Source organism: Aythya ferina (assembly GCF_964211825.1).
Source record: "Aythya ferina genome assembly, chromosome: 19".
In the NCBI taxonomy this organism is placed as follows: domain Eukaryota; kingdom Metazoa; phylum Chordata; class Aves; order Anseriformes; family Anatidae; genus Aythya; species Aythya ferina.
The window spans coordinates 12,205,404-12,432,624 of record NC_140309.1 but is presented as its reverse complement, the minus strand read 5'-3'; the positions used below and the strand labels follow the sequence as shown (position 1 = coordinate 12,432,624).

Below are 227,221 nucleotides of genomic sequence, written 5' to 3'. Positions count from 1 at the left end.
CAGTTGAATGATAAAAAGGTGGGACTATACAGGGCAAGGTCTTACCTGGAATTAAAAATAAAAATAAAACGAAGGTACAAGCTTCCAGGTTAAGCCTGTAGGTAAAAAATGCCTGAAGACCCAGCCCAGTGCAAACAGATGGATTAACTCCAGTATACAAGCTGCCTGACTAGCAGAGTACCTGCATTTTAAATATCTAATTCAAATTAATATAGCTTAAATTAAGAGTACTACCTTTAGGGCAGAGAGAAAGTCTGAAGTTACGATATCACTGACACCACTGTTATACCATGGGTAAAATATGGCTTTTGATTAGTAAACAGATGGATTTTGATCTGCATCACGAGCCTGAATGAATTCATTGCCAATTCTTGAAGCGATTTGTGTTCTTGGAATCGAACTACCAAACAGTAACAGATGTGAGTACATTGAGCTGTCAGGAGCTTAATGAAGTAAAACCGAGATCGCTAACCAGTTTTAGAGAAGGGTTAAGGGGATCCCTTTTGGAAAGCTAATTATTTAGGACAGCACACCTGTCATTAGGCAGCAGAAGATACCAAAAATTAACTATTGTCTCACATGAATTCTTGCTCTGCCACATGTGGTTGAAATGATAGACAGAGCTGTAGCACAAAATTAATTGAGCTTTCAAATCTGGAGAAAGTGGGAGAAAAAATTGATCTAGGTTTATTAAAAACAGTTGAAATCACTAGCACAGCATGCCTTCCATTATTTTGAAACATCTCCTTTTAATTCTTGGTATCATGAAGCCATTGTGGTGCCCGGAGCGCTGATGGTTAAGGCAGTAGGTGCCCCACAGGGACACAGCTGCTTCCAGCAGGACATGGAGGGAGGCAGAGGGCACGGCCCTGCGGTAAGGCAGTGTGCGGCTAGGGGAAAGGGCAGGTTTGGGGCCTGGTCAGCTCTCTGGCCTTGGGCAAGTCTTTCACAGCAGTGCTTCTGTTGCCTGGCTGGTCCGTGCGGGTTGCCGACTCCTTGGCCAAAGCTGTCAGAAGTGTGGCTGGTGCCCAGCACAGCCAGCCCTTCGGCCACCTGCATGTGTCCCCTTGGTGCTGGTTGTTTCTGGTGGAATGCCTTTGTTCTGCTAGTCCGAACGGAGTGCCAACCACGCCGCTCATTACATCCCGGCTTTGGCAGTGCTTTAATGACCCAGGCCGTACTGCTCAATGAAGGCAGCAGTAGCTCCTCGCCCTGACCCAGGAAGGGGAACGTGAGGCCAAAGGCGCCGTCCCGGAGCGCGTCCCAGCGAGAGGAGTGCTCGTGGCCTGTGGGGGACGTGCGGTCCCGTCCGGCTCCGAGTGCCTCGCGCCATCCAGGAGGATTCACAGCTGCGAAAAACTCCTTTGTGAATCGGGATTCTCCCGACAGAAAGCAGGTTCACTGCAGCAGCACAAAGGAGCCGCGTTTCTGACGCCCTTCACAGAACAGCAGGTTTATACGTCTTGCTGCATTTTTACGGAAGATGTGGATGAATGGAGAACCACCTCCGTAGGAGTTTTTTATCGTTTAGCTTCCTACTGTTAGCTGGTTTTCCTCTCCACAGGAATCCTGCCCCAAACTGACTGCAAATTACCAGGCAGAAATCTTTGATCACTCACCAATTACCTCTCTTCCTTGTAACACATAAAACACTCTATATGAGATAACTCCTGGAATTTCGGTAAAACAAAGAATGATGTTTAAAATTGGCATGTTAAGAAGTTGGTTGCCTGTCACCTATCCTCATACAGAGAGTTTCCTCCATGGTTCATCTTTATATTATTTTTTCCCATGTAAACACAAACCTAACGCCTATGCTTGCATATCGTTACTTTCTAGCTCTGCTGTTACAATGACTTAAATCTTCTTGCTGACCTTGCATCTTTGGATTCATAGATTATTTTGGTGAGAAATGCTCTCTTTAGCAGAGATCTGGAGATGGAGAGAGCTCTCACTTCCTACCTTCAGCTCTGCGAAGCAAACTTTTCAGTGCTTTTCTTATTTTTCTTGGAGGATGCTGGGAAGCAATAAAGCGATGAAGATCTACTTCAGCTTAGTGAGTGAGCAAGCATGGGCTCAGCTTTAGCACTGCTGCTGACCTGAGGATCACAGTCCTGTGCATTGAGTGTAGGCACCTTGCTCAGCGGTAGGTTACAGTATCAAGGGGATCTATCCTCCCACAGTTTTTAGAACTGCGAACAGAAATACTTGGTTTTGCTTTGAACTAAGGATTTTTTCAGTAGTAATTCTGTGGAATTTTATATTTTTAAAGATTTAATGCCACTTTGCAAATGGCAAACTCCATGTTTATGATTATCACTATGATTTCAGCCTAGGTTCATTAAGTGACTGAAGTCACTCATGAGTTGCCCCTTGAAAAGAACTAGGGCAGCAAATCAATATGCATGGCTGTTTGTGGGATTGGGTTTTACATTTGCAAAATTTAGACCTTCTTGGCTCTAAAGAACTCATCAGATTCATCAGATTCACAGCACCTTGTCAGTGGCGGCTGCTGGATGGGAAGGCAGCTGTGGTTGGACCAAGCTCTGGCACGGAGCGGGGAGCAGCCTGCGAGCTGCTTCCCCTGGCAGGGGCTGAAGCAGCCTCATCGCTACACAACACGGGGTAGTGGCATCGCTTCGACGTGAGTGTCCTGCGGCAGAGATCGGGCACTAAACATAGCGCATCGAGAAGGAAAGGGACCTGGCAAAGGTCCAGCCTGGGGAAAAACCTGTTGTGGGGCTGCCCGTGTTGTGCTGTGCTTTGGTTCATACTGCATGGACTTTCCCAAACTTCCCGTTATTTGAAAATTGTTTAACAGTATGATGGAAACTGGAAGAAATGTGTTCTTCGGTATTGTCATTTTACACTTTTGAAGAACACTGCTCCATAAACTATCATAGGGCTTTAATGTACTCTGAAGTTCTCACCTTGTAGTAAATGTAGGACTTCTAGTTTTTAACTCTACATTATCTTCCTTCCCAGAGGGAAGTGTCCCACATACTGAACCAGGCAGAGTGGCAGACACAGAATTAGACTCTTCCTTCCCCTGTGAAAACATTGCAAAGTTTGTCTTAAATTTTGTTCTACTTTTGTTACAACTACACAGTGAATGGTATCCTGAGCTCTACTGACTCTCCCGCTGCAGATCCATGAGAAAAAGCAGTAAAAAAAAAGTAAAAAAAGACCAGTAACTGCTTGTACTACATAAGTACAAAGAAGTGAGGTACCGCTGAAATAGGCAAATCTTGCCACAGAAAACAAGCAGTTGAAACAGAAAAAAAAAAAAAAAAAGCAACAGACCGAAGGGTGGCAGGGTGAGCAGAGCAGGATGAGAAGTCTCTTTCAGCAGCGAGCGGGGACCAGGCACCGTGCCCGGGGCAGGGGCATGTGGTGCCCGCGGTGCTCGGAGCGCCCGGCGTGGTGGGCACGGGGACACGGCGGTGGCACGGCTCAGCTGGTGGCACTGGGCAGCAGAGCAGCCTCGGGAGCGATGGGCTGTGCTCGTTGTGTCTTCAGACTGGGGAATTCGGTGTATGTGGAGCTACCAGTTGCTGTTCTAGTGGCAATGTTTGCACCCGACTTGTGGTTTACGTTTCCAAACCAATGTCACCATTTGTATAGTGGGACGAGTACTCAGACTGGACCAGTTACAGGGCACGAGCAAAATACTTCTGGAAGTGGGAACCACTGGATGCTTTCTGAGGCAGCAACGCCAGCACTGTTATAAGAGCGTTGCTTTGGTTTACGCCCTTGCCAGCATCACGTCACGCAGCTCTCAGCGCGGCAGGAGGGCTCTGTGCTGCTGCAGGCTGCTGCTGCTCAGAGTGAAGCAGGTCCAATTGTTCTTTGGTCTGATTTCACTCCTAATTTCAGAGCAAAAAGAAAACTTTTCCCTCAAGATTCTCTTGAAGTAAATGTGTTGTAGGAGCTGTTTTTTAGGGGTGTTTCTCCATTCGCAGTCAGTGGGTAATTGCATTAAGCTGTCTTTACCTAGAGGGGGTTGGGAATGACATTAAACCTAGCAGTCACATCACTGCTCAGGTGACACAGATCACACACAGGCCGAGATCTCCTCCTCCTCCCCCCGGGCCACAGGATCCTTTTGGAAGGGAGGTGTTGCCAGCAGCCCCTGACCCTCCAGCTGTCAGACCCCGGCTCAGCCCATCACAAACAGGCAGCTCTCTGCGTTAACGCACCTGCTCCTGTGCTTTCTGGGCACTGTGGAACAGGACAGAAAGCCCCGTCCCCGGGCTTTTGGTGGCTGGGCAGGCGTCCTGCTGCAGAGCCGTGTGCTTCCTCCGTCACTCCGATCGCTGTCTGTGAAGTACCCCTGCATCCAAGGGTCGCAGTTAGGGCACAGCTCTTCCCTCATGGGGCTGGCAGGGGAAGAGGGCAGCGGGACCCCTGCTGCTGCTGCTGCGCTCCTGCCACGCTGGGACTGCCCATGAGGGTTTTGGTGCCCGAGGCGGGGGCGCAGAACTGCAGCGGGGAGGAGAGGTGATGGTGTGGATGGGAGGCGGCTGCAGCAACCCTGTGTGAAGCTGTTGTTCGTCACCCTCTGCCTGCCCCCTGCCGTGCCCGCGGTGTGACCGTGACGGAGGTGCCGCTGGCTGCTGCCCAGTGGTGCTCCAGCAGCAGGAACCAGTCCTGGGTCACAGCAACACCACAACGGCCCCTTGGCATGGCCTCGGAGGCTGTGTGTGTGTGTGTGTGTGTTGTGTGCATGCACACACCTGTGCACACGCAGAGCAGCAGCTTGCCAAGGCGGTGGGGGCACGGGCGCTTCTTAGTGGGGGGCAAACCAAACGCAGGTTGTTAACGCAGCCCTGGGATCCAGGCGGGCCGAGCAGCAGACCGAGAACAGGAGCCAGCTAAGCAGAAATATTGGCCTACATTTTTTTCTCCTCCTGGTGGAAGGCATGAGGGTTTCTATGGCAACTCGTGTTTTCTGTTCCGTCAGGCCTCCTGACTCATTGCTGGGGGAGCTGCGCAGCGAGAAGGGATTGTTTTATTTCCCTGCCAAGCCAAGTGGCTCCGTTTCTGTAGCCCATTGCTCGGAGCCCGTCTGAGCGGAGCTTGAGGCTGGCGCAGCTTTGCAGAATCAGTTTAGGGCGACGACAAAAGACAGTTAAATGCTACAGCATCCTCCTCCCCTTGAAAACCCGCTGGAGGGGCAGCACGTGCACCGCGGGTTCCCTCGCTCACGCCAGCAGGAGCAGGGCCGTGGCCCCGAGCTGCCTCCCCCGGCCCTGCCACCAGCCCCAACACTGCGCCCCGGGGCTGCGGCAGCGGGAGGTGGTGGGAGCGCCATGAAGGAGAAGGGCGCAGGTGTAGCGATGATAAAATCCGTGTCGATGCTGAAATATTTGTCTTAAGGCTTTGTGGTGACATCTCTAGTGTCCTGGATCAAATGTGCTATGGGAAGGGACCTTCTGCGATCTCGCCATGCCACTGCATTCTTCTGATTGGGAAGCGCCGGAGATCCACAGGCCTGATGTCTTCAGGGCCCAGGGATGCTGAGTAACCATTTTTTGTTGAACTAGTGGGGGAGTTTTGCATCTACTTCTCTAGGCTCTGCTGAAAATTTCAGCTATTACATGTATACCCCAGAGAACACTGTGAACACGCAGGACCAGCCATTCTGCAGCCTTTTCGTTTGCCTAATCACAACCATATGGCACACTTTAAGAGAGATTATCCTTACATTGTTAGCTTTAAACGCAGCCTTCTTTTAGCTTTACAAGGTCGTAGCAGCTATCCAGTTAATGGTAAGCAGAAAGGAAATGTTAAGGCAGCATGACCTTGGCCAATCAGTTAATCCTCCTCTACCCTATTTTCTCCAGCAAAATAAAAATCTTTCCCCGCACACTGCAAAGGGCTTTGAGATCCCGGGGTGAAAGGTACATCATAAGCCCAGAGCATTAATTATTTAAGCCCTGATCGTATGCTCTGTCCTGGAGGGAATGCAGATGAATTTACTATCTATTATGGTCGGTTTGTTTATGTACAGCTGCTATTTAGGTTGATGGCAGCAATGCCGCTGTCAGTGTCCTGCAGGTCGCAGTGTGCCGGCACTGCCCAGCGCTTCCCCTTGCTGTGATTCATGCCACTAAAACTTAGAAACAACAGCGAGGTACGCGAGGCCTTGAGCGGTAACAGAATTACTACTTCAGGGAGTACGGACATTTAAAAAGACTCGTGTCAGCATTTTATGCAGAGCTCCTTATTAATTATACTGCGAGGGGGAGGAGGGCGAGGATGGAGCCAGCACCGAGTAGCGCGGTGCACGCCGCCGGCGCAGCGTGTCCCGGAGCGGTACGGGCGTCTGGCGTAGGAGAGGCAAGGGCTCGTCTCTCGTGCTCTGTCTCGTAATTTCAGTTCTGGAGGCTTTGTGGGGAAACCTAACTGTTATAAATGAGGTCTCAACTCAATCTGAATTTTATAATATTTATAAAACAAATATTTCTAAAAGGTATAAAAGGCAAGTAAACAGCGTTGGGTGTGTGGGGAGTCTACGCTCCACCAACACACACACACGAACATCAAACATTCTAAACATATAGAACATGGCTTTTACATACTAAACCCAAGTATGCCTATACAGACGTACAATCAGGAAAGAACAAAAATTCTGTAAGTTCCATGACTTACTAAACTCAAGTACACCCATACATACGTAAAATCAGAAAAGGTAACAAACAATCCTTTAAGTTCCATGACTTAACAGTCTCCATTTTCCATTCCTTTTCTTGATTACTAAAAAGTCTCCATTTTCCATTCCTTTTGAACAATGTGTCTCGCTTTAAGTTGTCAAGCAACTCGGTCTTCAGGCCTTATGTATCCCGTTCTTCCTGGATCGAAGAAAAGCATAGCCATCTCCTTTTCACAGCCAAGAGGCCTGGGTCAAAAGGCACGTCCAGGTCACCAGGGGCGGAACAGCAAAAGCCTGCGATGGCTGTAGCAAGAGACCAGCTGGAGAACAAGCAACCCAAGACTTCATGGAGTCTCCTGAATCACCCTTCTTGGTTCCCTCTAAACTCTTTTACATTCCTGATGGCCTCATCGTTAAAAGTCTGATGTGCTCATCAACCACAGGGCTTTCCAACCCCATGGCCACATTCCCAAATCTCCCCCTTCTTTATTAATATCAACCATTTTCTCGACACAAATTACCACTCCATATATAACATAACCTAGAATTGCTCATAAATGGGCTTTTTGGTTGTCACATTAAGCTGGATCACACAGTGTAAAGCATTGATTTTTAGATTTTAGACTGCTGAATAATTAATGGGTGCATCGCCTGCTCAACTCGATCGTGGCAGCGCGATTGCTTCGGCCCTCCTCAGAACAGCTCCGGACAACAACTGTTATAAGACACAGGCAAACTCTGAATTCTCTTGCTTTTTAGTGTCTGTTTTTGAAAAGGGGCGTATTTTCTGACATTGTTTTATGATACTGAGGTTTTATTTTGTAGCGTCTGATAATGTAATCCTATCACAAGCACAAAGGATGATTTTTAGAGCTGTTGTTCCTTAAAATCTGCTTTTGCTACCGTCCCATTTTAACATGGCCATATATTACGGTATACAAATGTTCAGTACAAGCATGAGCACATACAGACAGAAAGGGAAAGTGTATTTTTATGAACCGCACAGATGTTGATCATAAATCTAAATAAAATCCTTTTTCAGAACTTTTATCAAATTGGATTGGTTTGAGCTCTTCAGAAACTTCAATCTCCATACCTGTGTATTACAGAATATATTTAAATATAAAATAGCCCGTTGGTATATAAATTATCTGACCGTTTGCACTATTGTTGTGCAGAGACTTTGTCTCTGAAGAGCTTAACACACTCCTGTATGGCTTTAAGTCATGGACAGACGTTGATGCTAGGTGTGTAATTTCTGTTACAACTTCATTATATTTTTAATACTTTTCCTCTTTATTGGCTGCAGCAAAGCGGGCCAGGATGTGTTGACTGTGCTCTGGTGCTGGGTCAGCTTTGGTTAAATCATCAAAAACGAGAAGCATCTATTAAGTGGTCTTTTGCTGAGTCCTCAGCAAATGAACTTGCAGGGAGCAGCAAATATTTTTCCTCCCATTTTCTCCAGCCCAGTTCCTGCATCCCTCGGAGGTCACAGCCTCCCCGGAGAGCCCAGCCTGATGTCTGAGAAGCGCTGCTCTGAACTCCAGACGCCGCCATTCAGCAGCACCGTAATGATCTCACCTAAATGCACCGGCTTCCATCCATCAAATGACTGACGATATATGAAAAACCCCGGGATTCTGATCACACAATGCTGGCTAGCAAACGGGTCTTTACACTGGCCTTTGCCAAGACGGTGCATTATCCTCCCACAATGCGATATTGACACCGTGTCAGAGGCTGACATTTGCGGTGGGGTTATTGACAGTGATTGTTCGGCGCTGCAAATAGATGGCTGCTGGTGGCTCCTCGCATCCAGCCTCAGCCACGCCTGCTTACCCCCAGCCTTACCATCACCCACGCATGGAGACCGCTGCCCGGCGCGGCTGCGCGATGGAGGTGGCAGTCGGGGCCCTGCGGCTCAGGGCACAACGCAGGGCTTGGCCACGTGAGCTGTGAAAAACACCCCGTGTCCCCTCCAAACGAGCGGCACTCGCTGGCTGGGCACTGGCACCTCGCTCAGCAAACCTGGACTTGTTTACGCTTACACACCCCTCTCCATCGCCAGGCGGATGAGATTCACTCGCCCAGACTCTTGCATCCCCATTTCTTACTGGGATTGAATGGTGTTAAGGAGAAAGTAGCCAGAAAGGGAGCTTGTAGGGATGATGTCCCTGCGGTGCTGCAGCAAGCCATACAAAGGGCTGGCTGCGTGTATGTAAGGCTGGTGTCGCAGTAAGAGATTTGGCTAATGTATATGGTATTGATGTGATTGACATTAATATGTTGTATAGAGCTCTGGTGTCCACAGGAGTGGTTTAAAAATGGGGAGAGTGAAAAAACACTACCTGTAATGCTTCTGGAGGTTTCGTATTAATACACTCTGCAGTCAACAAGTCAGCCCGTTTGGTTTCCCAGAAGACCGCAAGACGATTGCATTGCAAAATATCGGAAGTTTCTGGGGGAGGAACAGGGGAGGTCCTGATCAGTCCCTGAGCCAGCAGAGATCGCTGCAGCAAGACCAAGCGGCTGGAAGCTGAACTCAGTCATCTTCAAAGGGAAAGTGAAGCACAGCTCTTTGTTGCAGCACGTAATTAACCACGGGGACGCGTTACCTGCAGACACGCTGACTTCTGCTTGTGATATTTCCAGCTCACAGCTAGAGATTTTTTGGAAGGTGTGCCGTAGCATAATATAGGCTGTCCTTATGCCTTGCCAGAGTTACTGGACACAGGACGGAGATGACTGGGTAAAGCCCAGAGAAGCCTGGAGGGTTTCCGAGACGCTGCGAAGCCGGTGCCGGCACTTCCCCGCGCTGCCCGAGGGTGGCATGTCAGGGACGGACAGACCGTGTCTGCGCCCTGCACACAGCAGCGGGGAGGTTTCCAGCCTGATCATTTTCACCCTTGTGGGTTTTTTTCTGTTTAACACAAATTTCAGAATGAAAATATTGAGATAAACTCCAACTTCCATGTGAGTGCGGTTGGTGTAGGTTCTTATCCAGCGTGAATCCCGAAAAAAGGAGAAAAAATACTCGTGTAATCATCTATGTTCAGCGATAATTTGGGACCTGAGGAACAAAGTGTTTAAGCAGACAATACAACTTCCAGCAGTACTGACCCCAGAGGATTATTCAGAGGCCCAAAGTGAGGCTGTTCTTTCAGTGCAGGGGAGGAGCAGAGCGCAGCAGATTCACGGGCACTGAGCAGAGCCGCAGGTCCCAAGCTGGGCAGGTGATGAGGGTTCAGGGTCTGGAGTACAGAAAGCAGAGCTGAGTCCAGGCACTGCCACTGGCGCTCAGGGTCACTCCCCATTCAGCAGGATGCAGAGCTAAATAACAGGCAAGCGTGTGAGAACAAATAGTGTTAAAATGAGGGAGACGACTGGTAGACGACAGAGAACCTGAGAACGTGAGCTTTCAGCTGAAGTGGCATAAGGTCTGTTATCTGAGCTGCTCACAGCTTCTTACGGAAGTTTAGAAATAGTGTGAATAGTGAAGATTATTTAACTTTAGAAAGCAATTTAGCTAGGGTTTAAAAAGACGTTTAATGAGCTTACATTACCCAAATGCTCTAAAGCCAGCTATATTTCAAATTAAAGAAAAGTCATTTTGGCTGGGATACGACTTCATCGTGGCAGTAAAAAGCTCCCACTCAGGCATTATTCTTTCTGCCAACAGGCACAGCTAGGATGGGATGTTCCATAAACCTTCCCGATGAGACAAAACCCACGAAATCACCATGTGAAGCCTGCGGAGCAGACGCCCCTCTGTGACCGCAGGGACTCGGTGGCCTGTCCCCAGCTGCCGAGGGGCGGCGAGGGTCGGGACGGGAGCACCAGGCACAGAGGTGTGGGTCCGGGCCGCTCCTCAGCCCCCTCGTGCCAGCAGCACAAACAGCCCCCAGCTGCTCTCGCATCCCCGCGCCGCCTCCTGCTCCAGGCGCCTCCCGCCAGGAAATGCAGCGAGTAACTTCTGAGCCAGGGGAAGTCTTGGTGGTGAGCACTGTGAGCGAGCTGACTGCACCAACGGTCACGTGGGGCCGAAATTTGGAGGATGGTTTCGTGCAGGGAGAAGCTGTTTGCTGTGCAGGCAGAAACGAAATAAGCAGAGTAACAGGAAGACGGAGACAGTCAAGGCTTCAGCTGTGTAGCGGTTGTTCCTCCAGAGCTGAGGTTGTGCTTTAAACAACCGGCATATCCCCAGTACAGCGTAAGACGTTTGGGACAGGAGTCGAAGGATTTGACTGAAAGTATCAGAACTGTGCAGGGGCACTGAGGAGCACCTCTGTCCCCGTCGGGGGGTGGCTGTAGCTCCTGAAGCCCGGCAGAGCCGCATGGAGGCCCTGGAAGAGCCGCGGTGCCGCAGGCTGCGCAGCAGGACCTCGGTGTCTCTCACTGGGGAGGCTCCTGCAGCCTGCGAGTATTTCCTGCCCGCGCGTTGTCTCCAGGAGCAGCCCGACAGGGAGGAGCAGAGTAACCCAGAGCAGCGGCCGTGAGGCCGTGCAGCCGGCGAGGAAGGCCGACTGGCTTGACAGCTAACCACGGCCCTGCTGGGCGGCAGCCCTGAGCTCCATGTGCTGCTGCGCACAGGCGTGGGGCGTAACGGGGTAGAAGTTGGACCTCTCTGTACTTTCAGCACATACGCAAGGTTTTGAAAACTCTCCCTGAGTGTTCACGGAGTCAATCCAAATGATCCGAGCGTGCTGCTTTGTTGCTGTCCCCGCTAACAGGGTCAAACGGCTCAGTGAAACCCTTCCTCAGCGCCGTCCTCCAGAGGCAGACGGACACACAGCTGATGGCGTTTGGCCACGCTCCCAAACTGCTGCATCGGGTGGTTCCAAAAGCGCCAATAAATGAGTTTAATCAGGAGACGTCACTCTGATATGAATGTTTAATGGCACTGATTTATACTTCCAGCTGCCAAAGTCGGGAGCTAGCTTAGCAGCGAGAGCCCGCGGAGCTCAAGGGTTCAGAACATCAGCTCTCGGTGGAGATGGACGCGTTGCACAAGATGTTGAGGGGCAGCCAGGAGGGAAGCTCTGCCCGCTGGGACAGCCAGCACGGCTCCCGGCTGTGCGAAAGGCTCTGACATGGTCCTTGCCAGAGCTGTGCTTTTGGTGCCTGTCCCTAGACCACTGCCTGCTGTTCTCAGGGAGCGTCTCTCACAGCGCGGGTGGGGTTTCTGAGGCTGGTTGCTGGGTTTGGTGGTGTTTGGTGTTTGTGACCGGCTGGAGCAGCAGCTGCGGGTGGTGCCTGGGCTGTGGCAGGGCCGTGCTGTGGGTCCCGGCAGCTCAGCGCCGCTGCCCGCAGCTGGGCCCGGCACAGGGGCGCTCCGTGGGGTGGTGGTGAAGGGACGGGGCAGCGCTGGGGGCAGGGACCCGCGGGCCTGTGGCACGGCCCGGAGCGGGGCTGCGAGCCGCCCCCTGCCCCCCACGGCCCGGCTGTGATTTCCATTGCGGCCCCGCGGCCCCCCCCGGCCGCCCCGCTCTGCGCCGTGCCGCCAGCCCCACAGCGGGGCCGGGCAGGGCGCGGGGCGGGGCGCGGCGCGGCCCCTTTAAGGCGGGCGGCGGCGGCGCGGGGCGCCCATGTGGCGGTGCAGCACGCCGTGTTGTGCTGCGCGCCCATTGGCTGCCGCCGCGCTGACAGCTCGCCGCGTGCCGCCGGCGCACTGCGGGGGGAGGGCGGCCCGCAAAGCCCGGCACGGATCCCCCGCCGCGAGGACCGGCCCCGCCCCGCCCCGCCCCGCCCGGCCCCGCCGCCGCCGCCGCCCCGCGCCGCCGCCCCCCGCCCCCTCCCTTCCCGGAACCCGGCCCCCGCCGCCCGCCGCCGCCGCCCCCTCGCCGCCGGGCCCGCGCCCCGCCCGCCGCCCGCGCCCCGCCCCGCTGCCCCGCTCCGGGCGGAGCCGCGGATCCGCGCCGCGTTTTGCGGGCGCCCGGCGCGTAGTAGCGGGGCCGCGCCAGCGCCCGCCCGTTGTGTTGCTGTTGCCGCCCGCCATCTTGTCGCCAGCGCTGCTGCCGGCGGGGCTGAGCCGCGGGGGCGGCGCGGCGCCTGCGGCCGGGCCGAGGAGCGGGCGGGCGGGCGGCGGCGGCGGCCGGGGCCCGCGCCATGAGCATCGAGACGCTGCTGGAGGCCGCGCGCTTCCTCGAGTGGCAGGCGCAGCAGCAGCAGCGGGACGCACGTGGTGAGACTGCGCGGCCGGGGGGGCACCGGCACCGGGAGGGGGGCGAGGGGGGGGAGGGGGAGGGCAGCGGGCGGGGGGGGGGGGGGCACCGGGGGGAGGGGGGGAGCACGCGGGGCCGCCCCCGCCCCTCCCCGCCCCTCCCCTCCCGCCGGGCGCGCGGCCGCTGCGTGACGCCGCAGGCCCCGCCCCCCTCCACGTGCGCGCGGGGCCGGCCCCGCCCCTTCCCGCGGGCCTCGTGCCGCCGGGTCACGTGGGGGGCGCCGAGGGGGCGGGGCCGGGGCAGCCCCGCGGGGCGGGAACCGCGCGGAGCCCCCGGGACCCCCCCCGGAACCCCCCCCCGGGACCCCCCCCCTGGAGCCCCCCCCGTGGCGCTGCGGAGCGGCCCCCGCTGGGTGCCAGGAGCCGCAGGCTCAGGGGCTCCGCTCCCGCCCCCAGGACGCGCCCCGTGCCGCTGGCAGCGCCGTGCCCGCCGGGTGCTGCTGCGGGGGCAGCTCGGGCTGCAGCTCCCTGCCCGGGCAGCCTTTCTGCGGCCGCTTCGGCTCTGCCTGGAGCTGCTGCCCCCGTGGGCACGGGCAGCCGTCGGGGCAGAGCGAGCTGCGGAGCTGCCCAGGCCCTTGGGTTCTGCCCTGGTCCTGCCCTGCCCGTGCTTACGGACACACAGGGAGGCACGGGGCTGGGGCGGTCGCACAGGCAAAGCGCTGCCTGCAGCCGGCAGCTGCTCCCTGCCGGAGCAAGGCAGGTTTCCCTCCGGTTTGTGGACGCCTCCCTCGTGTCTCACCGCTGCGCTTCGCCCTGCTCCCAGTCCGTGGCTGCGCCTTGCGGCCACGCTGAGGGCTCAGGCAGAGGAGCCGAGGGGCAACGAGCGCCGTGGGGGGCGGCTGCCCTCGGGTTCTCCTTGTTGTGTTACGGAGCTGGGAGCCGGAGGGTGCCTGGGGTCTGTTCCTTTCCCCGAGGACAGCCGGCTGCTGTCAGCTCCAGCGGAGGTGCCCCCGGTGTGGCCATGCCACAGAGCACAGCAGCAGGCGGTGGTCGCAGGGCCCAGGGCTGATGCAGGAGCTCCTGTCCCCCAGGTGCACGTCCCGAACAGGTGGGAAGTGCCGGGCAGGTCGGGTCTGGCTGTGACTCGGTGTGACGTGGGGTCACCCAGCCCGTGCCTGCCCCAGACCCACAGGGCAGCAGTGAGACAGGAGCGGGGCTCTGCTCAGCGCGCCGGCTTTATTTCTTTCTCCTTCCCACCAGGAGTTAGTTGCAACTAAAACACAGCTAAAATGACCACCCAGGGCTGAATCAGGGCTTGAGTTGGGCACTGGAATAGCAAACCTAGGCGTGAGATAAATTATCCGTAGAGACTTGGGTGGTTGTTGTGTTGGGAAACATCTGTGAGGTATTACTTGGGCATGGCCGATTCTTCGCTGAAGCTTGGATGGAGAACCAGGAGATTTCTTGGGGGTCTTTCCAGCCGCCCTTCCCATGTTCGGGAGCCTCAGTGGGTTTGGTGGGGGGAAATGCTGGCTGCTGGGTAAGCCCTCTGTCTCGGTGAAGTAGGAGTGAAGCACGCCTGCTCCCCGCGTTCCCTTACCAGGGTCATCTTGTCATTTCTCTAACCTATCTCAGGCTTGGGGACCGGGGTCCCTGTGATTTCCAGAGCTGGAGCTAAACCCACGGCACTGAAAGCACCGATGGGCCGTGCTGGTGGTGCTAAGGAGGGGTGGTAGATGCAAAGGCCAGTTTTCCTTTGCTCTTACAGGTAGGGCATAAATGTGTCATAACCCTCTGCTGAGAAAATGCAGACCAAAGGCTTTCTGTTGGCACCACCGGACGGTGACGCCTCCTGCAGATAAGGTCTGGGGAGCGTGCGGTGTCAGCGCGCCGCGGCGGCTCACCGGTCAGCCACAGGTGGGCCTGGAACCGGGAACTGCTTACACCAGGAGTGGAACCAAATGTAAAAGCCCCAGAATTGAAATCCCAGCGGGGCCGGTGAGCTCTCGCTCCCCAGGAGTACACCGCCAGCTCCTGAGTCCTTTGCCAGTAGTGCACTTTAAATGCGACCTGGTCTTCCTGGAGGAGCGCAGGGCTCGTGCGCTCTGTGGGTGGGCAGGACAATGGGGCACCGGGTCGGGGCTGACACCCGAACGCGGCCCCTGGGTCGGCAGCAGCCGGGGGGGGCTTGCTGAAGGGAGGAGAGTTTTGGGGGAGCTGCGTGTGGCTGCTGGAGGAGCGGCGGTGCGGAGGCACGGGCTGATCTCCCCACGCCACGGCAGCCTCCAGGTCCTCAGCGCCGGGCACGTCCTCGCGGCGAGACTCCGGAGCTGGGAGAGGGGTGAGAAAACGGAGGGGTTCTGGCAGAGATGGGAGAGAGGAACGGGGCTCGTGTTCTGCTGCTGTCAGCCACGGTTCAGAGGCGCCCAGATAAAGGGGTCACGGCTTTGTCAGGGCTCCAGCTCGTTTCCAGGCACTTGGAAGTGCCGCGGCTGTTCCCTGGCGTGTCCTCTTATGTCAGCACCATCCGAGTGACTCAGCCCTGAGTCAGACTGCGCCTTCTCTAGCGTGGCTGGCCTCCCCTACGAGTGCAGCCCAGAGAACAGCCTCGGTTGTACGTAGGAATGAGGAAACAGGAACCTTGTTTATTCGATAACGAGCAATCAAAGGAATTGTGCTGCAGCACGCGGGGCTGGGGCGAGAGTGGGAAGGGGAACGGCAGTTCCTCAGCTTCCCCCCTCACTTCTGCAGAGTCACTTCTTCCCCTTTTCTGCGGGGGAATCTCCCGTCAGGAGCTGGCAGGAGCAGGTGTTTCTTTGGGCAGCCACCGCTGGCTCGCACACAGGCGTGCCCAGGAGCGAAGCTCTCCTCTATGGCATCGTCCCCCGGCCCCTGGCTGCGCCTCCAGTGCCCGCGGCGTGCCGGGGAGGTGCTGGCTGCTGGCAGGCTCCATGTAGGAGCTGAGCTGGAACACCAGATGGCAAAAATATGTCTGTGCAGGTACTGCCAGAAAGTTGGGCTGAGATCTGGTGCTGACACCCAGCAGGATCTCCTTGGACTTTTCCTGCTCCCTGCTGCAGACCGCGGGGCTGTGCGGGAAGGAGCCACCCCCTGCGTGCATCAGGGACCTTCCTGAGGTGTTTGTAGTCAGAGTGCTCAGCATCGGCAGCTGCTGACGGAGATCAGCAAAGCCCAAACCACGCTTGGGCCGCTCGGATTCTGCTGGAGATCACCGTGCTGCCATGGGCTGCAGCTCCCTGCTGCTCCCCGCGTGGCTGCCAGGAGCCTGCACCGCACGGCTGGGAGGTGTTCCCAGGGCAGGCCAAGGCAGGAGATAAATTTAAACCTGGCAGATTATTAGATGACAGAGTTAAGAGTCCCTGCCACCGCGTATTCCTGGATCACCAGGGCCCCAAAATAGCACCAGTCCACCGGTCAGGGGCTGTTGACCCCGTTTCTTTGCCCTGCTGTGACAAGACCTGCCGCTTCCCCGTGGCTGCGGGCACTGCTGGCCCTGCTGTGCTAGGCGCAGCCCGGGAGCTCTGGCCACAGCCTCTTGCCCGTCTCAGCTGCAGTTCAGAGCCCTGAGGGGCTGCCTTGAGCCATTCAGTCCCCAGTCCCTGTGCTGAGAGTGTCAGGAAGGAGCTGGGATCACATTGAGTTCCGTGTGTGCCTGCCTGCCCAGCCACCCCCTGCCCTCAGCACTGCCGGTCCTCGCCCTGGTCTGCAGCTCCGATGGAAAGCTGGGGAATTGCTGCCGGTGGGCAAATCGAGAGCCCTGTGGGCCCTTTGTGAGGGGCGGCTTCGGTTTGTTTGCAGGCTGTGGGTGCGAGGCGAGCAGCAGGCACCTTCCCAGCACCTGGAAGCGCTGCTGGTGGGGGGGGCTGCCCAGGGCTGCCCGAACGCCCTCAGAGGAGGGAGCTGAGAGCTGGGCTCCTTTTGCCGGTGAACAAGTCAAGTGCAGGGGCAGCGGCTCACTGGCATCAGATTTTGGCTAACAAAACCCCTGAAATGAACTCTTTAGCTTAAGGGAGCTCAAGATTTGGAACACCAAAGGCCTTGCTGGCAGCTCGTCAGCAGCCTGAGGGCTGCACCTGCTTCGCAGAGACATTTACATAAACATTGCTGAGCAGTAACGCTCGCTCATAACCTTTCTTTCCTGTTCTCTTGGCTTCCCCAGCGAACAGAAATGGTTTGTTGTAGGAATTTCACTGCCAGCCCCTGTGGATGCCCCGGAAAGCCTTGCCATCGGCACGCTCCCTGGCCCGATGGGCTGTGCTGGGTGAGGCTGCCAGGGGCCGGTGCAGGACACATCCAGCACGAGCACAGCCGCACGGCGCGGGCAGAGCTGGCACTCCGCCACTGCCCCGTGCTGCTGCTGGCCCGGTCTCGTACCTGGAGCTGGGCCCGAGGGCGTTAACGAAGGCTGGGGACGTGCCAGGGTGTGCTGCAGAAACCTGGGCTGAGGGCAGCTGCCGGAGATGCCCGCGAGGTCCTTGCGTTCCCTGCCCGCTGCCTGCGAGCACAGCGTGCCGCCTGCCTTGTTTCTCGCAGCCCGTGCTCGATGAAGCCAGGCACGGTTTTCCACCCATGTCTTTGCACGTTCCTAGGAGGAGGTGACGGCCCCGGGCCCGCTGTCAGCGTCCCTCCAGTTGTTCTTGCAGCTCCTGGCCCTCTGCCGGGGGCGCCGTGCACCGAGCTCCGTGGGCAGGGCGCGGGGAGGCGTTGGGTGAAGGCCGCGAGATGTCTGGAGGCCGGGGCCGCTGGCGCCACAGGACTTGGATAAATAAATTTCATTTGTGCCGTGTTCACACAATTACAGCCGGAGACCTGGAGCACGTTTAATGAGGTTTATTTTGCTAGTCGGGCCACACAGATCGCGTTTACTTTGTCTGGTGTTCGAGGAACATACAGGAACAGCTCCATCAAAGGGAAGGCTGGGAGCCTCGGTGAAGTCCACAGCAGCACAAAAACGCCCGCAGGGGCTTGTATTGCTGGAAAGCCCACGGGGTTACCGTGCCCACTTGAGGGCACAAGATGTGGGGCTGCAGCCCAAGGAGCCCGCCCGGCCCCAGGGGTGGCTGCGGGGCCCGGCCTCTGTGCCCGGGGTGCTCCGGGCCCTGCCTCGCCTCCCGCGAGGGGACGGCCCCGGCCGTGTGATGCCAGCAGGGCTGGGACCGGCTCCTTGGCAGAAGGTCGTGTGTAAGCACCGAAGAGGAAGAGCTGAGATGTTTGCTGTGGGTTGCTCTGTGCCGGTCAGACCCAGATGTGAGCAGGGGCTCTGGGTGGAGGTGTCGGGGGGAGCGGTGCCGGGGGCCGCGGCCGTCCTGTGGGTATGGGGGCTGAGCCCAGCTCCCACGGGCATCGCTTCCTTTTTCTCCCTGTTCCTCCCCATTTTGCAACTGTACGGGCTGTTGGGGAGAAGCGTGGAATAAAACAAACAAATTCTCTCTGATTTTGTCAGTACCGGCACTGCAGATTTCTGCTCACACCCCAGAACCGAGGGGGGGCCAGGTCGGAGGTGCTGCCTGGGGCTCCTCAGTGTGCCCTCCTGTGCCGCAGGCCGTCTCTCAGGGCTGCGGGGTCTCTCTTGGCGTGGTCATTTCTCCTCTTGCCTTGCGATCTGGGCGTTCAGGCCTCGGGACAGAGAATCGGCTGGCGCTGGCCGTGTGCCTTGGTGCTGGGGTGGGGCGAGGAGGCGGCGGTGGGGCACCCAGCTCCTTTCTGCCTGCCAGTAGCAGGGCAGGCAGGAGGCAGCCCGGCCGATCGCTCTGAGGGCTAAATTTGGGGGCAGAACCCGTGGCGTGTGTAAGACGTGTGCTGGAGCAAAAGGGACGTGGGAGGGGGGTGAAGCACGGCTGGAGCGCGGGGCTGAGCCCAGCTCCCACAGCTGCTGTGAGGTGTGCCCGGGGGAAGGCCTCGGCTCGGTGCTGAGAGAGGCCGCAGGGGGAGATGTGGGGCGGGAGATGCCGTGGCGGGGAGTCCCGTTACCTTACTCACTGGCGGTGTCCCCTTTCTCTTCCAGACGAGAATGAGAAGCACGAGAAGCTCCGCCTGGAGCGAGAGCAGGAGCAGCGGAAGGCCAGCAGCGCGCCGCGGGCCAACCATGCCGTCCCCCTGGAGGAGCCGCGGGGCGAGCTGCTGGTGCCCATCTCGCCCCCCGCCCCGGCCCCGCCGCCGCCCCCGCCGCTGGCAGCCCCCATCTCCGTCATCCCCATCCCGGTGGTCGCCAGCCCCCCGCAGCCGGCAGCCCAGGCCGCGCTGTCCCCGCCGCTCGCGCAGCGCCACCAGCCCCTCGTAAGCACTCCGGGCGTCACCAAGGAGGCGCCCGCGGTGGCGCCGGTCATCCAGCGGCCGCCGGGCCCGCTGCTGGCAGACGGCAAGGCCGGCACCCCGCCGTCGGGCAGCCCCAAGCAGCTCCAGCACTACGCGGCGCCCGTCCTGGCCATCTCGCAGCACCATGTGGTTCAGCAGCCGATCCAGCCCCAGCCCCTGCAGCACCCGGGAGCCGCCCCGCAGCTCGGCGCCCTGAAGCTGGCTCCGGCGGAGGACGTGAAGCCGAACGAGCAGAAGAAGCGGCCCGGAGGGTGAGTGTGAGACCGGGCAGGGGCAGGTGGCGGGGCCCGAGCACCGCAGTGCCCCCGAGCAGCTGCTGCTTTGTAAAGAGCGGCCAGATCAGAAACACCGAGGTCCAGGGATGTTTGGGGGGCTCTTTGTTTTTTTTTGATTGCACAGTTTCTTAGCTCGGTGTCTCTCGGTCCCCCCCCCCCGACTAGAATATACAAGGGTTTTTTGGTTTTGTTTTTCCCCCAAGCCAGAAGCGTGTTAGGAAGCAAGGCCCAGCGCTGCCTGTCTGCCCTCAGGCAGCACCTGCTGATGGGCTTTGGGCTCTGCTGATGGTGCTCAGGGAGATTGTGCAGCAGCCCTTGCAGGAAATTTGTTGAACACTGGACTGTGCTCTGGGAAGTTGTCTCCCAGGACAGAGATCAGAGGAGTTGCCGAGGGCCTCCTGGAGCTGGAAGGGACTCGAGGCTGTTTACTCCATCCCCACCCTCAGACAGGGCTTGTGACTCTGCTGCTGCTCCTGGTCAGCGTCCACCTTGCTCCTAAGGACTTTGGCTGCAGAGCACAGCGTGCTAGGACGTAGCCTGGTGTTATTTCTTGGGCTATTTCCAGCGGACTGGGAGAAGAATTGATTCCCTTCCTCTTTGTAGCAACCTTTTACCGCTTTCCTTTGCCCCCTGCAGTCTTCCTTTCTGCAGGATAAATGACCTGGATCTCTTCGGTCTTTCCCCTGGGCCCTGTTACCAGACCTCTGACCATCACCACGCTGCCTGCAGCTGATGGTGTTTCTCTGGGACTGCCCAGACCGGGGGGGCTAACCCTGCAGGGACATGGCTGCGTGCTGTGCCCTGCCTTGGGGCCGGGGCTGGGCAGCGGGGCTGTGCTCGGGCTGTGCTCGGGGGTCCAGGGGAGGTGCTGGGGCCCGGTGCCCCCTCCTGCCCAGCCAGGTCGCAGTGCCCAGCTCATCCTGCTGGGCAGGGCTCAAGCTGCTTCTCGTCTCTGGTCCTCCCCACCCGAACTGGTGCTGGTGGGAGCTGGGCAAAGTGCAGTCCCCTCTCTGAAGCCGCCTGCTCGGGAGAGATGTTCCGGCCCGGTCAAAATCTGGCCTTGCTGCTTGCCCCCTGCCCGCTGGAGCTGAGCACTGGGCGTGTGGCAGCGCGCTGGGACGTGGCAGCTCGCTTCCTTCCCCTGGGTGCCCCGCGTTCGCTCCCGTCCCCTGTGAGGCAGCACGGGAGGAGCACGAGCCGTGGGGTGGCACCGCCTGAGACGGTGGAAATAACGCAGACAGAACCTCGCAAAGATAAAAGCCTTGGTAAAATGCCAACGCAGCTCCTCGCAGAGAGCTGGCGATCTTCAGCCCCTGTCTGTAAACTGCTCGGCCGCGGGGCTGGCGCTCGGTTGCGTGCTGGGGGCAGGGTGAGCGGGGCCCGGGGGGTGCCCTCGCCCCACGGGGTCGCTGCCAGCGCTGTGCCGGGGGTGCGCTGCGTCTCCAGCTCCCCAGAGAGGAGCTATTCTGGGTGTAAGCGCTGGGAAGGCGCTTTTTCCAGCTTGTAAATGTTTCATGGGAAAAGGCCGTCAAATATTTATTTTTAAACTCCTGAGCAGTTATTAAATATTAACCCACCTCCTGCAATGCTCACCTCGCTGCCGGTGCGTTTTCAACCAAAAGCACCAGAAGCAAATAATCACTTTGCGTACTGTCAGGAGGGTATCAAACTCCCCACGAGCCTGCTCGTGTGCTTTATCACCACTGTAGCTGCAGAACTAAGGTAACGTGAATTTGGCCTTTCCTAGAAGTTCTCCCGTGACCTGGGGAGGTAGGGACAGACCAGAGCCCCCCGGGAACAGAAGCCGACCCTGGTTTCCCTTCAGCAGGGCCTGGAGGATTCCTGGATTACTTCACTTCATACTTGTGTTTGGCTGTGTTATTTCAGGCACAATAAAAATGAAAGAGGTTTGAAGTATGTCTGCCAAGTCATGTGTACTTTAATTTGCAACCGCATAAATCTCACCCCGCTGGAGTGTAGGCGTAGCTCAGAAATGGGTCAGAATCTGGGCAATCCAGGGCTGCACAAACACACACAATTCAGACCTGGGGTCTCCTCCTGTAGCTGGCAGTGGCCGTGTCTGCGTGCACACAGACGCGTTGCCCCGGTACCTCCTTGGAGCTTGTGTGCAGCCTGTGGGTGATGCTTAGCCCATCTAAATGCATGCGGAATATGGGGTTTATCTTGATAGAGTACAGGTAGATTATGTATGCAAAGAAAGCAGTGATAGCTCAACAACTCTATTGCTCGTTAATATTTGCCTCCGTATCCTAGACACACACACGCTGCTGAACGTAGAGGTTGAATGGCAATAGTTTTAAACCTGACACTGAGTTTATCTTTGTTCTGTTTGGGTTACAGGGTTGGGACCAGGGAAGTACATAATAAATTGGAGAAGAACAGGTGCGTAGAAAGCCAGGGTTTTGCTTTTTTTCAATTATAATTCCCTTTCACTTTTTACTTATTTTTTGGCCTATAGTCTGTCAATATTTGTTTGGCTTGGGTTTTTTGCTTTTGTTTTTAACAAATGACTTGAACAAAATTCTTAGTTACTTTTAATGAATCTTGCAATATTGCTTTGCTTTCTTATAGCTCAATTCTGCATCTCTTGCTTCCCAGTATGTTTTATTTAGCTGCATAATTGCATTGCAATAACCCTGCAAAGCCCTGATCCCGCAAAGTAAATCCCCACGTGCATAACGGTGTGATTTCTTACTTGATTTGAAGTAACAAACTAACACGTGTGCAGCCAGAATACAGAATAAAGACCAGTCCCTGCTCTGACGCTCCTGTAGCCTAAACAGCCAAATCAGAAATGTGGCGCGAGTGAAGAGAACAGCCCAGGGAGACGTGATATTTTATTTAAGATCGCACGATGGTTTCCTGCCAAAGCTAGGACGAGAATCCGAGCCGCACAAGGCACAGCCCAAAGCCTGTCTGCTGGGTTGAGGGGGTGCAGCGTTAAGCACGCAGGTAGTCCCGGTGACTGCTATGCACATGTGTAAGTGCTTTGCTGGATTAAGGCCCAAATTAAGCTTTAGCCCTCTGTGAAATTGATTTCTGGTGTGTGCTCGCAAGCTGACAAACCACCTGTGTTTTCTTTAGACGTGCGCATTTGAAAGAATGCTTTGAGACATTAAAACGCAACATCCCCAACGTCGACGACAAGAAGACCTCAAACCTCAGCGTCCTAAGGAGTGCCTTGCGATACATCCAGGTACCGATGGCGTTCGGGTGGCTGCTGCTTACTCTTGGCGCTTTGTCTGCTGAAACAGAGAGACACAGTGCTGACCTGCCTTAAACCGAGCTAAATATCTGCTTCCTGTAGTGAAAAGGAGAGAAGTGAACCCGCCCTGCTCTACCCCCATGCAAGCGTAGTCACGTAAGCTCCAGATTTCCAGGACTCGTAGGTCTTCTAGGAATGCTTGCTTCATGCAGTCTCCTTGTACTTGAAATCTTATCTCACTGTAAGCCATCAGTACCAGCAGCAGTGATGGACCGGGTGGCTTTCACCCTGGTGCGACAGATAATCTGGATGACCCTAAAAAGGGACATCTAGTCCAGTATATGCTGCCACTTTTTTACTTGGGGAATTTTAACCCATGTGATTTGGGGAGGTTTTCTGTTTGGTTAGCCAGAACAGGCAGGCTTGTTCTGAATGTCTCGTTTTTGATGAGGTGGAGGTGTCAGTGCGTGTCACTTATGAAGAGGCAGGGAAAGACTGGAGTTTAGGGTTAAGTGAAGTGTTAACGTTTGCTTAATTGTTTTTGTCATACTGACACGGTCGGCAGTCTCGTCAGCTGGCTTTGTCCATTGCATTGTTCTTACTCAGTCCTTTTTCCATGTTGATTGTGTGGAAGAATGGTTAATAGTTGCCCAGAAGTAGTTCTTAGAGGTGTCCTCCGTGACTGTGAAGCCAGTAGCATGTAATGCAATCAAACTCTTTCTAGAAAATGGAAAATTTGCTAAATTCATAGCACTCTCTTGCAAGTGAAGACAGCCAGTAGACCTCCAGCATTTTGGCTGGAATAAAGGGTGCTGAGGACTGCTCACAGGTGGGCTTTCCACAGTGGTGTGTTGTCTGCTTTCTTCTCTTTCTTCCCGTATTTCTCAGTATCTCTCAGATGCCATTTTAACTGTATATCAGAGGTACTGGGCACTCGCTGCTCACCTTACCTTTTGTGTGGAGCATCTCTAGGTACTCACTGACTGTGAGAATTGGGCCAGCTCGCCCCTTCTCAGTGGCCTTAACCCGTGATGTCCCTTGCAGAGCCTTTGGCTAGGGCATGGAAACCAGATTGTAATGGGACCCGGCCACTAGAGAGTAGCAAACAAAAAGAAAAATCTGTGTTGTTTAAAAAGGTCACTTCTGGAGATGTGGTTGTATTATGGTTAATAGGCATCAGAGAAGATAAGAGCATTTCATTTGATTTCGGGCAGCCTGGTGTCAGCGAGGAGATGAGCTCTCATTAGCGCTAACGGAGATGGAGTGATCGCATCGCCTGTTCTTGCACTTGGGACTCGAGTCCAGTCGTGATGCCACAGAGCTGTTCCTCGCCTGCTGACACTCTGTGAATACTGATGCAAGCGCAGGTCTGTCCGTGAGCAGGCACTGCTCTCTGGCAAAATTTTTGCGCTGTGCTTTTACGAGACAGCTTAAAATGCTCTTTGAGGCTGTTGGTGGGGGTGGCCGATTCTTTTTCTCCTTCCCCTCTAGATCTGTCGTGAAATCCGTTGACTCTGATGCTCTGATGCAAGGCAGTTCTGTGCTCCCTACGTGCGTGTGTACAGACAGCTCTGTAAATTGCTGGGAATGGAACTCTTGTCATGTTTTCTTAGGAAGCGTAAACTACTTTTTGATGGTCCACCATGTGCCCATGGATTCAGAAAAACACTTCAGTTTCTACCACGTGGGATGCAGTTCAGTGCCACCTCTGAACTGCCGTCACCAGCGTGGATCCTTTGGCCCACTTCTGTCTCTCTGGTTTTGCCACCTGCAAATAGCAAAGGGCAAACGAGGCAGGCTTGGTTGGTTGGTTTTGGTTTTACTTCCTATCTGCCCCTCTGCTCACCCCTGGAGCTTTGCACAGGTGAAGGGAGCTCCGACCCCAAGGCGTTTGCCCTCAGGTGAGCAGCTGCAGTTGGGCTCGGAGGGACACGAAGACGCAGTGCTGGTGCTCTGGGCCCGTGCAGCGTTTCCACTTGGGGTTTGAGGGAGGTGTAAAGATGCAGAAAACATGTCTGGTGACTGCTGTGGTTCACTGGTGCGTAATTGCTGCTGACAGGTTAGGTTAGGAGTTACTTATTCTGCTGGAGAGTCAATGTGCGTTCCTCATAAGCTGCTTTGAATTTCATAACAAGAAAGGGAAGGGGAAATTCTGAGCTGCCCTCACCCAGCCCCGGCTCTGGGCACTTGCTGCCCCTGGGCTGGCAGAGGGGGCCGGAGGGGAGCTGGGGGCCATGTGGGAAGCGCGTGCCTCGGCAAAGAGCTGGCCCTGAAGTGCTGGGTCCGGAGGCCACGGGCTTGCTGCCAGCTGCCTCGCCGGGAGGCTGTGCAGACACCGCAACCCAGAGCGGCCTCGGACCCGCGGCGGGGCACGGCTGGAGAACCAGGTCAGGGCCAGCGCAGGGCCCGCTGCGGCTGGTGGGTGGAGGCAGGAGACGGAGCCCGGCCTGCGCGGCGATGGCGAGGAAGGTTGTGCTGACTCCATCCATCCTGGCCCGCCCTCCCTCCCTCCTTCCTTCCTTCCCGGCCAGGAGCTCCCTGGCCTCCAGCACCCCGGCCGCGTGCGCAGTGCACTGATGGTGGCCCCGGGCTGCCCACCCGCAGCGCCCACGGGCCTTGGGCACGGCCGAGCCGCCTCCTGCGTGAGCTCCGTGCAGTGCTGCTGGCAGTGCCTGCCCCTCCGGGGCTGCCCCCAGCACCGGCCGAGCATCCCCGGGGGCTGAGCAGAGGAGGTGCCACCCCCGGCACGTGCAGAGCAGCAGTGGGGCCATGGGCAGCACCTCGCTGTAGGGCTGGGCGAGGTGAATCCCAGCCTCCTCTGCAGACAGGAGCCGGTTACAAGAGCAAACAAAGGAAACCGTCTATTCCTGGCAGCAGGAATATGGAGCTAGCACCCCCACACGTGGAGCGTCTCCGTCTCAGCCTCTGCAGCCTTCCAGCTTTCTGCAGACAGCCACAGGGTACCGCGAGTGCCGCGCCGAGCCTGCACGTCCCACTGACGGGCTTGGTGCTGGCCTCTCTCCTGCGAGGAGAACATGGGATTGTACAAAAGGGGTTTAGAAATCAAGACACAACATGGCAAAGTGTTTGTTCACAAAAGAAAAAAAAGCCTTCCACAGGAGGAGTGCAGCATGCCAGCCCTGAGGCTCTGCCTAGCTGATGAGCTGTGCCCGCAGGAGTATGAGAGTGCGCTGACTGCTGCAGCCTCTCTTCCTATGAAATCCTTTTTCCCCATTCCAGCTGGAACTTCTTAGAAACAGGCTGTTTGTTTCCTTGGCCGGGTTTGAACATTTGTATCTGCATCAAATCAGATCAGTCAAGAAGTTAAATTCCAAACTTCCCATGGAGCCGTCATTCTAATTTATCCTTCAAGCTGGGTCTGCGCTCTACAAGAGTAAATTAGAATCTCTGCAATTAAGCACACTGTTGCACAAAGGAAATTAGGCTGAACACAGCTGGAAGTTAATAATCCTTTTAAATGGCGATTCGGTTTTAGGCAGTGCAGGCTGTTGTGGTGCAGACCAGCTCTGTGGCTTTCGGCTGAGGGAGTTTTGTCCCCTGCAGGTGGCGGTGGCTTGGGCTCCATGCCTGTGCCAAAGTGCGTGCTTGTGCAAGCCACCTGCCCTTTGTGCCTCGCCGTCCTGCCTGCTGCAGGCCTCCCGAAAGTTCCCCTAGGTCCTCAAGTGCCATGGGAAAAACACAGCGGGAGGAAGATGCTGGGGTCTGCTTGTGGGGAGCAGTGCCTGGGTGCCCGTGGCAGGGTCAGGACCTGGGCAGAGAGCAGCCGGCCGAGGCCATCCCTTGGCGAGCAGCACGCGGGGGCTGCAGTGTGCTCACTGCCTGGGGAAGGTGCTGCTGGGGCGGCCGGGGAGCAGAACTGGGAGCAGAGGACTGCAGACGCAGTTTGTAGCCAGGACTCCGGTGCAGCTGGGTGTTGTGATTTAATTCTCTTTGAAGGATTCCTTGCCCCCTAGGAAATGTTGTAATCATCGTAGTTGGAAGCTAATTGAAGCCCTTAAGCAAGGCTGTTTTCTCCTCTGTGTTCTCAAACTGCGCCTGTCGCTATGGTACCTGAACACCTTCCAGTTTCAGGGGTTATTTCCTATTGCATAGTGAGTGTGAAACAGCATCCAGGCGATGAGCTCACCGGGTAACACCGGGACAGCCAAAGCGGGCAGCCTGCGAACAGCGCCGAGCCGCAGCCCCACGGCCCTGTGCTCACACTGCAAGTCCCGTTTGTCTGCCAGAGCTTCCCGTACAACCAGAGGCAAATGCTGGTCAAACAACAGTGTGCTTACAAAATACCAGGCAAAGCTGAGCTTCCTGAAGCTTGCAGGGGGCAAAGAGGAGAATCCTTGGCAGCCCTTTGTGAGCAGGACACGCCTGATCCACAGGACTGTGTGTGCTGCTTAGCACGAGGCTTGGAAGAGCACCAAGGGGGGAGAAAAGGTGCTGTGATAACACGCCAGCTCCAGTTGTGCCAGAGGCATACGTGCTCTGTATAAGCAGTGGACTTCCCTTACAGATTCACAGAGCTCATCTTCCAGTCCGACTCGCTGCTTTTGTCGTATTGGAGATAGAAAATAACTGAAAATAACTGTGAAATGAACTAGGGATTGACCCAGATGTCATGTGTTGCCAAGGAAAGGAGCAGGAAGGGGACAGTTTCTCCCTACCTCAGGAGCCAGGGTTTAAATTATGCCCAGCGTCCTGCTGATGGAGTGATACGGGAGCAAAGCCACTGCCACCAGCTCAGGCCTTGCCTCCTGCTCTGTTTCTGCAGCCTTCCCAGTAAGCACAGAGAAATTTTTGTTGCTGAACAGTCTTCTGATTTTTCTGGATGTCGATGCAGTGTAGAACAATCTTACGATTTTTCTGCATGTAGATGCACTTAAATAAATCTGTACATGAGAGACAAAACCTTCGGAAGTTACACAGCTGCTGGTGTGAGCGGGTGGCAGCCCCATGCTCTCACTCAGGCTGCCTACCAGCAAGCCCAACAAGTGTGTTAGCACAGCACAACATCACAGCCGGCATCTGCCCCCGGGCCAGATGTGTGGCCCTCGCTCAGGTGCCCCCTTGGGGCACAAAACGAAGTAGTGTTGTACTGGACTCGAGGTAATTGACATCTCTTTGGATTCACAAATAAATGACCGCATTGTTCATTTTGAAGGAAATGTGCCCAATTTCCTCGTCTGATTGCAAATGCAGGCTTCCTCCGCTGACCTCCTGTTGCATCGCTGCCGTGCCCTCAGCTGACCTGCTGACAAGGATCAATGTCATTGCCCTGTGTCAGACGTAACTGCTTCAGAATGAAGCTAACACAAGGACAGTGTCTGTCAGTCCCAGATCACTGCCAGATGGAAAGAAAAATAGTTTGGCAAACTGAAACCAGTGGACAGGGATGTGAAATAGGAATAAAGCAGGGAGTGATGATCCTAGGAAGCAAAAGGGACTCTCTCCTTTTCTAAACAAAGAAAACCACCAACAACATGACCCTGCAGTAGAGAGTGTGTCAACGTCAACATCAGTCACTGAGTTTTGATGCAGGAACCTTGTCTCATTTTGTTATCATTACCATGCTGGTTCCTTCCATTTTCCTTGTGTCTGCTTCCTCCTTTGTCACCTCTCTGCAGCCTGAGCTCTTCTGCCACCTCTCCTCAAGTCACCACCTGAGCTGAGAGCACAGGATGCTCTCGTAGGGTGAACGATAAATTACAGAGCTGGTTCCTGACCTCCTGCTGGGAGTAGAAACCCCTCATAAACTGATGGATCTGTGCTAATCAGTAATGCTAATTGTTTGTGTGAAACATTTAGAATATCCTCACCTGGTCTCTTTGGCTCAAACTGCGTGAGGTGACACACTGTGCACCTAAAAATGGTGCAGTTTCCCGTCTATGCTAACAATAACCAGAACAAGATGAGTGGATTTGTAAAGCCCTTTGGTAATGCCTGAGTTAGGGTTCACACGTTTCATAGGTGAAGGAGGACACCCCCAAGGGAGCGCCTTGTGCTGCAGAGAGGTGCCGTGCCGCAGACAGAGCCCACGTATCTCTGGTTCGAGTTTGGTCTGCCTGCAGTCCTGAATAAGAAAAGAGAGCTCCTCTGCGTTCCTGCCCTGTAGTGGCCGGGTTGTTGATCAGAATGCATAAAACCAAGCGGTGATGCTGAATCTGATGGGTCCCTCACCTTGGAAAGCGTGCCCGTGGCTTGTTGTTTCGGTGTCGTCGGCTTGTTTTAATTCAGTGCCAGCTACCTCCTGTAAAACTTGCCCGGTAGGAACCTGAGTCCATGACCAGGCTCAGTGCCTGCTTCATGTGAGCAGCACTCACATGCAAAGCGGAGCTGCTGTGCGTTGTTTACCTGGCCTGATCAATTGATTCTATCTTGTCTAATTAGCCTGAATTTCATCGCAAGTAATAAAGGCTTCCAGCAACAATAGGCTGTGGTCATGGAACAAGGGTATGGGATCAGCTGTGGGCGTCAGAAAGAGATGAGAAATCGGACTTAAAAAAAAAAAGAAAAGGTGTTCAATAAGTAAAGCGAATTGGAACCTGCTTACAGCTGTGAAACACTGAACTGGAGCACGGGGCTGGGCTCCGCTGCAGGCAGGGGGAGCTGCACCGGCACAGCAAGTGCAGCCCCTGCTCCTCGAGGAGCCACTGAAGGATTGATTATAGCTTCAGGGCCTGACGTCAGGCTGCATCCGCACAGGAGGAGGGGTTCGGAGCCTGAGAGGCTGGGGGAGGCTCTGAGCTCGCTGTCCCTCGGCACTCGGCGTGCTGCCTGAGGCACAAACTCGAGTTCCCGCTGCTGGGCATCCTTCAGCAGCTTCCAGCACGTAGCGCGGGGCCGTGCCTCGCGTGCAGCAGCACTGTCAGATTGTTTTCCCTTTGGATAACCTGCACAGTCATCGAGTATGAGGAACTTGGGATTCTCTTCTTGAATCAGGGAGTGCAGTGCTCCGGCTGGCGCATCTGCTGAGGGTGATGTGGGCCCCGGGGGGCTGCGGACGTCTGAACCCAGATCCCCGACCAGCCCTCACCACCTGGGGCGAGACGTCCCCAGAGGGAGGCTCTGTCTAGAGAGCAGTCGGTGGAGTAACTTCATTTGCAGCAGTAGCCACAAAACATGTCATGCAATAGAAATAAAAAAGCCGGTGTTTGGACCTTGTGGGGTGAGTGGAAGCTGTCCCCTTGCCAGAAGGGATGGTGATTTTCCTGAGCGGTGTCTCACTCGTGACTCACACACAGGAGTTTGGAGAGAGTAAACAAATTAATAAATCTTTTACATATTTTTTTTAGTTGCTAGAAAACCCACAGCTATCACCCTGCTATCATTTGGTAATAGCTTTAGGAAGCGCTTAAGGTTCTGAAACACAAACCAAAGCTGGCGGAGCGTAGCAGAGGGTTTGGAAATGGCAGCTGTGTTGCAGTCCGTTTCGAGTACCATTGCTCATACTCCTGGTTGCTGTCAGAGAGCAGGCACGGGAGAGGCGTGCACGGGATGTGACAAAAGCAGTGATGTGTACAACCTGATTGCGTGGGTTTTATTTCACGTATAACACTGCAGAAGTCACCTACCATTAAAGGAAGGCAAAAACCCCAATCAGCGACAGCGAAAAAACTCACTAACAAAACAACCATTTTGTTTTGTGATTTTGCTTTTCTCTGAGAGCCTGATAGGAAGAGCTTACAGCCCCACGACCCGTGTTACCCGGGGAGCTTGGGTTCCTGTTCTTGTTAGCAGACAGCAAAGGTGTGTGCTGATACTCTTTGCAATTATAGGGAAGTAAATACTGACCTCACAGCACTACAAACAGTCACAAGAAAACAGAAGCGCTGTGTGTGCCTCACACAGCAGAGTTCAGCCCATGTTGCACAATGCTTTGCAGCCATAGGTGTCGGGGCAGTCCTGCTCAGGCAACTGCAGGATAATGAACGAGGGGGGGTTCGAAATTACAATACAGCAGCAGGAAGTGGTATCAGCTTCACCTCCCGTTGTCATGTCAGTGTGACTATGATGTGATGGAAATACTGATAAAGCGTCCTTTGGAGATGGTGGAAATACAAGTACAATTGTACAGGGCCCCTGTCCTAGTTCTCTGTATAACCTGCAGTGATGCTGATCCTGCTTGTGCCTTTCTTCCCTGCCAATTCTCACCGTTCTGCCCGAACACTTCTCTGTGGGCAGCTGTGACTTCTGTTCCGTCTCTTTCTCTTTGAGTCAGGCCATGGGAAACCGGGTGACTGTAGGAGGTGGGTGCCATCTGTTGGGCACGATCACTCCCTGTGTCTGTACTTTGAGAAAAGAGGAACTGGCCCTGGGGATGGTCGGGCATTTTTCTGCAGCACTAGAAAGCCCAGCTTGTGTTTCGGTCCACATCCCAAAAGGTCTGAGATACTCCCAGCGGCACTTTCCCCTCACGTGGTGGTTCATTCTGCAAACAGACTCACCCAGGCAAAATGCTTCGTCAGGTTTTGAGCATGTCGGGTGCTCCCAGGTAGCTCAGAGCCTTGTGTTAATCCTGGGGCAGTGTCTTTAACGAGGTGACCTGGCACCAGGGCCTGGCTGTCAGCTGCTGTTCCAAGAGTAGGCTCCAGGATGTGTTGGAATTGGTTGCTGAGATACTGCATTTTTCTCTGCAAATTGCTACACTAGGGAGAAAAGGCATCTGCTAGATACTAATTTGTGTGGCCCTGTAGGAATGCCCCGTGAACCTTGCAGCTTACAACGTGTCTTGGCCAGTCAGCATCTCAGTCACATTCAATTTTGATAGACTTCAATAATAGCTAATATATTTAGTAACACAAAAGCTGTTGAGTGTCAATAGGCTGGTCTAAAAAGGGGATAGTTTTAGGACCAGTTAGGAAACATTACCCTTTGTTCCCCTCCCTGCTCCCCCATCATCTTGGGGCCAAAGCATGGCTTGCATGTAGGGGTGCCCGAAACACCTTGTGGCTGCTCAGGGCCTCTGTGAGATTGAGCAAAATCGGAACCCACTTCTTGTAACACCTTCTGTGTTGCACAAGTCAGTGAGACTGAATTTGTACAGCTTGGGTGGGCTGGCAGCGTCCCGATCAGCTGAGAATTACGAAAACTGTCAGAAAGGATTGAACCACAAATACAACTTTTAATTTAGAATTCTTGCTCTGCTCCGCTGTGCTAGCTTAGAATTCGTTGGGATTCAAAGCTCATCGTCCCCAGCAGCTGGCACCATCCTGTGGCTTTATGCTAAGGGTTTCGGGGGGCTCTGGGGCCGCCTCAGCCCAGCGGGGAGTGCTGGGGCCTGCAGGGGTGCCCCCGCTCCAGGGCCACTGCAGTGAGCAGCGGGAGGACTCCGGGCACCGGCCGTGCGGGGACGGTGGGCACGGGGCAGGCGCGGAGCTGCTGGCGCTGGCAGCCGTAAACCCTCCCCGTGCACGTTTGTGGCATTGATTTGTGGCCTCGCGCAGGTGCAGGCGTGGTTTGTGTTTAACCACGGGCTTCTTCATGCTGCCCTGAGATCCGTTTTGTTCCCTCCGTGGCTGAAGCAGCGAGGGAGGGAGGTCGACAGAAATCCTCTGGTGACCCAGATCCGATCTGTGGGCCGTAGGTGGAGCTGCCCGATGTGAGTCACCAGCGCTGCCCTCCTTACGGCGGGGGAGAAACAGGGGAAGGAGGCGATGCAGGAGCACCGGCGCCTTCCCGAGGCAGCAGGAGCTCAGGCTCCTGAGACCCGAGGCCGAGGCTTGCGGTGGGTGGGAAGGGGCCACCCGGCTCTGCCCAGGCAGGGCCCCCAGGGAGGCCGTGCAGCCAGCATCTGCCAGGGGAGCGCTCATTACGGGGAAGCCCTCGCCTGGTGCTCCCCGGTGGCAGCCGCTCGGAGCCCCGGGAAGCCGTGTGTGCGCCTGGGGGCTGAGCCAGACTTGCAAAAATAGGCACAGAGGGGGGGCCGTAGCCAGGGCCCATCCAGAACCGTGCTTTGTCTCACGCAGCAGCCGCAGTGAGATGCCTCCAAGAAAAATAGAAGAATCCCGCAGCACGTAGATGCAGCGATAACGTCTCCACATTTATCTCCTCCTCGTCTCTAGCTGTCAGAGATTCGGCTGTAGCCGGAGCTCAGCTGCGGGTTGGCTCCCAGAGCTGCTGTCTGCGCGTCCCACGTACACCCAGGAAAGGCTCAGGAGTCTCTAATCCGGTGATTTTGACACTAATAATAATCGCTCCTTGAAACGTGGCGTGATTGATTTTAGCTTGCAGAAAACTATTAGTTCTACCACAGACATATTTGCCGTGTGAAGCAAATTAAAATTACTTGATCAGTATAATTTTCCAAATAACAGACCCCACATTTCGGGGTATTGGGGCATCCAGTATCTCCTAGCATCATTGAAAACATCTCACATTTCCTGAATGACAGAGATTATTTAAAAAAAAAAAAACAACAAGAAAACCACACAAACACTCTTAACACATTGTCATTGCAGACAATACTTCAGTGTTTTTTTAACATTGGATCTCTCTTACCCTTGAAAGCCATGTCAAAGAATGGCGCAGACCTGCTGAACTGGTAAAAGCCAGCGTGGTTTTGGTGATTGCCACCGGGAGCTGCTGCGCCTTGCCTTGGTTTGTGTTTGCACTGCGTGTTCCAGTCATTTGCTGCTTCTCTCTCTTCTTTTTTAAGTCCTTTATTCTTTGTCTTTTTTTTTTTTTTTTGGATTCTTTGTCTTTTTTTTTTTGGATTCTTGCTACCCTCTATCCAGTAACTATTTATACCTCCTTCAGAGAGCTGTGCTCACGGGAGGCTCGATCCTCTCGGAGCTGCAAGGCCAGTGCAAAAAGCCATTTTTCAAGTGCATTTTTGTTCCAGAGATTGTGGCCCACTGTGTTTTGTATCAGGAATTTTATGTGCTAACAGTGTGCAAATAATAAATAGTAATAATAATACGTGTTCTCATTCTCTCATGACTCTCTTCTCCAGACAGTTTCCCTATTTTGTGAAGTATTTCTAGATATTTAGCTCTTCCTCTGCAAACCAGAGGGAGCGTGCTGGGTGCCCAGAAATACGATGGTCACAGGCCCCTCAGCAGCACAGCCCTTGTCACTCGCAGGAAAGCTGGGACAGCAGCTGGCTCGTTTCCTGAAGGCACAGAGCTTGCTGCATGCGTGTGAGGCTGAAGTCACATCCTAGAACGTAGCACTGCGAGGTGGGGTTTGGTTTTGGTGGTTGTGTGAAGTGTTAGTTCTGAGAGCTTGGGAGACTGAAACTAATGCAAAGACAGCGGTAAACAGCCCCGAATCCTTGCTCTGCACCTCCTCCTTCCTTTCCTCCCTCCGCAGACAAGCTCTCACCTTCCCAAAGTCAGCAGGGAAGGGAGCTCCTGCAAGACCCCCCCACGGGCTGGTGCTGCCCGGGGCCTGCAGGGACACGGCTGCTCCGCGTGTGGGCACCGGCAAACAGCAGCTCTCAGTGGATAGCCACAGCCAGATGTCGTTCTGTGTCTGAGACCGAGTGGTTGTCAGATAAAAGGTGCTGAGCCCGTCAGTGCTTACAGGGAAATGCAGCGTGTGCTGCCTCCCTCGGCAGTGTCGTGCTGCAGCCTGAGCCTGTAGGTGAGCCTGCGCCTTAGGGCCCCGGAGCTCTGCACGCTGTCCTCAGGTTCCCTTGCTTCTGGGTAGGTGAGACCGGAGCCCTCTGCCGAGCAAACGCTCCCAGGAAAATTCATGAGGGATGGTGGCAGGTCGGTGCCCAGCTGGACCTGCTCCCAGCTGTGCAGCCGTGGGCAGCAGGGCAGGGATGGGGCAGGGACGGGGCAGGCGCTGCTTCGGCCGCTGGTGGCAGCGCTGTGCCTGTGTTCTGCGGGAGCCTGCGTGGCCCCGCTGCGAGATGGCATCTGTAAGAGCCAGCCGAACCATGCAGTTGCCATGGAAACGAGGGATTTTGTTCCCGTGGCAACCAGCCGGGGCTTTCCCACCAGCCAAGCGAGCTCCCGAGAACAAGCGCCAGCCTCACCTCCGCTTGGGGTCTCATCCTGCCCGGCGCTGCTCTCTGCCAGGGGCAGCCCAGGCCATGTGTGGAGGCTGCGGGCACGGCCTGACGCCACGGCCTGACACCACACAGGATGCCCATGCAGGAGGCAGGCACCTGGATTTTGGGCTTGCTCTGGTTCTCCTTCAGCACTGCAGGCTCGGTCCAGTTGGGCACGTGGTTGCTTCAGTTTTAAAGAAACTGTTCCTTGCACCTGAAGAACTTGATAGAAGACATAGCGAGATACGAAGCAGTAATGTCCATAATTAATATGAGTCATGTAACATCCCAAAAGTACCGCAGGTGGGTGTAACACCTCTGCCAACAGCCTCGGGGACTTAGGCTGTTTGGGGCCTGCGCTTCCCACAGCGTGCCGCCTTCCTCGAGACGTTCCAGGAGGCAGGCTGGTGCCATCCCGCTGCCCTGCTGCGGCGTGGCAGTCTGTGCAGGGGTGGGAGCCTTTTCCTGGGATTTAGCTGTTTTCATTGTGCCCAGGCGTCAGCACGGTGCATGGCACCGCACAGCCCGCACTGACCGGTCGGGTTCTGCTGCAGTCTGTGGGGTGCCGCACGCGGGATGGCGGCAGGGGGGCTCCTGGGGCCCAAGAGCTCCGCGGGGTGTGCTCCGGTGTGTGCAGCCACAGTAGCCAAGAGTTAAGGAATCTGGTTCAAAATCACAAATTGCTCTCATGATTGCTCATTGATGGGGAATTTTTAATCGGTGTGCGCTGTGTAATAGAGCACAGCAGCTGAAATGTACTTCTGGAAACGCTTATAATTGAAAGTGAGTTTTTAAATTGCTAATATAATGCCTATAAGGGGAGCTTTTTAATAAGACCTTTTAAGCCTCACTGATGCCAACTACAGGGTTAGCATTATTCTTGAGGCAAGCGCAGAGAGCGTCGGGAGCATTATTTTCCATCTTGACATAAGAATAAGCAATTTAATTACAGCCAGCTATAAAATGGAAAATTCTTTACAGTGACAAATGAGCTTTGCAGTGTAGTGACAACAGTAGTTTGTTTCTGGTTTGTTTACCAAATAATGGCAAGTGGGATGCACACAAGGACCAAATAATCGCTCTGCAGTGAGAACGGGCACAAAGGCGCAAAACGTTCCAGCTCATATCGCACCGTGTGCTTGCTGCCACTGCAGTTGTGCTGGTTTGCTTTAATAATCCGTGTGGGAAAAGGCGGCTTTGAAGCTGGCAGCTGCATGTGTCGGAGGAAAAGCCGATCGCATGGGTAGCAAAGGCAAACCCCGTATGGATTTCGACTTGGTCGCTGCTGTTGCAATAAGAGATGAGAGACCTCACCATGCCCTCCCTTCCTCGTCACCGTCTCCACGTGTGCGGGGCGGGTTTGGGGTCAGGCAGCACTGCAGCCGATACGTGCAGCTGCCCGGCATTGCCTGGCTCGCACCCAGCCAAAGGACAGGTGTGTTTTCCCTGGGATTGCTCCCGTACTTTGCATCGAGGCATGCTGACGTGCGTGGCTGAATGACCTTGTAAATACAGCCTTCACTTTCAGAATTGTTCCACCCTTCTGGGAAATGGAAGAAACTGCCCAACAAGAGGGATTCTCGTCCCTGCAGCACACTGTTCCTGTGTGCTTTACGTGGCCCCTGCTCCCGGTTTCACGTGTGGTCAGGAGTTAAGCTGCAAGAACTCTGAATGCTCTGAGTGAAACCACCAACTCCTTTTCACTAGAGCTGGCAGCTGGTGTGCACAACTTCTCAGCCGCCAAAAGCCACGGGCACATCCGCATGAAAAGCAGGAAATCCGTGATTTCTTCCTGGGGTAGAGAGATCGGCTTCTCCCACAGCACTGTCAGGGGCCGTGATGTGTTTGTAGGTTTTTTTCAAGTGCCTAAGGAGTAAAACAAAAGCCAGATTTAACGGTGTGATTGTCACGATACCTTCCTTATGCTGCAGCGTAAGAGTTGCCAGAGCAACCAACGCTTCCATTCCTTAACGTCGAAAGAAGCAGTCCTGCAGTGCTACTGGCACAGGAGAAGGGTCTGGGCCGAAATTTCGTGCCTGGGGAAGAACCGTGCTGGCGGAGCCGTGCGGCGTTGCCCTGTGCCAGGCTGGTGCCCTGGGCCCAGCCCCGCAGCACGGTGGAGGCCTCGCTGCCGGCAGCGCCGTGGCAGGGCCGGGGCCTGCAGGCCTGGCGGTGACCCAGGGGCTGTGGCCGTGGCTCCTGCTCCCTCAGCCCTCCTCCAGCGAGGGTTGTGATGTCCCTGAGAGTGCTCCTGCTGCCACCCGGTGCTGGCGGAGCTGCCTTGTACACGGCAGGGATTCCTGGCCTACTGACCGCAGCGGCAGGGCTGGGCGGCCTCATGGTTCAGTGTTTGGGGTTCAGCTGGTTTGGGTGCAGCCGTCCTTAAAGCAGTGGCTCCCGAGTCTCTGGGGGACTCCAGACTGGTCCTCGGCTGCGGGCAGGGAGCTCCCGCTGTGGGACCACGGCCCAGAAGAAGCTGCAAGGCGGTGCAGAGGAGAGCAGCATCTTCTGGGCAGTGACGGTCTGAGTCTTTGGGCCTGGATCACACCTGGGGAGTGCATCCTTCCGCATCCTGGCTGGCAGCTCAATCTTCGTCCCAGTTATAAGCACTTTATCAAAGCCTTCGCTGTCACCTTCCCGGCAGCTCCCAGTGGGAGCGGTGCTGCAGAAGTGGGTCAGACACAGCTACAGGCCTGCAGCTGGCCCGTGCACACGCCTCAGCTGAATGAAATTTCAGACCTGGAAAGACAGGTGGTTGGCCATTTGTATGAAGTCCTTTTGTTGATGTTTCATTCTTAATTACGTATTTTATGGAGTTTCAGGGTCTCCTCTGCCTGTTTGAGTTTTAGGTCTACGTGCTAATTCTGTTGGAAGATCCCAAGGGTTTGGGTTTGGTGAAAGCAGTGTCGGTGTGGTCGCTGCTTATTTTAAAAATAAATGTAACCGCCGTGACTTGCTTTTTTTTTTTTTGTATAGAGTAGGATCTGTTGTGATAATACTGCTGCAGCAAGAAATTCCTGTTTCAGAAAAAAGGTGGAGGAGACCAGTGCATGTCTCTGAAGGTGTTTTCTGTTTGAGAACATATAGGCAAGTGCAGTCACAATACTAAGGTCTGGCTGACCCTGTGGTGTTTCTGATGTGTGACTGGAAAGCCTGGCACCTGACGTGGCCAGGGTGATTTGCAAAAATTGACCCATCGACAGGCAGGTGCCAGGTTGGCAGTCTGCCCAGGGGGCCGCCGATGACACTGCTCAGGAAGGAGCACGGGCAGATGATCACCCCATCAGTACCAGGCCCCCAGCGGCACCGATAGGAAGAAACGGAGGGGCAGGAGGGGGTCTGCTCCCTGTCCTGCCATCCCTTCTGGGCTGCGTCAGCCCCTCTTACCCAGCCCAGCTTGCAGGGCATCCTCTTGCCCTGGTACAGGAGATCCAGGCATGGGAGACGGCAGAATGGCCAAGCTCCTGCTGGGGACACGGGCGTTGTGCTGCAGGGGCTGGGGGGCTGGGGACAGCTCTGCTGGAGCCTCCCGGGCTCCCCTTGCAGGGTAGCACACACGTGCAGCTCCTGCAGGGCCCTTGGGACTGTGCCTGCAGGGGGATGCTGCTGGCACAGAGCAAGGGGAGGTGCTGGAGAGGGAGGCAGGCTCTGGTTAATTACACTAGGTTTGTTACTAAGCCGAGTAGCAGCTCAGCCGGGAAATCCATCTTTACGTGGCGAGCTACAACAAAACACATCCCAGAATAGTTCCTGAAGGATGACTGGGGCCAGCAGACTCCGGCCATCTGCTCTGCCGCCTCCCGGCACCTTCCCCTGGAGCGCGCCCGGCCCGACGGGTCAGAAGTGGAGAGAGAAAGAACTGTGGAGGTCAGGAGAGAGAAAGAATGTAGGAAGAAGGTTTAATTTTCTGTCCGTAGAGTGGCAGAAATACTTTTTTAAATTTTTTTCAGAGAAATACTTTTTTTTTTTTTTCCAGAGAAAAAGCTTCACAGATTTTCCTAAGGAGCTTTAGGCTGTTACCCCCGCAGCTGAAGTGCCTCACCCCTGGCGTGGTTAACCATTTCAGCTTTGGAGGCTCATCAGTTTTCCTTCAGAAAACAGAAAGCGGTTGGTCAAAGTAACCCTCCAGGCTTTCATGGCCAGGTCTCCTCCTTTCCCCTTCTGCATGAATTCGAAAGGCATAACTACATCTGATGAGGTCTACACCAGTATAACTGGTAACAGAAGAAAACCAGTAATGGATGTGGGAATGACCGGGTTGGCATAGGTTACATTTGTCTTTTTTCTCCCTAGATATATTTTTTTTATTTCTTCCTGTCTTTAGACTTTAAAGAGAAAGGAAAAAGAATATGAGCACGAGATGGAGCGGCTGGCAAGAGAGAAGATTGCTACCCAGCAGCGACTGGCAGAAGTGAAGAATGAGTTGAGCCAGTGGATGGACATCATGGAGATCGACAGAATTATTCGACAGACAGTTCAGCCAGAGGATGACCAGGCATCTACCTCGACAGCATCAGGTATCTGCAATTTCTCTCTTCTTTTATCATCACTGTACATCACCGGCACAGCTGTGTAGTGGTGGTGGTGTTGGGAGTCTTCATTTAGCACTAGCACAGTTTCTTTGCATTCAGAATGAAGTAAGAGGTTTTTAAGTGTTTTGTAATCATTGATGCTGGTCTAATAAAATACTTCTACTTGTGTAAAGTACACTGAAAATCATGCCTCAGCAGTGTTAGGTAAATACAAAGTGCAGGTTTGCACATTCAGCCTGCTAGTATCTCACATGAAGCTCCCTGCTCTCAAAATGTAGTTTCCGTCTTGCACAGCTGTGCACCACTGCTCAGTAGAACTGACTGGTGTGTAAGCATCTTGATGTATTTGTGCATGGAGGTGGGAAGGTGTTCAGCCATGCAGAGAAGAAGGAATTGGTACAGGAAAGATCACCAGAGCATTTGACCAACTTAACGAGCCTTTACGTTGCATGAGAAGGATTCACTATGAAGATAAAATGATACTAATGAAAATCGAGCGTGCTGCTCCCAGTAAGAAGTTTCTGTGAGGTAGGAGAGTGCATGCGTTTCTCCGTACCAGTGATCTGCAGCAGGAAGAATAGGCAGTCGTGGATGGACAGTGCTTTGCTTTCCAGGGATCGGAAGGGGGTAGCAATTCTTAACTATTGGCAGCAACTCCTTCAAATGATAACAGCGTTTGCTCTTGGTGCTCCAGGCAGACGATACAGCAGCTTCCAGAAAGGGAAAACATGAACTTTCTGGTTCATTCGGAGTCCTGTATTGGGTTCGTCACCTTTGAACATGCTCTCAACCATCCCCAGGTGGAAGCTGAGAGTAGGGGTGCTTTGTAAGTAGGGGCATCAGCCGGCCTCAGCTGAAAATGATGTCTTCGAACTACTCCTAACCACAGCGCTTGCAAAAGGGAAGTACGTTCCCTGGTTTTCCTGCTGCTTCCGTGTCTTCTGAGATTTTTAGTCTACTGCATGGCTGTCCTCATTGCATGCAGTGCAAGGTGCCCTGCTCACGATCCTCATCTCCTTAGGGTCAGTATTGCTGCATTAATTTGTGGGCTGAATGGAGACTCCTTTTTCCAGAAGCAGGCTGAGGAACTTGCTGCCATGTTTCTTCATCGGTGTTTCCTTTCTGCTCTGGGAGCAGAAGGGGTAGTTCCAGCTGGTAGAGCAACTTGCCAGGATGAGAAGTCCTGTTCTCTTTGTGCACGGAGCACTCCTAATCCCAGGTTGTCTGTCTGCCTCTGCTCAAGTTGCTTCCCATGCCTGCCAAGTGAGATCTCTCAACCTTTTGTGGGCACCCCTCTCTGGGCTGAGAGCCTGGCTCTGTGTCCTTGTCCCACACGCAGAGAAGAGAGGGGTGTGCCTATCCCACTGGGGCTCAGTGAAGCCTGCTGTGCTGTGCTGCCCTTCCGTAGCTCAGCGTCTCCTCCTGCTGCCATCTCTTCTGCTTGTGCTGCCATGTAGGAGAGGCTGGTTACCCCAGTTCGTGCTCTGCTTTCTTTTTTATGGGAGTTTCTTCCTTTCGTTTTTTTTTCCAGAGGGTGAAGACAACATGGATGAAGACATGGAAGATGACAGGCCAGTGAACTCTTTACCAAAACTAACCCAGCGCCAGCACCCAGAGCTCCTGAAAGCCGTCCCTTCAAATGCTGCTTCCCATCACCCAGCAGTTTTGCCTCAGCACCTGTCTATCCAGCAGAAACAAACCCCAGCCCACGCACAGCCTCCCATCCAGACACAAGCACTGGTCCAGCCGCAGGCGATCGTCCCAGCACAGACTCACATCGTGGCGGCTTCGACCGTGCAATCGACTGTTATTGCCCACACCGCCACTACCCACGCCTCGGTCATTCAGACTGTCAACCACGTGATTCAGGGTCCACAGACCAAGCACATTGCTCACATTGCACCTTCCACGTCCAGCCCTGTGCAACTTACCACTGCTGCTCAGCCTATCGGCCACATCACTGTGCACCCAGCCACCATCAACCACATGGCCCACCTCGGCCAGCAGCTGCCCATCTACCCTCAGCCCGTGGCCGTCAGCCAGCCTGTGGTGAGCCACATTGCTCACACTATCTCTCACCAGCAAGTGAATGGAACCACAAGCCTTGGCCAGCAAGCGGTGATGGCCAAGCCTGCTGTAGGAACCCAAGTTGTCCATCACCCGCAGTTGGTTGGGCAGACGGTCCTAAACCCGGTGACTATGGTAACCATGCCATCATTCCCAGTGAGCACACTGAAGCTGGCCTAGAGAGGATCGTCCGACGGCGCAGTCGTTGTTGGGAACCTTTCCTAAACTCCATACATTCCAACCACGTCCGACTCCGCGGGAGGGAAGTGCAGCAAACTCGGAGTGGCGGGGTGTGCGGGGCTGGGGCTGGCTCAGCCGCCCGGCCGCGAGCCTGCCGGTGATAGCGAGACGGGGCCGCTCTGCACTTGGGTTTTGCTAATCCGAGAAAACTTCAAAGACAGTTGTTCATGGTGATTTTTTTTCCTTTTATGTGTAATCAGTGAAATATGGATATGATGTTCTTAAGACTTTAATTTTCCCCTTTTATGTGTTGCTTCTTTGTAGAATAAAATTGCTGATCTCTTTATTGAGACATTGCGTAGAATGGGAAAAAATCATAGAAGTCTATATTTATATATATGTGTGTATGTGTGTGTATATATATGTATATACATATATATATATAAATATAACATTTGAAGAAGGCCTTTTGTAAGGTTGATTATTTTGCAGGATTATTAGACAAAATTCATTTTTGGAGGAAGAAGACAGAGTGTCCTCTCTAAACAAGAAACTTTAAGATAGATGGTTTGGTGGACCAGGGTACATATACAGTGACAAAAAATGCGTTAAAGGTATTTCCCGTCAATATATTTCAAAAAAACATCTAAAATCACTGTGACTTGTTATGGCATTTCAAGGAAATTCTCCTACCTACTGAAAGGAAGAAGGCAAAAACGCCAGGAGGCCTGCATGGATGAACAAGGTCTCCTGATGAGCTCCTGGACAAACTCCAACATAAAAAGGAAGCCTCCAGAGGGTGGAAGGAAGGAAGGACAGGTAGCCTGGGAGAAAATAGAGAGAAATTGTCTGAGCAGCCAGGGATCAGATTAGGAGAGCTAAGGCCCTGATAGAATTCAATGTGGCCAGGGACATTAAGGGCAACAAGAAAAGTTCTGTAGATACATCGGTGATAACAGGAAGACTAGGGAAAATGTGGGCCCCCTCCAGAAGGAATCGGGAGACCTGGTTGCCCAGGATATGGAGAAGGTTGAGGCACTCAGTGACTTTTTTGCCTCAGTCTTCACTGTCAGGAGCTCTAGCCACGCTGCCCCAGCCCCAGAAGACAAAGGCAGGGACTGGGAGCACGAAGAAGTGCCCAGCGTAGGAGAAGATCAGGTTTGAGACCAGCTAAAGAACCTGAAGGTGCACAAGTCATGGGACTTGATGAGATACATCCATGAGTCCTGGGGGAACTGGCAGATGAAGTTGCTAAGCCACTATCCATCATACTTGAGAAGCTGTGGCAGTCTGGTGGAGTTCCCACTGACTGGAAGAGGGGGAACATAGCCCCCATTTTTAAAATGGGAAAAAAGGAAGACCCAGGGAGCTACAGGCCAGTCAGTCTCACCTCTGTGCCCAGTAAGATCATGGAGCAGATCCTCCTGGAAATTATGCTAAGGCACATTGAAAATGAGGTGATTGGTGACAGCCAGTGTGGCTTCACTAGGGGCTAATTGTGCCTGACAAACCTGGTGGCCTTCTTTGATGGGGTACAGCGTTGGTGGATAAGGGAAGAGCAACTGACATCGTCTACCTGGACTTGTGCAAAGCATTTGGCACCATCCCACACAATGTCCTTGTCTATAAACTGGAGAGACCTAGCTTTGATGGAAGGGTCACTTGGTGATGAAGGAATTGGGTATGGACAGGCATGCTCAAGGAGTTGTGGTGAGCAGCTTGATGCCCAAGCTGAGAAGAGCGATGAGTGGTGTTCCTCGGGGGGTACTAGGACCGGTGCTGCTTAACATCTTTGTCAGCAACATGGACAGTGGGATCGAGTGCACCCTCAGCAAGTCTGACAGCCCCAAGCTGAGTGGTGCGACCGACACGCTGCAGGGAGGGGATGGCACCCAGGGGACCGGCAGGCTGAGAGGCAGGCCTGGGCAAACCTCGTGAGGCCAAGCGCAAGGTCCTGCAGCTGCGTTAGGGCAGTCGCGAGCACAAACAGGCTGGGTGGAGAGCAGATTGAGAGCAGCCCTGAGGAGAAGGACCTGGGGGTTCTGGTGGACGAGGACGAGAGGCTCAGCATGAGCCAGCAGTGTGCACTTGCAGCCCAGAAAGTCAGCTGTACCCTGCGCTGCACCAAGAGCAGTGTGGGCAGCAGGGCAGGGAGGGGATTGTGCCCCTCTGCTCCGCTCTGTGACACCCCCCTGGAGCCTGCGGCCAGCTCAGGCCCCCGGCACAAGAAGGACATGGACCTGCTGGAGCGGGTCTAGAGGAAGGACACGAAGATGATCAAGGGGCTGGAGCCCCCTCCTGCGAAGACAGGCTGGGGGAGTGGCGTTGTTCAGCCTGGAGAAGAGGAGGCTCCGGGGGGGCCTTATAGCACCCTTCCAGGGGGCCTACAAGAAGGCTGGAGAGGGACTTCTTACAAGGGCACTTAGTGATAGGACAGGGGGTAAGGTCTTTAAGCTGAAAGAGGATAGATTTAGATGAGACATAAGAACAAATTCTTTGCTGTGAGGGTGGCGAGGCCCTGGAGCAGGTTGCCCAGAGAAGCGGTGGATGCACCATCCCTGGAGGTGTCCGGTGGTTGGAAGGAGCTGTGGGCAGCCTGATCTAGTGGGACGTGTCCCTGGCCATGGCAGGGGGGTTGGAACCGGATGATCTTTAAGGTCCCTTCCAACCCAAACTGTTCTACGGTTCTTTGAATACACAACCGGACTTCATTTGTTGCAGTTTTATAAATTACTTGACGTTTATAGCTATGTCAAAAAAAAAAAAAAAAAGTTTGTTATTATTTTAATGGAAGACAGTGTTTTGTTCAGATGTTTTTGGTGGGGTTTGTTTTTTGGTTTGACTTGGTTTTGCTAATGCAATAATTGGTTTTTCAGAATTCTGTGCTTGGCCCTCCCAGTTTCAGGATTCCTTGTGCCAGTCCCAAGCCCCAGGTTTCTTGGGTTTATTTTTATTTTTTTACAGAGGCAGACACTTTGTGCTAGCAACTTGCAATGTGTTCATCTGGCCTGATAGGATGGAACTTGGGACAAGAAGACCAACGGAAATTGAATTAATTTGCTGCATGGGTTACTTTTCTTTGTTAGTTTGTTCCTGAACTGACCACACTTTAGTGTGGAAGTTAATGGATTAGAGAAGGGATAAATGTGCATGTGATATCTTCCAAAGTGCAAGCAATTTTGACATCTTTTTTTCTTTTGGGGAAAAAAATAGTCTTGTGTAGGATAACGGTATAGTCGACAAGCTCAGTATGCATAACCTGACAGTGAGTCTTACAGACTACAGTGAGACGTGCACCAAAGAAACCCCACATCCTAAGTAACCACCTTGTTCCATCTTTTCTGGTAGTGAGGTCAGATCTCGTTGCAGTTAATGGCAAACTCCCACTGAGAGTGAGGGATACTGATTGCTGGTCCCTGCCAGGCTGCCTGGGAGGTTGCTTTGGATGTGTTTTATTGCTGACTGAATATTCTGCTCCTTGCACTGTTCTGTCTGTATTGCTACTGTTCATGATCTTTCTGTTCCTTGCACCATTTTGCATGTAGTATTACTATTAACATTCTATTTTCCATCTTCCTCTCTTCCTAAAAACAAAAGCTCTGCAGTCCTTAATGCCTGTAGAATTCCTGTTGTAGCCAGGGGACGTTCTCCTTGAGGCAGGATGAGAGGATGGTCCCTGCTAGCATCCAACCAGTTACACTTTGGAAATGACACCCATTCAGAGGAGGAGGTAAGACGGGGTTGAGCAGTCATGAGACCACCTTCACTGTGCTAGCCAGCTAAATCTAGTTTTGAGTTAAGATCTTCCACAGGAGGACTTGATCCGTAGTCTGTCCAAAATGCCTGTCAGCTCCAGCAGGACTTTAGCTTGGTTGTGGACTGCTGTAAACAGTGGCAGGGGTAAATTAAAAAAAGCTTGCCAGATCTAGACTGCCCATACTATAGTTGAAACTGTGCTGGAGGTGGCAGTAATTACTGCAAACAGGAATCAAGTGTGATTGTGCCTTCTGAGCAGTCATGGCTGAAAATTGCATTTAATCTGTATTTATTAAGCTGTGGGTTGCTCAGTAGTTAGTACTGGTTTTGTTTGTTTGCTTTTTCTTTCCTTGCATCCTCAAGTCCAGGAAACTTTTGCTCATGTTGCTAGCACAGTTTCTACAGCAGAATGGACAAATCTTTAAGGATTCCTTATCCTTGAACCACATTTAAATAGGTTGTTCATGCTCACGTTTAGTCTGCCATTAATGCTATGGGGAAAAGGGAGTCACCACAGCTTTATTGTCTCCCTTGCACATTCAGGTGCTTGGCTGAGACAGTTGTGTTCTGTGTGCCAGTGGGAGCCTTCAGGTGGTGTTTCTGGAGATGGGTGTTTGAAAGCAGGACAGTTACTCTTCATCAGAGACTCTTAAAAAAGGAGTATTTGCAGCAGGGTCACCTCCCTTCCTAGGCAGACCTGCACGGCTTTGTCTTCTGCAGTTGTGTCAGGAGGAGGAGGAAGCAGCCTTCTGTCATTCTTTGCTGTTCCAAATCATGGAGCCATGCAAAATAACAAAAATCATGGCAGAAGGTCTAATTTCTGGCCTACAATGACTGAGCTTATTGAAGAAGAAAAAAACCTGCTTGGGAAGCGGAGCTTCGCAGTGCATGGCTGCTGCGAACACAACAGCAGCTGGGCACCAGCAGTGAGCCCCCTCCTCCCCAGGACATCGTTCCCCTTTTGCAGGTGTTGACAGAGAGGTACAACAGCAATATTTACACGTTTGTCCTGTGCTTTTTACATGGAGTTTTGAATGATGGCCTGCTTTCTGCATTGAAAATTTAGCTAATTCCATTGGCTTCTTACCCCAGGAGAGCTGGTACTGGGTCACTGGCAGTGACACAGACACGGTTACTCCTAAATTGTGCAGTGCCCTGTCAGTGTTTCCACAGTAAAATACGTAGGAGATTGAGAGCAGGGTTCCCATTTCATTTAATACAGACAGAAGAGCTTTCTGGTGGATTAATGGCCTTCACCTTACGGACACGAGATCCCACTGACCTCTTCATCTTTTACTCTCGTATGGTTTGAAGGTATCAGTGTCACTAGCCCTGCTCACACGTAAGTCCTGCTTTTACCACTTTTCCTCTCTCCCTTGGCTTTCTGTGACTAGTCTGAACCTTTCCTCAGTGTTAAACTCCACCTGAAGAAAGGCTTGTCCCACCCAGCCAGCCCGTGAGCTGCTCCAGATGTCACGGGTCATCCCTGCACTTGTTTGCCTTCTCCACAGCTACCAGAAACATTTCTTTGTTTTTGTTTGTTTGTGTTTTACAGTCAGCAAACTTCTTTCTGTTCTGTGGGGAAAAGAACAAACCACAGCCCTTCTTTCCTCACAGCTGTCATTCCTGCTCAGAAACTTCAGATTTATGCTAATGCTCTTAGAAATCATGTTCAGTACTGTATAACAAGGGGCACTTTAGAAATGTCTCTCCTCCTTTGATATATGTGTTTTCCCTATGGAGAAAGCTATATATAAATATATATATGTACACTTTGGGATTCAGAAGATCTAATTTGTCCCAAAAAAATCAATAAATATGAAGTTTACAAGAAATCTTTTCTGTTGTTGAATAATATTAGTTACTGGTAACCATACCGCAGGAAAAAAGGAAAAAAAAAAAAGTTCTCAATGTAGTAGTTTTGAGAAGACTTTTCTGTCCTTTTCAAGCCTGACTCAGCCTGTAAGTTGGTGGAAATGCTTCCAGCACTTTGGCAGGCTCTGGCCAGTCACCTGCAGCGCTGTTTCCTGACCCTGCAGCCTGTGTGCTCGCCATGGTTCATCTACCGCCACCGCTAGCAAAAATGTGCTCAGAAGCTTGATCTGTGCTTAAACCTTCAGTCAGCACAGCCGTGTTCATTTGAAATACACACCAACAGGCCTGTGTGAGCAAAAACTGTGGGACAGCTGCAGTTGCACATAAAAATACTCTTTTGCTTCCATAGCTTGCCCTGGCTGGGGAGCAGATGGTGTGGTCCCGGTGGGAGAGCTGTGCCTGCGCTGAGGAGAGCCCCTGCAATGAGCTGCAGTGGGTGGCCAAGAATAGTCCGCAGGTCAGGCACCTCCAGGTCTTTGGTTCAGTCTGATTTCTGGCTTCAACCTGCCAAGTGAATGCAGACAAAGCGGAATAAAACCAGACAGTTACTTCAGAATTATTCTGGAAAGAGTTCTTACAGCTGACACTAAGATACAGGAAGGCATTCCTGACCTCTCCAGTAAGAACCATCTAGAACCCCTGTAGTTTAACGTAGGAAGATGAACAACCTGATTTTCCACCATTGCCTGCAGTTGCTTGGGTTGTGTCTGAGACCCGGAGGGGTGGGCATCCTCGTGCATGTGTGTGTTGGCGTGCATGGTTGATGGCAGGTGGCACTTTGCTCTCCTGCAGTAGAATTGTGAAAGGAGTTGTGAGACTGGTGACACTGCCCTGTTGTTTCTAAAATTCTCAGTGTGGTGACGTGACCAGTGCTGGTGGCAGTGGTGGCCTCTCACTGGTGAAGCGTTTGCTGGGGCCCTGGCTGAAGTGGTGGCTGTCCCTTTTGGTCACCCTCAGGTTGCTCAGGATTTTTAAAAATGATCAAAGCAAAACAGGCAGGAAAGTTGAGGGAAGGGGAAGAGTTAAAAAAAAAAGGCAGACAGATTTACAAAAAGTAATTACAACCATTTTTTCATTATATCAGGCAAACACCAGGAATCTTTAAACTCCTAGTTCGGTAGCTATGTTTTAAAGCCCTATTCAGGATTATTCCAGCAGACAGAGGGCTTGTCCTGGCTGCAGAAACGCCCGAGCTATTCAGTGCAGTAACCGCCGCGGTCCTGTCAGTGCTGCCATGGAGGCAGTGACTCGCGGGGCCCCATGGCTCCTGCAGAGCCCCCGCCCGGCTGCATCCTGAAGTCTCAGCTCTGAACTTCCAGGGGCCAAGCCCGTGCTGATCTCAGGGAGGACTGAGAAGAGACTTCAAGACAGCGGGTTGGGCTGCAGGGACCCGGCTGCTCACTGGGCCGCGTCCCTTGTCCCCTCAGGCCAGAGCACGAGCGTGGTGCTGTGTGGGCGGTCAAGTTTCCAGAGCTGGAGATGGCATGCAAACTGCATCGTTTGTAAAACATAGATCATTTTTATTGGAGGCTAAACCAGATCATTGGCTTTGGCCTTCCTGTTGAACAAGACCATTTTCTGCTGGTGTTTGATTTGCTGCTCCTGCCAGCCCCACTGCTGGGTGGGTTGGGTGGCTGTGGAAGCTAGTTTTGACCAAAAACATTTCTTGTACATTTCACAGTATTGAAAACAAAGGAAAATTGATACTAATAATGGCATGCTTTAATGAAGATGACCCAGAGAAGGCATCGCGTGCTTTGTGGTTTGTGCTCAGGAGCGCCGTGCCCTGTGGGGCGACGCTGAGGGGAGCGCAGCAGGGCTGGAGGAGGGGCGGCCATGCTCCCGCCTCAGCAGGGCCCTGTCAGTGCAGTGGGGGCCGCGGGTCAGCTCCCCCTGAGCCCATTTCCTGCACGTCTGTGGGCCCAGTCAGACACCGGGTGCCTGAGGAAGCAAAGTTCAGGTATTAAATCCCTGCGGGGGAGCCCTGGTGATAGGGGGATGCTCAGCAGGAGCACGGCGAGTCTGTCACAGCGCAGTCGGCAGCGAGCCACACGTCCTGCCAGGTGTGCGGCCCCTCAGACCCCCGTGTTCCCCAGGCAGGGCTGGGTTTGTGTTCCTCTTGGCCAGGCTGGTGTGGGGCCAGTGCCAGGTGGACGAGGAGGAGGGGGTGATCGGTCAGAACCACTGCAGGCATCCAGGAACTGGTCCTGCATCGCTCGGAGCCATCCCACTGCCTCCTGCGGAGGTGGAACTGGGCCCAAATAGAGCAGGAAGAGGTGAATTAATTGTGCTTTGCTTCATCCACCTGCTGGGGAGCGTGGCAGAGGCGGTGGGCCTCCTGCAGAGCTTCTTCAGTCGTGTGCCCGGGTCGGGACAGCCCCACCAGCGGCTGGTTTTTGGCTCTCTGCCGCGCTGTGAAGGCGGCGGGCCCAGGGCCACGACAGGCTGTGGTGCTCTGGTGTTGGCCTACTGCTCTCTTTTTCTTTTCTTTTAATTAAAAGTGGCCTTCTGTAACAAAAGAACAAAAGAAACAAACAAACAACAACAAAAAAAAAAACCAACATAAAATGCCTTTGAGTGGTTTAGATGGAGGTGAGACTTGCTGCTTTTGTCAGTATTGGTGTGGTTGTCTGTATGCACGCCTGTTTATATACGTATAGAACTTCAAGACTCTATCGTGTCTCCAATTTTTGTATGTAGCCTGTGTCTCTTTTGGACTGATTTGCATCTTGAGTGGATTTTTTGCATTTAAAAAAAAAAAAAAAAAGGTGTGAAAATTGTTTCTGGTTGGGTGGGGACAAGGGGTGTTTGAAGACCTCACTTGTGTGATTTTGGGAGGGAGGGAGGGAGGTTGTGGGAAGAAGACGTAATTTGCCTGGTGTGAAGACGCATTTGTTGCTTGTTTGGCACCCCCTTGCTTTCTGTGATGTGTATTGAAATGTCTCCGGGGTGGAGGTAAATGTCCTGGTGCGTGTGCGGGCAGCCTGAGCTGCCAGATCCTCTCCGTCCTGCAGGAACAGAGCTTTCCTGGCTCCTCGGGGGCTTCCCTGGCTCCTCAGGGTCTTGGGATCAGATTTAAGGCCCAGATAAATCACCCAGTTCCTGCCTACCTGCACAAGACGCTTGCTCGGTCCCGTCAAGTTACAGGCACTTGCTTAAGCTCAGTGACACCTGTGCGTCGCTGGGCTGCGACCCCAATGCCTTAAATCTCTCGGGAGTGGCGCAGAGGCGTGTGGCTGATGATCGCCTCGTGGGTGAGGTTCCTGGGCTTTGCATCCCATTTTTCTTGAGCAGCTGTTCATTTAAATTTTACTTTAATTCTGAAAAACTGGCATTAGCAAAGAAAACACAAGACTCTAATGTTTCTGACCTATTTTCCATCCTTTGTTATCATTCTGAGAACTGATTAAAATGCTATTTATTTTTTTTTTCTTCTTTAGTCAAACATCAGTTGCTAGGACCAAATGTTTAAAGTTAAGGAAATTACATTGTGTAGTTTCATGGCATCCTTCTCTTCCTGATTTGTAGAGCTGAAAAATAATAATTCAAAACTTGAATTATCAAAATATTAGCATAAATGCAGCACCAGAGAAGTGCAGCTTCAGCAAATGCTGTGTTTGGGTGTTTGCAGGCAGTGTCGCAGGGCCAGCAGTCCGCCTCCCTGGGAGCTGTGTAAGGGTTTGTGTGCAGCAAATGCTAAGGACCCGTTCTTATTTACTTGCACAGCTGCTCTGTGCTGCCAGTGCCGGGTGGAGGTGTTGATCTGTAATTGGAATTGGTATTTATGCCTCCCGTGGGATGCAATTTTAGTCTCTCAGAGGTATTGCATGGTTCTGCTGTAAAACAGTATGAGGCCCCTTAATTTGACCCCTTTCTTTATGCTGAGAAAATGGATTTGAGTTTGAAGAAGTGTTTCTGGCAGGAGGCAGAGCACGCCGCTGCCTGCCACAGTGGGGCCACCTGCTTCCAGGGAAGCACCCAAACTCTCTTTCCCATGTTTGCACGGGGATCGTGCCCTCCAGCTGCCGGCACCCCCGCCCATACGTGTCTGTGCTCTGGAAGGCCCCAAACCGTGGGCTCTCTGCAGTGCTGTGTGGTGAGAAGCCAGAGAGCAGCGCCCGGCCAGCGCGAGCTGCCGGTGCCGTCACAAGACATCCCGCTCGGATCCCCGTGCTTGCAGATAGTGAAGCCTGAACAAATGCCTTACAGATACACCTTAAGAATCTGACCCAAAAGAGTGTTTCTTCACAGAGTAAGAGACAAAGTGTTAACTGAATCCACCAATATGAATTTGCTTGCTTTAAACACTCACCGAGGCGTTCTGCTTAGTGAGGACCCATGGCAGGAGCGCAGAACCCTCCTGTCCCTGCTGCCCCCACTGCTGGTGTAGCACGCAACCAGCCTTGTGGCTAGGAGTTGTTACCCTTGTCACTGCTGAGCTCTCTGCATTAGGGATGTTTCAGTGAAGATCCTGATTGTAAGTGCAAAATTGCATCCAATGCTTGCCTCTGATTCGAAGCCCTGGAAATACATTTGCCTCCCACTGCACATCACAGGAAAGCCACAAATTGGCAAACAATCACACTGGGCAAATGCAGTCTTTGTTTACAGTGAGGACTTGTCACTGTGTTATCAATTTATTGAGATATTAAATATTGAAAAACTTAGACTGTAAAGATTTTTATGTGTTTGGATACATCTGCTATGTGAAAAAAAAAAAAAAACAAAAAACAACAACAACAACTAATTTTGTACATATTGTATTTTTACTATTCAGCTGTATTATACTGGCTCTTCATGCTCCAGAATTTAGGTATCCAACATGAATAATATCCATGTAATAAGCACTTGCCTGAAATAAATATAAAACTGAAATAAACATGCACTGAAATCTGAAACAGGATTCTGCATTTTCATCCTCGTGCTTTGCATGCAGATATTTCACTCTGTCATTTTCCAATTATAAGGGCAGTGTTTTCTCTGTGCATGGCTGTAGCTTTCCCCCCAAGTCGGCGTTGGTGAGCAGCAGGTCTGCGAGCGCTCCCTAGGCTGAGCCCAGAGCTGCTCCTGTGTGCTCCCGGATGCGCCTGTGCCATGCTCGAGAGGAAGCGAGCCTTCCCTGCAGAGCCCAGAATTTATCAAAACTTGGAAAATGGATGTTACTCGGCCATCCATCAGCAAAGCACCTTTAATTCACTGGCGTCCTTTAGAGAAGATTGAAATGTGTTACCTGTCAAAAGTGTGAATGGGGGGATTGGCCACTGGTGCTGGCAGCACTGTGAGAGCTCTGCAGCGTGCTGTCCCTCGGCCAGCTCTGAGGCTGGGTGCTGATGAGCCAAGCAGGCTCTTTCTGGTTCACAGCCACCATTCCTGGCTATTGCTATTCATCTTTGTTTAGGCACAGGACTGTGGCTTCCTGAAATTAATAGCTGTGTGTATAGGAGCAGCAGTGCTATGGTGGGAGACCCGAGGCACCTCCTGACCTGCAGGCTGTTCCTAACCTGTGTGGGATTTGGGGTCGTTTCTGGGCAGAGCCCCATAATTTTGATGCTATGGGGGTCCAGCTCTGCTCCCAAGCCTGTAAGCTTTGTCCCGAGGCAGTCTGCTCATTATTGTCTGTAGCTGAGACCACTTCTGGTCAGGAATGTCAGGGAGAGTCATTCTGACATGTTTTAGCATTGTTAACACTGTTAAATAGCAGTTTGATTAATTTTAGTTAGCTGTTATGAGATGTAATAAAACAGCTGCTGCTCTCCCTGCCTGTGATTCTGAGGAGGGCGTCACGCACAGGCTGGGGCCCGTAACCACACCTCTGCCATCAGCCAGCAGTCAGAAACCTCCGGACTCTGCCAGTGCTGTTCCTGTCTGGGGGATGCTTCGGGGCCCTGGGAGTGCCCAGCCAGGCCCCAGGTCTCCGATGCGTCCTTCCTGCCAGGTGGGTGTGAGGACAGGGGAGCTGCGGTGTCTGTGCCGCTGAGATGAGGAGCTAGAAACACAGCCTGGATCAATCAGCTTCACCTAACCCAGATCTGAATGCTCTGTCCTACAGATCGCAAAGTTGGACGTCTCAGGTTTTCAGAAAATCCTCCTGGTTTCCCTGCCTCTGGTGTGTGGAGTCAGAGCCAGGTAAGCTGGAGCTGCAGGAATTTAGGAAAAGCACAGGCAGAGCGACTGCCCTGGGCACCCCTGCAGTCAGCCCCGGCACTGTGTCGTGCCCCAGCTCATCCCTGTGTAACCCTCTGCTCGAAAATCAGCTGGGCCAGGGCTCACAGCTGTAGCTGAGCCCAAACCTTTACAGTGCCTGTGGCGGTGCTGGGTATTTGTGCAAGCTCTGGGCTGGGGGAGGTCTGGTCATGCCTCTCAGGTGGGACGGGGCTGCCGCACTGAACTCAGCCTTTGCGTGCTGTTCCAGCTGTGTTTTTGGCTCTCTCCAGGCATGCAGGAGCCAGCAGTGAGAGGTGTTTGGTTCTGGACATCACAGAGTGAGCCTGAAGTGGAGGAGGGTAACAGAGGAGCCTCAGACCAGCTGCTTTTTCCCTTGCCTTTCCTTCCCACACAGGTAAGCGTGGCAGTAAGAGCGGGGCTGTGCCAGGCCGGGGAGAAACCTGTGAGCACCCCGGGATGGGGCTCGGCCCCGGCCAGCCAGAGAGCTGCAGCCGGTGGCGAGCGGGGCCCGGGGGGGCTGCGCGGTGCTGAGCAGCCGCCGGGTGCTGGTGAGCACATCCAAGCCTCCCGCTCGTACCGGGAAGGCATCTGGAGGTGTCTTGCTCCTCCCGGTGGCCAGGTTAGCACTGAGGCTCGGCCTCGTTGTGCAGTGAGCTCACCGCAGCGCTGCCCTTTGCATTTTTAACAGGCTGTAGGGATCCCTGGTCCTGCCTGCCGGCCTCGGAAGCACGCTGAGTTATGCCCCACTTGATTTCCAAACTGCTAACGAAGGCCTTTTGCTGAAACGTTGTTACACTATTTTACAGTCTGCCCTGTCAGCCCCAGCAGATTGGGTTTGGTTAATTAGATGCTGGTAAATAGTCAGGGTAGTTCAGTAATTTGCTCTCATTGGTATGTGACTGACCTGTCCTTTTATCCACACTCTGGACGTGCAAGATAGCGTTCATCTCAGTGTTTATAATCAGTTGTCTGGTTAGACCTTACAGTGGATTTATGAAACATTCTGGAAAGGGAAACAATGGCTTTTGAGGCTGAAAGGGCAAACATGGTGGGACCCAAACTTGTGCTACTGCCAGTGATTGCTCAGCTGTGCCTCTGATGCTGCCCCAGCTACACCTGGGCAGGCACCAGGCTGGGTAGGATTGCTGTGTGGAAACGGATGGGTTGAATTGCAGGGACACTTGAGGAGCAGCACCTGCAAAGGAAATTTTCTGCTTTCCACATTTCTGAAGAGTTCGTTTGGCTTTTCCACCCCCCCATCAGAGGTTTCCAAGAGCACTACGTGATGGTCAGTAAGCAAACTTGGATGAATGCGTTGGGGTGGTGGCTGTGCAAGTTTCAGGTTGAGACACGGGAAGCACGTTTCAATGCGACTGCACGACACAACTGGTAAGTTGTAAGGTGGTGGAACCTGTGTCTTGGTGGGGCAAAGAACAGTGGGCATGGGGCAGGTTTAGTAAGTCATTAAAAGTGTCACTGAGCTGTAGCAAAAGTTATGTCCAAGCGTGCATCAAAAAAAAAAAAACTGTGCCTGGGCAGGCTGATGTGGCAGGCTGTTACCAGCACTATCAGGACCGTGCCTGATGGAGAGAAAGGCACATGGGCGTTAAAAGGGACGGAAAGTTGGAAAGTTTTATGGAGCATAAACATTGATGAAGCCTTTGACCACCCCACAGTGCCAACTTGCTCAGACTCCTCTTTCTGAGCTATTTAGGAGGCATGGGGGAGATCCCTCATAAACATCCAGACAAGGGGATGCCTGGACCAGGCAGGTGGGGGTCTGGGGAGGTTGGAAGTGAAGGCCCCTGGGCTTCCCTGGGCTGAGCACATCCTCAAGCAGCCGCCAGCTTTGCTACCCTCCCTCTGCCCCTGAGCAGTGCCCGGCAGCAGCGGTGAAGCAGAAGGCGCCGCTCACTGCCCAGCAAGGCTTCTGGCAGCGCGTGGAACAGCTTGGGAGGGTGAGGTGGTACCTTCCGAAAAACAAACCCAAAGCAGTGCTGTCAGTGTGGTTTGGGGGCCGAGTTTTTATTATTATTGTTGCTGTATTTTCTTTATGAACCTGTAAAGGTGAGGTAGAGCTTCTGAAGGCAGAAGGAAGTCAGTCCGTGGAATAATAAATAAATAGACTGGCACTCAGAGTTTAGTGCCACCTCTTACAGCAAAGTTGTTGTGTTTGGCAAAATTGGTGGTAGGCTGGAGGAAACACATGAAACCTAACCAAGCACACTGTTAGAGCTGTCTCTGGGTTGCAGAAAAGGGGGGCAGGAAGCAGGGGAGATTTCTTTTGATTTGATTTTTTCTGCTGGCACTGGGTAGAAGTGAGAATTTTGGGGTGATGAAACTTCACTGGGACATTGCATCTTGCTGAAATAAGTTCATGTTGCTGCAGGGACTCTGCAGCTTTGGGGGACAGCTGTCTAAGGTAGAATACCTCGTTCAAAAGTTTCTGAGAACTTGCTAGAAGAAGAATGCTGAGGGATTGGGGTGGGGGGTGTTGGTAATAAGAAAGAAGGTCCTGTAGAAGAGAAAGCAAATGTGTAGTTGTAGCTGTGCTGTGCACGTCTCCCATCCCAGTCCAAGCTCCCACCACGTTACAAGATGAAGGCAAAGGACAGGGTGGCACCAGATACACCTTGTAAAGAGCTTATTCTCTTTTATAAGGATAAATACATGATTAAGAGCTCTAACAGTCACGAGTAATGGCTGAGGGATGGCTGCATGCTCTCCAGTACAGAGAGCCATTATACTTGGGTGTTTTTACAGCCGGTAGACTAGGGAAATGCTCCAGTGCCCTTCAGGAACCACCTCTGGGCAGAGCTCTCCTGCAGAAACACAAATGAGGCTTACCTAAAAACTTGGAAAGGCAAAAAACTCTCTACAAAAACTGGTAACAGAAAAAAGAAAAAAAAAAAAAAGGAAAAAAAAACAACAAACAAAAAAAACAAACACACAGAAAAGGCAAGTAAGATAGCAAGTTCTGGAAGAGGGAGAGTCACTGCTCTAGAAGAGGAGCAGCAGGAGGATTTTTTATAGGTTTGGAGGATGAACTGGCAGTGCTGGAGGAGGATCTATCCTGGAAGCCCAGCAGTTCTGCTAGATTTTAATGTTAGCTGCAGCACGATCAGGCCTAAAAATGTAGGATGAAACTTTATTTTTTAACACTTGTCATAGGCCTACTTCTGTTCCCACTCCTCCTCTGAAGCTGAACTGCCAGCAGGCTCAGCATGTGACGATAGGTGTTCTTAGGCATGCACTGTATGTAATTTAAATCTCTGCTTAAAGTCATCTAAGGGACATCAGCGGTCTACTTGGTGATGACCTATTTACTTTAAAGCTACTGCTTAGTACAAAACCCATGTGCGCTGATCATTGAAACATTAATTACATATCACGCTCTCTTCCCAGACAGCCCGCTCCTTAGGGCTCCGTGTTCTGTCTCTGAAATTACCTTGGAGGGAGAGAAATTATTTCCAAATTGCTCCACAGAATGCCTTGACAATCAGTATTTATTCATATGTTACATTTAAACATAAATAATTGAGCAATAAAGAGAATAGTCTGCTCTTGACAAAAATAAATAAGTTAATACACAATATTCATAAAATACAATTAGACAGAACATTTTAACAAGTACAACAAAGTTTGTAGAGGATTTTTTTTTTAAACAGTAGAGTGGTATAGTACATTCCCAACAAAAAAAATAGTGCAGTTTTTATTTTTTACATCACTTTCTCAGGCTCTGTGAATTGGAGGGCTTTTTCGCTCATCATTTTTTTTAAATACTATTTCACTTTTCAAGTGAACAGACAAACACACAAACTGAAGCGCTTTGGAGACCTTTCAGCAGCCATGCACTGGCCTACAGAACAGTTTGATGCACAGCTATAGGTAACGACGAGTTCAGGCTGTGAGCATGCCTGCAGTACAACTTCTTGGCTTCTAATCCTGAGCACACCCTAACTGTGGGAGCACGTGGCGGGAGGGGAGTAAAGCTTATCATAACTTTCTTCCTTCTGTAACTCCCACTGCGATTATTTTAGCACTGTTCTGTGTAGAAAGGGGGTTTCCTTCTAACCCGCCTCCTCCACAGTACCTTTTTCAGCATTATGTAGGCTCATCTGTTCGCACTTGTTTTGTGACCATGGTGCTTCTGAGCGTGGAGAACAGGCTTGATCCCACAACAGCAGCGAAGGTGCGTGTGCCTACACCAGGGGCCTGATGACCTGGTCTGGGAGGGCAGGACTGAAGTGACGCAGGCTGTGTGACTATGGAGGGAGGGATGGGTTGGGTTGGGTGTTTTTCTTTACCATCCCATCAAATTTTCAGAGACCAGTTTAAGGGCTTGGTTATGGAGCTGAAAAGCACTTTGTGTCCATTTGGACTACTATTCATATTTTTTATTTTCCTGCAATCATAAGAAGAGATCTAATCACAGATGCTCATTCTAGAACCAAATCCCTCTTGCATGTGCAAGTAATGCTCGGCTCATGAGGCCCCAAAGGCAGTACAAATGTAGTGCAAAAAGCAAGAGGAAACTGCTCACTGTTTGTGCAATAATGAGAGCAGAGTCACCTCTCAGGATTTAAATCTTCAGAGTAATTTGATTTCCTACACCCATTTTGCTAAAAATCTGATTTTAGAAGCTCACGTGAGCTGATCTAATCAATATAAACTTCTTAAAAGCAGAGTTGAAAACTGTTTTCTCTATGAGGTTCAATGGAAACAAAGCTATGTAACCCTGCGTGCTCTGAATTATTAAAAAAAAAAAAAAAAAAAAAAAAAACAGATTCAAACACTCTTTTCTCTCTCTTTTTTTTTTTCTTCTTCTTCTAAATCACTGAGGTTCTAATAGCCAAGGGTGGAATAGTTAAAGTGCTTAAGCTAAATCACTAGGACTTCTAGGAGCACAGGTCACATATCCATGAAATCTACAGTTAACCCTATTTGCAACAAAACTGCTCCTTCCCTTCATCTCTTATGCTAATACAGAGATACACTTTTATTTAGAAACAACACCTACCCTGGGAAAGTAGTTCAGAGTATACATGATAAATGTTATCTAGTGTGATGAAGTGCTAAGATGGCAATAGATTTGTTTAAAGCTGCACAGCTGAGCCCCAGCTAACTCTATGTCACCTTCGATCTCTATAGAGCATGGATTAAAGCCTATGCTGCTACTTAAAGCATGCAGCCAAGCACAAGAAAGAAATGGCACAGAACTGCCATGGAGTGCATGGATGGCTCGACAAAACAGCGCAGTGCTACAGCAAAATGGAGCCTGTGCAACAATTTGAACTGCTTAATCTAGCAAGTACTGACACCTGCTTGAGTTAGTGAGTGCCTGGTTTGTGTTTGCAGGATCCCAAGGAAAGTCCTCCCAGAAAGCTTTGCAGAGCAGGGAGGAGGAGGCTAGTAGTGAGCAGTGAATAAACTGGAGGAGGTGAGGCTCCGTGGTGTCTGCTCCGTAAGTAGTGACTGAACTTCATGGGATTCCACACAGATGCAGTGTGGGACTTGCTAACATGAGCAAGGAAACTGTTTCTGTGTGCTCAACTTGTGTTAACCTGAACTATATTGGGCAGATTTGTCATTTGGGAATACTTGCAGAGTAAGTTTGCAAAGTAAAGTGAGGGCATGTTTGTGGCACGTGTAGGCCATGAAGACTCAACAGCATGCGCTGTCAGCAAAGGCTAACTCCCATTTCTAGCCAATGCTGCCAGATCTTCACTGCTCATCTTAATTATGTTATTTACTATAAGGCTATTTTCTCAGTTGGTAACCTTGTTTATTTTACTTGCTGCTAAATACTCTAGTGAATATAAATTCAAATGTTTTAGTAACAGGAGCTGCATATGCATTCTCTTCCACTTTCAAGGCATAGTCCACAAACTGTGTCCGTAACTGTGTTCTTCCAGGGACCCAGTTCAATGCTTGTGACACTTGAGTACTGGATTAGGGCTTACCTCCTTGAAAAGCTCTGTCAGAGCACAAAATGTGCTATTAAGGGTGCAGTAAGTCAAAATATAAGTGTTCCAGTATGTCACCCCCCCCCTTTTTAATATCTCAAATATGTAGGTAGACAGTCTTCTAGAGAAAGGGAAATACAAGAATGAAAAAAGATTCTGTCTTGAAATACAAAGTTGAGTGTAACAAGGACTATCAAACACAAAGCTTATCTTGTGAAGGAAAAGTTCAATTTTTAAAAGTATTACAAATCTGTTAGATATTTATTACATTACATGGAAGATGCAATTAAAACACCGTTTTGAAGTTACAGTGCAAGAAATGCTCCATCCAATAGCTCACAACAAGGCCCACAATGACAGTCTGTTCGTTATCACTTATTTTCAATCAGTGTCTGCACTTTGTAGACAAGGTCTCTTGCTATCCTCAGTATTTCCTGGGCATTATGATGCTCTGCCATTTCTAAAAGACACAGACAAACATTCTTAACTGTCAGTGACAGGAACTTTTGTGCCCTAGCATTGATAGTACTATAACATTAGCATTGATTAGTTAGTGTAACACAAGCAGCAATCCAGAAGTATTGCTGGGCTTTATGTTTGTAGAATTAACAGTAGAATAAATGAACGAATCCCTTAGTGCTATAGGTCCTTGCATGAAGATCTCATCCTTCAGATATCAGTTCTCTTGCTCCAGAAAACCCCAGTGCCTTGTGACCACAGAACAGGAATGGGAGGTCTGCACCCACACATGCCTGTGAACAGCCCTCCTGGACTCTAAAAAATGTAAAGCTGCAGAAACAGAACCTAACTTGATCAAAAGATGGCCTTCCAGGAAGGGACCATTGCTGGATTGACTGGGATGCAAGTGATAATACAGTTAAGAAGGGCTTTGTGTACCTGGAGCAATGTGGCTAAATAGTTCCACATAAAGAAGCCTGTACTAAAGTAAGATAGCTAGAGTAAAGTAGCTCTTGACATCTTGACAGACCAGAATCTTTAGTGTGTTTTTGTTTGTTTTTGAGGGAAGCAGGAATGCTGCTGTTTGTGTGCCAAGTAAGATCTTCATGAAGTATTTGAAAATCTGGGCTCTTCACTTCCATGAAAAGCAATGTGATTGAAGGGGTAAGAGATGTGCAGCTTAAACTGAAATGGGGCTTTTCACATCAGCAAGAACACTGCACAATTGCAGGTGGTTTGTCAGAATACGGGAGAAGCAACAAACTCTGAATACTTCCTTCTTATCAAAATGACTCTCTTAAAAATGTCCCTTACCATTAAAAAACTTGATGATATCAGTGAAGTCCATGTTGTTATCACGGATAATCTCTCGATAAACTTCCACAAGTGCTAAGGCAATGAAAAGGACAAAATGTTCTGAAGAGATGTGCTTTGCTGCCCAAATAACTTCCCACACTGTAAATACATCCTCGTACAACAATTCTGAATGGGAATAAACATTACAAGAGCATCTGATTATTCAAATTGACCTTTTTACCCCCTCTAATTAATGTCTTGCAGGCCTTATGCAGAAAAGAATAGAATTTGATGAATCTTCCCCTTCCCTCTCCCCTTCTCCAGCCAACATCATTCCAATGGTAGTTAATCTCTGAGAACTCTAGTGAGCCTAGCTGCTGATCATCCAGACAACATCAATTCAGTTTTGCACAACCCTAAACTACAGGCATAGAACATTATTACCTCTTTTAAAGTCGAGCAGGAACCAGCGATAGCAGAAGTAAAAGTGAGTGTAATCTCCATTCTGGTGCATCAATTCAAAAAGCTCTGAGTCTAGAATCTGAAATGCAAAACATCAGATGTTAAACGTTATCTTGTCTGAAAGTAGCCCAAATCAAAGGTGTTGGAGGCTGGTGAAGACTTCTTTGCTACTTCTTATCAGCTGACCCTATGGTTATTCTGAGCAGCTGCTTAGCACAGATCCACCCTTTTGTTATGCATTTGCAAAATGCTGATGGTGTGGGTGCCCTGACAGACTGACAGGGTGAAGGCTTACTGTCTGTGCAGCTATGATGTGACTGGATTTTAATGTGATTTCTCCTTGACTTCAGCTGAAGCTGGAATGAGCCGTAAGTGTGAGTCATTACATGGGATAGCTGGTGTACTGAACGCAGAAGTTTTGGGAATTTGTTTTGTCAAGTTAATATGAGCTGACCTGCCCTAATGCATAGTCTATTGTGACAGCAAATATCGTTCCCTAAAAAGTAGAAAATCATTCTGGGGCTGCATAAATATCCTCCACAGCTCTGAAGTACCAGATAGCTAGGAATCCCATTCACTGGAGTCCTTGCCCTTCAAGCTAGTCCTGAGCCTCTGAAACAATCTCATCTTCTTTCAAATAAAATTCAAAGAGACTCACTTGGATTAGGGACCGCATGTTGGCAAAGTGTGTGTCCATAGCACCTCCATTGGGGAAGTTCTGGCTCATCCTCTTCATCAAGTGGCTGAAGCAGCTGTAAGCCAGCTGATCTGCAAGGTATAATGCAGAACACTTAGTGTTCCAAGTCTTCTGATGTCCTTGAACCAAAGTAATGTACAGCAGGGCAAAGCCAAAAAAAAAAAAAAAAAAAAAAGAGGTTTTTCCCCTTTGCTGTTCCCTATCCCCATCATCAGTATTAAGGTGAAACAGAAGACAGTACCCGACTCTGGACCATTTTAATTATGTTTCTAAACAACACAGCTTAAGGTTGAGTTTTCAGCATAAGCAACTGCTGGAACACAGCTGCTTAGAAAATGTAGTAAAATTTAATCTGGAGTTGGTCAGTAAACAGGGAACCTCTGAGATACTAATGTTGGTCATTTCAACAGCCACATTTAGAGAAAATATGGATCAAGAGCTGCAAGTTTGTTTTTCCTAGTGAGCTAACCTTGATTAATGGTTCTTCTAAAACAGCATTTATAGAGAACTCCCTAAAGATACCAACATATTCCTAAAGAAAATGCTTCCTACCGTTGTCAAGTATAACCATCAAAGGAGCCAGGAGGTCACACATGCCTTGAACATAACCAACTTCTAGGTGCTCCCAAACATAACTGCAGAAAGAAGAAAGCACAAGTGATAATAGGATTAAATAATCCTCTTGTCTACCTAGTAGATGTCCTGCAACACTGTATCTGGGCACCTCACAATTATTAATTGCCATTTATAGCACCCCATTGCAGCAAGGATATATTATCCTCATGTGGAGGAAACCAGAGCTAATAATACATTAAGAGAACAGTTCAAGGTGAACGATGGCGTCTGTTTCTTGAGGTAAAAGGAGACTCTCTCAAGTCCATGTTCCAAACGTGGACCACCTATCATATCTGTACTTTCTAACCTTCCATACTAGGAACTACCATTCCTTCTTTTAAGTTCATTACTGATTTTTTTTGTACAATTATTATTTTCATATTATTATACTTCATGGTTTATGACAGTTATGTGAGAAGTATTTCAGCTTACAGGCTGTATTACCTGCACATGACATTGCGGAGTTTCTCCAGATTATCAGCAGTAAAATACCAGTAATTCCGATCACATCTCTGGACATCTTTATCAATTCTGTGCAAATTTAAGGCAACAGTGTCCAATAATTCTATCTAGAAGAGAAAAGCTTAAGCTAGATCTGCTGTTCAGTCAAAAGAGAGGCAGGCTGCTAAATCATTTTTAGGCAGACATTTAGTTTAGATAGATATCATCAGCAAGGAGCATGTAGCTGTAAACAGAGCTCTTATCTTTTTTCCTCGCTCCACAGATCAGAGTTGATGCCAACCTTATGACTACCTTAGGTGGCACTAACAAGAGAATATCCATCAGTAGTGAGTACAGACTGAGTTAGAGCATTCCCAGGTGCAAATTCAGTCTAAGAATCAACAAACCAGAAATAGTAAAATTATGCTTTGGACTTACAAGAGCACTGAACTACTCAATTACTGTCAAAAATCCCAAGTAAACGGTGCATAGTTTCTCTCACAAATGTTCCAAGCCTGTCCTCTTTACAAAGGGTTATGTCCATATGAGCAACTCCAACAGAGGAGTGAAAGAAAAAACTCCATCTGTTAACAGCAACACTAATAGACATGGTGATGTCTTGGATCTTCATTTAGGTTGTGGTTCAATTTGATTAAATGGGGATTTCAGCTTGAATTAAATGACACTGAAATCTTACAATTGGTGTCTTATTCTCTCTTAAAATTTTTAGCTACTAGATCTTTACCATGTTATTTTCACTCTAAAAAGACCCAAAATTTTATTGCTGTCTTATAATGTATCTCAAAATACAGATGAAATAATTTGGATGCAAAGATCCTCAATTATCTTCCCACCACCTGCAGTTCTAGTTTGGGATTGTCTCTCACTAAATCCTATCTGAAATCCAGTACAAGTCTTTGCCAGAAAAAGATTATGATAAATAAGTTGTGACCTACTGTGTAGGATGCAGCACAGACAGAAGCAACATCCATTAAATAATCCACCTGGGAACACAGCTGCTCTTCTGATACAGAATCCTGAGACTGCAGTACAACTGACTTGGCTTTCTGCACATGTGGTACATCTGGATCAGTCCTTTCCAAGTCAGTGCTAGTTTCTTCTTCAGCCCCATCTTCAAAGGAGACACTCTGCCCATCATCAATACTGGACAGGATGCCTGAGGCCACAGAATAGTTCCGTGAGGATGGCAGCCCAGAGTCAGGGGAGTCAAACTCTACGGACTGTTGCTCTACAGCAGCTACTGCTGCTGGTGTGTCGACAGACACCACAGTGAAAGTAGGGTCATCTTGACCTTTTGAGTCTCGTTCTGCTGAATCCGCTTCATCTACTGATATAAAGACCTTTGTGTGGGCAAGGGGGGAGTAAAAAAAAAAAATAATAAAAAAAAATTCAGATAAAGCAGGGGAGAACAGAGAAGCAGAAAACATTAAAGTAGCAAACCAACCTCCAACCACAAGAGACAAATAACTACATTGCTGCAGTGAAAAAGATCACTGATTAATGGAGTTTCCCTGCAAGCAAACAGTTGAGAACTACTCAGTCTTTATATTGAAACTCTCTAAAAATAATACCAGTTTGATTTTATATCTGTCTCCTAAGATGATGTCTTCCTCTCTCACAATCGTCAATTAGAAATACTTTGGAAAGCAGTGAAGCTTCCCTAGCTGCAACACCAACTCTAAAAGCACCTGCTCTTTTTAAGTTATCTTTGAAGGGGACTAACCTACCTCTGGCCTCAGACAACTGAGTTCAGATACTGTTGTTTAAAGTCAAGACTGGCCTTCAGATTCTTTTAACTGTGCAACCACTTTACCTCTTCTCTTGCTAAAAACTTTTTCAAACTACTGCAAGTTGTATTCTCACTTGCCATTAGTTAGCTAACTGAAGTCTGCATAAGTAACGAATACACAGAGACACTTTTGGAACACAAACACCAGCTCTCCTGTCCAATTGTGACTATAATCAAGAAACCCCTTTACTGGTTATTTAATTTACCAAGATGTTAACTCAATCTGCCTTTCTACTGCTTAGCATCTTAGCTTAGATTCACAAAAATCCTCTCTCCCAGAATAAAATTACACACAACCTCTCAATCAGGGACAGGAGAGAATCAAAAATACGCTTTAATAGTAGTGATCTCTTGCTCCTATGCTGGATTTGAGTGAAGGACCTATAAATAAAGATAAATAAATAGCTATTCCACTACCGAGAGAATGAGGTGAACCTTAAAGTCTTCAGGCAGGTCCTGCTCAGAACAACTATAGACTACCCAAAATACAGACCGGCTCTTGGCTGTATCGTGGAAGGGCTACAGTTTTAGTTTCCATACAGGATTTAAGTAGCTCCAGACTGATAGAGCTGTGGCTACTGGTAACCTAAATCTCTGCTTCCTTGTGCTGTACCCGTGCCAATGCTAAGCCTCCTGCACTGCTTGCATCAGTTCTGCATCACTGCCTGCAGAGTGAGAGGGAAGGGAGTACTTACATCATTGCTGATGGTGGAGTCCCTGTGTATCAGTCGCTGGACGTGGCTGTCAATGCTGCTACCCGACGAAAACTTTGCCAATGTGGCAGAATGTGATTCTTTCTCTCGCTGTTTTACGATGACCTCACAGGCCTTCCACTCAGCCATGACCTTCTGATACCGGAGAGCAATGTCTTCATCGACCTGCAGACAGACAGATAAGATACTAAAATGCTGGTCCTCCTTGAAAGACAGCATTAAAAATGAATGGAAGCCAGAAGGGAAGAACTAAAGCAAATGTAACGTATCAAATCAAAAGCCTGAAGGCTCCTGAAGTCCTCTTGCTAGAGCACAAATCACTGTAAAATGCAATGACTGGAACAGTAAGATGTTGCACAGGAAGGGCCAATTAGGTATTTACTGCGGGGAACAAACTATCACTGTAGATGCCAGAAAAGATTCATATAGACATCTGTATACGCTATCAACAGTGCCTTGATGCTGTTCAGGAAAGAACCATAGATGTCACTGACTGTGAAACCTCACACAGTAGTCAGATGCAATCTGATGGAGCAATAACTGGATTAATCCTAATTTCATTATACTTCCTTCCCAACTCTTTCTCTATTACATCTCTAACACAGCTCCTGCAATGAATTCCAGGACACAGGTTTATTGACATCAGCCCATGAAGAATTAGATGCTGGAACAGAGTCTTGAATAGTAGAAATCCCAGCTCACATAGCCTAGTATACTGCACATGGCCAGATCTAACCACTCTGGTTCCTCTAGTAATAAAACAGATTTGTGCCATCTCTGGCTTCCTCCATTGAAAGATGGACACAGAACCCCGAGCCGTTAAGGGACATGTAGTAATTTCACTACTCTGTCACTTGTCAGGAGCTGAAGAGAAACCACAATTGTGAGTTGGCTCCAGGCTCTGGACTGTGCTGACTGGAGTTGCTACCAGAGCATTCATGCTAAGAGCTGCAGGCTATTTGTCACTTGAGATAGCTGCGGAGTCATAAATCACAAAATACAACAGTTAGTGGAAGGCTGGAGGACAGCCATGTTTCGAAGTCCCCCAGATGCTGATGGATGACTGCAAAAATATCACCAGAAGGCAATGATGATAAATTACCCGTGATGGCTTCAGTTAAGGACAGAAGTTTCCCATACGTGCTGATGTTATGACTGTTCTCATCTTTTTCATTTAACAGACTGTTAGATTCAATGGCAAGCTTTATTTAGAGTCCAACAGCACATTTCGTTTAGGAGTCAGTTATTACTGTTACTTACTGATGACGTTGAGTTAGCTCATAGGAATCCAGATAAGGTTTCAAGTACCCTTGTGTTCATACGGTACAAACTCAGGGAAAAGAACTGGTTATAGGAGCTTATATTCTGCAGAACAGGATAATATTCTCCTTAATAAAGTAATAAAGACTAACGCTTGCTATTTGAAAACCAAAGGCTACTCTGCAAATGTAATTCAAATCCCCAGAAAATTGTACTTACCTTGTCCATTTCCTTTTTGGCCATGCCGAATTTGTAGTGACCTAACAAGAATGGCCAGACTTCCTTTCGAATCTCATGCTGTACCCCACCATAATAAACTCTTCTTAGCAATTCCAGTTCCTTGTAATTCTGCAGCAGTTGTGAGAAAGAGGTATTGAAGGTAATGCGTCTTTATTTTCCTCAGGCATGCTCATATACACTTAATTTCAAGTACAAAGAACAGTGAAACGCACACAAGGCACTAAACAGATTTTGCAACTTGATGCATGCCTTTAGTGCCCTAGTTCAAATCCAATCTAATAGAAGTTGTCATGTCTCCCATGAAAATAATCTAATTTTTAATAGATTAGAGTCATCATGAGATCAGTTGCTTTGATGTTCATTGACATCTTTGCCATCATCAAAGAAGCAAAAGATAAAGAAGTGTAAGAATCAACTGTCTTTCACTAGAAAGAGAAGTCACCCTGGGAGGACCAGAAAGCTTTAATACATCCTGCGGGCCATTCGAAGGGATACCATGCTCACCACAGCAGCGTATGGGAGTTAGTTTAATGATCACAGAGGTATTCTGTTACTTACTTTTCTGTCCTTCTGATACTTGCTCCAAACCTCTTTAGTCAGACCTCCTGCAGCACTGGATGGCTTGTCAGGTGGGATAATTGTGTGGTTCACTAGGGCAGACAGATGTGTTCGCACTGTTGACAAATGGCGGCAGTAGGCAAGCCCTGGGATTGGGGAAGGAGGTAAACATGAATGAGCAACCTACACAATATCAGCAGCCTTTTTCAAGATCTGGTTGTGACATTTTAAACTTGCCACTAATAATCCTATACGAAGTAACCTTGTGCTTGTACTATAAAAAAATGAGGAAATGCAACAGAGCCAAAGATTAATCCATTTTACACAGACAGGTGAAACCCAAGTAGAGTACTGCATTGCAGTGTAAAATTACGTTCTGTCTTCACTAAGGATCAATTTCCCAGAACTGTATTAAATCCTACAAATAATGGAATTACGAAGCTGTGATACTTGGGTCACGACCACACTAATGCCCTGAGTTGATCTGACTTGCAACGATAAATTTGGTTTTAGACTACTTTCTAAAGCAATTATTACATGTTTTTTAGGTAAGCATACAGATACCACAAGGGCTGGATCTAAAAAGCTTCACTTACATCCATAAAAGGCTCTGGAAACTATCTGCCTCTTCATGCTTTCACACAGCATCTTTAATGGAGTTCTGTGGAGACACATTATCGGGAACACGATAGGTCACAGGGACAAAAATCATCGTGAACTTTATGCTGATCCCTATGATCTACACATAGCGATTCTTTCTCTGCATCAAGATTTATTTACCTAAGGGACAACCATAATTAGAAATTATACTTTTAAAAGCATTTTCCCACCAGCATTTTGGCCCCAAACAGATTAATCTGGTGCATTTAGCTACAACTGCTTCAGGTGCGTTGTAAAGGTCCTTGTCAAATTAGATGAGTTGTTGTCCTTCATTATAATTGTTAATTACTTGTTAAATAACATGCTTCCAGAGCTGAATTGCACTGAACTAAACTAACAAACAAAAAAAACAACTGCAAATTTTCTACCAAAATGTGACTTGAGATTCGTTTAATAGGCTAGTTTCAATAAGCTAAGTGTCTTGCTATAAAACTCCATCTTTTCATGTTAGAAGCTATTTGAAAATTGTTATTCTTTGTCTCTGGTGCTGCAACCAATAAAATACCTTTGCTTTCAACTGTGGCACAAATTTTCCCACCTAAGCTGTCTGGACAACTTGCTTACCTATCGTGGATGCAGTTGCAGCAGCTGGGTATGTCATAGGGAGAGCTGCCCGTTGAACAGGAGACGCATGAGGAGCCTTGGCTACAATGCTCCAGCTGCCATGAAAGCAAGTTTGCCCCAAAACCTTGCATCTCTATCACTTCACTCGTGTCTAGGGAAAACAAAAAACAAAAAAACAAAAACAAAAACAGCAGGCCATCAAATTTTTTTTCTTCTTTCCCTTTCTTCCTTCTGTGCATCCTGATGGCTTCATGCTTTACTTCTCAGCAGGCTTTGAACCTTGATTGCAAAAAGGGGAGAGCACTGTCTTAGTTAACCTCAGAAATACTGCTCTCACCATAACCTAAACCCGCAGCATGCTGTGCACATTCACCTGAGTGAAATCCCTTCACCATTTCCCCCTTTCTTGCCCATGCACATCCCAGCCCATATTTCAAGAGAACCGAGAAAAGGGTGCTGTAGAAACAACTAAAACTGGTTATTGTGCAATGTTATGATAATATTATTTAAAGCTAGAAGAGATAATCTAACCTGACCTTCTTTTTAATTCAGGTCTTAGAATTTCATTTTGCAGTTCCTGGAATCAGCCATGTAACTGCTAGTCCAGCTAGAGTGGAAGTTTGAGCATAAAAGAAATAAAAATTGGTTCAGTTATTTTTAGAAGATGCATATTTCCCCCTACTTACAACTAGAACCTAAATTATTTAGCATGGGATAGTTCAAGTCCTACTAACATCAACGTTATGTTTGTAAAGTAGGATTCTCTGCAGGAAAACGTGATCCAACAGTACAGTGCAGCTTCTCGAGTTATCCCTGCTCACCAAAATCTAATTGCTTTTTTTAAACCAGCTTCATTAAGGCAACACCAAAAAATCACCAGTTGCCTTTAAAAGCTTCGCTTCTCTCTTTAGCTTTTCCAGCTGGCCTTTGAGCTTGTGGGTTTTTTGTTTTTATAATAAATAACTGGCCTTTCAGCTCACCCATGATTAAAATTAAGGCAAATGCCATAATACTATATGCCAGTGAATTAACATTTGTAAGCAAAATCCAGTCCCCTGGGCCGTGCTTTTAAAACAGACATTTATTGGGTGGTGGTAGGGGCAATTCCAAACCATCTCATGCATTTTAAATCAAGGTAGCATAAAGCATTTTAGTAGTGCCTATTAGAAAGTGGGCATAGGTGAGGAAGGAGTGGAGTAGAAACATTTGTTAACAGAAAAAGCACAGGCTCATGCGGAAGCAGTCATGTGTATTTCACTTCACAAAACAAAGTGTGATGAAAAAATGCTCTTCACCTTAATTCTTCAAGGAAGGAGCTGAATGACCCAGTATTTATTGCAGCTTCTCATTTGGTTCAAATAAAAACCATTTGGCAAACATTTTTAGATCATTATTTTTTGCCTCCCCTCTACAGACAAGAAAAGTGGGTTTTTCAGTTATTATATATATATATTTAGAGAAAGAAGGAAAGAACCCCACAGAACCTAAATATTCAGATGAAAGGTACCTGAATTAGTGAAGAATTAGAGTGAACAGCATCTTTTATTTAATTGTAGTATTATCTGTAACTTCAGCTACATGCAGAAGTTGAGCATGTTGCAAAATGTAAAAGCAAATAGCTAGCAAACCTGCTACAACAGTGTTGTCATTATTCAAAAGGGATGTTGCTGGACAGACAACAGCAAGTCCAATCTAGTTCAGCAGGAATCACTACTCAAATAGCAGACATAACCCTAGCTATACCATTAACATTAATCCTAGCTACACCATTATACCAAGATATAAATAAGTAAATAAATAAATAAATTTACCTGACAGCCATTCTGGTAGCCTAACTTAAAATTTCCATGACCTGACTAAAGACTAAATTGTTTTTGATCACAGCATTAGCTTCTTAACGTGCATATGTCAGCGTTAGACCTCCTTCCTTTCTGTTATCACCCATATCCAGAAGTGATCAGTTAAGACACAGAGCGACTTTCTGAAACAGCACCTTTCTTCAAGGGTAACCACATATACCAGTTCCTTCCCATCCACACATTCTAAGACATCTCTATTAACTTGGGCTGGACTTTATCAGTTTTAGGTGTTACTACCTTGGGATGTATGTGAGGGCAACCTACCAGGAGAATCTCTCTGAATAAACATTCATATCCTATCTAAACAGATCTTAGGCACTGTATAGATGCAGGCAATTGCACTCTCCTACAGGTGGTTCCACCAGACCAGGGCAATCATCCATCTAGAACTAAACTTACGACTCTGCTATTTAAAGGTGTGAGTGTCATATCTCAACTCAAGATATATTGTGTTTTTCTGAGGGAACAGAAACACCAGAAGAAACATGTTCATGCTAACACAACGAATGAAAAATACAGACAAGAATCAAACTTGCAAGCTGCTGCTCTCCTTCCGACTTCCTCTGCGGATGTTCAGCTTGTGACAGCTACTTTACAGCCTGATAACAGAGAAGCTTTTCTCTTGCTGATAACTGCAGTTTATCAGCAAGAACAGAGAAGCTGTTGTTTTGATTATAACAGGAGCATGCCAGAGTTGGCATGTGCACTCAAGAGGTATCAAGGCCAAAGGTCTGGTGGTATTGAAGCTGTTCAGTAACTGGTAAGCCTAGAGGAGTGAGAGATTTCACATGAACTGGTGGGCAGGCCGGGATGACATCTGTCTGTCCTTTGAACAACTGCAAGCTTTAGAATTCTAGCTGTGCAGGAGACCTTGGGAATGGATTTTGTACATCATTCAGCTTCCTCCTTTGAGGAAGCAAGGACTTTTCCAAGTCTCCAGAACTATACTACTACATCCTGAATGCTTGGTAATACCTATACTTCTTGAGAATACTAATTTTATACATCTGTTACGAATGGTATTAGGAAAAGAACAAGATGACACATTCTGAGAGGGTAGAGAGTCTTGCAGCTGATCACCTAGCCTACAAATGCAAGAGATGGAATGAAAGCACCTGACCACAAAAAGGCTTTGACCCCAACCTTCTCTGCACTCTTCTGCTACCTTACAGAGTTATCCAGAGTTTGGGTGGGAGCACACCTACTTGTACCACTGCTGGGGCTCAAACTCACTGCACTTTTGTTCTCCCTATTCTGTTTACACAGGCAGTCTCCATGTGTGACTCTGCCCAGCACAAACCATACTGTTACTGCTGTAACCGTGCACCTCTGATCTCCTATATAAGGCTGCCCTCCACAGTCTGTTATGCTGTACATGAGCAAGACATGGTGGGAGAAAATAAAGGCCTGTTATACTCCCTCCCTCTCTTGTGACAACATGCTCTAGTATTCAGTTTTTATGAAGGTGGGGCAGGAGGCCTCTGGAAGTAAAGAAGATTTGTTTGTTTAGCAGCACAGATGCTCAAAGGAGATGGAAGATGCTGCTGTTTCCCCTTCCCATAGGTTGTGAGCATATTCCCAGCCTCACCACAATCAACTTAATCTCCAGGTCTCATGGCACAAGTGAAATGTTTTGCCCTGTAATAATGCCAACACTGTTGTACGCATCAGTGGAACGAGCTGCAATAGAGCTCTGGGACACAGGGGGAGGAGGATAAAAACCTTTCATCCTATTAGGAGCTGTGAGGTTCCGAGAGCAGATCATTGATAGCATTGCGTGTAGCTTATCTTCCTCCTCCTCGTCATCGTCAACAGAGGCAGAGCGGCTGGCAGCTAAGTGGTGGTAGTTAATAGTTACTGCTCAAAGAAAATAGTGAAAGAGGAGCATAAGAAGAGAGAACTTGATTCTGCGGGAAAGCTCAAAAGGACATGTTCAGCAAAGACAAAGGATTTGAATCCTGCCCTCTTTCTGAGGGCACAAGCTCCTGTGTGAGTGAGCATGAAAAATGAGGTTCTTACAAAGAAAAGCATGCTCCACCAAACACAGGCCAGCTTCTGATTGTGCATAGGCTGTTCCCCGAGAACACACAGATCATGGCAGTGAAGGAAGGTCCCAATGCTAGCCTGCAGTAGGTGAGTATGCTCCTTAGCCAAACTCCATGGGAATTCAAGGCTCCAACTAGTTCACCTCCTTCACCATGCCAAATCAATACTGGGGCCTCCTTTCCACTCTCATACCCATGTCAGATGCATCCGGGCAGCACGCAGTCTGCTCCCCAGCTCTGCCTGGCACATCAAACGTGCAAGGTATGGGCCAGTCTCTAAGGAAGCCTGAGGCAGGAGCCTGCTCTCTCTGCCTTGCACTCAACAAGCAGGTCTGTGCTGATTGTGCCCACAGAATCTGCAGTCCCTTTGATTCACGCAAAGGGAGAACATGCTTTTGCTGGTGTGCGGGTGCATGAACTTACCTGCGCAAATTCAGAGGCCCTAATAAAGCATAACCACTACTGTGGTTCAGTCCCCTAGGGTACAGAGGGGTCACAATTGAGATTTCTGCTTTCTCAGCTGCAGTCCCAATATAAATAATAAATCCAAATTCCCTGTAAACTTTAAGGTCTTATTTTCCTGGGAAATTCTTGCTTCTTTGCCGTGGGGAATAAAACTGAATGTACTGTTTGAGAACTAGCTCAAAAGCTTTCTTGCATGTAAGGAGTTTGTATTCACTGATGACATGAGGTGGTTTGGTGCTTGGGAATTCATTTAGTTTCCTCAGAAGGGCATTTATTTATCCATTGTTAAGTTCTTGCTTCCAAGCCAGGAAAACTCAGCCCAGGGAGTTCTTGGGGGTACTTTAAGAGTTGAGTTTATGTTTTGCTTGTTTGTTTTTCCTAATAGCAATATTATGAGCAAGCAGCATGGCCAATAAAAAAATATCCTCACTTAAGGAGCAAAACTGCTCCTGGATAGTAAAACAATCTTTTTGGTTTTGGTCTCAGTTTGCAAGCCCAGGGGAGTATTTTGAAAACTTCCTCTGCAAAACACAGAGTAGACGTAATATCTCCCACCTCCACTCCATTTCCATGAAGAAATTTCACTTTGTTAAGGAAACCTACAGTAAGCTGTACCTGTTGATCACAATTATCAACCAATGAAACTTTGTGGTAGATTTCCCCAACACCGCTCCACTTCCCTCCACCCCCAAACAGCTTGTCTGCTACCTTCAGTTATTTCCCAGGATATTACTTCAAGATTTTCTTATCTGTGTTTGGTTTTTGTTGTTGTTTGGTTGTTTGTTTTTGTCTGTTTTTAAACAAAGAAGAACAAAGGCACTTACTGTTATCATGCTTGTGTCCTGGATAGATAATTCTGAACACATAGTCTGTAGAAGTGTCTTCAGTTGGCATTTCTTCTAGGTCCACTGATTTGTTGCTGTTTCGTTTTCGAAGCTTTGGAAATACCTTACCCTAGAGAAAGTAATGATCCCATACATTCATTCAGCTACCAAATACTAACAGAGCACAACAAACTAAGTACTTTGGACCTTTGGCATATTAAGTCCTAAAATAAAATTTTCAGCGTTGGGAAGGGGTGAGGGAAAAAAACACTAGAGTCATAAATAGATGGTGGTTTAGAGATACACAACTTTTCTGTGTGCTTAAAATACAACTTTTTCTTGTACTCCATGGGAGCTGGGCACCAGCTTCCTCAGTAATCCAAGCCTCTGACAGCAAGTATATCCCAGACTCTTGGAGTCTCAGTCCCTATTGTTTGGGACTGATACCAATGCATCATGTTTTGATACAACAGCAGATTCCAGTGCAATGCTCAATGAAGCAATGAAGGTATACACAATTTTTATGGACAATCTTTGTAAGAATCAGATTGGACTAAATGGAGTTATTTTGCCTCCCACTTTGATTTCCAGCTGCTTTATAATAATGCCCGGACTCTGTGGGGCAATTTGCTGTTGCAAAGATGGTAAGATCAGCCCTACTACAAGCAGCTCATCAGAAAAGGCAGTACCTTGCCCTGTTGGGACCAAAGTGGTGGTTCCAGCTGACCACGAGGCAGAAGACCATTTTCCAGACAGGAAAGAAATGCAAGGAGGTGACCTCCTTGGGGGAAGTGCAGTGGAGGTCTCTGAGTTCCATCCTGACTCACCAAGACTAATGTCCATCTGCTTTCTGCTGCAAAGGAGGACAATGGGAGTCCACACTGTTACATCGGAATCTCTATTTGTTGCTCTTACCTTCTAAGCAAGTTTCATTTGTGACCACCTCTAAGTAGATAAATAAACCTCTGTAAGTCACAGCATAATCTAGGGGTGACCTCAGTCCTTTAGTCCTAAAGAAGCTCAGGATTCAAACAAACTATGACAGGCCTCATGCAGAAACATTTAAAGTGATTCTGAACATTAATATAATAAATAACAAAGGAAAAAAAAACTAAGTGTTTGGCGTGTAGCGTAATTTACAAAGGACACGATTTAGAATGAAGGCTAGCCTCATGGATATAACCAAAAGCTTTATTCCTGTGAGAATTAGCAAGTAACAGTCCCTGTTGTAAATTCTCATCTATCTTCACTGTCACTAGAAACTTAGCACAAATAACAAAACCCACCCTGGGCTCTGGGTACTCTTTCAAGTGTAATGATCTGAATCTTGAGTAGAATTTTCAAAAGCATATAAGTGAATTAGGCTCTTCATTTTCTTTTTCTAAAACTTACTGAATGAAGAACATAACTCACCAGAGTGCTTTTGAAACTTTTATCTCTAGTATTTATTCCTCTACGGCATTTAGAGCCACCTGGAAAATGGGAAACGTCTCAAGAGCAGGATGTGTGCCACAGCGTGGCTGTACAAGTCCCAGTCTGGTAGCTAGGTGCTATGGCAGGACTGCCAAGTGTCTGTTGTCTTGTGCAAACAACAAAAATCTTGCTGTGTATGCACCCGCACCTGTTGCCGAAACAGTCTTCTCAATGAACAACAACAAAGGCTGTCACATTTCACATCTGTTATCCAATTCCCCTTTTTCTAAGAAACTGCCACAAAGCAGAGTGGTGACGCACCTGGCCAGTCAGTTCCACCCTGGACAGGCACGAAGTGTTCTGGGAAAGCTGATCCAAGTGAGGCAAATAAACCTGCACTGGCATTGCAGCTGTCCTCCTCTGCCAGCTAGGACTGTATGTTTTAACACGTCCCCATATGCCTGGGCTGGCATGGGATAACTAGTTCTAAGCGTTAACAACACGGAGGGAAAGTGATCAGTCAAGTGGCTCTTCCACTTGCCTATTTTACAGCAGTACATATATAAGCTGTCTTTGAAAATACGCACTTAGTTCAAAACTTCTGTTAGTCCGACTGCAGTTCCAATCTGAATGCAAATGCAATTTCTGTATGTTCATTGTCTTTGCTCTGTGATTTTGGTTTAAGGCTCGTGGTAAGGAAAGCAGTCAGAGATGCATCTTGTTCAGATCCCCCTCTCTACACTGAGTACAACGGGCTCATCAGAACTCGATGGTCAGGCACACTCCATTTCTACAGGTTGATGATGTCACTGACAGACCTCCTTTTTTTTTTTTTTTTTTTTTTTGGTAAAGGTCAATGGATTAAGGCCCATGCTTAGAGAACCAAAGCTTCTATGTTAAATACCTGCTGCTAACAGTTTCCAGAAGTACTGTTCTGCACAGACGACTCAGAAAAAAACAGAGCACACAGGAAAAAACAACATGGAAAGCAAGTGACAACTGAAGCATTGCTTGGCAAAGTTCTTACCAGGTCTTTCAGTGAAGACATCTGAAGAAGAAAAATGGTCTGCCTTCTTTTGCATTAACCCCCTAATAGGCACCATATAAAATGGTAGCAGCATTAGCAGCATTAAAATTCACCTGGCAGACAGGGGCTTTGGGGGTACCCCCACGTGAAGAAGGTTTATGCTTACGTTGTTGATGGCAGTGAATGCAGACGATCTGGCAGAGTGGCACTATTAATGCGTAGTCCCAGTAAACACTAATAGGGAAGGAAAAAGTGCAGGAGACATTTTTTTTTTTTTTTACATTCAGGAGTACTTGTGGTTCCAAGCACCCCAAAAAAAGACTTTGCTAAGTTAATACCTGTTTTTTAAATTTGTCCGATTAACGTGCATTAATAGTCAAGTAAAAGGCAAAGGAATTAGTTCTCCACCAAACCTACATCTGACACCAGCCTTTTCATGATCTCCCTCCCTCTTCTCACCCCTTCCTCGCTCTTCCCACCCCCACCTCCACCCCCCCAGGTTAGAACAATGTTCCAGCTGAGATTAAAATGCCTATGACAGACTTCATGGTGGTCTTGTAGCTGGGTTTCACAACAGACAGATTCACTTATGTCTTCTTGCACACAGGATTTTTGAGCAGAAGCATGTAAATCCACTGGGGCTCAAGCTTACAGATTAAACACTGGAAACAGCTCTGAACCCTTCTGAGAACAACCTCAACAATTTAGCATTAAAAGCAAGGACACAGGACTTCAATAACGCTCTGTTAGAAATATATATATATATGAAGTTAAAAAATAAAAATCCCAGGGTGGATTAAGCATTAGAGACCACTGTTCTGGGACTGAAGGAGACATTCTCTGAGGAAGCATACTAGCCTGGTTCAGGACTTTGCATTCTCTTCCACTGAAGCAGAATGCCACAATAAATGAGTAACTGATCTAACGAAAGAGAATGACATTACAGGTCTCTCTTTTGAGGTTGAAATTAGCAATGCTTGTCAAGTGATTTATGACCCTCTGAAGGGAGGTACCAGAGTTGTAAATGATGGAAGGTAGTGTTGAGTCCCTTCTCCAGAGCATGTGGAAAAGTGGGCTTTTGTTTTCCATTTGAAAAGGCCCTGTATCCAACTCATACTTCACAACATCCTGTTTGTGATGTATATTACTGTATCACTCACTAATCCAGAGGGCCCTTTTTTAGACTAAATACTCTGGAATCAATTAATTTGTTGTTTTTGTTTATTTATTTGTTTGTTTTAACAACCACCCTAAGCGAGTTTTGAAAAGTTCATTAGATGATTAATGTGTTACTTAATTTTGAGTTTTACCATCCAGAGGCCCCCTGCAGGGTCCCAATTCATTCCAGTAGTTATGTATCTGAACTCACTTGTGGGCCTGTATCTGGGCCTTGTCTACACATTTGTTCCTTTCCTGTTTTGTTGTTTTAAGACAAAGTGTACTACAGGACATTTGGAAAAGTCACTTAATCTGTGGCAAAACAGGAACAGAACTCAAGCTGCCTGACACCTCAACCTCTGAGTTATTCAGAAGCCCTTAGATTAAATCACTTCTGTTACACTTATGCCCTATTACCAAGTATATGAGAAATAAGCACCACGAATGCTTCCAATCTTTTCCTGAATTCAATGACTACCTTTTCTCCAGCTCTGAATCTCCGAGAGTTCCATTCATCAGCTGATTTGGAGTCCATTTTAATGTCAAACTATCTGCTGACTGATGAAGGGAGAGATACCCAGGAATTGCCTCCAAGTCATCTTTCTGTTCACAGAAACAACAAACAGAAAATGAAGGTGATTCAAGTGCATGCATGCTTTTTGCTTCTCCTGTTTATCTACCCCTTCACAATTCTGAGATCTTAGTTCCAGCCCCCTCAATGTTGCACACCTCATCATCCCAGTAGGTTTGGCCATAGTCAGAACATTCCAGGCCATTTTTATCTGGCCTAATCACACTTCCAGGTCCTGCACAACTTCATCATCTGTGCACTTAAGTCTTCAGTTCAAGAAACCTATTTTTAAATTAATACAACTTACAAGATTTAGCATGACATAGTGATGGAGCACTGAAGTACCCTCCTCAGAGGCATGAAGATCCTGAAAGTAAGAACTATCAACCTTGTTCTCAATGTTACATTAAGATATTTAAAACTTTTTGGCAACGAGGACAAAGCCTGTTTCACAAATTCAGTAACAAGAATAATACCCAACCACATGTGAAAATACAAGAGAAAAATGGGAAATTTGGCCCACCCTACACATCACTACATTATATATACTTTGTTTCTCTGATGGCCAGATAACACAGGTTTCTGTAAGTATCAGCGTACTTACTGGCTGCACTAAGACGTTGTTTTTGCCATACAGGAGGTGTGTTCGGGAATTCTGGTGCAAAGACTCCACATACTCTCGTGCTGAAGCAGCAAAGCGATCTTCTGATGTGCTCCCACTTGAATGCCGTTTCCGGATCTAGCATGCACACACACACACACACAAACAGTCAAGGCAGATCAAGCAGCATGGGAATGACTGTAATGACAGCCCAGTAAAACAGGAACACAATTCCATTCAGACCAATCTCTGGTGAATGCAACTTCTTCTGGAGCCAAGAGACCTTGCAGAGAAACGATTTGGGCTCTTCCTCACCCCAGGCCAAGGCAGCTCATAATTCTTGTGAATTACTTGATGAAATCACACATCAAAAGCCACAGAATTTGGCCCTGGATCTCAAACTTTTTTAAACAGACAAAATATTTGGGTCCAAATGGACTTTTAACCTGTTATAAAGGCTCCATTACAGAAGAGAAAAAAAAGGTTCTTCTCATTCTTCTGGGGTTGCTTATTGTCAACATAAAGAATCATAGAATGGCTTGCTGTGCAAGGGACCTCGAAGATCATCTAGTTCCAACCCCCCTGCCGTGGAACCCACTAGATCAGGTTGCTCAGGGTCTCATCCAACCTGGTTTTGAACATCTCCAGGGATGGGGCATCCACAACTTCTCTGGGCAACCTGTGCCAGTGCCTCACCACCCTCTGAGTGAAGAATTTCCTCCTGACATCTAATATAAATCTCCCCTCTTTCAGTTTAAGACCATTCCTCCTTGTCCTGTCATTATCTGCCCGAGCAAAATATTGCTCTCCCTCTTTTTTATAAGCCCCCCTTCAGTATTTTTAAGCTGCAATGAGGTCTCCCCAGAGCCTTCTCTTCCATCCCCAGCTCTCTCAGCCTTTCTTCATAGAAGTGCTCCAGCCCCTTGATCACCTTTGTGGCCCTCCTCTGGACTCGCTCTGACATGTCCACATCCTTCTTGTGGTGGGGACCCCAGACCTGGAGGCAGTACTCCAGGTGGGACCTCACAAGGGCAGAGTAGAGGGGGACAATCACCTCCCTCCACCTGCTGGCCACTCCTCTTCTGATGCCCTGGAACTCTGAAATAGCTGCATAGTAAATACCTACTCCCAGCGCTGGGCGCTTTGAAGGTGAGTCTTGGCGACCATGAACTCCATGAATCCGGTGTCGCTGAACAAGTTCATCTGCTGAAGGGTCTGTCCAGTAGTGATCAGCTGTTTTTAGCTTGGTGTACTCCAGGGCACATGGTCCAACTAAGAAAAATAGCCCAGGAAAGAAAACTGAGTCTGTTTGCACACGTACGTAGTCTTACCCTGCTAGTCAAGTACCAAAAGTATTATTTTCCTCTCAAGCCAGGTGAATATTAATGATCACTTACTGATCCTACAGGATCAGCACATAATACAGACAGTACATGTAATATCATATCCTATTATCTAGGGCTGCATAAAAAATATTTCTGTAGGACGCAACCCTGCCAAAGCAGCATTAACAATTCCAAGCTGCTAGCAAGCATGCTGCAAAAATACCATTTTCTTTCTATTCTTTGATCTAACTGATAATTAATAGGACTGGTCTCAGAGGCAACAAAACATCATCTCCTCTATTGCTCTACTACAGCTAGCCAAACTATGTGCTAGAGATAAAAATCACCTTTTGTAACAGTTATAAAATAAAATGGCTTAAGAAACAGTGTGTTTTCTTTAGCATAATAAGAAGTAACTTTGCAAGAACTTACCTAGAAGAGAAGCAAGTATTGGGCCACAAACAGGATCTGCCAGTAAAGCTTCTTTTTCATAATATTTACTAGGAATAAAAGATTGGAGACCAATTAAAAACACTGGCTGTTATTTTTAAAAGCTCTTATGTCTCCCAGTAGTATTAGTCCATTAACTTTAAAAATATTACATTATTGCTTAACAAAAAGTAAGCCAAAGAAAGCAAAATAGATAATGGCTGTCATATACGAGGTCATACTTAAAACATAATAAAAACTCAAGCCAAATGCTCATTTGAAGTGTGAATTCAGACAACTAAATTATCTACATAAAAGGGAAGATTTAAGAGTTTGGAGTTCTAAGAGCTTTACCAAGGCTGAAAATTAAATCTAGACTGTATATCTGTAGTGCTTTCCAAGCTTGGTTTTAGTTTCAGTTCTAATGCAAAAGGTATTCCAGCAACAGAATTTAGCTGTGATTATCAAATACACTCTCTCACATAATGGGCAATAAGAAAATTGGCTACCAAAACCACCAGAAGTGGGACCAAAGGGATCCAAAACCCATACATTTCCTGAGCTAGACAGGTAGAGGAAAAGCAGTTGCTAGGAATACCTAGAAATCACTGGTGCATGCACCTCCTCGGAAAGCTCTAATAGGGACTGACTGGCTCATGTACCAATCTCCAAAGAAGAAATGCTGTGCTGGGTTTGCAGGTAGTTAGGAGGCTTTTACCACATGGTGCGTCATAAATGGAGGCACTACAGGACATAGTTTAGTGATGGCACTCTGTAGGTAAAGTTAATGGCTGGACTTGGTGATCTTGAAGGTCCTTTCCAATCTAGATGATACTATGATTCTACCTATTCTTAAAGTGTATTAGAATATATTGCAAGAAAGCTATGAAGAAATTAACTTGGCCTATTTTAGACACTTCCTTTATTATTAGATCATTTCCCAAACTCTATCAGTAACATTGACTAGATCTCCATGGAGCATAAAGGGAGCCTAGAACAATCAGTTCAATAAACCTACCCGCCAGGCTTCTATATTTAATAAGAGGACCACCATACCTACTCTTGATCCATATTCTGCCACTCATCAGCTGTATAATCTCAGGCAAGTCACTTCCTCTCAGTATGCTCCTTCTGCCTCATCTATTTTTGACACTGAGCTCAAGAGGCAGGAGCTTGCCTTTTGCTAAATGTGTTTACCCAGTATATTTGATTTGAGGCTTTAGACACTAATGCAATATGGAGACAAATAACAACTCTCTGCAAGCAATTTTGCCAGTTTTCCACAGAGACCGAGAGATCCACACATTCTTAAAACATCTTGTTCATCTGTAAGGAATGTTCTTGAAACACTGTCAGGAACAATGAACTACAAATAGTAGCTCTTGCAGTGACCCAAAAGTCTTCCCATCACAGCAGGCAAAGCTGACTTAAAAAAAAAAAAAAAAAAAAAAAGTCAACAAATCTAAACACCCAAATATCTCAAAATGTCATTATCTGCCATCTCTTCCACTAGATGGGGCTCAAACTCTAAATCATCTCTTCCTCAAGAATGAGAAGCTGAAGAACACGTAGCATTTGAGCAGTTATTTCACAAAATTGCATGAGAACAAGCCTTATTCACTGAGTGAGGTTCTCAAAATCAGACACCTACAATTAAGGACATGGCCTTAACCCATCTGCATGAATGGAGAAGCCAGTAAGGGAACACCTACAATACATGGCAATGAAACAAGTGTGACCTAATTCTCTTGTCACATATCAAGTGAATTATGTGGAAGTAAAAAAAAAATCTTGTATCCATGTATCAGCAAACATCCTGACTCACTGGATACAAAATACCTTCAGTAACTGTGTCTGTGGGACACAGCCAACCCTCTCAGTTTCTTCTACATACGGCTCTTGAAATTGTTCTCAGAGGAACAGTTTTCTTTGAACAGCAGAAAGACCTTTCTTCCACTTTCTTTCTTTTTAATGGCCAGCTAGATCATGAAAATAAAGCTGATGACAAAGAAAACAATAATGCAAACAAAAAAACTGTGAGACTAAGTTCCTCTGCCCTAAACTCTCTCCCTTGTTCAGACCCTTAGGCGTTGGACAGCCAAGAATGTGTCCCCCTAGGGCAGAAAGACTTACAAGAGCAGCACTGTGAACAAACTGCAACGGTAATTGCGAACTGGGCAGATATACTTTTCTGGGACCAGATATAACTTTGGGGTTCCTACCTTTCTCTTCTCATGGGAAATTGTCCCCAGGGTGCTCCACAATTCTTCTTAATCACTTATGGGAGAATGGGAAAGCACAAAGGGGAGTTCAGAACCACCTCTTGGGAAACCAAAGCTAATGCTGGACAGTAGGAAATGACAGAATAGAGGACTTCTCTTTTCCCTTAAAGAGTCCCTGTGGATTACATCCATAAAGCATTGATACTCTGCTCTAGTTTTCCAAGGGAAGTTTCACTTTACACAAAGCCCAAATTTTTGAAGAAGGAAATATGATTCAAAGAACCTTTTTGCACAATTCTAAGGTTTTACATCATTAACTTCCCCTGTTCTAACCTCATTTCCCTTCTTCCTGACATGCTAAAATTCCAAAGGGTTACTTTCAAACAAACGTAAGTAAATTAAGCATTCCTGACCTACTAGAATACATTTATATTCCACTAAGTCACTGTGGTCTAGGTCCCATTAGAATTTGGGCACCTAATAACTACTGAATCCAAAGGTGCCTTAGTGAGTGGAAAGGATCAGGGCTTCACATACTTCTGAATGCATTATTCTTTCTGCTAGCATTGTTTAATATTTTGCCAACTTTAGAAAAAAATAAAAAAACACCTTTACTAAATTGCAAGTTAGTTTTTTATCTGGTTTCTGGAGAGCTGTATGGCTGTTAGCATTTTTGTATGTCTGTACCATTGTCAAGGATTCAAAACAAGTGATTTTTTTCTAAATGACTGAACGATTTTGTAACTGGTTTTCTCCCTACCAGATCTATTTAGTATCAAAGAAGTTTGCAGAAGACTTTTGATGAAATCAAAAGACACCTAAACACATCAGTCTAACAAACCTCTGTACTTCTCATTCTTTCCTTACCTGCAGTTATCAACAATATACTGCACAATCTTGTCAAGCACTTTCTCAATCAATGCTGTCCGAACCCATATGTGTTTGATGGCCTGAGGTGTCAGTACAGGTGTTTTACTTGTGGTTGATCCCTGCCTCTTGAGAGGTTCCTGTCCATTTGGCTGACTTTTCCTGCAAAAGGAGATAAAGTAAAATTTGTCAGAATTCAGACTCTCTTCCCCTCACTGGAAACCTTCCAGTGAAAAGAATGCTGTTGGAATACACACCATGTATGTGACAAATGCATACCTGTATACTAGCTGTGTATATTATGGTGTTAGCACTCACCACTACTGGGGTGTGGAGTCTTAGTCAGTCCCTCACCTGGGATTTTCTGAAAATCACGGCTCTGACTACTGATTCAGGATGCTTCTGTTCTGGGCTATCAATCTGAGACGTCTGTAAGGACTAATTCAAGAGATGCTAAACAACTTCTAAAAAAAAGCCCCCAGACAGGCCTGTATTGGGTATGTCAGTCGTCCCTAACAAAAATATCTTCTTGCTATTGAAGCTTTAGAAAAAGCCCAACATTTGAGCTCCTCCAAGACTTCCACAAACTATAGGCTGAAATGAGCAGGCAGCAAATCTCTTGCAGACCACAGGCCCCAAAAGAATGAAAACACAACAAAATGCAAACTATAACGTAAATGGCACTTGAACAGAAATTTGCTTCTTATCAAATAAAGCTTCATACTTATTTGGGAAAGCTACATGGAGGATGGTAAAAAAGATTCTTGTCTCCTAGCTTTCTCTTGCACCTTCAAGCTCAAGCTACCCATGAGCCCATGAGGGCACAAAGCTGCTTCAGCATGAGATATTCCCACTGAGATCAGGAGCACGGAGTAGGATTTGAGATTAACACAGGCAGAGCTGTTGCAGGGAGCTCCTGCCACACAATTGTCAGGCAGTCCTTGGGCACAGGCCCATCTTTTTATTCTCTGTAAAGCACCATGTATAGCTAGCTACAGCACAGTCTGTGCTAGTGTCTTGGCAGTGAGATCCTCTCTCTTACCACCTACAGAATGACAACAAGACAACTAAGAGATAAGCAACATCAAACTGAGAAACCAGAACTAAAGCAAATGAGCATCCAAAGCCAGCTGGGAGCTTGCTTGCAGCCAAGCCCCCTGCTTGTTCCGACAGCATAAGGTAGCAACAGGCCCACTGCAGAAATGGGGAGTTCAATGCTGTCTTTTAGTGACAGGATGGCAAGCTGGTTATACAAAGCAGAATCACTTCCCAAGCTCGGCTGTAAACAAGAACGTGGGCGCTGCTCAGCAAGGTGGCCTCTGAACCACGCAGGAGGTTGTCACCCTTCCTGTGGAGTTACCTGCTGCCCAGCAAACCTATTTGATGCCAGCCCAGGGGGCACTTGTGCCTCAGGCATGCTGTGAGGAAGTGTTCTGCTGCAGGAACAGGGCGGTACTGTTTTCTGTAGATCCCACGTGTTATGCTTCGTGCCATGCTACTGCACAGCTTCACATGGTAGAAATGCAGTTTCCATGGAGCAACAATAGTTGGGCACTGTTTTGGGTGAAGTCCATAGTACTTTGCATTTACACAGCCCCTACTCTTCCATTAGCCCATGACAAAACCTCTGCAAGGCAACACACACGTGCAGTGACAATCCCAAGTCAAGAAATAGACAACATCACTGATACCCTTCTTCCCAATATTTAAAAAACTAACTTGAATAAAACACCAGTCTAAATCAGAAGGCACATAAATAATAAATATATCAAAACCGGGTATGTACTTGCTAAAAAACTACATGAGTACATGAGGTCTGATAATTAGAAGAAGCCTAATAAAGATAAGAGCCAGAAAATTACACATAAATATAAGTGCTAATTTAAACAACTGTCAGTTATTGAAGACTTCAATGCAACACAAACATGCAGTCGCTCTCTTGACAAAACCATTTTTACAGCAAGCTGATCAAAAGGCTAAAAAGTTCCTACAATCCACAAATATGTCTTAAGGCTTAGCAGTGCCACTGTACAACAGTCTGTACAAACGGGAGAAAAAATGCTTCTGTCCTGTGTACAATACAAAATACTCTTCCCACAGGCTCATGCGCTGTGATTTTGGAGCACCGCTCCTATGAAGAAAGGCTGAGAGAGCTGGGGATGTTCAGCCTGGAGGAGAAGGCTCTGGGGAGACCTCACTGCAATCTCAAGTCCTCGACTCCAATACAAATTCAGTTGCGCCCAAGCCCAGCGCATGCCTAAATGCGCTCCTCCGGTCAGTCTCTCATTGCTGTCCATGTCTTCTCGAGTTCATCCTTCCACCTACTGTTCTTTGTATCCATTAACTCAACCATTTCTGCTGTGATACCCACAAATCAAATCTGTTACTGGTTTGGCAAGAAGCGTGCCAAAGCAGCTTTTCCAGTAAGTCTGTTCTATCAGTTAAAACAGCTTTTCCAGGGAGTCTGTTCTATCAGTTCCTCTTGCCACCCACATCCCGTCCCACTAACAGTCCAAACTGGTCCATCAAACCCTGGCTGTGAGCGCTCTGTCAAATCACCAGTTATTATTAACTTTTGTTGTTTTGTGTGGGCTGGACACCCCCATCCTCTACACTACAAGAAACCACACAAAACACCAAAGACCCAGTTCCCAAGCTCTCTTTGCTAACTATCAGCTTGATGACACAAAAACATTTGTCTTATAGATACAGACACTAAAGAGTCAAAGCTACAACAAATTTGGCTAATAAAAGACTCTCTGCATGAACCAACAAGTCCGTAACCTCTCCAGGCTGCATACACATTGCGGGAATTTTGCTGGTCAACAGACATCAGCCTCACCTGCTTTCCACCTGCTGCTGCAGTTCCTGCACTTTCTTGCATATGTCGCCTGCTACCGCGTACGTCTTGCCAACTTTGGTGAACAGCGCAGCGACCTTGTCAGTCCGCAGGAAGCCAGCAGCCCTGCGCTTCAGCATGTGCAGGAGACATGCTTCCACAACACCTGTAAGAAAGGGAAGGAGATAAATTCATGGGTACTCCTGTCCTTCAGTCTTCTGCTTGGTGACTGCCGTCCGCTAACGCCCACTGGCCAGGTGTGGAGACAAAAGAACAGGGAGATGCAGAGAGAGACAGACAGACTAGGTCTCAAAATCAGATGATGCAAGTATATACCTCATCTGCAACAATAAGCACCTTGTAAGTTACAGGCAGTGGAAGAATTCCTGATTCTACTGAAAATGAACCCTGAAAACTAACCCAAGTCCCAGGCAAGACTAAATGGCATGTGGAAACACCACCTGCATGTAGCTAGCCTAGAAGCTCCAGCAGCTGAAGGACTACAGGATGTGTCTGTAATGAGCAGCATTAGTAGAGATGTCCCCTTGATTTTCAGCACTGCTACCCTACTGCTTCACTTTGCAAGACTGAGCAACTACCTGCTGAATGAATACACAAATAAGAGAAGCATTTACGAGGTATTAATAACTTCACATTTTGTGTCTTATAACTCTGGAAAAAAAATAATCTCTACTTGGCTTCCTGCTAACACATCCCTACTACACAAATTAACCTAATGTGTGTTCTGAAAACACTACCATTTGCTCTTAAAGTGCTGAAAACAGCATTAGAAAAGCACCTGGGAAATGCGTTGTGGGATAACAATGACACTATTTTGCTTTCAGCTTTGGAGGCAGATATGTCTTTAAGCTAAGCAGCAATGGATAAATCTGACAGAAGGTAAACTTTCCATGGGAATCCCTGATTTGCCTGTGGAAGAGCCAGTAGAATTAAATACTGATGGTTTGTGGATTTTAGATTGTAGCCCAGGAGAAGCAACAACCAAAAACCCACTGGGAATTGGTGTGGCAACAAAGCAACAGCGCAAATGGTCTCAGCTCCTGCAGAGCCCTGCTCTGCATCTCGTAGGAAATGCACTCAGATTGCATTTCACGAGGCTCCTGAGCAGCACGCCTGACCCTGCTCCCACACGGCTGTACCGCCCAAGCCAAAGTGCTGCCTCAGAAGACAACCACCGCTTTGCTTTTGCACCCCTGCCACGTGCAAAAGCTAAAGAGCAGCACTATTCCGCGAAAGAAAGGCCAGGAGCCACGGGCACATCCCTGCCTGGCCCCTCGCAGCATCAGCTTATGCCAGGAAACATCTGCTGCAATCACAGGCCGTCCGTAGGTGGCAGAGGCGCTGCCTGTCTGCCTGCAGCCTTACAAGCGGGAGCCCAGCGCTGACGCCATCCCTGCAAGCACGGCTGCTCCTGCTCGGATGCAGGGGGAGCATCTGTGCACCTCATCCAGAAGCAGCAGCGGGGGCGGGCGCGTTTGGCTGCCCACAGGTTGTGCGAGGCCAGGCAGAGCGGCACGGGGAGAACAAAGAGCGATGACAGCACGGGGATGTTCACAGCACAGCCCCAGATCCTGTCTAGCAACCATCACAAAGACTCTTAACTCGGCTGCTGTTTTGCTCTGTCTTTCAATTAGAAATGAAGAAAATATAAGAAGAAAAGCAGCTTTCCGGATGCCTGAAGCAACGCACTAATAATTGGTACCAAATCTGAAATGAAGCAACCTGCCTTTAAAAATAACTGCAGAGCGGCGCATTGCTGTTGCTTAGGAAACAGGCTCCCTTCCCACCTTCGCTGTATTTTTTTCTTTCTTTCTTTAAAACAATAAAATATTGATGAAGCAAATTTAGTGAAAAGCATAGCAGGCACAGCTTTAATTATTCACAAACGTTGCAGCTGCCATGGAGGGCATTTCCACAGCGACTGCCCCTAAAGCTCCAATATTTAATTATTCCATCATGACATTTCTCATCACAAGGACTTGGCGTAACATCAGTACCTGACGGACTGCAACACACACGTAGTGGCTATTTGCAAGGGGAAAGACACTGGTATTCACTCCTGGAAATCCTCAAAATATGTGTTCCATGGGATGAGAGATTAATGCAGCACGTCCAGCTTTATGTGTAAGGTACCCTAAGATCTGGGTTTAGGTTTTAGTCCCAGCTGTAACTTGTGTGACCTTCCAGTCGCTTCATTCACCTCTACTTCACCACTGGACTGAGGCTAACACTACTATCTCCAACTTTTCTCACAGAGCTCCTCTATGCAAAGGAATTATTGCAGAATAGCTAATTGAATTTGATTTCACACCAGACTTAATGTGCATTGGGTTTCAAACACAGTGGCTTTTATCCGGCTAAGGACAGAGATGTAAGGAGGAGAGAGAAGAGGCAGGAGATGCCAGATGCGTTCCTATTCCAGCGCCTGGGCAGAGGAGCAGGTGACGGATGTCACCTCTTCAGTGCAGGGCAGCAGAAAGGCGCCCCTAACACAGCAAGCTGCACAAGAGCTGCACAGCACGTCGGGGGGCAGCCGCCTGGAAGATTCAAGGCCTTTTTGTCTTCTGCGTGCCCAGCGGCAGATGCTCTTATCTCACTGCCCTGCACCTCGTCAGCATCGCCCACAACAGCAGCATGCGTGCACATGCTCCACTTACCTTGTCTCTTTTTTTCCCCCCTTTTTTTAAACCTACCACAAAAACTAGATCTCTGTTTTCTAAACAGTGGATTGAATCAGTAAAAGCACACTTTCTACAGGGAAATACATCAGCAATTACAAACTCCTCTTCCTGGAAACCTCCACGCCTCTCCTTCTCTGTGCAGAAAGGCCTCCAAAGTCCGCTGCTCTGCACTTAGGCTGCTTATGCCTCTTGCATTCTGTTAACCTGTAAGAGAATTAGCTTGTTTCTTGACCACCTCTTGGATTTACATCAATTCTCCACAGCATGCTCTTGACATTCATTTTGTAGGCTTGTGGGAATAGGTGAAAACAAACAGAACTCATTTACCTTGCATGTAATACGCCCCCTTCTATTGTTACGCTGGACAGTGTCAGAAATGACAAATTTTAACTGAAGACACAAAAGGGCATGGTGTGCACAAACACTCCCCTTCCTCACTTGCACAGTGCCTCAGCATACATTTTCAACCAGCTGCAATTAATGCAGATTATATATTGCACCCACACTCAGACAGACACAGGTGAACCCAACCACCATCCAATGGAGACAACGCCAAAAACGCATGGAGGAGCTGGGCCAGGGAAATCTTGACAGGACTGTTTTGGGAGAAGAAAGCTGGAGGGTTAGGTAAATCTGGTTTCTGCAAGTTTGCTACCTTTCCTTATTTATTAAGAAATCAGAAAAAGGTAATTGTCCTGCAGTTGCAAAGTGCAGAGCACAGAGATTGCTGCCTGCAAATATAACACAGAGAACATTTTAGGGGGTATAGTTGGAAGAACCTTTCCTTATTTTAAAGAAAATGAGCCATTTTTCCCTTTCTGGAATCTACCAGTCTTGAAAGACATAACAAGAGATGAAGGCTTAGCTGTTTCTGGGGGACCTGGTAAAATCACAAAGACACCAACAGGCAGTTTTGCATACAAACAGGTAGCTTCTGCACACACACACATGCTTTTATTTATTCGTCTGCACGCACATGGGTAAATAACTGTTGTAGGCTTTCGAAGCACAGCATAATGCAATCTCCAGCCTGCCTACTGTCGCTGTAGCTACGATATGTACAAGCAAAAACTGAGTACAGAAGAACACAGCTACCCATTATGTGCCCACTGGAGGAGCAGCACTGTGCTTGGAAGAAAATCAACACAGCTCAGGTAATTCTTTTCTATCATTCAGCTGACAGCAGCCATCTCAAAATTCATTAACTTCAGCCAATTTTGAGGAACATCCCCCGCAGTATCCACTGCTGAATTTAATTAAGTGCAGATATGTTATTGATTTACAACAAAAATAATCTCTGTCCCCAACAGCTTTAATGAACGTCACATTTTTATGACTTCAGCAGGGATATTTCTTGCAGGGTCAGACCGACAACTTCGCTTTTCTCCTTTTTTGCCTCTGTCAAAATCTCGGCAAGAGTTAATGGGCCGAGTAATAAGAGAGCTCTAGGGGTGGGTTTGGAAGGGTGGTAAGCAGAGAAAAGGCCTGTGGAAGGATCATTTATGGGATTTATTTAGCAAATGAGATTTTCCTTAGGAAGAAACACCACAGCTAAATGCCTTGTTTTCATGGAAACTGGGTACAGGGAATAGAATTCATGAGGCTCAAGAAAATAAGAACAAGCGAAAAGAGGAGGATGACAAGCAATAAGATGCTCACGATCTCCAGCCGCTCTTGCTGTGCCTAAGTCATCACAGATCTGCCCAGCTTGAAACCAATCTCACCCCCAAGTTACAGCATGCCATGTCACTGAGAAGTGCGTGCAGAGCAGGTGAGACACCCAGAGGTACCGCGTTCTGACCAAGAAGTGACTGCAGAGGAGATACCCAAATATGCTCCTTTGTCCCACGGGTACTGCTTTGTGCATTTTAAAGAAGAGCGGAAAACAGTATCGTATGTGCTTAAGTCTCAATCCCCTTTTAACATCCTGTTAAAAAGAAACAAATTGCTTCATAGAACAGAAAAAAGGTAAGATTACAGTAAGCAAAGTTCAGTTAAATATTTTCTTTATAATTACAACCTCAAGATAATGCCTCAGTAGTTACGTACAATCCCTGCTTTATTACCGGGCATTCCTTGATGTGGACATGCATCAGAGTTATCTGTGCTGATGTGTCGCTTCCATTCCTGATGTACTCCTCCAACACTCTCTTCCAGCATATATCCATTTTTCATTTCACCACAAGGTTTTGGCAACTGAAACTTGCGGCTTCTCTGCAAGTCTGGTACATTTTAACGCTCTTATTTACAGCAGCCCCATCACGGTTACACGGGAACAACACCAGCACTGCTGACAGAGAGATTTAGCAAGGCAGTTAGAGGCACTCTTTCTGCTGTAGCTCATTCTGGCTGCTCAGCTGAGAAGTCACGATGCCTGATGTTAGGCCAATCGTGTGGGCATAAATATGTTTTCGTATTTAATTTCATTTTCCTTTCAAGCTGCAAAAGGTGGACTTTTAAAAACACTTTTTATTACTTTTATTAGCAGCACCTTTGCAATAAACCCCAGGGGAGGTATCCGAATGGACAGTCCTCAGTTCTAAAGACAACTCTGGCTAGGACACATCAGGGCTGGAATTTGGTGACCATTCCTCTTTAAAATCTCGAGCACTAAGTTTCAAGAACCTCAATACTCTTCTGAAAATGGAAGTGTTTCCATTAAACACTATTACGGGCAAATCAAAATAACTGAGGTTTCTCTAAATAATTGAACATGATCCAATTTGATGGCCCATGACTAACATAAAATGTTTAGCAGAGTGCTGTAAAAAGCATAAGAAATCATATTTCACTTCTCAAGCTAAAAGCACGTGCAGTTTAAAAAATGATTTCACATCAGAGCTAATATTCACTCTTTTCTCCCCTTCTGTAACGCTCTGCTCATTACTTATAAGTAACCTTTGGGGCACAATCAAAAAGCTTTCCAATTTGTGTGAAATAGTATTTGCCTCCCATCAATTATGATAATCTCTGGCACTCTCTTTGGGCTAATGTGTTTATGAAGTGAGGTAGAACCTCTGTAAACTATTTCATAGGCATTATTCATCACTGAAAATGTTCCATTTGTTTTCCAAATAGGAACAGAAATACAGGAAAGCTCGTATTTTGTTTACAAGAGACCTGCATTTCCATAGCTGATTAACTGCACTTTCTAAAATACCAACGCCAAGGATAGAAAGCTAAAAGCATGAAAATAATAAAACGTCCATTTGGACAATGGTTATTTACATCTATTTCTATGTACACTACATCTTTGCAAGCTAAGAAAAAAAGAAAGAGGGGCAACAGATCTCTTATTTTTTTGTCAGACCCCAGGAATATGATGCTATTTAGAAGCCTTGAGACAATTTCCTATAAACCCCAAAGCATAAAGCATCTGTTCCTAATGGAACTGATTTTCAGAGGAACTGCAAACCTGCGACTCCAACTGAACTGCCTGGGAACAGCTTGTTGTGCGCACAGACACACAGGACAGTTCAAAAATGAGGTCCAGGCAAGCTCCAAATCAATTTCCTGTTCCTTTCATGGAACATCTGCTAATAATTTGTTGCCATGCTTTGAAGAGGAGGCAGAGAAAGGGTTTCTCTCAGGAATTTATTTCTCACCTTAAAAATGAACAAAGAAAGGTTTCCCACATTGCTACTTTCCATGATTTTACTGCAAGTTTGTGGATATTTGATATTCTTCTAAAAGCTTTATTATCTTGCAGAATATCACTGGATGAGGATTTCTGCATAAGAACTTATTTAAGAATGCATTTCTATTCCTCAGTTTATTCTATTTTCCTGTTGTAACCTTTAATCCAGTCCTGTAACTTAGGGCCATGAAGGAAAATATTTCTGACTCATGATTTTTCATTACTCGGGGCTGGCAATCATGACGCTTGGTGACTGATAATTGCTCGGATTTCAGGTCCTGAATGAGAAAAAGCAGAACACAAGCTCCAGCATCATAGAGTCATTGGTTCCTAATTAGATCTTCTCTTTCAAACACAATTAACTTTGTGCAAAATGGGATAACAAGTCATCATAAAGCTAATGAAGAAAACAGTCCCACAACTAACTGCATTTGTGTTGTTAACCCTTAGGCATGTTACCAGCCTGGGCTCCCAACTAGCACCGCAGGCCCCCCGCAGCTCAGGCACGCTGCTAACCCCGAGCCACCCCAGGCTCCCGGCCCGGAGCAGTCACCAGCCACGCTCATGTTCAAAGGCCTCCTGCTCTGCCTTTGCCAGCTTTGACAGAGACATTCTGCGGGATTTCAATTAAAACTACTTGATTGCATTCCTGCAACCATTTGCAGACCCTGAAACTTAAGCACTTAACCAATCTCAGCCTGAGCGTCTGGCGGTGTGCTCCAGAAGATGCAGCCTCCCAGCTGCTGCCCTGCTGGCTGCCACTAACCTCCTGTACCTGGTTAAAGCTGGGAAGTAACCGTGAAAAGGTTTGATAAAAAGTCTCTCTGAAATAAAAGTGAGAGGACTTCGTGCCTCACAGCCCCCAGCCCACCACGCAGGCAGCAGGTCACGCAGCACACGATGCCCTGCCTGGGAACACCGGGGGTGCACTGACACGCACACGGGTTAAAGACGGTGCCTCAGCGTTGCTGTGCCCGAAGGGCAGCACTAACACCAGCCAAGTACTTCACAGAAGAAGCCATTTTCATTCTTGTCAGTTTGGAGCCCAGCTCTGATGTAACACAACCTGTCCAGAGTCAAAAACAGATATTCTGGTCTTGCTGCACCGAAGCATACACAGGGAACCTGGACGAGGTACTGCACACCTCAGAGAAGAATATGAGAGAAATTATCCTGAGAAGTACCACAACATTTCCTTATCGGCTGGGCGTTACGCTATGGACCTGGAGGTCACCCCCAGTATAAAACAGCCTCTCACCGCAGTGCCCTGAACAGAGCTTGCTTTGTGCATCTCCTTCTCCATCATCACACAGGCAGAAGAGAAGAAATTTGGCTGCTACAAAAATAATTTTTTTCACCTCTCCTGCAGCGCAAGGAGCTCCAAAGGACAGCGGGCACCAAGCACCACGGGAGAAAAGGAACGGAGAGCGGCAGTGACCTAGCGATAAGCCTGTCCAGTCCCCAGCACAGCTCCCGTGCAAACCCCAAAAGGTCCCAGAGGAGGTCTGGTGCCACAGCTGCATGGGACAGCAGGGGAACGCCCCCCCCACTCTTGTCTCCATTCGCATCCCAAGGACCACGTCGCAGAGGCTCATGTGATGCAAATGTCACGTTACCTTTTCTACTCGTGCACTGCTAACCTCCCTCCACAGCGCAGCAGCTACATTCACTGGGACAAGCAGGGACACTGGATTTACACCTACACAACACACATGTTGACTCTGGTACACCTCAGCTCTCGGTAATCCACCTGATGTTTATGGCTATTATGTCACAGTATGAGAATTAACAATTAATTCACTTAATACACTCAAAATATTTACTTTGAGAGAACAAACTACCAAGACTTATTTTAAACCGTGTAAGAACACCTTTAAATTATAAACCAGGTAACGCATAAATACATTCAATAAACAATAATTTAATTACAACTCAATTCAAAGTTCACATCTCCTTTAAAACAAATATGAAGTCAATGTTAAACATTTTGTACAACGCCAGTTCTTGGCAGCATCCCTGCTACACTGAAGTATTAATTACACCAAGCAGAGCAATACAGTTAACTTCACTGAGGAAGTATTGTCTGCTCAAAGTTTGCTTTGAGCTGGAGCAGTTATCAATTTACCTTAAAAACCAAGGCACATTTACTACATTTAATTACTATTATTACAGGAGCAATATAATTTCTGGCTACATAACCCATTCATGAAGCATCAAGTACACACCGTGCACACAGATTGCTTTCAGTCTTTTCCAGCCGCAGGCTCCCCCTGCCCCTTTCTTTTTCCTCCTTCACCAAATAACGCACACAAATGCAGCACAGCGTTTGTGCAGTCGGGGCAGTTATTGCAGCTCTGCAGACGCAGTAAACAAGCAAAACACGAAGTGCGTTAAACAAACACCACAACGATAACGGAGCAGAGGCCAGGGCAATAAATCTCCCTTTATCTACTAGTCAGATAGGTGATTTAGCTGTAAAGCAGCCCGGCTCTCACACCCGCCTCAGAGTCGGGGCTGCCGTGCTGCACGGGGGCCTGGCGCTCACCCAGGGCGGCAAGGAGCTTGGCCAGGCAGGCGGCACCGTTCAGCACCGCGCACCCACACCTCTGCGCTCGCTGCAGGCACAGCAGGGAGCTTCTGCGCTGCCCTGCCCTGCCGCACAGGGTGCTGACCAGACCTCGGCTCCAGAAGTCACTTTCCAAATTTGTCAGGTTCACTGGAGAAAAAGAACAAAAGGCTGCTGCTGTCCAGCCTCTTTCCAAGGCTCCAGTTAGACTTAGTACAGGCGTCTCATGCTCCTCGCAAGAAGTCACAGCATCCTGAACTACGGGAGGAATTTACGAAGAGAAATACTGGAACTGAATACTGGGACTGATTCATAACAACAAGAAAACAGCAGTATTTGCAAATAACGCAATTTGCAGGAAGAAGCTGAAGATTTTCCAATAAGTTAGGTATCTATCTCAATCAGTTTAAATTAAATTGAGTTAATCTTCAAATCTCTTATTTCCTTCAAAAATCCTAAACTAATATAATTCATCCTATAAAACAATAACAACAACAATACAAAACCCACACATTCTTTATGATTTAATACAGCAATAAAACTGGGAAAATAGAGTGAAGAAAGAAAACCAGAAGAGTTAACACTACCTATATAAAGTCACAGAAAAAAAATATCACTTTCTAGACACTTACAAAGTTCTGCTTTTAAGTCACAGAGTTTTACTTCTTTTTTTTTTTTTTCTTTTGACAAGATGAGGCAGTCTTGTCAAGCACAATTTCACCTTCCAGAAAGTCTTCTGTACATTTTTTCTTTGTGAGTTTATTTATTTATTAATGAGAGGAGAAAATGAGAGTATATATTAAAAGCCGAGCTAATGACATATCTTGACTGGATACAGTATAAAAGAGACCACTTGGAGGAAACAGCCCTGTGAGATTCACATCAGCTACATGCTCTCAAAGGGAGCATGATCAACATTCAGGCAACCTTGTCTTTGGATTCATTCACAAATAAGAAATGTTTTCTGTATGAAACTGATTTAAACAGATTTCTTATTCTCTGCTTCCAGCAGCCTGTTGCTGTCAGAACTAAAGACAGGCAACCATGCAGAATAAGACTTAGAGCTGTGGGTAGCTCACAGACAAACACGGTAAGTGCAATGTGCTGAACTGGAAAGCCCAGCTTGCCGGTTACTGGTAAACACACATCCCATAGCTACAGCGATAGATACAAGAAAAACTTCCTTTTTCTTCCCTCCTTCCCGCGGAAATGTAAAGCTGGGAAGGGCTTGTGCTTCAGGTGACAACGTGGCCAGCCACGAATCCTTTATGGCAGCTCGTGCAGGGCAGGGTGCAGGAGGAGAGGAGCAGTGTTTGTCCCTGGCCTGCAGGGATGACACTCGGCTGAACAAGTCACAGACCACACGTAACACGATGTCAGCTGCCATCGCCAAGGCAACGGCACCAGATAACCCAAGCTGAAAACATCCACATCCAGTTCCTAACAGAAACGCCTGTCCACAAAAAATGTAAAAATTGAAACAGAGCCTGCATCAGCTCATTGCGCTTCTGACTGACAGCACAGTATGGGAGAAATTCAACCACGAGCAACCTGCTGCCCGTGTTAATGAATAAACAGTAATTTGGGAAGATGGAAAGTGCAAGTTGTTTTCTCCTCTCACACAGGGCAGTTGCTGAAAGCTTGAGCAAAACGGGCATAACAGCACCCAACCATTCCATGGGTAAGCAGGCTCCAACATCAGAGGGGAAGGTTGTTCAACATCCCAGCTCCAAGCTGAGAAATGGTCAAAAAAGCTTATGCAAATCCCATTTCAATATGCACAAATCCACAGACCCACTATCTAAAATCCTGATCTTGTGCTCATTTTCCCCTAAACATCCGTGATAGCTACTGGGAATTCTGCTTGAGCAAGGTGCTCGAGGCTTGTCTGTACCAATCTCCACATGTGCTGTAAATCACACACGGCACAGCCCAGCATGGTTTGCCCTTGCCAAAACACAAGCAGTTGCCGTAACAGCAGCGTATCTGAAGCAGTTGAGCAATAAACCATCAATTTAGCTCGCTCTGCAGCTGCACTGCTTCTGAGACACAGATTGAGCCTCTGCCTCCAAACGTATTGAAAAAGGCCTGAAAATGAAGATCTGTGCAAGGTCATCTGATCCCCAGCTGCCCTCAGAAGACCGAAGCACACCTGCTGCAGAGGGATTAAAGGATTCCCTGTCCTTACAAACCCATGTGTACTGTAACAAAGACAGACTTGAGGACATGGGAAAAGTGGCATGCACTATTTAAGTCCTAGTGGTACCTTTAGCCATTTAGGATCTAGGAGAGCTAGGAAATTTTCAGATACTGGTGCAAACAGGCCCTGAGAATCAACTACACCCTGTATTTAAGTGGCTCTTGCTAAACTCAGCCTTGCAGAGAGTAAAATGATTCACAAGAACTCTAAATTTATAACAAAGATTCACTGAAAATGACTCATGTACTGAGCCAATCTAATTTTAAACAAAGGGAAAAACCTCCTGAAGCACACAAAACTGGAATGGGGGAAGAGAACTGCACACACAAAGAACCCCAGCCAGGAGCAGTTGGCCAAACCTACTGGGAACAGCCTGTCCATTCAACTAGCCAAAGTGACGGCGGCAGATTCAGCTTCACCTACTTCTCTTTAAAGTTAATTAAGTCGTACGCTCAAAGCAGCAACCTTTCTGCAGGTTGGAATACTTCCTTAGGACAGGTAGGACTGCTAGGCAATAGTAAGGCAGCTGATGGAGAGTTCTAAGTTCTTCAGACCCTACCAAATTGTGAACGCAAACAGAGTCACGGCAGGAGAGAGAGAGAAGTATTAAGATTTTACAGCATTCCTAATTTTGGACAACCAGATTCTAACAGAAATAGCTGCCACCCCAGTACCCCTTACATCAGCATTGCAGCACATCTTACAGGCTGTAATTTCAAAGAGAGAACAGACACACAGCACTAAGAGCAATCCAGAACAAACAGGCAGCCTGCAGCAAGGACACGGAACAAGGGTTTCTTCACCTGCTCCTATCTCAGGACCATTTCCCTGAGTTACTTCTTCTCCTCTCTATAATATAAACACGCAGCAGATTACAGGAAAATACTTAACATAATGGCAGATGCAAAACACTGTATATGCAGAGCACATATGACAAAGAATATGGTCATTCATGTAGTAAATCTGGGATTTCTTGTTTCAAACAGAATTGATACAAGAGCCTATATTTGCCAAGTTCTTCATGCATCCAGGAAAGCCCCGAGCAAGTGTGAAATACTGATGAATGGTATCAACAGAAAAAGGTCACTGTTCTCAGAATTCTGTGTTCAGTAGTGCGTCAACACTTACTGCTCTAAACAATCCACCTATCTTCAAAGCCAAATCTAACTTCCACTCTTCTTAACCTCTCCACTGCCATTAACATATAACCGGGTATGTTTGGCTGCAATTGCTCCGTTCTGTGCAATCCAGAAGTGTTTAGATGATGGCTATTCTCCAATTATTCTTAAGCATCGCTCTGAGTTAGGTCTTTGATTTGAAGCATGAGGAGAAAGCAGCCAAGAGTTCACAGATGAACATGCCTCTAGCTTTCAGAGCTTTAATTCTCAGTGATACCTTTTTGTGGTATTTTTCCACACACTGAAGTCAGATGGATAGTGTTAAGTTTTTATTGGCCCCAGTAAATAATGGGCTGGATTACAGAAGCGTAGGACCAACATTCAACGGTTCCTTTTCAGGCACCTGAACAAAGTGACTAAGTCTCCAAAGGAGTACTTGGTATGAACTCCTGGGAGCTGGCCCCTACTGAGAATCCTGCATCGGAGCATTCTTTATCCACCAGCCCACACAGGGTCTGCTTCACTTCATCATCACAATCCACACACACACAAATCAGTCTGCAGGAACCAAGAGAACAACAGCCAAGTTTTGTAATTTATTCAGCCTTTGATCTTTTCACAGAGAGTTCTGAAACACCAGCTGTCTTTGATGGATGTGATATTATCTCCGAAGAAGTTTTATTTTCTTGTTAATTCTTGGTAATTTCCAAAACACAACCATGAGGAAAGTCACCAGCACAATGGCTCACTGATTATATTTAAAAATATACAAGAATATCCACAGTGACAAAGCCTAGACCCTCAACCTCTCAAATGCACCATTTTTGTAACATAGCATTCAGGTCACAGCGGAGAGCAGAGAAGTGTTGTGAAGATCTAAAACATGCCAATTACCCAGTGTGGTGATGCTGGCTACAAAAGTCACTGAGGATCACACAGATTTCTGTTGTTGCTCTTCTTTTAAAAGATGGCAACAGCTCTTTCAATGGCTTTCTGGGATGGACTCTGCCGCCTTTACTCAAAATGAGAGATCTTATTCTTCAAATAGATTGAGAGAACTTACAGAACAACGTGCCTTCACCTGGAAGGCAGCTGCCAGACTTGAACCCAAGACTGCGAAAACTTTATCTTTTGCAAGTTATTCTCTGGGTTGCAGCTTCATAGTCACTTATCTCCGAATGCATACTTTTAACCTATTAACGCCTCCTAGTAAATCCCTTGTTGTTTTGGCTTGGTACTGGTTTTGGATAATGCCATTTTAAAAAGTTACTTTCTTACTTGTAATGTACACATGGATGTAGCAAATGTAAAGGGAAGTGGCATGGGCCTGAGCTCCATGTTTTCCTAATACTGAAATCCCTGTATTTACCCCCATCAGCAGAATAAATATATTTCTATAAGAAAAGTAAGACTGTGCAGTGTCAATTATTCTGTGTGCCATTTACCACATAAGGCGATGATATGACTGCTGTCTTCATGTACAAATTTCCTGGTGACCGCTTCTTCCATGATCTGCTTTACCTAAAAGAGAAAAGGAAAAAGAAGTGATTGTAAGATCCCAACGTAAACAAGCACAGCACTTGGGAGTTTCAGTTTGTTTCAACCTTTAATCGCCTTTTCCCCATCAGAAGACCGATAACTCATTTAAGTTACTCTTTCCAGGGAAGAAAAGATAACAGCATTTAAGAAGGGGAAGAGAAGGACAAAACTCAGCACCTTTTTGTGTGATGGGGTAAACCAGTGGGAGCACAAGGACAAATCTGTTTGGAGCAGACCTCTCAAAAAGACTGAATTATTTCAGGGCACCCAGAATGACCTCAGCAGAAGTTCCAAAGGACTAGCAAGGCTTGTTATATGACGTGTCCTTGGCCTTCCTGTGCACAGTTACTTCCACTCATTAAACAAGACTGTGCATTGCTACACGCTCTTTCCACTTGAGGCACTGTGCTCTTTTTCAAGTAAAAAGTACCTCCGAGCTACCCAGGCATACATCCTAAGCAAGGTTTACAGCGACCTTTCTCCCATTCTGGCTGGGAAGAGAACCGAAGAGCAGACAGACCACAAAAGGCTCGTGGGGAGGTACAAGGCAGTGACATTTTGCAGCCGGTCACACAAACGTTTCCTGACACCGTATCTCTGTGTGAGTGGATTAGAGCAGAAAGAATAGCACATTTTTGAAGAAATCACCATCGGTGTCATCTGTGCCAATCTGGCAAACCAGAAGGAAAGCCCATAAGCACAGACACATCCTTTGCTGTTTTCTCATCCACATCTGCTAGAAGCGCGGCATCTCGCTCAGTTTGAAAGGAAGCGATACGACAGACTGCCTCTGGAAACAGTCACACCTCTGACTGCCTGTACTTACATCTATAAAGCACACGTTTTAATGGATGGATGTTGTTAATAACTGGGGACTTCAGATGTCAGAGTAATTACAAAGGATGTTCTCACAGCTCTGCTGTGCCAGACACTATACAAAAATAATACACTACCCATAAAGACGACAGTGCCTTCAGTTAGAGCTTCTAGACAAAATTTAACAATTACAGCAACTAAAATAACATTTATCACACTTCTTACTGATTTAAAACAAAGCTCCCCTACAATTTCAAGGCTGATGTGTCAAGCTCCAGGGGGAATTCGTTACAGATTACTGACTTGCAAAAATTAAGGAAGAAAACAGACAAATCTTCCAATTGGGCCCTTTATAGAGAGGCTGCAGTTACCCTCCATTCATCTGCTAGCTCGTTCCTCCCCCAGTGGCTTTCTTAGCCTGATGCCAGATGAAACCTATTTGCCTCAGTCAACTCATTTATCAGGCACTCTTTCCTTTCTGGCCATGGAGCACCTGCTTCTCTAGAAACAAATCCACAACCATTTTTGGCTTCTCTCATTGTGAGCTATAATTACAGGGTTAGGATATTCTGCCGAAATAAATGCCACATCACTTTTAATATACGGAAGTAAGTGCTATTGTAGAAAAAGATTTAACAAGATACTCTCTGCTACCAACTTTTTTTTTTTTTTATCTTGAAAACAATTTTTACGGCAGCCCTGGAGTCCAACAGAGTGAATTATCTGGCAGGTAATCAGTGTCTCCCCACAGGCAACTCTTCACCAACAAGCTCAGCAGCTCAGCCTGTCCATCAGTCAGCTCGGTGTGACCTGAGTGCCAGTGCAAGCTGCAGAGCAATGCCTGCCACTGGGGCTGGGTTTTGGTGCCTAGGAGACATCGATCCCTGCTTCTCAGCAGGGCTGGCAGCCGTGCGCTGAGCTCTCATTAGGCTGCACCTGGTACCTGCCGTAAGCAGCTCGAAGTTAGCTGGGTTACTGCTTCTCCATAGCATCGACAGGTCCAAAGGTTGTGCGCCTTCCCTCCTGGTGCTGGCAGCAGGAGCTGCCGGAGCAGCGCTTCACCAGCAGCTGGGCTCAGCATCTGCACCGCTCTGCCCTGACGACGAGGTGGCTGCTGGCCACGAAGGGGCTCTCCTCAGAGCCCCACATTCTGGACCCAGCTGATCCTACAGAATTAGTACTTAACACACAGGAGCCCTCAGGGTTGCAAAGAAGTATCGGAACAACAAAGCAAATGTGTAAGAGGCTCTGAAAGCAGGAATGTTTTATAGCTGAGGACTTCGAGTATCTTGCGCTTTATAGAACTGCCTCGCTGTTCTTGACAACATCAGCTCCCAGCATGGCAATGTGTCTCTTTCCTGTGGCATTGCTGACACGATGGTAAGAACCTTGGACTTACTGGGAGGTGGAGGAGTGACAGGATATCAGGAAAAGAAGCAATGGTGTGAGAAGGGCTCTCGGGTGGGCACTCTCACGGGAAACACCCTAATTACCGAAGAAAAAAAAAAACCTGCAGCAACAGTTCGAAAGAAAAAGGTTTGGGACGCAATAACCAACATGACTGTTGGCAGATTTTGGACCCAGGCCCTCCAGAGCTAAGCAGTGCAGACCAGGCAAGCAATCCATGGCTGTCCCCAACCGCTGTCAAATACAGAGCAACCTTTTCCAATTTCCAGGAGGTCAGTGCACGCCAGCAGAACGCATTTCGGAGCGTAGACAGTAGAGGTGAAGATTCAGAAGCTGGAATGCACTGTTCTTCAATCCCACGTCATCCCTCGCTGCCACGTAATTCAGGGGCGCTTCAGGCAAGCAGCTGAAGCAAACAGCTCTGACCAAGCGGAACGAGCCCTCCCCCTGCCCTCCCGCTCTCTGTGCAGGGAGTCGCGCTGCTGGGGCTCTGCTGCCCGTTCCAGGGAGGCTCCTGGCAGAGAGGCTTTTGGAGCCTACACAAACACCCGCCTGCAGATACTGGCGGACTGACCAAACTGCCAATTAATCTCATTAAAAGAAGCACGAACACACACCTCGCTGCCCCCCCGTACAGGTACACAGACCTACTAAAGCTGCCGGACTGCTTTCAGCACCACACTTGCTGCCAGGGCGAAAGGCTGCCTCCTCCAGCTGCACCCGCATCGCCTGCCGTGCCTCACCTCTCCGTCCACGACCCACAAGGAGCAGCGCAGCAGCAGAACCACAGAAAGCTGTACTTCACCAGCCTGCTACAACAGCCTCCAAAGACACTCAGCTCTCCCTGGTAAATGCAACAGACTGCGTACACCAAAAGTTTAGCGACCCTTAGAAAGCAAGGATGGAGAAAGATCTAACCACCTGAGTAAAAACCTTGGCATTTGAGGCGCAAAGACCATCACGACGGGATGCTGGAGGAGCACCACTGGGACAGTGCAGTGTCAGAGGCACTGAACAGTGCTCACCAACCACAGGAATAACCAGAACCACAGTTAAAACGCATGGCATTTATCCCTCAAAGAAGAACACCTTATCTCCAACACCCTCGCCTTCTTTGGCTTGTGCAGCTACTGTCCGTTTAATTTATTGATCGCTCCTGCTGTACTTTCTGTTATTCGTGATGAAGAACTGGGTGCTGTAAATACAAGCAGGTAAACAAGTCCCGTATTCCTGTTCAGAACTTGTTGCACTCTAGCTGTAAGATGACCAGCTGCATTTCTGAAGTGCTCTGAAACCTTCTTTAGTGAAACTGCTAAGGTTGATGTTATCCTATTTGTTTCACAGCAAGAAAGAGTGCTGGTTTTAAATCCAGAAAGAGCAAAAAAACTTCATTTCAGTAGGTAGACCAAATGGCTAAAGAAAGCTTGTTTTATGAGCCTACTTGTCACAACAGATTTTCCTGCAGAGAGAGATAAATGTTTGAAACATGAACTTACAAGCAGCCTCAGCATGAATCCCAGTAGAGTCAAATTTTGAAAACACATTACATGTCCTCCTTCCTACTAGAGGCAACAAAACACATTCTTTACCAGTGGGAATGGAAAGTCCATTTGAGATAAAGCAAAAAGCATTGCATTTCCCCAAAGGAAAAACGCAAAAGTTTTTCCTGAGAGGGAGAGGAAAAAAAAATAAATAAAAAAACCACTTTGTACCAAATGACTTGTAGAGATTGCCCTTTTATATTTTGTGAAGACAACTGAATTTTAATGGGATTGGTGTAAACAACATACTGAAGAAACAAGCTTACTCTGAACTCCAGTAGATATTGAGTTGACGTGGAAATTAAGCAAGAAGATGAAGAGCCTGCATTTAAAGGACAAAGGGAGGGAGCGCAGCTTTGAAAACGTACACAGACTACTCAAGTTTCCAAAGCAAGGAGACCAACACACAGAATACAAACAGGCAGGTACAAAAGGCTGTGTGAAATGTCATACAGGAAAAAAAGGAGGCGGAAAATTCTACGGGATAAGTTTATTTACCATCATTAAGGGTGGCATAATCTGTTGGCTGTTATACTAGAGATTTGCATTCAATTCCTGGTTCCATTGACCAGTTGTTTTTAAAAAGGTCTCCATCTCAGAATCTGCAGCTGCCTCTTGGTACCATTTATCTGAATGGCAGCAGAGCAGGCAGGATCCCCCCCCCCCACTACAGGTCTGTGCAGTGCACAGCCAAGGGCTGTCACCTTGACATAAGCACAATTGTCAAAAAATCTCTCGTTATTATTTTACGGTGGAAAGTTCTGGGCAACCTCCCCCAAAAGCCAAGGCAATATAAATCCTCTTAGAGAGCATTTTGTGGAGTGAGAGAAAAAAAAAAAAGCAAAAACCGAAGCAGATATGCAGATAACATAGTGTATGAATAACACTTCCAAGTAATTTAAAAGCCAGAGTCCAATTGAAACCACTTTAGAGACTTTGAAAACAAATTAGCTTCAGCTTTTTTAATTATATACGCTACTTGTTCTCAGTTCAAGCTGGCTTGGGTCACGAAAATCCATTTCACTTTCGCTCTCACGCATTAGCGCAATATTGCACTGCTCAGACTGGGAGAACATTTCTCAGATTTATTTATACACTCAAACATTAACCCAGGAGAGCAAGTGCTCGCAACTCTAAATCGAGCTTTATGCGACCGTGCCTCAGAGCTGGAAGTTTAAGCCGTAATTTCCAACCGAAGCGGGGGCTCTGGGTGCCAGCCCGCGGTGCCCGGTGACAGCGGTGGCTGCCCCGGCCGGGTCACGCTGGGACACGGCCCCACGGCTTCGTGCTCGGGGGGTTCGTTCCGTGGCAGGGCCTGGAACACCCGGTATCTCCCGCTTCCAGCACCGGGGATTGTGAGGGCAGCGGCTCCGGGACCCCCGGCTTTGCAGCACCTTTCTGGGGGAGCCTTGAGGCACGCTGCTCTCCTGCCGCGTCCCATCTCCCCATGAACCGCGTGAGGAGGGGACGGCGCGGGAGGGTAATTACCTGTCAGGCACAATTTATTGCTGCGATGTTTAAGCGTTACCCCTCGGCTGAGCTCCCCGGGGGAGCCAGCAGCCGACGCGGGTGTGCCTGATGTGCCCGAGCGCCGCACGGGCGGGATGCGGGGCAGCGGAGCGCGGGGCTGAGGCGCTGCCGGGAGCGGCGGCACGGGGACACGCAGAGCGGTGCCCCCCGCCCGCTTCTCCTCCCGGGGTCACCTCAGGAGGAGCCGCCGAGCAGCCCGCTGCGGGGGGCGCTCACTGAGGCGGCGCCCGGCAGGCTCGGCTCGCCCTTACCGGGCCCGCAGCCCTCCGCAGGAGCCCCCCGGGACCCGCCGCCCGCCCTCACCTCCTTCTTCACGTTCCACAGCAGCTTCTCCTTCACGGCGTCCGCCGAGCAGCTCATGGCGGCGCGGGGCCGGCCGCCCGCGGGGCCGCCCTCAGAGCCGCCCGCCCGCGCGGCCGGCGGAGCGCCCGCGGCGAGAAGCCTCCGCCTCAGCCCCGGCCCCGCTCCCGCCGCGAGTCGCCGCCGCCATCTTCCGCGGCCCCGCTGACGTCACCGGCCGGCCCTCCCGCGGCGGGGCGGTGCTGAGGGGGCGCTGAGGGCCCGGGGCCGCGGCGCCCCCTGGAGGAGCCGAGCCCGGCCCTCGCCGGCCCTCAGCTGAGAAAGTGAGGTAAGAGCAGAGCAAACAGCTGAACGGCACACACAGGTAAGGTTACACTGGCAACCTCACAAGCACACCTACTGCAGAACAGAGGCTGAATCTCTGACTGACTCCCTGGGTCAGCCAAGAAAGGTTAAAGACTTCCAAAATACAGGCTAGGTTACTTTTGTGGTAATATAAGTTGTGTGTAAATCTTAATGTAAGATCGATTTTCTCTGCAATTCTTATTAAAAACTCAAGTTTGTTCCCTGAACGTGAAAAAACAACATTGCTAACCAGTGGTTTTACAATTAAAGGAATAGCCCACAGAAAGTCGAAGCCGGTTGCCTGCAGGGCACCTCTGAGCACACTGATGGCTCCTGTAAAACTACAGCCTGCAGGGCATGGGCGAAAAGTAGTGGTAGATCCATGCAAAAAGCCATTTGCAGATCCAGTATTTCTGTGTTCCAGGAATTCTAACTGCTTGGTGAGGATCAATAACTAAAATGCAGAACGAAAGTGCAGAGACCAACACGACAAATAAGAAATTTCTTACACTGGAGAAAAATCAAGGAAGACAAAATATAACACTTTATTAAAAATTGGTGTTCCATTTCCACACCTTACTCAATAGTTAATATGGTTAACTGCATTAATTATTTTATTCATAAGACTGACCTTTAAAAGTTAGACAAAAATAAAACAAAGCCTGATGCTATAAGAAAACAGCTTGATCACAGAATGAGTTTAAACAACAATAGTATTTACTACCTTCTGGATACAAAATCTTATAGAAAACCAAAGTGCTTTATTATTATGAAACAAACTAAACTTCAGCATCCCTCTGACTTAGGGGAGGGTCTTACCCCCATTTTTATTACAGAGGAGGAAAAATTACGCACATACAGAAAAATTGACTTACTGTATGTCATCAAGTTAGTGGCAAAGCTGGAAACAGAGGTCGTGCCCCCTCATCTCTTAATAAAACCTCAGTTATCCCAACAGAACGGATGGTATGAGATTTGGCCGTTAAGGTTTCATGCCAAGGATTGTCAGAGGATATAATCTAATTGTGTAAGAAGGGCTCCTGGGCCAGGCACATTCTGTTAAGGTATACCTCATCAGTATTTCTAAGAGTAAATTATGTCTGAAAATTTAAAACCAAATAAAATCTAACCAAAACCACAAGGAGCACTGCCTGTTCCAAGCAGAAGGCTGTTTTTCAATAACAGCACGATATCAGTCTCTTCAGTGCCCTCCAAGCTTGGGTCAGCTTTTTTTTTTTTCCCTTTAATTTTTAACCAAGAATTGTAAGAGATAAAAAGTCATCAGAATGGAATGTTACAATAGGATAAATGTCTTGCATTCCAAAAACTAAATGTCAAGGTGAAGGTTAAACATTTAGTTTTGTCTTGGCATTTATCAAACAGTTGGAGACTGCTACCCTGCAGAGCTCTCTCTTTTGACATTATTGCCTAATTAACACTGATATTGAAGAACTGTTTAACATAAGATACTCACTCAAGGCACCAAGTCTCCTTCTCTGTTGAAAGGCTGAGGCTGTTTTTCAATATGTTAGGACCCCATTAGAGAAACACACAACCCTTTATTACAGTGCTTGTGTACAGATGTCAGTTACTGTTTTCTATTCATACTCTCAGTCTGCTAATACTATATCTGAATGTGCAAAAGTTCACTTAAATTCAAAGCAAAGAGGACAGCGAGGTTACCGATGAGGCAAAAAGGCATTTCTTCCTCCTAAAGGCTACTTTAAATTCACAGTCACATCAGTAAACACATCCACTGGTGATGGTTTATGTAGGAGGCCATTACAAGTCTCTTACTTTGCAGACATAAATGCATATAATTAGAAATCTATATTGTCTTAATGGTGATCATAATTTATGATATTTAAAGCCAGCAGAGAAAATTCTTAGGAAGCACAGCTGTTTGCTCTAGAAGTGGACAGCTTACTACAAACAAGCAAATGCTGCATTTCAAAGCTGCATTAGCCTTTTCAGTGCTGCTCTTTCTCCATTCTAGGAGGTTGTAAAAATGAATGTGTTCTTGTCAAAAGAACATATACCCTGCAACTAGGTAAAGGAAGATTAAGATGAGAATATAAAGTGTTAAAAGTTCTCAGAACCTGGCAGTCAGACTGTGCAATCAATATGCCATGATTTTGGTGGAACAGACATTCAATTAACATTCAGTATGAGAGCAGTTTCAGATAGGCAGGACTCTTAAGAGAACATAAAGTGGTCTGTATTACTTGCATTAGAAAAAAAAGTTTGACCTATGAACTGTGTTAAGTGATGGCAGCATCCATGTCTACATTTAGACTTTGAGATTTCATGCAACTCACCCAATTCTGTAACCAATCGGGTAAGAAATAACCCAGGACACTCCACATTGTATCAGGAACACACAAGCACTGCAGCCCTACCTAGGAAGGGGATCTCTAGTAGTACAATCATTTAGCCGTGTGCAAGTGTCCCACAACATACCTATGCAGAGGATTTCCTGTTGTTCTCCTATTCCTGATGTGTCCACCAGTGGAGGGAACTATAGGACTGTTAGTAAAATCCAACCACAAATATTTATCTAGGATCTCTCAGCCACATCCTGAAAATCTTATCAGGACAAAAACCAAGAACGTGGTTTTAAAATGTCTTTTAAATAGACAAAGCTTCAGTGTTTATAAAATTAGATTACTACTAAGTAAAGCTAACAGCCTGTCAGTGTTCTGGCTACAGTGGCCAAACGCTATTTAAAATCATTCCAGTTTTATTCATAACTTAATCTAAAAGCAGATGTTTTGCAACCAGTACTAACTGGGAGTAGAAAAGGAAGAATGAATGGCAATGAGGGGAAGGTGGTGAAATGAAAAGGATATCTGTAATCATTTAAAAAACAAAACAAAACAACTGCTTACAGTTGTGATATTCCACATTTCTCAAAGAGGAAGAAGTTATTTTACACTTTTTAAGAGGGTTCTCATAACACCAGGTGGTTCGCAAAAAGGTTTGTTTTAAAAATTAATCTAAATTCAAACCAGAAATTAGTTCTTGTTGGCTATGGGATACAGGGAAAAGAAAACTTGCTAAATCAAAACAGAAGCTTTTTTCTGCTGCTTGCGGCATAGTCTTTCACAATTTGAATCAATCTCTTAGGGAATACTGGGAGTACAGAACTCAGTCACTGAATGAAAGCATCTGGACCTGCAGACTGACTGGGCACTCCTGTTCTTTCACATCCTCCTTCCCAAACCTGAACTTCCAAGAGAGAAGAGGTGCAAAGATGATGTTTTTCTGCTTATAACTTCTTTTAAACAATTTTGCAAGGCTACCAGCATCATTTACTTAACCTGCTAACATTGACTATTACAGTAGCATGAAAAAAATAATCATTTGCCAAGAAATAGAATGACATTTAAAATTCGTATTTGTGGCACATCTTATTTGTTGCAAGATGGGGAAAAAAGTACAGGAGAAAAAAAATGAAGCTGTTAAGTATAGAAAAAAGATCTATCAGTACAGCCTCTGCTGGTAGCTTCAAAGCACCCACCACAATTTAATTTAAATAATATCAGTGGAGGCAAAAAAAAAAAAAAAAAAAAGGAAAAAAATCCACATCACACTTCAGCACAATTAAAGAAGAAAAAGTCTTTGTCAAAACTAATCGCAGCAGCTGTATTTTCACAGGCAGAATAGAAAAATGAGCTGGAAAGCAACAATTTGCAGAAAGCAATATAAAAAGAAAAGAGGTTTTTAGAGTTTTAGAGAGGCCTTTCACAAAAAAGGCAGGTGCATTACTGTGGCAACACTGCTTCCTGAATGCCTTTCACAGAGTCCCAGCTAGGCAATAAAAACCCTGGAAGCTTGCAGCCATTAGTGTTTTCTTACCAAGCGTCAAAAATTTCATTTTCAAAAGCCTAATTGAATGGAAATCACTATTTGGTTCTCTCCCCTGCTTCTGTTACTACCAAGCCATCTACCATCCTAGTTTTAGTTATGACTTCACTGTATTTGCTTGCCTTTTGCATTAATTTGCTTTAAAACTTATATAAACATTTGGCACTGGTCAAAGGAGCTCAAGACTAATCACTGTGGAATCTGAAGCTTCCCCATTCACGTACAATAGAAAGAAATAAAAGCCACTGTCACATATCCATAGGTGCCAAAGAGCAACCACCAAGTAGTAACCATTTAAGTGGTAAAATTTGAATCTGCAACCTACACCTGAAACATACAATCAAACATTTAAGACATCAGCAACTTTCCATACTAAACTTGAAACTGGATTTCCAGAGACCCAAATTGCAGAACAGCCTTGACTCCAATCGTTTCAGCAGTCCTTTAAAATTAGCACCCAGCCGAGCACTCAGAATAAAGCTGACATACCAGTTTAAAATTCAGTATAAACCATCTCTCCCCTTTGTACACAACCTCTTGCAGTTTTATGCTAGAACAAGATTTTTATGATTATTCTTCTCTCTCCACTTCAACTTCTATGGTCTAGAAGTGATTCAGAGAACAAAACTTAAATTCACTCTTCAGTACGTGAACATTACCTACCACTACAAATATTTAGTCTGTACTTCCCCAGTCACTGCAATTTTTCCCCTGTTGCTTGAGAAATTGGACATCAAATAGCACTTTCGGGCTACAGGAGCAAAACTTATTCTGCAGACTGAGATTGGTTCCATAAACAGGGTTATGGCATCACAGTCCTCAACACTGCCAACCCTGCCACAATCTATTCCTGATGTTTTCTAACCAGATAAAAGTTTCTTCCTTCACCATACCTATTTCTCCAGCTCCCCTGACAAGTTATTCCATATATAAGTCTTTTAAATTTTCTCATTTTCACATGACTCTACTCTTACCTTTTCAGAAGAGTTTGCCTTAGAATTCATGACTTTTAAAGACAGCTATTTTGGAACACAATCTTTTGTATGTGCATTGGGGAAAAAACAGGTGGAAGATATTGCACATGCAGTGCATCTGACTATTGGGTAGCTAGACATTTCATCCAAGGGTTATCAGATGTAGTGTTTATTAAAAGTAGTCACGTTTGAGTTCTGTCTGCCCCCTCTTCAGTATCTTGATTTAGGAACAGGAAGTTCCATTACACCAAACCTTAAGACGACAGATATCTGGAAAAAGATTTTCAAATCACACCATCTCACTCAGAAAAGAGTACTTCTCACAGGAAGTAAGATATCTGGCAATCAGATTTAAAAAAGCAACCACAGACTGTCAGAATCAGTGTTTCAGATTCCACTCCTCAAGTCACATGAAAAGGGGGCCAGTCTGTATTTAAAAAACACGGTGCAAAACAAACATATTAGTTCTCAAAGCCCTTGGCCTTTAGTGTTGCTTTGTGTACAAATGCCCATTTGCATCTCTACAGAGACAAGAAGCCAAATGAAGATCAGTCCACAGAGTCCAACCGTCCCCTCCCTACTTCCTGATCTCCCTCAAAGAATATTGATACAAGCCTCAAAACCAAACCCTTTCTCCTTGACTGATATGCTAGTGGCCCAGCTGACGGTCATCATAGGTGCTGTATCTCTTCACATGGATTCGGCGCACTCGGTCACGAAGTTCAAAACCATCATCGTCCTCACTATGAGAGGCCTGGCTTCGGCTCCTGCTTGTTGCTTCCAGCAGGGAGTTATCAGGAACCCGTGGTGTTTCATACAGTAAGACGTTTAGAGTTTCTTCATAAATTCGTGCCTCAGGGAATTCAACCTGCAAAAAACAACAGATGTCCTTCTCCTGATCTATACATGGTAATGTGACTGGAACACATGCCCATAAGAAAGAAGATACATACAGTTAAAAAAAAAAAGGCATGCACTATGAAAAGAGTAAAATAATTGTAAATGGGAAAGATGAGCAAAGCAGTCGTATCCCAAACCAATACCTTGGTTTGCTTCTTCTCTGTGGCATACACTATAGAGGTACAACAGACTTCAGCAAGTTTCCGACCCTGTCCGTAGAAAGACCAGCAGCAGATTTCATCCCCTATGACATCCTTAATGAAAAGGACTCTGCCGTTGAATCGGAGAGAGAGCTTGTCAAACAGTTCTATGTTCTTCAGCAAGTTGTCATCTGAATTACTGAAACCAAAAAAAAAAAAGGAATGAAGTTTTTGTATTTTTTCAACTGGCTATCTACGATATTTATATACCTATTCCACCAGAGCTTTAAGCATTGATCTGACTGCAGAATACAAGCAGTGACTCACTACCATATGCTGCCAAGAAAAGAGAGGGTAATAGCCATCTTCAGATACAAATAAGATGCTCCTGATCCCCAAGAGCAAGCACATCAGCCTGTAGAGGTTAAGCTACATAATCAATAACAACAGCAGTTTTCCTAATCATTACATCAACTTTCTCTTGATTTAAAGCTGAAGGTGATTAGATCAAATGCTAACTGCAGTTCTGTTTAGCTTAGCAACAGCAAAAGTCTAAAGAGTCAATGTGGTCAAAGGCCAGCCAAAAAGGATGGTGTTCTGCATGTAAGACAAGTGATACCTTATACAAATTTATAGGGTGAATAAACTATTTAGGAAATGAAGTTTTGTTGACAATCAGCAAAATTTAGGATCTTATGTACTTTTCAAAGCAAGATCTAGATGTTCTGAAGACAATAAAGTACAGTGTTGTAGCTTTAAAAATAAAGTAAAGCTACCAGAATGCTACCTGTAAAATTTAAACTATTACTCAAATAATAACACCATGACCAACGCCCAAAAAATTAAAAGCATTACTCCTCTGATAATAGCTTGAATCCAGCTCTACCAGAAGTTTGTACTCTGTGCCCTTTTCTGTCTCATTTTATAGGTGACTGGGACTTACATGCAGTTATGTGGAAGCTATTGAACATATTGTCTAGACAACAAAGCTAACTTTACTACCTTTAACAGTAAAATTCCTTACTCATTGGACCCAGAAGCTCAAGGTTTGCACCTTGCTGCCAAGGATTTACCCAGAGGAATGAAATCATACTGTTTTGTGCAGTATCTTAACTTTTGCAAGCAGTCCTGGAAGGCTAGGAGATACTTGTGAAACCAGACACTGTTAATATGAACAGCCAACTGGGCTCTCCATAAAATACTTAGTCTGAGATGTACTTCTGTTCAGATCTAACTCAAAAAAGCACGATGTACAACCCGACACAGTCTTCAGCTCTCAAGAATCACTTGATAAAGCAATCTGGGATTCCACCGCCAGCAAATCCCAGGTTTTATCAAGTGCAGTACTTTATTAAGTGTGAAAAAAACTTAGAAGTCTTCATCCATTTATGTTATTAGACTACACTGACAAAGTAACTAAGAAAACTCATAATGATGAATAGGAAGAACAGAAGGAGAAAACTTTTGCTTGCTAGCCACCAGCATAGAATTTTAAATAACAATTCCTCATTTAAACACCATCAAGGCATGAAGATTCATGTGGAAGGAATAATTAGAACCCTACAGCTAGTTGAGAAACCAACACCTCCTGGTATCGGTTCTGTTGCTCTCATTGCTAGCATGTTTACATTTCCAGACCCACGGTGACTAATGTGCTATTCTGCACTTGCTTAGCATCACTGCCATAAACTAAAGGGTAACACCGTGAGGAACGCAGGATGACTGGCAGATACAGAATGCAGTTAGCTGAAAAACAGGCTGCTCTTCAGCACTCCCTCAGGTAGCATTTCCCGACTACCTGAAATTTCATGATCAGAATCCATCTCTCTGACAGACAGACAATCAGTTTGTCCAGAGAAAAAAAGCTTCCAAGATTGCATGTTAGATTGAAAAGGCTGAAATTGAGGATTCTGCATAGCATAAAGAATTACTCACATCACTTCAATGACTGGTTTGGGAAAATCCAGATCCATTCCAATGGCATCATAACAAAGGGATCATGATAGTTAAACCATAAAACTAAATAAATAATGCTACTTAATACAGGAGGAAAGCCAGTAAATTCTTGCACTGTCCCCATCTGGGTTGTTCCTGAACAGAACAGATGCTTTACTCTGTAGCCAAATAATTAATTCATCTAGAGGCACTGGAGGAGATGGAACATCAAGAATTTCTGTAGTTCAGGGTAAAAGAGTGCTGGCATAGGTACATGCAGACTCAAAAGGAAAGCTAAACTGAAGAGCGAGGGATCACAGCTGCATTAGCTGTGCACTGCAGAGGTAACACCCTGGTAACAGCTTGCACTGCATTACCTAAGTTACACCTGGTTTCAGCCAACATTAAGTCTCATCATTCTCATCTCTTATCCCTCCTCTCTGTTCGTTTTCATGCACAGACCTCTAGCACAACTGATCTTCATGCTACAGTTCCGATACAGTTTGTCATCTCCCCCAACCCCATTTTAGATAAATTTCCACCAAAAATAATTGCACTCAAATTCACAGAACAGCATGGTTGTGAGCTAAGTAAACAAAAAAATACAAGTTCAGCTGTATCACATCTTCCTCCACTCCCATAGTTAAAGGTAAAATTTCCCGTAACACTGGGGGTAAAAAGTGACATACCTGGTGTAAGAGTATTTGTTGTTGCTTCTATTATAGAGCAGCTTAACAACGGGCTATTGGGAGAGGAAGAAAAAAAAGCAGAAGAGTTAAGTTTTGTGTTCGAATAAATTTAGCAAGCATTCGGTTTCTCAGTGGATAGTTGTGGAAAAGCAGTTACTTTCATTGATGATTCTATCAGTCTTTCTTCTTCTTTTGGAGATGTGATAATAGGGATGTTACAGACAGGTTCATACAAGTCTTTCTTGTCCTGTTTAAAAAAAAAAAAAAATGGAGAGGAAATAAACTCAAAGAGATAAATGCTAAAACTAACATCTGCTGCTGCTCTCCCTTCCAAACCCTCCAGCCATGTTCCCAGACCCTGTGATGCAAAGGAAAAGCTCTGTGTTGCCATAGGAACCACACAGCATTACCTTGATCTGCAACCCAGAAATACAGCTGAGAGATTTCCTATTCCCAGAAGGCAACAGTGATTGAAATATTGGGATGCAGGTGGATGTCCTTCTTAGCTATAGCAAGGACTCTGAGCTCAAGTCATATCTGGTTTAAGTGGGTTTACTATTCTACCCTTTTTTTGAAGAAAAGGATAGTATGAGTTTGCAGTAGTTTTAATCAAAACACTGCGGTATGTAAGAGTATCACCCATTATGAACTGAACATTTGGCAAGAACAGCATGTCACCAAAACGGACTTCAGCCCCCTGTGATACAAAAGCAACAATCAAGAGCGTGTGGTACAGCCTGTGACTCCAGATTCCTCATGTAGCAAATTAAGGAGAGCTCAATAGCTAATAGGAAAGCTTTAGAACATTTTGTTTTTAGACAAAACATTTTAAATTCCAAACCAAAAGGAAAATTGTCAGTGAACCTTTGCATTTATTTCAACGGATACAAGAAGCATATTGAACATAATATGAGAGATTTTTGTCGTGCAAAAAATATTATTTCATAATCTTAAGATTAATGATATCTATTATATCTGGGCTAACCTCATTAAAAAACTGGCGAAACAAGCTGATTTCAGTCAGCTGAACTTGAACTTCTGAGACTAGTGAAGTGAATAAAGCCAACGTGGGCTTACGTATCTGCAATGCCTAGTAATAAAATAACAGAAAGCAAAGTCCTTAAAGTAATGAGTGCTTACCAGATCAATCTTTTTCTCCATTAAGATTTAAACTCAGAAAAAACATGAAGTTACTTGAACGGGTGCTGCTTATAAGCATTATCTAATCGGAAGCAACATAACTTGCAGGACTTTTAGACAAATCCCATAAGATCTTTTAAAACACACATTCAAAACAGCTATGTTTATTCTAAAGATCTCACTTGACTGCTGTTTCATTTTTGCTACGTTACTTTGTCTATCTACGACTGGATGCATCTCTAAGGCCATGAAACTCTCGTGTTGTCTACAGGAATTTTTATAAGCAATGCACACACCAAAAATTTTACAGGCTACTTCTACTTCTTACCTGCAGGGCTGCCTGGCACATGTCCACTAAGCCTTGAATGAGATAATACTTGGCTTCTGCCATCAGCTCTTTGATCTCCTGCCTGTGTTTTGGAAGTGCAATTGTGTCATCTCGGAGATAGTTTAAAATTGTTCCAAAGTGCTTCCCACAGCGGTCTATAAGGATCCAACCTGAAAAATAACCATCGAGACATTTCAACGACCTCAACGCTAGGAGGCAAGAAAAAGCTGCTCAGAAAGGTTGAATAAGCCTACTGCTTCCTGAACTCCACGATATTCTTCCCATTTCGTTCAGTGGAAGTCTTTATTGACTTTCAGCAAATTGAAGTTGGTTACAGAACAGAACCTGACAGTGGAACCATTCTTTTGGTACCTCCTATGTTCTCACTACTTGCCAGCACGCCAGAAGAAAAGCCTCAAACTAGAACTACTTGGCTTGCTATCACTAGGCATTAAAACAATGCAGCAGGCCCATGACTATCAATCAGGCAGCGTGCTGCCGGACCAACGTTATTTTCTGTGCTTCATCTTTTCTGTATTATGTTTTGATTAAAGGAGTGGACCTTTACAACTACCAAAGGAAGTCATTAGTTTACATCTATTTAACTGACTGGCTGAGCATTTCAAGCCTTAAAAACAATATTTATTGTTAGGTAGGTTGCTAGTTCTATTTAGACACTTGTCGTATTTCTAGCAAAATGGAGGTGTGCTGTGTTTGGGAATAGATGTAAAAACTGTTGCTACAGTGTAATGCTGAGCAATTCAAAACTTACCAGTAAGAAAGCCAAGGAACGACTACAATAGAGAACTCAAGAACGTTTGCAACAAATTAGACTGGGTCTAAGTTTTGTGGCCTAATTAGAAGGATTTGGCAGTTTTCCCACCATATCTTCTCCTGCTCAGAGTTAAAGAGAAGTGTTCCAAAGATGCTAAAAGGTAGGCTAGCCCCAAAAAAAACACTGTTCTAGTTTCCAAACAGAAGGAAAGAACAGGACAGGGGTAGATCAGTAGAGAGCAGAGGAGGGATGCAGCACAGGAAACAGCAGGAGACAGTTTTTGCAGTTCCAAACATCCCTGAAGTGACGCTCGCTAGGAAACAGGATGTCTGTCTTGCTGGCAAACAATAGCAGTGGAGGACATACGTAGGCAGAGGTCTTAATACAGTGCCAAATCCTTTTCCATAGCGTGGAAGGCAGGCAAAAAAAAATAAAAATATTTGGGGACCTAAGCATAGAAGACAACACTGGGAAGATGGCTAACCCACTGCTAGTCTCCAGCTGCAGCTGTCTGAAGACGAGCAGAAGAGCTTTCACCGATGAGCATTTGGAAACCACTAGAGGCTAAATACTTGACATCTTCTCTGAACTTCCCCACAGTGCCCTGATTCCTAAGGTACCATTTTTCCCTGGACTACTATAGAGAGGGAAGTTAAAACATTCATATCCACTGCTGACAAATACTACTTTTCTTAATTGTCCTACTCTCTATTATGAATTTTTCTGCTGCCAATACTCAGTATCCAGCAGGAGGTAACACAATACTTGCCTGATAGCCAAATACCACTGCAACATTGTCAGCCACAAGCAGAACATGCTGCTGGGAAGGGTAAAAAAAAAAAGTCTTCAACACAGCAAGCAAGGCTGTCCTGAGTTTTAATGCTGAAAACTGAATCTCCCCTCCCTAAAGACATTTCGATTAATGCCACTGCACAACACCACATAAATGACAACCCACATGCTGTCTGTTCAGTCCTGATAACAACATCAACAATCTGCATACCAACTGCGATTGCAGGAAAGAGAACCAGTCCTTCCGCTCGTTAATTTTAGTAATGAAAGAACACGTTTTTATAACGCACAGAGGATCGTTACAGCCAATGGGATATGGCCACCTAATGTTCCACGTTATTTTTGGAATACATCTTTACATCTTTCACAGGGCATAGTCTTAACATATCTGAAAAACAAAACCCAGTTGTTTTACAGAATTCTCAATAACAGAAGACATTCCTGTACCTTCCTTGTCCGTGAGCACTTCCATTCTGCCGCTGAACATGGCCTTCAGCATCGTGTCGTGCCTGGTCAGTACCTGCACTGTAGTGTAGTACAAGGAGCCCCCGACGTTTAGCCGCACGTACTTGTTACCAAGGCTGCCTCCTTTGAAGCTGCAAGCTTTGGGCTTGGGCCCTGCAGCTGGACAAAGGGTGGTGGTTAGACACGTGTCCCCCGACATCTCCTTCTGTAGGTAGATGACAACCCTGCAGAGCGTGGGCTTGATGGACTCCGCCGTGATTGGTGACGAGTCACAGGTCACTGGGCGAGGACGGTGAGGCCACAACGGTCACGACCACCGGACCCCTGAAACACAAACGTAAGATCAACACAGAAGCCCACAACTTCCATGAAGAAACAAAACCATGAAGTCCACGTTAAAGAAGAGACAAATTCAGGAGACTCCTAAAGACACATCCACACAGATTCTGACAAAACAAGATCTAGGTGTTTTTCAAAGAACTCTCACAGCACTGCGGTGGCTGCTCAGCACCACGCAGCCAAGTTACGACTGCATCACCGTGAGCGAGGTCAGGTTAACTTGTCTGGACTTCCTGTTGTTCAGGCTCCAGCCAACACCACAATCACCACACAATACTGCAGCCCAAGCTGAAATGCTGGATGGAATTCAGCTCCCTCTCAACTTCCTGAAAGAACGTAACTTTTTTGTGCAGATCTGAAGCAGGATGGAAGAACTCACGGCAGTGCCTTCAGCTGCAGCGATATCAGAAGCGCTTAACTGGAGGCATTTACAGAGCCTGCAGCAGCCTCTTCCTCAAACGCCTTGCCAGTGAAACGCTCCAATACAACTTGCTGTTTCCTGACAACTCCTTTCATTCAAAGCTTTTTTCCTCCATCCTGGAAAACCAGTCAATGTAATCTTAATTTTTTATTATTATTTTTAGGCCCATCCCACCCTCAAAGTATGGCCACTATTTGGAATATCTGTTTCGTTAAAAGCCATATATTCACCGCTTCTGTCTCTCCTCTGTCTCACTACACTTATCGTTCCATCAAAGATGAGCTCAGATTGGAAACAAACAGAATAAAATTCAGCCTAACAGGTGGGATCTGAACTTCTTTAATTGGGAAAGTAAAAATACAACCTCCTCATCTATCTTTCTTTTCAATAATTCTTGTTCTCAAAAGCATTTTGCTGTTGTTTTTTTTTTGTTGTTGTTAAAACTATTTCAGACTACAAATATTTCCTCCCTTCTCTGTTCCATGACTGTAGGACATGAGTAATCTTTTATAAATAAATATAATAACCTGCACATTTGCTAATCTGCTAAGGATGTTACTGTTCTTCCCACATCCTTCTTCCTTCTCACCCCACCTCAGCTTTCAGTGTGGAACAAACCCCGCGACTCGCTACCATCCGTACAGCAAGTTATTTACCAGCTTCAGGTGTATCTTCAAATTGCGAGAGATCTTAATAACTACTGAACACGGAACAAGACCTAAAATAGCGTTATTCTGCAACTCCCAATTCAGTTACTGTAACGAAGCAAACACTCCAGACAAAACACGTCCTGTAACAAGCAACACAGACACCGAGCAGTGCATCAGGACAGTGCCAGCACCAATTTTAGCACCACGGGAGCACACTTTGTCTGTAAATGCTTTAACGGGGCTCCCGCTCGCTGTGACCGAGCACACCAACCCCAGCCGCAGGCTCCATCGTGCAGCCGACCAGGCGAGGCTTTGCCCGGTTACCCCCAGCAGGCCTGCAGCAGGGAGCCGAGGCCAGCAGCGCTGTGCGGGGAGCCCCCCCCGCGGCACCCGCGGCACCTGCGCCAGGCGGACACCGAGAGGGGCTCAACGCCCGGCAGCGCTCCGGGGCCCGCGGGCAGGGAGCGCTCCGAGCGCCGCCGCCTCCCCGCCGCGCTGAGGGGGCCCCGCCGGGCCCGGCCCCGCCGGGCCCGGCCCCGCTCCCGCTCCCGGCCCCGCCGCTCACCCGCCCGCGGCCGCCCCGCGCCGCGCCCCGCTCAGTTCCGCCGGCGGCCCGGAAACGCGTCCGGGCCCGGCCCCGCCACCGCCCCCAGCTCCCGGCGGGCCCCGCGGACACCGCGCGCTGCGGCCGTGGCAGCCGGGGCCGGGAGGGGCCGGGAGGGGCCGGGGGGGGGGCCCGGCGGGGCCATGGCGCAGGCGGCGCTGGGCGCGGCGGGGCTGCACTTCGACGAGCTGAACAAACTGCGCGTGCTGCAGCCCGAGGTGGCGCAGCAGACGGCGCAGCTCCGCGAGGAGTGCAAGGCCTTCGTGGACAGTAAGTGCCCCCCAACCCCCCCCAAACCCCTGTGGCGCCGCGCTCCCCTCACGGCCCTGTCCTGTCCCCCGGCAGGGATCGCCGAGTTCCAGAAGACGGTGGGCGGCCTGATCGAGCTGGTGGACCAGCTGGCCAAGGCTGCGGAAAGCGAGAAGATGAAGGTGAGCACAGGAGGGCACCGGGCGGGCACCGCGGCACGGCCCCGAACAGCCCCGAGCAGCCCCGCTGCTGCTGCTCCCCTGTACCCAGATTGCTTCGTGCTGTATTTCTACGTGGCACCAAGCGGTATCTTTTTCCTCGTGTTACTGTGGAAGCAGAAATGAGGTCTCCAATGCCTCGATCTGCCCAACCACTACAGGGACTGCCTGCCTGCTCTGCCAGTGTTTATCATTATGATGCCCCCTTTTTTGCTAGCGTGGTTGAAACGCTTCAAAATCAACCTGCTGGTAGTGAAAGGGGTTAAAAAAAATATCTGGGTACAACAGCATCACTGAACGTCTGTTTTGACAGGCCATTGGTGCACGAAATTTGCTGAAGTCTATAGCAAAGCAGAGAGAAGCTCAGGAGCAGCAACTTCAGGCTCTAATAGCTGAGAAAAAGATGCAGTTGGAAAGGTGAGTTTTCTATTAAATACTTCTTAGGCATTGATTTAACGGCTTGAAAAGAAAGCAGTGTAATACATGAAAAATGGCTCAGTTACACAGACTGGAAAGTTGCTCTTGCTGTCTGTATTTGGCTGCAGGACACTGTCTGCAAAGGGCCTGTCTGCAGCTAAGGTACGTCCTGCACAGAGCACACACGGAACGAAGCAGGGCTGTTTGTGTGGTGAACAGAAGGCCCTGACTGCCACTTACTGAGAGTTCATTTCTAATTGATTTGTACAGCTAAAAGAACAAAGGTGGCCTGAGCTCACGAAGAAATGAATAAAAGTAACAGAGTGCCACGTGTCTGACTTCTAAAGACAGTTTAGAACTGCAGAGTCTTAATTCATGCTACCATTGCTTTAACGATGACTTATATGCCCAGCCTAAGCTTCCTTTACCTCAGACAAATGAGCGTTGTGCTAAACCATCAGCTGGTAACCTTTTATATTCTCTTTCAGGTACCGAATAGAGTATGAGACTCTGTGTAAGATTGAAGCAGACCAGAATGAATTCATTGACCAATTCATTTTTCAGAAATAGAAGACTTTAAGATTAAAAAACAAACAAACAAACAAACAAAAAAAACACCTAATTTGGAGCATTCCAGAATCCTGGGAATTTCAAAAATATGCAATTTTTCACTGTGTATGAATGAATAGATGGTTTGTACAAATGAAAGCGTCTCTTAACACAGTGTGAAATACACTAAAAGTGGCAATAAGGAGGGCTTTCTAACAGATGTAAAGACTGTTCTGTCCTTTAATTTTTATAAAAATTTTTGTACAGTTAATATTTCAAATTATAGTTGAATTAATACTACTTCTACTGTTCCTATGTTAATATCTCACTTTTTGAAGTGTACAGCTCTTTCAAAGAAATCGAGAAATAAATTATTGGTTTTGGACTTTCTGGGTATACCAGAATTAGTTGTTCCTGCTGTGTTATTTCTGAGCTGAACAGTTTACAACTCCCTGGATAGTCATTGTGAAGAATTTCCTATATGTAGAAATTTCCATGTTTATAACAACACACAACAGAGAGAAACAGCAGTAACTTTTACCTGTATTGACCAGATTATTTTTCTATCTAGTTAGTTAGTTTGTTTTTCTTAGACATAACAGAAGTGATCTATTACAGACACACAAAAAGTAATTAGAAAATATAGCAGAATTTTAGATTAAACTCTCTGAAACTCATCCGTGCAGGTAGTGATATTAGAGTAGAATATTTTCATGAGCATTTCAACTATAGAACTTCAAACTGTTGAGCCAAACCCTTCTAAGTGTATATCGGCACCAGGAGCATGTAAAAATCTAAATACGAACGTGACATTTAAAAACTGAATGCCCCTGATTTAAATGTGATCTAAAATCAAGCCTCATGTTGAAGTGCCAATAGATGCATTTTGTATCTTGTCTTTAGGCAACCAACTATGGAAATGTTGCCTTTCTCAAACTTTGTGGAGGGTTTAAATTATATACCAGTAAAGTCCTGAAACACATAGGCAATGACCAAAAAGCCTGCTCAGTGACCTATATTTTTTGCACGAGTCTCCAAATGTCACTTACAGATCTGATTGAGAACTTAAATAAAACCTAAGTTTCCTTTAGTCATTTCCTTGGGAAGATTAAAGGCAATGTGAATGTGTTTAGTTATTTCCATACTAGAAGTGATTTCACAGAAGACAAAAGTTTACAAATCCTTGTTTACAATTACTGAAGTACTTGAAAATCCTCTAGGAAGAAATATGCCTCATTGTCAAACAAAATTAATTTTAATTCGGAAATCCAGATTTTGGCACATTATCGCTGGCCAGACATTTGCAATTAATCAAAATTACAGCAGAGGAAGAGAAGGTGAAATTTTAAATGAAGGGATGAGAAAGGTAAGGATTATTACATGATTTGAAATGCTTCAAAAGTTGCAGAGAAAAAGATTATAGCTTTGCAAATTTGTATGTAATCAGTTAGGGATTTTGTAGGATATGTTCTTAGAAGACAGATTTCTTACTGAAGTCCTCTTGGAAAAAGGCAAGTTGAAAGAAAAGTGTCAGCTGCAGTTTCCACCCCCCCCCCACGTCCCCATCACACGGTTACACATCAAATGGTTAAAAGTTCGTTTTCCCGATACAAAAGTACCGCACAAAATCGATACTGGGAGCAGAGCTGCTGGGTCCCTTAAGCTATGCACAGCCCAGGCACCACAAGGAGCTGCCAGTTCAGGCTTCTGCCAAAGCTGCTCCTGATTAAAGGAGAGCTGTAAACTCAAGCCAATTCGAACTTTTCTTGCAGGAGCCTGACGCTCTGGTGAGAGGCGTTGCACTGACAACACGAGACAGGTGTTCGTCCCAGAGGACTAGGGGCTGAATCAAAACAAGTATGAATGTTGTGCATCCAACTTTTACAGCAGACTACTTCCTCTTCCTTTTCTCCACTTGGTTGTACTGGGGGCTGTACAGCATGGTGAAAAGAATCAGAAGTGGTATCAGCAAGTAAGGGATGTATATAGATAGCAGAATTAGGCGTTCCTGTTGTGTCCGAGGACCCAAATGCTCAGACTTTGAGAAATCATGAAAAAGGATGTGAGCAAGGATAGCAACCAAAGATGTAGCTACATGTGTGGAGTATATAATTGCAGGAGTCCTTATCCATTTGCAACCACCTGTATGGAAGCAAAAAAGAAAACTATTTAAAAGTTTTGAAACAAGCTGAATTTGGTGACTTTAAAATCAGCAGTATTATCTGTATCTATCACAGGACAACCATAAGCCACACCAAAAATGTACTAGAAAATAAGTACTAGTAGCAACCCAGAGAAATAATTAAAGCTTTCATGACTAAAACTTCACATGCTCATGCTAAATTTCCACACAGTTAGAAGTGGTGAGTATACAAGCACGATCCAGAGCTTCACTGACATTGGTAGCTTGCCAGATGTTAATTGTCGATGCTGGTTTCACATAAGTGACTGCTGCTGGAAAGGGTCTGTAGTCTATAGTATTTATTTCTGACAGCGCTTCTTCTACTCTTTCTCAGATGAAACTTGCCATGAAAATAGCACTCCATGGGTTATGTCCCCATAATCACTTAAGACTGATAAAACTGTGTCTGCAGCCAAAAAGCACTAAGCATAAATGCTGCACAGGACATTTTCTTACACTTTTATACCAACCTTTTATGAAGGCGTACGCTGCAATGGGAAAGAAAGGCATTTGTAAGAAGGCTTCACAATATATAAATGCCTTAAACCACTCTGGGGGCTGCATCATCATGGGATCTCGAAAGGTGACTGCATACCACTCTAACAACTCCGTCAGCTTAAGAAAAAAGAACAAAGCTGCAGATTAATACACTGAGTATCAATGGCACAAGGAGAAAAATAGTTTTTGGAAAGCAATCGGCACAATTTCCTACCAAAACGAGACCAAAATCACAACAAAGCTGCACGTTGGCATCAGCAGATAGGAACAAACTCTCGCCTCTCCTTCCTGCCCCTGGCAGTGCCCATCCAGGGGGCTCAGCACCTCCCCGGGGGTGGCCGGGGGCAGCTGCCCCAGCCGGGCCCCCAGCGCCTGGCAGCGTGCGGGGCTGGCGGCTCGCTGTGCTGCCCCAGTCTGATGGAGGGACTGGGGCTTGGGGAGCTGCGGTTAGTTTCCATGACAGAAACGTAAGCTCCAGCACGGCTTTAAGTTGGACTTTGAACAGAGAGATACGTATTGAGGTTTGCTGGTTAACTATTAATTAGAAATGGTTTCTCTAATGAAGTAATTGTACAGAACGGCAAAAATCAAATGCTCTAAATGTAAAGCTAGTGGGAAGGTACCGGACTCATCCTGATAGCACGGGTCAAACCACTCATCTTCTATTCATCTACCATTTTAATTGCCTTCCACAACGTTATTCAAAACCCAGCAACGTAGAAATTTTTACTAATCAACGTGGCTGTCGGCCTGCCTGCTCCCACGTGGCAGTGACAGTTCCCCTTGTGTTTCCAGCAGGCCGCTGCGAGACCAGAGCTCGGCAGCCCCCAGTGCCGGGTGACAGGAGCCCAGCAGCCCCAGTGCCGTGCTCCCAGCAGTGCCGGCAGTGCCGCAGGTATGTTCCACGCGGGCGGATCGTGCTGGGCCGCTTTGCTTCCCCGCACTGCGAGACGCCCAGCCCACGTCCCCCATGCAGCAGGAGGGCCACTGCCCGGCCATGGATTTTTCGGGGGCTTTTCTTGCCTGAGCTCCTCACTGGAGGCGTTTGCACTGCAAGGAGCAGCCTGCACTGCAGGCTCAACCAGCTGCTGAGCGTCCCGGTGAACTGCGCTAGTTCTAGTCCCTAGGCGGGTGGCTGCAGGCAGAACCCAAATCCCAGCACAGCACAGCACAGCCACGGGAGCGCTGCTGGAGAACCCCCGCGCTTCCCGCCCCCCCCCCCCCCCCCAGGACCCCCGGGCCCGACTCACGCTGCGCGGGTAGAGGCCGTCGGCGGGCAGCAGCGGCTGCAGGTCGATGAGCAGCGAGATGGGGATGTGCGACACGAAGTAGAGCGCGAAGAGCCGCTCCGCGCACCGCCACCACCCGGCCATCGCCGCACGGACCCGCCCCGGCACGGCCCGCGGCGGAAGCGGCGAGCGGAGGCCGGGAGGAGGCCGGGGAGGAGGCCGGGGAGGGGGGGGGCGGAAGCAGCCGAGCCCCGCGGGCTGAGGGATAGAGCCCCCGCCCCCGCTGCTGCAGGCGGCCCCCTGAGCGCTGCCCGGGGCTCGCTTGGTGGTGCTGTGGCAGGGGGCACCGCCGGGCTGCGGCCGTCCTCACGGGGCGCAGGGCTGGGAGGTGCCCGCGCAGCTCACGCAGCTCCTGCCCGCAGCCCCGCACTCCCAGTGATCAATGCCACAAATGGCTCTACTCGCTCCCAAGCTGGATTGCAGAAGTATGCAATTTTCCCATGAAATTATAATTTTTAAAAATTCTTCTGTCAGGTATAAAGAAGAAGTAGGTACTCTGTTACCGAAACAAATAAAGCATAAACAACATTATTAGAAAAATCGCTAGCCAGTAACCATTAACACTGTCTGTTCGGTCTGGTAAGCATTCATAGCCTCGTGGTAGCGCAAACAGCAAGTCCCAAAATTGTCTTTGGCAGAAGCAGCTCTTAAGAGCTCTCACTTTCATTGTAATCAGCTTACATTAAAAATGTAAAATGCAGTAGAGGCTACTGAAAACATTAGCATAGCTTTTTTGTTGTTGTTGGTAGCTACGTGCACACAATTTTACTAACACATTTGTGCCAATTGTGCCAGTTTTAAACTACTCATTCTGCACGGTGCCTTGCCCACATTCATACCAAGACACCCTGGAAGGTAAATGTTCAAAAAGACATCTTACTCTTAATACATTTAAGAACAAAATTAACTCATGAGCCTCTAGCGATGAGCTCAAAAAAATACACTGATGAACAAAGTAAACTTCACTAATTGTACCATTTATGCACTCATACCCTAACAAAACTGTGTGTCAAAATGCAAAGACCCAGCTGTATGTACCTTTGTTTCCTAGTCTTATGCTGAAGGAGAATCTAACAAACAGAATAAAAAATGGCAGTGAATGAACAAAAACTAGTTCAGCAATTGGCAGCCATGAAGCAATAATGACACCAGCATCACCAGTTCTAAAACATGTTAAAACTTATCTCGTAAGCGTATGAAGACTTGGAAGAAGAGGCATGTACCTGAGTCCCGGTATCTGTGGCACCCCTGGGAAGGCAGACCGTGCTAAGAAGGCTTATCCTCCTTGTGTCACTTCAGTTCTTATGAGGTCTTGAGGCTTTAACTACACAGTTCAATTTGTTTAAACAAGTCATACACATAAAACATGAACATTTTTATTCATATTGTTGCAACACCACTGCATGTTGGATTGTCTCCATTTCGAGTATAGAAAAGATAAAAGCATTTGCACTGTAAAAAATGTCACAAACTTTGCAAATAGAGTAAAATCTACACTTGCATGGATGGCTTTCAACCTCTCAAGTGCCAGTAAGTTGCTTGTTTTCATTTAATCAGCAAGTTTTGCCTTTATCCAGGATCAATTTTAAAGAGTAAATGAATATCATTAAAGTCACATATATGTTCATATATATGCGTGTATGCAGATGCATGTGTAAAGAAATCAAAACCATGCCCGAAACAAGATGTTATAAACTCTTTTTACTTGTATTCTTTTAGACAGCATTTAATCAAGATTGTAACAATCGAATCTTAAATAAAGGTAGGAGATGAGACAGGAAATAAAGATAACACACTTCTTTTTCAAATGTCACATTTAATGTTTTCACCACTGTACTTCAAATCTACATTTTACAAAGTGACCAGCAAGTGTGCCACATTAACTGACCAACCTCTGAGATTTTACCTTTCATACCAGTGTCTTCTTGGGCTCTTTTAATTAAACACGTTTCTCATTCAAGTGAATTGAAATGCTTCAGTTGGTTTTATTCTCAGGAGCCTCATAAAAAACAAAGATATTGCACCATCTTTGTTCAGTTATTCAATGTTTGTCTCTTTCACAGCAAATAATTACTTCATTGAAGTTAAAACTTCCAAACATAACTTACTAATAGTCTCCAATTTCAGCTCAGATCACTCGTTGAAAATACTCTGCTAAATACAGATAACTTACAATAACTTTAACAGTTAATTGTCCATAACAAACACCATGGTTTTTCTCCAGACCAATGTTCAAATTTTAAGACCACCCTTTAATATTTCTTTGTACAGGTGAAAAACAGTCTTCAATTTTCTAGTCTTGTTTTAAATATAAAAGTTGGAAGGGACATTCAAGTTTCAAGTCTCCACACTGAACTTAAAAAAAAAAAAATCATGTGGAGGTAAACAAACCAAGTTGTATACTCCAGGAGGTAGAGGCCTTCAATTTGTGTTCATATATACATATGCACAGAATTCAGTGTTCCAACAGAAAAAGAATTAGCCAAAAAGTAATAAAAGTTATTTACTACTGTGACATTTCAAGACTTCCACAGCTTTGCCTAAAGACACAAACACAATTAACATAATTCCCTATGTGCTTTTTTTTCCTTTCCTTTTTTTTTTTTCTCTCAACTGTCCAGTGCAGGAAAAAATTCTCACAAAATTTCACAGACCTAAAATGTGCAAGCTAGTTTCTCTCTATACAGCAATGATGTCAGGGATCTCTGAAATTAGCCCATAAATGGAATTATTTACACACATAGAAGATGCATGCTGGGGGGTTTTTATGTAAGAAAGAGCAGAAAAAACTTCTAATAAAAATAGATTAAATATATATATATATTTATACTGGGTAAGGAAACAGAAGTTTAGTCTCTCCTAGTCACAAACTCATTCTCTCTACTCACAACATCTGATTTTAGAACAGCACACATCACCATCACAGCTCTAGTGAGAAGCTATTTATAGATTGGATCACCAGGTGACATGCCCACCTACCGTGGTCACTGTCATCTGACATGACTTCATGATTGGTCGCAGTCAAGTTTTCTGTATTCCTTAGTTTTAGAAAACCCCAAATCTTCAGGAATGGCTCAATATCAAAATGTATGTCTATCTTTTTGTACAAGCTCTCTTTGATTAAAAAAAGAAAAGAAAAAAAAAAAGAAAAAAAGAAAAAAAATCCTTCCCAAATTTGGTTCAATTCTGTTTGTTCTGAGCTGAGCCATCACAGCTGCACTAGAATTCATAAAACACGTGCAACTCTGGGTAAAATATTTTCTTCTAAAAGCACAACCACTTTACAAGATTAAAAGTCTAGTACATTTCTAAATATTATTCATATTGTACAAGTAGTGGTTGTTAATTTAAAACTTCATTAGTAAAATTACAGTACAAGCATGATTAACCTCCAGAATTGCAAATCCCAGACTCCAGTGGAAAGCTACATTACATCTTCAGTAGTATATTATCTTCCACTTTACTCCCAAACCAGTGGAGATGGCGGCATCTCAGACGGTTGAGCAACTGTGGAACTAGAATGCAATTGACACAGAAAATCAGTGTTCATTTGCAAAAGCTAATAGACAAGAAAGTTAATGCTTGACCAGTAAGCAAACATTTCAAGTAAGCGAACATTTCATCCCCTCCCCACACCCCCCAAAGAACAAAACAAAACAAACAAAAAAGACCAACAGGTAACAACACTGACAATGACTATTTCAGTATACTTTACCTACTTACTTCCTTAACGATACTTTAGCTATAATTGTCATTCACTTCAATGTTTTTACAGTGCAATTTTACAATCAGAACTCAACTTTTCAATCCCAATTTTTAGTCTTGACTACTGTGCTTTTCTGTATTTACAAAAATATTACTCAAAACCTTTACACATTTTATTTGAATTCTAAGTATTCATATAATCTAAGTGTTTGTATAGTTATTTTAAAAATGTAACTACACACATGCTTAAGGCATTTTTTGCAGAATTTATCTATGGACCTCTCTTATCCTCGGAAACTCAAAACAAAAACATTATGGATGTATGAATTCTGTATTAATAATAAATGGGAATTAATATCAGATGTGATTACATACAGTTACCTAATAAAGCTCTTAAAAGCAGCAGACTGAGGGTTGATGCAGAGAGGTACTCTGTTTCCTTTCTGCTGTTCCAAAATGAACTGATGAATTATTTCTGTAAATAGGAGAAAAATAAAAAAAAAAAAAAAAAACAGACTATTAGATTAAAGCTTTGTGCTTCAGTTAAATGAAACTCAGACTGGAGGAAACTAAAGCTTCCTTCACCAAAAGTACATGTTAGTAAGGATAAAAGAACTCCAGTTTACCTAGCTCTAATCTGATAGCATACCTCTTACCAGGAATTCACACAGAACTTTATGTGCACACTGAAATAAATGCATACAAAATAAAACTGTCAGTCAATACTCTAGTACTGAATTGATGATAACCAGTTATAGATTAAATCCCAATTCAAATTATTTCCATCATCTGTTCCAGAAAAGTACCAGAAAGGAAAAAAAAAGACACCTTGCATTGTATATGCATCCAGATTGCATATCCTAACTATATACTACTGGAGGATGGAGCAGGAGGATAAAAGCATATGCAAAGATTTAACTACTACTCACCTTTAACCTGACGAACAGAACTGAGGTTCTTTTCAAAAGTGTCATCAAATTTGGGATTAGTGATGGGTTCAAAATCACTAGTATAAACTCTTCCAGTAGATGTGGAAAAACAGCATTTGCACATACAAGTGTGGTATCGCAACCGCCCTTCATCGAGATATGGGTGAGCTAAGGCATCCTTAGCAGATATTCTTTTGGACTGGAACAATGCATTTAAAGAAATTAAAAAAAAAAAAAAAAAGTTAGTGTATCTCCTGAGGTATTGAAACAGTGTAAAGACTCAACGTTGTTTTATAAACCCCAGATGACGGTGAAGGACTAGTTGTCAGGAAAAGTTCTAGCTTTGCAAACACTCTGCCACTAGGGGGAACAATTTACTTAAAAACAAGCAGCATCGCTAAGATGACATTGACCTTTCCGTACCAGAGCTAATGATAGAAAATGCTGCTAAAGATGATTTCTATAAATAATTTTTTCAATAATTACTTTTTCCATATAACCTTAAAGTTAGGACTCCTGCAATAAATCAAAAATAAAACCCATATTTATTTTTTGTAATGCTAGCAAATACAGCATTTTGTAAGTCCATATTCTGCAAAACATTTTAATGTGCCCCTAAGTACATATTGAAAGTAAAACAAATTTAAGCATTACTGAGGCCAGTATAATTCAGCATATGGCACCCAGAGTTCTTAGAAATCCCTTACGTGTCATGTTTCAGAAAACAAGTGGCGAAGGAAGAGAAGGGAGGAAGGCAGTCAGAGTAAGGGATTAAATTACAGTCTATTTTCACATTAATGTGACTTTTTTGTGCCTAACCTGAGTAGTCAGGCTCTAAGTGTCCAACACCAAAAAGGAGAACATTCTCCATTTTAAAGAACTGCAGACATCACTGCTATTGCATTTTCAAGGTGTAATGAAATCCATTGTTATAAACAGATTAAGAAAACAAACAAACAAACAAACAAACAAAAAAAAAACAGGAATAAAAGTTACTTGCTCAAAAATACAAAGCAAAAACAGTGGCAAAGCTTGAACTAGAACCCAAGTGTCCCAATTCCCTGGACAGTTTTTAGATAAAATTAAAATCAACTCTTCTAAAGGATTATCCGTGTTCTTCAAAAAACAAAAACATTTATTCATTTATTGAAATGTGATTTGGGAATAAACAGTGTTCTGAATGTTGGGGGAGATAGAAAGGAAAAAAAAATACATATAAGTTATGTTATAACATGTCTGTGTTTTTGTCCAGTAAAGGTATCTTAAGACTTTTTTTTTTTTTAATTATTTTTTATTCAAGAGGTACTGTACTGCCTTCTGAAAACTTTACCAGTTACAAGCTTCGTCCTTTGCTGTTCAGTCAATTTTCTATTTTTCATTTAAAATTTCGGGGATTTTCCTGAATAACTAAGGTCACCTGATTCAGGTATCAGATTTTCCTGTAACTTTTTTTTTTTTTTTTACAGTAAGCTCAAAGAGATGAGATCTAATAAATCCAAAGCAGCAAATTTCTATTAGAAAAACAGATGCTCAGTGGAAAAAAAGATCCTGCTTTGTGACTGTGTCACAGAAGGAATTTTTCGTGTGTTGCAAGACCATGAACACCCACGTGTCTCTAATTAGAACTGCATCAAAGTATCTGATGTTCTGCTACCTACACCTAGCTAGGAAAAGATAGCATGATTCATGAACACCCTCATCTCTCTCACTCCATCAGAGCTTTCTTCAAAAGACAGATTTTAATTGTGAAATACCCATTCCAGGGGGAAATTAATCGACCAATTATAAGATGATACTTTTATGTCTTTTACAGAACCAGAAGTTCTGAAATGCAATCTAGAAGAAAGTCAGTTAAAGCAACTCTTTACTAACAATATTCATATACATAGCAGACAACCAACATTTTTAAAATAAAATGTATTCAAATTATTTTAAAGCATACTTACTGGATCGAAGACCAACATTCTGCAAAGGAGATGAACTGCTTCATGAGTAGCTTGACTGGAAAGTGTATATAGGACAGGAAGGGATGGCTGTAAGGGAATATGGGAAAGAAAAGCACAGATAGTTATCCCAGCGGATCCATCAGCCAGAAAATACCTCTACAGCATGCACTGTCCTAGAGTTACTGGGGACAAGCTTCATGCTACGAAGGACATGCACTAGCTAAAGCTACCCAACAAGAGCATAATCACTAACACAGCAACTGCAAAAGAAACCTAACTGATGATTTTTTTCCTTAGTTGAGATGTTAACCCTGGACATGTCCATATTTCAACCACCACATTTATCAGAGAGCAGTTGCTGCTTTAACCACAATACAAACCTACAAAGTACAAGTTTTTTTCTCTCAAACAAACAAATTTGGTAATACCAATAGCTGCCCAATGCTAACAGTCATTCCTCAGCTACAAGACAAACAAATTTTTATTCTCGGTGAACTACTGCTGTAACTGATGCTGAAAAAGTTTTAAGCAATTTTCTAAAACCATTATAAAAGAGTAACCACCAAATTTTGTAGTGCTTTCTTAAATTATAACCACAAAAACATGGCAAGATGGAATCAGAAGTCATCCATGTATAGTCTTACACTTTAATCAGCACATTTCAGTGCTTTTACTGGGAAGGTTACTGTCATTTCCACTTTACATCCAAGGCATGTGGCAGACCAATTCCATAATGCAGTGCTCCCAGTCCCCAAATACATGTCTTCCATGCACATTATGCCATTTTTCACCTAGCACTTCTGAAGCCTCTTGAAGGGTTGTCTTTAACTTTCACTTGTTATAAAACCACCGCCTGCCTAGTTCTTAAATATTTATTTTCAACATTTAGTGCAAACGCAGAGTCCTTTTTCTAGGGGAGATATTTATTTCTCTCTGTAAACACTACTTGAAGCTGTGCTGCTGAGAGCTTTGATTGCCCACGTCATTTCCAGTATTTCATTGTTCTGATCTCAATGACTGCCAAATGATGGATTATTTTGCTTTTCTTTACGCAGCCAATCCATATCTAACTGACAGTGTCATCTAGTGCAATTAAAATGACCTTCAGGCATCCAGCACTTTGTGCAGAAAGAAGCAGGGCAGCTCCCCAGGTCTGAAGGGAAGGGAAAAGGGATTCAGCGCATGGTGCCTCGGGGTTACAGAGGCTGCAGGAACGCGGCAGGCAATGTGCAGCAGCCGGACACCGGCCACATCAGCACCGCAGACCCGTTCCCTGCTGTACCTCCTCAGCTTGTCCATGCACACAGAAGCGCGTCAGCCTGTCCCTTCTGAACGTTTCCAGCTTTAGTTGAGGGTGCAAAACCCTTGCGGCACAAATGCCCAAGTTAGAGCAGATTTTAGCTACATCCAGCGCTGTCGGGACTGCAAGGACACAACCTGCCTTCCAGCTGTGGGCCTGGGGCAAGCTCCGAGCCCCTCAGCAGGGCTCACTGCCAGGCAGCCGTGAGGACAAGGCCGGCTGCTCCTCCCCTCTCAGCAAGGGCCCCGCTAGTTCGACAGGCAGGTAATATTTTAACAAGGTTTTACCTGACATACGAGGTTGCCATTTGACAACGTTCACATATTCTCTAGTACAAGACTCTGAAATTGACTCTGAAACTGAACGTTAACACAAAGACAGCAACATGCAAAGACAACCCACGCCAATTCCTAACACGAAGTAACTGCTTGAAGATATCCAGAGTGAGAAAGAATCAACAATAAAAACTTTACCATTATATGCCATTCATTTGAAAGCATCAGCTACATCAGGGACTCTCTGGGTTGAGCTTCCAAGATATTTTTTTAAAGCCACAACTATGTCATTTGCCAAAACCAAGCACTGTATTTTTCTGCTTCATTTCCATTATTCATATTCCCAAATCAATGCACAGAAAACATAACACACAAAGAATAAAAAAGTTTCCTAAAAAATTCTACGTAAATTAAATTTGATTAACAGAAAATAAAGTTTTAATTCTTTCACACTATAATCTTGTTGAATTTGCATCAATAATTCAGTTGAAAAAGCTTTCACTACCTCATAAAGGGTGCATTAAGGCCAGTGCTTTTGGTCACTGCAGTAGAGCGCACTACAGTAAGTCTTCAAAGTAAATGAAGTGTCGCCAAACAACTGCGCAGTTTCTCCTTCACAGTGAAAAAAGCAGTACTGGGGTAGGGGGCGAGTCTCAATTTTCACACTTAGAAGAAAATGAGAACAGAATCCTGCCAGAAACAAAACCAAAAACCCAACCAAGCAAAACCCTGCCCCTTGGATTTAGGCCAGGCACTATTCCAAAGAAAATTCCTACCATGGAGTCTGTTACTGTTCAAGCCCCAAAATTCTTAAAATTTATCCCCAAACTCCTAAAAATTCTTTTTTTTTTTTTTTTCCCCTTTTGAAAAGGAAATAAACCAATGCGCATACACACAACCACCCCCACATACACCTTGGTTCTCCTCCCATGAAAACTGAAATAGCATTCACACCAGCAAGTGAATGATTAATTGCAGTTGAGGTGGGGGCAGAATACACCAGCCTACGGACAGAAATGACTACAGCATTCTGCAAAAAATTATAACGTCAGCTGAAAGCTAGCTGGTGTACTTACGGGGCAATATTCACTGCCAAACTTAGACCATGTATTACAGCTGCGTGGATCTGCAGGACTTCCAGAACTGCATGAACTCTACGCAGACTTAACTGGTATGCGGTGCTAATATTTGGCAGGCATCTATTGCTTCTATCTGTTCAGCAAAGCTAATAAATATAAGTTGTTCAGTTTTTGTAGATTTGTCCATTTGTGTAAAGATTTTAAAAAGTGTCACTGTGGAGGTATAAATCTGCAACACCGAATACAGCACCATGCACTTCTCTGTATTTGGTGCAGGCTATAGCATATAAAGCTGTAATATTTGGTAGCTTCGTATGATTTTCTCAGTAGTAAATACCATCTATGCAAAACAGTACGGTCATCCAGGCTTTGTGATTAAGTAGATTTCACCTGCATACTGGGGCAGAAAAATATGATAGCATTCCTCATTTATAGAGCCTGCTGCATCCAGTACAAACAGGGATGCATTTTTCCACTACACGTATGCCCCTTATTGGCAGGCTGTCTGTCACTCCAGGAGTATCTGCGAACAGCATTTGCTTGGGAAACTGCAACCAAGCCCACTGCTAGAGATAAGAAACAGTCCTGATAAGAGAGTGCTAGCCAGGTAGGAAGAAACTGCTAACCTCTGAATTCCTGTTAAGATTTGATTATCATAGAATCAACATTCAGGCGTTTCAGCAAATATGGTGCATCATACTGGGTCTCCTTCCTCCATAACAGAATGCAAGAGCACAGCAAAGGGAATGAGCTCCAACACATTTTACTTTTAGAAGTGGGTCAGCACATTCTGGCAGGGAATATGGTAAGGAAATCTGAATCCCTGCTCACGGTCCTCCATGAGTGCAGGAGGAGATGCTCCAACTAGCGCTGCTAGTTGAGCAACCTCAGTTCACTTAAAACTCAGTTTGAGGCACAATTTGGTAAATACAAAACCAAAAAAAGTAGTCTATACAGTATGCAAGATTTTATGACGACAACATACGGGGCTTTGTTGTTGTTGTTGAAATCAGAAACTTGACGCATTAATCTGTTTGTACATAAAGCAGCCCAATACTTTACCCCTTAACTCCTGTTCTCACCTAAATTGATGAAAAATAGTTTGTGCAAGAAAGCAATTGTCTGCTTCAAACGTTTTTCTCTTCCTGTTAATTCCTTTCTAATTAAGAAACGGGTAACATTTAGTTATTTATAATTACTGTGATCTCCATTTTTAAAGATCAAAAGCCATGAATTTGCATTCAAACATGAAGTGTGCTTGACACAGTAAACAGAAATAATCAGTAAAGAAATCAACTAGGTGCACTGTAACCCCTATTTCCAAGTTGCAAATGAGCACACCAGCTCCAAAGACTGTTCAACTTCTGTAGCATTCCATGAAGAATGTTATTTTCCTCGACATGGACCCAATTGGTTATGGGTTGTTTCCTATAACTAATAGGCCAATATATCTCTGTTAGAAACATTTTATACCATTTCAACACACTTGCTTTTTTGCACTCCTGTAATTCAGTGGGTAAAAAACAGTTTCAGTAGCTTGTGGAACAGCCTTCACACTGGGATTAGAAAAATCAGAAGACATTCTTGTATCCATTTCAATTCTTGATAATTAGCCAGGCTTAACAAACTGAAGAAGTCTAGCAAATTCTAAAGTTCTTGCTTGCTCCTATCTAGAGGACAACTACTGCACTTTGGAAGCGTCAAGTGATTATCAGATCATCAGAATTTAAAAAGAACACATTCCATGAAGTATTTGGATGTATTCATATACTGTTATATAAAGTGCAGTGGATGTATTTCTCCCAGTTCCAGGTACTATCAAATTTATTATTTTTTTAAACAACTCAAATATTGAAAGTGCAAGACTATACAGGCTTAAAACTTAGAGCTCTTCCAGCATGTGACAGCAAAAACAGTTAGATTTGATTAGCTTTAAAACCGGCAGAGAAAGTCTTAAGGAAATCCTCCCATTATTAATGTTAAAAGAAAAAAAATTCATAAAATAGAATACAGACCACAATGTAGTGAATCAAGATTGCCTAGGAGGCAGAACTCCCACATTAATAATACAGCAGAATATATATTCAATGCTCATTTCTATGGTAACTTCCTTTGCGGTGAGTAGACATTTGAGAAATTGCTTCAACATGGAGAAAATAAATATGCAAACTTTCCTGGAAAGATCTCACGTATTAACATGTACAGGTTACTCATTTTGTTAATTTTTACTATCTAACAATCACATAAATGGCTAAACTGGGTGGACATACTGCTTTATTACTGAACTAAGCATTCCTGCCTAAGCAGTTCTTTGTGTCTATTAACAGCATGTTTCATTTGCTCTTTTTATTGGCCAGTCAGTATAATGATACCATCCCATTTTTTTCCTGTTGTTTTTTGTTTGTTGTTGGGTTTGTGTTGTGTGTTGTTGTTGTTGTTGTTTTTTGTTGTTTTTTTTTTTTTTTTTAAATTAAATTCTACATCAGTTATGTTGAATGTTGTATCTCAGTTTTCAGTATGTTGTTAAATCTTTCACAAACAGCGCAGTTCACCCAACAGATGTCTGAGGGGACCCTTGGTGATGAGTTACTGGACTATTCTGTTACAGATCTGGATAATGGGCGATTTACACTTCTAACACTCTTGCTCCTGTCAGTAGAGGAGTCCCTTTGGGGCTTTCTGAACTATTGTGCCAGTTTTAATTTATGTCTCTTGCCAACATTATCACTTACATTTAACATCTTCATTTGAAAAAGCTATGAAAACACTGCCTCTTCAAAAAATGGGGAGATGGTCGCTTGTATCAGCAAGTCAAGCAATACGTACAAGACAAAAGCCAGAAATGCACTTTACTAGTGGAAAAAAAACCATCTTGCCTGAATTGGAGTTTGAATAACTCACTATTAAGTAGTGCCACTGCAACAACACAACCACCTTTGGAAAATTTAACTCAGTTTACAGGCAGAGACAACTCTGAGATCAGAGATCCAAACCAAATATTTACAAACATACATGCCATGCCATGCCAACCACCTTTTTTCCTCCCCAGCCTGAGAATACAATCAAGATGTAAAACACCATGACAATGCAGCAATAGCATCCTGCACAGAGGAAATCCTACGCTGTGAAGGCTAAGTGAAGGATAGTCTAGACCCAGTGCTAAGAAGGCCAGTAATCTCCAGCAGTACCTGTTTATGAGGACCCCTGAGTATGTGTGCCTTGGCGCCTTCACAAGCTGTCCTCATCGCTTCCAGTGATGGTGTTCCCAACAGGTCAGTGATCAAATCCAACTGCAGGTACAGAACACAGAAATTTGAGATCTTCGACACTTATTAATATATTTCACTATGATAGAAGATTCTTAATCTAGAGTAACTTAAAGTTTGAATCAATTTGAAACACTATTTTACAGATAGCAAACAAAAGAAGATTAACCTATACATTTAGTAGACAGCAAATGCAAACACTTGTAGCTTCACTGAAAAAAAAAAGATTTTAAAGTTTGGAAGCTTTATTTTGTTTATTGGTTTAGTAATGTATTTTATTGCAATTTCAAAAGTCAACTTTATATCACGAAAAAAACTGAGAAGTGCTGTTAATGATGTGTTATTCATTCTAAAAACCAAACAGTCTCAACTGAACATAAGCATTGCATACGAAGATACCACACAAAGTCATCCCAAACCAGGTCAACTTCTACTTTACACAAATATTTTGCACTTTTCACAAAATATCAACACAAATAATTCCATAGAAGATGAAAAAAAAACTCAGAACTACAGTACAAATGCCTTATACAAAAAAATCCAACATATGGGGAAAATAAGTAAAACAAGCAAACAAACCGTATCTATCTATCTATATCCATCCAGCACCAGAGGAAAGAAGAGGAGTGAGGAAAGAAGAGGAGTGGTGCTGGCTGTAAGGAACATAAAAACTACCTAAAAAAGAACTAAGATGATGCTCTGCTTAAAACTGCTACCAGCTTTAAATGAAATGACATTTCATTCACCTTTTTAATTTTTAAAAGCAGCAGACAAGCATTCACCTTACTTCTGCAAAAGTATGTGCATATGCTCCTCTACTGAATAAAAAAAGCCAACCCCGCAGGAGTCAAACAAACAAAACAAAAAACTCCTGCCAGTGGTGAGCTCAGCTCCCTGGCTCCAAGTGTTCCCTCGTGACCACATCTACTCATGCTAACGAGCAACTGCCTACCTCTCCTCTGAGAATAAACCCATTATCATCATTACACAGCCCTTGTATGCGTGAAAATAACTCATTGACTGTTGGTCTCAACTTGTGAAATGTGACTACTGTCTACACACCAACCATGCTACTCTTCCCTTGGTGTGAGCAGAAACCCTAGAGGTTGCAGGGGGCCTCGAGGTACGTGCAACTTCCTAACCCTGTACTGACCACGTCCTCGCTGCGGCTGTCATTGCTTCACAGAGGAGTGACAGCAAAATACCTACATTTGTAAGGAGAGGGAAAACTAGAGAGAAAAAAAAATCCTAGACCTTGAGGTTTTTCAATGTGGGAAAAATATGATTTTGTAATACACACATGGAACAGATACCATAAAAGCCTGGTATATTCACAAAAAATAGGAGGTGCTAGATAATCAGAAAAAAATAGGAGGTGCCAGATAATCAGAAACATTTTCAAATATGGTATTCCCTAATTCTCATGGTAGTTTATCTCATGTCTTAATTTTTTTGTAAGAAATCCTATAACATTCTTATCCACAGTTAGCTATTGTAACTTGAGTAAGTAACCTAGATATATTCATTTATTTCAATATTCTACTATCCAAACTTTAAAATACCAAAATCACCAGTTCCAGTCTGCTTTTGTAATGCAAAGCTTTATGAACTTGATCACAGTTAGAAACTGCAGCACAGTCAGTTTTAAAACTCTTGCCTTACTTCTACCAGGAAAACTTAGTAACACTACTATGGTGCCAATGGTAAGAGCCACTGGACATGACACAGTAGTGAAAAAATATATATATGTGCACAATGCAAAAACATTGCAAATTACAAATGTTTAAAATAGCACATCAGTGTGAATAATGTCTCTCAAACCCATGAGAATACTTCGTGCATAAACAAACAAGAAAAGTATAGGGTTTGGAATGTCCCTTTTAACAAAAAGTTTGGTATGTGTTTTTATTTCTTGCCAGTCAATGTAAGTCATCTCACAATTTTGCTGCTATGTAGTTTCTAATCTACTGATGAATACTAAGGACATGAAACATTTTTATGACAGCACATCTTGTTCCTGCTCTTAGATAAATGAATAAAAGCATCCATCCCTAATACCTTACTGCAGACATCACTGTGGATCTACTTTAAAAATAACACTTCAAGAACAGTAGAGATACAGGCATGTTGCATTAGTTTGCTTACTGCTGGAGTGTTGATGACGTGTTCCAGAAAATCGAATGATTTTACACCTAGCAGTAGCTATATAAGATGAAGAAAATAAGGAACATCTCCTTACATACCTGACCACTACTACAATGAAGTAGTCTGAGCAAAACTACCTACTGGTGCGTTTTGAATAGTTCAAGTGCCAATACTGTATCTTCAGTAATAGATTGATAGAAACGTGTTACTTTTTCATATTAGTTGTTACGAAAACCTTGACGCCACTTACATCACCTTTACCGTATCTCAGTAGACTACAGTAGACTTTAGTAATGCAGCAGATTCCAGGGGAATATAACTAATACATATTTCAAAAGCTAATGTTAACAACCACTTTTAATACTGTCTAGAAGCTATCATTTCAGTGTTTCAAAGTAGTTTTTTTTTTGGTTTTGTTTTTTTTGCCTGTGTGTAAACCAAGCAAAATAAAAGCAAGTTTGAAATTCAAAATGCATCAGTAATAGACTCCACAAAGTTATGCAGTAGATTTTTAACGGGAAATTTAATTATACCTGCTGAATGGGACTCTGTGCCTGAAACAATATTCTTCGCCCAAGTAATTCTGCAAAGATACAGCCTACAGACCAGATGTCAATAGCATTGCTGTAGTGACGGCTGCCCATCAGGATTTCTGGAGCTCGATAATACTGAGTGACAACTTCCTGAGTCATGTGACGAGATTCATCTAATTCTTCCACCCTGGCCAATCCAAAATCACAAATCTAAATTGAGAAGGTAAATAAAAAAATTAAAATAACCAAAACACTTAATGCATTTCAAATAGGTAACCTTGTGGTAACGAAGTAGGAAATTCCAAGCCAGCATTTAAATAAATCAGATAATCTGTTGTAACTGCATAAGCAAAGGGAAAAGGGAATAGGAAGAAATTACACTACTTTGTTCCGCATCCATTTATACTCTCTACAATTTATTTGAAATGACAGTATATTTTTATTTGGCGTTACAATATTCATAATCTAAAAGAGTACAAAAAATTGCAGTAAAAATAATTACATTGGCAACCTCTTGGGTTCAGAATATTTCATCCCAAAGCAGATTTCATTTGTTCATGATATGCCTCAAAAAGTTACAGAAAGATTCAACCTTCTCTCACTTTGGCTACCTCTGAGGATATTTTTTTAATTTCCTTAACCAGAAGGGTTAAGAAAACAGACCAAAATTTTCACAATTTAGAATGCTTAGCAAATCAATGTAAACAAAACTTAATTTATTGGTATTTGGCATCACTATTCAACTTGTCTCAGCCCTCCAAAGTTTCATATACCCAAGAAGACAATGGAAGAATCTCGAGCATACTGAATTGCCTTTATAACTAGCACACTGAACACTAACACATACCTGTAGAAACTGCCTGCCTTTCTAAACTGCTGAGGGCATGAGATATCCCACTCAAGTCAGACGAAAGAATTGTGTCTGCTTTGCTTTCATAGATTTGGGGAGAGGTAGAGAGAAAAGGGAAATGGAAGATGTTCATTTCATTTATATTTATTTTTAAGAATCTGTAGTTGTTTTTTTTCTTTTACAATGACTTTACAGGAAAAATGTTCATATTAAATGGTTTTGTTTAAAAAAATAGACACATCTGATTGATAACGAACAGCATACACATATGTACATTTTCAATAAATTTAAGTAGCACCTTAAGAACACAGTTGCTGTTCACAAGTAGGTTCCCTGGTTTAATGTCTCGATGTAAAATGCCAGCAGAATGTAGGTATTTCAGACCTGAAATATTAAACGAAATTAAAATAAGTACCTCCTCTTCCTTCTCAAAAAAAGTTTAAGGCTGACAACACTTTCCTGAAAGGTCCTGCAACTCCGGATGAGCAAAGACTTCCCCATTGACTCATCTTAATGCAATTCTCACTTCAATTATCTAGTGCATATTTGACCTCTCAATGAACGTAAAAAACTTTTGGCGTATACAAACCAGACCCAGAGAGTGATTTAAGCAGTCTTTTTTGTCTTCCCCCAAAACAAAACCAAACCTAAACATGACCTCTCTGGTTATGACATGGATACTGTGGTAATCACAGCCCTGGAATACCAACACGGCTCTTACTGCTCTGTTTCCCAGTAACAATTTTAATTTCTACAGCACTAAAATTTGACTTAAAAGTTTCCTAGTTAAGAGCAGCACTTCAGAAGTAAACTCAGATTAAATCCAAGCTAATCTGTGTCATCTATATGCTAAGTGAGCATATAGATATAAAGCAAATAAATTATAGCATGAAACTGGGCAAACACAGCTCTCAGGTCAAATGCAAAATGAAGGAGAAGTCAAATAATTCTTGAAGAAACTTCAAATGACAATTTTGCATTGCCATCTGGATAACAAATAAGAGTTTTGAGCATTCCCCCAGCCATCATAAACCAAGTAATCACACAGGCACAAATGCCTTTTGTCCTTTAGGTGGGTAAATCTTTTCTCTAGCACAACAGGTACTATCAGTAGCCTATATCCACCGGATATCATTCAGATTCCTTTGCTCTGCTCTTTACAAATGTACTACCAGATAAAACTGACTGCTTACTGAGAGCTTACTCCAGTGAAACTATGCAAATAAAGCCAATGGAAATGCAATTGGACTGACAATGATCAGATGTTCAAAAGGCAAGCAAAATAATCTAATTTCTTGGATAGAAGTTTCCAAATAAACTAAAAAAGATCAAAACAACCATGCTTAAAATCATCGTTGTAGTAACTTGTTTTAGATAAACTTACACTTTAGTGGTCAGCTCCCTAACAATTTAAACTAGTGTTCCGAAAAATGCATTAAGTGCATATAGTTATATATTTACTGGTTTGGTTCAGCCTAGGTGTCCTTTCTGTACCTTGATTCAACAAGCATCAGAGGACTGTTAAAACACACATCCCTCCTGAACTTCACTCTTTCATAGACTGTTAAAAATTCTCTGCGGATGAAGCCTTGCTGTCTGCACCCATGTACTATAACAGAAGGCAGCAGGGCTGCCATATTCTTATAACTAGAATAATTAGTGCTTGCTTAATTCATAATATGAAATTAAAAAAAAAAAAAAAAAGGCCAAGTTTCCATAGGAAACTTATTTGAGATGAGGACATCTTAAAAACAAACATTAAGAAACAGAGAAAGAAATATAACAGTACTACATAACTTACATTCATTTTCAAAGAAAAAAAAATTACCTCTTAAAATCTGGTAAAGAAAAACTTTGACATGATCCGAGCTGAGTGGCTGAGGAGAGACGATAATCTTATGGAGGTCACTCTGCATCAATTCAGTGACAACATATCTTCAATTTATTAGTTAAGGCAAAAGCAGAAAGTCCAGCATGTAATCTCTTGAAACATTTACTCTAACTTAGAAATTCGAGCTGTTACAGGTCAGAGCTATACAGTAACACAGAATAAAGCTTCTTTACGAAACAGAGGTCAGTCTCCAAACTCTTAAAAGAATGAAAATAAATAATAGGTTGTGAAAGAGAAAAGATTATTCAATAAAATACCATTTGCATTAAGGTAGTTGTTACAAAATTATCCCCAAGTCCAATCACGACTCAGAAAACAAAATAAAATTCTTAATATAATTAATGGCATGTCGAAATTTTAATTTTTCCCTTATAATCCGTAAACCACAAATTACAAGCAACAGAAATAGCACCGTCAGAGTGGACATATATCAACATGACACGTGCAGGCCTGTGAAAACCTGTCATCAGAAGTTCTTTGCAGGCTGCTGCGTGTCCAGTTACGCAGACTGTTAGGAACACACACACCTCCCCAAAGCTGCCCAGTATCTGCTATTTCACCTTTGCAAGCATCACATACACACGCATCCAAACCCCAGCCATAAAACCTCTTCTGAGTTATAACATGAGAAGAGAAAACTAAGACCAACAAAAATATTTTCTGTCTGAAGGAAAAATGAAAAACCAAACAGAGCCCAGCAGCTGAGGTGCCGCAGACATGGCCATAGCTGGGCCCTCTGACAATTTACAGAAACAGCTGAAGGTACAAAGAGATACAAAATGCTGTGGCTTATCCTGAGGTGAGGTGTAGATTAAGAAGGGTATTTAATTTATTCAGGAGACACTGAAAATACTAAAAATAAAATGTTTCAAAAATGGAGGAACATGGAAGACACAAGGAGCGTATCTTAACCCACAAAATCAATACCACTGGGCCAATTTCCTGAACGTGTTACAGTAATAAACACTTGCAAAAGTTCAAAGCAAAACCACAGCATCTCAACTTCCAGGAAGAACTCAACTTGCAACACTGAGAATTTTGAAAACACTTATTTCAACTTTTACATCAAATAAGCTGGGTAAGATGACTAAGAAATATTTCTGCTTTAAAAGTTACCGTTAGCAGTCCCAACTGAGACAAAAAAGCACATCTCTGATATAACATTCACAGCTGCAGAAGGTAAAGCTCGGCTGCCAAACGTTAATTAACTCCTACTTGCAGCACCACAAACACCTCACAGGCTGCTGCGCTGAGCACGGAGCCGCACCAAGCCCTGCGACGTTCGAGGCAGACAAAAGCGAGGCGGAGAGGTGGCACACGCTGCCAAGGTCGTGCAAAAGATCAAGGAGAGTTAGAAATAAAGCTCCATCTCCTGGGCCCCAACCTCATCGCTCCCCTGGTGCACCGGGTTCACTCGCAGCTCAAGGCAGAGCGGCAGGCAGCGGGCTCAGCCTTCCACAAGCACAAAGGGATCGCCTGAAGGAATCAGGAACACCCCGGTCACCCTCCTCACACGGACGTGTTCACACGTTGCCCTACTGCTCTACAGAAAGGAACAGGGTTTTGCTTTACGTGAGCAAGTCGCAGCCTTGGGTGCTACCTGTCCTACAGATCGGCTGTGCAGAAGCTCCGGTGACTTCGCGACCTCGCAGGGGCATTTTTAAGTGTGCCCTGGCCTCCTCTCTGACACCAGCGGAAGGGAACTAGGTCAGCCCCGAGGCTTGGGTTTGGTTTTGCTTTTAAATCTCACCATATCCTGCAGGAGCCTTATCAGTTGGTTCAATGCTCTTCATAACCAGCTCTGTTACATATCATGCCTGAAATACAATAGCAAACCCTGACTTCTGTTGAGATATTTATCTCTGGGTAACACAGTAAGCAAGTCAGCGTCAGCAGAAACTTCTACTTCTTCTTCCCATTATCTGCAATTAATCAGCACAGGTTAAACCGCACTTACAACCATCTAGAGAAAACTTAAACTTTCTTTCACCTTCTGTTTTTCAACTTTGTTTTTCAACTTTCTGCCTAATCAATGTTCTCTTTCCATCTGTTGCTCTGCATAACCTACCTGATTTAAAAAAAACAACAGCCAAATTGCTCACCTGTCACTAGCACACCACACAAAAATTCATTTTAGAAAATAAATATCGCCAGCTTTCTGACCTGAAATCCCAATTACAACTGCATTCCTAAAAAAGTTATTAACATTACTTCATAAAGAAAAAACTAACCCTGTAGCACCGTAGTTTCTAGTCCTCTAATTTTTCTTCTCCATTTGCAAAGGCCCTCTTAAATATTTATACCAGCCTTTTTAAATTTGATGCTTTACCTTCTGGCTGCAATACATCTTTGCATTTCATTTTTAATGTAAAGTATTAAAAAAATCCAAAAGCATTACTCTGCATTTTATTATGATAAGATTTCTGTTTTGCTACACCACAAATCCTCCTAAATCTCAATCCTGAGCATAATGTCTCCCAGATGTCTCAACTAGTTGCCATGCCAACTAAAGCAGCTTAAATTAAATGAGGGCCTGAAATGGCACCTGCACCACTCCAGGTCTGCCGTGCATTAAATAAAGCTCTCTTGACAGGGGCTCAGAGGTGCCATTAACTTGAACAGCAGCTATCTGATTATTGTCTCTAGATAATTTAATGAGGGTCTCTAAACAAGAGCAAAAGCAGCACTTGCTTGATGTTCCTGCCTTTTATAAATGTGGCAGCTTCTTAAACAGCTGGTGCCCAAGTGGGTCAATGACTTTACTCCGGCCACTACTATAAATGTTTAACAAAAACAAACTGCACAAGCCCTGGGGGATTTCTGTCAACTACTCAGACAGGTATCTGCATGTTTTTTCTTTTTTTCTTTCCTTTTTTTTTTTTTTTTTTTTTTTTTTTAACACACACAGTATGCTGGCTATGAGGTGGTCACTGGAGCTGTAACACGCAGCTAAGCTGAACATCAGTACCAGATAAAAATTGCAACTGACAGCAGTAATTAGTTAAGTAGCTGTACAAAATTAGAACTACAAATGTACCAATTCGCTTCAGAATAATTACCAAGGCAAATGCACAGCCCAGAAAAACGTCACTTACTCTGACTGGGAGACTGCTGAGTTGGTAAGTTTTACACAGTGACAAGCAAATTTTAACAAAGAATAGAGTACTGTGATGCAATATTCTCGTAATGACTCAGATTCTTCTTCACTATGTCTCCGCATACTACAAAATTTAATTTTACAAATATTCTTTCCTGGGATGAGGCCAGCATTTTGTGAAAAAGTTCTGGGGTAGGTGGATTAGCAGGATGCCACCAGTGGAGGGGAGGTGTGTATCTGCAGGACACTAAGAAAGACTTGTAAAAAAAGAAATCCTCAAAGAAATATGCTTTCTTTTTTAAAAAACATTATTTCTAGCATATTTCAAGATTTTCTATAAAATGTGGACACAGGAATCACTCCTATTTTAGTAGGTTATAATTATTTTTACATTTGGATCATATCAAGCTTTGTTTCTGATGCCATCTCTGCTCTCTTCTAACTCTCTGCACACCTTACAGCCTCTTCGTAGAGAAAGTTCTGTAACATCTTCATTTCATATCAATGTCCAAATCACACCCCCACAAAAAGATCTGGTTCATTTAAAAAACTGCATAAGAAATATTAAAAGTTAATTAATCTAGTTACTACTGGCAGTGTGTTTGCTATGGAGTCACCTCTAATTATGCGAGGTAGAAATGGCAATCTGTGGCACATGTCAAAGACTACAGAGGAGCAATAGCACAAGGTTTTTGGAAGGATGTGGTTTTGGAGGCAGAAAAAGCACCCCCCGCCCCCACCAAATCAATCAATCAATCAATGAATTAAAAGGTCAGTTCTTAACACGAGGAAGAAAACACTAGAACTCTGTCTGAATCTTACTTCTGCGTAAGGTCAGGGCTTTAAGCTCTTGCCGATTTCCTGATACTGAGAAAATTCAGCCTTTCAACCTAATTCAGCCAGGGCACAATGAGAGGAGCATCATCTTCGTGTCCTTCCTCTGGACCCGCTCCAGCAGGTCCATGTCCTTCTTGTGCCGGGGGCCTGAGCTGGCCGCAGGCTCCAGGGGGGTGTCACAGAGCGGAGCAGAGGGGCACAATCCCCTCCCTGCCCTGCTGCCCACACTGCTGTTGGTGCAGCCCAGGGTACAGGTGGCTCACGCTGAGCTTCTCATCAACTTGCACTCCTGACTCCCTCTCCTCAGGGTTGTTATCAAGAATGTTAAATAGTGCCAGTCCCAGTTTACTACTATTACTAATAATTTATTCTACAAATATCTTTTAAACAGATTTAAAAAGATGCAACACCAAATATCGGTGCACACAGTGAAGAGTTCCTACTCAAAGTTAGCAGCTTAAAACCTTCTCTCAGATTGTCACTTAAGTTTTTTAAAAACCAAGTCATAATCCCTAAGATAGAAATTAAGATAAGTTATCAAGTACCTACAAAAGGTTTAAAATTAACAAGACAGAGGGGGGAAATATCAGTCTATTTTTACTGAGTCATTGACAGCCAGACACATCCTGCTAGCAGATTCTGCTTGAAAGATAACTGCTAACAATACCTGATATTCAACTTGAAAACCTCTCCGGTATTTTCCCATGAGTACACAATCTTCTCAATAGAAATAATTTCACATTGATGCATTCCAGGGAAAATCACTGTAATACCAGTACACTTAGATTCAGTAAGTTCCATGAGTAGTTCGTTCTCTTATTAAATGATAATTACACAGAGCAGACAGCTCTTGGTTGAACTAACAGCCTATTCTCTTTAAAAAAAAAACAAAAACAAAAACAAACAAACAAACAAAAACCAAACCAAACCAAACCAAACACAAGTCTGTAGTGTCAGCTGGTAATGCTGTACAGCTTTTCAAGCTGGCCTTTAGATATACTTTCACCGTAAGAAGGGACCTTGAACTAATGTCACCCTGCAGAGCCAGCTTCTAATCAATTAAATCCCTCCTGCAGAAGTCTGTCTGGTGCTCATGCATACTTCTGCCCAACTGAAGACAAAATTTTGGGCTTGGGGGATATGCTTGCACGTAGATAGAGCTGACTCCTAGAATTACATTCTCAGTTCCAAGCAATATTATCCAACTGGATACCGCAAATACTACAATAAAGGTATTACAACTTTACTGCTGAATAAGGTGAAATTTTAAACCCCTGCAAGAGCTGCTCTTGTTACAGAGCATAGAGCCATTTTGGTTGACGGTTCATTCAAGCAGACATTTGGACTCTTTCTGATGCAGTTTACTGGTATGACAACACATTTTTTTCATTACCTGTATAACGAATGTCAAGCTATTCTGTTCACAAATTTTTCATTAAGAATCTAAAAATCTAAGTCACAATTCTTCCTGATCCACCCAGAATATAAACTGTTGTGCTACCAGCTGCAAAATGGCAACCCGTAGCCTTCTACAGAATATACTAATCCTCTTAATCCTTGAAGCCCTTGTTCGATTTGCTTGTGTGGAACTTGCTGCAATGACATTTTAGAAAGCTACTCACCAAACAAGAAGGCAGCCCGTTCTAAGGATACTGGGAAAGACCAGGGAGCAGGAGCACACTGTACGTGGTATCCCAGCGGTGTTATCATCATCCCTTTCACTGGCCGGATGAACAGTATTTACTCCATAAGAAGTAAGGAAATAGTTCTGGCACCTCTTAACATGACCAATGGGAAGGAATTGCTCCACACCGTCTCTTTTACTAGCATTAAAATCTTTCCAAGTCAATATACAAGACTGACAAAAGTTACATCTTTTCAACTAATTCTAATATTCACTTTAACGGAAAAAGTTTTCTGTTGTGAAAGTGGAGCATCAAGGAACTAGTGGATCAAAAAAAAAAAAAAAAAAGTTTTCCAGGCCAGGTCCCCCAGATATGGACTCCAGTTACCTAACCTTCTTAATACGAATCTGAAGCAAGTCTGTATGCTACAGTAAGCAGAAGCACATACAATTAAAAATGTGCATAGAAATTGAAACACCTATACATTCATTTTTCTTGTGAATTTAACAATCCTAAGTGTACTTACTGCAATTACTGCAACAGAAAGGAGAAAGATGATTACAGAGCAAAGCTTTTTATAACCAATATTAGAGTCAGGAAATTCAACAAATAATAAAAAGAACACAGGCCCATAACATACTAGTTGGAATGACTTAAAAATCAGTTAACCGTGAAAGAAACTACCATTTCTGGTTTTATATACAAAACTTGGCAGTAGCTAAGCTTATCCCAGGGCAGACAACCCTTAGTATGATTCCTGATCTGTAGCTAGTGAAGGCTGCAGGGAAGAACAGAATCACTCCAATTTTAAATCAGTAATGATACATATATGTTCTAAATCAATCTCACAATACTTCAATATTCCTAGACACTTTCTGTACCACAACAATCTGTACATAATTCACTGCATTAATTTCTAGCGATGTAATAGGCTAATTACTAACACAATCTGCTCTGAGTCCCAGAACTTCTCTTCCACGAGCCAGTAAGAGCGCAATCCAGCTTAACGAATCACTTAACTCCTCAGGATTTTACAACGCAGAAATTCCCAGCCCCAAAACAGTTTACCCAAAGATTGAAAAAGGAAACAAAGCAAAGCAAAACATTCTCATGTCATGTCATGACGAACAAACAATCTAACTTTTAACATGGTTACCCACAGACAGCACATAACTTCGTACCAGTGACACATCCAACAGCACACACTCTGTGAGATCTGTCTTCTTAATCAAGATAGGAGCTGAACAAAGAAAGCCACAACCCAACTAATCTGCTGAAGCATCCCCAAAAAGTCATGATTTCAAAGCATGTGTGACAGCAGTGCTTTCTGAAAGCACCAGAAAGTATTTTAAGGTACTGATAGGAAGATAATTACTAGATATAGTTTTCAGATAAATATTTTGGAGGATTCACAATTGGCAGCAGCAGTATACGCTGGTAAATGTCACAATGCACTGCATTTACTGGCTCATATATATTGAGAGTTTCATGTTCCAGCGCTTCTCCAATGCTAACATTAATCAAGATTTCTTAAAAGTAGATTCCCTTCTTCTAACAGAGCTGTTCAGATACAGGCTCAAGGTTTTTGTACTTCCATTAGACAGGTTCCACCAGCTACTTGCAGTTTCTAAGCTAATGAAGATTACACCTACCTCAATTAGGAAGCTCTATTTTATATTTAGGATACATTTCTTCAAAATAGTCAATGTGTGGAGGCTGGAGTATGTCGAGGGCTGAGAGTACCTAGGAAACACCACACAAGATCAAGACCTACCCCAGTCAAACAAAAAAAAATCCCTTTCAAAAAGACAGTCAGACTGCACCTTTCTTTTAGAACACATTTTGTTACTCCACACCGACAGACCAATATTCTGTCTCAGTGGTGTGTGAGTTTCATAGCCCATCTAGTCAGACTTTTTGTTCTGTACATTCAGGTCTCTGTTTCCTTTCCTTCCCACCCTCCTCCTTTGTTTTTAATTTAAGAAAAAAAATCCAGCTGTTCTGGTATTAGTTTGTAAGCACAAGTTAATCTATCCACGATATTTTTTTAATCTCAAAAATATATAACCATAAAATATTGGAAAGAAGTAATTCTAACAGAGAAATGCAAAAGAAAAAGATACTACACTTTTTTGTCATTCATTTTCAACTATTCTTTGATACACTGCTTCCACGTAGGAATTAACAAAAAGCATGTTCACATACTGAATCAGAAGCTCAGACCTAAGTTCTCTGTGAAAGGCAAAAAGGCAGAAAAACAGCAGCACAAAATTTACATCCTCTCACAGGAAAAAAATACTACCTGCCTGTAGTCTTTTAGGTCGTGTCCTACGCATATCATTTGGGTGAAGTTCACAGACTTCAGTGGTTATCAAGCATGAATTTTGACTGCTTACACAGATGTTTTTATTCAATTTTAGTCCCCAGTAAAAACTCCCCCATAATAAAAATCCTGGTAAGAAGCAGTTGAAGATCCCAGTTCAAAAGAAGTCCTGTCCCAGAACATCTCCCAGGGACGGGCGATACCGTGGAGGAGGAACTCCTTGCAATCTGGCACTAGCTCACGAGCCAGTCCATCTCTTTTGCATCCCCACTAACAACACTTATCTGAATCCAGGGCTTAGTCATAAATAAAATCTTTCTTGGAATATGATACCCTCAGGTAAAAAAAAAAAATAAATAAAAAGAGCTATTTTGCGAAAGGAGGACAGGCAGTGAAATAAAGTTCTAAAACAGATTCCCACTTCCTGAACCAGCTCCAGCAGGAGACGGTGCTCCCAAGATGCTTGTTACTGCGCTCCAAAGGGAGAGGTTACCACATGCACAGTTGCAGCTGTGGAGCAGTTACTGAAAGTGCTTTTTTTATTCACTTCAGACACAACCATAAGGGAAATTCAAATCATTTTTAAATGGTTTAACTTAATCTAGCTGATTTAACCTAAAGAAGATTTAGGAGTGCTTGCACAGCCACTCTGCTGGAAGAACTAAGAGCACAATAAACTCTGACAAAGGGGAGAGGAAGATGGAGTGAGAAACAGCTTGGAAGCAAAAGCGTTTCCAGCTGGCATAGCTTTGTGCAGATCGAAATTTATCTAGAGCCTAAAATAAAATTAGGTTGAAGTGTATTGCCTATTTGTAACCATTTTGGAGGAAAAGTGCGAGTACCCCTAGATTCTCGACAATCGAGTTTTTAATTTTTTACAGTGTTTACAACAGTAGCATCTGAGTTTCCAGGAAATCTGGTGAATATAAAATTAAAGAACTTTTAAAGCATGTTAGATATTCTATAACTTAAAATAATATTAATAAAAAACCTTCAGCTACAGCTAGCTCCATTTTACAATTAGGCTTTATAATATACTTCAAAGTTACTTTGAAATATGTTAAAACTACTTACATTGTCATGCTTAAAAAAACACAACATCTTCAACTCCCGGAAGACCCTTTTACAAGAGACCAAATTTTGGAAGACGTTGGGCATCTTTTTGAGTGCAACTCTCTTTCCATCTCGTGGATCTGTTACTGACCTACAGAATAAAAGATTCAGAACATCACATACGACTGTTAGTCAACTTCTCTACATCACAAAAGAATATTTTAGAGTTCTTATCATTGTCAACTTAGGCAGTGAGTCAAAACAATGCAATATATATTGTAGAGGGGAAAAAAATATTAAGCAAGGGTGCTGTGCACCGTATTTTAGACTGTATAACATGTAGCATGATCATTCTTTGATTAGAGTACATATACACATACGCAGGCAAGCTTGGGTACTTCTAAGTGGCTCGACACACACCCATGGGTGCGTGTGCTGCCTGCCACTGGCATACACTGCAGCTGGAGATCAACAGCTCGAGCCGAGGGGCAGATGTGACCACAAACATCTTCATCTCCCAAGGCAAACCTTATTACGAGTAAACCATGTCTGAGCTACAGAGATTTGATTTTGTCGGGACTACTGCTTTCTTCTTCCTCCCAAAACAGGGTGAAAACTTTAATAACCCCTTTCAGACGGCACAATGGCAAGTATAAGGCTATTACTTGATCTATCCCTAAATCACTTTGCATCTGGAGATGCAACAGCACATGGACTCTTAAGTTTCCACAAGTGTAAGGTGGGCATGACACCTGTCTTTTTCCCAAAGAGCTTATGGGATGTAAGTATAGTAGTTCAGAAATTATAAGGTGCTTTGCACATGGCAAGTGTTTTAATTTAAACTAATTAGATACTGAAAATAGAATTTTATAATGAGAACCAAAGAACTAGAGCAAGGAGATTATGGTGCCTCAACTCCCTATCACTGTGTTTAAGGTGAGGTTGCATGAATCTCACTACAAAACAGGGTTTCTAGATCTTCAGTCATTCGGAACCTTTTATTTTTTCCTGCTTATTTTTACTGGGATGGCCAAAATAACCTTCTTCTCAGCACACTCCTCTAACCATGTAAGAATCTACATCCAGCCATGGATCCTGATGACCACGTTTGACCTTAAAAAGTTGCTGCTTTTTCTGTCATGTGAACCTCATGCAGATATCACAGAAAGCTCTCTCTTTTGTCCCAGGTCTCTGCTGTTTTAAGCACTTAAATACAAAATGAGAACTGGCTAAACAAAGAGGTCCTATCTCCAAGCAGCACCTCTGTCTTCAAAACACACACCAATAAAGTCCAAAACATCAGAAGCAGCCCCTGGCACCATCGTTTGGGAGTCAATGGGGAGCTATCCCAGCACACTCAGCTACACCACTTCCAGAACAGCCACTATTTATTTACACTTTAAATAGGCGAGAATAACTTGGGAAAATTGATGCCAGACTATTTCTATGTTGGGAAACACAAAGCTGAAAATAATCGGAAAAATTCTTTAAATTCACAGCCTGCTTCCTATGTTGTGCAGGAACTTTGCCTCTTGCCTCTGGCAAGAAAGGGAATGAAAACTGGAAAAGCTACAGAAAATCCACTGCTAACACAAGTCGGCACTCACCACTGGCCAGACTAAAAAAAAACCCTCCCTCACACTGTGTAGGAACCTCATCCACCGATTATGGTGAACCTGAGCGAGCCCACGTGCAAGGCCCAGTACTGTTCATCGGGTGTAGGGGACATTTCAGGCTGGGCTGTGGCTTTGGGATTACAGCAGAGGCAGGTTCTGAATGCCACCCAGCAGGGCTGCTGCAAAGCTCACAGCTTCACAGAGACTGATCCCAGCACGAGCTGAGAGCTCCCACTGCTCACAAGGTCAAGCACCACTGATCAGCTAATTACTGGGGGCCCCGCTTTCAGAGGCAGCCTTTCTGGCTCACCCCACCTTTCTAAAAGCTAATAAATAAATAAATAAATAAATAAATCCAAGCACCAATCCTCTAACCTGTATAAGAAAACTTAAAAGCTGATTCCTGGGCATTAAAGGGATATATTCTTGCTCCAATAAAAAAGGCGTAAAATTACATTAGGAAAGATCTGCACTGATTGTGCTACAAATGCTCCCAAACTGCTAATTTTTTCCTTTGGAGTTCCGACACCTGCTGAGTGCTGCACACACACAAGACGCTGCCATCAGGAGACCTGCAGGGCTAGGGAAGAAATTCCCGAGTGGATCACAAGGCTGAAAAGCTTCAGTATGACACAGAGACAGGAGCTGAGACCTTAGGCAATTTGAACATATCTTTTAATGTACCTGACAAATGACTGCTAATATTTGGGCAGTCCACAAGCACCTTCCTCAGCTGTGTTATATTCAACAGCACGGGTAAAGCTACAGTTCATCTGCTGTCCTGGCTATGAAAATTATCCAACTGAAAACTGTCACAGTAATACTTCGTAGTAGTTTTATACTGTGCTATATTATAGCATGCTAAGAACATACTCTGTAACTACTTTTGAATAAGGGAAAGAAAATGACAATGTGTGGTTTAGTTTCATTATTTTTCATTAGAAAACACAAGTATTCTAAAGCATAACTACAAAAAAAAAATCTGTAGATGAGCAGTGAACAAATCAGCTTCTCTAAAACAGTTTCAGTATAAGACAGAGGAAATCAATGCTTGCCAGATAAAACCCTTAGAAAGATACAAAAAAAGCAAATGTGCTAATAGAAGCTGAAATGGGCTGTGGGGAAGCCATCAGAAGTCACCGAGAAGTACTTTTGGAGGCTAACAACAACCAAAACACCTACTGACAAAAGGCACCGGGGACAACTCTGCACTGCTGGGCTGGCAGCGCTTGCATTACAGCAGTGTCGGCCGTCAGGTGCTCTGTTATCACTGATAGCCCGAAGGGCTTTCGGACAGAACGCACCGCGGACTGCATGCGCGGGGACAAAAAGCAGCCCCACTACGGCTCCACACGGAGGATTTTGGGCCACGTTCGGGTCTCACACTTGCAGCAGCACCAAGAAGAAGCCATGGAAATTACAGCAGGCGACAGAGCTGTTTCTGAAATGCAACCTGTCAGTAGGCAGGATGAAACCGATCTGCTGGGAGAGGAATAAATACCAAAGCAAGTTTCCACTTGCTTGCCAGCTCATTCCTAACTGAGCGAGGGGGAGCACTCATCTGTGCTGAGGCCACATCCTGCTCTGCCCGTGACCAGCACCTCACGGGCTGCACGCTCACCAGCAGCACAGCTCCGTGACCTCCAGGGGTTACTTTTACCAGCCTCCCTTTAACCACATTTCCTCTCAGAAACTTCCTATCTGCCTTCTTCCAGGCCCTGCGAGAACAAAGATTGTCCCAGCGTGCGACAAGAACGCGACAGCAGTGGCGCTGACCACCCATACACCGGGTTTCAAATCCGCGCTGTATCTTGGTCGTGTTTTAAGGTAAAACTCACCAAGTAGCGTTTGGTGTTATTCATGCAAAGACCAGCCATGCCTGTAGCTGGTAACACTATAACTCTAATGAAGTGGAATGGCAGCGCAGGAATTTCACAGCACGTTGCGTTTGTGCCCGCTGCACGCGGGGCAGCAGCTGCTGCCGCTCCACACGAGCAGCCCCAGCGCAGGAGACGAGTGCTGGGCGGCTCTCGGAGGAATGCTTCCAGGTCTCTGCTGCTGAGCTGGGCTGCTCCACTCCTGCAGCACGCGGCCGTCCCACCTCCAGCAGCTAACAAACCTCTGCTGCCAGCTAGCCACCGGCTCGGCCAGCTCCGTCAAAGCGCCTGTCCTCATGACCGGTGACTTTTCAAGCCAAACTTCACATATTGCAAAAATTGGTGCATGTGAATAGCCTTTTCCTAACGCACCTGTTGTAGGCTGTGATAAAGGACGGAGATAAACGGGGTTGCCGGTGCGTATGTATTTGAGGCTAGTTTCTTTTTTCTTTTAAATAACCCCCTTCTACAACCTAGTAATGATCACCTGCAGCACCCCACAGGAAAGCAGCTCCTCAGCCTCTTCCCCTCAGCTGCAGCCTGATGCCAGCTGCTCTCACCCCCTCACCCTGGCTTGGGAGCTCTGCGCCACTCACAGCAGCTGTACTTCAAGGGGCAGCACAAAACCAACAGCCGAAGTTATGGAGATCAGAAACGTCAGGACTGCATTCCAAAGAGGAAAAAATAAAGAAAGAAGCCTCTGAAAAACTGGTATTTACATCCAATAAAGATGCTGAAAATGTTGCTTTTTGCTTGTATACAGTACCTACTTCGGTACTAGTAAAATAATTATTTATAGCAATAAGCTATCAGGTCACGTATCCCCAAGAGGAACTAGAAAAGCATGAAAATCTCCTAGGAGCTAATTGAGAGAACAACTAGAAAGGCAGCTTTGCTTACTGCTGTTCTCAGAAGAACACATTTCAATTCCCTCCTCTGCTTTGTTAGGATATTACACCCTAGGTGAATCCAGCAGTGAAGTGAACAGCAGGCAGGGAACCTGTCCATCACTCCGCACACAGTCAATGGGGCGCTCCTGCAAGCTACTACTGACGTCTGCAAAGGCTCCTCTTATTAAGCATCAGCTGTGGCTGGGGATAAAGAGATGAGAGTCTAAGACTTAAACCCAAAATAACAAGAAGCGCTATATAGGCGTGGGGCAAAAACTGAAGTCATAAATATAATCTGGAGGGAAAAAAAGTCAAGGAAGATCTGGTTCAGCTTTCATCACGCCTTTGAGGATTCTGTCATTCCTGGTGATACTGTGAGAACACCCAGCTCTTTAGGAATTTTTTATTATACTGCACAAACCATGGCAAAAAAGCTCTATTAAACCGCGTCAAACATTTTGCTTTCAGAGCAGTTACAAGTCCTTCAGGGCATCTCCCGCTGGCTCTGGGCAGCAGCCCAGCTGCCCGGAGGAGCAGGCTCCTGGCCGTGCTCACACAGCTCTGACCACTGCCCCTGCTCCGCTTCACCGGCACGGCCGTGGAAGGACAGGAAGCTGCAAAAACTGTCAAACCACACATTTGGTAACGCTCAGAAAGGTTTCTTGCAAGATCAAGATGCTCTCCCTCTATTACCTTACCAGTTCGTTAGTACACAGGAGTGCTGTCCCAAGTGCAAACACTAATTTCCACTTCCACTAATTGGCTTTGTGATTCAGCCACTTAAAAATGGTGAGCAACCACAACTATTTGTTGTAGCGCTACCACCTACTGCTACAGGTAATACCAAGACTACTACAGCCAAAATATTACAGAAAATTATTTCTCTTTTCTTGTCTTCCCAATGTATTTGATACCATGCTGTTTTTCTGAGCAGCTTGCTTGCTCTGTAACATCAGTTTGATAAGTTCTGCCTTTTTATAAACATGACAGAAATTATCCCCCTGGCCAAAAAGGGGGAAGAGAAACACAAACACAAAAGGAGTAAAAAGATGAAGATACAGGTAAGCAATACAAAACTATTTGTCTTACTTTAGGAAACATCAAGGTATAATCCATGATCCCTTAAAATATTTCCCTTAGACAGGCAACCTGCCATATTTAGTATAATAAAACAACTGATTGCAATCATTGGCAAAAAAATCAATAGTTTTGCTGAGTTCAACAAAATAAGCTTTTATCAAGCATAGACTTTAAGGTTATAAAAGTTCTTAAAACAACACTAACTTTAAGCATTCACATAAACCAATACACAGCAGAACATGTCCACTTACACTGTAGCACAAAACCCCACAACAGTATTATTGTAATGTTGTTTACAATTGTCAGCTTTCGGTTCGTACTGTTCGTATCCACAGCCAAAGCTTCCAAAGCAGGGTTAGGTGCAGCACGAAACCAGGCCCTCAGCCATGATGCAACCTCGTGGACAGCACCAGGAACAGGGACTGCTCCTCCTGAGTTACAGCCCCGAGCTGCAGGGGCACTCTTCTCTCCATAAGAAACCTTTTTTTTGCTGATAAGTAATGCACACGTATATGTCTTACTATATTTACGAACTACATAAAAAGTAAAAATCTGACATAAAAGGTACTAAGAAAACAGACACTCCACACAAATTGTAGCTGCTGTTTACATTATAGGCTACTTGCTCCAGAAATAGTACAATTTCATTAGGAACAGAGCACAACCCAGAGCTCTACCTGCCAAAGCCAATGCTTATCGAACAGAATTCTTGCAGGCATTTGGCCTTTTCAATTACCCTTTGTAAGTCTTTAGCAACTCTCCGCCTTGTTGCTGGCAACTTTTCAAGGTACAGATTATGCCAACTGTAACTTTTCCTCTCCAAATCCAGGTCAACACATACGCACTGCTCCGTAGCTTCAACTGCTAGAAAAACAAGTCTGTGACTGCTGCATGGCAATTATTACGCAGCAACAAGATAATGAAAGAATGTTCTCAGAGGGCGTTGTGGGAAAATCGCTAATTGAGTTTGTTCTACGAGGGAAGCAAACCTTCCCTCATGTTTACAGGGAATGCCCACGAATTTATACCCGGACTTATCAGAAGGTGGCAGGGGGGCTTCATAGGATTACATTCCAAGTTCCCTTTACTAGTCAAAGAACATTTTTCCTCAGTTGCTCAACTCTTTTAATCATAAATACCTTCCCCAGAAAGCCTTACCCTAAAACATACAACAAACATGGTCCCACAAGCATTTCAGCTGCTCACCCAAGCACCTTTGATACAGCACTTTTAAGCAAATAATGCAACTTGCATTCAAGGGTTTGTGATACTTGGTACACTGCTTTTTGAGTACACAGCACTACAACAAATCCAGGATGCTACAAACAGTTTTATTTTAAACTATTGAGGTTAATAGGTAAAAGAGCTCTGCTTTAGTCTGCCTAATGCTTAGAGGCATCTTATACATTTACTATAACAAAAGCTCGCAAAATATATTTTAAAATGGAACAAACAAAAAAAAAGTACGTTAGATAAGCTCACAAAACCAAAAGATTCCCAAGACTAGTCAAATAGCAGGGAAAGGGTGTGTGGTTATCACATCACTTATCTGGGAAATGTTTCATCGGGTACATACAGTTTACATACAGGAATAGGCCATCAGATCCAGAATATCTGGTCCCTGTGCAGAATTATTGACAGATAATAAGCCCTACTAAAGCACTACAAAAACTGATCAGCAAAATTTAATGGACTGTTGGTTAGTGGAGAGGAGAGGCAGGGAAAGCATGTAGATAGTGTATGAAATCATTACAAATATAAAACATATACACATATATATTTATTAACAGATTTCTTATTTCAAGAATAAAAAGGAAATTACACTGGGTTAGTTAATTTCCAAACATATACTGAATTTTTAAGTAAAAGCAAAGTAGCTGCTTTACCAAGTCTTGTCTTATTCTCACCCGGGGGCCCGCCCTGGACATGAGCTGCCGCCCCAGCAATGCCTCCCCCTACCAGTTAACGGCAGGGTGAGCTGAGCTCTAGCTGAAAACAAACTTTCACTTCTGGATAACCAAAGCTCACTGATTTGAGGACTCTCCTTTCTAAATTTTACTTGAGTTTCTTCTTCCCCTGTGTGCCAAGTCCGAATTCAAAGCGGGTCGTAACCCACAGCACTGACGTTAATTCCTGTCCTGGCAGCGGGGTGACTTTGTCTTCCCTTGCAAGGAGAAGTGGGAGCGGTGGCTAACTGCATGCTGCCATCAGAAGACAGGTTTTGTTTTTGTTGGATTTTTCACAAGAGAAGCTGAGCATACACACTCACACAATTAGCATGGCATTATAATGTCTTTTACCCTCTGGCTGTACATACATTGTTTAAGAGATGCAAAAGCTGATAGATTCCAGTTTAAAGGAGATATTAATCATTTTAATTATTCTGTTTAAAGGGAAAGCCACACACAGATAAGTTAGGAGAAGGAGGAAAATATTACAGCAGTGCCATGTTGTTGTCTTCACTTTACTTTCACCACTACAGAAATAGGAACGGATGGAAATCAACAGATCGGACGGTTTTAACATCATCGGGAATGAAGAACCTGAGGTTAGGGAAGGACGAGGTACCTGAGTACGACTACCATCAGGAAAAGGAAGGGCTCTGACAAAAGGAGGATCCTGTACTCATGCAGTGGACAGAGATCAAAGTCTAGGGATAAATTAAGTAATTCCTTATTATCCTACTTGCAAGCTATATTAAATATCTGCTCATACTAAGCAGCTACTCAGGGCCCACAAGACGGGCACATGTAAGACACAAACACTGACACAAGTGTACCCTCATATTTTCACCAGCTGTTCATTGACTTAAAAAAAAGGTTTCCACAAAATCTGTTTATACTCCTGATGCACATCATTGCCTACAAAGAGCTCCTAGTAGCTGCAGCACAGAAGATTAACCCATTTCTAAAAGAGTTTGAAAGAGAACACCGAGTGAAAGTCACTGCTGATAGCAGCACATGGGCACGGAAAAAATAAAGAAAAGGCTTCATTGTTAAAAGACACATTATCAAAAAGAACAGCTGTTATTTTTGGAGATATTTAAGAAACTGATGTGCTGATAATGACTTTCAGGCCATCATTACTATGCAGCAGTCTCCAGTTGGCAATACTTCAAAGATGCTGAAATGAAATATTAATAGTGGGTAAAAAATCTTTATTTTAAGAGATATGATATGAAAGCAAACAGAAGACAACAGCTGGGAAGATACTACTGAGCAAAACTTTGCTTTTGCTTACACTTAACTTCGAGACACAGGCAACTGAGACCTGTCAGTGTAAGAGCAGTAAGGGACTATGTAGGCAGTGCAAACGACAGTCAGAGGCAAGAGATCTATCAGAGGATGCAACAGCATAGCCACCACTAGAAGACACAATACCTGTTGCCATCTCTTGGATGCATAATTGACTTCTCCAAAACGCACCTTTGCAACATAAAGCAGCAGCTTGCTTTGTTGTCAGTTGGCAATGGCACATGCTGCCCTTAAGCTTGCCTGAAATCTACAAACATATATTCTACCAGCCAAGTATTTTCCTGAAACTTACGCATGTAAAAATAAGTTTCACATTCAGGAATTTGCATCTGAATGCTGGTTTATTTGTGTTTTAAGAACACTGAACATAAGACAAATTCCTTAAGGTAATTTAAAAAGACAACACTAACACCTATATTAGTAATTACTACAGATGTGTACTTTCAGCATCTCCGTAAATTACCTCAAAGTGCAGAATACTGCAAGGTACCCCTCAGCCAGGTGTCCCAAAAAACCTGCACCTGAAGTTCTCCGAGCAGCCGGGTCTCCCCGGAACAGCCCCAGGACAGGCGGTCTGCTCTGCTCTGCTCTGCTGAGCTGGGGGGCTCATTCAGGGAGAGAAAAGACTGGATACGAGTTAACAGATTTCACAGATAACTTCAAGATGAGCCCAAAGAAAGCACCTAGATTTAACTCTCACCAGAAGGTATCTCATGTGAAAGGGTTAAGTAACTCGTTCTTCATATCACACTTCAAAGGTATGCTTTATTCCTGTCTTGCTCAGCTGCCAAATGCAGACCTCTCCAGAGCTCCTTTTTCAGCTGTAGATGTCCTAAAAAGCCTTTTAACGTTGCGCTCTAATCACGCCCTCGAGCATGTGCGCCATTATCACTTATTCTTTAAAAATCAGAGCTAAAAGCAAAACTGATTACTGCAAAAAATCCGTCTCCTTGAACAAAAATTGATTCAGAGTATCTTACTTAAAAGAAAAGGATAGAAAATTAAAGGGATACTGTTATGGTTAATATCTTTAAAAATGTTTAATTTGTCTTCCTTCATGGAAGCTTAAAATTGAAACTGCTTTTCAAATCAAATTTATTTCCCTGTTTACACGAAATTTTCTGGCTATGCTTGAGACCTTTTTATTTACTTCCCAACTGCCTACATGAACAATAGCTACAGTAACTACTGCACTACACAGGACATTCATTCTGGGGTTTTTTATTTTTATATGTTTTTTTTTTTCCAGTCAATATCATGGCTCTGTAAAGTCTGTGATGCTGACAAATAAACATGCCCAACAGACATAAATCCCCATGTATTTTTGTTCCTTTCTTTCCCCACAAACATACACCGTATCTACATGACCTACTACGTTGCTGTCCCAATTCACTGACCTCCATTCCCATTCCCACCAGCCAACTAAAGAAAATCCAAATGTCAAACCTTCTTCTCCATGTCCAACAAGCCTCTAGGCTTTGGCACAGTTCCTAGAACATTTTTGTACCTCCAGAGGAAAGTAGGTTAATAAAACCTCTGGTCATATCCCCTAGATAGATACCTAGCTTCCAGCACTAATCATCCACGGCGTCTCAGATCTCCCTACAAGCTTTCCCGTCTACCTCTCGTCCCCCCTGCCACCCTCTCCTGGGGGCTGGGGGGACCAAAACAACAAAAAAAGCAGCAATTAATTCCTCTTGCCTCATGACTCTAACGAGGCTCACGCGTAATCACGGAGAGCCACTGCCACACCTCCCTAGTTCAATACTTCACCTTCCCAGGTAAATCCCCCCCTATTGCAGCCATCCCAGTTTTTCAGTGCCACCACGTTTGGCTGTTTGCCAGCATAGGAAAAAATCAACAGAGTATTCAAACCCAAGTCTGCAACAAATATTTGAAATGCAGGAATTGGCTCCAGAATAAGCACCGTCCCGTGTTCTGTGCTACAACCCAGGGAAATAATTGTGTCTCTTGGTGTACTGAGCCTCCAGACTTGGACACATTCGTTGCATGAGGCTGACAGTGCCTTTTAATTTTTTGAAATACTGCTTTTTACGTTCACCCCCAAAATTCGGTAGGAATGAAGAACCATACACCAAGTGACCATACACCAAGGTTTTATCTGCAAGAGGCAAATCTTATTTACTGACCTTCCAAGTTTCAGCTTGTATCCTGCCCATTATCATAATCCAGAACATTCGTTATAAAAAATGCAAAATACTGCATTACAACACAGAGTACTTATTAGTTGCCACTCTCATTTCCATTCCTCTTGCCAGAAATTATTTTAGGCAACAATATTTGTTATCTATCTGCCTCGGATGGCAATAGACATTAGAATCATAGTCCTTAACATTAAAGTCTCACTTAAACGTGTGCGGCCCCATAATTGCCAACACCACCGTTTCACAATGGACCCAGTGAACACTGACCCAATTCTTCCTCTGCTGAATAAACCAAAATTAAGAGCAGAGAAACAAAATGAACTGTGCTGTCTGTTTTGTCAGGAACACTATCTGACAAAAGCTCTTTTAGTCCTACCTCTTTCACAGACAATACAGTTTCTTTCATAGTGGCAACTCTAACTGAAGATAATCCTTTATCTATTTTGACAGTAGTGGTAAAGAGCACAACTACATTAATGGCAGTTTCCTTGTCCCTTTGCACAAGGCAAGAGGACATCAGGTTTCTGAAGCTTCCTCTGCACATTTTATTCATGTAAAGTACTGAAAATTGCTCTGTTTTTTCTCTTCTCCCGTGTAAAGATTTCTATGTGACCGAAATTGCACAGCCATTCTTTGAATTACTGCAGGAGCAGAAGGGATGCGTCAAAACACAAGTGAAAAATGAACTTAGAGCCAGTACAACCCAAAAGCCTGAAAGATGCTCTAGGTTGTGGGTTATTTTTGGAACATGGAAAGTTTTCTTCTTTTTTTTTTTAAGTATATATTAATGAAGATTTAAGAAAGACCCACAGCATTGTAAATATATAAATATTACAAGAATACAAGGAAATTGCATTTCTTTCTCCTAAAAACAAAACAAAATGAACTAAAAAAAAAAAAAACACACAAAAACAATAAAATCCTGAATTGTTATAAACCAAATTAATTTATATCCTACACAGCAGCAATTTCAGTTTCACAACTTCATCTGAAGAAACACCAAAGACAGACCTGCAGGGCTCTTGTCTAACCTATTAGTTTCAAAGCCATATTGAGTTTTAAATGATTTCCCATGAACTGACCTGAAAATCCTAATACGTGTTTCTCTATTCTGAAAGAGTCAGAAGCCTTGTGATAACATAAATCCCCATCATGGCTGCAATTCCAGTCTTCTCAGGTCTCTAAGGTGGAATACAGACTCTTGGAAGAAAACATGAAGTTTCAAAGGGGAATTAAGTTAATGGCTCAAAAACAGTTTTGACCCAAAATTTAAAAAGCAGTTCAGTATGAAATAAACATTATTATAGAAGGATTCCTTTTACCAAGTCATATGAAGATGGCAAAATCTTCTTGGGAACAATTGTGGGAGTGGTAATATTATACAGATTTAACATTCAAATTACCAAATTTGTCAGTTCTTAAAATTTTAGGTGAGTCTTCAGATGAGTAAACAGTAGCATGAAAATGATAATGTGACAAACCCAAGACAGAGACAGAGAAAAAGCCACAAGTAGGTCAAGGCTGGTCCCGATTCTGTCAACATTCACCTACTTTTCAAATCCTTTAGAAAACAAAACAATCCAAACCTAAATTACCTAAGTCATCTTTACCTTCAGCAGGGGCAAAAGGAAAGTTGCCCTTCAGATTCTGGGCTCGCTATGCATGTCAGTGCCCCGCGGTCAAAAGTGGAATGGAAGACCTTAATCCTCACCTTCCAAATACAATCACTGTGCAAATACGAACCCCACTGGAAAAGCACTTTACTACCTTAACCCATTTTTAAGAGCTTAATAAATAAGTAAATAAAAGGTACTTTCCACTTCATAATTAAACCCCGCTTTCAGTTAAGCTGTTAGAACTCTGACTTAGTTGTTTGAATTAAATCAGATGATGTATGGGATTTTTTTAATTTTTTTTTTTTAATATTTTTGCCAGTTAGTATTGCTTTATTACATTCTCTATCAGGATAATCATGCATAAAGACCAGCCCCACGCAGGACTTGTGCTGTGCCTATGGTAGCCACTGACACAGAAGCACCCACAGAAGACGCACTCAGGCACTTTTTGAGAAGCGATCTGGAGCTGAATGGGGAAGATAAATGGCAATTGATAATGGCATTAAGATTTAAACCTGAAGATAATTTTTCCAGGTCTTAATTTCACATTCTTTGGTTCCAATTCATAATCTGAATACTCACTTCTGAAGCAGCACTAAATAAAAGACGAACAATTTAGGACACTGTCACAGGAGTGCTAGTTCGGGCACATTGGTGGGCTGCCACTTCCTTGGCTGTGAAATAGCATCCTTAACCAAACTCAGCTCCTAAATTAAAACTGAATCTTTCAACTCCCATATTTACTATACTTGTCAAAAAAGATTAGGCGCTATCACAGAAAAATATAGAGAATGTCGTGGACGGTCACAAGTGAATTCATTAGGCCAATTCAGAGCAGTGGAAGGAATAAGGGATGAGGAAAAGCAGAGTTCTCCCTGTTTTTGCAAGGACTTAAATTAACAGCAATTATTATGTGGGAACTTCTCTCCCCATTGTCCTTCAACTGTACATCATGTTAATGAGATTAGCTTCCAGAATGATGACTTAGAGGAGACGTGCGGTTAAGAAAACTATTGTTAGATCTTCAGTTTCCAAGATGTCACTTTCAGCCTGTGTGTATTCTTGTTTGTTCTGGATACGTCCTTGTAATTAGAAAAGGAATCGTGACTCAAAAAATGCTAATTGACTGTAAGACTCCTCACTTTTGTTAAGAAGCAGCATCTCAATTTTTCTTCTAGTGTTTTGACTATTTTCACTTTTTATTTTTTAATATGCATACGATGAGTTAGCAGCTAGTTGCAGATGCACCTTTCTAAGCATTAGCCATGGTTCAGGCCAGCTGCAGAGCTGTTGAAGTCAGGGCACGCTTGCCTGCCAAGGATGCAGAGTGTTCAACAGAGTCCGCATTCGTAACCTTGTGCAGGATTACATTATGCATATTAATTTTATCAATATCACGCGTCTTCCCATGACCTAGTTGATCCATGCCCCCTCAGTCAGTCAGAACAATAACAAAAGGGATGATTTTGCTTCATCAACATACCCACCAGCTACAAATCAACATCAAGGAGGTCTGGCCTAGAGGATTTCAAAGGCACTCGGGGAAAGCATAGGGGATTCAGAAGCATTACGAGATTCAGAAAATTCTCTTGCTCGTCTTACGTAGAAGTGCTAGCCAAGGAACTTAGGAAATTATGAGAGATGGATTGCAAGCAGCCTGGGAATAGCTGCTGATCTGTCTCCATTCTTCCCCGAATACCTACCTGCGAGATAATCTCCCTCCGAATCAGAGATGTGAAGTGAGCAAGCCAACAGGAACTTACAGAAACATCAAGGAAAAGTTATATTGCCCTATTAGAAAGCCCTTTTAACAGCGCTTCTGTGCTGCTCACTGTGTAACCTCTGGGGAGAGCAAGCTCTCACGTAGTGCCCTCGGATAGTTTCAGACGGGTTGTTTTGGGCCTTTAGAAACAAACCAAGGCGGGGAAGCCAAAGGGCTCGCTGCCAAGGGCAGCCCCGCGGCCACCCCTGTTCCGAGAGCCGCGCTGGGAGCTGCGCCCCGGTCAGCAGTGCTGGACCTACACGAGAAGGGATGCAGAGGGCCTGCGGGGCAGCCCTCACAGCATTTCTTCCAACTGTAGTAAACCTCAACATATTAACTAGTAACCAAAGCACTTAAGGAGTCCACTGAGCTAGACCACAGGCCAGCCTCTCCTTCCTAAACTGCAACTGGCTGACTTGCAAGGCACACCCAGGGAAATCAACAAGTGCCAGCACAGACCAGCAACTGCCCCACAAAGATTACCCATGCCTGAAAAACGCTACTATGTTTATGAAATGAGTTTTGGCTGTTCATTGACCCATATTCTTCAATGGTTGCAAGCATTTACATTAAATTAAGTAATCAAATGTATTAACTGAAATAAAAAGAAACTCTATAAACACTTTCAAGAAGGAAGAGAAAGTCAGCAGCTTCTCAGAAAAACAAACGATGGAGACCAAAGCCAAGTAAGTACCTGGCTGCCAGGTCAACACCATCCCCAGCCGTACTGCTCCCATTAAGCACAGGCTCTATTCTGCCACTGCACTTAGGTAGCAAAATGAAGAAAACTATAAGAGCACCGCCTGGTGGTGCCTGAATAAGGAAAAAAATATCATTGTAAAACTAAGAATAGATTTAGGATTAAAATTTGGAACAGCACCATTCCAAAATGACAAGGAAACTGAACTACCAGGTTCTCCAGTAAGCAATTTTCTTTGCACCTACTAAAGCATATTTGCATATGAAAGAGAACGGGGGAAAGAAAATCATTCACTAGAGCCCAAGGATTCCCACATTTCCCAATATATTTTAATTTTCCATAAAATTTCCTGCAACTATTCTTCAACAGAAAGCTCAATTTGTTTTTTCATAATTCCGCAACAAATACCATCAGACCACGTCCCAAGAAATTAAGGAAATAACAGAAGATAACTTATCAAAACGTCTATTCTTTGAAATGATTCTGCTATCACCATTCTGGTGTTACAAACAACATCAAAACCAGCATAGAAATTCCACTCACACACACGCGCGATTCCAAGTCTTTACAGAAAAAAACACAACAGGAAATTAAAGCAAGATACTAGTAGGACACGCTGATCCTGCTCCAGCCCTCACGATGAGGGCTCAGGCTCTTACTGAGCACTTTTAACACAGTCCAGGGCCACGGGCCATGGCCATGAGGTCAGGTAGCACCACGGCTAACCTACGGCTGCCCTTACTTCTCCACCATCACGTACCAAGAGAAAAGCAATACGATTTTAAACAGCATAACAAAGCTCAGGTCATTCTAACACCAACTTTACACCTGTCAGGATGAAGAGAAATCTTTATTTTAGAGGCTTCCGTGGACATTTATCCTTGTTCAGCTGCCTGCAAGCCCTGCACAACATGCATTTTGGTGCGCTGATGGGAGCGCATTTTGGCAATGGACTGAGCTCACCTTGGTCTGCGGCGTGCCCGCTGCCGTGGCACTGCTGTACCCACACCGCCGCCTGGCACCCGCACGCCACGCACCTCACCGCATTTCTCCCTGATCACAGAAACTCTCCGCAGGCAATCTGTAGCACAATTACAGTCAGAGCCCTGGAGAAACGTGCTGCCAATCTAACTGACCAAGGCTGTCGGATTGCTCTACAGCACCAGCAGGTACCGACTGCCAACGCTATCAGCACCACAGCGGTTTGAACACATCGCGTCTCGGCAAGTCAGGGCACTGCAGAGCATGGGCGAGGTGGGCTGCCCCTGCCCCTGCCCCTGCCCCTGCCCCTGCCCCTGCGGTGGACAGAGCTCGAGAGCCTTCCACAGAGGAGCAGCCGGCACTGCCCACACAGCCCCTACCCAAACACTGCCGGCGACGTTTAAACTTGCTGCCGGCGAGCTGCACTGCATGAAGTACCACAGCCAACACTGGAAAAGTAAGAAAAAGGGGTGGAGGAGAGGAAAAGGAGCAGTCAGAACAAAGTGAAGAAATGCATTTTAAGGAAAAGGTTACTTGCGGTATTTTTTAAAATGCATGGCCCGCAGACACAACTCTAATTTGTACGGCCTCTCCGCATGCAGCAGCAGGCAATTGCCGTGCTGCGCACCTTCAGCTCCTCCCCATTCACTCCCCATCCCATCCACTTCCACTCGCATTCACTTTTTCCTTGTTACTGCTTATTATGGTAAAATACTATTATCAATAAATAAATGCATTAACCACATAAGCCTCTGTCCTTTACATACGTATTTGTACTGCCTGTCACAAGCCACTCTCATTTAAGCATCTACCACCTCACTCGGGGGTCTGCTTTACAGAATTGGACGTAATAGTTGGTTTGACTCACAATAAAGCGACGTTTGCAGCCCCTTCTACGCCATGTACTTTCAAACTACAATGCCAGGACTCTGCCTACACCTACTGCACTTAAAGCTTCGTAGAGCAGCCGAACACATCCACACGAGACAACTTCAGGAGTGAGCGACAGGGCTCAAAAACCAACCCACGCTGCTCTGGCCTGGGCAAGAGAACCCGAGCCAGGGCACTGCCACAGACGCGAGCGAGCGATGCCAGCGGCTGCGGCACGCAGCACAGTGCCGTGGCCCCGCGTGTGCCCCACCTAACCCATCCCTGCCCCATCCTCCACAAGCTGCCCCCACTGCCCCTCTGGCACAGCCTCGCTCCCCTAACCCGTAGAGGGGCTCCATGGGCTCAGCACCTCGCTGAGCGCTAATGAGCCTGGCTGCCAGCTCATCAGCGCCGCAGCTCCGATCCCAAAGGCCGGTATTTACTTCCTAAAGAACTTCCCAGCTGGGCAGGTAAGTCGGGACAGACTCGAACTGGCGAGTCCAAGCACAGGCTGGAAATCAGATTGCTGTTTGTTACCAGGGCGTGCTTACAGCCCCACAAAGTTGGTACTGAGCAAGAGAGAGCTTACTCACTGCTTACAGTCATTGAATAATCCGTCACAGGAATTTTAAAATATTTTTTTAAATTGATAAATTGCTTTATCAAGCAATAATACCAGGCACACCACATACTTGCACTTCAGAAACGAAAGCCAAACACGTTCAGATCCATCACTCTTGTAATAATATTTATAACTTAAGCATGGACCAAGCGCTTACTGCTAAATTCTAAATGTTACAGTGGAAATTGCCGTGACTGAGCCCAGTTTCTTTTTATTGAATTCTTTTGACCAGAAATAAATGGGATTTCAGTCATGCCTACAAGTTGTTTTGAATATAGATCCCGCTTTTTACATTACTTCTGATACTCCGTCTACAAACACCAGAGGCATCTGTTTGCTGGCTGGTCAGAGGGACAACTCAAACTCTCTTTAAAAGAAGTGAAAAAGTACGTGGGGAGAGAGGGGAAAGAACATCTGAAACATGTCTGAAAAATCAAAGCTGGACTGTAGAGCCAGTCACCCGCTGTTCTGCTGTAATGCTTGTGTGGCTGAGAGGGAAGAGAATATAGAATATATATAATATATTCTAATATATATTCTAGCAGTTTTGTCCCAAACAATTGAGCTACATTGCTTACTTGTTCAGCACGAGGCATTCCCTCCCAGCAGCGGTCGGGAGGCCAGCAGTTTGTCCTAACAGTGCCTGTCCTACTGCTCTGCTTCGGATCAGCACTGATAACCCCCATTAATTGTTGTCGGGTACCCACATTGATACTTCTACGCAATATTTTTTCAATTTTTACTTAGCATTGACCGTAGTGATTTCAGGCCATTGAAGGCCAGGAGCTAAGTATAAAATTAGACTAAATTATTTCTGCCATTAAGACCAGCATATTGTACATATTGTACTACCTTAAAATCAAGAGCCAAACTCTTTGCAACATTACACTGCTATTTGGCTTTCTGGATAAAAAGCATTAGAAACAAATGCACTGAAAACCACACTGCAATTTAAAATCACATAGATCAGGCCTTTTTAAAAAACAAACTTAGATCTTTTTTCTAGTGTCCTTAGTATCCCATTTCCCCCAGAGACAGGTGCTTTCTGACACGGTTTTTACAGTAACAAAACAGCCTGCCTGATTTCATAACCCTTGATGCTAACTTTTCGCAATTAGAGACACGAACACGACAAACCCCATCCCCACACACCTTACAGAGGCGCGGGTTCTTACCCTCCGGGGGTGGATGTATCCCAAGCAGCGAGACCTTCCCATACAGTCCCAGCCATACAAGTCATCCTTCCCCGCCTGCCTCCACGGCAGCTGCAGTTTTCCTCTGCTCTCGGCACGTGGCATGAAAGCAGCACGAGCTCCTCTTGCAGATGTATGGAGTCTTCGCCCCTCACTCCCAGCCAGGGTCAGGGCATTTTTTATCGCTCTTATTTTTTAAGGATCCCACCAGATGGCAGTAGCATGTCTGCCCGGCAAAACAGGGAGCACTTCTGCAAAGGACAGCTCCTCATTCTTGGGATATACACAAGGCTTCCCAACACCAGATACGCGTTTTGAAACGTGGGGCACGGAGCTTTCACTGAAACTAAAATCTGGATTTATTTCCCCAGTATTTCCAGATGTTGTCAGCAGGACAGGTACACAGCTCAGCTCTCAGCCCTCCGCCAGAGCAGGACTCCACTCAGCAAATCCGCAGGAGCTGGTGGGAGGCCCCCGTGCGCCTCCTGCCTCAGCACCTCCCCTGCCACCCCCACGCTGCTGCATGTGCAGGAGCAGCGAGGCTCAGCGGGGTGATGGCACACGCAACGCCAGCTGCAGAGCCCTGCTCTGTCAAGGCAGCAACTGAACGGTGACTGGTGAAGAGATTCCCTTCTCCTTCGCCAGCCTGGGTTAAGTTCACTTTCAAATCAACACTCGGTCACAGAGGTGCCCAGCACGGTTCATTAGGACCTCCTGGTGCAGATAGCCACGGCTGCAGCCCGTGTACACAAACACGAGCGCAGCCCACGTGAGTTAATCATGAAAATGCTGAAGCACGATGCTTCGGCTCTTCAGGAGTGACAAACTCCAGCGGCACATTAGCACATTAGCAACCCCGACACATCATCAAGCACCAGACAAACGAGCTAATGACGAAGGCTAACTCAATGCCAAGCCAAAATCCCTCCCAGTAACCTAACGGGAAACTCGGCACCGCTCCCTGCCCACAGCTTCTCTGAGGAGCTCAGGCTAAGTGCAGGACAAGCTGCATCCTCCTGGACAGCACGACGACACGTCGCAGCAGTGAGATGAAAGACTTCAAATACTGAAGAGCCTGTAGAATAACACCAGCTTCCCTCAGCAATGCACATATGAACTTTTCAGTTATTTATCAGTGCCGGTAAGTGCTCAGGAAGAGATACAGATACGCCACAGAATCCTTACTCACAAGCAGCTTCGGCCTTATCTTGCTGAAAATTTTATGTTACATTTGCACCAAAGTATGCATTTTTTCATGTCTAAGTTAACTCAAAGTGTAAATACCCAACTCGATGTTTATGTTCAGTTCCATTATCTTATATGGCCGGAATTAAATTACACAGACATGCCCTCATGATTTGAATGAAACCTAAAATTCAGCTTAACTCTTGCTGGCACGCAGACTCCCAAATGCACTTGCAGAAGTCAATTCGAGACACCAAAAGCCTAACGGTGACCACAGAACTCAAACACACGTGAGCAAAGAGGAACAGGAGTTCAGCCGATTATGTTCTCAGTCTGTACAGACTTACAACTTCACCAAGGAGATCTGACCTCCAGGCTTCTGCTTTTAGTTCATTTAACACCCCCATGGCCTTTAAAAACAAAGAAACAAAAGCCACAAAACTGTCGTTATCTTGAAGTAAAAGCTGTAGTTACAACTTTGCAAGCACAGTCTCACCAGTGGCAATTCCTGCTGGCGTGGTGCAGCTGGACAGCCGGGGGTCTCGGGACCAAGGGGCACTTCTGGCAGCGCCCTGCCCGACATCAGTCCCTGCAGCCCGACATCAGTCCCTGCAGCCCCTCCTTACTTCTACTCTTTTTTTCCTCAGCATTCTTAATGATACTATATTTAAATATGCAAACGTAACCTTTTATTCTACTGAATATTACAAAAGAGATCTCTCTTGGCAAAGATCTTTTTTTGGCAAATAAAACTGAGAAAAATAAAGATCCCTAGGAAATATGTAGAGGTAAACAAAATGTTAGAACCGAACGATAACGAGGTCTGATCTTACATAACACCCTACATTTAAGCCAGCCTGTAACAATTAAGATTAAAGAGAAAAAAACACTTTATCCAGAAATAAATACACAAACAGATGGAAATAATCTTTAGATACATATTTTAAAGATTTCTTCTCAGTTTTGGTTCTTTCATAGACTCCTGTACGCTATCGCAGCGAGAGCAGCGCGGCGCCGGCTGCACAACAGCACCCCCCGACTTCGAGAAGTCGGCGTTTAGCTGAACTTCCTGGACCTGCTGCGTTCGGGGCACAGGATCAGCTGTAACACCAAGCTGCGCCTAGCTCCTAGCCAAGACGGTTTATTGCAAACACTGCTGTGACCCGTGCCAGGGCAGGGGCGAGGAACTGCCCTGTAGAGCTCCCAGCCCCGTACCGCAAAGCTCTCCGCGGCCACGACCCCAGGCGCACGGCACTTCTGCCTCGGTGCAACCCGAGCACGGGCAGTACCTGAAGCAGAACTCCTCAAGCAACACAAAGTCACACCGACCGAGCTCCGAGGCAAGCTCTGCAGGGACGCGCCACAGTTACCCACTTCAGACTCGGTGTTCCCTGCACAGGAAGCGTGCTGCAGTCGCTTGCTCTCAAAAACAAAACCCAGGCATCTCCTGCGGTCCCACAGAGCTTTGCAGAACAGGGTAAAACTGGCAACGGCTTATAAAAAGCTACTCAAAAATCACTCTAGCTTCGCTTCAGTGATCCTGAAGGGCAATAATTGCATACATTACATTAAGGTGGTTACAAAATATATTAGAAGAGATTACGATCCACTGACAAAATCCTCTGAAACAGCAGCTGGGGGAATAAAAGAGCTGTAGGCAGTAGTACAGGAGACAGAAAATCCCATTTACATTTATGAGAGGAGAGCAAAGTTCAGATATTCTGTTGTAGGCAGCACATAGCATACCACTGCAGGTCAGGCAGCTCCTAGACAAAGATCTTGACAGGTGACTGAAGGAGGAAGACATTTTCATACGCTTTCAATTTCCAGCTCTTATGTCAGATCAAAACCTACATTCTAATACTCATTTGTTAACCTGAAATTTTAGGAAGTACAGCTTAGCTAAACAGAATACATATTCTAATTAAGAGCAGGGAAGGCATGTAAACACGCTGCGTCTGTCTTAAAGAAGACTGGTGGTGTGGCCTGCTAACGGGAGGTTGCTCTCCACCACTCTACGCCTTGCTCTGCCAAGAGAGACAAGTGAAGCCAACTTTCTAAGAAGAGAGAAGAACCAGCACAAAAACTCTGTGGTAAGCAGCCTTCTTGTATTCTGGATCAAATGGCAAAACCAAGAATGAATTATGATTTGGTTAAAAATAAAAATGGAAAGATTGGTTCAGGTTTTTTTCGTTACTCACCAGACAACACCAAAGGCTCCATATCCAATAGGTCTGTCCGGCTCAATATCCAGTTGCTGTTGTGGATGTTGTGAGTGCTGATGATGGTGCGCTTTAACTGCAGCAGCTGCTGCAGCTTGTACCTGAGCTGGGGCTGCTGCAGCTGGTCCAGGGGCCTGACCCGGTGCCGGTGATGGGAAATATGGCTGCTGCTGCCCTGGGTTTAACATCGCCGCGGCCGCGGCCGCAGCCGCCGCGGCCGCAGCCGCCGAAGAGGCATGCTGCTGTACGGGGTGTACCGCAGCCGCAGAGCCGGGATGCAAGTGATGCTGCGGGTGGTGGTGGTGATGGAGGTGAGGAGGAGGGAGGTGAGGAAGGTGGTGGTGATGGTGGTGGTGGTGACCTGCCGCCGCCGCAGACGTACCGCCATTGTAAGCCGCCATCATTTTTGCGTTGGCCGTCGCGCCGCAAAGAGACATTCAACCAAATGCCCCCGGCGTGGACGACAACTGGGTCAGGCTGTCATTGGGCCGTAACACCGAGCTTCGCCACACTTCGCCACGAGCTGGCTCTCAGCACGCGCGGCCCACCCGGCGGCACATGGAGCCCCTCGGGCCTTATCTCCTGCTGCCGCCGGGCGCTCGCGGGGTCCTCATGTGCGCGCGGGCCCCAGCGACCCCCTCAGCCCCCCGGCCGGCTACTGGAGCTCCATCCTCGGGCAGCGGGCCGGGGCGGGTCTGCTTTGTCCGCACGTCTTTATATATTTTTTTAATTATTATTATTATTATTCTTTTTTGATATATTTTTTTAAAGAAACCGCGCTGGGCGCCTCTTCCCCGCGGGGGTTGGGCTGGGAGCCGCTGCCCTGGGAGCCGGTGCGCGCCGTGCCCAGCCTACCCGCGCCATGCCCACATCCCCACTTATCTCCGCGGGCCTCCCGCGCCTCCTACATCGCTGCCTCCGGCCGGGCACCTGCCGCGGGCGGGCCGCTCGCCACTTCGCAACTTTTTCCTCGAAGGCCTGCAACGGACACACAGACACGGACACGGACAGACGGACACGGACACCACACACACACAGCGCCGGGCGTCAGGGGCCGGCCGGGGGGCGCCGGGGGGGGGGGGGGGCGGCGGCGGCGCCCTGACAGCACGGCCCGGCCCGGCGGGGCGGGGCGGGGGCCGGGGGCGTGCGGGGGGGGCCCCGGTGCACGGTGGGGGCGGGGGGCGCCGCTCCGCCCCCCCCTCATCCCGCCCCCCCCCCCCCCCTCCCCCCCGGCAGCCCCGCACTCACCTCCCGCCGGAGCCCCAGCGCGCAGCGCACCGCGGGCACGCGCAGCCGGCCTGCCCTCCCCCCGCCGGGCCCCCCCGCCCCCATGCGGGGCGCGCGCCCGACGCCCGGCCGCAGCCAATGGGACCCGGCCCGCCAGGCTCCGCGAGAGCCGCCCCCACCCAATCACCGAGCGGGACCCGGCTCGGCCGGCCCATAGGGCTCGGCCGCCGCGGAGACTCCCTGACTCAGTCCCGCCCCCGTGACCCCCGCCGCCCAATCACCGCGCGCCTCCGCGCCCGGCGCTGGCGAGACCCCGCGAGATTCCCTCACCTCATACAACCCTCACCCCGGGCGGCCCCGCCCTCCCCCGCCTCCGCCGCCAATCGCGTGGCGCCGCTCCGGGCCGCCGGCCAATCGGCTGTCGACCCGGGCCGCGTCCCGCCCCCGAGACCTGCTTTTCGCCCAACCGCGGCTCCCTATCCGCCGCCGTCAGCCAATGAGGGGAGGCGAAAGCCCGAAAAGGGGTTACTGGGCCAATGGAGCCGGGGGGCCGGGCGGCGCCGTGACTGACAGCTCCGCCAGCCAGTGCCCGGCGGCGGCGCCGGCCGAGGGGCCGCGTCCCGCGAATGGCAGCGCGAGGCAACGGGCGGCGGCCGGGGAAGCCTCCGGGGCGGCCGGCCGCAGGTGGGCAGCGGCCAATGGGAGGCGGGGGAGCCGCTGACGGGCGGCGGGAGGGGCCAATGGCGCCGGGGGGGCGGGGTCAGCTGAGGACGCGGCGGGGCGCGGAGGTCGCGGCGGGCGCGGAGGGGGAGGGGCGGCCCCGTGCCTCAGGCGCTGACCGCGGGCCCAGAGCCGCTTCCCGCGCGCGGCCGGGCCGCCTCAGGGCGCCTCGCGGCGGGGCTGGGCCCGGCCCCGTGCCCCCGGGGCCCAGCGGAGCGGCCCCGCTGCAGCGTCGGGGCTGAGCAGCCCCGGGCCGGCCCCCTCAGGGCCCCCTCAGGCGCCGGCCCCGTGCCGGGCGCTGCTTCCCGCCCCGCCGCCGCCTCAGCGCCGCAGTCGGTGTTGGTGAGGGGCGGCGCGGGCCCGCGGGGCTCGGCGGCCTCGTGCCGGGATCGCTCCCTGCAGCGCAGAGCTTGTAGGCAGAGCCCCGGCGAGCTCAGCCGCAGCAGCGGCAGGGGCCTCACGGGGCCTCCGCAGGGGGTAAATGACGGGCACTGACCTCGTGTGTGTGTGTGTGTGTGTGTACCTGTGTGTGTGTGTGTGTGTCCGTGTGTGCTCCTGCTGTGGGCGAGCCGCGGTGCTCCAAGTGCGCTGCTGCCGTGCCCCCTCCTGCCATGCCTCCTCTGAGCTCCCCTCCAAAACGTGACCAAAATCACCTGGACGGCCTGGCAGAAAGGAGCCTAAACGTGCCAGGCTGTCTCAGTGCCTAAAATTTGAGCGCCAAATGTTTATAAGAGTGGGTTTGGGTGCTCCTCATCTTCAGATGAAGTGGGCAAGAAAAGTTGGAGGAATTAAGATTGTTAAAACTTTTTAGTCTGTTCATTGATGTTGATAGCTGCTACTGCAGCCTGGAATTGTAGTGGAGTTTTGCTACCGTGTTTACTTTCAAAACACAAACTTTGTGTATATAAAAAGGTAGGGCTCTGTCATTCTGTGAAGCTTAAATTTGTCAGCTCAGCTGCTTTTTAGGTACTTTGTGCTATGGAGGGTAAGGGGGACGAGATCAAAACTGATTGGTGCTGAGGTATGTTTAAGGAAAATAAACTTTTAAAATAACATTAAGGAAATGTGAAATTGGCAGACAAAAACAAAGTGCTGAAAATCTCTACTAGAACTTTTGTTTCCTCAGTACAGATCTGAGGTAGAAACCTGTTACATGAAGTAGTGTTAAATATTAATTGTGTGAATCACTTCGACACAGAACACAGCTGCAGAACGAGCACATTATGCACCTTGTTAAGGCAGTGCTTCCTTGTCATTTAATGCCTCTGTGTGAGAAGCATACGTCAGCTGAGGGGAGCTCGTTAGGGCTGGTGCACAGCTTTGGGCAGGAGGGCTTTGTGAGTAGCAGTGCTCGTAGTAGTGCTCACTGTGAGTAGTCCAGTGAGCTGAGCTACTTGAGGAGAGACTTGGCAAAATCTAACCGTAGCTCCTTGAACAAGGCAGGTGGAAGCCCTGCTCTAGATCCTGCCAAAACCTCGTTTGATTGTAACTAATTTGTCATCCTCATCCCCAGCGATGCATGGAGAAATGCAATTGGCGACTGCTGCTGATGAAACATGACAGATCGATTCTAACCTCTTACTGGTGAAGATAGTTATTCATGGGGACGTGCATCTGTCCCTTGCGATTTTATTCACAGTACGAGTGCTTTAGAGCAGTAGCAAGCCTGCTTTTTGAGTATCAAACACAGAACCCAGTGTCTGTATTTGTTGGACACTTAGCTAACCCCATTTAAACTACATTTAAAAATAAATGCTGTACACTGAAAATCTACTGCGCTGAGTTTAGCGCTTCCTCCTGACTCTTGGGAGACTCGCTCTCCCCTTGCATTTGCCACTTGTTTTGTAGAAGTATCATCTTTTTGACAGCACTACACATAAGGGCAGGTAGTAGGAGACAATGTGTAATCATCCTGTTCAGCTTCTTGGTGCTCCTCAACAGTGTTTCAAGTTGAAAATTCTTCACAAAAAATGGCGTTGCATAGTACTGTGTAAAATGCTGTAGTCCAGTTCCAGACAGGCTGGGTTTTTGTGCCACAGGAGCTAGTTGTGAAAACAGGATTCTGTGTGGTAGAATGAGTCTTTTTCATTTCATGGCTGAGTATTGTCCATAAGTGTCCTTCAGCACATGTGTGTAGTTCTTTTTCTTGTGGCTGCTTGATGCAGGAAAAGTAACATTAAGTGGAACAAAGCATAATAAAATGCTTGCATAGATTTCCTGATGCACAAAAGGGGTACTCTGAGCTGCACTATTGATAATTTATAATGTGGGTGTTTGACAAGCCCACACATACCTCAGTATACAACTCTGTAGATACATTCTTCAGTATTCTGTAACACCCTGTTAATATTTTATTCATAAAACCTACTACTGAAGCCATTAAAGTGTCAGATGGTGTTAGTGCCTGCGAATTTGAGGGGTTTGGGCTAGCCAGGTAAATGCTGCATTGTATGTTAGGAGCAATGTGTTTTAATGCAATGTTGCATGTGCACACAATGTGTTTACAGCAAAGTAATAGTATATGTTGATGTATATTAGTCTTTTCTTTTGTGAAGAACAATATTTTGGAGCTTTTGTCTTTGAAATCTTTTCCCTCCCTACAAAATTGGAAATGAATAAATTAATCTGTCCGCTTGTCCCAAGATTAGCTTTTGTTCTGTCATTGATTCCAGTGACAACAAGTTGAAGAAAACAATGGAATTGATGGTATGCCTTTTGATGTTCAAATGCCTTTTGCTAAGCATTTTGTTTACAACATCATGGCTAACAGGCACGGTTATTTCTTGTCCTGCACTCAGCTGTACCAAAGCAAAGTGCACGCTAAAAGTCGCTGAGTCAGAATAGCCGTGTTTTGACCCAACACACTGCAGGTCTGATTCAGTGAGTGCTGGGCAGGAGATTAAACCTGCAGGTTGTTAAGTTCTTGCAGATGATGATGCCTCAGTAAATATCACTTAGTTTTGTTTATTCTGCCTTTGTAATGATAGCACAAAGTCCAGCCTGTTCTGTTTTGTTTTATTTTTTTTCCTCTCTCATTTTGAGTTTGGATCACTTCTTCATGCTTGTTCATGTAATGACTAATCTTGTCCAGCAGAATGGCTCAAAAATCCTTCACCACGTCAGAGTTCCTGAAGTGTTGTAGTAGACTCTGTTCATTCCATATCAAAACAGACCAGTGCGTTATGGAAACACTTGAAACCAGTAATTTTTACATTGAGGTCCTTGTAGCAGGCACACCTATCCATTGCAGCAGGGCAATCTTGAGAATGTAGCTTAAACAGACTGTTCTTTCACTGAGGTACGAAGAAGTGGTTATTCCCTGCAGTCTTGCAAGTCTTACTGTATCTCTTTGTCATACATAAATGTCAAGATGGAATATGTACAAGGCCAAAACATCTGGAAAATAATAGGAAACGACAAACTTGCAGGCTGGTTCATGACATTTCATTCCAGCGTTGTCTTTGGAATGTGACTCCTATAAACTGCAGTCATGTAATGCTAATTAAACTTGTTTGCATAGGAGATTTGTTATAATTGGTGCAACTCAGAGCCTGTGCTTTATTAGATCACTATGGGTACAGAAAAACAAGTTTCATGTTGTCTACAGACCTACGTCCATATGTCTGACAGTAGACTTTGGTCCACAATGTTCATTTGGAATGGGCTGTGTGAAGCCAAATCCTCAGCCCGTGTAAGCTGGGGTTGCCTCTTCCAAGCGGGCCTCCATGTTTGTTTTAATTTCAGAGCCAAGGTTCTTTGTCGACCTTCCTTTAATTGGAGGTGCTTTGTATTTATGCAAGGATAATTATGATATGCAGCGAGGAATACGTCTTCCACATTTGATAGACTTGGTAAAAAGAGGTGTTTTTGCCAGGAAAGTGAAGACAGTCTTTGACAGGTCTGTGAATACCTGCATACCTTTTTTTTTTTTTTTTTCCCCCCTCAGACTCAGTGGAAGGGGGAATTGAAAAGTGAAAGTACCAGATGCAAAACCAGAATTGATAACTGAGGAACATGGGTGCTTTGTAGCTTCCTAACCATACGTGTCCTAAGTTTAAAGAGGAGAAATATTCAATGTCTTTGATTTTTTTCACCTTTTATGAAAGACTGGAAATAATTAGTATTACTTACGGAAAAATGTTTTTTAAGTTACTCTAAGATTTTTAATGCTTTCCATGATTGTGCTTTTGTCATGATAGTATCACATTAAGAGCTTTCCTTCACCAAATCAATTCATTTCCTACTGGAAGAACTAAAGCTTTTCAGCTGTCTGTCCAGCTTATCCTTCTGAACTGAATTTCTCATATCAAGATAACCAGCAGCAATACTTCCCTCAGGAGGTTTATGTTAATTAGTTCCGGATCACTAATTTTTGTGGCCTTGGTGCACCAGTCAGTCTTCAGAAAGCTGTCTTGTAGCCAGTTCTGCCTGTTGGGGGTAGGGTGGGGAGGGATGGTGTTGTAGAGGGAGGATTTATGTTTTAAAAATGTATTTTACGTGGCAGCAATTAAACTTGCACATTTACATGTTTGTATGAAGAGCGATGGGGGCAACTTTACCTTCGGCCAGGTCCTTCTGGGAAGTTAGCTGCTTGTGGAGTTCATGTAGTGTTAACAAGGAGCCATATTATACACTGCTAAGCATATTTCTTCCAAAAATACCAATGCTGAAGACAGTGTGTCGTCCAGGAGCGATGGGGTGCTCAGACTGCGAGCCCATATCACATCCATGGGGTGTGTGCCTGCTGCACTGCTGGCGCTGGCTGCGGCGCGCTTCTCATTGCAGCTGTCTAAAGGCTGCTGGTAGCTTTTCTTTTTCCCTGTGCTCCTAATGACAATCAATTTAATTCGCTATAAAGGGAAGTGGGACTGAAAGAGTCTGTAAATGAGACCCTGAGGTGATACAGTGGCAGTCTGTGGCCTTGAAAAGAAGTGTGTGCATCTGAAGGGAAACTGTATCTGCGCTGACAGCTGTGGCTGGGAAGGCACTGTGGCAGCGCTGCCATCCAGTGCATGTCAGCAAAAAGAGGGGGCTCTTGTCCCAGCCCGCAGTAAGCCTCGGTTTGCCTCCCTGTGGCTGTGCAGCTCAGCAGATTCCAGAGGATTTATCAGCATCCGAATTTTCCCATCTGCCTCATGCAAGCTTTTCCGGCTAACTTCTGTTAACTACTTGGTGGTTGCGTGGCTTCCTGCCCCTTCGCAGGGGAGCACTCGGCTGCTCCCAGAAGCAGCTCCGTCTGCAGGATGAGTGCTGGGCCCTCTCGCGCTCAACTCCTGCGGCCCTTGCCCTGCCCGTTTGTGCGTGTGCCTTTGTCTCGTGGCACTGTGCGTGGAGAGATGGACTTGGTGAGAACGAGAGGCGGGAGCTAAGCGCACATGTGTTGCATTTTCTACTCTGCAGCCACAGCAGTGGCCTCACTCAGTCCCTGATGGCTTTCTGTTGTCTCAACATCATTGGCTGGGCTTAAGGGAGTGGAAAGAAAATAAGGTGCTGTGTGGATTACCTATCCCAAGCTGGAGTGTGGCTCAGGCTCCATTTAGTCTGTCCCTTAGCCAGACAAAGGTGGTTTAAATTTATCTGTTATGCGTTTGTTTGTTTTCTGTAGCACTGAGCTGTCTGCAAGTGCCATGGCACTGTTACAGCCTTTTAGGAACTATTTGCCTTACAAGCAGCTGAAAAGGACATGAAGCTGTTGAGTCACTTGAGTCCAATCCCAAGTAGTGCCACAGGAGCTTGGGAATGGCTTTGGGTTTGTGCAGAAATGGATGACAGGATAGCGTCATTCTAAAGAACCTCCTAGCAGCCATCTTAGGCAGCTGAACTTCTGTTCACTGTTGCTTAAGACAAAACTGATTTCATATGACTATTAGAGAAGGAAAATTATAAGGACGGAGTCATGCAGGAAGCTCATTAAAATGTAAACACTGAAATAACCGGGTGATTGGGCATTGATTCCATCCTCACCCCCTCGCTCACGTTATGAGCTGCTTTGTATTAAAAGTAACGTGTCTGCAGGATGATGCACCAACATCTGTTATTGCTGAAACAAAATGATTTGCTTTCTCTTTCTGCATTCTTCCAACATCTGCATGTGGAGATCTCCTGTATATTAATAATTTCTAGCACTGATTGCTCATTTGCGGGAAAAATGCATCTAAGGGTACGGAGATCTGTCTTCGCTGAGAAGGGGAAAGTTCTGGTGTGGAATTCGGTTTTGCTGTTCACTTTTATTAGGTAGTAGGTGACTTCACCATGAAAAGGACTAATGATAAGACACTTACAGGCTATGGCCTGTCTTCTGAAATGCTAGTGTCATCTTACACAATTAAAACTATGCAAATAACTTGCCTAATTTCCCATTCTTGAAATGCTTGCAGACAAATTACTACTTTTTAAAAAGCATTTCATATTGAAAATGCTCTTTTTTTTGTTGTTAGGACTTTGAGTTCTGACTTTATGCATTGACCCAAGAAGTCAATTATAAATGTATGTTGCTGCCCGCTTGCTAGTTTCAGGCGCTCTGGCTGTGATTGCCCTGGTAAGAAGCAGTATGTTGTATGTTTGTTTCCTGGTTTGAGTGATCGCTGAAGTATTTGTATCATAAGCATCAATTTTAAAGTTCAGTGTGTTTAGGATTGTGACTTTATCACTTTCTCAGTACTTGTACTAGAAAAGCACAACTGCAGAAATTTTCATCCCAAATAAAAAAGACTGGACAAAAGATGTAAGAACGTTTAGAAATCTTTCCTCTTCTCTAATCATGGTGTCATTAATTCTACCTTCCAGTCTTCAGTCTGCTTTCTAGTTGGGAAGGTGCATGCTTAAATCTTCCACATCCTGGAAAATGCTTGAGCTTAATTTTAAGCATGTGCATGAGTTACATTAGTTAATTGACTCAGAGCTATTTGCTGAAATCCTGCACGGTGTCTGGCCGAATTGGAATCGCAATATCAATACTGCGGCAAATAAGGTACACACAGCTGTCTGGCTTTGCTCTCAACTTATCGCTGCTTTTGACTTGTAGTCATTTTCTGGTATACAATTGAAATCAAACTATTTTTTTAATGCGCCGAAATGTATTAAGTTACACAAAAGAATCCATGTTCTAGTAATCCTGCATATATACAGGAAAGGAGCACCGAGCGTGCGTGGCAGATGGTTTCAAAGGAAATCCTCGAGAGCTAGGATTAAAAAGCAATTTTCAGCAAGTTTAAAATGGGTCTCCATATTTGGGTCACGGATGTTAACTCTTTCATTGCAAACAAGTGAGGAGGAAATCTCGTAGGTTCATTATGGAAGTGTTTTTCTTGATCAAAGCTGACCAGTGTGCCGTGCCGAAGGAGGAAATGAGAACGTCGGTTGCTTCTGTTCCTAGCCCTGCGCTTCTAACCACAGTGGGAAGCGGAGGTGCAGCGTGCAGAGCCAGTGGCATGTTGCGAGTTCATGGGACTGATGCAACTAACAAACATTGGCAGCTTGTTTGAAAATAATGTATATGTGGCTTCAATTTTTTCTGCCCACCCACACAAATTTACATAACGATAAACATATATTGCGGACTGAAAATACTCAGGGATTTTTTTGTTGTTCAGAAATTGGAATTTTCCAGGACACCCAAGGTATAAAGGTTAAGGTACCTCAGTGCTATTTTACTTCAAATTTCTGAACTCTGTTCCTGCCTCTGACAGCTTTTATTAATTTAATTGGTCTTTAGATCAGATTTTTGTATTTTTATGCCTCAGACATTTGTGGGTAATCCTGTTTCGTTCTCCTACCCATCATTTTTCATTTTAAACTTTGTGATATACGATTTCTGGTATGTTAGAAATACCAGGTTTCTACCTGGTTTCGTACAACAAATTGTATTTGGTTTTGAAATTTGCAACACTGAATATTGAAATCTTACTATAATTTCAATATAGTATTTTCTATTTCTTTTGGACAAGTTTGATCTATTATAAATAAACAATTGAGCAGCAATACAAGAATGTTTTGTTCAGTCCTACACAGAAGTGAACATGTGCTCAGAGTTTTGCTTGGAAGTATGGCTGTGCTGACAAATACAAACAAGCCTGTGTTTCCTCAGACATTGGTTTAGGGAGCACATTATTTATTTTTAAAATCAAGCTACATTTGGTTATATTCTAACATAAACAGCACCACGCAAGCAGTGTTCCAGGCTGCAGCTGTTTACATCGGTGGTGTTTGAATAACCAGAAATATTGCCAGTGTGATGCGTGAAAACGAGCGCTTGGTATTCTGAGACAAGACAAGGCACCGAGTCTGTAGCTGGTATAAAACACGCAGCAAGTTGGAGATTATTGGCTTTAGCCAACTTACACCAGCTAGTAAACATATTAGGAGTGTAATTCGCATGTCGGTGCTCCTTTGTACGCTTCTCACAATGTAAAGGAAAGTTGTTTGATATGGAATAACTTCTTTTAAAGACTTCTATATTTTCAAGGCAGAAATTAAGGTTAGACCGTAAGCAATATTTATCACTAAACGTGACGTGCGGTAACTGCGATTATTTTGTGTTCCCCAAGCTAGGGTGTATTTTGAATAGACTTGGACAGCTTTCGGAGCGGAAGTGCCTGATGCTCTGCTAAGTGAATTATAGAATTAATTGCTGGTTTAAATTTCAGCCCATGGAGAAGTTAATTGCGTTCCTCTTTGGCTATTATATTAGCCACATGTTAACAGCAAAGGACAATGTACTTCTGAAAGGGCATCGTAAATGTCCTACTGGGATAACTAACTGCAGACATATCTACAAACTGTTAATTAACAAGGCTAAATAAGAGGTTTTCTACAGCACTGATGTAAGATACTTCAAAGTTCCTACCTGCTATTTAGAAAAGAAAATTCAGCTGATGGATGAAAATAACATCCAGGTATTTGTCAGCACTCCGTTCTTCTACCAGGACTGGAAGGCCTCAGTGGGCTCACCACTGGCTTTTAACTGAAGTTGAATCTGCTCTTCTGGGTCCTTGTTTTCAATCTCCTATGAGAAATTTATCTGTGAACATCTTGAAAGAAGCTGTCTCATCATATCAGTCTTACCAGGTGTTTTTATTTGTTGTATTTATTAGTTCAGATTATTAGTCCAGCAAAAGAGAAATTTAGTTGTTTTTTTTTTTAGGGGTAATGATTGGCTCTTCAAATTCTTGAGGCATCAAGGCAAGGACTAAGCATAAAGAATATGTGCAGTAATGAATAAGAACATAAATTTGCAAATTAGAGGCAGAATTCTGCATCTCTGGTAAGACAATTAGGGTGAGAGAGGTTATGAGGGACTCGAAAATGAAAGCAGGTTGTCCTGTATTTATGTAATGGAAGGGAGAGGCAGAACGGGAATGTGAAGAGAAGACTGACAGACAAAGCAGTGGGTTAGGAATGTGTTTTTGTGGCATGGATGAGCAGTAGTAGGGCAACACTGAGCCCAGGGAAAGGGGCACTGGCTGCTAATGATGCAGGCTGAGAAAATGGGTGGCAGCGGGAGCTGTGTGGGTGGATGGCAAAGGCTTTGCTCAGATGCCTTGTAAGAAGGGAGGCATAGGCCTTGGCTGCAAACAAAGCATCTCCTACAATCACAACTAAAGTGCAATTTTGAATGCTTCAATTCTTGGAACCGACATTTTTCCAATTTATATTCCTTCAGTGAATAATTATGGGTGCCCATAGATACTAAAAAATAAGTATCCCAAGCTGTTGTCAGCCATTATGTGACCAAGTTATGATATTCTTAATTGAAAAAATTCTGGATTTTCACCCTTGCCAATAGTTGTCTCTGATCGAAATTCTGTAAATGTCTGCATCTGTAAATCAGATTTTTCAAAAACTTCTGTCTGTCACAGGAAGGCACAATAAGTCAGCCCAGGTTCTTCTGTCATGGGTGTCTTCAGGGCTTTTGTTTCAAGTTTGTTTTATGAAAGTTTGTGGAGTAGCAGATGACCTGAGTAATTCTTGATCCGTTTGTCTTTGGATAGCCAGTACAGTTCTCTCTCAAGTTCAGTGAAGTTAACTTCTAACTAAAGGAATTAGCGTTGACTTCAGAGAATTTGTCTCCTTGATTCTCTTATAGTGCCATCAAATATTTGATAAAGCAGGAATTTCTTGTAGAGCCACATGTCCATACGCAGTGGAAGGAGGGGTGAGCTAATGCAGAAAACTAAACTGTTACAGAGGCAGGTGGAGAAGAGGCCTGAATTCCCCTGTTAGGACTGAATGTGAGTCATCCAGCAACAACAGCAAGGTGCAACTCCAAAGCAATATGGCATACTGTTAAAATGTTTAAAAATAGTATAAAAGGGAAGATTCTCAGATGCTGTTTGTCTGATATAATGTAGAACATTTATGCAGCTCTGTTTGTTGTGCATTGCTTGTTTTCAGTTAAAATAGCAACTGTCAAGGAAGTCATTTCTAGTTTTCTGCAGCCTTCTGGCAGCTAACTTCTAAAAGCAAGGGCTGGTGCTGCAAATCAGGTATTGAAGAAGTTATTCCTCTGCTCCTTCCTGCAGAAGGGCACTTGAGCGCTTTGAGATGAGATTGCAGCGCTGTGGCAGTGGAATGCCAAATGACCGTGTAGGCCTAGAAGTTCTTGAATTTTACTCAGAAGCTGCTGGGTTGTCCCACTGTTGAAGCATGTTTTTTTCCAAAGCAGTGTTCTGCTGTTACAAATATGTAATTCTCTGTGAAATTATCATTTTACAAAGTTCTGAGTACTAGAAACTGTGGTTCTTTAAAATAGTTAAGAGTTTCTGCAGGTAAGAAAGTATTTAACGGGAAATATTGAAACTTTGGTTCCACTGAGTGCTTTGGAATTACTCTTCTTATATTTTGTAGTATATATTTATTAAAAAGTGTTTTGAGTAGATTACTGAAAGCAATAACCCATTCATCTCAAGGCCATGAATTCATGGGTAATGTAACTAGTTAAGTGAAAGCTTATGTGCTGGTGAATTTGAAATGTGTGCTGTGGATGGGCTCCTCTGCACTTCTTTATTGATGGTACTTTAAGTAGTGAGTTGGGGAGAACCAGGTAATGAAAATTGATTCTTCTCTGCAGGTCTCTTGCTTGCTGTTGGACTTCGACAGACCTAATCCGTGAAGATAATTAAAGTTCCTTTGCTTTGAATGCTGTAAGTGATTATTTTTTTTTCTTTTGGTTTTATGGAAATCATTAGGAGCCTATTTGCCCCATGTAGGGAAAAAGGCGAAAATGTGAAATCACGAACAAATGGTAGAAATGGAGCTGATGCAATTTGTTAAAGCTGTGCATGTTTGCAGGAGCAATTTCCAAATAGTGTTTTGTATTCAGGAACACCCCTATTTTCCTTCCAGCCATGCTGACAAATACGGTAGCAGAACCTCAATTCTAAATTGTCCGTAAAGATGCCAAATGGAGCAATATTTTCATGTGTTTATCAAGATTACAACTGGATCAGTAATTTCAGCATCTTGGACGAAATCTGCTCTTCCTGTGTGTCTTGTATTTAGTTGAGAATAAACACCTGGAATATTGGTATTGTGCCTTAGCCAGAACATTCCCATAGGGAGGGGATAAAACTTGAACGGAAAAACTTTGTTAATGATATAGGGTGGTGGCCCTTGCTGTTATTTAGCATAACAGTTGTTTGAGCTTCAGGTGCAGTGATGACATAGCAGAAGACATTTGAAATATGTCCTTACCATTTAAGACTTCTCACGGTAGTAGACCTGCCTGCTTCAAAGCCTGTAAATGTGGAAGCATGGCTTCTGGAGCATCTGGGGTGTACCTTCTGTAGTATATGGGATCCAGCAATTGGCCGCTGGGCTGTTGCGGGGAGGCAGCATATGGGTGGGAGGCTGGAAGCAGAACGCCATGTTTCTGACCTTGTTTCAGCATCGCTTTAGTATTCTTAGGATACAGCTCTCTGCTGATTTGATCACTTACGTATGTTGCTAATGGCGTGTCTTATTTCTATGAGAGTGTTCCTACTGACTTTGGGGAAAAAATAGGGGTACGAAGAGCTCTTTGCATGTGTTTTTTGGTACAAGAATAATAAATGTTCTACATGCCAGAAAATTGTCTTTAAAACAAAGTTGGAACACGTTACATAGCCAACATCTGCACCTGGCGTAGTTATTAAGAGAGTATTTGGCATAGATGCTGACCTATTTTCTGCCAAGAGAGCTTGCCGATACAGTTGTTCAGGGATGAAGATGAGATGATGGCTTTTCCTCTTTGGTTCACTAAAACCATTTCCTTGATCAGTTAAAGTCAAAATCTTGTTAGCAAGGAAAATGTTTGATTTTTTAGTATCAGAGTTTACTTAATGGTTAATCAGACTATTTATAACCAGCCACACTGAGGTTATTCTAGCATATCATTCAGTTCCAATGGCAGACACATTGCATATGGGTTGCCATTTTGATGGCTTTGAATGGTAATATGACCCATAAAAACCAAAGCATAATATGCAAACTGATTTTTCTGGCCTACTCTGTTCTTGATGCCATCTGCTTTAGGATGGAAATGAGCCTGTTCAAAATGTGGTCTGCCAGTTTTAAGCAGAGTGGTTGTGCCAGTCACAGATGGATTTAAAAGAATAGCCTCATGTAAACAAGAAAAGAAAGGAAGATTCTCCCGAGAGCAGGAAGCTCTACTTTAAAGTATGGCTGTTAAATCCTGTGGCCTGTGGAACATCCATCAGACCCTTCTGTGAATGCTTCATAAGGATTAAGTAAACTCAAGTGACTTTCTAACACCAAGAATAACCCCTCAGCTTCCAAATGCTGCTATCCTACCACCGCTGCCTTCTATTGCTGTTACCTGTAATAGAGGAAACTGCAGGAAGCTGACAGTAGCTGTCAAGTATGTGCAGTACATTCACGCAGCAAAATCAATTACGGTATATTATTTTGTAAGCTTTGAAGAAATGTGTTTTTAATCCGTTATATGAATCCTGCTGAAATTGTTGAATTCAGAACCCTGGACCACTATTTCTGAGTTCCTGCCTTTGACAATTAACAAAAATCTCTCTTGTAGGTGAAGGTGAGTGCCTATCTGCTCAAACTCTACTCAAAACTGAAGTGTTTCAGTTCCTAATTTTCACTGTAGTCAATGAGATCTCAGTCTTCTACTCAATTTGAGAGCCTGAGCTTTGTAGTTTCAGATTCAATGACCTTGTCATATGTGTAACCACAAGTGTGTCTTGGTACTATTTATAATTCAGAGAAATGCATTAAGTGATTTTCACTGGTGAGGAATATAGACTATATAAGTCTCTCCTTTTTTTTCCCCCTCTTTAAATAGATTACATTGTTTGAGCTACAATTTGCTTTTGCAGTAGGGAAGAATGTAAAAGGAGGCACTCATCAATGAATTTCATGTTCTTGACACTTGAACATCCCTCTCAAGTCCTCTTTAAGTCTTTTATTTGCAGGCTAAGTAAACACCAATTTCAGTGATGTCTCATCTACTCCCTTTAATTACTGCTGTTGAGAGAAAGTTTCTGCCGATGCAAATGTGCTATTTTGTCATGTCACATCAAACTGCATCAGCCTTATATTTAGGAACAGAAAGAGGGGGAGGCAGAGACAGGATGTGGCTACAAATGGAACCAAAGGGTTTTCTTAAATACAGGCTGAAAATAGACAATTGAGGCAGTGATGCTTTTTCAAGCATAAATCCATGAAAGGGAAAATCAAGTCTGTGACGACAGAGATGAAAAGCAGGCTAGGGGTGTGAGAAGAGGGAGCTCTAGATGAAGGCATGGGCTGGTGTCAGGGAAAAGCTGATGAACTCATGCAAGCACCCTTTGCATCGACAGATGGATGTGAAGTGGCTTTAGAATGTCAGACCGCATACAGCTGCTCTTCTTCCTTCTGTGCTGGCTAAAAAAGTTCTGGCTGTGCTTCTCTCCGGCTGGTTGCAGGGCATGCTACCTGCCCTTTGTAATCCTCTCTCCTTCAGTTCTCAGAGCTGGACTGGTTGGTTGCTTCTCAACCTGACTTATTTTGATTGGAGAGAGGAAAAAAATAATTCCTGGTCTTCACTACCTCTGCTGTCTCAGCTGAAGCCAGTCACTTGCAGAAACAGGCCTACGTAAACACGGCTGGGTTCTCATTACCCGATTATTTTATTGATCTGTTATTACATGCTGCTTTGATCTCCTCCAGGGATTATTCATTAGATTTCTTTTCTCAAAGCATTATCACATTCCCAAGACTAAAACCAGTATGGTGCAGAATGGCTCAGCTTTGTTCAATTCTTTGTGCCTGTTTGTGTGATGGCTGCATTTACTAATATTAGAAGAATTTCTTGTGGCTCTTGAGTCCACCCACAGAATTCCAAATATTTTCTGTGGCAGCTCAATATGTGGAAATTGAATGGTTTATTCACCACTATTTTTGTATGCATCTGTTAGGGCTTGTATCTTACTAGATTATTTTATATATATGTATATTTATATACATGTATATTTATATAATATATATAAGTATATTTATATACATATATATATATTGCCAGTGAGGTAACTGAACCAAGCCAATAATAGTAAAGAAAAAGGAAAAATTTGCTGAATTAACTAGAAAGAAATGGAAGGAAAAACTGTGAGGAGGCAAATAAAATTTGTGAATAATGATATATATTGCATTTCAGTTAAACCACAGTGCAATTATATTAAATCATTATTTTTAAAGTGTACCTCAGAAGCAACTGGTGATTTTGGAGGTAATGTTTTTGTCCCCAAGGACAGTCGAAATGCAGTAGAAGTTGAGAAGTCTGTATACTTACAACATTAACAGATGTGAAACAAGCAGGATGTCAAACTGAAGCAAGGCAGGTTGAGGTACAACACTCTTCATAGTTAAATATTTTCAGTCCTCCCAGTCTGTAAAAATATCAAATATATTGATGCTGTAATCCAAACTCAATTTTTGAATTCTTTACAGCAGGAAAATAACCGCCTGTGGTGCTCAATCCATACGCACAGAGAAGCCTGGGGGGAACAAGGCAACGAGAGGTTTGCCTCAGGCAGCTCATGTACAAGGCTGGGGGCATGTGGGTGGCGTACTCTAGGCACTCAAGGTGGACAGGCTCAGGAATGGGAAACGCAACACACTACCGATCACTCATAGTCTGAGACGTAAGAGGCTTATGTCTTCAACTTGGTTGCAATATTTGGTGTTCTGTCTCGTGAATTTTATATTGGTAAATGCACCCTCGGTCCGTGGCATCTGACCAGACTGTAAATGGAAGTGGAACAGCAGCCTGGGTGTGCATCCTCCAGTAGTGGAGGGAGGAGGTGAGAAAGTCCTGTAGAGATTCTGGCAATACTTAAAGCAGTAATTTGTATGTTATTTCTTATTTTTCTTTTTCTATTTTTTTCCCCAACACCTAAGACAATCACACCTAATTATTTTCTTCTCATGACTTTAACTCACAAGAAAATTAAAAAAGCCACAGTAAACTCTATGTTTTTCATAACAAAAAATGGAGTTCTATTGTACTTTTTCAAAGCAAATCACAAATATTAAATGGGGAAGCAGAAAGATAGCTGTTTGTTTTATAGTTGCTATGTTTATTTTGAACTGAATAAGTCTGGAAAGTACTGGATAAAACTGCAGATCAAATGAAAAGACTCCATAAGCTTTCTCCAGATTGTTCATCAAAAAGCACCCAATTGACAACACTGCAACAAGAAAATGCTTTTAATTAATGTCTTCAGTTAAAGGCAAAGCATTGTGGCTCTCTTAAATATATTATTAAATCTGTATTGTTTAGATAATAGGATGGGGAAAGACGCTTGCACTGAGTGCTGTGTCAAATTCATCAGGGCGTGTTTTAATTCTAGTTCACTTGCTGGATTTCACAGCTATTTGTCTGGGTATTGGGGTAATTTGGAGGGTTGAGTAAAGCTAGATGACTGTAATGAACTCATTTTGTCTTTGACTCATTCTGGCAAAAAAAAAAAGCGCTATTTACGGGGTATTTTGTATTGTTAAGACTTCTGTTCCTCCTGTCTCTCAAACTTTCTCTGGGCCACTGTCTTTGTGCCATCACCAATAATTACATCAAATTAATTCAGCATAATTGAGTTAATTATTAGCACTGAAGGTTAGCAACATGACTTCAATTGAACCGAAGCTTTTATCCTCTTTTCCTGAGGTTTCACAAAATGTAAACAAATCTGAATCATGGCTGAAACCAAAGGCAGCTCCCTCTCCATGAGGTGCTTTTGTCATTCAGAAGAGCTGTCCTGCCATGTGCTGTCTGCTGCGATGGGAGAAGCATACTCTGCCATTCTGTATCAACACCCAAATACTTACAAAAAAAAGAAATATATGAATCGCCTCAGAACCATTCCATCAAAATCCAGACAGATCAATCACTAACAGAAATTCAGATATGTAGAGGATATCGAAACTGGTTTATCTGGCAAGCATCAAAAGAATTAGGATGTAGATTCCAAAGATTCAGGGGATTGTTTTCTGAGTTAGGGATGTTAGGGATGAATCACTTGAGAGGCATAGTCAGCAGCATGATTCCCTGTATGAGGTACTAGTGTGAGAATCGGAGGATAGGATTCCTGATCCCAGCACAAGCCGCTCCATTTCCTGGAGCACATTTTCTTTTCAGGATGTTTTTCCTCATACAGATCCAAGATGCTAGAGTTGGCTGTTTACACATCCATGGTCTGGGCGTAACGCAATGGGATATTTGAATTCTCAGCGTTTGCTTTCTGATCTCATCTAAACAAAGGGCATGACTCTGCTGTGAGGCTGGATGGCAAACAGCCTTCTTCCACATGGGGTGGGCAGAGGCTGTTCTAGCGCTATGAGAGCTATGCTGCCAGTGGGGCCTGAGCATGTACTGCAGATTTCTTCAAGTCAGTGTTGCTGTGCCAGCCTGTTGACATCACTGCAGGTCTGATCAGTGGGCTTAGGAAGCCTATTCAGAATGAACAAAACTGTTTCCTTCCAGCATGCGGTGTTTGCTTCCCTTTTGGAAGCCCATCTTAACCCAGAGTAGGAGAGAAGCAGCAAGGACTGAGCAAGGATCCCTTTCTTTGCAATAAGCTTATTGAAAGCCATAGTTTTCCTTGTTTTTCTTACCAAGCAGGTGGTCTTTCAGTTAGGCTAGGCCAGGGAGAGTGACAGTAAAATTTCTAGGAAAACTTGAGATATGGCTTTAAGACCTCTCGAATATTCCTAAGATATGGTGGGCATTTGGCCACGTGATTAACTGTTGGTATGGTAACAATCCCTGATTAGTGAACTGTGCAAATTAAAATCCCCCTTAAGAGGCTAAACACTCTCAGACTTAAATGTTCTGTAACACTGCTGCTTGTAAGCATTTCTCCCATGGACGGGCCTGGATTTTGCTCAAGGTGCTGTGGGTCAAATTCATCTGGAGTACGATTCTGCCACTGGCAGGGTTTACACCATGGAAGGTTTGGGCACAGGTCATTACTTGGATTGAGGGCAAAGGACTGGAAGATGCTAAATCGCAGCAGGTGGGGGTTGGGATAATGAGATGGCAAGTTGGTCTTCGTGCTGCTGTAAAGGATGATATAAATTAGGAAGGACGATTACAGGGCAACCCGCAGATACCAGGGCATTGTCCGAGCACCATTGTGATTAGTTTGGGATTGTGTGTGGATAGGATGAGAAAGGTGGTGCTGCAGTACATCAGTAAAATAAGAAGTGACACTGCAAAGCCCTCCTGTAGTGTAGATTTTACTCCCTTGTAGGCTGGGTGTGGTATTTGCACTGAAGGAATGCTGAGAGACCTACTTTGGGCATTCTTGGTTTTAAGTAAAAAGCTTATATTAGCCTTTGGTCTATAGTGAGAGTCATGGTGACTTTTTTGCTTTTTCTCAAAACCTGACTCTTTATGTTGTCATCACTTTGTCCTTCTATTGAACTTGTGCACTTTTATTTTCCCAGTTAGAGTCCTTTCTACACTAAATGGTAGCAGCTTGTTTGAATTACATGTTTTTACTCTTTTGCTAAAAAAAATAAAACAAGATAGGCTAGTTTTGCCCAAGCAATCCTGCTTTATCTTAAAACAAAATTAAAATTAATTTTGTACCAGTTTCAGTCCTGAATTGGATCAGGAAGCATGACAAAAGCATATGTAAAATTTGCCGATTCTTGAGGACCTACTTCTTCCAGACTTACATGACCCATAATTTATAAAACTAGCGCTTCACTTAAAGACAGCATGCATTCATTTGCACCCTTCAGAAGAACTTTCCTACCTTATGCTGCTAACTGGGTATCCTTGTTTTGTGTTTAATTGGAGGCTTCTTCAAAAATCTTCAGAGATTGAGAAAATATTAGGTGATATACGCCTATAATTACATCCTGAAAGTTGTTATACCAACTGTCACAACTGCACTAACTGTAGGGAGAGCCACTGGTGCTAAACTGGAACATGTCAAAGTGCAATATTTACAAGAAAGAGAGGAATGAACAGGCAGTTTTGTTTTAAAGCTGATGGTAGCAAGATCCAATTCAATTCATATTCAGGCATGATCTTGCCTATAAATACTTACAGATTTGGGCAGTAAGAACAAAATAAGTGTTGACAGCACTTCACTGAGCAGTTTACAGCTGGGAGGATAAAGTTCTTACAAGACGGCCTTTCAGAATTTTCTTTGCGCTTGGAAAAGTCACTGTTGGGAGAAAAAAGTGGAGAAGTTTGCATTGCACCTAAGCCAGAGAGATTCCTGTCTATTCCTCCATTGCTGCCCAAACTTGGCATTGGGTGAGCATGCTACAAAGAATATTTCTTCAATTAGTCTAAGCACATTCATTAATTATCCCCAACTGGGTAATCTGGCCTAAGTGTAGGAAGCGTGTTTCTTCCCTGGTGCTGGATTGGAAACGTCTCTGCCTAGTGGCGTTCAATAGCGCTAAGCCTCATGCTGGTGCTGTCACACTGCCCGAGGCATGTCCAGCCACTGGCGATTCCTTGTCACAAACCAGGTCTTTGGGATGTGTGGTTCAGCCAGCTGGTAATCTCCTGTATTCTCTGCTGGTGCTCTGTAATGCCACCTTTACAGCGCTGTCCTCAGCCCCCAGAACGTGCTGCTGGTGCACTCTCCTTTGACATTGCTCGATGTGCGAGGCAGAGAAGCAAAGCACAGAGCAGAGGAGAACAGAAATAGAAGTGAACAGAACAAAAATGTCTAGCTATCATCAGTCATGCAATAAGACATTACAGATCATATTTAGAAAGGACAGAATTCACAATAATGACAGGCCACAGCTCGTCAGAAACAATCACATCAAACCAGCAGATCTTAATAAAAGCTCAGCATGCTGGAGAGATGTGTTTATTACAATGGGATTTGAGCATTGTACATGCTCACCCATACAAGAGAGTATATCTACAGGGCAGGCCGCTGCCCAGAGCTGCAAGACATTCAATAATGCTCTGAGTGAATGTGATTTGGTCAGGACGGACGTTTGCTGGTTTGCCTAGGGCAGCAGAACCCACAGAGCTGGCCTTGAACACAGTGCAGTAGTCCCTCTCTGGTGACCTTCTAGGGAATAAAGAAAACACATTACGGATTAATAACCAGAGAAGAAGGCAGTTACTTCACTGAAGCAGGACAGCTCTGCCACTCTGCTGCAGGAAGTTGTAAATGTATTTTCACAAGGAAGCTGTGAAATGTGGAAGGGAAGACTAATGTAGCCACGTACAAAGACCAAAAAAAAAGAGTGAGGATCCTAGCGAGTAGCAGCAGTCTGCTCGGGTGTCGTCCTGGCCTGATGTCAGATCCTGAGCCAAGATGTTTTGTGGTTAAAGAGGTTTCAAGAGGCTTCCAATTTCATTCTTATTTTGGCAGCTTGATTATTACTTCCCTGCACAGAACATTTTTCCCGTTGCATTTTGCACAAACACCAATTCTGGAATCGGTATTCGTGCTGTTGTAAGTGGGCCCAGCAATGGCATGATGAGTCAGGTTACAGAGCTGGGCTATGAATCTTTAATATTAGGTTCACTATTTATTTTCAGTTTCTTTTTTCTTTTAGAGTCTATTATTGGGCACTTAGATTTTTATTTTCAAGGAGGACAAATAATTTTGACAGCTTAGATAATTGTACATGTTCCAAGTTCAGCACTGAATTCTCCAGATACCTAAAATCACGAAAAAATACTTTTTGGAAAAAAGAGAACAAAACAAGCTACTTCTGTTGTGCTTTGTGAGCATTCATACAGCTGTAAATATTCTGAAGCATTTTCCTAATTAAAACTAAACTAATACTGCTGAATAGATGCTTTGCAAGAGTTTTTCCTTTTTTGTTTTTTGACAAGGTTTGATTACTCAATCCTATTTTGCAAAATGCACTGTGTACATCTCAGAAATTTTTGATTGAGTTCAACCAAAGCCTACTAACAGCTGGGGAGACAGCGTAGTTTCCTTGAAGACGCAGTGGGCTCAACTGGTAACAGAATCTGCAGTGAGAGCATCAACACTGCTACCAGCTTTTGGACCACAGGCACCCTCAGTAACTTAGAGCCAACCGAGAGAAATAGAGTCGTACATTCCCACGTTAGAATGGTAAAGGCACAATACTCTGAAGGAGTAAGAAAACACACACCCAGCCTGTGTATGTGGGGTGAGCGCGAGGGGGAACAACCTTGAAACAGCAGCAGCTCAGGTAGTTCTTGAAGCTTTAACTCACATTTGAAGTCTCTGAAGCCCAGTTTTGGTGGCTGTTTAACTGTTCTGGAGGGACTGAGGTTGCAATTGTTGAGCCATAGGGATTTGCTTGAAAAACAGTTGCAGTAGCAGGAAAAAAAAAATATCTGAGAGCAGTGGCACAGTGTTGTATCGGTATCACGGGTTCAGGTATTCACAGGGTCAGTTGACAGGCGTGCTAATGCAGAGTGCAAGATTAATTGGCTTTGGTCAGCTTTTGCTTCACTATCTGAATATCATTATCAGGAACGTAAATGATTATGCTATGCAGCGAAATGCCACAATAGTCTCAGTGTCTCCTTTTATACTTGTCTCTTTTTAAACAGGGCTTTATCTAAATGCAAATGTGATTTCAGCCTTCTGATTAGGGCATTATACAGTCATCCATTCCAGAAAAGCACAATTAGTGGATTATTTTGTTTCTGACTCAACAGTTCTTGGTTTAGATAGTTTGTTTGTTGTACTATGCATGAAATTTAAGTTATCACAAGGAGATTTACAGTATTAGTCACAATTACAGCCAGATTTTGTGAGGTTGAGGTTTTTATTTTTCATGGCAGATAAAAATTGTAACATTTGTGGAGTCTTTTTGGAACAAAAGCATTAATGCAGACTCTTACTATGCCTTATTGTCCTTTTTGTGCAAAGTGAGGGGCAAATTAACTATGCAAATTCCGTGATGTCGTGGGGTGTACAAGTACAGAATTCAGTCATACCTCTTCTCAGGATTTATTCAGCGTTGAATTGTGCTAAGATACTGTGGCACTGTATGAGAACCTAACGGTGGGTCAACTCATAAGATTATTTCTGATCAAACAACTGTGTTAGTAAAATTGCCATCAGTTTTTCCATGTCCTGATTTCCAGTGAAGTGAGATAAAAAAGATCCAGTCCAGTTCCCCAAGGCGGTTGTGTCCCAGCTGAGATAACATGGCAATGCTTAGTTGATGCGGAATTGGCTGAGGCAGGAAGGTGCAAAAGCATAGTTGGTGGGACAGAGTACTTCAAAAGCAGTTAAAACTGTGTATGCCATCTGGAAGAGAAGAACTGTATTGCACGATAAAGCTAGGATGCTGGAGGCAGCTCAGAAAGGTTAAAAGGGGGAAAATAAGAAACCAGGGAAAGAGAAAGACCTGTTCAGATGACATTTCAATATGCCAGATCGTAAGAAGAATTTGATTTGATTTCATGGAAGCTGGATGCACATATAGACAGGAAAAGAAAGAGTATTAGGTTCTAATAAACTATCAAATGGATTACTGCTTTAGGGTTTTATACAGCTTTTCCAGCCAGTAGGCTCTGAAATCATGTTAGATGCTGTACGTGGAGCTCACAGTTGAGCATTATGGTACATAGAAAGTTCTAATTATCTTTCTACAGTTGCAGACTGAGGCACTGAATACACTGAAGTGTATTCTTGAAATTACAACGACAATGTTGCAAGATTGTGGTGGTCCTAAAGGGAGCAAAAGTTCCAAGAATGCCAAGAAAATGACTCATGCATAGGAGAACTTAATCCAGACTCAAAAATTAGCCAAATAGTGTTTGTTTTTTTTTTTTAATGTACACAACAGTGGCTGTCACAACTTAGGTAACTGAGGTGAAGATACAGAGAATGCGTTTCAGCACTCTGAAACACAACTCCCAATACCCTGACAAGGTAGCAGTGGCTCGGTGCCACTGGTGAGGTGTGGGGGGTCCCTGGGTGGTGCCGTGGCTGCAGGGAGCAGGTGGAGCCCCCTGGAATTACGGCGCCCTTCACAGCCTGCTCAGGGTGGTACAAACACGGGGACTCTGCGTGCTCAGAAAAATACGGGGTTTTGATGGTAAACTCCCCCGTGAAGATAACTCATGTCCCAAAGGTTGTAACATTTGTGACGCTGTGGATGTACAGCAGCATTCAGGATCGCTTTTTCTTTCAGTATAGGGCCTTCCTGTAATGAAGGTTTGATAACTAGAACTGGTGAAAATGTCAAATTTCAAATCCATTACGAACTCCAACATTTGGGGGAAAGCAGAAGCAATTTTTCTGAAATTTCGTGTGTTGGTCACATGATTTGAATTTAACAGTTCATTGTGTTCCTATGAAAAATACTGCAGTGGAAAAATCATAATTATCTAAAGTGAAACACATTTTTCATTCCATCAATCAGCTTAATCATTCCATATTTGTATGTTTATGAGACTTTGGTTTCCTGCTCTCTCCCGTAGATGAGTTTCTTTATGCTGAAGCAGGCTGTCCTCTGCATTCCCAACACATAAAGAATCTGTGCTTTTGCGACAGGAAATCTATAGCACCACTTAGGTTTAATTAGAGCATGGTGACAGATAGGACTTCAAAGCCTAGAAACAACTCAACAAATTGGCCTTACTCCCAAAGCATGTTTTGAGGTGTGCCTTGAGCTGGGATGCAGTGGGAATATGGGAAATACAGGGTTAGGAGCTGAAGGACAGTGGAACTCTCCCAGTTCTTACCAGCTAAGGATCAAACCAAATGAACCTGCGTATAAAGATAAGCTCGCGTTCAGGTCAACAAAACACTTTTTCTATTAAAGCCTGAATGTCAGTGCTACAGAACATCCCCAACTGCCGCTGAAGGAAGGAGGAAAGGGAGAACAGTGACTGGAGCCAAAGGTGTGCTGTATAAAGCTGGTCTAATCCTTTAATCTCTGCCACTCACTGTCCTGTAGGCAAGCAGGCCCGTCTCAGAGTGGGGTTCTGGTGTGTCCGCAAGACACGGGGAGACCCTCAGGGTACAGGAATAGAACAGATTCAGAGATGCACTTCAAAAATGGCTGGCTGCAACACCTCTACGTCCTTAAGCTCCAGTAACTCCAAGGTCTTGCTTACCCTGCGCAATTTCACATGGCTAAAAAAAACTTAAGGCAGCCAAAGAAAGTCAGTGTGTATGCTGCTGGACTTCTTGACTTCTTGTTATGAAAGAGAAGTGAAGCTAGATTTTGGTCCAAAACATAAAATCCTGTTCTTCTCAGCTCTTCTGAAACAGAAACATCAACATCTTCTCTAAATTGAATTGTGTTGTGACAGAATCCCTTAAAATCACAGTGTGTGTCAGGAACGTTGCTCAGTCTAAATATATTGTTCTCAGTTTTTTTGTCACCTGCAGTACAAAATGTAAAGGGAAGAATGAAGTGAGGGGATTCAGCATGATGCTTGTGCAGTAAATGTTTATTACAATATATGATGTGAATTAGTAACCCCAAAATAGTTTAAGTAAAAAGATAACAAACACCAGGTGAATTATTTCAATAATTCTATTTAAATAGTTGGGGGGAAAGAGCCAGGTGTTGGGTGAAACTAAATTTCCTGAACAGGAAAGCAAAGCAAAGGCATTTGCATAATAAAGCAAGCTTTGTCCAAGATGATTTTCCTGAAGTTTCATTTGCATTTTCACTGATAGCTGGTAGGGGAACACAGTGATACGGCTGAATTGAGTGCTAGCAAGAAACTGAAGGAGAATCTTCTTTGAAGGTCAGTTCATATTAGAAGGGTTCCAGATGTGTTAAGAAAACAACTTCAGAGAAGTCAAGGAAAGAAGTCAGTGCTGAGAGTGATACCGAGGGTGGAGTGAAAGGTGTGTGCTGCAGGGTGGCCTCGGCTCTGAGTGCTGGCAGCCAGCCCCAGGACTGACTGACCCCCTTCTGGCGGCTGGGGAGGCGATTCTCAGGGATGTGCACAGGCTGCACTGTGCACACTTTAACTTCTCTTTTTTCATAAATACAAACTCTTTGCTAATAAGCTTGATATGATTATATATCAAATCAGTGGTCTGAGGGTAAACTGATTAGGACTGAGTGTATCTATTGCCAGTGGAGCTGCAGGTCTGCACACACCAGCAGCTTACTCTCAAATTGCTTAGCTCCCAGAGCCTGCCTGCTTAAGCTCATTGCAAAAAGTTTAATTTGGGATGAAAAGCAAATGAGGACTTCAACACTTGGAAAGTAAATAAATCTGCTGGAATATTATACAATGAGGTAGGTGCCCAGTATGCCCAAGCAAAACTGAGGTCACAGACATGGAATTGTTCTACTTAATTTAACCTTGTAACAATAGGCGCTGTATCATAATGCTTCCTTCTGCATTCAGTGAGAGAAAGGTAGGGAGGGATTCAGTCTGTTTTTTCGGAGCTGTTTTTTTGGAGTTTATCTTTCTGCTGGTTGGAGGGGTAATACAGGGATCCCTTTACAGACCTTGGAGTGTAATCACCTCATTTTACTCAAATGCCAAAGGGAAATGAATTCAAACCAAGTAACTGCATGGAACTGATGTCCAGCATAGGTTTCATTGCAAAGAGAAAGTGATATTTTAGAGAAAAGAATGGAAGAGAATGAGATGAACATTCCTAAGCCCAGGGGAGTTCTGATCTGTATTTTAAGCTGAACTTTTTAGGGCAGAACCATAATTAGCAAATCTCGTGTGCTTGGAAAATGGGCTGGCTAGTGGGGTAGTCAGACTGAAACCATTTTAAGAAGCCAGCTCTTGGTCTCTATTTCTGAAGTTTTGTAAAATCTTTCTGCCTTATGTGTTTTGTTTTTGTTTTTCCTGGACAGTAGAAATCCTGTGGTGTGTGAGGATGAATGACTTTTGTTACACAAATACGAGAGAACAGAACTGGAATCAAGCAAGCAGAATGAAAAGATTGCAGTAGCGGTAGAGAGCCAACTTATTGTCCTCATGATGGAAGAATAGTTTTCTAATTGTTCATGAAACGTAATGGAAGTCATATTTTGGCTGTAAATAATTCTCAGGAGGGACCATTGTGAAGTCTTACCTCATCTCTCTTACTTTACTAATAAAACATATCAAATATTCAAAAGCAGGCACGCCCTAGGAAGCTCAAAGTGCACTAAACCACTTGTCAGTTTTGGATACCAGAGAAAGATGGGACTGTCCAGAGGTTTTTCTGGCACATCACTGACCTGTTGGAAGCTAGTGCCGATTTATCTTTGGTACGTGTCAGCTGTGAGAGGAGAGGATAACAGGCGGAAGGTAAAGATTATGAGGACGGAATCCAAGAGCCAAATAATTAAGGTTTTCTTACTCACAAGACATCATGATATTACACCCAGCCATGGTGAGAGAGGGGGGTTTGAAAATTAACTCCAGTTAGCATCTGCTTCCGAGTTACCTGTAGCCAAAAAAAAAAAAAAAAGGAAATACCACATCTTGCATTTTGTCCATGGAATCTCTCCTAAGTGGTGTAACCATTTCAGTCCTGGAGATCTGTATTCTAGAATCCAGTAATAAGACCCAAACCAAAGTTACTGTCTTAAACATTAAATTCAGCCTGCCTTTTGTCTCGTTGGTGTGTGTTAGTTCTGACACCAGGTGGGGCACTCCCAGCACAGGACTTATTGCTGCATTTGGCGTTGGCATCACCCATCTCTCCGCCTGGGGAACGATCCCTGTCTACTCTCCTTCTCAGATCCCCCGAGTGGCAGTGCTTTCCCTGGGGTTAATTAAGGGAGTGTCCAAGCTGAGCCTTGTGCGTGTTGCTGGCCAGCCTTGTTGCATTAGCTATGATGGGAAGTTACCCCAGCCGTTCCAGTGGCTTACAGATCAGGGGATTCAACTGTCGTTTTGTAAGTGCTTTTTTTTCTAACGTTAATGGTAGAGTCATGGTATCAGCACCATAGATTGATCTCACAGCTCTCTGCAATCAAAAAATTATATGGCATATTGGTAACAAGGTATGGGTAAAAGGCCAGTTTGGAGTTTTTAAGGGGGAAAAAAAGGCCTGTAGCCTAGAATTACAACACTTAAGGGTGTTTTTCACTAAAGGGTTAATCGGTGTGTTCTATTGTATATCTTTAAATTAGTTTTAATAAGTTACATCACATAATTTACATCAGCTCATCAGATAGTAACTCTGCAAAGTTCTCCCCTGAAACAGCCGTCTTTTTCTCTTGAAGGCTAGAAAAAGGTTTTCGTTCTGAAGTGTCATCAGAAGCTTTCTTCAGGGCTTCTATGGCACCCACCATTAGCCATGACTCACTATTTTTTAAGGACCTGCAGAAACAGTGTTATAAAACTTGCCTGTTGATAGCAGCTAAGCAGGTGGTGAGCTATGTTGTGTGCTCTATTAGGCTCCACAAAAACATGTTCGTATTACTGTCACCTCCTCCCCATTCCCATCCCACCTGTTTGGCTCATCTGCTTCATTCTGCCTCATCTTATGACTTGTCATTAGTCTGCCTTGTAAATTCTTTGTGGCAGAAACTTTTTCGTTAGACATATATATATGGATATACAGAGAGAGGGACTACCTACCACGACCAAGCCCAAGTTCCTGGCTGAAGGGTACGGGCCCGATCCCAATACAGAAAGTAACGCTAATATCGCGAGGCTTTTTCTTATATATCTTCTGTAGACAAGAAGCTCTGCCGCAGGAACAGCTCTCTCTCATTTTGCAGGATTTTACCTATTTTTGAACCTAACCACCTTTTGTCTAATTATGGCAGCATGGATTTCACCAGTCTTTCCCTAATGAGCAGAAGCAGCATTGCCATGAGTCACTCAGATATAACCTTGTCCTGTGGCTTGGTGCCATGAGTAAAGCAGCATTGTAGAGGCCCACCCTTCAAGAATAGGGTACATAATGTGTTTTTCTCATAGAATTGTTTAATTTTCTTCAGATAGAAGAATCGTACATAACCAGCATGAGCGTACACTAAAACCGGGGTATGAATAGAACACGCAGAAGAAACTCTTGGGGCCAGAGCAGCGAGCAAATGTTTTTCTCTCTCCCCCTTTATCATAGAATCATTCAGGTTGGGAAAGACCTCTAAAATCATCTAGTCCAGCCTTTAACATAATATTACTTGCTGTTTTAATTTTAATTTCCTGGCCATGTTTTTATTGTTGTAAAATTACTTTACACTTTTAATACTGTTTTTAATAAAATTCAGTGGATATCTTGATTCGTGTTCTTTGTTTTCAGCAGCTAAAAAACGTGATAATGGCTCCACTACCCAATGCTAAATTTGTTCAGAACCCTTTGCAATTACTTGCTTTTCAAAGGTGCTTTGCAGTGAAGGTGCTGTATCAGAGTTGACTGACGCTTGGAAGTTAAGTACATCAGCTCTGGGCACTGCAAGGTCAGCGGAATATTTTGTTGTCTCAAGAAGAAAACTGGTATTTATTTCTTTATGGCTGTGAAATTTACATATTGGTCAATTCAGAGACAGAAGTTTTTGCTTTATTTCTGTCCAGATCTGCATGGCTGATGCCTGGCATTTTGCTTACGTGACTCAGGGGAAGTGAGCAGAGCAGCTGGTATGTATGTGCCTATTGGGCAAGTCTGGAAATTCCGGACAACTTGCAACCCAACCAGACTTAGAGATCTCTGGAGGTCTTGACCTAACGTTTTCAAATTCCATTGAATACGACATTTAGGCAGTAAAAGAATGTATGTAGGGATATTCAGATTCATGTGTAACAGTCCCATGCATTAGCTTTAGAAATCCCATCGAAGAAGGCCTACTAAGTCTTGTACTATCTTGTGTTACTGCAACTCTTCGTATGTTTAAATCTGGCATTGCTCCTGTCTGGGCACTCCTGTGGCTGCACGGGTGGAATGCTTGGGCTGTTAGCTTGGAGGTGTTGAACCTGGTAGCCAGTGCAATCTGTGAGATGTAATTAACTTCAGGTAAAAAGCATAAATTTCTCATCTGGAACCTCAGCAGCCCATGCATGAGATGCTTATTGTGTTATTCTACTTGGAACTAAATTTGGCCAAAGAAATTTCTTAAAGGAAGCAAAAAGAAAAAAAATATCCAAGTGATAAGTAAGTATCATAGCGGATGCTAAAATAATGACTTACACCTACTTCATTATTTAGTTACTTATGTATTATCTTTATTCTTAAGAGTAATGATGTAAAAGTGTTTTTTTCCAAATGTTAATTTAGTTCTCTGCAGATGGTAACCATCTGTTAAATGACAAGTCATTTACAGTATTTGATTAGCACTTTATATGGATTGGGTGGACTTACTGTTACAATATGTAAGTGTAGTTATTGAGGTGAAACTTGCTAGATTTGTTCTTTTCCTGTTGCTGTTCCAAAAATGAAAAATTTCAAAGCTAATGTTAAGCCACAAACCTCAGCCAAATACAAGTAAACAGATCTCTTGGGGGCTGCCAATACTATTCTGTTTACTGTAGGTTTTTTTTCTTCTTCTTAAGAGAAAAAAAAAGTATTAAATTGCAACACAGCTTAATATTACTATTTTAAAGTGATTTTCTCTGCTTGAACTGCACACTGTTTTTTCTACTTTGATCGGTGACAAATAACCACAATTTGTCCATAAACTAAGCAAGTTCTGATGTATTTCATGTTGTTTTCTTCTAAAGATTTTTTCAAGTTATACTGCTCAATTTTAATTTACTGGCCATGTTTTTATTGTTGTAAAATTACTTTATGCTTTTATTACTGTTTTTAATAAAGTTCAGTGGATATCTTGATTTGTGTTGTTGGTTTTCAACAGCTAAAAAACGTGACAATGGCTCCGCTACCCAATGCTGAATTAGTTCAGACCTCTTTGCAATTATATCGCTACCTGCTTCGATGCTGTAAGCAACTTCCCGAAGAGAATATTCGTCAGCATTACAGACATGCAATCAGGCAGGTGAGAAACATATTTCTTTTCACTGGTGGAATTCAGAGTTGTGTGGTAGTTCCTTTTTTGTTTATTTTCCCCCTACAGTTTGGACCAGCTTCTTATAACTTTGGGCATGTAAAATTTTCTGTAGGCTTGAAACCTTTGTGGATTCAAAGGGTTATGCTGGGAGTGTGTGAAGGAGCATTTCCTTTCGTCTGCTTTGAGTCTGAAGTCTTCAATTTTTCCTTTGCTTTCATCTCTACTTCTTGTGTTAGTCCAGAGTGAACAACAATTCCTTTTTCACCTAAACGCATCTTTTATGGTAATACTTGCTAGTTCCTTGTCTGTTACTTTTTTTTTTTTTTTTTTCAGGACAGGTAAATCTCATCTAACTGTTTATATGCAAGTCATTTCGTGCCTTTGATGTTCTGTGTCATTTGTAGTTTTACTGTGCCAGACAACTCCAAGGAAACTTCACTATTCAGCATTTTACTTAGGTGCTGTTGAATTTACTAGGATGTGAGATGTTTATTAAATTTGGTCATGTACTTTGCATTTCCATGTAAAGAAAGGTATCATAGAATTGTAGAATGGCTCAGGTTGGAAGGGACCTTAAAGATCACCTAGTTCCAACCCCCCTGCCATAGGCAGGGATGCCACCCACTGGATCAGGTTGGCCAAGGCCCCATCCAGCCTGGTCCTGAGCACCTCCAGGGACGAGACACCCACAACCTCTGTGGGCAACCTGCTCCAGTTCCTCACTACCCTCTGAGTGAAGAATTTCCTACTAATGAAGAATTTCCTCCCAAATCCTGAATTCCTGAGGTTCCTCCCAAATTCCTGAGGTATCTTTACATCCTAAAGGTACCTCAGTTTTTGTCCAGAATTCAAGTTCTCAGTAGCCTGTGATCATCTTCTCAGTGTTTTTTGCTGATGATGTTTGAAAGGAATATAATATTTAATAAGAAATTACATTTACTAAGCCTTGTTATGGAAATAGCATAGTCAGGTGCTATGATGTATATTTTTTACCTTTTCAGATCAAATGTTTGTGTGCCTCAAATTTTCTTTAGGATTTAAAAGGATCCTTATTTTGACAATTGTTGCAGTAAGTTGGTCATCAGTGTAACACTGATCAAATGTTGCAGAGTTTCAAAGTTCATGCGGATGAAGACAATCCTGAGAGGATCCAGCAAATTATTAAGAGAGCCATCGAAGATGCTGACTGGGTCATGAATAAAGTAAGTGCATCAGATTGTTGAAGTTTAGCTCTGACTTAGTTCAAATCAAAGAATAAAACACTGCAAAGTGAATTAGGAGCAGGAAACTGTTCTACTGTCCTGGATATTGAAGCACCTGAGTGAAAGGAAATAACCTAGCTGTTTGGGGTTTATGAATTTGATGGTTCTCGTTTAAAAATTCTTCTTTGTCAATATAAATTTAAGTGTATTTTTTAGAAGCAATGATGCTTTAAATTGATCTCTGTATATTTTTTTTGTTTCCTTTAAGAATTATATTAAATTTCAGCAGTGGTGACTAATGTCAGTTTATCATAGAGGAACGACACAAGTCACAGATCATTGTTAAAAAATGGCTTCTTTCCTAACAGGAATCTGTCCTCTGTTGATCAGTTTACATAAATTCCCTGAATGCTTTTTTCTCAGGTCTTACCTGTGACTAAATGGATCAGGGTTAGACAACATGGTGGCAGAATTGTGGTAATCAGTTCACTCATGCCACAGTTATCACCAAGTGGAAATGCCTCCTTACTGTCACAGCACTGAAATGTATCACTCAAACAGGCAATGCCACAAGGTCCATGCCAAAATATCATACTAGCAGAGGAAAAGTGGATTGACAAACTGGATTCTTAAATAAAAGAATGTTTGCCATTGGACAGCTGAGTTGCATGGACTTCGGATTTCTCAGAGTATCATGACACAAGTCAAAAATTTAGCTTGCTCTAAGTATCAGTGACTTAATTTACTAAATGACTGCTAAATCCCTATCTCTGCTAGTCCATGAAATCCAAATAAGAATTGTTACAGGAGCAAGTACAGATTAGTCATAGATTATAAATTTATAGCAGTAGCTAAATCCCAGCGGTTACAGTCTAGTAAATAACTGTCTGTGCCTGAATTTGATTTTGTTCTCCCTACAATTATGAAAAGCCTCATTGTGGTTTTGCAGCAGATTATATTGTACTTAGTTATATTGCCAGTTTTCCAGTGGTGCAAGAGGAGGATCCAATTCGGTGTCCATCAAGAAGCAAATGGCTCCATTATTTTATATCGCAGAGGGAAAGCCTATCGCATCTCAATCTAAATTAAAAGAAACAGGCAATTTTGTGTAGACCATGAATAGGATTGTAAATTCTTGTCGGTGTGAATCATTATTTTTAGTTATGTATTTTTTCCCACAAATATATATATTTTTTCATTTCAGTATAAAAAACAGAAGTAGAAGAAGGATGAAGACAAGAATGTCATTGGTAAACATCTTTAGAGGACTTGCAGTCAAATAAGTCCAGTGCTATGTTATTGTCTGCTATTTTCCTTTATATAATGCAAATAAAATAATATTTCTGAAGCTATTTGAGATAGTAGATAAAATGACATAGTCTAGGTTCAAAGTATTTAGCATGCATAATCACAAACCTTAGCTTAAAGCTCAAACTTCCCTAAGATTTGCATAGCACAGAACACTTCTTGGGAAAACTTACTGAGCATTAAAATATAATGCAGTACAAGTTATTAACCAATAACAAATAGTGCCCTGTCTTTTGTTCATATCTGGTGAATTAGAGTCTCATCTGAAAGAATTTAACCCGTATTTGAGCATAAAAGTCTGTCCTGAGAGCCTGAAAACTTGTGAATTGCTCGTTCAGGTTCAGAGCAAATTTCTATTTCCTTGATTATGGATTAGATTATTCTGTTAGGCCTGGGGAAAGGCATAGCCTACTGAGCGGAGAACGTTCCCCTGAGGATTTTAAGCCCATCTAGAATTTGAACTATGGTATTTACACTCCTGTTGATAGCAAGGCTGATTTAGTCTCATCTCTTGCTTTTCCCTGCTTATGGATATCTTTGTTCCACTTTGTAGGTTTGCTCTTGAACTGATTTCTGTCTTTTCTTATTTAAATATAGGTGCCTGCCCCTTGTGACCCTAGGCTCTAAAATCCCATGAAAACAGATGCCATTCAGATGGGTTCTATGCGCTCCATGCATGGTATGATCACTGAAATGTGTAATCTTGTACAAATATAAAGGCTTTCACAGCTTTTTGCAATGTGTAATAAATGGTATTTAAAAACGTGAGTCTGTGTCCTTTTTAAGAAGACCATCTTTTCGCTGCCCTAACAGATTTTCATCAGGAAAAAATCAAAAGGAACGCTAGGTATCTTAACTAAAATTAATTTAGGGGTGAAAGTTTCCTTTTGAAGCATTAGCTGTACTTTTGAAGCTTTTAGCTGTACTTGGAGCTTTCTGCCTCCAGGTGGCAGTGCATGCTGCTATGCATATCTGAAGTCCTAAGTGTTTGGGGGTTGGATTTGTTTGCTTTTACTGTTCGTGAATTGTGAATTGTTGAGCTTCTTCACCTGCCAAAATAGAACTCAGGTGCTAAGCCAGATCTATTCTGGGCAGATTTTATTTTTTCATGCAGCCATGAAAGAAACAAAATTCCAGCTCCAAGTAGTCAAGCAGAATTTCAGACAAGTGCTATAAAAGAAATGAAGGCCATATGAGAAAGTTTATACAATAAAGTATTGTATCAAAAAATTTCCTTTGTATCTGCTCATCCTAGCCCCTACTCTTCAAACATTCTTTCACTTTGTTATTCTTTCCTCTGCCATCCCTGCTACTGTCCTCTCTCTAGTCCTTCATCTTTTCACCTCATCTTATATACCTTCAGCTTTTGTAGCTTTTGTCCCAGATCTTCTTTAATTCTGGTATTTCTCATCTTGTCTACCTACCACAGTTCTTTCTCCTTCACAAATCCCTTTCTGATAATTATCTTAGAAGATACTAAGGTATTTTGCTGGGGCCACCTTTCTACTTAATTTCAAATAATAAAGCACAAAGGTAATAGAGGATTTCAAGAAAATAGGAACAAACTTTTCTTCATATGGGGAAAGTTACTTATCTTTCTGTGTAAATTTTTGGAAAGTGTATCTGTTTTAGTTTATCCTTCCAAAATAATTTGATGCAAGGTAGAACACAGAAAATTTCAGCCCTGGCATTTGGAAAAGAATATACAGTATGAAACCAAATGCTAATAAAAAAGCTCAAACAGATTTGATGACATAAATATGAAAGTGCTACCTTTAATCAAGAGCAAAAAAACAGCTGACCCATGCTGTATTCCAATTCTATTATATATACTCTGTTGTAGTGTAGAGATGCACCAACAGCTTTATATTGTTGCAATAGTGAAAACATTAAGACCCAGTAGCAGTAATATTGTATGGAAACATGGTAGTTTCCTGAACTTTAAGTGTGGTGTGCTCAACAACCCTCTGTTGCTTTCATTATCTAGCTTTATGTAGTGAGAAGCATACTGATTTGCTTAGTTACTTAATAAGATAATTGCATGTGTTTATATCATTCTTACATGCATGTTATTTAATTTGTGGATAGTTCAACAGGGAATACACCAGGGAGCTGGAGGATGCAACTATGGCATGTCTGCAGCTCCAAATGTCTGAGGTGCCAGCTGAGAGATGGAAACATCAGACCCAGAGGTATGAGAGCTATAACTGGTATGGCAGGACCAGGATGTGTGAATTCTAGTCTTTGGCAACTGGTAGAGCGTGCAGTTCTTTGTAGGGTGAAGAGGGAGAACATGGTTGCTGAGGCAGGAGACATGACTAAATATTTTGACAGTAGTGATTCAGGGCATGATGAGATGCCTGAGTCATTTTCTTTTATACAAACGTAATCTCATTTTCAAAATAACAAACCTTTTAATAGAATGGGAATATGATGTGAAGATAACTTTATTTACTCTGTTACAGAACAGTTAATTTCCTTGCTAGTGGGGAGACATGATGCAAACATCTTTTTACTTCCTTGTGATAGTGAAAGTAATCCTGCTTTCTGTCTAAAACAGACATGTTTCTCTAATGACTGGACATTGCATAGCTGAGGCTTTCCTCCTTTCAACACACAGTCTGTTAGTCTGTTCTTCAGCAGCATAATTTGGGATGAAAGATGTTGTTTTAGCCTAAATATAGACAACAATCTGAACTCTAAAACAGGATTTAAGCAGTGATTCAGTACTTTAGACCAAAATTATTATCTGTAAAAACCTCTACTCAGAAGTCATTTGATCCTGGACGTGCCTGAATTTGCCTGTCACTCTCCTGTTCGACCTGAGAGTTAGTGCAGTAAATAGGGTTCTCTTCATCAGCTCTGTGCCTTTCTACCACCCAGCCTTGCTGAGACTGAAGGACTGTTCTCTGTTTCACTAATGACTTAATTTGGTGTTAATACAAAGTGGTTAATACCACTGTGCTAATGATGATCTGTCAATCACTGTAACAGGGCCCAATGTGGGAAAGACTTGTACAGTCATAGGCATAACTTGATTTCTGCTGCTCACGTGGGAATGCTTAGTTGGAAAACCTCCTCAAGGGCTCTGATGGCAGTTGCAAAAAAGCTATCAACCCCCAATAGATTGGTGTATTCACGTTTCCCTATTTAATCATTTAGAATTTCTGAAAATAAAGATGTTGGGTGCAAAATAAGTAATATAGGATAAAAGACTGTGTTGAATCAACAGTTGAATGAGCAGTGTAAACTTTTTATCACTTTAACTTTGCAATACTAGCTAGCGAATGAAATACAAAGGATGATATCAGGAAAAAGGGATAGGCATATTTCATTTATGAGTTCCTTATTTCAGTAAAACGAAACAAAAATCTATTTCTGTAATTGTACATCATGCCAGTTCTGGTAAGTAAAGGATGATTGGTAGGTATATGAAATAATAGAATAACTAAGGGCTCGCCAGGAGGTCATATCAAAGCCTCAGGTTTTGTTGGCACCAGTGACAGGTATTAACAAAGTAAATATTGTTACCAATGCTGCTTTCAGTGCGGAATGTTATCACTGGCCATTCATCAGCCTGAGAGTTTTCATTGTGTTTACAAATTAACAGCTATGTACTGGAAACAACAATTTTGCAGCTTGTTACTGTAAGATCTTAGGCCAATAACTTCTCCTAAGTACTCCTGTAGAAGTTTACTTAAGTAACATTAACTGTTCCAAGGTTGTGCATGGACAGCTCTGTCAGTTATGCTATAGATAGGGTTTCACAGGAGACTTGTACAAAACAAACATTTAGAACAAAGGAAAAGACAGTTGAGAGACTTCTGCTTAATAAGTTGGGTAAATTATTTGTAGTTTTTGAAACATGGAAAAAGATTATTTGTATCACATTTCAGCTGTGGAAAACGAGAAACAATTTCTAAGTCATTAGCTCCAGGTTATAGACTTATCAAAATTGAGTCTGAGGCTAGAACCAAATCTGGTGCTTTACTTTCTATATGTGTAAACATTGGGAACATAAAGCTGGAATTGTATGGAAATGACCTATACAGTACAAACACAGAAGTGACGTGTCTAGAAAGACTGGAACAATGACAATTTACGAGAGAGTTAGTTGAAGCATTTTGTTTAGTGTATAGGTTCTTGCTCTTAAACCTGCAAATGTGTTAAGGGGTCGACTTCTGTTATTACCAGCCTCAGAGCCTTGTGTAGAAGTTTTCTGTTTAGTAAAAGTCTTTCTTTTTTTAATTTGCTCATATTAGGTTTTGCTATTTGCAATTAGGTTTGTTAATTTGTGGTTTATCTAAAATACAGAAAAGCATTCTGCACTTCCCATCCATAAAGAGATGTATATTTATCTGATCACACTCTTATGCCAGAGATGTTACTGATTTCAGTTTATTCTCGCCACTGAAAGTCATTTGAGCCTTGTGGATACTGAGTAAATACCAAGTAAATACTTCCATCCCAAGCCAGGTTTTGCTTAACATCATTTGTCAATAATTGAGTATTCTCTAAATCATCCTTTGAACTGTAACACTTTGTAAACTTTTTCATTTGCTTTGTTATGTCACAGATGTAGTTTTTTGTTTAGAGACACATGAGCTTAAGAATATAATGCTAAACAAAAGCATCTTGTCTGTAGTGTTTGGCCTATTTTCAAATGTCATGAGGGAATGGTCCTTACTGTGATAGTATAAAGAGCAAGTGTACACACTATTTCTGAGAGAAATAATATTCACTCTGATCTATAGTAAGGGAAATAGTTCCTTTTTTATAGGTAGCTTTTAACTTGGCGCAAACTCAACAAGTGGCTGAGTCTTAGATGCTCGGTATTTCTCTGAAATACAGATAACATTCGTTATCAGAGTCCTTGTCTTCTGAACTGTAAGCAGTAATCTTTAGAACTATATGCCCCACAATATAATGTCACTTGGTATTACAGAATCACAGAATGGCTGAGGTTGGAAGGACCTCTGAAGATCATCTAGTCCAACCCCCCTGCCGAGCAGGATCACCCAGAACACCTCGTGCAGGATGGCATCCAGACGGGTTTTGAATATCTCCAGAGGAGGAGACTCCACAACCTCTCTGGGCAACCTGTTCCAGTGCTGTGACCCCCTCACAGTAAAGAAGTGCCCTCTCGTATTCAGATGGAACCTCCTGTGCTTCAGTTTGTGCCCATCGCCTCTTGTCCTGTTGCTGGGCACAACTGAAAAGAGTCTGGTTCCATCCTCTTGACACCTTCCTTTTGGATATTTATATGTATTGATGAGGTCTCCCCTCAGTCTTCTCTTTTCCAGGCTAAGCAGGCCCAGCTCTCTCAGTCTGACTTCGTACGACGGGTACTCCAGTCCTCTCATCATCTTTGTAGCCCTCCTCTGGACTCACTCCAGCAGCTCCGTGTCCCTCTTGTACTGGGGAGCCCAGAACTGGGCACAATACTCCAGGCATGGCCTCACCAGGACTGAGTTGGGGGGAAGATCACCTCCCTTGACCTGCTGGCAACACTCTTCCGAATGCACCCCAAGATACTGTTGGGCTTCTTGGCCACAAGGGCTCATTGCAGACTCATGCTCAGCCTGCTATCCACCAGGACTCCCAGGTCCCTCTCTACAGAGCTGCTCTCCAGCAAGTCACCCCCTAGCTTGTATTGGAGCCTGGGGTTATTCCTCTCTTTGTGCAAGACCCTGCACTTGCCCTTGTTGAATTTCACGGAGTTCCTCTTGGCCTAACCCTCTGGCTTGTCGAGGTCCTTCTGAATGGCAGCACAACCCTCTGAGCTCTGCCATCCAGCCAGTTGCCAATCCGCTCCACAGTCCACTCATGTAGCCCGCACTTCCTGAGCTTGTCTGTGAGGATGTTCTGGGAGACAGTGTCAAAAGCCTTGCTGAAGCCAAGGTTGAGCACATCCACCACTGTCCCCTTGTCTACCTGGCTAGTCATCCCATCGCAGGAGGCTATCAGATTGGTTAAGTATGGTTTCCCCTTGGTGAATCCATGCTGACTATTCCTGATCACCTTCTTATCCTCCCCATGCATGGAGGTGTCTTCCAAAATCACATATGTTTACCTGAGAAGTCTCTTTGTCAAGAACTGTGTTCTGAAGCAAGTCAATAACCCATGGAAATGGCTTTACGCGGCGCTGCGCTGCCCGCTTGGTCAGTTGCTTTGCTGTGGTGTTTCCTACTGCTGAGAGGCTGTGTATTTCTTCTTGAGCATGAGCCAGCTGGTGTGTCTTTCAACTTTTGTATTATTTGATTTAATTTATCTTATACTTCTGTCAAGCCAGATTTTATGAAATAGTGTTAACTGAAATACACACTAGTCATCAAGTATTCCTTTCAGCTCGTGATTAATCAGGGCAGACATTAAATTAAAAAAAAAATCTTTGAAGAATATTTTCTGTTTTGTTCATAACTGTTTGCTGATATTTAAAATAGTTTTTAAAAGTTCAGAAGCAGATGGAGACATCTGCCACTTGCAGGTAACAGTTTAACAATGTTTGGTTTTGTCATTAGTCGGAGAGATTCCCCCCACTGCACACTTTAAACAAAGGGAGAAACCCTGCACGCTTAAGTAACCTGGGAGAGTCTGAAGAGAATTCTGGACCTGGTGTTTGTTGTCCCGACCTAGGACCTGGGAGGCATAAGAAGTTAAGTTTCCTGTTCTGTCAATATTAACCTGTGTGCCTTTTTCCCCAGAAGAATCATATGCAACATTGTTCCATTTAGAAAAGGATTAACTTGTGTTTTGAGTCAATAACTTCTGAGCAAACTTTGGTTGGGTGCTTAACTGCCTCGTATATAGTCCTCAATCAGCTGCCCCCCAGCATTAGATTGAACCTTTGTTACATGTGCTTCCTTCTGCTTGTGTTAAGCTTCATCTGCTTAAAAACTAGTGCTTATGTCCTTCTATTATTACAGCTTAGTTTTTGCACAGTCTGTGGTATCCTTCCATTCTTCTTGAAAGAATTTTAAAAAGAGTGTTTTGATTAAGATTTCCCGCTATTCCACAGATCATTTTAAAATATTTTAAAAGTGGTTTTTAAAAGACATAAAGTTGACAAATTCTTGTAACTATTAGATTGACCTATGTTCTGTATTAGGTAACATCACACAGGATCAGGGATTTTCTCAGTTTTACCTTCATTTTCTCTGTAGTCATTTAATCCTCAGAAAGTCAGCTGTATCTCAGATGGTATGAAACAAGGAACAAGGAAAACAGTGTGTTTCAAAACTTCAAACAGAAGTTTAGTAGCCTGGAAAATATTATATCATGATGGCAGACGGGTATAGACTGTGTTTGCTGGTGACACCTCCCTGGTACTCACTGATCTGAGGACTGATTTTCATGCCTAAAAATAAAGCATTGGTTTTCCACCATTGTGCAACTGCAAGGGCTCTCTTTTATTTTCTTTTTTCCTTTTTTGTTTTTTTTTTTTCTTCTTTTTAGAGATCCCAAAGTAGCGTTTAATTGTTGTTTACAGCAGAGAATGCAGAAACCTGTTGAGTCTTAGAGAGACTTTTCTCCCCGAGGAGATCCATGGAGTTTATCCTCTGTTAGCTGAAAGCATATCACAGAGAAGGTTGCAGCTTTATAGCCAAGATTTCCAAAAGTAATTCTCATATTGCTTGTAGATACTTATCTTGGAAGACCTTAAAAATTATGCTTGGTGTTACTGTGCTGTTTCACTGTGTTGCCATATAAGATCAGGAAAATAAGACCACTTTTCTGGACTGCTGTTTCATGTTCTGTCTTGTCCACTTGGGTTACGTGGAAGGGTCTCTCTTTTACTATTTGTGTAACAGTGCAGAATTGTAACTGCAACCAACAATTGGGGTGTCACGATCAAGACAGTAAGCAACAGCTCGTAGTGGATCTGGATACTGTTTTTGTTGTGGTGGGTTTTATTTTCATGTTGGTTCGGTTTTCTTTGTTTTGGGTTTTTGTTGTTGTTTGCTTTGGTGGGTTTTGTTTTGTTGTTTGTTGGTTTGTTTGTTGCAGTTAAGAACCAAGGGAATTAGAGCTTTTACCTCTCTGGCTGTTTAGGACTTTGTTGACAAGTGACCAAATGACAGTTAAATGGTTATTCCACTACTAACATGATGCTGAATTGGGAAGATACTAGAATGGCCACAATCATTTTAAGAAGCATTATTTAAGAAGCATTAGCCTAAAAATAGAGAGAAATCAAAATTCTGCTCCCAACTGACAAAATTTTACAATCAATAGTATTTCACACAGTTACATGCTACCGAGTCTGGTAATTTGTCGTTGATTAAATGCAGATCTTCTGAAAAGACACCTGGTGTGTATTATGAAATTTAAGAAATAGTTAATCCCTGCGCTGTATTTGTTTATTATCCTTCAAGTTCCGTCATAAGCAATAGTGCAGGTTTTACAGCTGATTTAATAATACAAAGAATATATACAATATGAATGGTAGCATAAAAGGGAACTTGAATGAAAATCCATGTCTAGCTGAGGGAGGAGTGGAACCCTAAGCTCTCATCTAACAAAGGCACTTTGGTAGGAGCAGATCAGGTAACAAACTGAACCTGTAATCAGCTGACTTTACAGTATGCTGTGCTTGTGTGATTTTATTTATTTATTTATTTACTACTAATAATTTATTTTCTAATTTGTGTCTGAAAGAAATCACAGGTCATAATGGTGCAACTTTGGTCTGTAGAACTCTGTAACAACCTAAGAACCTGGAGTTCATAGAGTGCTTGTTAAAAGAAAAGCCCAAGATAAATCTTGCCATTATGCATTACCGAGTTCTTCATTGGTCTGTAAGAACAAAGATGCTCTGTGTAATTACATCTCTGGTTGTTTACTTCTCATGCTGTTAATTGGTGATCTGATCTAAACCCTCTGAAGCAAAAGGTAAGACCTCCGTGTTCTTCAGTGAGCATTCAGTCAGATTTTACACCATTTTTCGCTGCCTGGAATACTTACAGATATATACCATGCTTAATCATGTTCACCAGAATTAAAAGTGAAATGCTTTTGTTTATCTAATTTTACAAAACGTAGTTTCTGCAGTAGTCCAAAAGCAAATACATTCCTCCTCGTTACAATGACTAAATATGGGGAACACATAAGGAGGAGTTTAAAGTTTCTTTGACTACTGATTAATTGCCTTTATTTGCCATGCCACGTACAATGCTTTGGAAAAGTAAACATTACAGGAGACAGCAGCATGTCTTTTACTGAGGAACTACACTCCCTTTTTTCTCATTTTTGACTTTGCCAATATTAACACCTGCAGTCTGTTCAAAATTTAGTTGATGGATTGCTGATCGTTAAGTTTATACTGTGCTCATCTGTGTTTATCAGTGTGCACCTGGAGTCTTCCTCTTTGATGACAATGGTCTCCAGTTCTTCATGGTGCATTCAAGTCTGTCAATTATCAGAGGTGGGGTGGTGGGTTGGTTTGGTTTGTGGTGGTGTTGATTGTTTGTTTTTTCCAAAATTATCCTCTAACTGGGTAGGAGTTGGTCTGAGATGAGGAAGGTAGTGCAAAAAACCTACCAGAAGTATTCATGAGCTATCACTTAATTTTTTATCCAGAACTATCAGACATTGCATGGGAAGAAAGTGTGGGTATGACATTATGTGCTTGGAAAGTCTTCGTTACAGATGCGGTCATTCTACCAAATCAAGACATTTGTTAACTGTGAGAATTTGTCTTTTCATTATGAAGTCATTTCAGGACGTCAGTCATCTGTCTTACGTTCAGATTTGCACTTCTGTTGACAAGAAATGAGATTTCAAAAGCAGAAACATGGGAGGAAATAGAATTAGACATGGTATGTTGGATGATGGCTTTGACACTTCATGGAAATATAGGGAACACTGATCCCAAAAAGCACCGCTAGGAAGAATTCTCCATTTGTAATTAAGTCTTAGAGACTGTGTTGGTACTGGATTGGCTCAGGCTTGTACAGGAGAAGAAAGGAGGAAATAATGTAGTGGTTTTCAGCTTGTGCTGGTCATAGAGCTATCATGAATTACTTTAACTTTATGGACAGTGTTGTAAAGGCACAGAAAATTCCCCTTTCCAGTCCCTTCTGCCAATTATCAGATGACTAAGCCAAAACTAATCATAAAAATGACATGAGGCAAGAATGTGCTAGAAGTAGTATTTCTGTCAGTCAGGAACCTTTAAACCTTGTAAACAGTGAAGTACACTCTACATCAGCTCCTTTTGCTTTGGTGGCTGTGGCCCAAATATACCCTTACTGCAATAATTAGATGAAACATTTAGACTGCATTACATGATTATTTTACAGCCTATCCTTTTGGGAATAGAGACAAAAAAAAAAAATCTGTGGGTAACCAGAGCACCTCCTAATTAATTTGTAGTACTCCTTTCTTTTTATTAGGACTGTTTATTATAGATTAAACCTGACGACTTAGCTCATTTCATAATCAAGTCCATAACTTTCTACAATCTGACCTTACTAAATTTCAAAACAGTTTTTTCCACATCTGTTTTTTTTTCTTCTTCTTTTTAGTAAGTGACTTGTCTACCTCCCAGGTGGTGTTCGTTCTTCCGAGCATAGCTTCACAGACTAGCTTTCCTGTCAGGAACTGGGGGAATAAGCAGCGTTTGTCCCAGACCAAACTAAATAGTACAGCGCTAGCCTGGAACCCTTAAAGAAAGAAAGTGGGAGGGGAAGAGCTGCACAATCAGAATATCTGCATCTTTCTCTGCTGGAATACTGGTTCTAGCTTGTGCCCCAATACAAGAAAGACATTGAGAAATGAGAGTGAGTTCAGTGGAGGGACACCAAGGTGGCCAGGGACTAGGGCACATGCCTCAAGAGCAGAAGCTGGAGGAACTGGGCTTATGCACCTGGAGAAGAGGAGACCCCAGGGACATAGTAGCAGCTTCCAAGACCTATGAGGAGGTTGCTGAGGAGATGGAGCCAAGTTCTTCACAGCAGCACATGGTGGGAGCATGAGAAACAATGGGCAGACACTGAAATAAATGCAGACTGGGTATAAGGAAAAACTTTTTTTCCCATGAGGACATTTTAGCAGTGCAGTAGGTTGCACAGAGATGTTGTGCACTCTCCTTCCTTGGAAGTTTTCAAGACCAGCCTTCATCAAGCCCTGAGCCACCTGCTCTGACCTCACTGCTGACCCTGGTTTGAGCAGGAGGTTAGACTAGATGAACTACTAAGGGAAAGATAACAAAGACATTATGCTGTGAGGAAAAAAAAAAAATTACTTCAAAGCACTTTTTTTGATTGTTTCCCGCTACAGGTAACGATCTTTAATCATTTCTAATGAATTAACTTCCTGCTCTCTTAATCCACAATGGAACAATGTTCCTTCTGTTTGCATCTAAAGTTATCCTGAGTGTATTACCCACTTTAGTATTAAGCAAAAATGTGATTTTCAGTATTTTAAAGGTGTGCCTATGTGCTTCCAAAACATAACATAGCAAAAATAGATTTCAGGCTTTGGGGATTTTGGTAGAGTTCCCAGTAGACTTAATAATAACATTTTTGAGAGCTCATTAAATGCTGAAGAAAGATTCTCTGTTAGTATTTCATAAAAAGAATGCAATATGTTTTGCAATTGCAGCATTAAAAACATATGAAGTCATTCATTTAGTAGAAAGTTATGTGGAAAGCTAAGAAACAACCACATTTCAGAACTCAGTGATGGGACACTGCATTGAGAGAACTCGCTTAGTGCTCAGACTGACCTTAAACATTAATTTGATGTGAGTGGTGGGTAAGTTTTCAAGTCCTATTAAGCTGAAGAACATGACCCACCTTCCATGATAACACAGAATTATAACCATACTTTTCTATAGAGTGGCTAAATCAACCTTCAAAACTATCATTCTCTATTCAACTTCAGTTTTCTGAGCAATTTCTGTGGAAGCGAATTGTTTTCATGATATTTCTAGTATATTCCCATGAGAAGTAATATAGCATTTGGCTGTATTTCCCTTATATTGTGAGGGGACTGTGCAGTGAGATCAAAGTTATGTGTATTTTGCAATGATATTTTAATACCTTTGGATGAAAAACAGCACAGAAATGCAGAATGTAGTTATGCCACAAAAAAGTACTCCTCGTGATTTCTTAGGCTGAATTTTAGCTTGTGTTCCATTCTGGTTTAGGTATTTTTAGTTTTTTTTAAGGGTTACTTCTATACTTTTGTACTTCAATATTCTGTTCTTAATTTCAGCGCAGATATTTATGGATTTTATTTCTCGTAACCAATATTCAAATCTATTGTGGTCTGACCTTGAGTAGAAGTTCTGTATTGCTCTGATATCAAGCAGTTGTCTGTTAGTTCAGGCCATGCTATTACTAAATGAAAGCATGCCTGCAGTTCTGTAGCCCCTCTTAATTCTTGAGACAAAAATCTTTTTGCACACGATAGTCTTAATGTCACATTTGTTAACACTACAGCTGTGACAAGCATGAACTGCAGGTCCCAAGTAGTTCTGTAGTTCTGTTTTCACCCTGCACACACAAGCTTTTCCTTATTCTCCAGGCAGCGAAGCCTTCAATAGTCTCAATATAATGCAGTTATGGCACGGAGCGTAGGGTGTGCAACCCAGCGTGCACAGAGCCCAGCGAGCAGCCGCACACAGGCTGCTGGGCAAGTGCCAGGTTCTGTTTTACCTTTTTGCCTTAATCTGCTAGCAGCCAGCCTCTGCTGCTGCAGCTGGGGCTGAGGATCCTGCAGGACTGACGCACCGAGTCAGTACTTCTGGGAAGTCACTGCAGTTTGTGCCTGGGTGCACGTTGTCTCAAAAGTCAGGTTATTGGTTGTCTGATTGCTTTCTCCCTTTACTTCCTTTACTTTGTGACGTGCACAAATGGAAATTTTGAAGAAGACGGATGATGAAGGGATTTTATGTTATTACTCCACTTCTGTATTTGGCCTGACTCTTACAGCTTGCAGACAGGAAGGGATGGGTTTACGGGCACAGCACTGTAACTCTCCTCACTTTCATTTTCACTGTCGCTGTTCACACCGTGAATTTCCACTTTGCCCTGTCAGCTGATATGCAATTTTACACTTCCTAGATCTGCATGTGGCAGATGAAACATCACACGTTTACCCTAAAATGCATTTTATTAAATTTTAAGCAGGCACAAAATAAAAAGTGGGAGTCCAGACCGTAGATTTGGGATCATACTCAAATTTGCATATTTTAAAGTGCCTATACCTGAGTCTGTGTTTTCAATTTTGATAGAAAGTTGCTATACCCCCTTTATAAAGTACATTCCAAATTAATGAAGAACCTAATGAAGATGCTACAGTTAATGATAAATACATTAAACTCCTTTGAAATGGCATGGATGGTCCTTAAAGATGCAATAAGCAAACAAAACACTAAACTAAACAAATGGGTTTGCAATATTGCAATTTTTAAGGCTGCACTCAAAGCAAACAAATTTTCTTTGGGAAGTGAAAATCCAAACCAGTGGAACAGAAGACGATTAACGATAGTGACTATGAGGAGATATTTGGGAGCCCATTTTAAACAATAGTTGTTAGCAGTATTGATCATATGTTTCATTGTCAGGAACTGGTACTGTAAGGAAGCTTCCAATAAAAACAGAGCATCTATTGCGGTTCCAAAGTACAAAGGCAGGAAAGGATTGGAGAGAAACTCGATTGTATCACTGCATAGATCTTCATCTGAAGACATACAGTGTCTGAGAGCTCGCTGCCATGGACCAATTTTTTTGTGGTTGAGGGTGGGATGTCATAAAGAAAGCAAGTGTTCTAAGAAAACCTTTTACATTTTTTCAGCTTCTAAATTAAATGCAGCAAACTGATCAATTTGAGGTCTCACATCTTGATAAAAATTGCCAGTTTCATTTTCCATGTCTCCATTAGACATTTAAAGAAGTAGCAAGTAGCTTCTAGTCTATAATATCGTGTTATTGTCTGAATGTGATGTGCATGTGCACTTGTCACTGTTTCTGTCTCCATCCTGCAGTACAAGGGCATTTGCACCATACTCCACCCAGAAGAGTGGAAAAGCCAGTGACTGAAACAGACCCAAGTGAGATTAGCAAGCAGTGAAAAACTAGACAAACAAAGGAGGTGAGTCACCTGTCACCTGTAACAAAACTTCTCAGCCTATCATTCCTAGATTCTTCACGATCCAGGTGTTGCAAGCTGTCTCTTCCATTTCTGGTAATTTGGCATTCAGTGTAGGAATTTTGGAACTCTTTTTTTTTAGGAAACATTTTTGTATGAGAAGTGCCAAGTTGCTAGCAAAGGGACTTGTAGACACTCTCGAGGTGATATGGCACCCAGTCAATGACACAAATCCTCACTGTTGTCATTTTTTATTCATTTACCTCTGAGCTGAAAAAGTGAAGCGAGGCTATCTGGTCGCTCAGTGTCCCATTGTATCAGAAACAATACTGCACAACCAAAGAGAAAATGCTTATCTTCAAATAACTTCTCTTGTGTGTACATACATAGTGAGGAGTTGCCAGGGAAGTGATGTCTTTCCTACAGTTAAGTGATGATAACGAGACAGAAGATGTGAATGAAGAGTCATAGCTAATAGAAAAAACAGAACTTCAGACCAGAAGAAGAACAGAAAGTGAATGAATGTTCATTAGCCAAATGTGTTAAATTGTTTGTACCATGAAGTAGTCAATTGTGAAAGATGTAACGAGCATTTTACTGAAGAGCATGAGTCCATTTTCTTAATGTAAACAGTCTCTGATGATGATCTTTGATGATGATTTTTATCTAATAGTCTTAATCTTTGGTATCTCATCTCAGTAATTAGGCAGGTGTTTGTTTGTTTTTTCCCATGAGTTTTGCCCCTCATACTGACCTGTATGTGTTTTCTGGTGGTTCAGAACTACCTTGTTTACAGGTATCCTGCAGACAGGGCTGGGAGACGGACCAGGTGTCATGTGGGGGTCCTTTGCAACCCTTTCCTAACACTTCTGTGTTACCGGTGCTCTAAGCACCAATTTCCTGGTCAGCCAGTGAAGACAGGAAAAGGGGAAAAGCGGGAAGCAAAGTGCATGTTTCCTCAGGAAAAGGAAAAGCATAAAGGACAGAGCTAGCAGTTTGTAAATGCAAATAGAGAACTTCCACCTGTCAGAGGTGGAGCACTTGAAGTCAGATCTCCCAAAGTGACAGGTGGCTGCAGTGTTACGTGTCTAGGTTGTGATATGGTACGGAACATTTCTGGGAGACCATCAGAGGGACGTCTTGGATTAGATAGGTAAAGAAAATCAGAAGAAAATCCCTAGTGATTTAAGGTGAGCTGGGACAACTGAAAATCTTTTCTGTGGGGTTACATGAAGTTAGGAAAATAAGCGTTTGTTATCATCAGCAGCCCCTCAGTGTAATAGTTTATTTAGGGCGCAAGTTTGCAGCATCTCGGAGGAGCAACCTTACAAGCATACCTCCTTACAGCTTCTTGAGCTCATGCAGAATATTGCGGTCAGACAAAGAATGTGACTTGATTTTGAATGAAGCTGAAGAAAGCCTATTGTTGAGGCTACACACCATAGTTCTGCTTGTGTTTGCAGAAAAAAATTTGACTCAAAATTGCTGCATGCTTCAATTGCCATTGAATAGGTCAAACATTTTGCTCTGGAAGGACACCATTTTGTCAAAGGTAATGCAAGAAAAGCAACTAGTTCTTGTGTTTTAATATGGTAGAAGCAGAAGTGTGAACAGGTTTTCTAAAGGAGGAACTCTCCATGCAGAGTAGGATATTTGTGGAAGGAGTGCACGGTGAGCTTGTTTAGCTAATCTCTAACTCCACCTAAGAAATGAGTGGTGCTCTCTTGTTCTTGTAATAGTGTTTTGTCATTGATCTGGGTGAGTAAAAGAGCAGATCCTTTTTGAAAAACTGGTGTGATTAAGCGGTTTGCTGAATGGCTGTGTCTCTGCCAATCCTATAAACAGTGCTTAAGAGGAAAGAAGATGTTTCTCCTCTTCTGGTCATTCCAAACCTGATCTTTTGTACCTAACCCCTATGTAACCTTTCCTTGTTCTCAGCAGTCTCAAAGCAAGGGGAAGTGGGGATGGTGAGTAATGAAAGCTGAGAAATAATTGAGCATCATTGAATTCATTTAAATCTCAATCTGCCCTTTTTTAAAGTACTGTGTTAAGATTCCATGTGATCTATAGAAAAGGGAGGTCAGATTTTAGAAGAAGGGGAAGGACTGAAACAATTTTTAAACATTGACAAAACAGCAAATGCCAAGATGGGTGTAACCTTGTTTTTTGATTTCTCAAGTTTCTTTCACTTCAGACACTTTCAGTTTGACTAGTATGATACAGTTAATAAAAACAAAACAAAGCAATCAAACAATAAAACTGCATTAAAAGATATATGGAATATTGACGAGCAGTGAGTGCAAAGAGGCACAAGCACGATACAGTCAAGCAGGTGAATGCTCAAACTGCAGAAAACTCAGGTCCATTTTTCAAGAGATTCTTCTCTAGCAATCCTGGTTGTGATATATATACGGGTGTATTCATGCACAAACCCGTACTCATAAATCTACGTCTAAGAGTACTTTACAAAGGCACATAATGCTCATTTTTAAATAGACAAACTGAGATACAGAAAAAAAAGTGTCATGCCTAAGCTTGTCCAGTAGAAAAGTGACAAATGAAAGAGAACCTGGGATTCTTTGTTTCTCTTATAGCCCTGTGCAGATCTACAGATCCTTGATTAGCACTTGTAAATCCTTCTCTCTTTGTCATTGTAGTTTGAAAACAGATCTAAAACGTTTCTTCAACACAGTGTTATTTGGTCATACATAATGCTCATGAACAAACAGCTCAGGCTAAAATCCTTGAGACTGTACTGGCACACCACAGTATTTCTGAGCCTGCAGTTGCCTGGGAGCACTTTGTTCTGCGTGCCACTGGTGGCTCCTGGATTGCTTGTGGCCTCAAGAAGGAACAAGTAGACCTCAAGTAGAAACATAACTGTGCTATATTTAGATCCACATTTTGTCTAAATTTTATAATCAGCTCCATAGTCCCATCTTCATCATTTATTTGTCCTTCTGGCATTTACACATAAATTATGTGAATAATTTACACTTCCAAGGAGTTGCAGTTTCCTTCCAGTTTGTCTAATGTGTTGGAAAAGCACAAAAGAGCAAGCCTCACAGGTAGCAGTAGCTCCAATAGGGAAGTTTGGAGAGGAAACAATTCTACAAATGCTATACTGAGAAGGGTTCTTTAAAATGGTATCAAAAATTAGGAAATAATACCTTATTATGTGTAATTCCATGTTGAAATACCTGTGTTCATTTATAAGCACCTGTTTAAATGAGCTCCATAGAGCGCTCTGGTTCTGTCCAGTTTCTATAAAATTCTTTATGAAAGTCACAGACTCAGGCTTTCTGCAGCCCCTGGCTGAGTGTGGAATGCACCCTCTGATCTGTTGGTGAGAGTTCCTTCATTTCAAGAACTTCAGTTCATTCAAGAGCATTCTTTTTTTGCATTTTGACATTGCCTGCAAGATTGTAAAAACTGCTCACTGTGATCTATTGCCTTTATCACTGAGCGCTTGTAGGAAGCAAAAGTGCAGCACGCTCCAGGGAGGGATGCTTCCAACACCAGGAATTAGTCACAGCTCTGCCTCCAGTCACTGCAGGTTATGTAATGCAATAGCAGGACATCAGCAACACACCCTCCCACGCTGAAAGAAATTGGGGCCTTTAGGGATTCCCCTTCTGACCACTGTCCATGTGTAGTCTTACTGCTGTTTTGCATACATAGCCCTGGAGTATAAAATGCTTGTGCCTCACAGGACGGGTGTGGAGCAGGAGAGATTAAAGGGGAGCAACTTCCATAGAGAAGACCATCTCCTTGCAGATTTGGAAAACTCTCTCACAAAGACACGGTAAGACAACACTGTGTAATTGTTCAATTGACTATTCATTTACTGCAGCTTGCAAAGGAAAATAATTGTATGGCAAACTATTTTTTCCTTACTAGGAGCAAAGTGTTGGAATCAGTTTCCTCTCTCATTTCCAAGCTATCCTGCTGCTCTGAAAACTTTATCCCCCTTCCAGCTGTCTTTAAAGGTTTGTGCATGTAACACTAAACATTATAAATATTCTTTGAATATTTGTTCCTCATTTGAACATCTCTTGTGAAAGCGTAACAAGCAAGCAAGTTATTGCTCTAATTGCCAGTGAATGGAAAATGACTCTTCCTTCTCTTTTATTTTTTCTTTCTTTCCCTCTTTTCTCTTTCTCCTCTCTCTGTTATCTCTTGCACGATTTTCTTTTACTGTTTTGTCCTTTCTTTTCCTCTTTTTCTGTTTTCCTCCTGATTTTCTATTTTCTATATTCTTCTTTTTTGTTTACTTTCTTACTTCCCCTCTTCCCCCCTTTCTTTCTCTCTACTTCTCCTTTCCTTCTCTCTTCATTTATGCATGCTATACAATAATATACAGTATGCTTTATAATAATAAGCACTCATATTGCATCATTTTTTTATTTCAGGATAGTGGTCTAGATTTGTTTCTGCTTTTTAACTGTTAAGAAATGCTTATTACGCACTATTTCTTTTACTGATGTAACACACAAGTTTTAACACATTACAGCTCCTGCACAGATAGTTGCATTCATTTCTTTTCCTGTGTGATTTTACAGCAGACAGCATCCTTGTAGACCACTTTATGACTGTTATGATACACATACAAACTTTGGGGCTAATTCTGCTTTACCTAGCCATTTTCTAGTTTGCTCTCTTTCTCCTTGTCACACAAGTTTTCTGTCTTCTTCCTGGCACAAGAATATCCTTTATCAGAAATTAGCAGAAAATCTATGTTAAAATGAATAACAATAAAATCTAACTTTTATATAAGAATTATATAAAATCTATATTCAAATATATGCTATGTACATATATATATTACAAAATACAGAATTTGGGATCTCACAATTCCATTTGGCTCAGGCAGCTGAATATATTGCAAATGCTCTGGTTCAATAACAAATCATATTTTTTTTTCTGATGAGAATCATTATTGTGTGAATAAACCAGCAAAATTCTACATACATTTTCCTTGCAAAAATGTAATGATGAGAATTAAAAAACAAAACAAACAAACAAACAAAAAACATTTAACAAACTATTGAAAAACAAAGAACTTAAAAAATACAAGTTTCAAAGTGTCTTTTGGAGAAGTTGAGCCTGCATGTGTTTTTCAGAGATACAGTTATTGGCTATTTATGCATCTGGGAGACATTTGAAATCCCC

At 44.7% G+C, this 227,221-nt stretch overlaps 7 protein-coding genes and 2 long non-coding RNA genes across 25 annotated transcripts; 5 read left to right on the top strand and 4 right to left on the bottom strand.

Annotated features, from left to right (window-relative positions):
• Window positions 1–9,127: 9,127 nt before the first annotated feature.
• LOC311421234 lies at window positions 9,128–11,524 on the top strand. Its single transcript, XR_014684759.1, has 2 exons — window positions 9,128–9,245; window positions 10,335–11,524. It is a non-coding gene; the product is annotated as an uncharacterized lncRNA (long non-coding RNA).
• A 1,078-nt stretch (window positions 11,525–12,602) lies between these two features.
• On the top strand, window positions 12,603–51,970 carry MNT (MAX network transcriptional repressor). Its single transcript, XM_084492968.1, has 6 exons — window positions 12,603–12,836; window positions 18,841–19,402; window positions 21,788–21,829; window positions 22,532–22,643; window positions 38,987–39,179; window positions 40,726–51,970. The coding sequence occupies exons 1-6, from the start codon at window positions 12,761–12,763 to the stop codon at window positions 41,439–41,441; spliced, it is 1,701 nt and encodes a 566-aa protein (XP_084349094.1). The 5' UTR covers window positions 12,603–12,760; the 3' UTR covers window positions 41,442–51,970.
• Window positions 51,971–53,117: 1,147 nt separating this feature from the next.
• On the top strand, window positions 53,118–54,854 carry LOC311421530. Its single transcript, XR_014684898.1, has 3 exons — window positions 53,118–53,198; window positions 53,507–53,631; window positions 54,413–54,854. It is a non-coding gene; the product is annotated as an uncharacterized lncRNA (long non-coding RNA).
• Window positions 54,855–56,725: 1,871 nt separating this feature from the next.
• SGSM2 (small G protein signaling modulator 2) lies at window positions 56,726–105,651 on the bottom strand. 7 transcript variants are annotated; one of them, XM_084493491.1, is made up of 24 exons: window positions 105,482–105,651; window positions 99,791–99,866; window positions 86,126–86,288; window positions 83,284–83,445; window positions 80,198–80,265; window positions 79,567–79,712; window positions 78,444–78,578; window positions 77,747–77,871; window positions 76,277–76,344; window positions 74,360–74,523; window positions 73,671–73,800; window positions 72,059–72,193; window positions 68,478–68,628; window positions 67,850–67,914; window positions 67,254–67,399; window positions 66,675–66,803; window positions 65,178–65,360; window positions 63,629–64,033; window positions 62,676–62,800; window positions 62,169–62,251; window positions 61,578–61,687; window positions 60,902–60,998; window positions 60,476–60,550; window positions 56,726–59,663 (listed from the first exon to the last, which is right to left on the bottom strand). In XM_084493491.1, the coding sequence occupies exons 1-24, from the start codon at window positions 105,536–105,538 to the stop codon at window positions 59,575–59,577; spliced, it is 3,087 nt and encodes a 1,028-aa protein (XP_084349617.1). In that variant the 5' UTR covers window positions 105,539–105,651; the 3' UTR covers window positions 56,726–59,574. The 7 variants fall into 7 exon arrangements, with proteins under 7 accessions (XP_084349617.1, XP_084349614.1, XP_084349616.1 ...); XM_084493488.1 differs by having other exon boundaries at window positions 60,476–60,643; window positions 105,482–105,650; XM_084493490.1 differs by having other exon boundaries at window positions 60,476–60,643; window positions 72,059–72,169; window positions 105,482–105,650.
• A 693-nt stretch (window positions 105,652–106,344) lies between these two features.
• Window positions 106,345–119,869, bottom strand: TNFAIP1 (TNF alpha induced protein 1). Of its 4 annotated transcripts, none has more exons than XM_084493499.1 (7): window positions 119,804–119,869; window positions 117,811–118,152; window positions 115,797–115,966; window positions 114,486–114,575; window positions 114,329–114,381; window positions 111,708–111,903; window positions 106,345–111,532 (listed from the first exon to the last, which is right to left on the bottom strand). In XM_084493499.1, exons 2-7 carry the CDS (start codon window positions 118,025–118,027, stop codon window positions 111,314–111,316), a joined length of 945 nt encoding a protein of 314 aa, XP_084349625.1. In that variant the 5' UTR covers window positions 118,028–118,152; window positions 119,804–119,869; the 3' UTR covers window positions 106,345–111,313. The 4 variants fall into 4 exon arrangements, with proteins under 4 accessions (XP_084349625.1, XP_084349624.1, XP_084349627.1 ...); XM_084493498.1 differs by lacking the exon at window positions 119,804–119,869 and adding an exon at window positions 119,510–119,753; XM_084493501.1 differs by lacking the exon at window positions 119,804–119,869 and adding an exon at window positions 119,563–119,753.
• An 18-nt stretch (window positions 119,870–119,887) lies between these two features.
• IFT20 (intraflagellar transport 20) lies at window positions 119,888–121,679 on the top strand. The gene is made up of 4 exons (XM_084493503.1): window positions 119,888–120,112; window positions 120,188–120,273; window positions 120,623–120,726; window positions 121,215–121,679. Exons 1-4 carry the CDS (start codon window positions 119,986–119,988, stop codon window positions 121,294–121,296), a joined length of 399 nt encoding a protein of 132 aa, XP_084349629.1. The 5' UTR covers window positions 119,888–119,985; the 3' UTR covers window positions 121,297–121,679.
• Window positions 121,680–122,511: 832 nt separating this feature from the next.
• Window positions 122,512–125,524, bottom strand: TMEM97 (transmembrane protein 97). The gene is made up of 3 exons (XM_084493502.1): window positions 125,206–125,524; window positions 123,928–124,072; window positions 122,512–123,417 (listed from the first exon to the last, which is right to left on the bottom strand). The coding sequence occupies exons 1-3, from the start codon at window positions 125,326–125,328 to the stop codon at window positions 123,167–123,169; spliced, it is 519 nt and encodes a 172-aa protein (XP_084349628.1). The 5' UTR covers window positions 125,329–125,524; the 3' UTR covers window positions 122,512–123,166.
• Window positions 125,525–126,598: 1,074 nt separating this feature from the next.
• On the bottom strand, window positions 126,599–175,501 carry NLK (nemo like kinase). 2 transcript variants are annotated; one of them, XM_084493497.1, is made up of 12 exons: window positions 175,380–175,501; window positions 174,111–175,109; window positions 152,120–152,249; window positions 150,410–150,465; window positions 143,101–143,207; window positions 141,571–141,656; window positions 140,423–140,632; window positions 137,667–137,768; window positions 131,825–131,911; window positions 129,879–130,077; window positions 129,325–129,424; window positions 126,599–128,759 (listed from the first exon to the last, which is right to left on the bottom strand). In XM_084493497.1, exons 2-11 carry the CDS (start codon window positions 174,566–174,568, stop codon window positions 129,327–129,329), a joined length of 1,533 nt encoding a protein of 510 aa, XP_084349623.1. In that variant the 5' UTR covers window positions 174,569–175,109; window positions 175,380–175,501; the 3' UTR covers window positions 126,599–128,759; window positions 129,325–129,326. The 2 variants fall into 2 exon arrangements, with proteins under 2 accessions (XP_084349623.1, XP_084349622.1); XM_084493496.1 differs by having other exon boundaries at window positions 129,331–129,424.
• Window positions 175,502–175,968: 467 nt separating this feature from the next.
• LYRM9 (LYR motif containing 9) lies at window positions 175,969–208,720 on the top strand. 7 transcript variants are annotated; one of them, XM_084492775.1, is made up of 8 exons: window positions 176,180–176,555; window positions 182,516–182,616; window positions 187,147–187,219; window positions 204,016–204,078; window positions 205,290–205,430; window positions 206,552–206,644; window positions 207,849–207,894; window positions 208,550–208,720. In XM_084492775.1, the coding sequence occupies exons 5-7, from the start codon at window positions 205,305–205,307 to the stop codon at window positions 207,864–207,866; spliced, it is 237 nt and encodes a 78-aa protein (XP_084348901.1). In that variant the 5' UTR covers window positions 176,180–176,555; window positions 182,516–182,616; window positions 187,147–187,219; window positions 204,016–204,078; window positions 205,290–205,304; the 3' UTR covers window positions 207,867–207,894; window positions 208,550–208,720. The 7 variants fall into 7 exon arrangements, with proteins under 7 accessions (XP_084348899.1, XP_084348902.1, XP_084348901.1 ...); XM_084492776.1 differs by lacking the exons at window positions 176,180–176,555; window positions 182,516–182,616 and adding an exon at window positions 175,989–176,042; XM_084492772.1 differs by lacking the exon at window positions 182,516–182,616.
• Window positions 208,721–227,221: the final 18,501 nt, after the last annotated feature.

What these genes read in the sequence shown, in the direction of transcription:
- IFT20 (XM_084493503.1), top strand. Translation starts at nt 119,986, where the DNA reads ATGGCGCAGGCGGCGCTGGGCGCGGCGGGGCTGCACTTCGACGAGCTG. An exon ending in CGGAAAGCGAGAAGATGAAG is followed by an intron (nt 120,274 to 120,622) that starts GTGAGCACAGGA and finishes CTGTTTTGACAG; the next exon opens with GCCATTGGTGCACGAAATTT. An exon ending in AAAAAGATGCAGTTGGAAAG is followed by an intron (nt 120,727 to 121,214) that starts GTGAGTTTTCTA and finishes ATTCTCTTTCAG; the next exon opens with GTACCGAATAGAGTATGAGA.
- NLK (XM_084493496.1), bottom strand. Translation starts at nt 174,568, where the DNA reads ATGTCTCTTTGCGGCGCGACGGCCAACGCAAAAATGATGGCGGCTTAC. An exon ending in ACAGCAACTGTGTTCTTAAG is followed by an intron (nt 140,633 to 141,570) that starts GTGCTACTTAAA and finishes TTCTCAATTTAG; the next exon opens with ATTTGTGATTTTGGATTGGC. An exon ending in GAATGTTGGTCTTCGATCCA is followed by an intron (nt 130,078 to 131,824) that starts GTAAGTATGCTT and finishes GCATTGTTCCAG; the next exon opens with TCCAAAAGAATATCTGCTAA.
- TMEM97 (XM_084493502.1), bottom strand. Translation starts at nt 125,328, where the DNA reads ATGGCCGGGTGGTGGCGGTGCGCGGAGCGGCTCTTCGCGCTCTACTTC. An exon ending in ACGGCCTCTACCCGCGCAGC is followed by an intron (nt 124,073 to 125,205) that starts GTGAGTCGGGCC and finishes TTTTTTCTTAAG; the next exon opens with CTGACGGAGTTGTTAGAGTG. An exon ending in AGCGTACGCCTTCATAAAAG is followed by an intron (nt 123,418 to 123,927) that starts GTTGGTATAAAA and finishes GCTTCCATACAG; the next exon opens with GTGGTTGCAAATGGATAAGG.
- LYRM9 (XM_084492773.1), top strand. Translation starts at nt 205,305, where the DNA reads ATGGCTCCGCTACCCAATGCTGAATTAGTTCAGACCTCTTTGCAATTA. An exon ending in ACAGACATGCAATCAGGCAG is followed by an intron (nt 205,431 to 206,551) that starts GTGAGAAACATA and finishes CAAATGTTGCAG; the next exon opens with AGTTTCAAAGTTCATGCGGA.
- TNFAIP1 (XM_084493499.1), bottom strand. Translation starts at nt 118,027, where the DNA reads ATGTCGGGGGACACGTGTCTAACCACCACCCTTTGTCCAGCTGCAGGG. An exon ending in AGTGCTCACGGACAAGGAAG is followed by an intron (nt 115,967 to 117,810) that starts GTACAGGAATGT and finishes GTTATTTTTCAG; the next exon opens with GTTGGATCCTTATAGACCGC. An exon ending in CAGAGAAGAAGCAAACCAAG is followed by an intron (nt 111,533 to 111,707) that starts GTATTGGTTTGG and finishes TGTTTTTTGCAG; the next exon opens with GTTGAATTCCCTGAGGCACG.
- MNT (XM_084492968.1), top strand. Translation starts at nt 12,761, where the DNA reads ATGAGCATCGAGACGCTGCTGGAGGCCGCGCGCTTCCTCGAGTGGCAG. An exon ending in CAGAAGAAGCGGCCCGGAGG is followed by an intron (nt 19,403 to 21,787) that starts GTGAGTGTGAGA and finishes TTTGGGTTACAG; the next exon opens with GGTTGGGACCAGGGAAGTAC. An exon ending in GTGCCTTGCGATACATCCAG is followed by an intron (nt 22,644 to 38,986) that starts GTACCGATGGCG and finishes TCCTGTCTTTAG; the next exon opens with ACTTTAAAGAGAAAGGAAAA.
- SGSM2 (XM_084493488.1), bottom strand. Translation starts at nt 105,538, where the DNA reads ATGAGCTGCTCGGCGGACGCCGTGAAGGAGAAGCTGCTGTGGAACGTG. An exon ending in ACAACGTCTTAGTGCAGCCA is followed by an intron (nt 77,872 to 78,443) that starts GTAAGTACGCTG and finishes TTCTGTGAACAG; the next exon opens with AAAGATGACTTGGAGGCAAT. An exon ending in TGCAACTGCATCCACGATAG is followed by an intron (nt 67,915 to 68,477) that starts GTAAGCAAGTTG and finishes GTGTCTCCACAG; the next exon opens with AACTCCATTAAAGATGCTGT.